The sequence below is a fragment of the Callionymus lyra genome, chromosome 12, assembly GCF_982586985.1.
Source record: "Callionymus lyra chromosome 12, fCalLyr1.hap1.1, whole genome shotgun sequence".
Taxonomy (NCBI): domain Eukaryota; kingdom Metazoa; phylum Chordata; class Actinopteri; order Syngnathiformes; family Callionymidae; genus Callionymus; species Callionymus lyra.
In genome coordinates this window covers 11643494-11931851 of record NC_141829.1, presented here as the reverse complement: position 1 = coordinate 11931851, position 288358 = coordinate 11643494, and the positions used below count along the sequence as shown (strand labels likewise).

Below are 288358 nucleotides of genomic sequence, written 5' to 3'. Positions count from 1 at the left end.
TTAAAACTACTGAATACTTCTCATTACGTGTGAGCATAGCTTTTACGAGCCAACATATTTTTGTCATCATAATGTACATCATAAGACATTATAATGGGCCAAACTGTTAATAAGCCTTAACCAGTCCAGGCAGCAGCATGTGGAGCACCTACTTCACCTACTTGTCAAAAAGACAGAGTGGATCCTCTTCATTTATTCATGTATTACCATAAAGCCGTGTTGATCTTCAGCTTCCGAGTCCTGTGTGACGGTCCGTCGGTATATAGACGATTTTTTAAGTGGCTGTATCTTAATGCACTTGCAAATAGATTTGCAGGTCTGGGGCTTGTATCGTGTGTGCAGGACCCGGGCCCGGCGCTTGTTGTTTGGCTGCCAGTCCTGTCGCCTCGGTTCGCGTCTGATCAGTACCTCCAGACCCGGCTCGCGCTGAGCCGTGAGTGCAAAAGCATGTCAAGGAACACACAGCTGTTTACACATACAGGCCGCAAACACTCCTCAGCAACACGCCTCCATCCTGATGAATAATACACACCCCACCAGACGGCCATCAGCGCATCAGCGTGTTTGTTCATAATTGAGTTTTTTGATGATCTGCAAGAGTCTTGTGCCATTTTTTTTAATAAGCCGGCTGGCACATAAATCCTCAACGTGACTTAGAAAGTCGCCTTTATTTTAGAAAAGTACATCTGGATTTAAAGTGATTACAAAGACGATGAGTTGGTTCCTCTAGTGGAGCTTCTGCTTTTTCGCCTTCAGAAGCTGTAAGAGGAAGAAACTGTAATCAATTGGACGCCATATTGGTAACATTTTTACGTGAAAGTACTGACCGATTAATGTGCCTCACACCGTCATATATGATACAGATAACATGACTATAATAGAGGAAAATGTGGTAATTTAATTTAGTTTAATCCCTATTTTCACAGATAACATGATTTCGTTGTCATTAGAACTTTGAAGGTTTATATTGAAATGAATGAAAATGTTATAATTTTATATGTGTCTAATTTGACCAGCAGGCCACAAAAATATTTAAAAAAAATATATACTAAAAAGATCAAGATAATTCAGAGAAAAACACAGGTGTCCCAGAAAATCAGGGGGGCTGGATCTGAGCTTTCAATCTCTTTTATAAAGTAATAAACCTAAGGCTCTACGATATTGGAAATATGTGCAATGTTCGGTTTTGGTGTCTAGAAGTACGATATCGAGAAGTGTCGCCATAGCAACCGAGCCTAGCAAGCAGCGCCGCACAGCTCAAAGACAGACAAGACGTAAACGACAACGAGACATAGAAGTACAAATTGAAAACTTTACAGAACATGACACTGATTGGTCAAATTGCGCATTTAAGAAATGCTCGATTTAAACAATAAAAATGATAAATGATAGCACAGGTTTTCGATATGAATATCGCCCGAGCCAATATCACGATATCGATATTTTTTCAATACATCGTGCAACCTTAAATGAACCCATTTCTAGCCACCTTCATTGCATACTGTGATCGTGACGCATGATGCAAGCTATTTTTAAGACAGAATTCAGGTTAGAAAATGTAAAGAATTGACATTGAAAATATTGAGAGCAGCGACTCTTTGGAGAAAAAATGTAAGTTTGTGCTTCGAGAAGATTAATGAAGTGTCTTGTGGTGAAAAGGTACATTTTTTTGTATACTTATTTGCTTGGTTTAACCCTTTTTTTTTTCAAATATGTCAGTGGTTGCTGGCCCATAGAGGGCGACCTCCTGTTGACCTGGCTTTGTTTTTTCTTGAAATAAACTATTTAATTTTATTCTTTTTTTAGCTTGAAAATGATCAATGCTGATTATTTTGTATGTGTGTCAATCCCTGCATTCAGCTTTTAAATGTGACAAGTTTTATTTGCCTTATCTTTGTGTTTATTTGTGATGAGTGGGTAGACCGTGTCCCTGAGGTCCTGATGCAGAGGACCGTTGGTTGATAGTTTTATCTTTAGTTTTTAATAATTTGGTTTATCCTGTATTATTTATGTCATAGTGTAATTCAAGTTTGTTTGCACTTTCTTTCCAACCATAGAAATCAATCATCATTATTCATCAAGATGGGTCCAGTCGAGGGCAAAACGAAATCCTCATTACGATCAAAATTCTGAACACTTTTCTCTGTAAATGGTTACGAAGACATGCGAAAGAAAAGATCCTGTTTTTGTCCTACCTTTTGTCGGTTTTAATATTGATAAAGCTCAATCAGACCTCAAAGAATGACTTTTTAATATAGATTTAAGGCGCTATATAAATAGAGATTATTATTATTATTATTATTATTATTTATTATATGTGTTTATGTGTCTCTGGAATAACTGGATAAAAGGCACAAAGAAGTCAAAAGTTTAGCCTTGAGGAGTGACAGAATGGTTACAGTGTTGCTTGAGTTAAACAAGGGTTAGGGCAGGACGGGGGGAAGGGGTTTGTTGGGGGGCGGGGGGTGTGCAGATCCCCTTTATTGTTGGGTTTAATTAAATTTTCAGCTCTAATTACAATTAAGCCACTTAGTATGTATAATAATGTTTGCATCACAGAGCAGCACAGATGCAGTCCATCAAAGCAATTAAATATTAAAACGGCGGTGGTTGTATTAATAGCAATGTGGTGTGCTAGTCGATTTGTGCACGCATGTGTGTACATACACAAGCCATGCCATCGAAGGACAGGACTCCCCTGGCACAGGTCCTGTCGCCTGGAGACCCCCATGGCACCGTCCTTAGTGCCACCAGCAAGCCACCGGCTTAAATGACCTATATTCACCGCAGCACTCTCCGGGCCAGAAAAGAAACACTAAATGGGGGAAATAAAACACACAACAGTGCACATAAAAATCCCCACGAGCGTATGAATATTCCTGCACTGCAAAATCACTGTGCTGTTAGGCTAATGCAAAATTAGTGTTTTGGTGCAAAATAATTCATGACTGCACATAATGAATGCATTTTTAAGTCAAAATGATGATTTGCCTGATGCACCTCTTTGCTCATTCCTACATTTCAGCAGAGGTTTCTCTCAATTTGTCTTATCCGTGCTTAACACACACACAAATAAATGTTCAGACGAGCGGCATTAACACAAAGTTTTTCTCCAGACCCACTTACAGATGTTGTTTTTGCATAGAAACTTGAGCCGAAATGACGACTTTCTTGCCAAATTTAGTTTTTCCTCTATTTGTTTTCTTTTAGAAAAATAATTAATAAAAAGTTCTGAACATATTTAACAATGCTAGATGGTGTCAGTATATAGTTTTGACCATACTGCAAGACTCGTGCTGATTTTGGAAAAATGGTATGCCAGTTTTTAGCTGAAGTAAAGAAGCACAAAAAATGTATATTTGTTCTACACTTCACCATGATTGTGTCGCGTTACATTTTACGCAAATAAACTTCCTGGTGTTAAGTTTTTGAGCCTCTAGTCTGTGGTAACTCTCCCATTAGGTGTCAGAAACAACATGGGTTTAATCTAAATTAAAATAGAAAAGTGGGGAAGAGGGGAAAAAAGCTGACATGAGGAAAAAATTCCCTCCTTCTATTTTAAATATGTGGTTTCTGGTTTTTGGGTATGAATAATATAAAAGCAGATTATTCATCAAGATCTCTTTCAACAAGAACAAACTTTTCTTAAAAGTGAAAATCCTAAATTTGGATAAAATGAATGTTTTATGCATCATGGCAAGATAATCTTCCTCTTTCATAGATGTTGAAAAGTTCTTAGTAAAGATGCATCCACCCATTATGATGTTGAATAAATATATAAATGAAATAATATGAGAACGGTTTGAGTTTGAACTATAACCAGCATCTGCACTTTAAACCATCACAGCCCCGTTAAGTTGCGTCAATCTTCTTTTTAACGCCAATTCCTCTGATCAGTTTTGTGTTTTTGAACTTGTGTATGTTAGTGGTTGTAGGTTAAACTTCATCTATTACAATTATACTAACTATGCTATTTGTTATTGTAGTGGCTAATTTAAAAAATGGTCACATAAACTCAATTGAAGTAAAGGAAGAAGTGAAGCTTCAACTGCTCCAGCAAAACAATACCTGCTCCTTCACCTTTAAAACAAGATTTTAAGTCACATGCATAATTCCCCCAGAAAGACAACAGTTACTTAATCTGGGCACTTGAACAGCAACATTGTGTTAATAAACAAAGTTTATTTGGGGTCACCGTTTCTTAAAGTGGCGTTCAGAGGGATCGCACCTCACATGCAAGTTTGAGCAAGAAGTTCTTACAAATGACTTTGTCTACTTGCTTGGAATGAAGGTGGTAAAAATTAAATCCTTCATGATTTTACTCTGTACTACCACCAGATAAAAAAAATGTATGTTGCGTTTACAACACTGGAAATGAATGTTTCTGATTCTGATCATGATTTCAAGAGCTCCCCCTTTGACAACGTCGGTCATGTCCAGTTAATAAGGAACATATGATCATTACAAGTTACAATATTGCAAAACATGTGTCTTTGTTAAACCAGCAGTTTAGTGTCTTCCATTGACGATTAGTTTTCATGTCGACTGAAAGAATCCAGTTGAGAGTTTAACAACACCTTAAATTATAAAGCGGAGTCAACCACAGCATTGTAAAAAAAAATCAACATTTTAAAATAAAAATACTGAGTTTAATCAAAGAAAAACTTCAAGTTAAGTTAACATGTGTACTAAGGCGACAGCGGGAATTTTATCTGCAAGTTTAAATGACTTAAAATGCTTTAGAGTGTAGCCAAAGATGATCTTAACTTGATGAAAACAGACTGTTCTCTGCTCAATGATGTCATCCTTTGTTGAGCTTCTATCTTTGAACTCAAACTAAAACTGATTCAAACTCCAACAGAAGCTGGTTTAAGATACTTTATTTATAGTTTATGCATTTATTTCTTGAACCGATATATTTGTCAAAAGATGATTCAGACCAATAAACCTCAAGAGATGTACACGCGACGGGGACGGACGTCGGAATGTGTAGGAAAAGCCGACGGGAATCGGTGGCACGTCTGGCCCTCGCGAAGGCATGCGTCGATAAATATAGCCGCCGCTCGGGCCGTCTAAATACAAGGCTCTTCTCTGCTGTAATGGATGGGTGTCGCTGACCTATGTTGCAATCACGCTAGAATCCACAGAAATATTCCCTGCACAGTGGCAAACAAACAAAGCGGGAAAACAAAAGGCATGGAACAGGCGACGCTAATCATGAGGCACGACTAGGCGTCTGTGGCCACGGCGGTGAAGAGGGTGTGTGTTTGTGTGCATCAATGATTCTGACAACCACCGCAAACCCTTAAAGACCACAGGACTGCGACACAGTGCCAACGTCGGTCTACGTGTGAGCTGCAAGTGCATGTGTACGTGCGGAGGACACATTTATGACCAGAGATTGTGCTTAAGGACACAGAGCGGTCCAAAGGTTGAAGCCGCTGTCTCTTTTTCACCGTGTTTTCCGGGCGCATCATTAACCAGCATTTAGCCGCTGGGCTTAGGAAAGCAATTTAACGACCTGGTGCTAGTGTACAAGTCACACAACACGCCCATCCAATAATGTCAAACTCCCTCCCAATATCCGGGACTGTTGCATGTCTATTTATCAACCAGTAAAAATGGCAATCGCACTGTGCTGAACGCGCACTTGTTCACCTCGAAAACCATTAAAGTCACAAGAATTTATACGCCTCTGTAAAAAACTCCACAATTGTGGAAATGCTTATGGGTGCTTTCCACATACTCCCAGAAATAGTGGTGGTTATTGGGAGGGCAGCTGTTCTCGCCGAGCGAACAGTTTACACACACGATTACGATTAATAAGCAGGACACATGTGTCTTTTGCTACTTATCAAACCCACGGTGGGACATTGTTCGCTGAGGCGCGACTGATGAGGCTGCTGACACTCGGTTCTGAGTCGATGTGTGCACACACACACGTATGTGCATGATGGAAATTTCGGCGCTACAATGAAGGGTGCATCGTAGCGTGAGGGACACACCTGTTAGGGAAGCACACAACCAAGTGGCGGAGACACGAACATCCGGCGTCGAAACAGGGCAAGGTTACCCGACATTATAAGTTTTTCAGCGAACCCTTCTTATGGTGTCAGTGAGCCTCCAGCTGGTTGCATCGTAGATTTTGGAACTTACAGAAGAGCATGTTATTCATCATCGTCTGGGGTGGTTTCACATAGGGATAGGTGTTAAAACCATGTCTCAAGAATAAAAGAAAAATTGTCAGGTTTCATTTTGGGGCTCAGTTTCGTCAATTCTAACAGACCCACAGTCTTTCAGTACTAATTTGGGGCAAACTTGTTTTAAATGTAAATAACTGAGTTACATCCTGTTATCATGTTGTGGCTAAATTGGGAACAACATGCATTTGGGTCTTATGGGTTAAGCTTAGGGTGTGAGTAAAATAATGACTTTATTTTGAAATGCATGTTGAAAAACTGTAGAAAACAAAATTTGAGAAAATGAAATGAGGCTGTGTTATTTGGTCTGGTTACTACTGTTATTGTCAGTGTCATTTTGCTACCGAATATTGGTAAAATGCCTATTTTCTCATACTGTAAATGCTGCAAAATAAGTGTCCTATGATGGAGAAGTTGAATACAAAGGTATTCCTTACAAACCTGAGGAATGCCTGACTGATACTTTGGTTTTATTGATTTATTTAGAGCTCAAACAGAGCTTCTTCTTTAGTTATTTATTTTTAAGTCTTTTTCAAACTTCAGTAAAACAAATTGATTATCAAAAATTATTTCAAAAGTCCATTACATCTAGAAAAGCTATCATTTACGGTTTTCATTCACCGACATCATAAAAGCATTTTGAGATACGATCTGTTAAATTTTAAACTTGAATCCGTGGATTGTTTCTCTTATGATAATAGAAACGGTTACGCTTGTACTTTGTGTTTGTCAGTGAAACATTATAGCGTCTTAACAGCCAGTAAAAAATAATCTACTAGATGTTTCATTTTCTGTTTTTAATCACTAAACCTTTCTTTTTTTTTATTGCTAATGAATGATTCTCTGTATCTTGTTACAGAAAAAACAACACAGACGAAAGGTAGTCTCTTCATTCATTAATGGTGGATGTTTTGGAAGTAATGAAAGTGACCTTTTAGTTCATTTTATTAGAATATTAAAGCAGATTCCTGTTTATCTTGCTATGCCAGTTTAAATTCAGAGTCTGTGTTGATGTCATCGGAACAGAAAGTAGAACCTATTGGTCTTGCACCTGGAGAACATCATCCTTTTTGTTTTCAATAAAAATATGTTTGAGGTGCATAAAGGTCTTTTAACAAGTCGACACCAAATGTTCTGCAATGATGGCTGTTGACTAATAATTGCAAACAATGCTCAGTTTACTTTTAAGTCATTTAAGTTAATAATGAAAAAGTTAAAAAAATATTTCTTCTTCTGTTTGAGTCGCTCCCACTCACTGTGTCTGCCATTAATTCTTCTGTCACTTCCTTATCTGCTGTGCACTCTGTCAGCGTTTATGTACTTCTGCAAATTAACCTCACCCTTTCCTCTCGTAATGCCATTTCCTCTGACTTTTGTCCCCCCTGCTCCCCCTCCACGTCTGTCTCTCTCTTATTTCTTTCTATTCCCCTGTTCCCTGGATGCAGGAGCAGACCAGATGCCAGTTCAAGGGACCCACAAATCCCTCATTTGGTACACACACGTACACAAACGCACACACACACACACAGTAACATATTGGTTCATAATTAATGAAATTAGCATCTCTATCTGCGATGAAGAGCCAGCGTCTGTCTTTTTGCTGGGAGCTTTGGAAGGTAGTAGAGGTTTCTGTGGTACAATCCTTCTAAGAATTATGGTATGTTATTGAAAGACAAAGGATGGATGGATAGATAGATGGATAGATAAAACTTTATTTGATCCCTCTGGAAACAACTGCGACATAAGGCATGTTATAAAATATTGATTAAGTGATATATCACAATATTTTTTTTCTTCAAAATAAAAAAATGGGAAAACATTGTTATTTTTTATTTTTATGGTTTATAAAGTGTGTTTAAAATAATTAGGACATTACAATTAAAATCAAATATTCACAGCATTTATTTATTTATTTATGTGTTGCAATTAAACTTAAGGACGCTAGATGGCGGCAATCTAAATTAAATTAAATTAAATTCAATGTGTTGCCAAAGTTATATGGTTTATATTTCAATAAACAGTCTTTAGAATTATTATTATTTTCATTTTAACTGTTTTTTTTACAATAAACATGCAAATATTCAATAATGAAGCCCCGGGAAGGAAAAAAGTAGTACAAACGTTAATTTCTGTGTTGCAATTAAACTTCTGCCCGCTAGATGGCAGCGTCTATACATCCTCGGCAGCTCAAAGAACATTGAAATCCTGGGGATGACTGAGGATGAGAGGATACAGTCGACTTCGACGGCTTTTATAGCTGATGGTGGTACATTTTTGATTTCAAATCAAATGAAAGTCAAGTCGTAACTACTAGAGTCGTGGTCTGTAAATTCTGCAACACCAGAATCTAGTACTCGACAATACTACAAACATGTCCTTGTTCCTACAGTATCACAGTATATCGTATTGTTGGCCTTGTATCATTATACATATCGTATCATCAGATTCCTGCCAATAAACACCCCTAATAACCTTTTACCATTTCAATACAACATTGTGTTTTTTATTTTAAATGCGTTTATAAAACTTTTATCATTAAATAGTGATAGAGTTGTCAGGAAATGTTAGTTGAATAGCCCTGTGGTAGTCGCTGGCAAGTTTGCTGGTTTATTTCCTTATCTCTCCATCCTTCAGTTGTGAGCTGAAATATGTGCTTCAGTTGTGTAGTTGTTGTGTGAACAGGCTGTTAATTACACGTATTGAACGCTCTGATCGATCATTGGGGAGGAAGCGGCAGCAAGTGTATGTGGTCATAGTGACTGTTAGATCTGGGCTGTCAGGTATTGGATTAACCCCCATTAGTGCGGACACTGTTTTCTCCCCCAGAGGAGCCTTTATGTCAACAGAGTCTGGTGGCGGATCATCTGTATTCCCACTTATCTAAGCGGAAATCTGCCTTTCAGATATTTGGGATTTTCTGTATAAATCTTCTCAATCACAGAGAGATATTTACAATGAACTACATAGCTACCAGTCCCCGGGGTCTCTTCAGTTAGTCTGTGTGGTTCCTGTCCCACCCAACCTTTCTGGTAACACATACAAGAACACACACAGATATCAAGTGGCGTTTATAAGAAGTGAGTGACTTGTTTTTAATTCCTCAGATATTTATCAACCTCCAGTGACGCCCATCGGGCCGGTAGCTTCTGTAATGGATCTGATTAATGGACGCTTATTAACGTCGAGGCCCAGAGGGTTCTGGGTAATTCAAGCAGGCCAGAGCTGATATAATAGCGTGCCTTCAGAAGGCCCGTGATTAAACGCCATCAAGGAGCTCGAAACCCTGCTCAGGACGACTTCAATGGCCGCAAACATAAACTCGCCCCGTGTCCCCAGAGACCCTCCATCCTTCTCCGTCCGTCCGATGAGGACTCGCGTTCTGTGTCTGACTCTGTTATTGAAACGAGGCACTGTATTTATATTGAGGCTTGGAAAAGGTTTTTTTTTTCGCAATTTTTTTTTTTTTTTTCAGGATTTTGTTCCAAAACACTGAATGCATGTCGAGTCAGCGGGCGATGGAGAAACTGTAGATCCGTGAGGAGGAGGCGGGACTGTAGTGTGAGGTCTAAAACTAATATCAATGAATCTGTTTGTGAGTTCGATCGTGGCTTTGATGGCGACAAACAGTGTGTCTTACAGCTTAAAATCAATCGTCACATTCTTAGATACATTTCATTTAAACTCTTGAATTCTCCATCCAGATTACTACATTTGACAAATACTGTTTTATGATAATCCTTCAGCTTTCAATTTATTGACAGACATTTTTTTTACCGTTATTTAAATTTCGATTTTCTAATTAAATAATCCTTTTATAGTCGAATTAAGGTGAAAAATGGTGTAGACAAAAACGCATTTTTAACCCCTAGAACGACATGATTATGATCACAATTCTTTCTATTCAATTATTAATCACAACAAGGCAATATGTAAACAACTGAGAGTGTTAATGCAACGTTATATTAAATAATACAAATATAATAATATGATGCTAAGATGAACCCCAACAATTGGAAAAAATGGGGTCTCAGCTTTCTTGTTTGTTTTTTAACTTCGTCCTTCTGAAATAGTTCTCTCTTTTCAGTATGTTCTCCAGACCTGAGTGGCTTGAGGTTTCCACTCTAGTGTAGCTAAAGAGACTCTGCTTCTTGGTCATAATTCAGGCAGTTTCATTGAGTTTTGAACCTTGTGGTCGCCCCCTAATGGTCGGCTGACTGCTGGTTGAACCGGTGCTTAAGTAGATTGCAGTGAGGCCGTATTTAAAAATGTAATAATTGTGATCATGTACTTTACGTAAAATGTCTTTTAGATAAATTTGATTTGACACTTAAAATAAAATTTAATTAAAATGTAATGTTCGTGGAAGATAAAGATCGTAACTATCGCAATTAAATTCAGATTATTAGCAGCAGTAGCCTCTGATTTTTGTGAAATGGTATAATATGACATTTTGTTGTAATTTTTTACAAAATATTCAAGCTGAATACACAGTTCCTGGAACAAACCAAAACCTGGTTGTTGTTCTTTATTACTATTTATCACCACATTCTTCAGATGTTTGCAGCTCGGTTCATTTGTCTTTTTCAACAGGAAGACTTTTATCCTTCCGGATGTTTTCATCCCTAAACCTCGCTCCGTGTCCCCCCCCCCTCCTCCCCTCCTCCATATCCCAGCATTCATCTCTTCTATGTTGAGCCTGAGCTTCTCCTGGGAGGCCGGTAATAATTATTATGTAAATAAATACGCCTGCTGTAATCACATTCGTGCCACTGATCCAATTAGAGGGCCGATAGCAGGCGGCTGATTACGCGGACTGGCGGCTGATGGTCAGGGCCTGTGTGTCTGTTCCACTGGCCTGTCGCCGTGGCTGCGGGAACCTGCATTAGTGGGATGGCAGTCTGGTGTAATGAAAGCCGATCAGTTCTGAGCCTCGTGCAGTGGCGTCCTCTAAATCCTGCTCTTTGACCGGCCTCGTGGTCGGCCGCCGGTGTTGTCTGTCATTCAAGAGTCTTGTTTCTTTTTTTCGCCCTTGGATCGCTTTTCACCGCGCGTCAGCTTATCACTGCGTTCTTGTGATTTCATCAGCCTAATGACGCTCCGCCGAGACCACGACTTGTTTTGCGAGGTGCACGGCTTCAGCAGAACTCCGGTATATATTTTCAATGTATCGTGAATTCATCGCCGTCGTCGTAGTCGTCGCAGTCCAGCAAACTAGCGTCAACTTCTGACTCTTCTTCCAAGGCTTTTGGGATTATTTGGTTCATGAGTTTGATCTAAATTTTAGCTGATACGATAAGTCGGGAAATGTGAGTTGTCCAAGAAGTAAGTTCACAAAAAAAGATAACTGTAGATACAGTTCACTAAAAGAATCACACTCAAAAATAATGACAAAATCGATAATAAATATAAGAAAATACAGATTTTTACTAGTGCAACACAATGGGGGGCGTTATAAAAAACGCAAACGTATGATTTAAATAGTGTTTATATGTCATTCAAAACCTCGTAAATTCATTGCCAGATATGCATTGTTGAGATTTTTCATTGACAAAATTCAATTGATCAAAGAGAAAATCTCTCCCTCATTGTTTGGAACCCCTACTGTCTCTGAGCCCCTGTCCTCCTCTTGGTCTTCCTTCACTGCTGTATCTTTAGGGGATATTTCGGCACTAGTGAACAAGATGAAACCCTCCTCTTGCTCAGATAACATCCTTCCTTGTAGGCTTTTTATCAAAGTATTTGATGTAATTGGCCCCTGGGTTACCAATATGGTGAACCTCTCCCTTTCCACAGGGGTTTTTCCCAATGCATTAAAACATGCCATTGTGGAGCCTCTGTCAGTTTTATCTTGATCTTTAAAGTATATACTTTATTGAATATTGTTTTGATTGTTTAAGCGCTTTGTGACCCTGGTCTGGAAAAGTGCTATACAAATAAAAATTACTTATTTACTAACTTACATTAAAGGAAATCATTAAAAAAAAGTTGTCATCTTTTGATGTAATACTCGTAATTGGTGAATATTTGCTGTTGTAGATGTTTTAGTCACACTCAAATATGAGTTATGGAGTGAACACTTTACAGTGGTTTTCCACAAAAACATGTTCTTATTTGGATTCAGTTTATAATGTCACACTACTTGTCATGGTTACACTATTCGTTTAAATACAATTTATTTTCAAATTATTTTTTACAGAAACTGAAAGCACAGTTTCATTACAGTCAATGAAAATGATATAAATCTATAAAAAAAAGTTATTCCTTCTCCAGTGTATTCTCTTGCAGATGATAAAAACCAAAACCATAAATAATGTTGATCCTAAAAAGCGAATCATGACACAGCGACAGACTGTGAAATCAACTTTACAATTGGTCTGGCAGGATGAAGATTTTCATCGGCAGCTTGAAAATGAACGGATGTCAAAGTGAGGTTTGGAACTCAGAGTCAGATGTCAGGGAAACGATCAAAATCACTTTTATTCTTGGACTTTGTGTGAGCAGAGGGAGGGCATCAGTGGTCTACAGCCTCAGAGCGAGATTCAATTCTAGTTTTCATGTTGTGCTTCAGTTTCACGCCACAAACTGTCAACGTTTAACTAAATAGTTGTTCGTCCATATCTGTGACCTTTTATAAGCCAATGCCTGTTCAGGGTGTCGCCTGCCTCTCGCCCGAAGTAGCTGGGACAGCCTCCTACCCTATAGTGGAATAGATGAATTAACAATGAAAGAAAAGTACTTTGAGCAAAAGTTTCTGAATTTAAAAACAACTTGTACTTACATTTCAACTTGTACAGTATATATATTTATCTTAAAGTATATAGTAATAATCGATCAACATCTAACAGTTCTGACCTGGTTCTGTTTGGGATTTCCTTAAATGTACTTTTAAGGACTGCTTCCTTTTTGTTTATGATAAAAGTAATGAGTTGGTCATAAGATCCTGTGTTTGTGCTACGTTTTCAAACTCGATTATAAATAAGCAGCGTTCACTTTCCACTCTTGTGTTTGGTTTGTTCTGCAGAATCCGCAGCGCTCAAACTGATTTGACAGGTCTTTGTGTTTCTAATTTTGGATTTGCATCAAGGGTGGAATCTTTTTTTTCCCCTCTGTCCTGTTACACCAGGGATTCATTGGGATTCATTATTTTTTTGAGGGAAAAGTTAAGTTTAGGCAGCGAAAAAAAAAGAATGGCGACGCGGTCTGAATATGATAACTCTTTACATTACTGGTGACCACAATCCAGGAGTGTCTCCGTGAAATATGTCAGTTTTGCGGCCGTATCATCGCCCTGCCAACCAAAGCCCATACTTTCCAAGGGTGTGGGCACTGGCCAGCGGTTTAAGCAGGAGGGGGGCATTAGTTCTAACCTCACCATTCGCCCACGGGCCATACTCCCACCGCCATGTGTCGGCTGAGTAGACTACTGTTAATGTTGGGAAGTAATGTATGGGTCCCTCTGCTAACTCCCTGCCTTTTACATCTCAATCAGGTCACTCTAGTTTATTTATATATTGTCAAGGGGCAGGGGGGAGTGACTAAGAGATGAATGTAGCAGTTTTTTTCTCTCTCTCTCTCTCTCTGTCTTTCTATTTAGTTAGCAAAAAGCTTTTATAATGAATTTGAAAGGCGGCACAGATCCAAGCTTTTGAAATTCCCAGAGCACTGCTAAGTGAAACAGATGGGGGCGGGGGGCTGGAGAGGCCCCCAAAAATAAAATGCATTAACTCGGAAAATGTGGACCGGATTAAAAGAAAACTAAATTAATACATCTTCATTTTTTCCGTACTCCCTTTTTTTTTTCCTTCCCGGGGCTTCATTAGTGTTTTCCTCCCGCCGCGTCTTTCTGTCGTCCCGTTCCAACGCCGCCGCCACATCGTGCTCTTACCCAGTCAGTCGCACGCTATTAAACAAACAGTCCTAATATTTTGAGCTGGCTGGCAGTTAGAATTTCATCTCACAACGCATCTTGTTTCTCTCAAGCTTTGACTGTTTTGACATGCGCCCCGATTAAATTATAAACAAGCAGGCCTCCTGATGGTGATGCTGGAGCCACTAATTTCCCTAATTGTTTGCAGTTGTCTGGGAGGCGAGGCTAGGAGGCCCGGGCCTGATCCGGGCGACTGGCACAGCCGAGCCGAAGGAGGGATACGAAAGGGAATGCAGAGTGAGGGGACCACAGAGAGAAAAAAAGAGAGAGAGAGAGCAGGTAAGTTGAGAATGTCGGCCAGGGAGAGTGTCAGTCAAAATCAAAATGTTGTCTGGGTGTTTGTTTGCTCAAACGTTCAGAGGAATTCTTGAATGAGTTATGACTAGATAATATGTGAAAGCGTCCATCCGTTCATTTGCTCCTGCCTATTATAAGTAGCCAGGAGTTAGGGGAACCTAGATGGGGCCCCAATTTTCATACATCAGGCACATTTTGTTTTACTTCAAGACTGATAGCCTTGAGTTTGAAATTCGATTCCCGAGCGTTTCTATTAACAGGTTCCATTTTGGAGTCCTTATCTACACACTATAATATTATTGTGTACTAGAATATATCTGTAAGAGGTCAGTAAGTACAACCATAATTAATACATAAGGCGCACTGGATTATAATACACTGTTGATTTCTGAAGGTCAAGTAATGTCAAACCTAACTCTCCTGATTGTTTCAAATGTTGAAATCTTCCTCTCCAAGATGCAGTAATTCCCTCATCATGACCATGTTTTGAACTAATAACTAATGACCGTCTGAAATCTCGGCAAACGAGAGGTTACAAGAGCGAAGTCCATTATGACGTAATAATGGCTTCACTCCTCCTCCAGCCAGCTGTAATCAAGCACTGCTTTGTTTATACAACAAGTCCCTTAGAGGTCACACCTTGATGATTGACCAATCCCAGCAGAGTGGGTGTGGTTATGGTGAAACCAAGTGTTTTCAGTGGGCGGAGCTTAAGATCATCATGTCAATATTTCAATAAAAAGAGACTTTTGTACAAACAGACACTGATGATACAATAGAGGTCAAACAATTATTTAAGACCCGTCTTTTAGTAAGAAAATAACAAATACTTGTAAGGTAACAGTCAACTACCAATAAATATACAAACAATTTTTGCAGAAGATCTTCAAGTTCTTTGCTATTTTATTATAAAACTGATAATAAACAAGATGCAAATATGAACATTCTTTCACTCAAAATGCAAATGTGGAATCGTCAGTGTTGACAGTCTTGGGAGAAATTCTTAAGCAACACTATTGTGGTGTTTGACTGCGGGTACAGTGAACACCCCAATAAGAACATTTCTGGAATGTCAGGAATTTGTCTTTCAGAGTAAAAAACAATGTGATACAATTACCCTCTTATGATGTGAGACAACAAGCCATTTTAAGAGCTGACAAGAAAAAAACGCCCATGCTATCTACGGTCTCTAGACCTCACGTTGACCTGAGGTGGGTTCACTTGACTCGCTGCTGTACCAAGTTGAAAATACCACCGATTTTATAGAAGATCTTGAGTAAGGTTGTTTTTTATTTTTTCACGTTTTGCTCATCAACCTTTTGACCTACTAGTTGATTCATATCTCCCTTTGTGCATGTCTGTTTTTGTTGCTTTATTTATCTTTTATCATTGCTTTTGTGTTATCTTGCTGTATTAAAGTTGAAATATTGTGTACTCTGCATGAGCGACGACAACATCGCACTAAAAGACGAACCAGGAAGATATCGTGGATGTATGTGCACGAGTCCAGATGGCAGTGAATGAAAAACAGTGTAAGCAATCCTTTGAATGTTATCCATCCTGGCATCAACAGACAGGCGTCGTTCATATCACCGCTGTCATCACCCAATCAGTGATGTCGTGTATGTGTGTGTATGTGTGTGTGTGTGTGTGTGTGTGTGTGTGGGTGTGGGTGTGGGTGTGTGTGTGCGTACGTGTCCTATGAAGGCTAATTCAGCGTGACGGCAGAGATGAGTGCCATTGTTGTTGAGCAGGTGAGCTAATATGTCGAGTTCGTTCTCGACACGTACACGTGTTTGGATTCAGTTCTTGTGTTGAAAAAATAATTTGAATTGATTTTTGATTCAATTTTATGGTGATATGTTTCTCACATGTGTGACTAAACTATTCCAATATGGCTTTTTGTGTGACTTGAACTTGTGTGTTTGGTTTCCTCAACTCTACGATAAGATCTTATTGATCGACTTTTTAAAATGGAATGTAAGCAAACCCGCATGTGCTTTCTGTTTTTCTTTTTCATTATTAACTGTTATGCTTCAGTGTGTGGTTCTGTGCGCGGTAAATATTTGAATGAGTCTTATTTTTCTTTTCAATGAATAGTTGAAAAAGCAGAGGTGCGGGGACCAATGGACGTGAATGGTCGTCTGGATGTATTAAGATAAACAGACGTGGGGAATAAGTGACAGCGGGTCATTCAAGCACAACATACTGCTCTGTGTGCTACTGATGCAGTTAATGGCTAATGAATCTCTCTTGCACCTTCGTCAATGGTCCAATGAAATGTTACTAGTTAACGGCGTGTCGTATGTCCTTGAGTTCTGGATATTAGCTTGTAGGAACGCTATTTATTATTATTGCTATTGAGATATAGACTTATTCCTCTGTTTGCAAACTCAAGTAGATGTTGCCTGTAATCTTAAATTAAATATTGTTTTTATTTACCAAATGGATGTCTAGAGCAGGGGTCCCCAACGACACATTTGCACTAGTTAACAGGTTTATCTTTTGAGTTAACTTGACTGTCAAGAGTTATAGTGCTAAACATACTATTTTACTTCAGACCGGGGGTCGGGGACCATTGGTCCAGAGTGCACTAGTCAAACTCTAGGCTTGGGGGACAAATCCGGTAAACCAAGTAATTTTATGTGGCCCCCCTTTTGGTGTGTGTGTGTGTGTGTGTGTGTATATATATAATGTGTCACAGTACAGATTGGAATCTAGTAGGATCTGGAATCCTACTAGTAATTCCAATCACCCATTCAGATATCAGATCCCAATACAGTAGAAGGATTTCAATTTCTTCTATTAGAGATTGGAATTCACTAGTAGAATCTGGAATCCTCCTAGGATAGATTGGAATTCCAATATTCAGATCCCAGTTCAGTAGTAGGATTCCAATCTGTATTAGTAGGATTTCAGATCCTACTGGATTCCAATCTGTACTCTTAAATATATATATATATATATATATATATATATATATATATATATACTGTATATATATATACTGTATATAAAGTAGATAAATGTTCATATTGATGACCCATTGAGATGCCGGTGTTAAGATAAGTAACAGATATGATCTATGTGAACAATTATACAGATTATTCAAATAAAAAGTAAAACTGAAAGGAATGGAAGGAAGGAGTGTTTGGTTAAGGGGAACAAACAAAAGATAAATTGAACCTCCAAGAAGAAAGTATCACAATCTGAACACTTCCTGTTAAAGACTTTGGGCCCTTTATAATAGTACTGAACTCAACTGTACACGCTTTCTATTGCATTTCCACCATTACGGTATGTTTTTGCACTGTAAGCTTAGAATGGAAATTTGCTGGAAATTAAACTTTGTATTAGGTGTCATATTATTTTCTTTTTGTTGTAATTCTTCTTAAAAAAATTGGTATTGAAAAAAATTATTGGTCAGGAACTGGTATCAAAGTGAAGGTTTATTTTCCGGGATGAACAGTTTATGATCGTGACCAGCCCTTTTATAAGGTTTTTACATGGTACTCACCCACGAACGGTGAGTAGACTATTGCCTCCAACTTTCATTGCGCAATGTTATGATGGCCATGTCCTCCACGAGTAGGTAGAAGGGCCGGTGGAAGCGTGACGCAACAGACTAGTGTCAAGCTTGAGTCGACCCCCAAGTCGTTACTAGGCCAGCTGCGAAACATGGTCTCCCCAGATAGGACAAACCCAGAATACCCCACTATCATCCAGGAGACATGGATTCAAAAATGGTTCCCTGGGAATCTGACTAGGATGTCTGTCTCAACCAGTAGCTCCAGTCCCTCTGTCAGGAAGCATTAGTACTTGTTTGTTGATGACTGACATCAAGGGACGTCCGGAGGCAAATTTGTGCTGCGTTCACCTGCCTCTGCTCAGCCAGCATCACAGCCCGGGGCTGATAGCCTGGGGGGCAGTAGCTGTGGATGTGGACCTAAATATACTCTGTGCATTCCCTAATATTTGATCTCTTTGCCGGTCTTTTCGCCATCGATTCCACCCGAGGCACCTGTCATCTTCACTGACCATTGTCAAGGCAGGCCCGGCGGACCAGACAGAAGGATCTCTTCTCTTCCTTTATTGGATTAAGACTTTTGACGCTCAATTAGCTCATCAGCTCTCGCTCCATTAAGCCCCTGAAGCCGATTCTGAAGCTAATGGGATGATTTCTGATCACTCTATTGCAAAGTGACGTCTTTGAAAAGCACCGTAGTGGGTGAATGATCCTGGGTTTAAACAATGCAGGTGGATATTTAAAAACCTCTTTTCTTCTGTTTTTATTCAGCAACAATCTATTCAAAGCACGGTGTGTAAAAGTAAATCCTTTGATGGATGAAATCATTACATTTGCCCTCATGAATCTTTTAGGTCCCAGTCCAGATTAGTTATTCCAGGGTTTAGAGAAATGCTGAGTGTGATTTATTTTTAATTACAGCAGCTGTTTGCCTTCTCGTATTGAAGATCTCGCTTGACAAAGAGCCAGATTGGATGAGACAAATCTGACCCTTAGCAACCCGGGCCATTTTAGATTCCCACAGCGTTCAAGTTTGCTTTACGGATTATGGTTTTAATTCTTCCCAACCCCATCAAGCGGAATCCAAGTCACAGACTCTCCTGCTCCACAGAGCCACATCTGAACGCATCACGATCAACCGGGATTGTCACGGGGTGTATTCACAGAGGGTCTCCTGAAATGCTTGAGCCCGACATGCACTTGTTAATCTCGTCACTTGTAACATCCGCCTAATTGAACCGTTCGTTTCCTCGTCGCCCTCTGAAGTGACTTCTGTTTCTTCAGTGCATTAGCGTTGACGTCGGCGACACAAGCTTTAGCCAGATGTCCTCTTCCTCACGAGCTTCTTAAATGATCTCCATTTTTCATCCCTTTTTTCCGATCCAACAGTGTCGCCGCACGGATAAAGAGTGACTAGACGACTCATATGCGGGGACCAGCAGGGGGCCACAGGTGTGTTCGCACCAGTCGGCCCTCCCTCCGGTGCCACATTGTTGGTGATAATACTTATCTAGAACAGATGCGCTCCTCCTTTGCTCCTAATGTTCTCTAATCATTTGTGCATCAGGCCTAATGACCCACAGTGGTGCCCTCACATCTGCCGTAGGGACCCTGGGTATAGACACTTGTCAATCTCCCTTACCCACGAGCACACGTCGTGAACACAATATTCACACGGTGACGCTGATTTATTGACAAGTGCAGACTTCATGGTCTGTTTATAACCATCACCATCATCATCATCATCATCATCATCATCATCAATATTGATATCAGCACTTAACAGTTAGTGAGTTCATTCTTATCGAAGACCATGTTTACATGGCAGCCAAGAAAACCAAATTATTGCCTCAGTCCAGGGGTGGGCAATTAAATTTCCCAGAGGGCCACATTATGCACCGGGACTGTTGTGAGGGGTCGTCAATCAAACCACAGGACAGAAGTGATGAATTTGATTGATTTGAGTCTAATTATGAAATAAATATTATTAAAAAAACAAACGTTCCATGACATTTTAAAAGTGTTTATTGGAGTACTTTTAATATAATTATATACATGTTTTTTTGTCAGATTTTCTCAGTAGATATATTATAATTAAAGCTTTTGTAATTATTTTGGGATATTTGTGTAATTTATTATTATTATTTTATTTCATTATTAGAGTTAGGATTTTGATAAGTGACCCTAACCCCTAAAATTAACTATATTGTTATTATTAGAGATAATGACAAATTTAAAAAAGTAGGTATTACATTTGGAAATTTTATCAGCAGGGCTTTTGAAATATTTCCTCATTAGTTTTATATTTTCACGCTGACTTCACGAAGAGGGTCAGCATGTGGCCCTTGACCAGTTATTTTCCTAGGTTTGCCTTAATACAACTAAAATGAGATTTTAATTATGTTCACAAACTTTCAACAACAACTGCAAACAAAATGGGTGAAGAATTTTATCCACTTCTTTACTGATTCTTTTTTCTTCTGAAACTACAATAGAAATGATGAATCTTCCAGACATGGAAATAACTGCTACACAACTTCAAGCTATAAATGCTTTGCAGCTCTAGCAAAGAAAGTCTAATGGGCAACTTCATGGAGGCGCCAATGCTAAATAATTCTATTCACTATATGCACTTTTTCCTATGGGGGCCAAATAAGTTTTCCATTCTCTGATGGGGGGGCTGGGGTCCATTTGTAACAGAAAAAGGGTAACAATCACAGCGTAGGCAGTAACATGACAAAAACATACAGTCTTGACTTGCACTGCATATAAAAACTCTATATACCCTGGTATTGGTCAGGGGGGGGGGGGGGGGGCACGACAACTGTAGGCCGTCTCTTCGGTACCGCTGATGTATACTCTTGGCACTATAGTAGATAGATAGATACAGACAATACAAGAAGAAGAAAGTCCAATAAAAAGAAAGTGCAAGATGACACAATCTAAAGATAAAGATAAAGAACATAAATCAAAGAAAAAGGATATAAAGATTAACATGGAATAGAATCATCTTTTCACTCCACTCCTGCCCCCAAACTCATAATTAAACAGCCTAATAGTACGAGGAAAGAATGAGTCCCTGAGTCTATTAGTGTTGCATCATGGGAGGAGCATTAGTGCTCCATCTGCTTCTCTGTTCACTGATAACGGTGTTCAGAGGATGATGTCATCATGATGATCTGTAGTTTGTCGAGTGATAGTAGCTGCAAGATACGAGTTGGCTAACAAAATAAGAAAATATAAAAGTTTGAGTTTACAATTTCAAAATGTGCACAAAGCTAGAAGACACAGGAAGACCCAGCTTTTTGGTCTGGTTTACTTTCTGTACTTTGAGACTGTATAAGCTGAATGATGAATGATGAATGATATGCGAGTAAAGTCGACGTGTGTCTGTGTACGGATCTCAACAATGCTTATCACGACTGCCAAATGGACAATGCAATCCAATAAGCTTGATTTGGTTTTCCAAAAAAAAAGAACTCCTCTCTTGGGAAGGTCACATTAGCTGCCCTGTTTACCCCGGAGACTTCAGTCATCCACTGACGCAGATGCTCAGATCGCATCGCAACCGCAGACCCCCCTGGGTGGTCTTTGACGCGTTAATGTCTGTCGGCATGTCTGTCCTGGAACAGGCAGACAGGACTTCCTCGCAGATTATGGAGGACTTGGTGGAGAGTCCGGGCCTTCTTGTACCCCCTTGCTCGCACCGTCACAAGTTCTGCCTACTAATGACTACCAGCTCTATAAGTCCTGAGGCAGGAGGGGTTAAAGCCCACCAATTGAGCGAATAATGAGTTGAATTAGGAGACTTAGGGATGAGGTGGAAAGGAGACGGGTACGTGTGGTGCTCAATGAAAACCAGAGGCGCTTACCGCAGTGTGGCTGTGTATTTGAGTCTAATGGCCGGCGAGTGACAGAATGATTGGTTTAGGGAGGAGCTGTACGAGAGAAAAACCCTCCGTACTCACACTCACACGTTTATAGATGCACTTTTCATTTTAATCGCAATCGTCCCAGAGTCGCCTGGAGAAATTAAGATTCCCAAATTCCAAATAAAAAGCTGGAAACAAATAACTTTTTTTAATCAAAACGTTTCTAGATCTTCTGAATGGCATTTACATTCAGATTCATTTCTATTGTTTTTCTTTTGCATAATATTTGTTTGTTTGTGTTTTGGACTGATGGATTCCATCCATTAAGGGGAAGATGTTTATCACTTTTGAGGGAGGCCAGGCGAGGGATTGATGAAGTTTATTTTTTTAATTTCCTGATAGACCGTCCATGACTTCTTAAGTAATACAATTTAATGTCCGAGAGAAGTAGAAGGTATGAATAATATTTCCATTCAGATTGAGTTGTTGGCTACTTATTAGCTTTATCTTGCATAATATCCTCTTGACTTTATTGTCTGAATATTAGTTTCGGCCCCTTCAACAAAAACATCAGCTGATTTTTCCACAGGTTTTTGCATCAGAAGGGACTTTAACGAAACAACAACTATCTTCAAATAGTAAAGGCCTTTCAAAATTGCATGTTTTTTACTATGTAAACACAGGAAGCTACATTGTCCTGCGCAATTTCCAGTAAATTCCGACCAAATTGGCATCTTCAGTAATAATTTTTTCCACCCATGGTTTTCCTTGATTACATGCATGTTCAACTGATGCAATATTTGGCTCCTGCGGCCCCAGACTCCCACTCAAGTTTATACACAAAGCACAACAGTGTTCAAAAAGACAAGGAATTCTGAAACGGGAAGCCTTTGAACTTAATGAAACAGGGTTCACTTGAAAGGGCGAATGTAAACTCTGAGAAGAATGATTGACATGGAAATATAAAGACTCAGGTTTCTGTCATATTATTTTGCTAATAAAACGATGAAATGTACCCGTTGGTGGATGAAAGCTGGTGAATTTGTTAGTACTGATGTAGCTTTTTGGCTGACGAAGCAATGTTTGGAAAACATTTGAAGAGATTTTCTGAGAAACTGGTCGAGACCACATTGTGTGATGGGCAAAGAGATGTTTTGACAGTTATTGTCTGACTTGAAAACTTCTTTCTCTGATGGTTCGTACCTTAAAACCATCTTTCTTGTTCTTCGAATCCAAGGGGTTCGTAAAAACGGCTTCATACAACAATCAGTCGGGAGTAAAAAGTGATAAAATCTGGAAAATTGTATCAGAATCCAACATTTAATTGCCCAGCTAGGTGGCTCATTTACGTCCTCAGTGCTGTAGTAAGTACTTCCATTCAACCATCGATACACGTATCGTCTTCTAGATGAAGGTGTCTTACATGTAGCGAGGAGTGAGGATGGTCTTCAGGGGGGAGTTCCCTGCTGGGACATGGCTGTGTCACGAGTAATCGTCTCAAAGTGGAGGAAACCCAGCATGAGCTGATTGTCATCATCACGTGGTGCAAAAATGACTCTGATACAAGGCGCTGACGTCAACAGAAACACTTGAGGTCTATTGTTTATTGAGAGAGTCAAAATGATCCCAACTGACCCAAACCATTGGTCGCAGGTTAAATGCCTGTTTTTTCTTAGCTGCCCTAGTCTTCAGCACACAGTCAGGGTCCGTCCTTTCTAACCAGAGTATATGTTTTTTCCTGCATTAATTCTCAATTTATTGCATCCATACATTTAACTTTATCACTGAAGTGCAGCTTGAAACCTTCTTTTATATGTATATTATTGTAATTATTATAAATGGTATATATAATTGGCAAATTTAAAGAATATAGTTTAAGTTTGTCAAGGTTATGTTTTTGTTGTTGTTGTTATTAATCATTCATTTATTGACAACCGATTTGTCCTGTGGTCGGGGTCGCGGGGAGTCTGGAGCCTATCCCAGAATCATAGGGCGAGAGGCAGGGGACACCCTGGACAGGACGCCAGTCTGTCGCAGGGCAATTGTTGTTATTATGAACTAGTTAATTATACAGAGGGTTGTTCATGTCAAGGCAGGGTGATTTTTGAGCCATATTTAGAATTTTGTATTTGTATTTCGTATTTAGAGTGAACCCTTTTGAGGTAATCTTTGAAAGTTGAATCATATAATGTCCAAACAAAGTCTGGATTGGAGTTTGAAAGTGTTCAAGGTGGGGTAGGTGATCTTCAAAATGTTGCAAGTCTTTGTTCAGGACCTTCCCTGAATCTTCTCCTTCAAAGCTGCGCATCGACGATGAGCTCATCCTTTTTGTTATGGGTCAGGGGGGAGGGCGGGAAAAAGTAGTTTGATTGACATATTGTTATCCAATCATTTGGAACGGCCCCACTAAAGATAATCGGTTAGTTTTATTTATTGGCAACAATTTGAATGAATTGATTTTTTTGCAATATAGAAAAAATGTTCAACCCGATTTTATATTTATCTCTGGGTAAGTATAATACTTTTTTTTTAAAATATATATTATATATCTGTTTATTTGACAAGTAGTTTGACTGAGAATAGTGCATAACCCTCTTCAAAACTCTTAGTGACACCAAATGGAACAGCAAATAAACACCTGTATTATAGAACTGAAGCTCTGGTAAATTGCCTTTCCTTCTTTGTATTCTCGGTTCCATTGTTCTTTTGTATTCATTTTTCTGGTGCTTGAGCTCGATATTTGTTTCCCTGAGCTACTTCTTCTTTTAGTTCTGCGTTGAGTCAGTCTTTTTGGTTTCTCTATATTTAACCACCTCACCTTGTATTCTCATCTCCGGCTGGATTCTCTCCAAATCCAAGTATTGAAATGGAGTAAAAAACATTAGTGTTACTGTTGGAGGACAGCAACTCTGATCATTTATTGATGTGCTCAATATATTTTGAGTTTAATGTTGACCTACAATTTGTTTACATAACTCTGTACATTTTACAAAGTAAAGTGTGATGAAAATGGTAACTTAATAGTCAAACCTAAACTACAATTATTACATTTAAGTTCACGTTAGGCATCAGAGGAAGTTGAGTATGACTGGTGAGTATGAACACAAAAAATTGTGGCAAGGTTTGAATTCACAATTTTCTTTAATTCACTTCAACAACAACAGAGCTACGATTTTATCAGATCTGCATTTTTAAACCCTGATTCCTGTTAAACAGAGGAGCACAATAACGTCAAAGTGATCACCGTCAATGATTCAAAGGCAGCTCATCCAAGTGTAGAATAGGGAGGTCACTCACAGTAGACGATCCTCTCTCAGACGTCCCTTCTTGACATGGACACTCAGAGAGAAAAAAAAGAAGCCACACTGGAACAGTTTTCAATTCTGTCTCTTTTTTTTCCTTTTTTTAAATATCCTTATGTTTCGGATTTACAATGACACATTTATATAAAAAACACCGTAGACATAATTCTCTGGCAGTCAAAACTGGCTCAAACATCGAAGGTCACTGAGCAAAAATCTTTAAAATAAATGCACATCAATAACAATTTATCCCCTTTTTTTTGGGGGGGTATGTACAGACATTGAAAGTGAAGATAGAGTCGAACCTGCCACATCTTGGCTCAAAAAAGTCGATTGTCGTTAACTGCAGGGAAAAGCACAATATCACTTTTATACTTGTTCACATTTCACCAAATCTTGGTAACTACCTCATGGAAAGTGAACTGTAAAAATATTACAACATGACGGGACATTTTGAGACCAATAACACTCAGTAACTGCTTCTTTTTTTTATTTTCTTTCCTTTCTCTTTTTTCTCCCCCTCTCTCTTTTTTTTTCGGGCTTAGCCCTCAATGTGTCATGTCGTCCACGTGAATGCCCCTCGATGAAAACCAATGTTTAAAAGGTGATAAAAAACCCAAAATAGCACGTGTCGACATAAATCCTAGCCATAATAACGACAGTAATAACAATAATGATAATAATAATAATCATGGATAAAGATAGCAATAAATACGGTTGGTGAAATTTAAGTGCGGGTAGGTGTGGTGCGACACGAGACGGCGGGCACCAATTAAAGGGGGAGGGAAAAAGGGGGGAGAGTGAGACGGAGAGGAATCATAGAAGGGATGCACTACCACACATAAAGTGACTTATTGCTTGGTCGCTCTGTCCATCCTTTATTTCTCAACAGTTGTCTCGTCGTCTCACGTTCTGAAAGAAACTGTTCCTCAAAGCCCCGAGGACCTCACAGGTCGAGCCCCGGGGTCACAACTATACATCACATCCGCCAGAGTTGAACAATAAGTGCTTGACAGAAGCAGAAGGTGAAGAGTTTGGTCCCGCTTTTTTTTCTCCTTTTTTTTTAAACCCCAGGATGGCCGTGGCGTGTCGCTGTCAGGGCAGGCATCAGCAAATAGCAACATCAGTGTTTGTCCTGAGGGTTTGTGGACTAGAATACAAATCCAACGTTCTCTCTCTCTCTCTCTCTCTCTCTCTCTCTCTCTTTCTCTGTCTCTTTCTCTCTCTCTCTCGGGTGTCGACTAATTAAAGAGAACCGTCTTTGGCCTTCGCTGACAAAATCCCATCATCATGAATTACCCTTCTCTTCGAAAACGGGCTCACTCTGGGAAATGATTATTTTGATGTTCCAGATAAAGGCCAGACTGACGACACCATCTGAAGTCTTCCAAAATATTGAACCTCTAAATGAAATGGTTATTTAGGGATCGCTCTAATCGTCCACACAGACGGATGATTGTCTTAATTATGATTTTTGTTTCTGGCTGTGGAGGTTTTTTTCGAGCGACGCACTCTCTCCCTTCCTTTCGAACCCCTCCGCAACCGGTTTCTACCTCTGGTAGTCGACCTGTTCCCTAGGACTAGACGAGGAGCTCCCGGGCGTGATGGGTCCGCCGGGCCGACCGTGGCCCTTGTCCCTGCCCTCCTCCTGAGCCACGTTGTTCCCGGACGATAGCTGGCTGGAGTTGGAGGAAGGCGGAGGCTGGCTCAGTCCTCCCGTGCTTCCACTGCTTCCCTCCGACTGGTACATTTCGTCGGCGCCGTCCTCGCTGGACTCCGGGTCTTCCGATCCCGAGAGCAGCTCCTCTTCCCTGTAGTCGCTGACGTCCACCCCCCCGCTGGCCGCCGCCCCCTCGCTCAGCTCCTTGAGTCGGCCGTGGTGTTTGACATGGTAGCGCTGGTTCTGGAAGAACTTGATGATGGTGTGCTTGGGCAAGTCCAGCTGTGCTGACAAAGTGTGTATGGCTTCCTGGTCTGGGTAAAGGCCAACATCCTGAATAAAGCTCTGCAAGATGCCCAGGGCCTCCAGGGAAATCTATGAAATACAGATGTGGAATATGTGTCAAGGCCAAGTTGCATCATAGATCGCAATCTTTTTCACGAGCGTCACCTTAGTGCGTGAGCGTGGTTTCTTGTTGCTCACGGCGCCGCCGACAGAACCGGGAGGACATCCACCTGCCGACCCGGCCGCCAAGTTATGCGAGACTTCCTCGTTCATAGATGCAGAAAGATGCTCCTCCCGCACCGGGGACTGGTGGTGGTGCTCCTTTAGCTGGAGGGGTGGTGGTCTGTGAAGAGCCTGTCGTGAAAGACAATAGAGCTTTTTAATGGGGCGCGTTGACCCCTGATCAACACGAGCACTTGAAGATCCTACTCTATTCACAAGTCAGGTTAGCAGCTCGTACACAGTAGCCAGGTTGAACCATGAATGAGGATGTTTTATTAACTCCCTTAAACCAGTGTTTGGCAAACACTAATCTGGGGACGAACACTTGAACTTGTTCTCGGTACTCTTGCGAAGATCTATCTAAGTAAACACTGGAAGTACTCCATTTTTCACTTTCTTTATTTTCACTTTTCGTCTCGTAAATACATGTTTTTCAAAACCAAAAATATATCCCTGAATTTTAAGTAAATTATAACCTTTGCCTTATGATATCCTACATCTTTTACTCATGCTCGTGGTCACCAAAGCGATAAGCTATAATTTCTTGCCAACATTTTGGTGGTAAAAAGATGTATTTTCTTTCAAGGAATTGTCTGCTAAAAGTGTTGGGGTCAGCGTTAGGTCAAGTGCGTGACTTGCGGCTAAGAAGTTGCGAGTTCAATCCCAGGTCCAGATCATGCCGTCGCGGCAAGACACTTGACCTCGATTGCTTCTGATGGCGCCTGCGTCGCAGCCTACTCCCATCAGTGTCGGTGCAACAACCATGTTAGCATCATTCTAGCACAACTTCCAACTGCTGTTCTGTTAAGCTAAAGGATATATAAGTATTTTTAGGTGTAAATGAGTGAATTGGTGGTAGTCTGTCTCTCGGTACTTCTTTCATTTTGTTTATTATTTTATTTAACAGATATAAATATTTGAAAAATGTTTCGTCGCCTGGTATACTGGAGTTAAATCATGCTTTCAAAATTCAAGATTCTGACTCGATGTTCAGGGACCACTTCATTTTAATTCCTGCAGTGGGTTTTTACTACAAGCCTTATAGGTGTATTGAGGGCAATATTTATTGACAGTAAATGACTCGGTGTTAATGTAATTCGCCTTCTGGCCAGAATCAAACCCTCCGCACGTTTTAATTAAACAAAGTGACTCGACATTATCTTCATGGGAACAATTTCATGATAAACACGGGGCCGAGTTAAACCGCAGGACTATACAATCATCGCTTGAAATAAAAATCTATTCTCTTTCAAACATGAAATAATAAGCTGGTTCCGGCGGTCATTCTGGCAGCAGTTTTTTGAGGGAAAGTGGGGACATTTGTTGTTTGTGAGAAGGTAGTGACTGTTGTTAGTGCATTGTGGTCGTGTCCCGCCCGCTCGCTTTAAGAGCAGGGAGGGGCCTCCCCACTGGAATGCCCAGCTATAAATCTGTGGTGCATTAAAATTAAAGGACCCACATAAAGATAATAGCCGTTCGCCTTTCTCTCCCTGTCTTCAATAATAACAGGGTATTACTTAAATAATACTGAGGGCAGGCCATGAAACTGCTCCAGTTTCATTCACTGAGGCTTTATTTTCAGCAGGGGAGAGAACCATTTACAGGAATTTTAGTAGCTTTTCCCTTTTTTGTTATTTGTGTCTCTTCCGCCCTCGTCTTCTTTTTCACGCAGAGTGACATTTTTAGATATGGAGAAAAATTCCTGCTGGAATTCCGGGCAGCCGAACTCAGAATAGAGAAATATATCCGTCCCTCCAATAATGAGGGACCACACAGCCACAAACACCCCACCCCTTCGCCAAGTTAGTGGGACACTTAATAACTAAATTGAGGGTAAACCATGGAGGGGATTGTGAAACCCCACTTGCCTGCCCCCCCATTTGCAGACCTTCATCATCTGGGCGCTCATTCAGGTCGACAGCGAGGATCAATCGCCGCACACATTCGGCGATGGCGAGGCCTGCTCTGCCTCACGCACTAATGATGATGTTGGCGAGCAGAACCAAACACACAGCGCCGCTCGGTTCCTTCAAAAGTCAGCCTCGCAAGACCCTCTCTTTCTCCCTTCCCTACAACTGACGTCCCTGCCTCTTTATTCGTCTTATACAACTGCCCCCGGTTTGCTTTTGTCTTCCCCCCTTTTTCTCCCCGCAACAGTAATGCATTAGGACACTAATGGAGTCGTTCTCCGCCACAGCCCATCTCGAGAACCAAATCAGACCCAAACTCTGTGATGCCAAAAGTTTCTCAATGGTTTCCTGTGTCCTCCTCAACCCGTCTTCCTTCTTATTTATTTTTTTTGTTTGGCATGTTTCAATAGGTCACTCAGTGAGTTGAGTCACGCTATTGAAAGACTGATGTTTGTAGCACCTTCGCTGGAGCAACGATTTATCGCCGGCTCTCATTTTGTGGGAAAATAAAACTTGTGTATGAGGTGTAGTTTATATTGTGACGGCCAAAAGAAAGAAGGGAAAACGAGAAGAAAAATCCCTTTTTTCCTGGTTTTATTTTGGTTTTATTTTGTTTATGTACTTCCTGTGTCCGCTTTCCTAGTGACGCACACCTGGTCCATTATTCTATTGTTTTCATTTTAAAGGTGCTTGAGCTTTATTTGTTTCCCTGAACTACTTTTGCTTTTAGTTCTGCGCCTAGTCAGTCTTTTTGGTTTCTCTATTTGAGCCGTCCTCCCTTTCAACGCTAGTGTTTTACTACCAGTTCAGCAACTCCTCAATTCTACTTATGCTGCTAATTGAAATATAAAGCCGTTTTATTTTATTTTTAGTTTCATTGTAAGTAAGTAAGTAAGTAACTTTTATTTGTATAGCGCTTTTCCAGACCAGGGTCACAAAGCGCTTAAACAATCAAAACAATATTCAATAAAGTATATACTTTAAAGGGCAAGATAAAACAGGAGTTCACAAAAAAGGAAGAAGAAAGGAAGGATTGTACGTAGTCTCTGCAACTTTCCCAAAACCACCGGTGGGTTACTCTTAACTTAGTGATTTCCTTAAGATGGCGGGAGTACTTGAAATTCAAAAATGTTGTTTTATTGTATAGTATTATACATTTTACTTGAAGATAAACCCCCAGTACTGACTTTGCAGACTTCAGGCTTAACCAGCGCCGATTTTTGCCAAGAATAAAAACCGTAAATCCAAACTCACCAGTGATATAAAGCCTGCTGTAAGTGTTGAAGAATCGTTTGCTTTACGTCCCAACGAAGAAAAAAAAAACTCAACCAAGATGAATGGAACGTGATGACAGAGAAATGATTGTTAATGATCTACTTTCCATATCTTCCTGTTGCCTCCCGCGAGTTCTTAAGATCACGCTTCGGCGAGACTTCTGAGCGGCACCACCAGGCTCCCCCCCAAAAACCACAGGAACCCCACCGTCAAACAGCCTCATGATTTAATATTCTCCTCCAATCTTTTCTGTCTCTTTCTTGTTTCCTCACTCCTGGCATCGGTCTGAGTGCGCCGCAGTGAAGTGAAAAAAAAAAAGCGTTTCATTTGAACGTAAATCAAGGCAAATTACGGCGCAGAACTATGAAAGAATTATAGAAAGTAAATAATTGATTCACTCCTTAATGAGCTCTGGTTCTCAGGGGTCTCAAACTCTCCCTTTTTCTTTCTCCGACTCCGGGCGTGTTGAGGTGGATGTGCCGTGTGTGACCACCAGAGACACCATTAACACTGAGATAAATATATAATGAAGGGAAGACGGAAAAAAAAAAAAATCACTTTTCTGTTAGTTTTGTGCATGACTTAACCTTTGCTGTTAATCAGTGAGTGTGTGTGTGTGTGTTTCTCTCTCTTTACTCATTCTTGCATCCCCTCATCTCGATTCGAATGTGAGGTTATATTTCATGAGGACCGGAGCCAGGCCGAGGGAGCGGATGACTCACGACTCTTTTTCTGCAAAATAATGTTTCTTTGATGAAAAGTGTATACACGTCATGTTATTTAAGCAGGCTGTGGAGTGCAACTGCGAGTGTGTGTGTCTTTGATCAACTCGAATCTTTCTATATACATGCACAAACAACCTTTGTTGCTCTTTTTTTTTGCACTGCAGCTGTGTGTGGTATCTATCTGCAATTAAACAATTAACCTAATTGTGGTTCACCCAAGAGACTCCACCCCCGCGACAAAGGCCACCATGATGTCTGAAAAAAAAAAGTCCTGCGCAGTCTTCGGCGCTGGTTTCCCCCCCATATGGAAAATGAATAACAAGGAAGCACCACTTGAATCGGGAGTTTGAAATTCACGGATTTCGCATGTAAAGCGAGACACATGGATGTGCTTTGGATCACGTTTCAAAGGATTAAAAGGATTAATCGGATGAATATTTATCATTCTGTCAACAAGTCCGGGGCTTGAAAGTCGAGCAACAATGTGTCATCCCGGTAATTTGTGCGTTTTATGTTAATAATTGTCCACGACCTCTTGTTGCCGAGGAAGTATGTATTCGGTGGAATCCAATATGGAAGCAGCGGTTTTGTCGGTCAGACTTCTAAAGGTTGTCTTTCATAGTTTTAACTTTTAAATAAAAACGGTGATATTGAGTCGATTTACTGAAGATGAACGGATAAAGATAAATTATTCCAGTTCCTTTTAGTTCCTTTAGAAGTGATTTGAAAGTTCAAATTTGCAACTTAACTCACGTATTTATTGTCTGCATATCCACGTAAAAAATAACATAATACATTAAAGTTCCTTCTTGTCTTTTCATCACTTTTCTTAGTGTCTGAGCTGAAAATGAGAGGCTAAATTTTGAATAAAGCTGCTTCAGTAACTGTAATTCTTAATAATTGTTTTGTTATTATTTAACTGAGTGACTTGACTAAGTCAAAATGTTCCCTTTTAATCAACAGAAGTCTAACAATGTTAGTTGCCACTTAAAAAGAGTCACGTCCGGCTCTTAACTTTCACTCTGTCTTATATATTTTCAAACTTTAAATTGCTAAAAAAAGTATACAATTTGCTTTCTCAGGAGCTTATACTGCTATCTTGACTATTTGAGCTAATATTTTAATGTTTGCGTTAATTCTCACGTGTTTGAATTATAGAAATATAAAGTTTTCCTGCTACATAGTAAGTTAGCCTTTATGCTAACAAGCTAGACTTTAGTGTAGCAACTTTGCCTTTTGTTTTTAAGGTCTAAAACCATTTTAAACCACTTTCTAAATAGACGTATGTTAACATATAGAGGGAATAAATTAGCAAAGCAATACACTGTTGATGTCATGGATATTAGAGCGAATTCACTGCAGGTACATTATACAAGATAAACTTGCATTTTTTAGTCTGTTTAGGATTTGTTTGGATATCAAAAGGGTATTTTCTCCGAATGTTACCTACATCCGGATACACAAAAGTTAAGTTAGTCCTTTATTTCATTGTCTTCTACTACAGTAACTAAAACAAGTTGAAATGTTGGATCAATTATCAGATATTCAAAGTTTTGTGATGCACCTCGACGCAGACATAGACTGAAGTAACATAAGAAATTGGCTCCGGTTTGTTGCGTTGGTTCTAGTCCACCACCCCCGGGGTCTCAGCCTCTGCGAGTGGCCATACACCCTCACACACACACACACACACACACATAAACAGGCCGCAGACGTGCAGCAGAAATCAATTTAGCAAAAACAATAAAGAAATTATTTATAAGGGCAGACTCTGCCAAATTAGCTGTGGGACGCACTTAACTGCAGAAGCCATATGAGTAAGAGCCGTGGAGCGGACGGCGGCGTCAGTCATGAAGAAATGTGGATGCTGCGAGGGTTACCGACACACACACACACACACACACCTGCATCACAGGCGGAGATGCCCCCACGAGCCCCTCGACATGTAGCGAACCGTCACGCTACTGTAAATACAGTCCAGCCCAAACACACACATCACTGAGTATATTTGATGTAAAGCCTCAAAGGACATCCATTTTTCATATATTCATATATTCCAGAGTCGCTTGTCACCGCTTTAGAGCCTCTTTTTTTTTTTTTTAGATCCCAACACAAAGGAGGACTCATATTATAAACATCAGTGTGAAATTTTGTGTATTTGCATGTGTGGCAGATGGGACACATGTGTGGTCTGTGGTGGCTTGGCTGGAGCCTGAGGTTGCCGGGGGTGGCGGCGGGGGAGAGGAGGGGTCTGGAGACAGACAACACACACACACACCTCTTATTTGCTATTAATAAATCACCACGATTGGTCTGTGGGTGTGGCGAGAGGGGGGGGGGGGGGCCGCGACCGCGACGGTGGTCGGACTTTATTTTCGGGTCTTTGCTGAGAGTGTGAGAAGAGCAGGGGGAATGTGCTAATGGTGCCACCACAGCTTCCTTCCTGTCTTCCCTTTTGGCTTTTAATACTCCGTACGTGGGTGCCGGGGAGGTGCCGACGGAGGTGGGCGGGGCCGCGGAAAAACAACCGATTCATGTCGCGATGCTACAGTTTCAGAGTCCGCCTGGTTCTGATTAATGACATATGGAATATACTTTTTGTGGTAGAAAATGGATTTCAATGTTTCCTCTAGGATTTTCTTTTCTCATCATCCACGGAAGGAAAGGGTTTTTCGTTGTACTTGGGTGGTGGTGGTTTTTCTCGCCGATCTAGTTGCTGATCCCAGTCTTTCCCTGTCGTTTATTAGAGCAGCAACTTTTGTGAAAATACTTCATAAAACATGGAAAATACTTAAATGCGGTTACTTAAATGTTTGCTGTCAGTTGAATCTAAACTATACCTCGAATCTTTTTTAATCGTAGCCATTAGCTGGTCAGTCTGGCTCAACTTTTACAAATGCCTAAATTTATATTTTGTCAAGTCAGCATCATTTAATCACACTAAATTAACACTCAAGATCATAGATAGTAATTTATCTATAATAACTCAGTATAACTTTTGTCATAAACACTAAACAATATTACTCAAATAAATTTGTTAAATGCCATTTCTTCAGTTTTTTGGCTCAAATTCAAGGTAAATTAATACGGTGACTTATTAGGAATGTTTCAAGATAAGATAAGGAACAGATATAATGTATGTCAACAATTACACAAGTGAATCTCATGTCGAAGAAAATAATTTGATGGGATTGTTGAAAGAATATTGTAGACTGAGCGTTCTAGAATAAAATAAATACAAGAAAGAGACATCCCCGCGATGACTTAGGATGAGAGGATACAGTCGACTCCTCTAGGTTAATATGGTGACTTATTAGGAGTCAAGTGTTTAAGATAATGTAAGGAACAGATACAATGGATGTCAACAATTATACTGAAGTAAAACTCGTGTTGAAAGAATATAATTTGATGGGATTGTTGAACACATGTTGAAGATCCAGCCTTCTAGAATAAAAATACAATATGACTATCAGACTTCCTGTTTATTCCTTCTATATTGACCGTCATTCCCCTTCCTTTCCTGCTCATACCTCGACCTCCACCTTTGAGTCAAGGTCGCTTAAACTTTCCCTGATTGAAGGCTGAGCCGTGGTTCTGTTGATTTCCAGTTCAATCACTGTTTTCTATTAAACTCTGAGGGACTTTTAATGCTGTTTACTGCTTTTAATAGAACTGTCTCAGCAATGAACTGCTCAGAAATGACATCTTGCAGTGAAACAGGATCAAAAAGTGACGACTGCCTTTTATTGAATATGTTGTGAGCTTCTTTCTGTTTCTTATTATTACGGCATTTAATTGAAAACGACTTTATTATGTGTTGTTCGAATCTGCGTTTCTCGTTTTTAATCATTGGTCCATGGGAAGATAATTATTTTCATGGTTTTGTTGAGTTGCAATAAACTAGTAACTTCTTCGTATATAGGAAAAGTATTTCAAAGTTATTCAACCCTTGAACTTTGAATTCTTCTTCATCACTTGTGTTGATCTGATGTTGATACAAAATTCTTATCATACAAGATCTACAAAAAACATTAAGTCAATGTTTGCCATCAGTTTAATCTAATAATTTCCAAACTATACGTCCCGTGTTTTTATTGAATGTAGCCATCAGCTCAACAGTAAAATTTGGCTCATATTTGGTCAATTGATAAATCAGATGGAGCTTTAGACAACCATGAGCCACTTCTTTACTGTGGTCTGCACCAGCTTTTAGCATTTTTAGGTACAAAATGAGCAACACTTTGAGAAAAGTATCTCTTACACGATCATGGGAAGTTAGTGGTTACATCAACATTTGATTATAATTACAAATAGGTAAAGCAAAAGTCCAGTTTTATCCACACATCAAGTGCCAGCTACTGTATATAACTTCGACTTAAACCTATCATGTATATACATTAATGCTGTCACTAGTTCTGTTAATAATATGTTCTTCTTAACAACTCACCAGTAAAATTGAGGCTTCAAAGCATTTGTGTCACTTTTAATTAAGATACATTCTGACATTGAGACATTCTGATGTGCTATTAAAACCATGTGAAAACCTCATTAAATCCTAAATCCTTAGGTTTAAGTCATTAGTCTTTGTGTGTGAGAGGGAATGAAGCGAACGTTTAACTCATAATGTCATGTGTCTGGTTTTTTTTCCACAAACTTGTATAAATCTTTGGACGATAAATGTCGCCGAGGAACACATCAAACACTCATCAAATCCAGAAATGAAACGCATTTTCATTAGAATCCTCATCACTCGTGGCACTTCAAATCCCCGGCTGACAACTATTATCTGTTCAGCTTAATAGCAATAGCGGGAACAGAGGGAGAGACTGTCGAGGATCTGTCGGGAGGATCGAGGCGACTCAACCCGCAGTTAATGAAAGACATCGGCACGTCAAGAGAGTTTTTCCTGCATCGATCTCCCTCATTCTTCCCTTCAGCTTCGCTCTTCAAAAACTAATGGGGCATTTCCTCCAGTGCCACACCACCCAGCAACTCTGTTTACTCTCCGCTCCTCTGGGGCACGCACACAAACACATGTGAACACACAACTAGATCAAACACTTGTGTGCATGCTTAATAGAAGCAAATAATGAGTAAATAATTGCAAATAAAAATGTTAAAAGACAGGCGTAGTCTGTCTCGTAGGGCGGAGGGAGACTGTGTAGTACTTTTGAAGTATTTAAAAAAGAAAAAAATCTTTCTCAAGATTTAGATGCCTGTGGGGAAATCACTGTCGTTCGTGTGTCGCTGAAGGGTTTTATTAAAGCGGCAGATTCGATCACGCAAACCACCGCCGGTTATGAACCAGAGCATGTTCTTCATGGAGAATAACGTCTTAACCAAAAATCACTTGAGGGGCCAAAATCTTCAACGCTCTCGGTCAAACAAATGTTATTTCTAGCAAAACGTATCAAATTTGTTTTCTTCAAGCTTAGTTTTTACTGTCACTGGAAGTTATTATAATCTTCGACATCTATGATCTATTTTCCTTATCTTATATCAAACACGAGCATCTTTATAGGTCAGAATATCAACATGAACATCTATTTGGATTCTGAGCCGACCGTCCGGCCACGTAAAATCAAAGTATCTTTTGTGGACCACGGTTTCTACCTGTGGGTCCTGCGGCAGGTGGAGGACGGTGTGAAGCCTCTCGCTGTGATGGTGCCTCGACTCCTCCTCGTAGGCCAGGTCCCGGTCCGTCTGCGGCAGCGCCAGGAACCTCCGGATGGTGCACAGGTTCTCCCACAGAGTGCGGTTCTCCGGACTGGGGTTTTCCTTCCACCGGAGCAGCTCACAAAGCCAGCCCTGCAGGGGGAAAGTGAGCCGTTTATTCGAGTCCCGAACCTCGTCGCTGATTCTTTTCCCACCGACGTGCCAAATTATTATACGACCCCCTCTGAGGCAAAGGAAGACGACATGGACTGTCTTTGTATTTTATTGAAGCGTTACTTTGTGTTAGTTGTTTTTATTTATTATTAGCAGCTATAAAGGTTGATCCTGTGGATAATATCAGGTGTTTGATGCACACGATCATGTGGTCTGGTTCTGTTTGGCAGTGGTCAGGAGCGTTCAGCATTAGGTTGAGAAGGGAAAAGAATTGTGGAAGTAACGATAAGTTCAAGCATTATCAGTCCAAATAAGAGGCCAACTAGTGGACATAACCTGTCAGTGCACAATCTGATATCCACATTAAACGTCGCATCAAAGTAGAGAATCTGAAGGAATCACTTCTGAACAATGACTGGGCCTTAAAAATACAGTTAAGGATCAAAAAGGAGCGTTGTTTTATATTTTAAAAGTGAGTTTTAATTATTTATCTATTCGGTTCTTATCTTTGCTTGCTTATTCCAGTATATTACGTTTATAAGCTAAAAAGTTTTTTGTCTTGAAAGTTAATGCCGAGGACCGTTTAAATGTTGGCAATATTTTCGGATTAAAGCAGCATAAATAAATATTAGTTTGTATTTCACTCATTTTAAATAGTTTTCATTTCAAATTTTTCAGTAAACTTGACTCAAACAAGCGTCTTGACCTATCAGGAGTTGCAGCCTAATGTTATTTCTTACAAATAAAACGGATTTACTTCAGAGAAAATACAACAAATAACCTTTCAGAGAGTAAAAACAGAAATTATATTTTTATTTATTTTTGCGCAGGCTGTTAACCAATGCTTCACGAACTGTGCAAAGTTGAACTTATCTTGGATTAAGAAAAAAAAAGGCACTTACTTATGTCATTTCTAAAGCAATAATATTGAAATAAAATAACTATAACTTGTGCTTAAAGCGAGAGCACATGATACAATAGTTTCATATCAAGTGCTTTGAATGATGGGAAAAGTACTTAAACGAACATCGTGGCCTCGGGTTTGAAGTGAACGCGGAGGGTAAACGAGACGGCTGAGGTGGGGGGGGGGTATTGCGGGAGATTCAATTATGTCTGCTAGACTGCTTCGGTTTGTGACACCAGCTGTTGTGTTCAACCAGCCTCCTCGGGCAGCGTGCGACGCTAATAGCCTGATCATGGCTCGCTCCCTCCGTCCTTGCGGCCAGCTGCAGCAGATGGGTGCACTGAGCTGTGACCCGCAGCCACCCCCAGACCCTCCGACCTGGGGGACCGAGCTCGCCGCTCGCACATACACAACCATGCATACAGTGCGTACAAATGCACACATGCCCACGTATTACCCTTGTCACGCGTACACCTGCCGAACGAGGTGGACGTGACAGAAGATCACAACACACTGGTTGAACAACTGCTATGAAAGCTGTTTTCAGATTTTTGGACGAAGATAATCTAGATACTAGAGGAGGACGAGTGTTTTGTCTGTTTGCAAAATATATCAAAAACAATTGCATTTATCTGAACAAAATTTAATTTTGCAGGAAGGTTTTGGGAGATCACTTGTATGGCTTCTCACTGCTGCTGCTCACGTTCCTAATTAGATAAATAAACCTATGAATAAATTAATTTTACTCACACTTCAGGTTTGTTTCTGTCAAAGATTAACTGATAATTTAACATTTTAAATGGTGGCTTGAAAGCACGAACGCTGTAGTTTGGTTGAGGATATTAACGTCAAATTTAATCAGATTTCAATATAAAAATATGTAAACTCTGATTCAATTTGGTGGTTTTTGGATGGTTTTTGGATGTTTTTTACTATGATTATTTGGTATGTTCTCCCGTGCTTGTTTTCTGGGCACTTCTGGTATCAAAAAATATTAATGCACTGAATATCGAAATGTTCTTTTCACGATATCGTATCAATATTTAACAGCAATGTATCGAATTAAATTAACAGTTACAATGAAAATGTAGGTGATTCTGATTCTATTTCTTCTCTTTAGTACAAATAAAGTTCCCTGTATTTAAATTTTAGAGTATGTATTTTTGAAAGAAGTTGTCGACACCATAATAATTAAATAATAATTAATATTAAAGATACCGAGTTATTTTTTAGGACCAAATTTGGTCCGTTTTGTAAAGTTTGACTCCCTTCATTAAAATTGTCAATATATTTTAGTCCTATGATGTGTTTAGAGTTTGATTCAATGGTCACTGTTTTAACATCAATCACACCATCATCTATTATCATTTGTTTATAACCGTTGCCAGTCTGTTTTTGCTGGGTTTCCACACGATGAATGAAGGGCTGTGAAATGATTTGAGAAGAACATTTATAGCGCTGACTCACCTGGCTCTTGTTGGCCGCCACCTTGGCGAACAGAGCCTGGGACACCTTGGCTCGCTTCATCTCCTGCTGTATCTCATCGTAGATGCCCGACGTGATGTTGACCAGCGACTCCAGCTTGAGCGAGAGCTCGGGCACCGGGCAGGGCGGCTTCGGCTGCAGGTGGAGACACTGGATGAAACGCAAGGTAAGCGTCGTGACAAACCCCTAACAAAATCCACCAGCCGGCCCCCATCGAAAATATGACAAACTCACTGTTGCACATCTGCAGTACATCAGACTCATTAAGTCCCTTTTCTTTGTTGGTTCTGTTTGAATGAGCGTGCACTGGCACTCCGCTTGTGTACACAGCGTTTGAAGTCATCCACGAAACATGTACGGACCGGCCAGCTTACATTCCCGCAGTGTAAACGATGCTGAGATAATTTTACATAGACACAATATGAAGGAGAAAATATCGACCACAGCCACGAGCGGGCATCGCTCTGACATCAGAGGGATTCTTTTTTATCAGACTAAATGATTATGTTCAGATGCCAGAGTGTGTTCTGTCCTCCTTTGATGTCGTTCTACCATTTATAAAGAGGATCTGTTGACGTAAATTAGAGGTCAAGATGAGGGAGAACTCACCGAGTTGGAGATCTTTGTCTTGTTCTTCCATATGGAGGCCCAGGTATCCGGGGTGATCTGGTCGTCCAGGCTTCTCTCCCACACTTTCTACACACACACACACAAGTGTGTCAATGTTTTACACCTGATGTCATTTACACTTTTACCGCTTAGTAATGGCTGATGGGAGTAGGCTGCGACGCGGCAGATGTTATTTTACCAACCATCGGAAGCGAACAGGGTTAAGTGTCTTTCTAAGAGACACAACGCCACAATTTTTATTTGTATTTTTTGCTACATATTTTTTGCTCACCCCCAATTTTGGGTCCAGAAGGTTTTACTTTGATGAGTTTAGAGTCATGATCATATTTTATCATTTAGTTAAGTTTAGTTTGTTCCAAGTTTAAACTCCAATCAATCATAGCTTGAAACGCGTCAACTTTGATATTGTTGGACCAGAGTTTGTTTGACTAGAACTCGTGTTGTTTCCGTGTTTAGTGAAAAGGTTTATTTGCAACCAGGCAACTAGAACTAGTTGGATTTTTATTGTGGATGGTTGTTTGTTTTCGTTGTCATTTTATAGGTAAGTCATGCCATGAATGAGAAGTCACTCGGTCCCTGTTCTGGTTTGGTGCCGGTAACCTCATGACTTCCTCTTTCCCGCCACTATAAAAAAAATAGCATCATAATTTGTGACGTTAATTCAATTAATTCAACCACAAACTGTAATAATGTTAGCGCTATCTAATAATATACAATTGACTAATGCATTTCTGTGGAATGATTTAGAGTAATAGATTATAGTATTATAGTATTTTATTATGCAAAAAAGGGAATAAATCATTGATTTTAATCATAAAGAAGATTATTTTCAACCAGCGACTAAGACAAACTATCTTTGTCTTAATTGTCCAAGAGGATTCCTTCTTATTTCCAATGATATCAAGAGATTTAGAGTCATTTAAGTGTTGAAATATTGTCTATATAAACTATACTATAAAATAATTAGAGCTCAAAACTCCCAAGATCCTCCAGACGAACATATAAACTATACTATGATATAATTAGGCCTCAAAACTCCCATGATGCACCAGACGAACAGGTGATCCGTGCTCACGAACGCCGCCGCGCTAACCTGTGGTAGTCGTGGCGTGACGGGGCTGGACGAGTTGGACGCCGGCAGGCCGACCGACGGGTTCATGGTGCGCTCCCTCTCCTCCTGGTAGATGCGATCCCTCTCGTTCTCGGGCAGGTTGAGGAAGTTCTGCATGGCCTTCAGGTTGACCAGCAGGGACTGTGAGGCTGTGCGAGGGTCTTCCTCCTTCCTCAGGATCTCTGACAAAAGACCCTGGAAAACAAAACGAAAAAATCATGTATAATTATTAACATGATAATATATATTATTGAAACATCATACATTTATAAAAACGAAATCAAACAATAAATGAACCATCTGAATGTTCACATGGTTAGCATAAGACATATTATTATTTAACATGTTCCTGTTACTCTGAGTCTAGAGGGTTTTATTTAGACTACGACTTTCCAATTATGCCATTATTGTTTACATTTATGATTATTATTGTTTTTGAATCACTTTTTTTTTTTTTTAATCTCTAACTTGACTCATTCTGTTGGCATGTTGAATTGTGTAAAACTATTTTATGTGTGTGAAACTAGTGTCAGTTACACAGACAAAGTGGACATTGATTGGTGAATGGTATCATGTGTTCATTTACATCACTTTATTTAGATCTTATGTTTGATTGTTATTTTCTCATGGTTCTAATTTTCTTATTTTGCAATGACAACACAGCAATTTTCCGGCAACACTATCCATCTATTTTTCTTTCTGTCTATCTTTCACATCGATCCATTCAACAACTACATCCATCCATCCGTCCGTCTGTCTATCATCTAACTGTCTATCCATCCATCTGTCTATCTCTCTATCCATCCATCCATCTATCACATCCATCCATCCAACAACTACATCCATCCATCCGTCCGTCTGTCTATCATCTAACTGTCTATCCATCCATCTGTCTATCTCTCTATCCATCCATCCATCTATCACATCCATCCATCCATCCAACAACTACATCCATCCATCCGTCCGTCTGTCAATCATCTGTCTATCCATCCATCCGTCTTACTCTCTATCCATCCATCCATCTATCACATCCATCCATCCAACAACTACATCCATCCATCCGTCCGTCTGTCTATCATCTAACTGTACATCCATCCATCCATCTGTCTATCTCTCTATCCATCCATCTATCTTTCACATTCATCCATCCATCTATCTTTCACATCCATCCAACCAACAACTACATCCATCCATCCGTCTGTCCGTCCGTCTATCCATCCAGCTGTCCGTCCGTCCGTCCGTCCGTCCGTCCATCCATCCATCCATCCATCCATCCATCCATCCATCCATCCATCCATCCATCCATCCATCCATCCATCCATCCATCCATCCATCCATCCATCCATCCATCCATCCATCCATCCATCCATTTTTCTATCTGTCTATCCATCCATCTATCACATTGATCCATCCAACTACTACATCCATACGTATATCTGTTTTTCGGTCTAGCTATCACATCTATCCATCTGTCCGTCCATCCGTCTATTCATCCACCTGTCCATCCATCCATCTGTCTATCCATCCAACTACTACATCCATACGTCTGTTTGTCGGTCATCCATCCATCTGTCCGTAGAGCTATCCATCTAACTGTCTATCCATCCACCCAAATTAAATTTGAAAGAAGACTACACTTCATTAAATCAGCTTCAAAACAAAATTAAACATTACTTTTTCATTGTAGTATTTTCATTGGAAAGTTCTACTTTATGTTTTTGACATTGTTGGCCGTTTTTATCTATTGGTAACATTGTTGTGTTCGCAAAAAACAATAATCCAAGATATTTAGTTTATCTGATTCTTCCCGTGTGGCCTCAGCGAGACCAGAGACGACCATCAAATCACTGTGTCGTGTGGAGATCAGTTCAGCGTGTGCTGAACATATCAGGTGTTCGTCTTGTTGAGAACGCAGGGAACGATACCTAATGATCCGTCATGTTCCCCCCGCTGTGCGAGAGCTTCTCCTCCTCAATATAGCCACAAGTGGGTGACCACCAGAATTAGCTTGAACCCTCTGTGAAAAATTATACGTCTTATCAGCGACGTCACCCTCCGTAATTACCGCTCACCTGCTCTATTGATGTCACGAGTGTCTGCATGTTGACCTGGTGTCGCTTTTATATCAAGTCGATGTTTAAATATCTGAGGTGTTTTATTTGTCGACTCTGAGACTCTTGTTTTAGGTACCTGTGTGCGGTTGAACGCCACTCGTGCGAACACAGCCTGGGAGACGCTAGCTCTCTTTAGCTCGTCTCTGACCTGCTGGTAGATCTCAGAGGAGACTTCTGTGGCCGAGGGGTTGCTCCCGGGATGGTCGCCTCCTTTGGAGGAGCCCCGAGGGATGGGCGGGTGGTTGAGGAACTGCTGGTTGATGGCTTGAGGGTGCTGGTGGGCCAGCAGGCGGCTCACGGCTATCTGCTGGTTGATGAGATGGGCCATGGCGAGCTGCTGGCGGACCAGTTGCGGGGAGAGCTGGGGGGAGAGGAGCCCGCCGGGGCCCAGCAGGGGCTGGAGGGCCCCCGGCGGAGGAGGCGGGGGTGGCACTTGGCCTGTGCGGAGCGGCGGGCTGTGGTGGAGGGGTCCGTGGGGGGACGGCTGCTGCTGCGGTTGAGGAGGTTGCTGCGGTGGCTGGGAAGGGACTTGTGAATCTCCGGATCCGGACTTCATCATGGGGTTGGCGGATCCCAGGTGACCCATCTGAGGAAGGCCCGTCAAGTGCGGCGGGGGTCTCTGGCCTAGCATACAGAATTCCGCCATGTTGTCTCTCTCAACTGAAAAAGAAAGTGAAATACATGAAACTTTATCGATCTCTCGGGGGGGATTTATTTTAGAAAGGGGGTCCATTCACCACAGAACAAAGTGCAAACAAATACAATATGTAATTTCAAACTTACTTTTAATCTCGGCAGCGTCTCGTCCAGACCACATCTTCTCCAGATAATCTCCTGAAACGACAGAATTCATGGCGTGAAATCCATCTGGTGACACATTATAATCCAGCCAATATTTCTTCTCTCTTCTTAAAAACTGGAAAAAAAAAGTGCAGCTACTGACTCTGAAACCACAACCAAAACTAGAAGAGAATGAAAACGAAGTCGGATCCTTTTCGATTATAAGGATATTTACTGTTCTTTCTCTCTCAACTAGTCTGACAATTTGTTTTCTTGTGGGTTTTCGGAGCAAAAATATGTCTCTGGTTCAACCCTCAGTATCAAAAGAACAGTTCTTGGAATGTTAACCATGAAGTGCTGAGTGTTGAATATCATCATTAAACAGATATTTTCCAGTTTATTTGGTTGTCAGCTTGATAAAATCGTGCGGATCTCTTGTAAGAACACTAATGTCAAAGTGGGAAACGTTGTAAGGTGACTAAATGTCGCTCAGTTAAAGGATGTACCACTTGAATTACTGAAGGAGCTTTTGGATTTTGATTTATGACTCATGTTGGAGACCATCCAATGTTGCTTGGGTAGCTATAGATCATGAGTGTCAAACTCTGTCACAGTTTGGGGCAAAATTATGATTCTTGAAGGTTTGATCTAGTGTTCTTCACCAAAAACTCCCATTAAATCAATTTATTTCGAAGTCAGTTTTACAGTTAATGGAATAATCTGTGTAATCTGTTCTTAAGATCATCTTAAACACCGGCATCAACTAGAACTTTAATCTACCAAACTTCCAGCGGTTGCTTTGTGTAAAGTGTGGCTTTTATCTATTCATCTTATGTTATATAGTCACTTATTATATGAATTACATCAACATTTATGTTCAAACATTCATTATAATTATATGTTTCATACATTATATTTATCTTTTTGCATTTTCTCAATCAATTACAAGAGTTTTTGTGATAGTTATGACTTAAAAAAGACAAGTGTATACAAAAAAATATGTGTTTGGCGCACAAAAGATTCACCTTTAATTTTCTTGTACTTCTTGTACCAGCGGCCAAACTCCTGACACTTGGCCGTGGAGACGTTGGCGTAGTAGGAACTGTTCACGATGGAGGAGATCATGCTCTGAGAGGAGAAGCGAGAGTGGAAAGACGATTAATAGACCGACATAATTCCAGATATATTTTGAGTCCGGCCACAGCTGCGGGGCACGTAAACACACACATACGACAGAAACAGATAAACACTCATCACGATTTAGGAAAAAATCTCGCGTGGAAACTGGAGTTTGTGCAGAAAAAAGGGGGAATCTCCAGCGACACAAACATGTGTTTGCAATTGTTGCCGCGATCAACACCCACCAGGAGAACATCATTTAACACACTGTCCACACACACACACACACACACACACACACATGAATCTATCGTGGAAGATTTAGCTTCGTCAGAATGTTTTTACATTTTCTTTGAGTGATTAATAATTCAGGGATGAGTTAGATTCCTCTTAAAACTAAAATAAATCTAGATGTGATGTAATGATGTTAAATGAGGTTATTGATGTTTTTACGACTCAAAATCAACCTCTTTCACACTAAAGATAAAAAATAAACTGTTAATGTTGATATTGAAAAAACAAATGCACTTCCTAACAGTTGGCTTGTGCCATGTTTATCTTTTTGTACTTAATAAATTGTGGATCCTTTCAGCGTTTAAAGTTAAATATTATATTTAAATTCCTACAAGTTTGTTTTCACTATAGCGTCAAACATCTCCGGCATAACTTTTGGTGAAAGTTTAAACTTTGGTCCAAAATTATACTCTGGGATTGTTAGAACTTTTTCTTTTTAGGTTTATTTGTTCTTGTCGATAGTTTAGAATCCAAGCTGTGTGTTGTCACCTGTGACAGGGGGCATTCTTTGGCCAGAGTGCTCTGGTTCATTTCCTTCAGCAGCTCTTTCAGGGCGTTCCTGACGGTGGCGTGGTTCCATTGTTCACAGGGAAGATCCTCCAGCTTTGAGAAACTACAACGTCCAAAAAAAAACCAAACAATGACTTTGTTATTTAAGCCTCACAAAAGTAAACGTGTGTGTGAGTCCTGAGCACTCATTTTCAATATTACCACAGTCCCCAGTACTGGTCATTGAGGCATTTGTTACCGGTCCACACATACAAAATGATAATGTATACAATTTCTCTTCTATTGAATATTACTGTTTGAAAGTTTTGTTTTGGCATAAATTCTTATTTTCTCTGAGGAAACATAACCTGTGACTTTTGACATTTCAAGACACTTGTTTTAGTCGAGTTTCCTCAAATGAATAAGCCTGTAAACTAGTCAAAATTTGTGAAATATAAGCTTTTTTAACATGTAATTTTACAGTTTTAATCCAAGGATCAGTATGTCAAAATAATGCAGACGTAAGGTAAGGTAAAGGTAAAACTCAAAGTTTTACCTTAACCTTTACGTTAAAAATCTATAAGATTTTTGGTTGGTGAGCCTGGTCTAAAATGTAATATAATGATGTAACACCTGAAATTACTTTTGCACCAGCACAACAGTTTGAAAAGGAGTCTTTGTAACCATTAGAGTTCTCGGAATGACTGAGTTGGTTTGTTCTATTTTAATTTTGTTCAATATTTACTTGTGTCTGATGATGAATCTTGTCTAGATTTTGAAATGTCTTACTATGGCGTGTTAAGACCTGTTTTTGAAAAACAAGTGTCAAAAGAAAACGTTAAATACATTTCTTTTACTAAAAACATTTTTAATCATCATCTACATCTGAGCATCGGTTCCGCTCCAGAGCTTCAAAACCATCTCTAAGGTTGAATCCAATTTCAAGCACAAATAAATAGAGCCGAAGCTAGATCTGATTTTTTCGGAGCGAATAAGACGACAAACATGCAAACAAACCTGGTCGGTATGTGCCAACAGCATGACGATATTATGTCTCATCTGGAGTTTATCTGCTTTTTTATCTGTCCATCTACACCCGCCTCACTTATTCAGGAGGAGAATAGTCGCTGGCACACAGACTCTGCCTGACGCAGGCCAGTACGAGATAAATCCCTGGAGCTGCAGCTTTAATGTCTAACTTCTCCAGCGCTCACAATGACATCAGCTGCCCTGTGGTCCTGATCTGATTAGCGGCGTTTAGACGTAAACTCCGCTTCCACCAAAAAAAAACAAGGGAACTCTTGTTTTCGACGTGTTTCACTTCCATTGGTTTGACCTTTTTTAAAAAAAACTGACCTTTGGAGTTGGATGCGCAGAGTGACCATGTGGTAGACCTCCATCAGCATGTCGGCCACCGTGGCTTCGGGGGCGTCGGTCAGGAAGTGGATGGGCATCGGGTTCCACCGGCCGACCTTGATGATGCCTGCGAGCAAACGGCGACAGTTTGGTTTTCGAAACTCGCAACTTGGGATGGAGACGAGGGAGGGATTTGAATTGAAGTTAATGAGGATTCATGAAGTTGGATTGGCCATGGGAGCGATAATGGCTACAGTCACAAAAGTCTTTGATTTCCTTTAAAAAAAACCTTTTTTCGTTCACATAAAATATAATCTCCGTCACCATCAAAGGAGACGAGAATGCATTAATTTTGTCAAACAGTGACACACAAGTACAAAAATCCAAATCAAAACTTGTTTTTAGCAAGAGAGTCGTACAGAGTTAGGATATTCAGTATTTTTTATGGCGTCACTTTTCTCACTTCTTTCTTATTTTTGGCTAAAATTGCACATTTAACTTGTTCACAGATATTGGTCAATCTTACGAACCTGAGGAGGTAACGAGTACTTCACTATCGAAGCCCTCTGTGGCGGCTTTATAGTGAAAATGAAACTTGTCATCGTGTTTTTAGCTCGACGATAAACTACTTTTTGGTAGTAAAACGTAGCTAACTTAATTCTTAAATTCAATAACCATCAAATAAACCACTAAAATATATGTAACACGCACTGTAACACACCATCAATTCATAGTAGACACGCGAAAATGAATATTATTCTATATAAAATACTCCAAACTCATGTCAAAACTGTGGGGAAAATCCCGAGAGAGTATGTTTTGTGTATAACCCGGCACCTGTTTACACAAACACTGGCGCTGCCAGTGGGATGTCATGAGGTCGTCTCTAAAAACCGGCTATTAAGCGTTTTTTGTTTATTTATTCTGCGACGTTGACAATAAAATGCCTGTTAATTTAAGAGAAATTATCTGATTAAAGAGCTGAGTAATCTAAACAGAATCCCCCCCCAAAAGTCATCATTTGTTCCACATGCGGCGGCGGTCGTGCCAAGTTTCCTCTCGGAGTTCATCCTTATTACGAACGTCAGGACAGTATTTTCCTACGTGAAATATTCCTAAATCTTGGATTTGTTTAACGTTGGATGTATATTTTTTTAAATCATAGAAATGGCTAATTTTTTTTCTAATTAAATCCTCTCAGTCAGGGGTCACCGACCTTTTTTTCATCGTAGACCAGAGTCACATGTTATTATCAAAACAAAACACCTTTGAGATAGTAATAGCAAATAGTAGGGCTGCACGATATATCAAAAAAATATCGATATCGCAATATTGGCATCGAAAACATGTGCGATAACTTATTATTTTTCATTGATTATTCATTGATTTGCATTTCTTAAATCTGCACTTTGAACAATCAGTGTCACGTTTTGTAAAGTTGTCAATTTGTACTTCTATGTCTAGTTGTCGTTTACGTCTCCGTCCGTCTGTCGGTAGGCTCAGTTGCCACGGAACTAAGACTAACTTATGATCTACTTAAACACGAGTGATCCAGTCACTCATCTTTCAACCCTCTTTGCTAAAGCAACATATTGTAAGTTATTTTCATCTGGTCTCAGGAGTCGGGGGGGCCACTCCCCACACAAAAACTCTTTTTTAGGGAGCAATATTAGTTTATTTCTCAGTCAAGCGCCGCTGGATTAATCGTATGGAAACAGTTGAAACGATATGTCACTGTTGTTGCATACCGACTGTTAATTTGGGGTTTATTGCAGTTTTCTTTTGTGAAGGAAACTCTTCCAGCTGTTGCTCCCGTCAGCCTATGAAGTTTTGTGCGATTGTTTTTCGTGCTTCGGTCACAGCTGCGAGTGTAGTTTTCGACCTTTGACAATAACAGCAGAAGATTTGTTGAAGAACAGAACAGTAACTACACGACTATTTCTTCTCTGTTTGTTACATATTAATAAAAACATTACATTTAGTGTTTTAAATTATCTTTTTATACATTTATTTTGTTTTTCCTGAGTTTTATTCTTTGTCTTTTGGCAATTGTTGCGACCTTTTACTCCATCTTTACTTATCTTGATCATGGTTTTTGGCCCAAGCTATTCTGTTCATCTCCTCTCTCAACATATATCCATGAATCTCAATGTTTTCTTCTACTTCAGTTTCTTTGTCCAACATTAATAGTAATAAGTATTTTTCTTCTTATCGTCCAAACATTTTAAAGTAAAATCTTGAGTAGCCCACCATGTACCCTTGTGTCATCTTGGGGTCAAAGTGACCCATAAAACAAAATGTGTTTGTGGAATCTCTTGTGTTGTCTCTGGGTCATGGTGAACGGAAAGCCATAAAACAAATGTGTTTGTGTTATCCCTTGTGTTGTCTCTGGGTCAAGATGAACCAGAGGTTTTTAAAACAAATGTGTTGGTGGTAACCCTTGTGTTATCACAGTGTCAAGGTGACCCGGAGGCCGTAAAACAAATGTGTTTGTGGTGTCCCTTGTGTTGTCTCAGTCTCAAGGTGACTTGAAGGCTGCAAAACAAATGTGTTGTGTTATCCCTTGTGTTATCTCAGGGTCAAGGTGACCCAGAGGCCGTTAAAACAAATGTTTGTGGTATCCCTTGTGTTTTCTCAGTGTCAAGGTGACACAGAGGCCGTAAAACAAATGGGTTTGTGGTATCCCTTGTGTTTTCTCAGGGTCAAGGTGACCCGGAGGCCGTAAAAAAAAGGGGGTTTGTGGTCTCCCTTTCATTGTCTCTGGATCAAGGTGAACGATCTCCTTGGCTTCCATAAATAAACATTTGATTTGGCTCACCTTGACCCAGAGACAAGGGTTAAACATAGAGTACAATCAATTCCTTTTTATCCTCCTCTACTGTGACACTGAGACACGAGTTTGACGTTGAATAACTGCTTAAATGTGTAAAAATAATGATTTGAGAGACAGAGGTGAACCTCATAAGACGTTTGTGTTCTGCTGACAAAACATCCTTCTTTGATGATTTCCTATCGGGACGACTAAATACGTTCTTGACGGCCGTCCAATCCTAAAAGAAAAGCAGAATTAAATCAAGCTCCTCTGAGGTCACACACTTAAACCCTCCCCGTCTTCATGGGGACCGGGTCGGAGCTGTGAAAACTAAACAAAACTAATCACATTACTCTGCTCCAAATGAGATCCAGACGGGGCCTAAGAAAATCTCCTTGTTCCTCCCCGTACCCCTACCGCTTCTTCCTCCCTGCGTTTGGACTTCCTTTATTGGCTCTCTCGTCTGCTGTGACCCCTCTGATCTTCGTGTCCCCCGTCCCTCCTCTCGCTGTGTTTACAGCTCAGTTACATCTCTGATCCCGGACCAGACGGCCTCCACGTCTCCTCCAATTATTTAATCCACGTCGGAGAAACTTCACGGTGGTGAAGAGAAATCCCGAGGAAAGGTTTGAGCCCACATTAGTGTGTCTGTGCCGTGAAGGATCTATTATTTATCACCGGTATTATTATAGGTGCGGCGCTGTTGTGCTCCTCAAATATTCATGTGATCCAGTTGTTTTTCGCCAAAGTGCGAATATCCTAAAAAAAAAAAATGTCTTTGTTTTCCTCTTTTCCTTCTGTCTCCATTGAAACATTCCTGCTGACCTACTATTGTTCTCTCGGCGCTTCTGCATGATGAGAAATCCAACAGTTGTCATGACGATACATTATTGTCTTTAGTTTCAATATTTAGAGACAAAGAGTCAAATTGTGAATTATTTTTTTGTTAGTTTTATTTAATAAATTGCTGCATAACACAACTATCTATGACCATAATATATATTTTTAAACTATTAAATCGCATCCATAAAAATATGATAAAGTTCAAATTAAATATAAACTATATTATTCATAATTCATAATTACCAGAATATGTAGTTATACATATTTTTTTTCTTTTGACATTCTTTAACTAGACTTTACCTCAAATACATACAATATAATTTTTTACTTTTTACATTTTCGGAAAGTACCTTAAATTTGAACCCAAATGAACTTGTAAAGTTAAAAATAATAAAAAAAGTATATAATTCAGTTGAATTATATACTGAATTGTTTTTTTTTTTTTAAATACTATTAAACTAGACTTAACCTGAAATACATACAATATAAATGTATATTTTTTAAATTTTCAAATGTGAACTCCAATTACTGATAAAGTTATAAATAATAATACACTATATCATTTACAATTACTTAACTATTTAAATATTACAGCTTTAAAAAAAAAAAGACTTAAACTAGACTTTGCTTCGAATATGTACAATATAAATGTTTATTTTATAAATTTACATTTGACCTCAAATGTGAACTCCAATTACTGATATAGTTATAAATAATAATACACTATATAATTCAAAATTACTTAAAATATGTCAATATTACATCTTCTTTTTAAATACTTTTAAACTAGACTTTCCCTCGAATATAGACAATATAAATGTTTTTGTTTTTGTTTTACATTAAAGTACCTTTAATCATTCTTAAAAATGTAAGTAAATACCAAAATAAAATAAAAAACAGAAAAACTAAGTTTATGGCATAATGCATAGTTGTCTGCTTTATTTACACTATATAAAAAAACTAAAATACACATTTGTTCAGTTTTCCTTCCATCTTTAAGTGTTCTCCCTGCAGCTCACGTCGGACAGTAAAAAGTGGAAGCAAACACTAAAGCCATGCTGCGTGGTAACAGTCGCATGAATAAACAGACAAACACAAACTCACAGAGGACACATGACACACGCACAAGTGGACACGTACATGTACTCGCTCGCAGCGTGTGGGGCGGCAGATACGTTAATAATTGATCGACTATTTTCTCCGCCTTGTTCAGTTGAATGGGCTCCGCTGTCTGTCCACGAGTGGAGATCATCGTCACGACGAGAGGAATTCCACATCCAGACGCCCTTTAATGTGGGCAGATGCTGGAACGTCTCGTGTCTGAGAACCGCTGCGTCTGATGCGCTCACAAAATACAACTTGGAGGAATTTACAAGAAGAAAGAAACTAAATACGTTCTTCGACACCTTTTATGGCTATTGTAGGACATTTATACTGTTTTAGTCATTTAAAATAAATCTCTCAACACATCATATTCGATCCTTAGACACCGTAAAATGGAAATAAATAGGATAAATATTATATATCTTTAGTGTTTTTCAGTTTCAGTTTATTTATTCTTGTCCATTTGATATTGAGTTCTCTTTTAGCTTCTTTATCCATTTCTTATATTTCAGATATGTTTTTCTGATCCTATATAATGTTGAGTTAAGTACTTTCATTTACATTTAATTCTCAATATATCAAGTTTCTTTACTGTTCAATCTTTTAAATCAAAATCTGTGAAATTTAAAATGTAAATCTACTTTAAAATACTGTTATTTAATACAGTATTGTCTCTTTAATGTCAACTATCTATTGTTTGGGCAGATATTAATTTTTCGTCTTTTTGCTTGGTTTCTTATGATTAAATCCGAGAAAAAAGGGTTTTATTAATAATTTCACAATGTCTAAGTATCATGTTAAAATAAGCTGTTACAGAATATTTACAGTTTTCTCAATATTACCAAGAAAAGAAGATGATATTTTAATTTAAAAGTTTGAGTTTTGAAGTAACATTGAGCAAGAATGTGGTTGAAACATGTAAACATTGCAACATTTCTTTCTGCTGTTTGTATTATTGTGTATTTTATTGATGATGCAGCATCAATGTGTTAAACTACAACAATCTTATCGTCAACTACAAACAAATAACGATGACAAATGAAGGAGGAATGACGAGGAATTCCTTCAAAGTCAGACAAAATCTTGGTTTAATTCCCAAAGAAGTCAGTATCAGAGTTAAGGCTGTCAACCAATCAGATTGTACGATTTGATTGAATGTTACGTCATCATTATTATCTTGTACAGAAGATAATAATCATCTCACAAGAGGAAATATTTAAAGCATCAACCACAGAAATTTGAATAAAAAAAAAGTGGAAAAAAAACAATTAATTACAAGATAAATATTCCTCTAGAAACAGGTGCTTCTTAAATCTACTTTTTATTCTAACAAACGTATTCAAAATGTATATTATTATTATTATTAGAGGACTTTCTCGGGGCTTAAACCTTCAGGGACAACCTCTGCCGACTGAACACTCGAGTAATAATTCCTCAGTCGTGTGAACATTCTTCCCAGAAGTCCGGGGAATGTCCAGTGACCCGCTCCGGCCCGCCAGACGTGGCACCGGCGTCCCTCGCTGACCAACTGTTAACTGTTCACCAGCAGAGAAGCCGGAAAGTACACGTCTGCGCCCGCGTCTATAAAAGCCTTCAGACCCTTATAATTGAAATAAACAATATCTCCCAGTTAATTACTGGCCTCGGCTAATTAAAGAAAGGCCGTGGTCCTCGGCCGGGACTTTAAATACACCACTTGGACACAAGAATGCAGGACACAATTCAAACAGGCAGAAAATAGCAGGAGCTCTGTGTAATTTTGGTCGAGGACCGCAGGGGCAGAAAAAAAATGTATAATTTAAGCCAGAAATTATTCATTTAACATAAACGCTTGTTTTAAAAAAAAAAAAAAAAAAATTCATTTGAAGAGGAGGTGGAGGAAGGGAGCGAGTTTGTGTGTTTGGTCTGAGTAAATAACTTTAGTCTGGTCCAAAGACATCCGTGCACGGGTTAAGTGAAGTTTACGAGTGTGTGTTGTCTCACACACACACACACACACACACACACACACACACACACACACACACACACACACACACACACACACGTAGGAAACACTCAGTTTTGTTTGTGTTGAGCTGTGACTTCTTGAAGAGCTTTATTGAGGACTTGATTGTTGCTGATGGTGCCGACAGTGGACAAGAGGATACTTCATCATTCATTCATTGTCTTTCCCAGCTACTCAGGGATGTAGGCAGGGGACACCCTTGACAGATTGCCAGTCTATCATAGGACACATGAAGGCTTAAAGCTGATCGCGTCTCTCTATAGTTGTTGATATTTATAATCACTGTTTCTTATCTTATCTTGAACTCTGGTGAACTTTATCGAAGTCAAGGCCCGGGGGCTTAATCAGTCCCGAAGGCTATTTGGATGAAAGTCAAAGTAGATAAATGTTCATTGTGATACGGGCGACTTATAAAGATGTCGGTGATTAAGATTAGATAGAAGGGCACTGGTGATGGATGTCAACAATACGAGTGTTTGGTGAAGAAGAACAAATATATTAATTTCAAAGACGACAATATAGAATCCAAACGCTGCGTTTCAACTTGTTAGATTTTCTTTTAAAAGTCTCCTCGTCTCTCTTTTCATCAGCCTCACAGTATCCATCAAGATGGAGTTCATGATCATTGCTATAAAAAATGTTGTGTAACTGTGTGTCTGTGGAGCTTACATTTGTCTTCCACACGTGTGTGTGTTATTATTATTGAAGATAATGTATATACTCGCGCTGTCAGTAATACTTGGATTCATTTGGATTAATAACTACTCAACAAAAGTTATTTGAATCTATTTGAATCAATTTTCCATGAACACACTGATGTATACATTGCAATTGTGTGTTTATTAAACACATTTATTAGTACAAATAAACATGTTGGACCAGCTGCTCGGACAAACTAACTTGTTGACTTCGTCCGAGACAATCATGATTCTTTCTTATTCACGATAAGTTATCAATGTGACTAAGAATTCCAACATATTTGCATTATTTACCATGTATTTACCATGTAATGTTCAATATAATCCAAAGAAAATGTCCATCCCGTCGACGATTGTCCTCCTTTACGGCCTTTTTTTTTTTTTTAATCTGATTCTTACACGTGCAAACGGTAATTACACTTTCAAAAACCTCCAAACATGCGTGTGTTGGTGAGACCTGGGCTCAGCCGACGATAAAAGAAAACAAAAGAGGTGAAGAGTTCAAGTGTGGACGACTCTCCTGATAAGACGGTTCCACCTTGAAGCAGTAAAGTCGTGTTTAGCGGATGACGGTGTTAAAAAGAGAACTTGATTGAGATCTGGATGGAGGACGGGGGTTCTCCTCGTCTGACTCCTGAACCCCGGGGTGTAAATGACATCGCCGTAGCTTCTTCCTGTGCATCATAAACGCTCTTGCAATAGCAAGTTTGTCTCTTCAGTCATTGTTTTCCTCTCAGACATTCCTGTCGTTGTCGTGCCTTTTAACGACCTTCGAGAGTCTGTCTGTGTGTCGCACGTCTACCTTTTTTGTGTGTCGCTGTTAAAAAAATCCACACAATAAGATCCAGTCGCCAATAATCTGGTGGATTGATGTGGTTTCAAGTCCTCGCGCTCGCTAACTCCCTCCACATGTGTCTCAGATTAAAAGAAATCACTGACGCTTTTTTATTGCCGCCTGTGTTTTCTAGCAGGTGTGTGTGTGTGTGTGTCGGTTCACTCGCTCGTCATTATCTTCACGACAAGTTCATCTTAGTGCGTTCCCCCGCGCAGCCGTGACGTCATCTGGTCAGACGCGCTCTCGACCAATGGCGTCGCACGGCTGGCGGCGCTGTATCTGTGTAGTTGACCTGGTCGTGATATCGTAATAAAAAAGTACTTTTTTTTTTTTTTTTTTTATAATCATCCGTCGCTGCTTCTGCTTAGTCATCGACGGCTTATAAATGCGACTTTTATGTGGAAAAGCGACGGCGTTTATCATCCGCTTAAACTTTTATGTTCCGAGCTTATTGATGACACAGTAGTACGTTTGATTGACAGCTAGATAACGGGTTATTTAGTGGACAAATGTCATGTCACACGAATGCCATTAAGAGGAGTAACGTCTACTTAAACAGTTATTTTAATACACTTTTAACAGTTGAAAGTTCAGTTGTCGACTGTAAATTAAATTAAATTTGGCACAAACTTTTCGTTAATTTGCCAACATGGCATCTAAGAACACGATCGAATAACTCAATAATAATTCACTGTTTAAATGTGTCCCAACTTTTTAAATTTCGAATCATTCAGTTCTATATATTTCTGTACTTTTCATCAGTTCCGCAGCCAGAATACATTAAATACAGAGCATTTGATTGAGATGTTGCAACGGCACTGTGTGCCTTGCTTAAGTGGTGGAATTAATCCAACAAACATGCGGCAGAATTATTGTTGTCTTCATGCGACGTGAGCCGAGTCTCATGGCGGTCGTTCCTCCATGTGTCCATGTGTAATGTAGTGAAATGAAGGTGAACTAACCCGAGTCAGTTCCTCCGTGTATTCAAACCTATCCCCGTAAATACTTCCCAGCGATGATCAGTTTGAGACTCACCGTGAGCTTGAGCAGCAGAGCTGTGAGAGTATCCGAGCGCCAGCAGCGCCGTCTCCACCAGCTGAGAGAAGAGAATGTCCTTCCTGACCAGAACGAACTCCGCATGCTCGTCTCTTCCGTCGCCGGCGTCCGTCGGCATCCCCCCGTCACACTGCTCCACCACGCAGAAGACCGGGATCATCAGACCTGCCGAGGAGGTTTCGAGTTAGTCTCCGATCAGTTCAGAGCGTTAGCAAGTGTTGCTACACTGTCGGCAGGTGAGGCGTGTGATCCTCACAGGACTCTCTGTTGGAGTGAAGTTATGTTTGGCTTCACCGTGAACTCAACGTTGTTTATTTCATTAAAAGTTTCCTAATAATTCAACCATTTATTTGGACTGGATCCCGTTTGAGGGAGTGTCTGAGTAGAGACATGTTTTTTGGATCTTTTCGCCTATTCCAGCATGGAAGTCATTATTATCTGTCTTTTAATTCTGCCATGTGAAATGGGCTCCTTGGCTGTGGTATGAGCCATGTCAGTGCTTCTGTAGTTTACACATCATGAAGAGAAACAAGTATTAAAACATATCAATATTTGTCATTATCGAGTGTTTCAAACTTTCATCAATAATTAAGGAGTCGTTATAATAATATACTTTTTTTTCTCTATATTTTGTCTTTATTTGTAATGTTTATTCAACTTTTAATTTAGAGGCAACATTATATTAAGACATGAGTTATATATTTTGTAACTTTTATTATTCACCGTTTAAACAACTTTCATTGATAATTAAAAGGGAACATTATATTTTGAAGTTATTAAAACAGTGAATAATAAAATGACCAGATATGGAGAAAATTCTTTCATCGATAATGAAGAGGCAATGATTTTATTTTCACTTTTTTAATCCATATTTTGTCATTTTATTATTCACTGTTTAAACAACTTTAATTGATAATTAAGATGCAAAATTACATTGAAAGTTTTTTCTCATTTTTTTCATTATTAATATTTACTGTTTTAACAACTTAAATCGATAATTTAAACACTGTTTTCTCCATATTTGTTCATTTTATTATTCACTATTTACACAACTTTAATCAACGTTGTACTTTTACGTGGTTGTCTTATAGTTAATGTCCGGTTGATACAAGCAGTTCTATCAGTTTACGGTAAAATATACAATATTGTGATTGTGTCGTGGTTTCGGACAATTATTAATGTTTAACCTTTATTCTTTTTTTCCTAAAAGTCTTTTGTTTTAAAGCGACATGTCAGCAAATTATTTAGAGCCATGTGGAAGAAAGAAAGATGGACCGAGCGTCCCAGCCTTAATATTGACCATCAGCATGAAACCACACACACACACACACATGCACACACACACATGCACACACACACATGCACACACACACATGCACTTGACCCCTGAGAAGACCCGTGAGGTGAACCCAGCATCACCACCTCCCCTCCAGATCCACACTAGCTCTGGTTTAATCAGTCGATTCCTACATTTCTATTTCCTCCTCATTAATCACTCTCAGTCCTCTGGGCTCCGCCGGAGTGAATTACACACTCCAGTGTCGCGCCAATCCAAGTAAGTGAATTTTCCCCAACAGGGAAATATAACTGTCAACGCAGAGAAGCCTCTTCTGACCGTCTGTCTCAGCGTCTCTTTTGTTCGTCTGTCTCTGAGACACTGGACGTCATCGTCATTTCAATAATTCATATAATTAATATCATAAATAACTGGAGACCATAGTGAATGTTTTCACTTTTTTGTTGGCCCTAAGCATTTTTTGTGTCGTCTTTAGAAGTCAGGTTAGCTTGATGGCATTCTGTGCTAATGGCTACATTTCAAATTGTACTTTTTTTTAACCTTAAGGGCAAGATTATCTTTGCATAAATATGTAGGTGCAACAACCTCTATGAATACTTACTGCCCCCACAGGTTGAAGTTGGTTACTGCACAATAGCAGCTGTTGAAACAGTCACTCTTAAGTGTGACCTAAACATGATTGTGTGTGTGTGTGTGTGTGCACTTCCATGTGTGTTGCGCTCGCTCTCTTTTTTATGTGGCGACCGAGTGGTTTCGGGCAAGACACGTTTAGTTTCCCGTCCTGGAACACAACCTGTCATTATTACCCGCCTCCTTCCGCCCGTCCTGTCTCCTTCCTCACTCCCTCCTCCACACAGAAATGTGTTTTTGTCCGTGTTTGATCAGCTTCATGTGACCTCTGTTCGCCCCGTGACCTCTTGAACTCACGACGGGTCAAATATCGGAGCTTTAAACTCTTGAAACTTTTATAGGTTTTTTAATTATTCCAATTCCAAGTATTTGTCAGTGCCTAGTCAATTATAAATATCAGTTTTATCTGTATAAATAATGATGGATATTTAACATTTTGCCAAAAATATACGTATAAAGTAGGTTAAAGAAATCAGAAATAAACAAAGTACATTTTTACTTTCCTGTAAAGCTTCCCTGCTCTTTATAATAATACAACAGAACATTTTAAAGAGACAAAAAAAAGAAAATAAGCCTGATTTTCCAGGGTAAAAGTTACGATAATATGATCTGAATTTGTAGAATTTGAATTTGAACAAAAAAATAAAACGGCAAACTTGATTTTTTGGTTGTGTTTCTCTAAATTTTGTGTTTTAAAAAGAACAAGAGGATTATTTAAAATAAACCAAGAGTTACATAACAAATAGAGTCGTTTTTAAACGTCCAGATTTAATTCTAGATTAAATGATGCTGGGCTGTCTTGGCTCTCTCTTTTTTATTTATTTATTTTTAATATTTGAGTGACACATTGCTCTCTTTGAAAAAAAAAACCCACCTTATTATCTCAACTAACAGTTTAAACATTGTTCTTTATAGTAATAATCATACATTGTGAATCTAAACAATGTAACAACAGTGTCGTTACACACCTGTTTCTTCATCTACAAAGCTTTATTAATTTCAGCAGCTATAACACTTGCATTCTGGGTCGGGTTGTGTCCAATTAGAAAACATTTGGCCGCCATCATTACCTCACTTCCATTAATACGCTCTTGACTTTCAGCGTTGACCCGTGGACCAGGAGTGTTTGGCGGGTACAACACGCTCGTAAATAAAAAAAAAAAGTCTCAATGAATGCCGGGGATCAATGATCCGCTGGGACTTGTATAAATCTTGTTTATTTCAACGGAGCAATCTCTTTATTCATAGGGAGCTTCTGTTATACAGTTCCCCTCTGACTTGTAGATTAAGAGCGTTTGAACCAGCAGCTCCACGTCAACCCTGAGCCAAAAATACACTTGAGCCCAGAATGTGGATGAGCCCGGAGCCAAACGCAGAGTCTGGGTTCGGTACAAAATACCCCGGTGTGGCGGAGGGAAGTCATTACATGGGTGCTCACGCTGACAGGGTTTGGGGTTTTCACCTCCTTTTAAAGTAGCTTTAGCAACAAGAAAATGGGTAATAAAAGTGATATGATGGGACTTTAATTGAATTTTTCCTTCTTGAAACATTGTAATAGGTGTTTTTTAATCAGTTTAAAATCTAAAATCAGGCGACTTCATTTACTTTTATAGTGTCAAGATGGAATTACAAAAAAGTTTTTGGTGTAAGTGGAGGGTTTCTTACCACCCAGTGGTCTGAGCGGAGCCCCGTTGTGGCGTATGCGGGGTCCCGTCGGGCTCCCGTTCAGCTCCAGGCGACCCTTCTTCCCCGGAGGCGGGAGGCCGCTCAGGTCAGGACTGCCACCCCTCTGCTCGGGGCTGTCCTGGGTGATGGGACTCTCCCCTCCTCGCTCCATCCTCTTCCAGACCCCCAGCGGAGCCCCAGCCAGAGAGAATGAGTCTAGAAAAACAATCACAAATATGAGTTACGGAAAATCGCATTAGGTTTGAAGTGTTTATCGTATTAGCTTCTTAGCGCTAATGTAATACTTAGTCGAAATCAGATTAAAATATTAAAGATTTAAAAGAAAATACAATTAAATCCTGGATTACTAAAGGCTTATGTAAACCAAAATAAAATGGAAAAAGTGCTGAAATTTGAAATGAATGTTAAGTAAAGAAAGTGTGTCAACAAGAGGATCAATATACAAGTTCACAGAAATGTTCTGACTCGAGCTGAACTCAAACCAGGAAAAGTCTTCAACCTCTAATCCACCGTGTAGAAGTTAAAACTTATTTTAAAAAATAAATATTTGTAACTGTTGTCAGCTTTGGCAAAAAATCATGACCAAAGTAGCCTCTTTTTACAGCTAAATAATTGTTAATAATCTTAGAGATAATCTGATTGAGTTATGATGAACTTGAGCTTGCTTTGCATTGTGGGATGTCTGTTTCGATCGGGACGAAACGTTGACGAGTCTGGTTTGTAGCAAGTTGACAGCAGTGCGAGCCTGTGATCCATGTCGTGGTTAAACTGGTGAACATGGCGGTCGCCGCTTGTCTGAAGCGCCAGCTCGCTGCCAAGCCTGAGGAGACCGTCTGCTCATATAGGTGACACTGGTTCATGTTATTATGACGGAGAAACCTTTGTTATTATAGATCTTTTTAAGAGAATTTACATTATTAATACAGAAAATAGGTTAGATAACTGAGATTGGTGAAAATCTCTCAGCTAGTATCAATATTTATAATAAAAATGTCCTTTTATTTTAAACCTCTAACAACCATTCCTGTGCTTATAATGCTTTCCCATCCATTATTATGTCGCAGAGTTTAACCACATAATATGACACTAATCTTTATAACATATTTCTCAGGAACTTTCTTTATCTTTATAACATCTTTCTCTGGAATTGGTTTCAATTTGAGAAAATAACTTTCTGACGCTAACATGATGATCCGAACATATTATCTTTATTATCGTTTGATGCTAGAACTGTTGCTATCAGACAAGAAAATAAATGGAATTGTCGACTTGATCAATTCTCAACTTGTGTTTGTTTTTCAAACCAAATCTAAAGCATTACATATCTACGGGCTTCAGAATCTCACTATGTGATGAAAGTCTACAATATTATTTCACTAGAATTAAAATACTTCCAAACCAATTATATTATTATTTTTTCACATTTTCTGCCATTGTTATTTAATGAGTTCACTACCTTAATTTATCTTAGATCATTTTTAAAATGATCAAGAAGATGAAACCAGAGACTTGCATAAAAGCCTCTTTTTCCTATTTTGTACACAAGTTTATATGTAGTTTGTAGCAACAGAAAAACCACAACGTTGCAGTCACACTGTTCTGACACTGGGGGAGCCAGAAACAATTATTACAATCTAACCTATTTTGGCTTTAAAGCTAGCCGTAGAAGTGTAGCACTGATTTGTAATCGCATTGTAATAGCTTAAATATTTGGGACTTGTACTATTATTTAAAATAAAACAAATTATTTACACTACAGCGAACTCCAAATGACTTATAGCAACCACAAAAAAGCATCTATTCTGAATATTAAAATTAGTTTCATTAGTTGCAGGAGATAAACATTTATTTTCAATTATGAACATGTATTTTGGATTAATTTAAGAAAGTATTTTCTTTAAAGTAAAATACGAGCGCAAACACCAGTCAAAGGAACACAAAAAGACCACAGTTAATATTAGAACCCAAATTATAAAATTATAGAACATTATTATACAATGTTTAAGACTAATTTATGGACTCATGACTGTATTCAACCACTTTTAAAGTCATATTACGACTTTAGATACACAAATACAAACAAAAATGTAAGATCTTTTTCATAAAAATTGGTCAATGAAGGTAAGTTTTCAGACTAGCTCCTGGCAAATTCTGCAGCATGTTTCCATTAATATTGGGCTGGAAACTGGAGACCCCGGAGAAAAAAACTACTACTCAGGCATTCCTGTTATGGTTAACATTAATGCTGCTCAGATATGACTGACAGGAGTCACTTTTATTAGCGTTCGCACACAAGGTCAGAGCTAGCCAAAAGTCTAATAAAGGCTAATGGTACATCCGAAACCTCTGCCAGGCAAATGGGACGGCCCAAAGCCAAAGTATCAAAGAGCACCAGCCGTGGTTTTTTCGGGGCCAAATGGACTGTTTTATTTACACATGAGGCGCAGGACGACGTGAGTGAGCGACGGCGGAGATAAGAGTCCATCAGAAGAAGAAAAAAAAAAAATCAGAGATGCTAATCGAGTTAGCGATCAGATTCCTGAGTGGAAAAACACAGACGGGCTTTGTGGAGCAGCGCTCCAGATCCGAGGACCGATGTTTAAATGTTTAATATTTCTGGAGCTCTGGACTGCATGTTTAACACAAAACACCACCGCAGAAACAGTATTTTCCAGCTCCAAAAAAATGCATCATAAATTACAAACATTAGAGCTGATTAAAACAGGGCGGAGAGCGACAGAGTTCAGAAGGGAACGAGTGGAAGGTTTATGCAACGACGTGGAGAGTGAAGCGGCAAATAAAAGTGACCGCTACAAATGTGGGACAAACCAGCGAGCGACCGACAAATGTTAACGTTAAATCTTCGGGGTTTTTTAAAAAAGAAATCACAGCATCTCCGAGAGAATGTTTCTCATCACTGACGGGTCTTAACCTGCTGTGGCGTCCCTGATCCCTATCAATACCTAGCCTCGCCGACATCTCGCCATCTACACAAACACATGAGCGCACATCTTCTAATCTCACTTCCTGTTTTAATGACATTTCCTGGTGTTTGACTAAACTTTTCTTCTTGGAGGAAACACCACTGTTTCAGGAAGTGCTCATTCATAGAGAACTTTTTTCGGTAGATTTTTTTTTTAGTTAATTGTGTTGCCAAGAGTCTGAAGAATTCTCTCTGAATACAAATTGACGTGGTTTGAGTGGAAAACTTTCATTTGGAAAAACTCAACTCGTTGAATCTGAACTGGACTCGACAGAGATGTACAGACAGTTCGCTTTTTATTGTAAGAAGTAGCAAAAGTTATTCCAATTCCAGCTCTGAAGGCTGAATTCTTGAGGTCGGGAAAGCAGTAATGCGACGTGAAAGTGACACTTGTGGATGATTCAACAATTACAAAATATTTTAGCTCGGTATTGATGTGTCGACACAAACAAAAAACATTTGTTCCGCCCTCTTCGTGTCACTGTAATCGGCTGTTCTTATCATCCAGGACGACTAAAAACCAAACGTCTATATGACAAATAAAACGTCTGTAATAATATAACTTTTTAAGCCAGATATTTGTTTTACCTGTAAATGACTAATGAGGAAAAGCTAGCTAGTAAATCGGAAAAAAAAAAGGGATTTCGAATCAAACGTTATTTTCAACATCACCTACCCCTCCTTTAACCGTGTATAACACGTCGTTTCCGTTGTGTTGTTGTAACGTGTGTCGTTTATTCAAAACAAAAATGTGAGTTCACGTCAGTATCGTCATGTCATCGGTTCTTGTCAGAAAATGTCATCACCTGATAAGGTCGTATCTATTTTATGCAATAATAGCGGGCGTGTTGAGAAATACTTCTTCACAGACAAATGTGTCCGATAGTTACCCGATTATTACCTCCTCGTTATGTCTTGATGCTTATCTCGTATCTGCCAAATGTCTCGTGGCTCAATAGTAGGTGGAAGACGGTTAATATTCAATAGATAAGAGATTTCGTTGATAAGGACGTGGTCACAAAAACACCTTCTTTTTTTTTTCGTCACGTTTATCGTCGACTTGATGAAGTTTTTTCTGCGTCTCGTCCCCCGATGGTTCCTTGATTAAACCGCTATCAAATTCCACATTATTACATGATCCCAGACATAACAAATACACGCTCGGTGAGGGCCGGAGACGAGATTGCAGAGCGACGCCCGGAGAAAATACAAGAGAGAGAGAGAGAGAGAGGCGCAGCAAACACACCTACAAACAATGGGCGCAGTTCAAAGACGTAAACACACACAAACACAGTCCGGCGTGTAATTTAAAAAGTCAGTCTAAACTCCACAAATCAGACGACTGACAAACACCGGCCCAGTCCAAACACATAATGACCGTCAGTGTGCGACTGAGAGGACCCGATGTTGACTCTCTTGTCATGTGTGTGTCATTATCATCGTCGCACTGGATTTAAAACCACGAAAACACATCAACTAATCATCTTCTGACGCTGCTGACGCACTTATGAGAGTTACACCCCTTTTTTTTAAAGATGTATTTCAGGGATCTACTCAACCCTATGAATTCCCAGATTGTCCCAACGAGCCAGAGCTATATTTTTCCCTATTTTCAAGAGCAGTTTTGGAAAGATTTATAAACTATAAATGCTGTAAAGTATAAGAAGAAGATGAGCCAAGTTGTATAATGTGACTGTCGTAAAGAGAAACATCATAAAAATCAAGCTTGAACTCTATTTTACTACCTATTGTTTCATGTTGTATATTATCTATTTAAATATAAATCATTCAAAAATGTTTTAATGATTTCAATAAAAAGGTTGAAGGTCGAGAAAAGCCCAACAAAAAGACCAAAAAAAAGTCTTAAGACAATCAACCAGTAGTGAATGATAAAAATATGTCTGATTTATAGTTGTTAGAACATGTTTCATGTTCACTTTTATAGTTTTTTCAAGTCCTCAACGTCCAAATTTGGTCCAGGTTTGCTATAGAATTTGAAAATATATGCCAAATGTCTGCAAAACACAAAGACTGAACCAAAAATATCAATCTTAGCCAATGCTCACACTTCCTACGACGACACAAGGAGGAAAAAACCACATGAAGGTAACGGACTATTTCGAGTCGTCTCTGGATAGTGTCAACACAACAGGACGGTCAGTCGTTACCCTTTTATTTCACAAGTGTGTCAGTGGGAGACTCTCTTCTCTCGATGATGGGAACAGAAGTGGTGAAAAGGTAGAAGCTGAGCTCACTCACTGCCAAGAATCACAACCTTCAGGAACAAAATGCTTTTGAAATAAATCCATATGTTGCAGAAGAAAACTTTCCAATATCCACACATGCAGAGAAGATGATACATTTTTACTTGATTTACCTTCTAAGCTACTAAAATTGTTGTTGAAATCATGGTTGGTAAACTGATATTTTTGCAGTACTTTTTTTTTATTGATCCAATAGTCAAATAATTACTATAATGTTTATATAATTTTGTTTATTTTTACTTTAAATATTAAAGATCGATCAAGAATTGTTTAATAAATGTATTTATTTATTTTTAACCCTACTTTACTTTCTTCTATTTCCAGTATACAGCCCTTATTTTATATTTAAGTTGAGACCAGAGGGAACAGGAGTTGAACCCAACATCAAAAACATATATTTGCTTTGTTTTATTTAACTTTAAAATGTAAACAATCACATGCCAGTGCTCGTAGAAACATAATGAAAGAGCATCACATGAAAAAAGTTGATTTTTAAATGTATTTTTATCCAGATTTCTTCCTACGTTTGTGTCCAAAAGCATGGAACTATGGTTGTAAATCATAAAGTCAACCGTTCACACACACACACACATGTCGTGGAAAAAAAAAACCTCTCACCGACACTTTTTTGGAAGCCGTTTGTCTCTTAATTGGCGACTAACCTTCGTCTGTGGACGACAGAAGAGAAAGCGACTCTCCATACGAGTCTGTTCCGCTTCATGATCCCGAGGTCGTGACCTAATGCGCATTATTAAGACTGATAACAGGAAGAGGCTTGAACCGCTGATACACACCCCCATGGCCGCTGCACTTTTATAGCAGGATTATCAAGCTATTGGTTAATGCTTGGCTCAGAGGCAGATAAAGCCAGGCGGCAGGAGGAAGGACGGGGAGGTGGTTATTAAAAAGTTGTGTGTGCTCAGTGTACAGCAGGGTTTTCTCATTTATGATGTGATCTTGTGTTGTTTTGAGAGGATCTGAAGGACGACACACTAGTTGGAGATGAATGTCAGGTTATAGGGGAGCAGAGAGAGACGCCTGCTGGCAAACACTTGGATCATTGGAGATAAATAGTTAACAGTTATGACCTCCCTTCAGATCCAGCACCTAGGTGCGCACGCGTGTTTAAACATCCGTGTGCGCCGCACAAACCACAGCCAGCATGCTGCACAGACTTTTTACACTTGAGCAGGACCACACACTGACTCACACACACACACACATGCCTGACTGTGTGCGGATCGACACGCACTTGTGGTGTCGAGGAGGAACTTTGACTGTCTCGCTCCGGATCATCTTCAGCTGCAGGAGATTCCTCGCTATCTAATCTGCAGATTAATAACTGCTGACACGCCCTTTATTATGTGTGAACAAGTATTTGAGTTCACACACACTGAAGCAAGGAGACACGAGGGAGAGACGTCTGGACGACAGGATTTGATTTATTTCATTCATTTGTGTCGATTAATGAAAATAAATATGTATTTTCTATAACAAAATGGAACAGAGATGGATGTAAATTAAATAATGATAAGGACATGTGTTGACCTTTGAAAGCTTTGGGAGGCAAAGGATGAATATATTTTTATTAAATGTCAAAGTGCTGCATTAAAACCCAACTTAACTGTCATATTACATAACTTTACAGCTTATTATATTGCTATATTATTATATTGCTTTCCTGGATCAAACTTTGTGCTGCAAACTTCACAAAATGGTGTACATTCTTTCATGCTTTACACCAACTTTATTGATCTTTACTCAGTCACATGAGAGCTAAAGAGGTACCCTGGTCCTCTTGAATTACTTCTCTGAGATGATCTGAAATATTATTTAAAAATAACGTGTCATTAGAATTTCAATGTTGCAAAAAGAAGAATATGATTTTTTATTTTTTTATCAATAAATCAAAAAATAATTTCATCTTAATTATATAATTATTTCATCAATATTAATTTTATAAATGTATATATATATAGGTGAAAAATAAGTCATTCAACTAAAGTTTGCGGATCTTCTTATTGCGCGTTTACATTTTGACACGCAGACTAAGTGACATTAAGGCCGAATTCATCGTAATTTATTAGTCAAGTTTACGAAGAAATGTCTTTATTTCATTGTTATTTGTTTCTATAAAAGAAAGTTGTGACTGTGACTCGCGATCTTTTGACGAAACGACGGCGTCAGCATTTTTTCTACATTTTTGTAGAATGAGAAATATATAAACCTTTTTTATATATATTGTTTCTTAGTTACAAAATATATTGAGGCAAGCGTGAGTTCGTTTTACGTGAAAAAAGTTTTTTAAATTACGCGAATATTTAACCCAGAAGTATATATATTTTTAAATAATAATAATTAATGTTATTATTATTATAATTATTCATAATATTATTTGGCGTAAATGTAATAAAAATAAAAATAACGATTATAATAATTATGATAATGATAATAATATAATAATAATAATAGTAATAATAATGTGTTTTATATCCAGGGAAGGAAAAAGTCTCGTTTAATCCCGTTTTTTGCCGCCGGTATTTTCTGTCATATTCGATGCAGGAAATGTGATTTTAACTGTTTTTTGTTTAGACGAGACGCAAATATTGCTTTTGACATGACGGTCAATCGAGCTGCTTTTCATTTTCATTCACATTTGGATTCGTTTTCGTGTGTGTGTTAGTGTGTGCGTGTGTTTGTGTGTAAGAGAGAGGGGGAGAATATGTGTGTGTGTGTGTGTGTGTGTGTGTGTGTGTGTGTGTGTGTGTGTGTGTGTGTGTGTGTGTGTGTGTGTGTGTGTGTGTGTGTGTGTATGTGTGTATGCATGTGTGTGTATGTGAAATAGAATGTGTGTATTCGTGTGTGTGTGTGTGTGTGTGTGTGTATCCACTCGAGGCCTTTGACGCCCAAACTTCTGTCGGTCGCAGCAGAAGTTTTTCTTCTGCATCATCTGATTCTTTCTGTCTTTCATTCGTGCATGTGTGTTGTGTCTGCTCGTCACCATCCTGGGCCTCGAACCACTGATCCTCGCCTCGAGTCTAAACCCTGGATTATTAAATCCTCCTGAAATCTGTTGTTTCAAATATAAAACCCCGCGTTAATCTGTAAACTCTTGGACGAGCAGACACTTGATGATTCATTGAAAAGTGAAAAGTTAAAAATTGTCTCAGTGGAAAGAAACAATTGCTAGTTTCTGTTATAACTATTTTCTCACGATCCTGGTTCTCATAACCACCTTGTATTTATCGTTATGATAATCTGGTCTAATAAATACCAAACAAATGTAATACATCACGTATAGAACAATATAACAAATGTTAAATAAAATAAGTAAAAATGTTCTCTCAAATCTATATAAAAGTTATTGTGGGGTCTGATTATTAATTTAATTGTGTATTAGTATTATTAGTATTATTTTTAAAGTTAATGTTCAAAATAAATCTAGAGTTTTTTGTACAAAGATGTCGCTTATATACTGCGAATAAGTACAACAACAATAATATTAATCCAATCACTTGAATTTAATTCTTCAGAAACAGAATCAAATATTCCAATATAAAGCTTATTTATATTTTAATATTCTACTGTCACATTTTAAAATAGATGCCGGAATTAAATTAATATTTAATTAAATGTTTGTATTGGGGTTTGTTTTTTTCTCTCCAATATCACTTATTCATTTGAATAACAGTACTCAAAATAAGTAATCAAAGTACTTGTATTTATAAACACGTCAATGAATTACAATTTAAATATGAGTTAATAGTCACTGTTCAAGTTATAAATCATTTTTTCAGACTTTCTGATGCACGATCCACAACATCATCGTTTATTCCTGATCATGCACTTGTGAGTCTCCATGTTGTTGTGTTACAAACTATATTAAAGTAAGTTTATTTTTTATTATTATTACTAAGAAATACGTCATTGTTGTGCGTCCTGTTTATACTACAATTGATCTTGAACATTTGATACAAGAGTAATGTGAGTTCAAGGATTCATAAAAACGTGTCTGTTATTCAATGTTTAGTTACAGGTAAACTAACAGTATAAGTACACCTAGTACTGCTGCTGCCATTAAAAGTACAAATACTAGAAATACTGTGTGTTTTCATCCACTCACTGTTCACGGGGTGTCTGTAGCGCTGCTGGCCGCTGAGGAGGCTCTGTCCATTGATCAGGAGTATTGAATCCAGGGCTGTGGTTCGGGTTCGACTGGGTCTTCTGAATCTAGAGTTCGGTCGCGTCGTGGGGTTTTTCGGAGACGCGCGCGTGGGGAGGCGATGCGTGGGATGGACGAGTGGGAGGAGAAGAAGAAGAAGAAGTCACGTCAAAAGTGGAGCGTTTGTCGACCTGGAATCCAAAAGTTGAGTCCGCTCAGTGTGGTTCTGGTCCGCGCGCATGCGAGCTCGGCATCGTCGCTTCGAGAAGAAAAGAAAAGACACGCGTGAAAAGAGTCACGGAGGTGCAGAGATGTTGAGGAACACGAGTGCGCGAGCTCCGAGTTCTGATCCCACTGTGTCACTTTCAATCTTTCCGGTGCCAACCAGCGCACTGGCTGAGGAGGGAGGAGAGAAGGAGGAGAGACGGAGAGAGAGGGAGGAGAGAAGGAGGGCGGATCGACGCTTCCGTGGAAGGGTCCGTGGGTCAAACCCGTAATGGTTTTAGACGAATATGGTGCTCAAATGTAGCCTTAAGACAGGAAAAAAGTCCAAATGATAATTTTTTTATTCATTTACACGAGAATTTTGGGATTTTTTTGTACAATATTATCTAAAAAACACAAACATTTTCACGTGTTTCACTGTATAATAATAATAATAATAATAATTCAACGTATTATTATTATTATTATTAATCATATTATTAATATTGTCATTAAGACTTTCTTTTTTTTGACGAATATCTTTTTTTATTTTTTTATTTAACCAATAATCAATATCTCCTAAACACGACTTAAGGTAAGGTAAGGTAGAACTTTGTTGATACCTCAAGAGGTCTCCTTCGGGTTAAGTTAAGTTTATGAACATAAAGAAGGAACTGGATGAGCCAGCTGTTTCAAGAGTGGACCTAAGAGAGCTAAGTGCTCAAATCAAAAATCATCATAGTTAAAATGTCTGTTATAGCAGTGATTTTCGACCTTTTTTGAGCCAAGATGCATCTTTTTAATTAAAAAACAAAATCACAAGGCACACCACTAGTCAAAAATGTAAAAAAAAAAAATGATACTGTGTGTGTGTAGCCTATATTAACATTTAAGTCATCAAAGTGTCTTGAATGTGAATCAAATAAATGCATAGAAAAAATGTACTTAATCATCTTTTATATCAATGTAATTTATGTTTTTTGACCAACTGGGTGGAATTGGATATTTTCCCACGGCACACCAGACGATCCCTCACAGCACACTAGTGGCACAGTGGTTGAAAAACACTGTTATAGCATGACTTTGTATAGAAACATTTAAAAAGCTCATCTTAGCCACAACGTTCTAGGTTTAGTCGAAGTGTGTCACACATGACTCGCACACACACTGGGATCGTTGAATTCCTGCAACTCTCAGGAATGAGATTCATGGCATGCATGTGGGGTGAGTGGTGGGAAAAAAAAGGCTGAGGGGGGTTATGGGTAATTTAAAGCTATTCAAAGTCAGAGTTTGCAAATATGCATGAATAAATGGAGGAGTTGAAGTTTTAATACATTGAATCACTGCCATATGAGTCTTAAACTTGGTTGGTTTGTCGCTCGAGTCGTAAAAGTCGTACCTTTTTTTACTTTTTAGAATATATTTGGGTTGTTCTAAGTTTGATCTGTCAATCACAGCCTGATCCCGCCAACCATGAGGCTTGTTGGTGGATCTTAAATTAGATCCATCTCTTCATGAAGGTTTTTGGTTGGTCTCTGCCCCTTGAGGATTTTAGTTGCTGTTTTTGATTAACCGAAAACTTTTCTCCTGACAAGTTTTTGTCCTGGAGACATTTGAATGTGCTGAAACCATATTTGGATTATTTTCATGGCGTGTAAACGTATGTATTTGATTCATAGTTTTTTTGTTGTTCAAGTTCAAGCTCAACATCAACACAACACTGTAAACACTTATGGACTCGTTTTTATAATCAATCTTTTCTTCTAACAGCTTCCACAAGTTTCCCTCCTTTACAGCCTTCGCTCCACACCCTGCAGGAATCTTATCCTCGCCTCTCTTATAGTGTCGCTCAGACACTTCTGTATCACCGGAGCAGATAATCCGTCCAAGTTGAAGTCCACTTGTTAATCAATAGCCTCATAAAATAGTCAGTGGGAAGAGAGATATTAGACCAGGCTGTGTGTTAATGATCAGCCCGACGTCTTGATAGACAGATGTCACCGCCGTCACTGATGGATAAGGAGGTCACATGATAAATACATGGATAAATGACAACAAAAAATGTATCTGTGGGTCACATATGAAGATCTTCTCTTTGTTTATATAAATTAAAATATGAACTAATTATGCAACTTATTTACTGCTTAAGAAGTATAATACAAAATAGTGAAAATTTGAAGTAAAATTAAATAACACTGATTTAATTTTCAGATCATTTCAAAATGATATGAATATGCATCTAAAAAACAAACTAAATGTTAAATAAACCACATTTAATTATGACTCTCACAGGAACGGTTCCTTATGTCTTCATTTAATACAAATATTATCTTCATTTTCTTCTTAATATAATTGTCCTGCATCCACATATAGACGAGAAATTAATTAAAAGAAAATAGGCAACTCATTTATTATATTATAATTTATTGAAATTATTAAAACCCCTTCCAGTATCGCACGTGATCCTAATATTATCATGATCTAAATCTCACGTCTGTAGTTTAATTTAAATCATTTGTTGAGACTCAACGTACGCAACAATTAATGTTTAGAAGCGCATGCGCAACTGGAGTGATGCAAAAAAAACCCTGTGCTGCTTAAAAAAAAAAACGAGTTCCAGCTTTAAACATTTCCACGGAGGCTTCAGATGGTTTGTGTGGAACCGCAGCAGAGGAGCGTGACACCGGTGTCAGCACCGAGCCCGCGGGGGTGAAGGTGACCCGGACTGGTTCGATGCCAGGTGTGCAGAAGAAACATACACTTCACGTATTTTCTTTTTTTAATTCACACATATATATTCTTTCCGTTTCAAAACTCTACACAAAACATACATGTCGTTTTCTGCAATAATTTAAAGAAGAATTTGTAAACAACGAACTCGTTTCCAAGTATATATTTATTTCCACAAGGGCTGAAGTTTAGCCAATATTTTACGTGTGTGTGTGTGACTGCGTGAGTGTGTGTTATTGCGTGTGTTTCCAATACTAATAAATACGTATGGCGATCGATAACTATACGTGGAAAGGAGTTAGTTTGTAATTACGAATACAAAAACACATGAATTAAATTATTATTGATAATAATCATTACAATAATAATTATATATATATATATATATATATATATATATATATAATAAATGTAATGACCAAAATAATTGTTTATAATTCGGAACCTTTACAAAATGAGGGTGTATTTATTGTATTAGAGTCGCAAGGTTAACTTAAAGCCTCTAAACGAGTGAACACGATTTTTCTGGAGTTATTCCACATTGAAGTGGTTTAATCCACTGACTCAGAGTTAACAACAATATTTGGAATTATTCCAGTGTGAAGCGGCGGCTGTCTTTTTTATATTTATTTATTTTTACCGTATTAACTCCAAGAAACGCGCTTTGACATTTGACGGAGAGGGAGAGAGCGAGTGTGAATTATTGAAACACGGCGGGGATTTTTTTTTTCTTCCTCTCCTCCTCGTCCCGACGCTTTCTCCCACGTCCTTTCTGTCGCTTTTCCACTTCTTGGTGGCGTCTAGGAACGAGTCCAAACACGCGTGGAGGAGCAGAGAGCCCAACGGAACCGCGAACCCTCATGAAATATTGATCCAAAAAAATATCCACGGTGGAGAAGTGGCGTGAATTATTGAGGCGTTCCTGCGTGTAGAACATGATAGTTTAGTGTGTGAGTGTGTGTGTGAGAGATTGATGTGTGTGTGTTTGTGTGTGTGTGTGTGTGTGTGTGCGTGTTGATAAATGGCTGCAGTGATTGTGAGCGGGTCAGACCCCCGCAACTCAAGTCAGCAGAATCATTTAGAGGAAGAATGTGTCTGGCCTGCCTCGAGTCGAATTCATCATTTTTAATCGGCGCCCTGTATAATCTTGCGACATCTAGTGGTAAACCTGCGCATTGCAATAATATAACGTCGGTTCCGCTGACATGTTGAAGTCGTTTTTCGCCAAATGAATGAACTGACACTCGAGGGATTCGAAAATAAAGTAATAAATGTAAATAAAAAAACGAATAATAAATGCATTAACTACTAGGAAATATTTAGAATTTTTTTACAGATCTGATTCTTCTCAAAAGTTTAATTAAATTTAATTAAATTGACAAATTGTATTTTTTATCGCATCTGCAGAATTGACATCGTAGTATACCTACTTTTTTCATTATTAAATTGGATCAAAGTTTAGATTCTAACTTAAAACTGCGTAACTATATGTGTTTGTTAGAATATATATTGTGCGTCCGAACCTTTAATCTATTCATCTATTAAAGCAGACATATGTATTAGAGAATTTAAAAAAAAATGTAGTCCATTGAGATCCAAGTTTAAAGTAGTTTGTATTTGAGAGCCTGGACTCAAACAGCTCCTGCACTTGATTGATCCGCAGAAAAATCGATTGGTTCTGCTCAAGGATCAAGTTAACTCCCGCCTTGTTATTGATGTGTCAAGCTCAGAAGCTACTGGAGATCTATGAAATCTTTGGATTAGTTTCAGCATTTTATTAGTAGTTTCAGCATGTTTACATCATATCAACATTTAAGAAAAAAAAACGGATGATACGACCATATAAGGAGCTGCTTCCTCGAGGCTGTATAACTACGGTTAATAAATATTTAAACTCTGATGTTCTTCTTAAATGAGGGAGAAATAACTTGTCTTGTTTATACAGGCGCAGAGGTTTGTCACGTTTATTTCCATTTTTTATGATGCGAACATTTTTCTCGTATTTAATATACGTTTAAATCGTGATTCGTTATCTTATAAAAGTGATTAATCTCTTAACTTGTGTTAACTAACTCAAAACAACCTTCAAAATGTATCGCAGACTAGAAGCGAACGCGTTTTAAAAAAATAACTGTTAGAAGATGATTTAGTGTTCAAAGTAATACACAACTTGACACGTATAGATGCTCACACATGAAGGCACTACAACACAAACCTGCACCCAAACACACACACACACAGTCATACACACTTTAAATATTCTAATATTAATTAATATTGATTTGTTGTGTTTGAAAATACGTTTATATTTAATTATTATATTAATTCAAATTTTGAATATAAATGAATATAAATTAATAATTTTGGGCATACATCGTATAAGGGCCACACGTGATGACGTCATAAGGCAGCATCCATCATCGTGACAACACTTGAACTAATAAGTAATAATTTAAATGCTTTTTCCGTTTGTTTTTCTCACAATTTACGTTTTTGATGTCAGCGATTTTTAATCCGAGGCCCATTTTTTCACTTTGATAACGGAGATAAAGTGTCTTGATTATTATTGTTCAAACACTCGAACGGAATCTTCGTTACTAAACTTTGACGTCACCAGGAGACATTAAAAGTGCGTTAACGCCGCGCTGGGCTGGCGTGCGTCGGCGTCTGGCCCTGAAGTCAATCGTTTTTTAATTCCCGCACTTCCTGCGTCTTTTCTCCCGCTGAATTTCGGGGGATTCTGCGTCGAATCAGTTTTAATTGGAAACGAAAGTAACGAAGTTTAACGAAATGCAGACACGAATCGGACAATTAAACCAAAACCGAAGCATAAATAAACACATTTTACTCAAAAACTACATTTCTGTTAGGATTACAGCGATATATAAAATATATATATAAATGCATTCCGTCATTCAGCCTCTCAGATGACGTCATTTGTAACGCAGCTATTATTTCATTATTATTAATATAATAACTGAATAATAATTGTCTAGACATGTTTTTTTTAATGCTTGTTGATTCTTATATTTTTTGCATTGATAATTATTATTAATTTAATAAAACATTGCCGCTAATAATTACTAAAGAGTCGAATATTTACTTAACCAGGTTTTAAAATAGTCAGTTATGTAACAATTTCCGTCTTCAGTCCTCGTCGGTATTTTTTTTTATGACTTATTCATGTAAAAAATGTTTGAATGTAACATGACGAAAATATTAACGTGTTAACATACGTTTTTACATCTAAATTCAGTTCAACAATTGTGTAAAAAAAAAACAACCGTTATATATATAACAAGAACAAGTTGCATTTTTACCAATTTTGAATGCAAATAATTTCGTTGAAATTTTGTTCAATTATGACTTTTAAATTTGTTTTTGTGTCTTCAAAATGCAAAACATCTACAATAATTCTGTTTTTCTGTAATTTCTGTTTCTATTAAAGCATAAATTATTCATATTACATTTCTTTAATTTAATTTAATTAATTCAAAAGTGATTATTTAAATATATATTTTTACTATTCAGTCATTAACTTTGGAAATATGGTGTCGTTTGTGTAGATGTTTTTGCGCCGATGTACAATACTCTGGTTTCCTCCCAGTCCCTCTAGTAATTTATTTGAATTTATCTTCTGGTGTATTTTTGATCAAACACACACTTAATACATACATTAATATTATGTATATCATACATAATATATCATATTTGAGTCTAAAGTGTATTTAAGGTCATTATTGTGTTGTTGTGTCCATGATGCTGACGTGTGAGCTGGAGGTGAACTGTTGATCTCTGTGTGTATTAAAGTCTCGTCCTGCTTCTTCAAAAACGTTCTTTACCTGAAATCAAATCCGTCCTAACGAGTGTGTGGGCGGAGGAGGGGGAGGTTGTCGGGGGGGTCGGCGTCAGCTCTCTGCACTATGTCATCCACGTTGACTATTTGACAGTTGGAATTATCTGTAAATACTTCATTTAAGTGTGCAGCGGCTCCTCAGCGCTCACATTCACAAATGATCGCATAAACACTTTAGAAAAAAAGGAAAACAAAGAGGAATAGAAATTCAATTCTCATTTGAGCAGCGATGGAAGGAGGGGACGGGCGGGCGGGGGGGTGGGAGGGTTTTTGATTGGGGGCCCACATGCAACTAAACAGCGGAGGTCTGGGTAATGAGGTTTGGAGAGTGTGTTCAGTGTTTGGGGGGCCAGCGTTTACTTGACCTGCCAGAGGGATCGTCTTCCAAACAGACGCCAAGCACAGAGGTTGAGTCAAGACGTCCAAGTGTATACGTTGTATTAACTCTGTTAGGAAACCTGCCCAATAATATCCCAGACGAGCTGGCTCACCGGGAAACTTGCACCGGGCAATGTGTTCTGAATCATGTACACGTCAACTTTACACTGGAGTCTGAAGCAACACACTTGAAAAAAATGAGAAAAAAATGACGGGTTTTCATGACATTTCTCTGTTAATATAAGACCTTCATGGGAATGAAGGTGTCTATACTGTGATCTTAAATCACAAGATGTTTGAAATATTCAAACAAAAGTGTGAAATAATTGGAAATTAGAAAGGAATACATAGTATAAAAAGAGATCAAACTAAGATGCATAAATCAAAACACAATATTATTGTAGAAATGTGTTCTTATAATTAGTAATTATATGAAAATAATTAATAATTTCAAACTTAATCATTATTAAATGATTAAATGTCATTATTAAAAGAAAACATCTGCAATAATAAGGCAGATTGTTCAGCAAATTACTACTTATATATATATATTTTTGACTATTACATGTAACTTTTAAGGATTATACAACTAAACGCTTGTCTGTTCCGCTCATAAAAGTTTGTCTTTAAATAAATAAAAACGATGGCTCGTATTGTACAGCAACAGTGAAATAGCAACTTATGAGAAGTTGTGTGTTTGTAGTAAATTTAAGAAATTAACAATATTTCTGAATTCATTAAACTGACAAAGAATATTCCTATAATAAAGACTGTAATTAAACATCAATGTTCATCAAATCAAATGTATTATTATAATTATTTCATGTGAATCCTGGTGCTCACATTTCAGAATATAAACTCTGAAATAAGTGCTTTAATATATTATTTATAATGACTCCAATTAGTAATAACTCCCTAATTAAATATACGATTAATGTTTATTAACATCCAAGAGATTTGAAAAATCCTCTTGATTTTGGTGTAAATGTCAAAAAAGGAAAATTAATTGATTAATAGAAATTCTCCTGGAACCCATAACAAATTTAAACATCTAACTTTACTGATAAATAACATCCATCAAAAGCTATTTCTTTAATAAACATGTCAAACATATATAACTCTCTAATCCGCTGTAACTTTAAAGTATATAGATTGGTATTTAATTAGGTGTAAATCTTCTTATTTTTAGTGTTAATGAATAATAAAACTATTTTAATCAATGTGAGAAAGAAACTTGCAGACACAACATTCTGTAAATAATTTAAATTTTAACGCCACTATATATCCTTAAGAAGTTAGTGTCGATATCTTAAAGCTGGAGAAGGCAGGACGACCAAAGTAACTGAGCAGGTTCGGCCTTCACGTCTCCTCCTGACACGCTTCAGATCCAACTTCCCTCGTCGTTGCCATACGTCACCTCGCTCCCCGGCTGACACCGCGGGCCCGCCAAGCACTTGCCCTCCTCCTGTCAACCTGTCCGGACTAATAACGCGGCGGCCTCGCGGCACGCCGGGCCCGGCGCTGATGTTTGGAGCGAATGGAAATTGATACGGGTTTTAAGAGACGCCAAAAAAAAAAAGAAAAAAAGGAGGTCAAGAGGTGAGACGGTGTGTCGCATCAAAGAGAGGAAAAAAATGGGGGAAATGTGCATGAAATGTTGAATATAAAGGTTTTGTTGAGTAAGTGACATGATGAAGGACACACATTTGTCACACACACACACACACACACACACTTATATCCTACCCTGAGCTGATCCCCCCTCAAAAAAAGTCGGCGTCCCAATTCCCCCGTGATTTCTGTCACCCTCCGGGCACGGACGTGCAAAGGCTTGTGGGTAAACACATGATGGTTCCATCCATCGTTTCTCTCGGGACGAGGGGGCGGAGCTTAGAGAGTGAAATACATGTCAATCATTTACTGTCAGACACCAATGAGGAAGCTTTTGCCTCCCTAAGTAAATCCCTTTGATTTCCTTAAACACAGTCAATGATTGAAAACATTCACGGAGGCAGACGAGGATTGGCCCGTCCAGCTCTGTGTGTCTGTGTGTGTGTCTGTGTGTGTGTGTGTGTGTGTGTGTGTGTGTGTGTGTGTGTGTGTGTGTGTGTGTGGGTGTGTGTGTCTGTCAAAGTGATAATGATCTGGGGGCTGCACGGAGGGTGCAGGGTCAGAGGTCTTTTCACTGCTGTGATCTTGTGTTTGTTATTGCTTTGCTGCCCTTGGACGGGTTAACATAGCACACACAGCATCAGCTGGTCGACTTCCTCCGTCTCTCTCTCTCTCTCACACACACACACACACACACACACACACACACACACACACACACACACACACACACACACACACACACACACACACACACACCGACACACACACACACACACACACACACACACACACACACCGACACACACTGATCAGTCATCAGGACTGCGAGTGGGTCACTTCCACATGTGTTGACGGGCCCTGAGTGAACTTATCTAAACTGGTGAAATGTTATCCCACTAAAGGGAGGACGGGAGCCTAAGTGGCCCCACAGTGGGGCTCTTTATCCACTGGTTTCTTCAAGGGAGACCAAACCCTGGGAAGACGTGGACATGCCCGTCAAGATCATGTGGCCCCCTTTGGCAGACTTTGGGATCCTTTGTAGACCGACAAACAAGTTGAGCAGCTAAAAATCAACTTATCTAAATGAAATGAAGAATACATAAATACAACTATATATATATAAATAGATACAAAAAACAAATAAAAAAAACTATGTGGCATTAATACATTGATTTAACATTATGTGGTGATATCTATAAAGAAATTGTATTTAAAGTGTTGAATCATCTCAAGACAATTTACAGTGTGACAGTGGTGATGAAAAAACCCTATTTTAGAGGGCAGAAACCTTGAGCAGAACCAGCCTCTGGTTGACGGCCTCCTGCCGAGACGGGATGGGTGTTGACGTAGAATATTATATTCAGGAAATGTTAATGATTAGAAGAGGAAAATATGATTAAAAAAAAAGGTGTTGTTGTCCTGGACTACTATCTGGTTTCAGGAAATTTTTGAAGTATTTGTTGCGAGAGAGAGCTAAAGTGCAGTGCTGCGTTCAAGACCAGTTTTTGGAATTTGCTGTTGTCTATTTACTTCCTGAAATTAAAGCTGATTTACGAAAGTAAAGTAGATTAAACCTGTAAGAAAAAGTGAAAAAGTTCTGCTTGCTAGCAGCTCCGTCAGAGGTCATAGGTCATCAGCTGAGATGATGTGGACGCGTCACCGTCACTCAAACACACATCACAAGTTCAAATCCGTCTGTGTCTCACAGCAGATGATTCCAGAACCAGGGAAAAAGATCAAATTGAGCTGCCGGATTTCAGCCTCGAGCCACCAGTGCGGTGTCGCCCCCTTTTCGCAGCCACATTAGAGCTCCGAGGAGGTCGCGGTGTGGATGCAAGTCGAAGGTATGTTAATGGAGTCAGAGGATAGTGGCGTGTGCGTCACTGCCCCCCTCTGAGTGTGGTGGTCTGCTGCCCACCCACCTCCTCAACCCTCGCGCACACAGACGCACTAACATAGACCGAGGATGGATCGGACCAGCATCCTCCAGCTCTGCGGGTGTTAACCTGCACATAGTCTGTGTCCATTTTTCAGTCTAATGAACGATTATGATCAAATATATATTTTTTAATCATTTGCATATTTTAGAGACGAAAAATGTGTTTCAGAGCAAAAATAAATCAGAAAAATATGCATTTTCTCGCCTCAATTGCTCTCCAGGGGGTGCGGTGAGCTGCCAAGAGACGGGGAACAAATAAATATAGCTATAATTTTTGTGGTTCTTTGTTGCCGTGGGTAACTTGAATACTTTTTTGTCAAGATGTGAAAAAATATATATATTTTTTTCTTTTGAATTAGTAAAATAATAAAAGATGAAGTTAATTTATTAACTGAAAAAAACCCCTCAGAAATACAACTTTTAATTGAACATTCATTCACATTATAGTATAGTTTGTAACATGATAACCCATAAAATTAGATAGAAATGAGCCAAATTTCTCTGCTGACCCTTGACCTTGAGACCAGTACTATCGTCAGTCCGGTGCTTATCTGGTTAAAACCTGACTATGATAAAAATCTGTTGTCAAAAACATTTTTAAAGGACACTAGAAATGTATTTCGTTGATGCATTGTTCCTTCCTACAATCATCGCAGCCATGTGTGCACAATTACATCACACTAGACACAATTTCTTCTTACAAAAAATGTTTTCAGGCTGTAAAAAACATTTTGAGAATACAATTTAAAACTTTCTTCTCCCCACCGAAAACTCTACTTATGAGTCCCTAAACAATGTTGCACCCTTAAAAGAAAAATTTAGTAAAGTTTGAAAAAATGTGTGTTTTTTTTAACTGTGTTTAAATCCACACAAAAGATTGAGATAAAATGTAGTTACTTTTCAAACAGTGCGGAAAATTCGAGTTCAAAAACTTTTTAAATATATATATCTTCCTTTGGACAACATATATTTGTGCTTTAAATTGTCTCTGTTACGATGTGTTTTAGAAGTATTTTTTTCGAGGATACATGTTGTGTGTTTAATAACATTACTTGAAAATAAACATTTTATAATTTAGGGTTATTCTAAAGTTCAAACTCTTCCTCGCGATGATGAATCATCTCAGTAAATAAACAAATTGACACATCACATCGTAAAAGTTATCTGAAGACAAAAACAAAATCAAGGGCAGCTCCGAGCGAAGAGGCACTTTAGTGTGTATAAGAGGCTTTGACTGTGTAATTGTGTGTTTGTGCAGGGTGTGGTATTAGAGGAATGACAAGGCGAATGAGGAGAATTGAAGGAGTCAGACATTACCACAACCTTCCATGTGTCACTGATTAACTGCGTCGAGTTTCACCAGTGGACGGAGCATCACATTAGGCTGTTAAACTGTGTGTGTTTGTGTGTGTTTGTGTGTGTTTGTGTGTTGCCATTAATGATCCAAGGAAATGCCAGGATTTCGTTGACGCAGACTGATGATATGACTTTTTATGACTCAAATATTATTGAGAGAAGCAGCTCAGCTTTCCTGGAAAAACGGCTTCGGATGATGACTTTTCCTCGAACTCGCTGACGATCGCGGAGAAGATGCTTTTGTTCGCGATACATTTACGACGGGGAGAATAATTATCGTGGTAAATAAATCAAAGGAAAATCTTATGGAAAACTGTGACAATGATTTTAGATTTTTTTTTTGCTTAATAATATGGTGGGTCCTGGTTAACGCTACAGCTGCAAGATGGCCGACAGTCAAGGGAAGTGTGTATTCAAAACTATTTCAGAGGTGATGAGGAACTAGTTGCCATATCTTATCTTGTGTCACCATTTAATCATTTTAACAGGGATGGTATAAAAAAGCAGTTATTTACATCACGGAGAGAGCTTCTAATGCGTCACGAAGATTCATTATTGTTTTTGTTTTTTCAGAAAAAAGTGAAATTTTCTTGCAAGTGGTGGACATCACTCTTTTTCAGTGTGTTTTCTTGCAAATGTGAATATGATGTTATATATGTCACATGACTGCTAACACTTGTTAGCGACACGGATGATGTCATGGCGATGGATCGTTTGTATTATGTCATGAAGAACACGACTAAAAACGAGTCTCTGTATTCGACACAGATCTAAAAGAGCAAACTGCATTATTTGGCAGTGAAACACATGTTTAGGTATCATCTGGATTATTTAGTCCTATTTAGAGATTATAGTTTCTTGACCATAGTCTGGATAAAAAAAAGGAAAACCTATGACAATTAATGAAATTTGTTGAATGAAAGTCTTTAATTTACATTAAGGTAGTTGAATTGTGTTGTTTTCCTATTTATTTTTTAGAAAATTGTTTCCATCTTAATATTTAAAGCAATACCAATATTAACATTTGGTGATATGTAATTCCTAACTAAAAGTCCAATTGTCTATTGAGCAAAACTGTATTTGTTCCTTTAACATTAGTTTTACTCTCACCAGACGTCTCATAAAAATCGTTGACATCGATAATCTCTGTTCATCTCATTTTATCTAGAAAATGTATGGATCAAAATATAATAATAATAATGCATTTTGTTATTATTATAGTTAATAATAATAATATTTGAGTCAACCATTCAGCGGGCTACATAAAATATCTTGGCGGACCCAAGAATTTAATCTCCCGTGGCCCACAACGTCCTGGCGTGAGAAGCTCGTACTGAAAAACTTGAACAGTCCTTTTCTGGAGCCTGAAAGGTTCCTCGTCATATTATGGATTTAAAGAACCCGTCTGCAGTCAGTTTCACGGTCATTAACAACATAACCCGTGTACACATTTAAAAAAAAACAAAAAAAAACTTCTGAATCAGGACGACAGGGAGAAAAAAACAGCGTTTGCTCGGGAACTACTTCCTGAAGTCTTTCATCCTGGGATCCGCTGACGGTGCGAAGTGCACCTTACAGTGGGATGTGTTAATGTGTGTCGAGGGGAAGGGGCCGACCAGACAAGAGTGGATAAGTGAGGACGGGAAAAGCCGACACTTTCCTCAAACCAAAGCCAGACCTGTTTTATCTCAGCTTGAGTGGGGGGGGGGCGGCAGGGGGTCTTTGCGGGGACAAGGTCAGGATTGGTGTTGTTGTGGGAGACCATGGGAGGAGGGGGGGGGTGGTTAGGTGAGGCTGTGGGAGACCCAGGGGTCCGTCTGTCTGTCTGGGAGCTGCAAAGCTAACTGATGAGGCTCTAATTGTCGCGGTTTCCTCAGCGAGCGGCGCAGCGCTGCCACCCGTGGGAGGCTGGAGTCGGTGCAATAGGAGCCCGAGTGTATCAACACATGCTCGTGAAATGATGGATAAGCAGACATGGGGATTGAGAACAGGAAGTGATGATTTAAACAGAACACCAGAGACGCCAGTGAGACCCCCCCCCCTCCTCTTAGATGAAGCTACCTGAGGAAACTCTGAATTATGTTCCACAGTAACTTCAGTTTCACTTGCTATGGATCAACAATGGGTTTGATTTCTCACTCCGCGGAGAATGTTTAGGATCCCCTCGATGCTTCTTAGTGACTTTCAACTCATTTGTTTCCCCCAAAGCCCACAGTTCCCCCTTTTTTTTCCTCATTTTCATCTGGTTGTTTTCAAAGGCAGACCCTGTAGGTCTGGAAAACTGACATTGATTGAGCGTTTGAGTAAAATGGCAAAGCATTGAAAAGTAAAAATCATCTTCTTACGAACAAACCTAACATCGGACTAAACTTAACTATGTATGTGACCATAAACTATCATTTCTAATTATCATTTTGAATTTAGAAATTAAATGTTTGAATTATTGGAATTTGAATATTGTTTGATTTCAAAATACCTTTTCAAAATACATATTATTAAATATAATTAGTCAAATAAGTTGTAAAATGCTTGAAAAACTACTTCAAATTACCCATTCAATGTACTGATGATATACTTCCATACATCTCTGATAGCGGTGCTAAACTGTACTTTTAGCATTTTTCTGCAATATTTTCAAGGTTTTGACAAAGTATATTTTCATTTCAAATGAGTTTCCAGCATAAACAATGTTGTTTCTGTCGTGTTGTGTTCGGTCAGCTTTACTTTGGGGGCAAATTGTGTATTTTTGATAGAGGGTCTTTGCTAGTGACCCCCCAAGTGAAGAGAGAGTTTACAGGAGTTCCCTTAACAGATGCTGACGAATGAATCCATCATTTGGATTGATTGATTGATTGACTATATTAATCCCTCAGTAAATCTCCTTCAGGAAATTATTTTTTCTAGTTTGTTACAGCAAGTTTCATAAAAACAAGAACAGAGCGCAAACAAAAGAACAATATACAAGTGATAACAATTGCAAACAGAAGAAGTGCCAGTCTAAATAACAAGGATCAAAGAAAATAATGCAAAGAAAACGATACAAAGATTAATATAGAACAGAATAACATCATACTTTCACTCTGCTTCTGCCCCAAAACTCAGAATAAAACAATATAATAGCACGAGGAATGAATGAGTCCCTGAGTCTATTAGTGTTGCATCATGGGAGGGGCATTCAAGCACTTCATCTGCTTCTCTGTTCACTGATGACATTTCTACATGAATTTCTGTATTTCCCAAATGATACCGACATTCTATGTGGTATTTCGTCCAGTTTACGTTAGAACCCATGACTTCATGGTACCAAGTATCAGTTCACATCCCAATGATGGCGATATTTTTTCTGATCATGTCATTACCCCAACTTGTCGATGGTTTCTGGTGACGGAGCGACTTCTTGACGTCTATTAAGGCTCTGAAAAACAAGTCAATCTTCCTCGGGCGGGTCTTAGGTCAGTGGAGAGTCAAAATGGTGGAAAGGGATGAAATGGCAGTTCTTTATCTAAAGTGGAAATTTAGGGAAGCAAAATAAAAAACTACACTTGGACTGAAGTCTCTGGTCCATCAGAAGGTCCATTAAAGGGGGACCTGGACAACCTGGAATCTTCATCTTGAGATACATCCCTTAACCCAGAGTTCTGCTCGTTTTTTGCTCTTAGTAAGTCGATTTTCTTTTGACAAGGAAAAGTTGAAGGACTTCAGAGGATTCAGAACAAGTATGTGCCCTCACCCTTTTTTAGCACTTAAAAAAATGTCTAATCTCTGCGGGATTTTGACAAACTAACCTTCAAAATGTCTAAAGAAAACGATAAAAAATAAAATGGCTTGACAGAAAGAAAAAGTTAAGGGCCACGACAAATACATCTCACCCTATGACTGAGTGAACAGAAGTTTAAATCTAAATCAGTGTTTTTCGCCAGTTTACAGACTTATTCAATAAGTAAACGTCTTGTCAGGAGAAACAGGCCAATTTGACTTTGGAGAAAATCTGGTTTTCTTCCTAAATTAAACAGAAAGTTGTCATTGGAACAACGGAAATTAAATAAATGTATTTTTTTCTGTCTGTGCTAACAAATGCCTCGTCTATGTTTGGAGCCCCTGAGCTCAAGTGACTCATCGATTTGCTCATTGAACAGATATTTAGCTTAAAGTTCACTTTAGTTTGTAACTTTTTTTTAATCAAATGTTTTTTTTTCCTGCTTTCATTTGGGGTCAGCTTGTCCTATTGATCACGGCCCGCTTTCAAGCAAAGACGCCGACGATCTATCCAGTAATTACGGGCAATAAAGCTCTCCGTTGTTTGGCCGTCGTCACGGCAACCCGCGGCGCTCCGCCGTCAACAATCTCCCATTAGATCAGACGCTATTAGGCTGGAGAGGCATCGCTGAGCAAACACCTTTAAAACCAGGTTATCTAATCTGGTCAATAGGGATGAGCTGGACTTTGGAGTTGACAGTCAGACAGACCCGCGAGTACACAAGCGTCTTCCTCAAGATCAGACGTCCAGACCTTCATCGTTGGACACCATCAGATAAAAAAAAAAAGAACCGAGCATTGTTTTGGATCAAACGCCGCCGCAGACGCTGATCTAAGTTGGACGGACGTGTTTATAATGTGGCGCAGTATTTCTTTAAAACACTCGGGTCGTTCCAGCCTGTGATTGCTCGTGAGCGGAGCCACGACCTTTGCTAAGATACACAAAACACTCATTAGGTTAATATGAGGCCTGGCGGGCTGAGATAGTGTTTACGTTTGGACTCTTTGACATTAAGTGAATCTGAACGCTCGGCTAAATTCACTTAAGCCTAAGAAACTGATGTTTCAAATCAGACACGAGCGGGAATCTGACGTTCTTGTGGAGACTCCAGGTCAATAGATCGAGTATCTAGAGACAGATTCTCATGTCATGACATCTTCCTTCTCATCCATTGGTCCAAAAACTTAAGCTTCTTCCATGGATCCTGCTTTAGTTCGTTCTCACTTCTGTTCAAAACATGTAGAAATTAATAATGTATTTAATATTTTATCTCACAATACTAACACGTGTTTGTTATTGTTGTTGCCAATGCTATACTAAATGATACAATGCTTTACTATACCTTATGATACTATACACTACTATAGATGCTATGCCATACAATAATGTATAATAAAAACAACAATGCTATGCTATATTATACTATACGATACTATACTTTGCTATAATATACTATATGATACTATATGGTACTAAACAATACTATGCTATGCTATGATATGCTATATGATACTAATTATGCTATACTATACAATTCTATGTTAGGCTATACTATACTATATTATACCATAACGTATGATACAATACTATATGATACTGTACTATACGATACTATACTTTGCTATAATATACTATATTATTGTATGCTATGTTATACAATACTATGCTATGCTATGATATGCTATATGATACTAATTATGCTACACCTACAATTCTATATTAGGCTATAGTATACTTTATTATACCATACCGTATGATACTATACTATATGATGCTATATGGTACTAAACAATACTATGCTACGCTATGCTATACGGTAGCATAGGATATGATACTTAATGATGCTATTCTATATGATACAATTCTATACAATATTATACCGAACTGTACTATACAATACTATGCCATACTATACTATATAATAACTATACAATATGAGACTATACTATGCAATGCTATATCCTGCTATATAATAAAGTACGGTACTCTGCTATATCCTACTATATGATACAATGGTTTACTATATGATACAATCCTATCCCTTACTATTTGTATACTATACTATACAATACAAGACTTTGTAATAGAAATGCTATACTATACTCTATGAAACACTAAGATACCATGCTATGCTATGCTATGCTATGCTATGCTATGCTAGGCAAAGCTATGCTATGCTCAACTCAACTTTATTTATAGAGCACTTTAAAACAACATCAGTTGATAAAAAGTTCTGTACAAGAACATATACATATCACTAAAATAAGAACAGTTAAAAACACTAAGATAATACAATACCAAATAAAACAAGTAAAATGCACAACTGAGTCTCATGCTGTGTTAAAAGCCATGGAATAAAGTGTGTTTTAAGGCGAGATTTAAAAATGGAAAGTGATGCTATACTGTACTATGCCTATGTAATACTATACAATATGAGACTATACTATGCAATGCTTTATTATGCTATGCATTACTATACCATACTATATGAAACGGTACAATGCTATGCTATGCTAGCGCACTATTGAAGTGGACTAGACTGGACGACACAAGTGTGCAGGAACGTTGCATCACTGCTTCTCAGTTTCCCTCCGCAGTGAAGTTTTAAAGAGAGTTTAAAAGTGACAACACAAGAACTCATGCAGAGAAAATTGGTTTCCCTCACTTGTTAAAAGTTCACTCTCAGTTATGTTTCATTCAAACCCCTTTATCCCTGCAGCACCAGAGCCCCCTCTCCCTCTCCGTCCCTCCACGTCTCAGGTCCGGCGCTGGTGTGTACGTGGGTCCAGTCTGCCCAGCGTCACACTAAGTGCCTGTGACAGGCCCCGGCACAGTTATTAACTGTGATCCACCACCACAGAGGGGAGGGTCCAGCCGAGCAGCACAAAGACCGCTTTCACCTCCTTCTCCGAGTCTCCTCCGAAAGTCTTGATTCCACCACTTCCACTAATAGATATTTACATCTCCTCGGGCTCCACACTTTTGTCTAGTCGTGGTCATGTGACTCTGGTTAGCTGGTGAGGGATGACTGCAGGACACTCGCGTAAACACTCTGTGGTATAAAAAGCATAAAAAAGCTTCGCTCGCAGACTCCACCGCTCGGGATTGCGGTTCATAGTCCCGTGGCTTTCATCCGTATAGGTGGTCCGCCGGGGCCTGCTCGTCCCGGGCCCCCTCCAGGATGTGGGCCGAGCATCAAACATTAGATGATAAAAAAAAATTGACGGGAATAAATAGAGGGACTCGTGATGACGGTGGACTGTGTGTAAACAGCGGCTATCGGACTCGGGGAGTCGAAGACGCCCCGGATCGAAAAAATCCCCCGAAAAAAAAAAAGCCTTTCTTCCGCTGCCCACGCCGGCCATAATGACCGCCCCGGCCCGTCGAATATTTGAGGCGACTGGCTTTAATATAGCGAACGCCGTGGACGTCCCCGGCAGTGTTCAAAGCTGCGGCGGGACAAGGACACGGCTGACATGCATTATTCCTCACAAAAGCCGCCCTTTGTTTGCTTTATGCTCACATCCCACAAATTGCAGGCTTTTGTCCGTCCACGTTTCTTATTTTCGGTCCCGCTTTTTATTTCTCATCACACCCCTGTTTTCGTTTCTCCCACGACTCTAGTCTGTCATGCCATCGATAACAACGCCATGTCAAAACCGTCCTCGGAGAGTAGGGCGTTCAGGCCGACGGCTTTATCACCTCGGAGGTTGGCAGGTAGATTCCCCGAGAGGAGGCTCGATCAACTGTGTCTGTAGCAAGCTTTGTCATCTCCCAGAGACTCGGAGTAGAACTGCTTTAGTTTTCTCTTTCTAATATAAACTTATTTGTTGTGAACTTTTTGCTACGAGGGCCACATTTGAGAAGTTGAGAACGAGCGAGAGAGCGAATGTAAACAGGGATCGTTTCACCAATTCAACATTTCAAAATAAAAGCTTCTTAATTGTCCTCCAGTTGTTACACAAAATTAGTAAGTAAGTAAGTAAGTAATTTTTATTTGTATAGCGTTTTTCCAGACCAGGGTCACAAAGCGCTTAAACAATCAAAACAATATTCAATAAAGTATATACTTTAAAGGTCAAGATAAAACTGATAACACAACAGGAGTTTCAGAAAATCAAGGAAAAGCCTGAACAAATTAAAAGGTCTTAAGATGTTTCTTGAAGGAGTCAGTAGATCATCAGACACAGAGGGAGAGGAAGATTGTTCCAAAGCTTAGGACATAATTCACTGACAGTATTTAGGAAGAAGCATCATCACTTTACAAGATTTCCTCCATGATTTTGTGACACAAAACATGTTTATTTTGACACTTGTGACCCTTGTGTCTGGAAAAGCGCTATATAAATACAAATGACTTACTTACTTACAACTTAAAAATGTTACATTCTCTCGTTGATTTATACAGTTCATCGTGGAGGCTGCGAAGTAAATCGGTCGCACTCTGAATATGAATGAACACCAAGTTCTTACAGCATAAAAATCTGACTTTGAATTTAAAAAACATTAAAAAATATAGATATATTTTTCCACTTAAATGCATAAATGAATTCAATGTGTTAAAGAATGTAACATAAAAAGTGTAAATGTAAAGAAATTCAGTTTTAACCACAGACACTGGTTGTCCGGTTGACCAAGGAAAAGCAATCGATCCATGTCATCATCGATTAACACTCAATTATTTAACACTGAATTTATCTATATTTACATATTTTGATGTTTAATTTAAGGTTTTTTTTAACACTGAACATTTTTTTCAAATTGATTTTTTTTTACATATGGAATTTGACATTGGCATTGGAGGGGAAAAAAAACAGGCAAAACCAAATTTGACGTTTTTTCAAATTTCAAAATCAGATTTCTCATCAGATGTTGTAAAAGAATTGCATTATTAATTCATATACACAGTCAGATGGCGCTACATTTACTTTCATGTGGTTGGCAAATGGCCCCCGTGCCAGACTTTTCCCATATAACTCTTCACATCCAGGGCCTGAGCTGGTGATAAATGGTGTACTCTGGCTAGAGAATGTCTGGAGGTTCTTCAGTCAGAGTGTAGCCACAGGAAAATAGATATTGTAACAAAAACACAGCAGAACTCTACTCAGAACTTGTATAACTGACCGCAGTTTTGAATTGAAATTATACTTTTTGAGATCTTCAGAAATACTTTTATAGTGTGTTTTTACTTAAACATCAACGTTTAAACTCACTTCCTGTATGTTATCGGGTCTTATTTTCATGAATTAATGTGATCTCAACACTTCTTTAATATGTTCACACACACACTCACACACACACACACCCACACACACACACACACACACACACCTACACACACACACACACACACACACACACACACACACACACACACACACACACACACACACACACACACACACACACACACACACACACACACACACACACATACTCACACTAGATTGGCCAATAAGCTTCTCTTAGCTCGTGCTTCTCTGAACCCTGCAGCTACGCTTAGCAGTCATTACACTGAGGGTCAAGTGTGATCAAGTACTTATCTGCATCAACAACTCACACACGCACGCTGTCCACACAAGCAGCAATGCTGCCCCCGTGTGTTCAGCAGCGGAAATGCGTCACCTCGCACAAAATGCCCCATAATAGTAAGTAAGTAAGTAAGTAATATTTATTTATATAGCGCTTTTCGAGACCAGGGTCACAAAGCGCTTTAACAATCAGAACAATACTCAAAACAGTACATACTTCAAAGATCAAGACAACTCATTTCCCTCGTGTGCCTTACTTCTCCAACATACGTCTTACTTTCTTTGAATTATAAATACATTTTCCTCTTGACTTCTACATTTTTTTATTTTCCTTTTTGTCATTTAATCTGTTTTCCGAACGTTTTTATTTTTCATCAGTTCTGAAGATGTTGTTTAATTAAAATTATTTTAAAAAATAGTTTTTTTAAAAGATCATTTTTATTTTTTGTTTTTCATTAGTATTCATGATGTTTTTTTTATTCAAGATGTTTTTATCTTAACTTGTTTTTTTCTATCAGTTCTCAAGATGTTATTTATTTCAAGATTCAAAGCGTTTATTGTCATAGGTACTACGTACCATGAAATTCTTCTTTTATACCCCCAACAAAAGTGCACAGTATAAACATATTTTTATATATATCTACATTCATTTGAAAATAACTAACATCTAAAAGCACAGCAACTAAAGTACAAGTAGTGCATGATGTAGATGTGGATTAACTGTTGAGGAGTCTGATGGCAGTTGGAAAGAAAGAGTTGAATAATTATTTTGAAATTATTATTTCTCAGGATGTTTTTGTATTTAAGACGTTTGTATCGTGACTTTTTTTTTAATCCGTTCTCAAGATATTTTCTTTTTTTTTTCATCAGTCGTCAAGATGTTGTTTAATTTAAATTGATTTAAAATTAGTTCTCGAGATGATTTTTGTGTTTGTTTTTCTTTAGTTCTCATGATGTTTTCTTTATTGAATATGTTTATATCTTAACTTATTTTTTTGATCAGTTCTCAAGATATTTTCTTTTTTTTTCATCAGTCCTCAAGATGTTGTTTAATTTAAATTGATTTAAAATTAGTTCTCGAGATGATTTTTGTGTTTGTTTTTCTTTAGTTCTCATGATGTTTTCTTTATTGAATATGTTTATATCTTAACTTATTTTTTTGATCAGTTCTCAAGATATTTTCTTTACATTTTTAATCCATTCTCAAGATGTTGTCCGTCGATATATTCCACCACATTTTGACATATTTTATTTTTTGGGAGGTGAAACTCAACTTTTTTAATATTGTTCAACTATTTATCATATTATTGTTAAATATATATCATAATTTCTCATGTTTCTGTGAACTTTTTCTCTAAAACGTGTCTCTGATGAAAAAACTCATTCAAGTGTAGCAGTCGAGACGTTATTGAACATGTTTAGGATCATAACTGCTTCACAATACTCGAAACGACTCACGACGACTTGAACGTTTCGTTCATGTACAGCTAGGATGTGACTTGTGAGCAGAAAACGATCTAAATATTAATATTTGTTTGCTCATCTTTGGTGGGCTGAGAAGGAAACTCCCATCACCACAGGTCTGCTATCTTTGTGGGAGTTAAATACACACATACACAGACACACAGACACACACACACTGACCACACAAGCACAAACACATGGATCAACACATGAATAGACACAATTACAAGCAGATATTGTGTTGCAGTCTGTGGGGGGATCATGGGTGGGCAGATGTTGACCACACTATAAATTAACTGTTGTAAATACAATCATGGCGACGTCCAGGACCCCCAACCCACCCATGGAGACAGACTTGTGTGTGCGTGTGTGTCTTTGTTTACTTGTGTGTGCGTTTACTTCAGCAGCAAACATTAGGTGTCGATTCAAGGGATTTATTTTGATAATAAAAACTTCCCGTGAACTTGTATAAGAGACTGGTCTGAACCATCATGAACAAAACTGATGTTCAACAAGTTTAACATAAGAATCTGATTAACTCACTACTTTTCCCAGCTAGCCAGGGTTACTCATGAACAATGTTATCTCCTGCCTGTTTATTTATGTATTAAAAATGTACTTTATTTATCTATTCACAGGTAGATTTGATTAATTTACATATTCTTCCAGGTAATTTCCATTAATATATACAATTAACATGTTTTATCAATACAACGAAGAGAAATATGTAATTTTTTAATTTCTTATTCAGTAGTTTTACTTCTTCCCAAGAATTTCTCAAACGTTTTAATATCTATTGTCTTTAACTTCTTTACTCTGTTGACATCCTTTTTCTCTTTCTTGCAGTGTTTTTTCACTACATCATTTTAATTTCTCGATAGATTCTCATTTTAAATTAAAAAATATATGCTTTCTTAAAATTAACCTGAAACATAACATTTGGCAAGAATCTTATCAGATTATTGATAATCCAGTTCTGCAACATGCATTTTATTTTTTACTAAGAATTGTTATTCTAGTAGTGATGTGTAGTTTTGAGTAAATACCGTTTTTTAATACTAAACTAAACGGACCCAACATGACCCGCCTCTCTGACGCCATCTGCTGGTGGGACGAAGGAACGACATTTTCCTCACAAATCGTAGAAATCTTTATTTGAACACTCAGTAAAAACGGCCAATTCGTTCACATTCCCTTGAATCAGGGTTAGAGGTTTTCGGTCTCCGACAACTCGACACACTTTTAAAAAGCAAACCATCGAGACGAGAAGGTCCAGACCTTCATCTTAGGCTTCGGTCCAAGTGTTGTTCAGAGGCAGCGACACGAAGTGAGTGTTTGGATCTTAGCAGAATCACGGGTTGAACCAGGTGTGTTTGGAAACATAAATTAGAAAAGTTTCGTTCGTCTACTCACAGACCAGATCGATCCAACGACGAGATCAAAAAGTAAAAGAAAAAGGGGAAGAAAACGACTCGCTCTCGCTCTCCGTTTAGACGAGTAAAGGACAAATAAAAAAATCGATTTCATCCTGAGTGAACGTAAAAATAAATACACCTGGCCACAGTTACTGAGCCTCCTGCTCATAAAGATGTCCCTGTGTGTGTGTCTGTGTGTGTGTGTCTGTGTGTACATGTGTGTACATGTGTGTTCAAGTCCAGCTCAGTATCCCTGCAGTCCATTGTAAACCTTCTGTAGCGACGCCTGCTTCAGGATCCCTCGAATACCTGCAGGAACAGAACAACTTTCAACCACCAGGAGAAGATGTCGGTTCAACATCCGACGGAGGAATGTCTCATAATCCTACAAGGAGTCTGTGAGTATTTAAGAGTTCACTGGGCATTAATCTTGATATTCATACGACACAACCTAAATGCTACGGCCATTACAAAGACACCGTTTATTTTAGCAACATTACTTAATACTAGACATTCAGAGTATGATTGATCTTATTTTTACAGCCATCTTAACAAACCCTCTCAACAGCTCCCGTATTGCTTTGCCGCCCAGGCAGCCAATTACAGCTGTCGATCACTTTTGACTAGCAACATGGAATTTAAATACAGTATTGTAGTGACCATCAACTGCCACTAAATTGAGCAGTGTGTAGAAGGACATTGTGGGAATTTCTTATTTGTTGACACGATGTGCGTGTCTTCAAATCGTGCACTTCTGCACTTACACTTAGTATTTTGAGTGTACTGGTGCATCCTAATGATCAGTGTGTGAAAACGTAGTGCACAATGAGCACTCGATTGGCCAGAAAATTGAGTTTTGATCGATGGAAACTTTCCACCCTTAACTGCCGCCATATTAGTGACGTAGATGACGCTAAACTGAAGCTACGATACTGATGACACGTCTAAAGAGCAGATACTGACGTACATGTCTTGAGAAAACACTAATTGTACCACAAAACAACATAACAACAGTAGTAACACAATGAAACACAACTTAATAATTGTTTCAATTGGTGAAAAGTGCTGTCAAGTGTCAGTGATATTGTTTCAACGGCTGGTTACAATCAGTGTTAAAAAGTAGTAGAAGAAGAAGCTGTCGAGTCATTTCCTGTAAGTTTGTAGCATCAGTGTTTGAGTTGAGACACTAGCCTGCAGAAAATGTCTGCACCGGCCAAGTACATGCACTATCTTAATGTGTACTGTAAACCAGTGCAATGTGGGACACATACAGTGCCTTGCAAAAGTATTCGGCCCCCTTGAACCTTTCAACATTTCGCCACATTTCAGGCTTCAAACATAAAGATATAAAATTTTAATTTTTTGTCATGAATCAACAACAAGTGACACAATCGTGAAGTGGAACGAAATTTATTGGATAATTTAAACTTTTTTAACAAATAAAAAACTGAAAAGTGGGGCGTGCAATATTATTCGGCCCCTTTACTTTCAGTGCAGCAAACTCACTCCAGAAGTTCAGTGAGGATCTTTGAATGATCCAATGTTGTCCTAAATGACTGATGATGATAAATAGAAGGCACCTGTGTGTAATCAAGTCTCCGTATAAATGCACCTGCTCTTTGATAGTCTCAGGCTTCTGTTTAAAGCGCAGAGAGAACCATGAAGACAAAGGAACACACCAGGCAGGTCCGAGATACTGTTGTGGAGAAGTTTAAAGCCGGATTTGGATACAAAAAGATTTCCCAAGCTTTAAACATCTCAAGGAGCACTGTGCAAGCAATTCTATTGAAATGGAAGGAGTATCAGACCACTGCAAATCTACCAAGACCCGGCCGTCCCTCCAAACTTTCATCTCAAACAAGGAGAAGACTGATCAGAGATGCAGCCAAGAGGCCCATGATCACTCTGGATGAACTGCAGATAACTACAGCTGAGGTGGGAGAGTCTGTCCATAGGACAACAATCAGTCGTGCACTGCACAAATCTGGCCTTTATGGAAGAGTGGCAAGAAGAAAGCCATTTCTCAAAGATATCCATAAAAAGTCTCGTTTAAAGTTTGCCACAAGCCACCTGGGAGACACACCAAACATGTGGAAGAAGGTGCTCTGGTCAGATGAAACCAAAATCGAACTTTTTGGCCACAATGCAAAACGATATGTTTGGCGTAAAAGCAACACAGCTCATCACCCTGAACACACCATCCCCACTGTCAAACATGGTGGTGGCAGCATCATGGTTTGGGCCTGCTTTTCTTCAGCAGGGACAGGGAAGATGGCTAAAATTGATGGGAAGATGGATGGAGCCAAATACAGGACCATTCTGGAAGAAAACCTGTTGTAGTCTGCAAAAGACCTGAGACTGTAACGGAGATTTATCTTCCAACAGGACAATGATCCAAAACATAAAGCCAAATCTACAATGGAATGGTTCACAAATAGACGTATCCAGGTGTTAGAATGGCCAAGTCAAAGTCCAGACCTGAATCCAATCGAGAATCTGTGGAAAGCGCTGAAGACTGCTGTTCACAAACGCTCTCCATCCAACCTCACTGAGCTCGAGCTGTTTTGCAAGGAAGAATGGGCAAGAATTCCAGTCTCTCGATGTGCAAAACTGATAGAGACATACCCCAAGCGACTTGCAGCTGTAATTGCAGCAAAAGGTGGCGCTAAAAAGTATTAGCGCAAGGGGGCCGAATAATATTGCACGCCCCACTTTTCAGTTTTTTATTTGTTAAAAAAGTTAAAATTATCCAATAAATTTCGTTCCACTTCACGATTGTGTCCCACTTGTTGTTGATTCATGACAAAAAATTAAAATTTTATATCTTTATGTTTGAAGCCTGGAATGTGGCGAAATGTTGAAAGGTTCAAGGGGGCCGAATACTTTCGCAAGGCACTGTAAGTAAGGTGGCTGCTGTGATTAGTCCCACTACGTTTTTCTGCTCTTCAAATAAAGCAACTGTAACCGTGTGAATAATAACAATCTTTCCTGAGCAAAGCTTGTTAATATATTTAAATACACAAAAAAAAAACTTCAACCAATTCAACCAACAAAACCTTCATTTCTCATATCAATATCAGGACATTTTCATGACAGGAAAAACGTTTATGTAATTAATAACGTTTATAATAATTGATGCCTGAAGGGAAAATATATATTTTTTTGTGGGACATGAAATCAAATGAATGGAGGTCATTATAACAATAATAATAAATAATAATAATTAACGTGAAGCGTCTCACCGTCTTTCTGTTGCTCGTCCAGCTGAGTCTGAGGAAACTCCACGTCGAAGGTGATGATGAGGGAGCCGCGGATGTTGATGTTGTCGAAGTTGGGCAGACCTTCACCTTTCTTCCACATGCGAGCTCCAGGCTTGGTGACCTTGTCCCTCACGATGTGCACCTGAACACAAACGTCGTTCATGAGACGAACATGGAGACGCGAGACGTGAACGACGGGGACAACCTTGTGTCCGTCCAGGTGAGGGACGTCCATCTCGAAGCCCACCAGCGCCTCCACCAGGGAGATGGTGACGTTGGTGTAGAGGTCGTCTCCTCTGCGCTCGAACACCGGATGCCTGGAGACGAAACAAACATGTGACACGTGTGACATCCACGCGTCTGCGTTCACGTCTCACTTCAGCACTTTGATGCGGAAGCGAAGATCTCCGGGCTCTCCGTCGATGTGCGGCTCCCCTGAGGAATCAAGTTCTCGTCAAAGGAACCCGTGGAGATCAAAGCGCGCCGACGTACCTTCGCCGATGAAAGGATATTCCATCTCGTCCCTCACGCCCTGTTCGATCTCCACCTCCAGCGTCCGCTCCTCGTTCACCAGCCTGCGGTCACATGACCCGTCACATGACCCGTCACTCACAGCTCTGACGGTCTGAGGCGCGTCACTCACTTGACGTTGGGACATTCGTCGCACACCATCTCCTGCGTCATCTGGAAGCGTCCGGGGCCCAGCTGCGTCGTCCTCATCTCCTGCCGGCAGTTGCACTTCCTCTTCCCGGAAGCTTCTTTGGCCACCGGCTTGTTACGGATCACCTTGAGTCGAGGAGAAAGATGTTGAGAGTTCGTGGAAGAGTTTAAAGACACATCAGCTGTTGACGAGTCAAACGTATGGAAGTCGATCAGTGCCGTCACAATATTGAACCTTTAAATCTCTTTTTAAGCATTTAAATATTTTTCAAACAATTTAATACGTTCTGTAATTATAGGTTGTTTTTTTTAAAAAAACCTCAATAAAACTTACTTACTTTTAGACAATCATGATGAATCGACGCACCAATTATTTTACTTTGTCATGTGATCCTCCGTGCATCACATGATTTTATTAATTATAAATTATTATTAATTAAATAATTAAAGATAAATAAATAAAAAACAATTTCAATAAAGACATTATATGATTCTATAATATTATTAAAACACGTTATTTAATGCTTAAATAATTAGAGATAAAACAGGTTTCAACATTTGAATTATTACGATGGCACCGATTTACTTCCATTAAAAACATGCAGAAAAATCCGATTTAAAGTCAACAGCTGTAGTTTGTCTGTGGCGTGTTTTATCGTTTGTTTATGAAAATGCGACACTGATCCTGCAGGAGAAGAGAGTTTTGTGTTTGACAAGTCGAGACTTTATCTGCATCTTATAGGATAACTTTGATTTTGTCACTTCAGGTGCAGGTTCCTCAAATACTGCTTTCAAAGAGTCTCAAAATAGCTCATGTGAAGCATCAACTGTGGAAGAGTTTAGTTATCTGACGATACGATGTGTATCACGATACAACATATTGTCATACTGTAGTAACAAGTATATATTTGTAGTATTGTCGAGTACTTGACTCTGGTGTTGCAGAATTTACAGACCACTTGACTCTTGACGAAGTCGTAACTGCTTTCATTTGTCTTGAAACCAAAATATGTCCAAACAACAGCTTTAAAAGCTGCTGGAGTCGACTGTATCCTCTTGTCCTCAGTCATCGGATTTCATCGTTCCTTTCGCTGCAATATTTCAGTGTTTGGATATTTACTTACACCCCCCAGACATCAGCAATTGCTGGATCAACGGCTTGTTTACTACGTTTTGCCAAACCTTTTCACGTTTGTCATGTGCGACGCAGGAAGTCGTACCTCCACAAAGTTCCCGGAGTAGACCTCTTCGAGCGTGACCTCCAGGTCCAGCACAATGTCGTTACCTCTCGGGATGTTCCGGTCCTGCTGTTGTCGGTTTCCACCGAACATGAAGCCAAAGTCCCCGAAGAAGCTTCAGAGAACATACCAGGTCATTATCAGACGGAACTGTTCACTCTACAACGTTATGAGAGGTTTCTCACCTGGAGAAGATGTCGTTGTGTGAGCTGTGATGACCTTCTTTCAAACCATCTTCTCCGTATGCATCGTACTGTTTCCTCTTTTCCTCGTCAGAGAGAACCTGCAACAGATATTCAGTCGTTTAATTATTTATCCCTTACTGTAGCAGATTAATAACAGAGCCTCTCGAGAGCATTACGATAGTTTTTTTTAATTATTACTGTACGTTTCATTTTTAAAACTCATTTCCGTTTTTATAGAGAATTTTATGGAGGAACTTTCACTGCAGGTGTTGTTGCAAAATATAGAAATTAAATAATACAAATTAAATAATGAATTAATAGATTAATAAGATTAATAAAATAATCAGAAGCAAAGAACACACATGAAAATGAAATAAATATATCTATTAAAATATTAAAATAGCGATGACTAACCGATCACAACACAGTTCCCTCTGACGTGTCATTAAGGACGTCAACAATACAATCTTGGCAGCCAATCGGAAGCAAGCACGCTCTCTTGGCGCCCAATCAGATGCGGCCACACGCTCTAACCCACCAATCGGAGCAGACCTCGCGTTTCCAACAGCAACCAGGGCCGCTGGTGCTAAAAAATCACTACTTCCGGCCGCATCACCAAACAAAAGGTCAATTTTAAGCTAAAAAACAAGTTCAAGTTCCGGTTCCTTCCGGTTCACAAAAGCCTCGCCGCTCACCTCGTAAGCTGCTCCCAGGTCTGCGAACTTGTCCTGAGCCTGGGGGTCGTCCTGGTTCCGGTCGGGATGGAGCTGCATGGCCCGTTTCCTGTACGCCTTCTTGATGTCCCGGATGGACGCAGACTTGCTCACCCCCAGGATGCTGTAGAAGTCTCTCCTGTGAAGAGCGTGGAGGATAGTGACGCGCAGTGACGTGCAGATGGATCGCACGTGTCCACCGGTTACATAAACATGGTTACATGACACAAACAGTGACGCTGACGTGACTTTGACGCTGATATTAAGAGGAAAACAGTGAGTTCTGTCGGTGGTCCGGTCCAGGATCCGTCGACCAATCACAGAGGAACATGTGGACCAGCTGGTGCTAACGTTCCTGGATCTTCTTACCCCGCAGACACGGCGCTGATGACGTAGAGCAGCAGGCAGCAGACCCTGCACAGGCTCAACCCTTTAGCTGCCATGGATCCTCCGAGTGTCTCCGAGCAGTGAACCGAGAGCGACCGAGCCGGCGTGTGTGTTCGATCCCGGTGAGGAGCGCTTCTTCCTCGTTGTCACTCAAGCCCCGCCCCGAGGCGTAGCTCCGCCCACCCTTAAAAGAAACACACACAATGTTTCTTTTAAAATCTGTCGTTTTTCTAAATTTAATTTGATTTAGTCTTCATGGAAAATTGATTTAAACTGTTGTTTAGTAGAAGAATTTAAACTCTATTTTAAATATATTGGCTTATTTAGTTCCATTTTACTTTTTTATTAGTATACAAGTATTTGATTTTCGGGTTTACTCCGGGCACTCCGGTTTCCTCCCACAGTCCAAGAACATACAGAGGTTAATTGAGAACTTTGGGGAATTGTCCATAGGTATGAGTGTGTGTGTGAATGGTTGTCTGTCTTTGTGTGCCCTGCGACAGACTGGCATCCTGTCCAGGGTGTCCCCTGCCTCTCGCCCTATGATACTGGGATAGGCTTCAGTCTCATGAATGAATATGTAAGTAAGTAAGTAAGTAATATTTATTTATATAGCGCTTTTCCAGACCAGGGTCACAAAGCGCTTTAACAAACAAAACAATACTCAAAAAAGTACATACTTTAAAGATCAAGATAATACTGAGAACAACACAGGAGTTCCAGAAAATCAAGGAAAAGCCTGAACAAATAGAAACGTCTTAAGATGTTTCTTAAAGGAGTCAGTAGACTCCATCAAGCGCGAAGAGAGAGGAAGATTGTTCCAAAGCTTAGGAGCAACAGTCTGAAAAGATTTCTCTCCTCTGGTCCTGAGCCGTGTGCGTGGAACCATAAGTAGATTCTGATCCACAGACCTCAGAGCCCGAGCTGGGGTGTAAGGCTGGATCAGATCAGTGATGTAAGGAGGAGCCTGACCATGAATAGATCTGAAAGTAAGAACCAGAATTTTAAAGTTGATCCTGAAAGAAACTGGAAGCCAGTGAAGAGTTTTTAGGACCGGAGAAATGTGAGTTCTTCTACTTGAGCGGGTCAGAATTCTCGCTGCAGAGTTCTGAATCAACTGCAGGCGAGACAGATCCTTCTTGTTAAGACATGAAAACAAACTGTTACAATAGTCCAGACGAGAAGAAACAAACGCATGGATTACAAGCTCCAGATCATGTTCCGACAACATTTTCCTAAGTTTAGAGATTTTTCTCAGTTGAAGGAAACAGTTTCTGGTCAGTTTCCTGCAGTGTTGAACAAGAGACATGTCTTTATCAAATACAACACCCATGTTTCTCAGGCTCAGTTTGACAGACTGACCTAAGTCACCTAAGTACTGACTCAACCCTGGAACCGTATCATCAGGAGCAAACACCAGTGTTTCAGTTTTGTCCACATTTAGCTGTAGAGTGTTTTCACTGAACCATTGTTTGATTTCTAGCAAACAATTGACTAAACTGTTCAGCCTCTGGGGCTCAGTTGGATCAAAAGAGCAGTAGAGCTGGATTTATATTACTTTACTTTCTTATAAATAATAATAAAATAACACCTGAGCCGCTCAAATAGATCCGTAATTGTTTAACTTATGAGATTTGAAAGTGTGTTAGAAACAACACATTAATATATATAGTGAGGCATATAAATATATATATTAGAAGCAGACAAATAACATCAACTTGCCTGCTTTAGACCTTGGCTCATGCAAGGTTTTGAGAGGTAAAACAATGTCATTAAGACAGCCACATGTAAAACTGCTGCATGAAATTATAGTTTTATGAATACCAAACATAGATAAACTCTATTATCAATTATAAATATAATCAATACCTCTGGAGATCTCCTTCGTACCTATAGTATAACATAACGACATTTGTGGAAATTTGGTTTAAATGTTTTCTTTTAAGATATATGTATGTTGGGTTGTCTTTAAATTTTAATAAAATGTGTGACTTATTTAATTGTAGTAAATATGTACAAGTCCACCTTGATGTATTTTATTGTATTCATTAATTTCATTTAATTCATATTTATTTTGTTCTATTATTATATTCTATACTTTCAATCCCACAAAAAAATGACCGTGTTGTGTTTACAAAACTGGAAAATATAAATATTCAGATTCTAAGAGGAACTTTCCAGACACGGAGAAATAATGAAATAAACAAAAGTTTGATCAGTTTTGATCCTTTATAAAAAAAAAAAGAAAAAAAAGAACACACATGAAAAGCGGTTTTTATCACATTAAATTAACATTAATATTATTAATCATGAACAAAAGTAAAAAATAACTATTAAATAATTAAAATAATAATCAAAGGCTTCACAAACACAGGTTCCACGGGTCACGTGACCGGTCCTCGTCAGACGGAGTCCGCTAAGGAGGCGCCAAATAGGAAGCGAATGAAACCATGAAGACAAGAAGCTCCGTCATCTGTGCGCAGCGAACACGACCCACGCGTGACTGAGTCCGTCCGCGGGTCCATTTCCTGCGGGACCAGAGCGACGGTCGCGCGGTAAGAACCAACTCGACAACCTGTCAATCACCTGTTAGCATCGTTAGCTCGCTGATGCTAACGCTGCGACACCGACACTGGCGAGTGAAACTGGATTTTCTTTTCGTTTAAATACAAATACGTTTGCGTTAAGTTGTAAACATTATTGATGTTTTTGATGACAGCTGTCAGTCATCTCAAGTTATCACTTGTCGTGGGTTAAGATACAACTCCTCGCTAGTTTTTGGGAAACAATTTAAAATAAACAAATTCGCTTTATTCTCTGTGTTTAAAAATACCATCTTCTCTGGTCATACATGCGTTTAAAACATTAAACATTATGTTTAAGTAAATGTTATAAAGTGTAGCAGATTGTGTTCTTTTTGTTTTTATTATTATTATTGTTTTTTTTAAGACCGTGTATAGTCTCTACTGATGCATGTTTCTCCCTGGTTTATAAAAGTTTATTAATGAAATGAATACATTCATGAAAAAATACCATAAAACTGAACCTTATTTTATTTTTAAACTTAATGTTTACAATTTGAAGGAGAATAAGTATTTACTCCATCTAAACGCTCATAATGGTTTTATCATGTTTAAAAAAAAAAACATTTTGATGTGTAATTTAAGAGTCAGTTCTAATAAATACTAAATAATAAACAAGAGCTTCTTAAAACAAAGTCTCTTTGATGTTTTTATCAACAGCGATGATGTCATTAAACTCATTTTGGAACTTGTAGCTCCGCCCCTTCCTATCATGATTAAGACTCTTTAATTTGTCATTTCCTTCCAGACATGGAGTCTGATGGCCGGAGCATCTGGCCCCGTCTGGAGCCCTTCCTCCTCGGGGCGCTGCCGGTAAACATCTCAAAAGTCACGAAATGTTCCTCTTGACGCCTCGTGTCGCCTTCTTTAATGAGTCGATCAAACTTCAATCCCCAGGTGGCGCCGTCCTCCAAGCTCAGCATGCACTATCTCCGCAAGATGGTGGTCTACGTGCGGACGCGGGACGGGTTCCCGGTCCTGGCCTGGTCCAAGTGGCGGCACATGGCGTGCGGGAAGCTGCAGCTGCCGGAGGAGCTGGCCTGGCTCTACTTCGAGACCTTCGACCTGCTGGTGGGACACGCCGCCGAGGAGAAGCTGGAGCGAGCCGAGGGCTTCTCGCAGTGTTCCTGCAAGACGGAGCTGGACCAGCAGCGGAGGAAGGTGGGTCAGACGGGCTGAAGTGGGTCAGAGAGAAGCTTGTGTTGTTCGCCCCGAGGAACCACGTCTGACTCGTCCTGCAGCTTCAATATCATGTTGGTTTGTTTCACCTGCAGATGTCTGTGGACACGCTGCAGTTCCTGCTCTTCCTCTACATCCAGCAGCTGAACCGCATCTCTCTGAGGACCTCCCTGATCGGGGAAGAGTGGCCCACCCATCGCACCCGCTCCCCGTCCCCCTCCGAGAGAGACACCAAGACCAGCTCCCAGAACAAGGTCTCGCTTCCTTTTCTTCTCAGAAGTTTCTCCTCTTTTGTGCCAGCACTGGATCCATTAAAAACATATTTATTATAATTTATAGTTCAATAAGGTGTGTATAAAATAATTCATAATAATATGTCCTCTGCAGCCCGGCAGTGACTGAGGACAAGAGGATGCAGTGACTCCAGCAGCTTTTAAAGCTGATGTTTGGACATATTTTAGTTTCAAAACAAATGAAAGTAGTTACGACTTCGTCAAGAGTCATGTGGTCTGTAAATACTACAACACCAGAGTCAAGTACTCGATAATACTACACATGTATACTTGTTACTACAGTATCACAGCACCAGAGTCCAGTACTCGACAATACTACACATATATACTTGTTACTACACATATATACTTGTTACTACAGTATCACAACACTATAGTAAAGTACTTGACAATACTACAAATATGTACTTGTTACTACACGTATATACTTGTTACTACAGTATCACAACACCATAGTCAAGTACTCGACAATAATACACATATATTTGTTATTACAGTATCACACCATAGTCAAGTACTCGACAATACTACACATATATACTTGTTACTACACTATCGCAACACCAGAGTCAAGTACTCGACAACACTACACATATATACTTGTTACTACAGTGTCCCGATATATTGTATTGTTGCCTTTGTATCATGACATGTATTGTATCACCAGATTCTTGACAACACAGTCATAGTTGATGCTTCATGAGCTATTTTTAGATGCTTTGAGTAACAGCTTCAATCTCTTGGTTCCACAGAACTGGGACGACCAGGCTCACCTTTCATTTGTTCTGAGTCATCTGGCTGAGATTCTGGAACTGCTCGTTGAACCGGGTCAGATGTCTAAGTCGGGACAAGCTGTGCGCGACTGTCAGGTGTGAACATTTTCCTTTTCTTCTTTAAGTCCATCAGTTGGTATCTCACGGTGCGTTTATTTGGTCCCAGATCTCCCTCGAGGCCGTGCGAAGTCTGGACCTGCTCTTCGAGGGTCCGGGCTCTCAGGGCAAAGCGGTCCAGCCCGTCCACAGGATGTTGACCAGAGGTCCGCTCCAAACCGAAGCCGGTTTCTCCTCCGTCAGCCGCTGCTTCTCTCTGAGCAAACTGCTCGTCTGCCTGCAGAACCATCTCACCGTCAATCCTTTCGGGATGACGGCCTGCATGAGGGTCGGCAAGAAGCTGGCCTGGGCCCAACAAGGTACTGGAATACTAGTACTTGAGATGGAAGTAGTAACACGGGTGTGTATCGTCAAGAATATGACAATATCATGATACATTTGATATGGTCGTAGTTAGAGGTAGGTGTTGGCAAGAATCTGTCGATATGATACGCATAACGGTACAATATATATATATAGTGATACTGTAGTAACAAGGATGTATTCGTAGTATTGTCGAGTACTTGACTCTGGTGTTGCAGAATTTACAGACCACATGACTCTTGACGAAGTCGTAACTGATTTCATTTGTTTTGAAACCAAAATATGTCCAAACATCAACTTCAAAAGCTGCTGGAGTCGACTGTATCCTCTCGTCCTCAGTCATTAGATTTAATTGTTCATTAAGCTGCATTATTTCAGTGTTTGGATATTTACTTACACCCCCCAGACTTCAGCAATTGCTGGATAAATGGCTTGTTTACTACGTTTTGCCAGGATTTCGCTTGATGGTATCGTGACCTCAGCTGCACAGGATGTAATGACTTCTACCATCTAGTGGTCGGAAGTTTAATTGCAACACAAAAATTAACAAACAGAGTCAATATTTGCATGTTAATTGTAAAAAAAAAAAAAAAGTAAAATTCTTATTTTATACACACTTCATAAAATATAAACCATGAATATTAAATAAAGCCAAAAGAAAGTTAAATGTTAAATATCGTTGTGATAAATCTGAAGCAGAAACAGTTTGTATACGACGAGCTCTTCAACTCGTCTTCTTCTCGCCCGTCCTCAGTGGAAGGGGCACTAAAACGGGCCAAAATCGCCCGCAACACCCACATGGCTCCTCCGGGCAGCAAGATGGTCCTGATGTCTCAGGTCTTCAAGCAGACTTTGGCCAAAACCTCGGACAAGCTGATCGGAGCCAACATCAAGATCCACCGCTGCTCCGACTCCTTCATCTACCTGCTCTCCCCCCTCAGGTCTGTCCGTCACGGTCTCGGTTCGTTAGGTTTGTCTCGAGCTCTTCGTCTCCTCAGGTCCGCCAGCGTGGACAAGTGCAGGGACACCACCGTGGTTCTGGGTCCGGTGGAGACCAGTGTCCACATCCACAGCTGCCAGAACGTGCGCGTGGTGTGTGTGGCCGGACGCGTGGTCGTGGGGGCCTCGTCTCGCTGCACCGTCCACGTCCTCACCCCGACTAACCCGCTGCTGCTCCCCGGGAACACCGACGTCACCCTCGCCCCCTTCCACACCTTCTACCCGGCCCTGGAGGACCACATGGCCAGCGTGGGTCTGGCGGTCGTGCCCAACGTCTGGGATCAGCCTCTGCTTCTGGGCACCGAGGGTCTCGTCAGCCCCGAGTCCTCGTGCTTCCGCCTGCTGCCCCCAGCCGAGTTCTCCACTCAGGTGGTCCCTTTCCACATGGAGGGGGACACGATGGAGGTCCCGGGGGGTCTCCCGCCTCGGTACCAGGCAGCACTGGTGGACAAGCAGAAGAGCATCCAGAGGTGGCAGAAGATGGTGCTGGCGGCTGGACTGGACAAGTAAGTTCCTCAGATGTTCTTCAGAGCGTGAACTCTTGTGTCGCTGAGCAGCCTTGTGGTTTCTCTCGACTCTCCAGGGAGCAGAAGGGAAGGTTCCAGAAGCTGGTGGAGGGAAAGTTCCACGAGTGGCTGCTGGAGACCGGACACAGGCAGGAGCTGGACAGTCTGATCCCTCCGTCCGTGTCCCAGATGAGGACCGAGTCCGGCAAGATGGACGATCATTCGCCGGTGACCTGCTGAGACACTGTTGATGCTGCTTTTCACAAACTATAATCATCTGCCAGAACATTATGACCCCCCTCAGCCCCTCCCTACGAGTCATAATGTTTTGACGGACAGATCCTGCTGCACAAGTGAGACGTTTGGTGGGTTCACCTGGTGACGAGGAACAGATGAAGGACCAGAAGTATCTGAGCTCAGGTGCAGAACATTAGTCCGAGAGCACTTTTGAACAGTGCTGTCAATCACTGCTGTGATGTCATCAACGAGGGCCACGAGCGACGTCTATAATGATGTGAACATATATTAGATTTTATAAATCTGCCTCATGTTTCATGAGACGAGTTACTGTACGATCCAAACACGCCTCATTGCTGTTTCCTCCTGACCTTGAACCTGAATGTAACACATACACTGACACGAATAGATTTATATTAACGATAATAAAAGACTTTATTCTGACGCTCGACTCGTTGTTTCGTGAGAAATGTTTACCATGTTTACTGAGGATTATTTTTCTCTGAACAGAAAAGATAAAAAGTCAACTTCATTTATTAGATTCAATAAACACAATGTTTTGTGATGTTTTAAATACAGTTTAACATTTGAAAATAATGAATGAAATGGAAAGAGATGCAGAGAAAAACTAACCCACATTAAAGTGGGCTTTTAACCTCTGTATGTTTTTGGAAAACCAGAGTACCCCAAATAACCCGTGCAAGCACAGGGAGAATGTAGGTTTCTAAGGAAGTAGGTCATTTTTATTTATATAGCGCTTTTCCAGACCAGGGTCACAAAGCGCTTAAACAATCAAAACAATACTCAAAGTATATACTTTAAAGAAGGAAGTGAACCAGCAACCTTCTTGCCCTTTCAAACACAGGTTGTAAAATGCAAAAAATAAGTTCCAAAAATTGTGACTGTAGATAACAGTGTATTTAGCATCTCATCAGGTTTTCACACAGGATTCTGAGAATCTAACGAAGTCGGAGTTGAACGACTCAGCAGTGATGCTGGGAAATATTTCAAACTATTGTGAAAACCTGTTGAAGATAAGATTCATGATCTGTGTGGTGTCTCAAATCGCATACTTCTCTTAGTATACTAGAAGTTAGTATGCATCAGGACAGTGTACGTACTAACTAGTATGCAAATTCTAGACAGACAGTATGTCTCAAATCAAACTCTGTCGCTACACACCAACCGGAAATGATCCGACAGCTTCTTCTTCTACTACTATTTAACGGTGATTTCAACCAGCTGTAGGAACACTATCGACACCTGCTGGCAGCACGTTTTGCAAGTTTGGAGGAATAAATAAAGAAAAAATATGAGAAACAAAATATTCGCAAGATATTTAAGCTAGTATCAGCAGCGAAGACGTGTCATCCTTTTACTGCTGCTGAAAATGCACCTGTAAGTATATGAATATATATATATATATATATATATGACGTAACTTCCATTTACAACGTCAATAAGATGGAGCCGTTTAGGGTAGAAAGTGTCCATCGAACCATACTCAGTTTTGTGGGTGTTTTAGTGCGTTAATTTAGTGTGCATGGAGCACTAAATTTCGCATACTAAGAATTGAGACACACTTAGGCAGTATAAACACTAACTTTGAGTATGCAAGTATGCAATTTGAGACACAGCACAGGTCTTGGGTGCATCAGCCTCCAGACTCTTGATTGACAGTTTGATTGTTTTAGCCTGAACTCCTTCAGGAGCGTCACACAGAGACTCCAGGTCTCTTTGTACACAAACTCAAATCAAACTGTATCAGCGAGATGGACGTGCAGCTGCCAGATGAACGGCCGCGTGCAGACAAACACGACCCTCACTCGAGAAACTTCAGAGGGATTCCCTTTCGAGCAGTTGTTGTTTGTGCAAAAAACTGTTTCACTTGCACTTTTAATCACTTCCATCAATAACCGATCACTTTATTCCGGACAAAGCCGCGGTCTGGATTCGTCCGAATTAAAAAAAAGGCCCTGACTTGGCAGCTGCTCTCCAGGTGGGGGCGGCTGCCGGAGCTGGCACGTGCCGACCGAGTGGGGGGGTGCGGCGGGAGGTGGGCACCGCGGCCAGCCAGCGGCGGTGCCCGGCTCTTTATGCCGTAATCCTTCCTCGCTTTTCTGGAAGAACTGAATAGCGCTGGAATCACTGACTCAATTTTTGGATCTCATTTTCATGACAACGCGATTGTTGCCACCCGGCGAGGTCGCCGTATAAAAGGCAGCGGCCGGTGGACCAGAGCAACATCGAGACCTCAGGGGAAGCAGCAGCAGCTCCAGTTCACCACAACTGAAACACACTTCGTCCAAAATGGGCCGGGTGAGTCACGTGACCTCAGAGTCCAACAGTTGCAATCAATCGTCTCTGTCGGCAGCTTTAAAACCATCATGCAGGGAAAACGAGCTGAGCTAGAAGGCAAAACAAACGTCTTCTTCACGATCAGTTAGCAGGAGTCTCGCTCAGACGTCCATCAGAGACTCGGAGTAGCGCCGTTCAGACATAAGGTTGTTGAAGCAGTTTCTCCTTCGCTCCTCAGATCATCTTCTACGAGGACAAGAACTTCCAGGGTCGCCGCTACGAGTGCGACAGCGACTGCTCCGACTTCCACGCCTACCTGAGCCGCTGCAACTCCTGCCGGGTGGAGAGCGGGTCGTGGGTGGTCTACGAGAGGCCCAACTACATGGGCTACCAGTACGTTCTGACCCGCGGGGAGTACCCGGAGTACCAGCGCTGGATGGGCCTCAACGACAGACTCAGCTCCTGCAAGATGGTCCACTTTGTGAGTTCGAATTTTTTTAATTCACACATTTGAGGTGAGCTCACCTTGCAGTCAAAACTGAGGGTTCAAACCCCATATTCACTCTTCTCACAAGGATTAGTGGATCAACTTTCCTCCTAATCTTTTCATTTTGGGTAATATTTTGTTATTTCTGTTTCAAATTTAGTTTGTGTTTTAATGAAAAGCAAATTGTTAAAAAAAAACTAATACACCCATATTGATTCTACTTAATTTAAAAAAGGAAATTTAATCAAAAACAGTCATGTGACACGAAAATTGAAGCCAAAAAACGACATTTGAAAACAAAATTTAGGGACCGAATGAAAGACGAAGGAAAATAAAAGAGTATGATTATGAAAAGAAATAACAAAAAAGATAATTCTCTTGAATCGACCAAACGTTGAGGAACACGTTAGTAAAAAAAGACCTAAAAGTTTCCATTTGTTTCAAAATCTCCATCTTCCTCTGGTCATGTGACTCTTGATTGACCTTCAGTCGACCCACGGCCTGCAGGCAGATTCCATTTCCCTCTTTAGAGCGATCGGTGGCAAACAGCGAGCGATCTAATTACAGTTGTTGGGCGACCAGATGAACAAACCAGCTTTTGACCTTTGCCCTCCCCCCCTCCTGCAGACCAGCGGCGGCCCCTACAAGGTGCAGCTGTACGAGAAGGCGGACTTCGGCGGCCAGGCCTTCGAGGCCAGCGAGGACTGTCCCTCCATCCTGGAGAAGTTCCGCTGGAGGGGGGTCAACTCCTGCAAGGTCTACGACGGCTGGTGGGTCTTCTACGAGCACCCCAACTACCGCGGACGCCAGTACTTCCTGGAGAAGGGCGAGTACCGCAAACCCGGGGACTGGGGTGCCGTCGGCCCCGCGGTCCAGTCCTTCAGACGCTTCAGCGAATGATCCATCCGAGCAGAACCACACTTTGATTTGAGTTTTTCTGTGGTTTTGAACTGAGGTCAAATAAAATCTGTCCTGTGAGCAACTTCCTGGTCTCTCCTTGAGTTTGGATGGAAATCATGTGTTCAAAGTGTCGCGTGAAGAACTCGAAGATATTGAGCAGGTCTAGAATCCTCTCAACTTACTTGACCGGCTTTAAGGTCCGAGCACCGGCAGCAGGTCCACGCAGACCATCTGGGGGTTGAAGTGGGTCCCGAACGAGAAGCAGTTTCCTCCGCCGCCGATCACCAGGATCTCCGTCTGGTGGACCAGCTCCGAGCAGAAGGAGTGCAGCATCAGCGGGCGAGGAACCGACGTCTGAGGAGCAAACGTGAGACTCAAACGTCTTTGTTCACTAGAGCCGTGAACTCACCGTGTCCAGAGGAAACTCTGCGCTGGAGGAGGTCTCCAGGTCGATCAGGACTACCCCGGGTACGTGGTCTGAATGCAGCCACACGCCCCCCACCACGCAGAGGTGGTGACCAATCACGTGAGAGGAATGAGAATACCTGCAACACACCATGAGAAGTGAAGAAGATCAGCCAGTATGTGCAGGTGGACCAGAGAGTATCAGACCTGGGCACTGGTGGGGGGTCCACGGGCAGAGTCTCCCAGCAGAAGCCCCTTTCTGTGGGTCTAAGAAAAGCCAAGTCCCCGAGGGCTTCTCCGCTCAATCCCAGACCCCCAAATATCAACACACCTCCTTGGTACGAGGACGCTGAATGTGAATGTCGAGCTTCTGGAGCAGCGCCCTCTGCTGGTATCTGCGAGTAAAACGAAATATAATTTACTTATTTACAATTCTTCTAAATATATTTAGAATAATTTCATTAAAGTTTGAAACAATAGAAGTAGATCAGTGTCATCGAAATATTGAATAGTTTGAATTTAACATTTCAAATGTTGAGTTTTTTTAAATTTAAATGCATTGGTTGTTTTTGTAGTTTGTACAATAGTTTTATTGTAGTATTTTTTCATTCATAGGCTAATAAATTCGACATTATACTAAACAATTTATTAAATGAAAAAGGCTAAAACAAATACATTTCAAAATGTATTGGAATGAGAATATCATACTGCAAGTATAAAAGAAAATCATATCCTCACTATTAAACCAATGTTTTTGTATTACATTTTAAAGGATACTAATTGAGAAATATTGAATTTAGAAAATTCATTTTTCGAAAAAAATCAAAGTAAAATTTAAATATCAAAATCTTTAAAAAACACATTAATTTGGAAAATGTTTCTTTTAATTATTTTACAAACATTTCAACCTTTGAAACGTTAATTCAATCATTCAATATTGTGATGGAACTGATACAACTCCATAGAAAACATCTTATTGAAGTTTCAATAGTCATTATGATCAAGAATATGACGCACAACAACCTCAAACACAAATGAAACACAAACCTCAGACCAACACTTTAGCTCCAGACACAGGAAGTAGAAATCTGTGAGAACCGCCGAAGTTTCATTCTTACCACCAAACACAAAGATGAACTGTTGACCTGAGAACAGAGATTGAAAAATGGTTCATCGTTTCATGGCTAATCTTAAAAAGTCTGAAGGAAAAATGATCTTCACCTCCGTGACTGACCGCAGTGGCCGAGTGTCTCCAACGGGGGGCGGGTGCGGCACCTGAACACACCATCCTCTCTGTAACGACTTCCAAAACATCTTTTTGCACCTCGGAGTCTGAAGCTGAAGAATGATCTTGGGGGGCGACGGTCACTCTGACTGGGTCGCCTTTAACTGAATTTAACGGAGAAGAGCGGCCGCCAAAGATGAGAGCGCCCCCTCCTGGCAGAGGAGTCGATGTGTGGTACAATCGAACACCTAAAGGCGGGAAAACATGGTGAAGATTGAAGTTCTAAATGTATTTTCTGACACAGTGAACTCACCGATAAGCTCCGATGCTTCCACACGGACACACCTCCAGCCCTCAGGACTTCGACGAAGAACTCTGGTTTGCCTCTCGCGACCGACCCGGCTGCAGCCTCCCACCAGCAGAACCTGGTCCCCGTCCCACGTGGAAGAACTCATACCCAGACCCTCCACGTTCAATGGTATCGTTCTCACCTCCAGCCTGGTGGAGCTCCACGACAGCGAGGAGTCTAGAGACACTAGAGAAAACAAAATGAAACATTAGATGCCGAACAAAAATCAGGTTTTTAAACAAGAAATACCACAGGGTTGTGTGAGCAGAGCTGCTGCAGTCCGAGGACCTCGAGACGCAGTCAGGATGAAGTAGTGAGAACATTTCTGATGCCACTCCTGAGGCGGAAGAAGACGATGAAACAACATTAACACATTGAAACCAAACAAACACTTTCGTCTGCCACTGACCTCAAACTCGTCAAAAGGCTCCAGAGTCTCCACTCGACGTCTCTCTTCTTCAGGGATGGACTTCAGGTAGAAGTTGTTCATATCAAGACACACACACTCGTCCCAGCCCTGACGGAGATAATGATTCATAAGATTATGACCACAGCAGACTTGTTATCTAATGCTTGATTGGACTTAATAATGTCTACTTGCATGATCCAGAAACCTCTGTCTTTGAGCAGCGGTGTCAGGGTATCTCTGCAGCGCATGTATCTTAGAGTTCAGCTTCAGGAAATGATCCTGCATGATTTGACCGAAAGGATCGTCAGGATGAATCTGCTCGTACATGATGAAGAGCGACTGAGGAAGAAGTCTGGCCGTCCATCCGATCACAGTGTCCGACCTGGAATAGATTGACACATCGAATCAAGCATTTCAACATATTTTCAGTTAAAAGTTAAATGTTTGAGCACCATTTGGTTTCCATGTAGGTGAGCACGACTTCGGAGAGGATCACGGTCGGGACGCTCCAGTCCAGTCCAGCAAGTGTTAGAACTTCCTGTGCTGCAGATTCATCTCGAACATCCACTCCTAACAGGTGGTACTGATGACTGGACACACAAACCGCTCCTACACACAAACAAACACCTCACTTATATCACAACATACTTTTAAAGCTTAAAAACAATTGTGTCAAACTCCTGTCGCCTGTCGAGTCAGTTAATGAGATGGTTTGCTCAAAATGGTTTAATGTTAATTTAATTACTATTTAAGATAAGGAACAGCAATTATGGATGTCAACTACTAGAGATAGTTCCAATAATAGTAAAAGTGGAAGGAAAGAGATTTGTTTTAGAGAAAAATAACTAATAACAATAACTAATAACTCGAAGATCATTCACATAAATCAAACCTCCAAAAATTAAAAGACAACGTAATTATATATTATATTGTTAAAGAGAAACTTATGTGTTGATTGTGTCTTAGATAAATGTGTGACTCTATTGTATCATTAGTGACAGTTTGTACAAAACTCTATTTTCATTTAAACATTGAGATTACAAAATGATCTTAAGCCCTGCCCACTGAAAACACTTGTTTTTCTGGAGATAAATCTTGTTTACCATAACCACACCCACTCTGCTGTGATTGGAGGACTTTATAAAGTAATAAATTCAAAACATGGTCATGATGAGGGACGTATTGCATCTTGAAGAGAAAGACTTCAACACATGCGAGTCAGGAGAGTTGGGTTTTCACATTAGTTGAACTTACTTACTTACTAACTTAGAATATATTTTGGCCCCTTGAGTGAATATGTGACTAATTTTCTTCAAAAAGACAAAGTGCAGAGAATATTTAAACGACTCACCTGTGGGAAACTGGACATCTGGATCTAACATCTCCTTCAGTGCAGGACTGGACTGGATCAGAGCTGCTTTACGTCGAGTCACATCCGGAAAATCTACTTCGAACACTGAAACTCTGTCCAGAGCTCCCTCTGCATGAAGCCGGAAATACAGAGAGTCGAATCCTGCACCCAGAGACAAAACCTAAAAGAGAAGGTGAATTGAAGAACTGTTAATATGCTTTGAGAGGCTATAAAGTTTGACCGTGACCGACCTGTCGTCTACTGCAGTGTTCAGTGACCTTCAGAAACCTTTTCACACAGTGATCCACGGCTTTCCAGCGAACATAGTAGCCTCTGTACACGTGCATGTTAGAAGTATTTTAAAAAGGCATCATCATGATATTTCACTTATTAAAACTGTAGTAGAGAATGTTTTTTACAATCATGATTTCTTATATCCTGAAGATTCCTCTCACCTGTTGATGAGCGGGGCTCGTCTGGCCACTTTACTGACAAAATGTTTGAGGTAAACATCTTGGAAGTATCCCTGAGATGCAGCAGACACTTTACTCACGACACTGCTGTCATTCGTCCCCTGGACCTGCAGTACAATGACAACACCACACAAGAATTAAAATGATTTAAACTGTGGCTGTTTCTTAAAGGAATTCATTTACAAAAACTTATTTAAGGCTCCTTATCATTATTATTAGACTTTAATGATATTTTGATCCTAAGCGTTGGAACGATCTTCCTCTCTCTCTGTGTTCGATGATCTACTGGCTCCTTTAAGAAACATCTGAAGACACTTTTATTCATACAGGCTTTTCCTTAATTCTCTGAGACTCCTGTGTTTGTCTCAGTGTTGTCTTGACCTTTTAAGTATATATTTTACTGGGTATTGTTTTGATTATTTAAGTGCTTTGTGACCCTGGTCTGGAAAAGCTCTCCACAAATATTACTTACTTACTTACATCTACTATCTACGGCTTAAGGCAAGTTAAAGTCAAGACTTTTTAAATGCCATTTGAGATTGAATTTAAGACCAACGCGAAGATTAACGTTATTTTCAATAATAAAAACGCCACATCAAACACATATGGTTAAAAAGAAGTTTACCCAACTTATGTTGTTTATTTTAACACGACTTACTGCTCCAAGGAAAAGAGTTTAAGACGTGAAAACGATAGTCAATCTCTAAATTGTGGGGAGTTTATGTAGAATTTGACAGTAACGTAAACTCTTATTTATGACGTGTCTAAACTTATACAACTTCTTCATTTAATTACCAACAAACCCTACGATTCATAGACATACTTTCTTTAAGACTTTTTAAGAACCCTGTTATAATCGTAATATTTAACCTTTAAAAACAAGTTTTTCTTTTTTAATAAATAAATCTCTCGAGTAATTTAGAAGCACAACTCACCGCTGTGTCAGCCCCCTGCTTCTTTCTATTATTCGTAGGCATGACAAGACGGTAAAGTATTTATTAAGTTAGCAAGAATTTAAAACATAAGTTAAGTGCTAGCTACATTTTCAAAACACAGTGCCACGAGCTTCAGACTTCCGTCAATACACTCGTCTGCACTGTGGCGCCCCCTAAAGGAAGGGAGGACTTTTAATAATTGACTCTTGACGGATACATTTATTAAAATGATAACAAATAAAAAAAGGTGGATGTTTGCGTAAGGGTCGTTTTTAAAAAAAAAAGTATTTAATTTAATTTTTTTAAAGATTAAATCCAGTCAGATATTGTTTGTCATTCCAATGTTTTCCAATGCGGCTCCAGTTGACAATGCGGCAGTAAGTGCGCATGCGCAGGATTACAGGAAGTCCAACATTTTCTGTCACCAGCTGATGAAGCCGAATTGTCAACAGTCCGGGGAAGAACTGGCTCTGGTTCTGCGCTCCACCGGCCGCATACACGGTAAAAATGACTTGTTTTTCAACCCGTGAGAGTCTTTATCGAAGCACCCGAAGCACACGGAAGTCATCGGGCGTCGATATGTCAAGCTGTGGCCCGGTTCGGTGTCCGTTAGCTCGTCCACGCACGACAGGATCCGGTGATCCGAGACCGACATGACTCTTGGGTTTCATTGCGACTCTCGTGACGTGTTTGCGTTGATCCTGGACCGCGGTGATGTTTCGTCTCGTTGCCTGAAGGATCTGCCGAGTGTTGACATTGTTGTCGTTTGTCAAACTTACTCGAGACAAAAGCAAAGGTCGTGGTTTTTTTCTTGAAGATGTCGATGAGATCCAGTAGATCTATAAGGTGTTCTGGTGATAATATGTGATCGATCATGTTTTTTTCTGTTGTGTGGTCACATCCAGGTTTATAATGAGTCATAAATAGAGATAATGTATTATTATTGTGTTGTTGTTGTTGTAATATTCAGCCTAAATCTAATGTATAATCGATACATTCTTCTACTAATAATGTAGACTTTAAGATGGAACAGAGGAGGGAAAAGTGAGGCCCTTTGACTGTGTTTGTGTGGCCCTTAATGAAGAGAAACAAAATGTAAAAACGAACACTTTTATTTTTATTATTCATCACTAGTTCGACTCTAAACATGGCTGTAGCGGTTTTCATTGTTTTAAGCCCTTTGTCCTACGTTTTTGTCAATTTAGTGAGTATTTATTTAAAATGTATATATGTTTTTACAAGTTTTAGAAAATATTTAAGAAAAGGGAAAATGGTTTTATATCATATTTATTGTAGCTTGATTTTAGTAGATCTATTTTTTGGTATTTTTTTGTTTGTGGTGGCATTACAGAATAAAATAAAATGAAATAATATGAATAAAATAAAATGAGATTAATAAAGTAATATAAGGGACCATAAAATTGCATTTAAATAATTAATACTCAATTAAAATCAATAAAAAGAAAAATAATATTCCCATTATATTTAGACTTTTCGCTTCTTTATTATTATTATTATTATTATTATTATTATTATTATTATTATTTATTCATTATCATTTCTTGGCTTGATGGCCCCTTAGGTTCACAGAAAGAGAGATAACTGTAAAGTTGTTGATAATTTAATTAATACGAAGTATAATAAATTACACACTATATTAAAAACAATTTCTGAAGTTATTAAATCTTAATTAAATCTGTTATTTACTCTTTTTTTAATTTCATTGTTTGAACAGACGTCAGTGTGTGTTCTTGAACTCCACAGGTAACTCCAGCGAACAGACAGAAGTCACAGGATAATCCTTCGACAGCTCTCTGGAGTCTGTTTGGAATAAAAAAGTCCGGAGCGTGACACAGGACCAGCCCCCCCTGCCCTCAGTCGTCTCCCACACTGGTCGGTATGAGCTCCAGAGGGGGCGGTGGCCGCACCAACGGCGCTTTACCACAGACCAAGATCTGCCAGTTCAAGCTGGTGCTGCTGGGAGACATGGCGGTGGGCAAGTCCAGCCTGGTGCTGCGCTTCGTCAAGGGCCAGTTTGACGAGTTCCAGGAGACGACCATCGGAGGTGAGACACTCGTGGCGAACAAGTGCGTCAGAGAAGTCGATAGTTTGGAAGATGGTGTTGATTCTCGGTGAGCAAGACTCTGACCTCACGAGAGGAAACCTGCACCACAGTCATCTTGTGTGTCTGTGGTGTTTTCTAATGTCTTAAGTGACACGACTCCAGAATCACACAAAACAAAAGAGAATCAGTTCTTGTTTTTACATCGTCTTCTACACAACACATGGATGTCACTCCTCCATGGTTTCGATAAGCATCTTGAAAGATCATAAAGTTGTATCTATCTATCTGAACATGATTTGATAAGAAGAAAACACATGATGAAATCACATTGAACCTCGTGTGTGTGTTTAAGAAGTTTATTTTGTCAGCAGCAGAAGTTGGAACGACATGTTTTTTCCTCTCGTATCAACATGGTGTTAATGTCAGGATTGTTTTTTCCAGAAGGATTTAAACGGTGATGTGTTTTGTCTCCAGCGGCTTTCCTGGCTCAGTCGGTGTGTTTAGACGACACCACCGTCAAGTTTGAGATCTGGGACACGGCGGGACAGGAGCGCTACCACAGCCTGGCGCCCATGTACTACCGCGGCGCGCAGGCCGCCATCGTGGTCTTCGACATCACCAAGCCGGTGAGATGAGGGCGAGGGTTTACGCGCGAATGCATCTTAAATACACAAACGTAGACGGAAAATATATTATGGAAGTAAATCAGTGCCATCTAAATACTGAATTTAACATTTATTGAAACTTTGATTTTGTTTTATTGGAATGTTTTGGGGTCTTCTTAAGAATTTTACATGTGTTTCTTTTAAATAATTGAATTCAATTCAATAATTTTCTTATCAGGAGTTTAAATTGGGTTTTTTTTCCTAAACATTTTTTTTTACACATAGTTTGATATTTTAATTTTAATAATGCGAAAATATGTTTTCTAAATTCAATATGTTTTTATTCGTAGCCTTTTGGATTGAATATACAATTGTTGGTATGATAGTGACACCAGTCAATGCCAAAAAAGCACGAGGTACTTAAACAAACTTTCAGCCAATCATGGGACGCGCAGACGATCACATGACTAAATATGTCGACTTATTATGGCAGATTCCAAATGGAAAGTAAGATTTCAACCATTTTCAACTTGTTAGTTTTACAGCTTAAGTTAAAGCGAGCAGCTCAGTATCAATTGGATTAAGACAGAAACCTATTATAGCAACATTTTTATATTGAATTTAAATGGCTGCGGATGAAAAAATATTAAATTGCGAAATTTTATTTTTTAATTATTGGAATTAAAATATCAAACTCTGTGTGAAAAAAATATTTTTGTAAAATATTTGATTTTTTTTTTAAATTTAATAATCTAATGAAAACAAATTCAACCTTTCAAATACAGATTAAAAAAGAAAAAGTTTCTACATTTGAGAAGTTCATTCAATATTCTCATAGCCCTTCCATAGAATACACTTTACAAACTGTTTAAATACTTTTTTCAAAATGTTTTTTGAGTCAAACTACTTGTTTAAGTGATTAGGTCAGAAAATGAGTAGAAGTATTTTTATGAGACCTTTTAGTGAAAGTATACTGTGAAACAAAGGCGGGAGTAATGGATGTAGTAGAAATGACGAGGCAGCATAAATCAAACCATGTCGGTGTACGTCGTAAAAAAAACCCGCCAGCATCTTTCAACGGGTCACGGAGGAGACATGGATGTAAGTTCTTCTTATAGAGCATGTGCTGCTCTTACAGGAAACCTTCGAGCGAGCCAAGGCCTGGGTGAAGGAGCTGCAGAGGCAGGCCAGTCCCAACATCGTGATCGCTCTCGCCGGGAACAAGGCCGACCTGGCCGAGAAGAGACTAGTGGACAACGAGGTGCGATAAATCTAACCTTGATCCTGTTTAAAATGTGAACAATTCTGAATTTTTAGAATTTTAGCTCAATCAAACCTCTTTAAAAACATTTAAATATCAACGTTTTTTGTTAAATAATTGTATTCAAAACAGAAGGTTTAAGAGCGTCGCCATCTCTGCTAAACGCGTTTCAGCCTCCGATGTGTTACAAATCAGACAATTTGAGACACGAGGGAGATTCCTACAAACAGCCCATTATTGTCGGGTCAGACTATGTTTGCGGAGAATGCTGCATCCGACAAATCTGCTGACGGAGGCGTTTTCTCTCCGGCGACATCATCCCTCTTGTTTATTTACGCCGTGTGCTGCAGGAAGCCCAGGCGTACGCCGAAGACACCAGTTTGCTTTTCATGGAGACTTCTGCCAAGACGGCCATGAATGTCAACGAGCTGTTCTTGGCCATCGGTGAGTGTCTCGTCTCGTCGTTGTTAACCCCTTTTTCCACGCCCGACATCCGACTAGAGAGTATCACTCTTTAGGCGGGAAAATGAGTCTTCAGAGTTGATGACACACACACACAAAATCACAAAATATTCTTAGATTTCAAGTTATATTTTTCCTTACTTTCCTTTTTCAAACCAGCATGCAGTGGAGAAGTAAAAAGAAAGATATTCCTCATCTCCTCTGTCGGCCATCTTTTTTTTTCACTTTTAAAGTTTGTTAAGTACGACATAAGACATGATTGACATGAGGACTTTGCTGAGGATGAGAGGGTTAAATGAGGACACAGGCATTTACAGGAATAATTGGAACGAATGTAAATATAATACAGCATTGGTGTCAAACTCTGCAAAGCTCAAATAATAATTTTATTTATGTTTAATTTTTGTGATGGATTAAGTTAAGGTTTTTAAGATAAACTAAGGAACAAGGATAAGGTTAAGGTTAAAGTAGAATTGTATTGATCCCTCAGGAGGTCCAAATTATCCACAGCAAATACAGCAATTTTTCATGAAAGAAATAAATAAAAATCGATAAGATAATAAAATAATAATAATTAAATAGATAAAAGATGATTGATGAGACTTCAAATAAAAGTTTAGCTGATATTGATGGTAATAAATTCGTTTTTTAATGAAGAAAATCAGCAAACTCGTACTTCCTGTTCAAGCTTGGTAAATTTACATTGTGCGACTTGCATTGTCAAAATATTTTGTCCACTCCCGTACGCAACAATGCTATGCTACCAAACGAGAAGTCTAGTGCTATTTATTTAAATGACATGTATAAAGTTGTGTTTATGATTTACCACAAAGTGAACAACCGGGAAGTGGTTATTTTCAAGTTTGTTTAAAGCTAAACTTGTGAGCAAATATTAGTCGTGGATCATTAGAATACGAACGACCTGAACATTTGTTCTGAACGCAGCGAAAAAGATGCCAAAAACGGACACCCAGAACCCGACACATGCCGCGCGGCATCGCGGCGTCAACCTCCAGGACCCGGACGCTCACTCCAGCCGAGCCTGCTGTGGCGGGAACTAAGATCATCCACCACCACCTCCGACCACCTCCGTCTCCCTCGAGCCCACCTGCAGGAGGCGACGCTCACCTCCACCCTCCCATCCCTCCGCTTTTCGACAAGACGGTTACGTGGACGAGACCGTGAGCAAAAGAGGAACTTCTGCTGGTTCTCGAAGAGGAACGTGGAGGAGCAGCTGTGTAGTACTTTAGCACTAATCATGTCGTCATTCAGCCTCTGTCCTGTCAAAACTGTCTGGATTGCAAATAATATATTAAAAAAAAGAGCAGCACACATCCACAGCAAGAGAATAAATTCATTTAAAAAGAAAAAAGGGGAAAGATGTAAAAATAAATCTACGAATTGTTTCTTTTGTTTTCCTCTCCGGCTGTAAATATTGAAAGTTACTCTAATTTCCTCCCACTCTTGTGTGTCCCCGTCATCATCTGCACTCCGAGGTCAACACGACAATAAATGTACATATTTAGTGTTGGAACTGGAGTCTGTGAAGGTCTTTCGTTTCCTGCTGAAGATTCAACTGCACGATGCAACTCACGACTACTTATGCTCACATTTAATCTCCACACATGTGCAGGAAGTGACACGTTTGTAGCAGAAACCGGGTGGCGTTCAGATGGGTTTGAGATACAAGTTGATGCGTTCATGTGGCGTTTGCTCTTCAAAGCTTGGCTGGTGAAAATGATAAAGAAGAAAAAACAGAAGTGCCTATTTCCCCAGTTTTCTATTTTTTCGTGTGACTCAAGTGCGTCTCTCGTCGGGAAAAAGTCTGAGGAAGAAACGATAAGACGGCTTTGTATCATAATATCCCAGCAGCATCATGTGATTAGGCTTCGTTGTTTTGGCTCTTGTGTGGATGTAGAGTTTGTCTAATACACTGTATGTTATTACGTATCACAGTCGTGTCCTGATGTTAATAAAAGTGAAGGACTTACAACTCAACTTTCTTCTTTGTCCAGTTTTGACTCTGCCAGCCCCCTGATGCTTATTTTCATGTTTAACGATAACAATATACTGGATACTGTAGTAACAAGTATATATGTGTAGTATTGTCGAGTACTTGACTCTGGTGTTACAGAATTTACAGACCATATGACTCTTGATGAAGTCGGAACTCCTTTCATTTGATTTCCAACCAAAATATGTCCAAACATCAGCTTCAAAAGCTGCTGGAGCCGACTGTATCCTCTCGTCCTCAGTCATCACTGGGCTCTTGCAGGATTTCATTTTTCTATTAGCTGCAGAGGACGCAATGTATGCCGTCTCCGAAAAAAATAAGTTGCAACAAAAAAATGAATGTTGCCTATTAATTGTATATAAACAAAAAACACAATATATCGCCGTATTCATATGTTCAAACACTCCTTGTGTACAATAAATATGGCTTTAGTTACAATTAAATCAAATTATTCACGGCATTCGTTTATTTCTGTGTTGCTTTTAATTTTCCGGCAGCAAACAATAAGATCCTGCAATCTCTTGGGGATGACTGAGGACCAGAGGATACAGCTTTTAAAGCTGTATCCATTTTTTTTAAACAAATTTTGGTTTAAAAAAAAAAAAAAATTAAGTAGTAACGACTTTGTCAAGAGTCATGTGGTCTGTAAATTCTGCAACACCATAGTCAAGTACTCGACAATACTAAAAAATATATCCTTGTTACTACAGTATCACAATATATTGTATTGTTACTCCATTATCGTGATACTTATATCGCCTGAATCTTGTCAATACACACCCAGAGTGATCAAATAGATTTTTTTCCAAACACTTTCCCTTTTGTGCTACATTTTTTTTAATGTAATAGTGGGGAGAACATATAAATATATATATGCTAAACCCACAACATAAAAAATACAGTAAAGATTGAAGAGATTCATTATCAGAACTAATTTTTCTTATGGTTGGAGAAAACGGACTTGATTCTGTCATGAGCTGAACTGAAAGTTGGTAAAATGCACCAAAGAAAACAAAAATGATGAGTCAGCAAAACAAAAAGGTCTATATTTAGGAGCGACGGTCACTCTTTCTTGACGCTGACGTCTTTGCGGAGGTGACCTGCGAAAATATCGGAACTATGCAACACCGTGAATCTGACCAAGGTTCAATTCCCAGGAAAGGAGCTTCCAACGTGAATCCCCTGAACAAATTTTGAAAAGATTATTCAAGTATATTTTTGTTCGACTCGTGAACAAACAAGACCGACTGAAGAGTGACGCAGTAGTCGAGTGAGTCACATGGACTGTCGAGAAGTTTCATTAGTGATTCATAATAAGGTGACACAAGCAACTCCGCAGCTTCTATGAGAACCTTAGATAAACTGACTCAACTTGTTCTCTAAAATAACTGCAGAAACAGGAAGTGAACCACGTTATCATTATGACGACTTTATTATGGCCCCATAATGACCATTAATAAAACTTGATTTGACCGGAGGAAGAATCTAAATCCAATCCAGAGCCATTAAATATCGGACGACATTTGACCGGAGAGGACAATAACAATTAATCTATACATTTAAAATGTTTTGTTTTTTTACCCAGCATAACGTCACATTCTTCTCCTGGCGAAGTAACTCTGCTAAATATGTTTTTTTACTGTGTGAAAAAAAAACTTCAGGAATTTCAGGAAATGTTTCTCATGGGTTAAGAGAAATAGATTATTAAAAGTAGGTTGTGATCCAAAATACCACCCGAGTGAATCTTAAAAGGATGCAGTCGTTGTACATCGGGCTTTCTTTAAACGTTGTTAAACAAGATTGTTCATGTTCTCAGCTCACATGAGCCCCAAGAACATATTGACAATGAGTTTTAAATGTACAACAAATATTGTACATTCAGGCTGGAAATTGGCTGCTTGAAAAATTTCAAAAAATATAATTTTTTGTAGATGCTTAAATACTTCTTTTTAATTTGTCACGTCTGCACAATCTAATAATGTAGCTTCATCGAATTGAGTTTTCAGTATTTGTCAGTATAAGCCCACATTTTGGTAAGAAGTACTTGAAATGATTGTTTGAAAATAAAGACAAACTCACAAATAAAGTTAAACTAACGCTATATTTTCAACACTTGATTCTCTTGTTTATGATGCTGGTGGTTTTTATACATCTAGAAAAATTAACACATGACATCAACTTGTTTAAACATAATTTCATCTTTTTAAAAAAAGGACATGTATTCAAATCATTTGCCTTTAAATGGCATCTGCAAAAAATTAAACAGATTTTCTTTTCCCCCCTTAAAAAACTTGGATAAAACTGATAAAATATTCATTTAAGGCTCCGCAGCCTTTTCTGTATAAACCAAATGTACATGTTTCAGTAAAGTAAACTCACTTCTACACATGATTGTGTTATAAAACAGGCAGATATAACTCCTGCCAGATCTCTGGACGTTTTAAAAAATTAAGAAAAATAAAGGTGATCACTCAGCCTGACACTCCTCGTCCTCTACAGTTTGGTAGATGACCTGATTTCTGCGTTTGATCATGGGCGTTGTGTTTCTACTGTCGGGGTTGTTCCTCTCGTCGCTGTTGCGTTTGAGGATTCGTGCAGCCGAGAAGTCTTCTTTGGGCTCACCGGGTCCGCCTTCTGCCTCGGCCATCAAGGCGGACTGAGGGGTGGAGTGAACAGGCAGGGGCAGCTTTAGCATGTCCAGCATACGAGTGGGCGACTCCTCGGATTTGGGATCCGGAAGGATCAGTTTGCTCGGCGTGTGCATCTCAACTGGTGCTTCACTGCTCTTCACACACTCCTCCTCTTCCTCCCATTCATCCTCTATCGTGATCTCGTCAGGATTGAAAGAGTTCGACATCCCAGAAGTGTCTGTTGGATATTCGCTGGGTTCATCTGTGCTCTCGACGCTGTCCTCGTCCGCCTCGCCCATGGATCGGTTCTGCAGCCCTTGTCCCACCTGAGCGTAGATGTCTGTGAGGCCCAGAGTCGCACACATCTCGGTGGTCTGTGGGTTGGTTTTGTAGCCCGGCGCCATGTGTGGTACAGGATTTTTGGGGTCATACACGGGAACCGTCTGACAGAAGTTCTCTGGGACAGAGAGCTCTCCGTTGAGTTCTTCGACCACCTGCATCATTGCTTGTTCAGAAACTTTGAAGTCCCACCTGAAGATAACAACCTTTTAGTCCATAAAGCTAATATTTTAAAAACATTTTCTTTTTCTCATCAATTTATAATATTTTTTACACCGTCTAGTGATTACCATCCACAGAACTATTGAGACTCAATTATGCTGTTATTACAGCCCTCTTCCTAATAACCTATGACAAGACCTTGGACTCTGACTGATCACACACCGTTCATGAAGCCCGTTATTTTCTGGAGGATTCCATGTGTATCGGGTCGTCTGCTGCAGGCTGTTGGTGGACTTTAGGATAGCCAGCCATTCTGGATCATATTCCAACCCGTCGCCACAATCAGGTCTGTCTGGTATATCCACGATCTACACCACAAATAAACAAGAGATTAAGAAGGTTCAACAACTACTACCAAAATCGTGTCTGGATATGTATCATGGCGCCCCCTTGAGGCATTTATTTGAAACATGCAAGAAAAATAATTACCTGCAAGAACTCTCGATAGGGAAGACATTTATCCAGAGAGAGGAACTTGGTCACCCGAGGAGCGGCACCACTTTTGGGCTACAAATACAAGTCAAACAACCGTTAGAATTCATTTGATGTCCCTTTTCAAGTCGCCAGTCTCACCTGATGCTCCTTGAGTGCAGCAAATTTCACATGCAAATGTGCCGAGAACCAGTAGCTGGGCTGGAGGTGGTCTAGGATTTCTGCAGCAGCCGGACTACCCAACGTGTTCGTCTCCACTTCATGACGCAAAAACTTCTTCTTTTTCAGCAACTTTTCTGTGTTCCCGTGATAATAGATGCCTTTTGGCCAATCATGGGTCATGAAGATGTCCATGGGCATAGAGATCTGAGGGATTATTTAGAATTAATCAGTTATTCAGTAATTAATAAAGTACTCTTTCCAAATTTTATTTAAAAATGGTTAACCTGTTTAAGCCTGAAGACCTCCATATTTCTGACATGATAAGCGCTCCTCATGGTATCTGGGTTGTATGGGGGGAATTCATGATGACCTGGAGAAGCAAAAGACTTTTAGTATAAAGATTTATCCGCTCCTCTTCTAAAAAACTGCATAAGAAAACTCACCCTTTCGATAGTCGCCTGATTTGAAGATCCCAGATAAGCCACCGATCCTTACACCTTTGTACCGAACAACACCAGCATAACCTAAGAACACAAGTCCAGGTTAGACTTGGAACAAATGGACGTCATCAGAAATAAATATATCGTGCTTCATACCTAAATAATAAATATTAGGAGCCACCCAGCCGCCGTACGGAAGCTCCTGCATGTGGTTGGACGCCTCATGATTCCCTCCAATGAAAATGGTGAGCACTGGTGCTTTCTTCTCTCCTGAATAGTACCTGAAACAAAAACACGTTTTACTTTTCATTCGTTGGAAAAGATGAAATTAAGAAAGCGCCAAAAAAGAAAACCTACTTGTAAAATGTCTGCATTGTTCGGTACTTGTTGGGAACCGCCATGCACTTCAAGTCTCCTTCGTTTCGCACTGCTTGGAAGTCTCCGCAGCACAGCAGGAGGTCGACCTTGAGCCCCTCTTTCTGCTCCAGGTAGCCGATGGTCTCGTAGATTTTGTCCAGTTCCCCATGGCAGCAGCCCTCTACCGCGATCTTCATGGTGCACAGATAAGTGGCCTGGAAAGTCAAAAAAATAAAACATATTAGAAAGATTTTTGTAATAGTTACCGAAATAAAACATGACTCTTAACTCTGTAACCAAACCCCAATGGGAGAAGATGACAGGAAAATAAATAAAACCTAACGCTGGTTTCCAGGAGCTCAAATATAAGGACGTTCTTAGATGCTTTTCTACCTGAACATGAACGTAGTCTTGACCGTGTAACTACCTAAGAACACTCCCATTGTGCATGTGTTGCGATGCTAACGTTGCTAATGTTGTTTCCTCCATGTGTTTTACGTGTTTGTATTTCTGCTCTACGAACAACAACCACGCATTCAAGGGCTTCTGTTGCCTTTATAACTATAGGTTGCAAAACCATAGAGTTGTGAATAAATAAAGTAGGTCATACCAACTAAAGTTAGAAACTATCTTCGATCAAAATGTAACACAAACAACAAGTCTTAAGCAGATGAACGACGCCACACGTATATCGTTCAAAATCAGAGCGAGTTCAACGCTTACCTTCGTATTTTGTTGTCCGGGAGTTCTTTCTTCTGCGCGTGGCTTCGTAACTTGTGAAAATGCCTTAAAATGCCATTATTTTTGTTGCAGGAATTGCTGGACACGATTCAGACGAAAGTACCACCCCGCGTCTGACCAACGCGCATGCGCGGAATCTTTACTGGGGAAGAACACTTTGATCGCTATCGGTAGTTTCGACAATTAAATTCGGTGAAACGTAAAAATAAATGGGTATCGATATTTGATTAAATCACGCACAAAGAGGCTTAATTAACACACCTTTGCGACACATTATTTACGTTTTTTTTAAACTATATTTGCAAATAAAATAAAGCTAGTGGTCCAAAAAAATAATAAATAAAATGATTAAAATGAAGCACGAGCGATCCTTTAAACGTCGACAAAAACTTCAATTCAATCGAAACTGTTTAAACAATAAACTGGATTTAAAAGCAAGAAAAAAAACAAATGGACGTATTTGTCACTTTGTATCCTTTGTGTCGAATCTAACAAAGATTAAACCCTCTTACGTCATAAATATAAACAGCATTTACTTCAATGACAAAATCCACTGTGTGCACAAGTTAGCTCTTGTTTTTCTCCCTGTTGCTCATGTGTTTGTCAACAACAACAGAGGCACAGAAACCTCTTTATTCATAGTTTTGATTTAACTCAAGTCCAGTCGCTCGCAGCGGCTCTGGGGGGCGGAGTGACTGTGCAGAGCTGCGCCGGCTGGGGCGCTCGATCGGGGGAAGAGAGATGGCGTGTTTGTTGGAGGCCCCTCTCCGCATTAGTGTGCTATCTGTGAGTGCAACGTGCTTTTTTATCCGCTCGTACAACATTTGCACAAGATTCTAATCGATCCCGGGATGAAAATGATACCAATCGATCAGTGATACCGAGTCACCGGTCGAGAAGTAGCGACGTTTGTTGCAACATGTAGCTCGTCTATACGCTCTACGTAGAAGCGGGCGCGACTGTTCTCCTCACCGGGGTGTGCGGAGACGGGCGGGTGTAGCTGTTTCGCATGCGTTCTGGGGTTCGAACTCGCCCCTCCGGTGCGCGCCGGGAAGCAAACCGAGTGAACTTTGAAGCTGTCAGTGTCACTCGGAGTGAGTTAGCAGCTAAGTGCTAATAGTTGGAGTGATCTCTCGTATGTTTAAACACCGATGGATGAAATGATTATAGAATAATAAAAAAACTATTGTATTTTATACTACACATGTGTTTTATTTGCACTTTAAATTCTATAGTTATTTTCTTGAACGTTAGCTCAATGTAAGTATCAGCTTAGTTGAATAATACAACCGTGCTATAATATTAATAATAATAATAATATAGTAATTACTTTAAAGAGCGCCATGTTTTTATTTGGACTCGTCTTTATATAATAAACATGTATTATTTCCTCACATTTTATATAAACCTGAAACCAACACATTTGTATCACAGCTACAATGAAGCCACAAAATTGTTATATTTACAAGCTTTTGTAATGAAGTAAAATAAAAAATAAATAAATTGACCTTATTTTTAAACCTCATTTAATCAAACTCTGAGGACTGTTCACTCATTGGTTAGATGTTTTCCCTCCTTTTTTGGATTCCATTCTGCATTTTAGACTAAACTAAATGTGCTCTAGTAGAAGAACTCGCATTTCCCTGATCCTTAAATCTCTTCACTGGCTGCCAGTTTCTTTCAGGATCAACTTGAAAAATTCTGGTTCTTACTTTCAGATCTATTCATGGTCAGACCTTCCATCAGTGATCTGATCCAGACTTACACCCCAGCTCGGGCTCTGAGGTCTGTGGATCAGAATCTACTGATGGTTCCTGAACAAGGTTCAGGACCAGAGGAGAGAAATCCTTCCAGGCTGTTGCTCCTAAGCTTTGGAACGATCTTCTTCTCTCTTTGTGTTTGATGATCTACTGACTCCTTTAAGAAACATCTTAAGACACTTTTATTTGTTCAGGCTTTTGGTTGATATTCTGAGACTCCTGTGTTTGTCTCGGTGTTATCTTGACCTTTTAAGTATATATTTTTAGGAGTATTGTTTTGATTATCATATAAGCGTTTTTTGACCCTGGTCTAGCAAAGTGCTCAACAAATATACTTACTTACCTAATATTCTTCTTAGAAACCCTGAAATAAAATGTTTGTTTACAGCTGTGCATGTTTGCATTTATAAGGCAGATACATTTGATTATTTATAGATGATTACATAATTTATCATCTAGACGAGCACAAGGATGAAATAAATAAATTTTGATTCCATAGTTGGATCGTCCAAACGGAGTGATTAAAATGTATCTTTTTTTTGTCTTCTTCTTTTAGGAGGTCACAGCCACCAGTCGTCATTATGTGGACAGACTGTTCGACCCCGACCCACAGAAAGTGCTGCAGGGAGTCATGTGAGTGAGAATCGGTGTCAAGAATCCACCAGGACACCATAGTTTCAACTTGATTTATGTTGTTGTCGTCAGTGTGACTTCCCTTGTGTACGTTTTATTATTTTTATGCATGGTTTCACAAGTATATTTGCACCGAAAATTCTAGCTGTTGACTCAAATATCAACGGTTAAAATCCTTACATGTCAATCTACAGCATTCCTGTGGATCTTTAGAACGTTTTTAAAGGGAATTACATTTATTCATCTATAAAAAAGGCCTAAATTTGCAATTAAATTGTTTTGAATATAAAATGTTAAAACTCTTAAAAGTGAAAATATAATAATTAATATTTTATTTAAGTTTCAAATCTCTAAATATCTGGTTAGATTTATTAATCATAAAAACATAATAATAAATTACAGATTTACATGCAATCACACTAGAACGACTAACAAAACAAGCGTTTTCAGCCTCGACTCTCACAGCAGATGCACGTCGAGGCTCTATTTCATTGTGGTTCATGCAGCGACTTCGGAAAGAGACGTTCGCTCCGGACAACAACATGTAAATTTAATGAGAATCGACATTCTGACCAGCGCTGAAAATGACCCGGGCAACGTTTACGAGGCACGACGTACTTTCGGCAGGAAACCTCATTTTATTTTACGTTTAAAAACATGAAAATTTGGATAAAATTGTCCCTAAAAATATGAAATTAAATTGCATTTTTTTTTTATTATGGTTGATTGTTCAGTTGATCTAAAATGTAATTTAAAATGGTATTAAAAAATCTTTAAGTCTTGGTTTTAACTTAAGCCACAGGAGCATTTGTCAGTGTAAAAATACATAGATCGTATATGTTGTTTACCATCTTGCTCTCGCGTCAGTTATCGCTGTGGTTAGTTTGCTCTTTATTTTTAACCTTGGAAGTGTTTAGCTCTTGTTACCCGATCAGCCCGACGTCTCATGATATCACCCGCACTTGTTCACCGTGCTACGTGAATATATATTTAATATTTTAAATAAAAATGATTCTATTTAGGTTTTAGCGAAAGGTCCTCTATGGGTCCTGTTCAGCAGAAGAAGAGAGAGTCCGTTCTCTTCTTTGATCCAGCTTTGTCTTCACAGCGACATGAAGAACGCGGTCATTGGAAACAACAAGCAGAAAGCCAATCTGATCGTCCTGGGAGCAGTGCCGAGGTCGGTGCTCTTCACCTCCTCCTGTCGCGAGTTGCATCTTTAAAAAAAAAATGCTCTTCTGTCCTCCAGGCTACTGTACCTGCTGCAGCAGAGCTCCTCCAGTCTGGAGCTGAGGACGGAGTGTGCGGTGGTGCTGGGCAGCCTGGCCATGGGCACCGAGAACAACATCAAGTCCCTGGTGGACTGTCACATCATCCCCGCCCTCTTTCAGGGTCAGCACACCAGGGTTTTTTTTGCCATGTGTAGAAGACACCGTTCTGACGCTCTCTGTGTCGACCCTGAAGGTGTTTTGTGTCCGGATCTCATCTTCATAGAAGCCTGTCTGCGATGTCTAAGAACGGTCTTCATCAGTCCGGTCACACCAGTGCAGCTGCTCTACACAGTGAGTGTTTCGCCTCTGATGACGAGGGTCGACACTAGATGGTTCAGATGAGAAGAAAGTTGTCAAAATCTGGCCCTCAAGGGGTAAAATCTGAGTGATGATCTTTTTTAATCTGCTCAAAAGATTGGAAATTGCTGATGTCAGCAATTATAAAACGTGGAACAGAGACAAAAAACATGGTTTGTTATGCTAGTATTAGCATCCAAGAACCAAACCTAGCATCGCAATAATACTTTTATTTCCTCTTTACTGCTGCAGGATTATGATCCCTCACATGATGAGCAGGTTTATAAGATCAAAGACCTCAGCTCAGGTGTTTGGAAGTTAAACTTCAACAAGGTGTTATGGGGATGAAAAGTTTACAATTTTTTTGATACAATACTGTTCTTATCAGGTGACTATTATTGTCTTAAATGTTCCGTTGTTTTCCTCAGTGACAGTTGCAAATCTCAGATTATTTATCATGTTATTTATGTTGTATATGAATTTCAAAATTAAACATAACGGATAAATCAATTCGATTTTCAATGAGAAATTATTTAATAGTCTGACGAAAGCCTCCACGTTTAAAATGTGTTGGTCAAGAACAAATATATTAGATAATTTATCTTCAACTCTACAGCTAAAATCTCAAGACCTTAAAACTGTGCAATTCCAAAATACTCGCAGAACAGACCATGAAATATCTTCAGAAGAATGATTTTGATCTGGTTTCAAATGAATCTCTGATGTTCAAATGTCATCATAATGTCCATTTGTTTGTCGAAACGTGGCTAATTTTCTTTAGCGAAATAGAGAAACAACAGTCTAATAGCATGTTTGGTCCAATCACAGGCCACAGATACAGGGGGCGGGGTCAGACAATGACTGACAGGTCTCACCAACGTCTTAATGTGTGAAAGTGGTGCAGAAATGACTCGTGTTGTCTCCAGATTTGCTCTCAAGATTCAAACATCGGTTTAAGTCGGGGTCACTTCGGCAAAGAGAGACTGTTTTCATTGACTTTATTTATGTGGATTTCTGTGTGTTTTCTGAAAAAGTAAAGGTCTGTGTTGCTCTCAGGTTCCCACTGTGATCCCTCATCTAATGTCTCTACTGAGCCGCTCACACCGGACTCAGGAGTACATCACCCAGATCTTCTCTCACTGTTGTAAGGTATTTGTTGGTGTTTTCTCAGGAGCGTCGGAGGAACACGTCGTGTTGTCTCACGTTTCTTCTTCTTCTTCTTCCTCCTCAGACACCGGAGCACCAAACCGTTCTCTTCAACCACGGCGTCATCCAGAACATCTCCCCGCTCCTCATCTCTCCCTCTTATAAGGCAAGCGTTTGACAGCGACGCTGCCGGAACCTCCATCTTTGAACCCCTTTGTTTCCTCGCCTCAGGTTCGAATGCAGGCGTTAAAATGTTTCTCAGTGCTGGCGTACGAGAACACTCAGGTGTCCATGACGCTGGTGAACGGTGAGTCTTTTTAAAGATTGAACCACATGTGGTCCATGATATGGATGGTTGTCTGAAAAAATCAAAGAAGATTAACGTTGATATAGGGACGTATAAAGATGTTTAAGATGAGACGAGTGAAGTTGAAGGAACTTGACAGGAGTTTTTTTGATGAAAAAAAGGTAGATAATTAAGATATATTGAGCCTGCAAGAATAAAAATAAAACATCACAGTCACTCATACTTGCTGTTAGGTTTGGTAAATAAACCACTATTACTAACTTTCTGACATGATGAACAAGGATCAACTCAAAAAACTTATGTCAAGATATTTCATCAAATGGCTCAACAACGGTGGGAGATTTTCTATTAAAGAGGTGCATATGTCAGCAAATGAATAAATGTTTCAGGACCATCAACTAAAATGTACCTTGAGGGAGAAAATCTAATTTAATTTGCTTAAAAAATGGATAATTGCTACCTAAATATTCTATTTAGTTCAATGTTTCAATATATATTAATGGATGTGGACATGTATGTCAGGGAAACATATTTATTTGATTGATTAATTAGAGTTTTTGCTCTGGACAATTTAAAAAGATAAAAAAAAAAAAAAACCTGTTTGCCATTTGCCCTGTGGAGCCTTCATATATTTGCAAGCCATTCCCTTCACGTTAATAAAAACAAAGTTTATATCGAGTCATTTTTTCTTTGTTGTTTAGGTATAATTATATTTAAAAACATTGTTCTAATATTTAAAAAATAATAATTCGGCTATTCAAAAGTAAATAAATAAACCGTGTATTAAAATGTTTAATCTTGAATGAATCAAACCTTTTTAAAAGTTAAAATTTGTTGAAAATGTTTGATTAAAATATTACAAATTACAACAAAAGGAAGTATAATGCAAATCAAAACATTTATATTTTGTAACGCAACTATTCGATACAAGAAGTATATACATTTAAAAATTACAATTTGTGAATTCAACAGTTCAATGAGAGAAAAATAACCTTGAAAAATACAAAATATTTAACTATTTTATTGTTAAAAACAAATAAATAACAAATAATGAATCCAAAAAAAAGGATGTATTTGCTTTAGAAAATATTGAACCTCTAAAACTGAATATTTGGTCAAATTATTTTGAATAAAAAATATTATATATTCATGTGTATCGCCCAGACAACGCTTGACTGAAGCCTGAAGTAGCTCTGGCTCGAGTTGACGTGTGTGTTTACATGTGTGTGTTGACTTGTTTGTGTTCATGTGTGTGTGTTCACACGTGTGTGTGTTGACGTGTGCAGTGCTGGTGGAAGGCGAGCCTCTCTCTCAGGTGTTCGTCAGGATGATGCAAAGAGATCAACCCATCGAGATGCAGCTCACAGCAGCCAAATGGTGAACGACTCTTCCTTCTCTCCTCCGTCCTCACGCCAACTCTGTCTGATCGTTTTTTCTTCCTCCTCCTTCCTGTCCCAGTTTAACCTACATGTGTCGCGCCGGCGCCATCCGGACCGACGACGGCTGCGTGGTTCTGAAGGTGAGACGTCTGCAGTTTAAACCTCTAACTGTCAAGAGTGCAGGATTTTTAAAGGTCGTCACTTCCTGGTGTCGTTCCAGACGCTGCCGTGTCTGGTGAGGATGTGCAGCAAAGAGCATCTGCTGGAGGAGCGGGTCGAGGGCGCCGAGACGCTCGCCTACCTGATGGAGCCGGACGTGGAGCTGCAGCGCATCGCCAGCACCACCGACCACCTGGTGGCCATGTTGGCCGACTACTTCAAGTACCCCAGCTCGGTGTCGGCCATCGCCGACATCAAGAGGGTGCGTCAGTGGGCGAGGGTGGGGCCCGTTTGTACTTCTCTGCTCCCTCCACGCCTTATCAGAACCCTTATCATACTTATGGTTCATATCAAATAAATATAATAATATAAATCATTTGATTCATCTTCCTACGAAATCTTGGCGATGACTGAGGACAAGAGGATACAGTGGACTCCAGCAGCTTTTAAAGCTGATGTTTGGACATATTTATAAGGAACAATTACATTTGGGCGATGACTGAGGATGAGAGGATACAGTGACTCCAGCAGTTTTTTTAATGCTGATGTTTGGACATATGTATAAGGAACAATTAAATTCTGGCGATGGCTGAGTACAAGAGGATACAGTGACTCCAGCAGTTTTTAAAGCTGATGTTTTTTTTTTTTTGTTTTTTTTAGAATCCCTTATTAGTCCCGCGAGGGGAAATTCAATAATTCAATGTTTGGACATATTTATAAGGAACAATTAAATTCTGGCGATGACTGAGGACAAGAGGATGCATAAGATTCCAGCGGCTTCTAAAGCGGATGTTTGGACATATTTATAAGGGAACAATTAAATTCTGTCGATGACTGAGGATGAGAGGATACAGTGACTCCAGCAGTTTTTAATGCTGACGCTTGGACATATTCATAAGGAACAATTAAATGCTGGCAATGACTGAGTATGAGAGGATACAGTGACTCCAGCAGCTTTTAAAGCTGATGTTTGGACATATTTATAAGGAACAATTACATTCTGGCGATGACTGAGGATGAGAGGATACAGTCAACTCCAGCAGCCTTTAAAGCTCATGTTTGGACATATTTATAATGAACAATTAAATTCTGGCGATGACTGAGGACAGGAGGATACATAAGACTCCAGCGGCTTCTAAAGCGGATGTTTGGACATATTTATAAGGAACAATTAAAGTCTGGCGATGACTGAGGACAGGAGGATACAGTGACTCCAGCAACTTTTAAAGCTGATGTTTGGACATATTTATAATGAACAATTAAATTCTGGCAATGACTGAGGACAGGAGGATACATAAGACTCCAGCGGCTTCTAAAGTGGATGTTTGGACATATTTATAAGGAACAATTCATTTCTGGCGATGACTGAGGATGAGAGGATACAGTGACTCCAGCAGTTTTTTTTTTAATTCTGATGTTTGGACATATTTATAAGGAACAATTAAATTCTGGCGATGACTGAGGACGAGAGGATACATTTGTCTCCAGCGGCTTCTAAAGCTGATGTTTGGACATATTTATAAGGAACAATTTAATTCTGGCGATGACTGAGGACGAGAGGATACAGTCGACTCCAGCAGCTTTTAAAGCGGATGTTTTGGTTTGAAAACAAATGAAAGCAGATAAGACTTCTGATAATTCTGCAACACCAGAGTGAAGTACTCGACAACTATATTTTTGTTACTACAGTGTCGCTATATATCGTATCGACAGATTCTCGCCAACACGCACCTCTGACTTCGACCACATTAAATGTTGAGCTTCATCAAACTGCGCCGTGATATTTCAAAAATAGTCGCGGGCGTAAACCCTGACATTTAATCTGCCCAAGTCCCAGCATTTACCTTTTCACGTGTCGAGTTCTGCTGCTGAAACTCTGTCCGTCTCCAGCTGGACCACGACCTGAAGCACGCACACGAGCTCAGACAAGCTGCCTTCAAACTCTACGCCTCGCTGGGCTCCAACGACGAGGACATTCGTAAGAAGGTGTGTAGATCCTCACGTTGTGCTTTTGTTTGTGTGTTTGAACCTCCGTCCGCTCGGCTTCAGATCACGGAGACGGAGAACATGATGGACAGGATAGTCAGCGGCCTGTCGGAGTCCAGCATCAAAGTCCGTCTGGCCGCCGTCAGGTGAGTTGAGATGTGATGAGTGGATGTTTTTTAAAAAATAACTGCTGACTCATGGTTTCCTGCAGGTGTCTCCATAGTCTCTCTCGGTCGGTGCAGCAGCTGAGGACCAGTTTCCACGACCACGCCGTCTGGAAACCTCTGATGAAGGTTCATGAAACGACTTATGATAGTATTTTTAGTGGATGAGGATGTTAGTAATGGTGTAAGAAAAATATCTAACCCTTAAATACTGCAATATTCTTTCACAGTGATTCAAGAAAACATAGTTTATCCTATTTTTAGTTAATTCTATAGTTAATTTGTGGTTTAAGTTTTGTGTTTAAAATAAGATAATGAGATTTTATTTACAATTTTCATAAAAATTCTTTAAAAAGTTTGTTCATTGTTGTGTTGCAATTAAACCTCCAGCCGCTAGATGGCAGCAGTCATTACGTCCTCCCCAACTAAATGAACGGCTAGATCCTGTGAAATCCCGGACCCATGACTGAGGACGAGAGGATACAGTGACTCCAGCAGCTTTTTCAAAGTTAATTTTCAGACATATTTTGGTTTCAAAACAAATGAAATCAGTTACGACTTTGTCAAAAGTCATGTGGTCTGTAAATTCTGCAACACCAGAGTCAAGTACTCTGCAATACTACAAATATATCCTTGTTACTACAGTATCACTATATATTGTGATATATCATATCAAGAGATTATTGCCAATACTCACCTATACGTTACATATATAACTATATTTTGACCTATTATCCAGAGTGAAGCATCATTATGGGAGATTGAAAACTTTTTTCTGGTTCCCCCTACTGTCAGACTAGTGTAACTGCAATGTTTAGCAAAAAAAAGTAGAAACTTGTAATGTTTAAACTCTTGTTCATGATCGTAGCTGCTGCAGAACGCTCCCGATGAAGTCCTGGTCATGGCCTCGTCCACACTATGCAACCTGCTGCTGGAGTTCTCGCCCAGCAAAGAGGTGAGAACCTTCACCACGTCGACCTCAACACATGGTGCTCCAGCGTCAAGAACTTGTCTCTGTCCTGCAGCCCATCCTGGAGTCCGGAGTCATCGAGTTACTATGCAGTTTAACGCAGAGCGAGAGTCCGGCGCTGAGGGTCAACGGGATCTGGGCTCTGATGGCGAGTCGTCTTTCCGATCTAAAGGGTGACATGCGTGGAAGCGTCTTCGCCTCAACACCTTGTTCTCCGCCCAACAGAACATGGCGTTCCAGGCCGAGCAGAAGGTGAAGGTGGAGATTGTCCAGTGCCTCGGGACGGAGCAGTTGTTTCGCCTGCTGTCGGACTCGGACACCAACGTTCTGATGAAGACTCTGGGTCTGCTGCGGAACCTGCTGTCCACGCGCCCGGTGAGTCACGTGACCAGAGACCGAACGTACTAGACGATAATACGCCTGAAGATCCATCCTCTGGTCACTGAAGCGTCTTGTTTCTGCTCGGCAGCACATCGACCAGATCATGAGTTCTCACGGGAAGCAGATCATGCAGGCGGTGACCCTCATCCTGGAGGCCGAGCACAGCGTGGAGGTGAAGGAGCAGGTGAGGCCGCCGCTCGCACTCGTGACGTCTCGCTCCAGAAGTCACGTGTTCATGCGTCTTCCTCCCGCAGACTCTGTGCATCCTCGCCAACATCGCAGACGGAAACACGGCCAAAGATCTCATCATGACCAACGACGACATGCTGCAGAAGATCAAGTACTACCTGGTAAATCTCTTCTCACAGTTTCTCTTCTGCTGAAAAAGAATTCACAGTCCACATTTAGAATTATATGAACAATTTGCAATACACATTTTCTGAACTAATTATTGTGCAGTAATAAAATATAAAAAATAATGTGCAGTAGCATTGACAATCTTTAGGCAAACTAGGTATATATATTTAAAATGAATGATTACAAAATTTGCATTTTTATTTTACAAACAAATTGTTAAACAACTTATTACGCAAAAATGTTTTACTATTTTTTCAAACGACTTATTACGCAAATGACATTTACAATTTTTTTTAACAAATTATTACGCAATACACATTTAATCTTTTTATTATTATTATTTTGATTTTCTGGAACTCCTGTTGTGTTATCAGTTTTATCTTGATCTTTAAAGTATATACTTTATTGAATATTGTTTTGATTGTTTAAGCGCTTTGTGACCCTGGTCTGGAAATATTACTTACTTACTTAATTAAACAACTTATTACGCAATACAATTTTTATTTAAAAAAACTAACTTTTTACAACAACATTTTCAGTATTGTGAATTACATATTTACAATTTATGGAAGAAATGTAAGAGTGTAATTTAAATGTATGTTAAATTTCATATACAAATTAGACACATCTACAACAAATTATCTTGCGATTCATATTTACAACTTTCAACAAATTATTTCGCAATAACCATTTACCTTAATCTGAACAAATGATTATAAAATTGTATTTAATTTTTTTTGTGCAATACGCATTTATAGTGTCTTGATCAAATGAGCTAAAATACACTTAAAATTATCTCAACAAGTGAACCATTAACAACCAATTGCGTTTCGCTTGAGCTGAAAACACGAAGGAAACTGTTAAATATAGCGAATCTGCAAACGTGTTCAGCAGTTGGAGTCAAATCTTATTCTGAAAATTGGTCACTTTCTTGATATAAATGTTAAATATCTGGAAACAATGGCTGTTAGTTTTACTGGAGCAGAGCCCGTGACTCACGTGAGTCTCAGTTGTGTCTTTCTTTGTGGTAAAACTAATTTGTAAATGTGTCGTTTGCACAGCGAGTTGTAACATCTCTGCTCTCCCCCTGCAGGGTCACTCGAATGTGAAACTCCTGCTCGCAGCCACTCTCTGCATCTCCAACCTGATCTGGAACGAAGAAGACGGTGAGTTTCTGATCCGTCTTCCAAACGGACTGACAGGTGTTTGATTGACACCTGATCTCTTATTAATTTGTTGACCTCCTGACCTCGTGTGTTCCAGGCTCTCAGGACCGTCAGGACAAACTTCGGGAGATGGGATTCGTGGATATTTTGCACAAACTCTCTCAGTCTCCGGACCCCAACCTCAGTGAGAGGTGCGCCCCAGTAACCCCCCCCCCCCCCCGAACCCCTTCCTCCTAATACTCCCTCTAGATAACAACTTGTCTCTGGTTCCTTCTCAGAGCGAAGACGGCGATGCAGCAGTACCTCGCATGACCACAGAGGGGCAGCTTTCCCCAACTGCCAGCCTGACTAACCACCCTCGCGAGGACACCGGCGGTTCGACGGAGACTCCTTCACCTGGACCCGGGCCCCGCATCCGAAACAGGACCTCCCTGGGGGGGGCGTCGAGGGTCGCTGCGCTTATTGATGAAGTGATTTTGTTTTAGAAGAGCAGAACCACACCGGCCGCTGGTGCTACTGGACTCCACGTTTGAGCAGAACCTCCGGAGCAGGACCGTCTGACGTGAATCGTTTCCTGCTTCTGACCCTTTTCTAATGAATTTTGACGGACACGTTTAGAACCAACCGCCCACTTTGGAGTGTTTTTTTTTCTCCCTTTCTTGTGGATACATACCTCGTAAATATATAAATATATATAAAGATGAACTTATAAATATATATTTTTGGAATCTTGCTCCTTCTTCACACACTTTGTTTTAGTCCCACATGATTCCCTCTGTATGGAAACAGTCGACTCACTGATCACCTTAAGAATCACACTTTCATTCGTGCTCCCGCTTTTCATGTGTTTCTGAAGAAAACATGGAATTCTCACTGTAGGCGATTCAGGAAGTGAAAGTAATAAAAAACAGTTTCTCTCCTGCGAGTCGACGTGTGTCTCACGCTCCCGAGAATTCCTGAACCTTTCCTGAAAGAATGTCATCCGTGGAAATACAACCATGAAGAGCTGAAGGTTTTTTTGTGTCGTGTCTTGTTTTGTGACGAAACGTAAAAGGCGCTTTAAAGAAATACAGTAAAGTATACACTAAATTAAACATGATAAAATTCGCATTTACCATTTTATTATTTCTGAACAATGTTCTGAACAAACGTGCTATACACATTTAAACTATTTACTATTATCTAAACTGATTATTGGACTAAACGCATTTACAATTTTCAGAACTGATTATTGTTCTAAACACATTTACAATTTTCTGAACTTATTGTCATAATCGCATTAACAATTTTCTGAACTGATTATTGGTCTAAAGACGTTTACAATTTTCTGAACTGATTATTGTTCTAAATGCATTTACAATTTTCTGAACTTATTGTCATAATCGCATTTACAATTTTCTGAACTGATTAATGTTTTAAATGCATTTACAATTATCTAAACTGATTATTGGTCTAAAGACCTTTTCAATTTTCTGAACTGGTTATTGTTCTTATCGCATTTACAATTTTCTGAACTGATTAATGTTTCAAAGGCATTTACACTTTTCTGAACTGATCATTGTTCTAATCACATTTACAATTTTCTGAACTTATTATGGTTCTAATTGCATTTACAATTATCTAAACTGATTATTGGACTAAACGCATTTACAATTTTCAGAACTGATTATTGTTCTAAACACATTTACAATTTTCTGAACTTATTGTCATAATCGCATTAACAATTTTCTGAACTGATTCTTGGTCTAAACACATTTACAATTTTTTGAACTGATTATTGGTCTAAACACATTTACAATTTTTTGAACTGATTATTGTTCTAAATGCATTTACAATTTTCTGAACTTATTGTCATAATCGCATTTACAATTTTCTGAACTGATTAATGTTTTAAATGCATTTACACTTTTCTGAACTGATTATTTTTCTAAGCGCATTTACAATTATCTAAACTGATTATTGGTCTAAAGACATTTACAATTTTTTGAACTGGTTATTGTTCTAATCGCATTTACAATTTTCTGAACTGATTAATGTTTCAAAGGCATTTACACTTTTCTGAACTGATTATTGTTCTAAACACATTTACAATTTTCTAAACTGATTCTTTTTCTGAACACATTTACAATTTTCGGAACTAATTATTGTTATAAACACATTTAAGCTTTTCTGAGCTGATTATTGGTCTAGTCTAAACGCATTTACAATTTTTTTAAACAAGTTATTGTGCAATACACATTTGCAATTTATGACAGAATTCATGGGCAATATGTAATCACAATTTCCAATTTTTGAGTAATCCGCAATACGCATGTACTGTTTTCGGAATGCATTATTTGCAATTCGCATTTACGATTACCGCAAATTAACAGTATGCCTTAAATACTAGTAAACAATCAACGCTGCACATTTACAATTAACTAGCCACGTTGCCTGTTACACGACAGAAGCCGTTGAATAAACAGATGGTTTTCGTCCTGCAAATGTGTTCATGCTGCAGAAGTTTGTCTTTACCAGTTTGTTACTAAACATTATTTCAAGAACTCGAGCAGCTCATCACAGACCAGAGTGACACGTGGTTAAAAAACAACACTTCTTTTATTGTTGAAAGTTGAACTTCTTGGTAAAGTTGATGTAACAGCAGTCGTTAATAAAATACATCTGACGCCCCGGACGCCCTCCAGGCCGGGGCGGGCGGTTCCTCCTGCGACCTCAGCTCAAAGCAGGCACATTCATCATGCAAAAAAGCTGTGACATGCATTTGATATTCAACCCTTCAACCCCCGAAACAAGGTCAAAGCTGCACGTCTCTCGTCAGCAGGTGACCCGGTTTCTCTCGATACAGAAAATAGGAACCAGAAATCTGACTTTTTTATATTACAAGTGACATGGTTCTGGTCTCCGGAGACCTATCTGGACCTACAGGGGCGGGGGGGGAGTCGTGGGGGGTCCAGAAGTGAATGCTACATAACAAACAAGCAGGTAAATCCCGGAACCACGTCCTCTTGTCCGGGATTCTTTCTCATCTTCTCACATGCCAAGGTGCACAAACACAGAGTCCCTCAGTTCCTCCACAATATATAAATAAATTCATAAATAAATAAATAGTCGATAAAGGTGCACATGAGTCGAATGGCTTTTTTCGTCTTCGTCAATGTGGTTTCAGGTGTGTAGACTTGGGAGGGAAGCCTGGGTCGGACGTGGAGAAGGCACGAATGGCTGGATGGCTAAAGCTCAGGAGTGACGCTAATGTTGCACGAATGGAACGATAACGACTCAAAAGTTATCTTCAACAATGTGTCTCGATTTACAAATGTGTAGCTCAAACCTCAGGATCATAACTTTTAACCTTTAAACACAGATTTGAGAATAAAAACATACTTTTGAGGGAGAATATGAACATGAAACCTATTTATTTAAGGATGAGTTACACATTTGTGGACCAAAACACACACTAAATTATACACTGTATATTTTTTATGAAAGTACATTTGTGCCATCGGAAAATTCAATGGTTGAATTGATTATTTTTATGGTACTTAATAATGTCAAATAAAATTCAACTTTAATTTTTCAAAAATAAATCCTTAAAAGTTCAAATTCGTTGAATAACAAATAAAAAGTGTAAAAAAAAAGTACAGTTTTTTATTTTAACTTTTTTTTAAAAGAGAAAAAAAAACTAAATTTAAAATGTTTCAAATTTTCCAAGTCAACAATTAATTGAAAAATAAAAAACCTAACATAAAAAATTCGATTCGAATTTTAATTGATATATAAATTAACAATTTAAATGAGAATTGTCTGATAATTTTTTATATACCTTAAAAAATGTTTAGTGTAATCCAACTATTCAATGGTACAAATGTACTTCCATAAACATAATGCATGGCGATAAAGATTCTTAATTTAAGTTAATGGTCAAGAGAAGTCATCGTACATTTAAGAAGTGTTTCAAGGTGAGATGAGTCAGTTTTCTTAAGGGAAGAGTTGAAACGAGTGGATGATTTGATGAGACTCTGTGACTCTGGACTAGAGTTTCTGAGGAAACAAACATTTCCAGGATCTCGGAGGACATTTTACGCGTTAGTCACTAATGGAGTTTTTGCTTTCCTAGCCCCGGGGGTTGTGTACGGTGACCCTGGTGGTCGGTGTTGATCTTAACGTTGTTCACGAGAAAAAACGACGCTCAGGTGATGCTGGTTACATTCTGTGGATGCTGCCAGACGTAGACGGACTTTCTGGTGATTACAGCGCATTAAAAAGTTATAAATGTCAGCGTGTGGACAGGAAAGCGATGAATCATGCTGTTGACATTCACTGTAGTTTTCACCTCCACGTCTAAATGTCATGTTTCGACCTCGGCCTCGGTGTCTTTGATGGTGTTTGACAGGCGGGTTCTACCTTCTCTGCGCTCGCGTCCATCACAGCCTCGGCTTCTCGAGTCCACATGTTCAGGACGCTCACACGGGTGTGACTGACAGCTGCCAACGTTCAATCAGGACGACACGCGTGAAATGACATGTAGGTAATAGAACTGCCATTGGATGGAGAGACTTGGGAATAGATAGAAATAAACTCATTCAGAGGATTAAGGGGAAATAAATACAAATGTGTATAGAAATAAGTTTCGCCAATTAATGTTTGCCATTTCCAAAAAGCGCATTTCCTCATCGTCTACTTCCTCCTTATATATTTCCTCCTCGTCTATTCCCTTCCGATGTATTTCCTACTTGTCTATTTCCTCCTGATGTATTTCCTTTTTCTCCATTTCCTCCTTATGTACTTCCTCATTGTCTACTCCCTCCTGATGTATTTCCTCATTTTCTATTTCCTCCTGATCCATTTCCTCCATATCTATTCCCTCCTGATGTATTTCCTACTCTTGTATTTCCTCCTTTTCCATTTCCTCCTAATGCATTTCATCCTTGTCTATTCACTCTCGATTGAGTTCCTCTTCTTCCATTTCCTCCTCTTTTGTTTCCTCCTCTTGTATTTCCTCCTTGTCTATTCCCTCCTGAAGTATTTCCTTTTTCTCCATTTCCTCCTCTTGTATTCCCTTCTTGTCTATTTCCTCCTTATGTATTTCCTCCTTATGTACTTCCTCATTGTCAATTCCCTCCTGATATATTTCCTACTCGTGTATTTCCTCTATTTCCATTTCCTCCTAATGCATTTCATCCTTGTCTATTCACTCTCGATTGAGTTCCTCTTCTTCCATTTCCTCCTCTTTTGTTTCCTCCTCTTGTATTTCCTCCTTGTCTATTCCCTCCTGAAGTATTTCCTTTTTCTCCATTTCCTCCTCTTGTATTCCCTTCTTGTCTATTTCCTCCTTATGTATTTCCTCCTTATGTACTTCCTCATTGTCAATTCCCTCCTGATATATTTCCTACTCGTGTATTTCCTCTATTTCCATTTCCTCCTAATGCATTTCATCCTTGTCTATTCACTCTCGATTGAGTTCCTCTTCTTCCATTTCCTCCTCTTTTATTTCCTCCTCTTGTATTTCCTCCTTGTCTATTTCCTCCTTATGTATTTCCTCCTTACGTACTTCCTCATTGTCTATTCCCTCCCGATGTATTTTCTTTTTTTCTATTTCCTCTTCTTCCATTTCCTCCTCTTTTATTTCCGGCTCTTGTATTTCCTCCTTGTCTATTTCCTCCTAATCTATTTCCTCTTTGTCTATTTCCTCCTGAAGAATTTCCTCCCCGTCCAGTCCTTCCTAATGTATTTCCCTTTTATCTTTTTTCTCTTCATTGTCTTCCTCCAGATGTAGTTCCTCCTCCTCTTCCACTTCCTCCTGGTCTTTTCCCTCATCTATTCGCTCCTCATTGTTTTCCCTCCGGATAAACTCCGCCCCCATGCTACAGAGCTAACCAATCATATGGACGGAGGGCGGGAGCTTCTCAGGAGTGATTGGTCACTACCTTCTATTTCAGATTCGCGTGCAGAAATGCATCATGGGCATTAAGTTGGTACCATAAGTAAGGTTGAGTGTAGCATTCCATCATCGCGACATCTAAACTGGCCAGAAAACAGTCCTGATCTCCATGACAGATTATGGGATGTGATGATACATTGAGGGGGGCGTACAGGGGACGAGACAGCACCCACAAACGGTCCGACTCAACCCGATCCAGACTATGAAAGTGACGCCGTCTATGGTGCGAAGCTTCTTCTTCACCTCCGCCTACATGTCGACTGTCCACAGACACTTTGTGTTGTTGTTGTTGTTGTTGTTGTTGTTGCTACACTTTGAGATCTTGTGCCGGCGACAACACACCCGCCTGCTGTCAGTTACTCTGCTACTGTGCCGGGGGGTTGGCTTCATACCCCGGGCTCGTCCTCGTCGATGAAGCTGATGTGCTCGGTGGACGAGACCCCCCCGCCCTCCGTCTCCGCCCCCCACTGCTGCATCTCCATCTCCTGGGGCTGGGACGAGGCCCGGGGCGGCCTCTGGGAGGAAGTCCGACAGGTGGGCAGGGAGTGGATGGAGAGGGGCTGGAAGGAGGTCGGGGACAGGGAGGACAGCCTCAGACGGGGGTCTCCTGGCGAGGAGTTGAGCGAGGGAGGGGCGGAGCAGTGGGTGAAGCAGGGCGGCGGGGTGTCCTGGGACGGCGGCGGGGGGAGCAGACCCCTGCTGGAGCAGCTGTCCAGGCGAGAGGGGTGAGGACAGGAGGACAGGGACTGGCTGGAGGACAGGGACATGGAGAAGGACAGGGACGGAGAGGGGGTGTTGGACACCAGGGGGGGCTGGTCCCGCAGTGAGGGCATGAATATGCTGCTACTCGTGGAAGTGTGGAGGGGGTCCTTGACGTCACCACCACCACCGGGGGCGCTGGAGAGCGGTGACTTGGAGAGGGGAGAACGAGGCCTTTTTGGTGTGTGAAGAGTCGGCTGAAGGCATCCTGGCAGATCCACCCCGTCCAGGTCTCCGCCGTCCAACAACGAGTGGGTGTCCGGTCTCTGGAAGGGGGCGCAGGAGTGGGTGTCGGGTCTCTGGAGGGGGGCGCAGGAGTGGGTGTCGGGTCTCTGGAGGGGGGCGCAGGAGTGGGTGTCGGGTCTCTGGAGGGGGGCGCAGGAGTGGGCGGCGGGGGCTTGAGTCACGTTGCCGGACTGGACGCAGACAGTGCCCGGGGGGAGATTTGGCATCGTGGTGGGCTGAGAGGCTCGCTGCAGGAGGGGCTTCAGCATGTTGGTCATTTCCTGCAGCTCCAGACTCAGCTTGGAGACCTGACAGGTGAGACTGTTCATCTGCACGAGACACGAGACCAGGATCACAACAACATTCTCCTGGAGGGTCACACGTGTTCACTGTCACCACGTAGAGTTACGTTTGTGAAGGAAACAACCGTTTCAACCTTCCTGTCATTTGACCAAACACACACACGGTAACAGAAAAAACACCCCAACACACACAACACCCCAACAAACAAACATATCGCTCCAACACCAAACAGAAACACATATCTCACCCCAAACATAATCAGAAACATACACCACCCCAACACACACACAAACCCCACCCCAACCAGAAAAACACTCACCACCCCAGAACTAGAAAAATAATAACATACACCACTCCCAAGCAAAAATAGAAATACACCACCCCAACACAGAAACAAACAAATACAACCCCAACACAGAAATAAATAAATAAATACAACACCAGCACTGAAACAAAAGCACCCTTACCACCCCAACACAAAAACACACCACCCCAACACAGAATCAAACAAACAAAACCCCAACACCAGCACTGAAACAAAAGCACCCTTACCTCCCCAACACAAAAAGACACAACACAAAAACAGGAAACACACTAACCACCCCAGAACTAAAGGATCACCTACAACACCCCAAACACCAAATTGGAAACATACACACCAGCCAGACACACATAACCAACACAGAAACACCATATATATACGACTCCATCACTGACACACACTCACCACCCAAAAGCAGAAAAATAAGAACACACAGCCCCAACTCAAAACTAGAAACACACAACCTTAACACAAATACACACATCCCACTCCAACACAGATACAGAAACACACATTACTCCAGCTCAGACATAGTAACACACACACCTCAACAACACAGCAAGGCACACACACCAGCCAAATCCAGAAACCAAAGCACAAATAAAAACACATCACAAAATATGGACACAAAATCACACAAAGATCGTCCCGAACGCAAACAAACAACCGCTGCAATAATTTCTTGCTTGTATTTTCACTGCAGTTATTGGTCTCTGAGATATGAGCTAAAAAGACAGTTTTCCTGAAACTCACCTCCTCAGTGAGCTTCGTCACACTCTGCTTGATCTCGGTGGACTCCCGCAGACCTGCAGAGACACACAGGTGTGAACTTATGGTCCAGCTTGTGGGGAGGTTTGTGTGACTTACCTGGATATGGAGAAGGTGGAGCAGCAGGTGACATGCTGGGGCTGAAGTCAAACTTCTGAGAAGAGTTGCTTTCCCCTTCATTCCCGTCCACAAATCTTTAGAGAGAAGACGGAGGACAGTGTCCATGAACACACCAGTCAGCCGTAACATTATGACCACCGTGCTGACAGTCATAACATTTCATTTTACATTTACAATTTTAAAACTTTGACTTTTTTAAATGAAATGTTTTGGGTTTCTTTTTTTATCTTTCTTTTTAAATAATTTAATTAAATAATTTCTCATTTGAAAGGTTGAATTAGTTCCTATTAAATAATCGAATTAAACCATTTAAAAAGTTTTTATTTTCCATCAATTGAAAATATAACTTAAACGATTAATTTTATACCTAGAGTTTGATATTAGAATTAGTTGAAATACTTTTTAATATATATTTTTAATTTGCACTCTTGTAAATCAAATATAATAATCGGCACTTTTATACCAACATTTTGATATTTAATTTAATTATTTTTTAATGATTGGGATTATAATACAAACTCTTTGTGTAAAAATAAATAAATCATTATTGCACTATTATACCATTATTTCTATATTGAATTTAAAAGCTACAAATTAAAAAAACAACAACATTGAATTTAAAAATGTTTTTGGAATTACAATATCAAACTAACTAACTGTAAAAAAAAGTGTTTAATGCTAGCAATAATTTACCATTATTTTATATTAAATTTAAAAGACTGAATATAAAATATTGCCTTTTGAAAATTATTTTTATTGAATTATTAGAATAAGAATTTTAAACTCAATAATTCATTTTGAAATTATCTGAATTTTAATAATTATTATTTTTTATAAATATAATAAATTATTATTATTTAATAAACAATGTTTGAATTCCATTGTTTAATTTAAAAAGAAACAATTCAACTTAACAAATTAAAATCATTAGATTCAGTTATTACAAAAATAATTAAAGACTTTAAATACACACTTTCAAAGATGCTAATGTAACTGATACACAAGTACATGAAGTGTATCTTAGTGTATTCTCAGTCGGACGCTCTTCACTGCAATGAGGAAAACTTAAGAAACCTTCTAACGGCGCCTTAGCCGATGGTTGCCATGGCAGCGAGACACCTCTGCTGCATCGACAACTACAGCTGCAGGAATAACTTTATCCAATAATGTGTTGACAAAAGTGTGTGTGTGTGTGTGTGTGTGTTACCTGGGGCTGAGTTCAGGGGAGACGCTGCTGAAGCTGACCAGGGGGATCTGGAGGGTCGTGGGTCGAGGATGCTCTGGAGGGGCGCGGAACGTTCTGGGGGGAATCAGAGGTGACCTCAGCGGGGAGTTGAGGCCCTTGTTGAGTCTCAGGGGCGAGCGAGGGGCCCGGGACACAGAGTTCTGGTCTTCGTCGGCCTCTTCCACCTCACGGATGGAGGCCAGCTTCTTCACCAGGCCTCCGTTGCTCTCCCAGTCGCCCTGGAGGAGGAGAAGGATTCCATCATGATCAGAGAGTCTGAGGAGGTTCTGTTCTTCACAGACGCACTGAGGTCAGAAGCTGCTGGAGATGCTGCTGGTAAACAGAGTGTAGAGACGTTCATCGGCCGGTAGAGGGCGCACGGACACGTGAAGTCATTGCGGGAAATTAAATATTTAAAAGACGTAAAAAAACAAATTGTTCAGTTCATTCTCAGAGTTGCGAGAAATTCATCATAATATACGAGAATAATCAATCCGGGGAATGAGATGTTTATGTGGAAGGAGTCGACATTGTTTTAATGTTTAATATATAATTTAATAGAAGGATTAATAGCTACAATTCATTATTTAAACGTGTTGCAATGAGAGAAAAAACGGTCATTAGATTAAAAAGTATGTACAGAGGCGAAGAAACACAATAAAAGTACGTATTTTGATGATAAAGTGGACGAAATCATGGAATAAAAGATAAAGATTAGGATTTTTTAAATTTGAATTATAGTAGTTATACCAGGAACTCTATTTCAGATGTACCAGAGCAAGATGTGTGTGAACCAACATCTTTAGGATTTATTTTTAAACCGAATTAAAAATAATATAATAATAATGTTTATTTATAGAGCGGCTGCCAGACATCAAGGTGCTTTACATTAAAGCATAAATAACACAAACATGACTCATTTCAAAATGATGGCACATTCAGAACCACATCATTAAAACACAACGTGATAAAAGACGTGATTAAAAGAGAGTAAAAACCCGTGAATGATTCCAGGAAAAGAAGACATAAGATAGTTAGGTTCTGATCATCAACCATCAACAATGTACACACAATAATTGTGTAAGAAAATCATGTTAACTTTGTGAATAAAAAGACCTGATTCTTCGAGTTCTGAGAGATATTTCCTTTGATCGAGAGGCTGAATGATGTCGTCATGGATCGGGTCAGTGCTGATGTGTGTGTTTACTCCACATGACGAGTTCATGCTTCACAACTCAAGGGGTTCTGATGAACCTTCTGCAGCAGCTGAGCTTCGTTCCTCAACAGCACGAGTACAACATGTACAGTAACTGATCCACGAGGAGAACAGCTTTTTAAAATGAAGGAGAAAATATATACAAATGTATGGAATATATAAGAAAGTTGTGACTTAAAAACATACTGTGTACGTTGATGAAACCTTGACTCACACCAACCACCCCATCACAGAAACAAACACACACCACCCCAGCACAAAACTAGTGAGAAACACACACCACCCCAGCACAATACTAGTGATAAACACACACCGCCCCAGCACAAAGCTAGTAGTAAACACACACCACCCAGCACAAAACAAGTGATAAACACAAACCACCCCAGCACACAAAAAGTGATAAACAAACACCACCCCAGCACAATACTAGTGATAAACACAAACCACCCCAGCACAAAAAAAGTGATATACAAACACCACCCCAGCGCAATACTAGTGATAAACACACACCACCCCAGCACAATACTAGTGATAAACACACACCGCCCCAGAAAAAGCTAGTAGTAAACACACACCACCCAGCACAAAACAAGTGATAAACACAAACCACCCCAGCACAATACTAGTGATAAACACACACCGCCCCAGCACAAAGCTAGTAGTAAACACACAAACCACCCCAGCACAAAACAAGTGATAAACAAACACCACCCCAGCACAATACTAGTGATAAACAAACACCACCCCAGCACAATACTAGTGATAAACACACACCACCCCAGCACAATACTAGTGATAAACACACACCGCCCCAGCAAAAAGCTAGTAGTAAACACACACCACCCAGCACAAAACAAGTGATGAACACAAACCACCCCAGCACAAAACTGGTAGTAAACACACACCACCCCATCACAATACAAGTAGTAAACACACACCACCCCAGCACAATACTAGTGATAAACACAAACCACCCCAGCACAAAACTGGTAGTAAACACACACCACCCCAGCACAATACTAGTGATAAACACACACCACCCCAGCACAAAACTGGTAGTAAACACACACCACCCCAGCACAAAACTAGTGAGAAACACACACCACCCCAGCACAAAACAAGTGAGAAACACACACCACCCCAGCACAGAACAAGTGATAAACACAAACCAGCCCAAAACTGGTAGTAAACACACACACCCCCAGTACAATACTAGTGGTAAACACACACACCACCCCAGCACAAAGCTGGTAGTAAACACACACCACCCCAGCACAAAACTGGTAGTAAACACACACCACCCCAGCACAAAACTAGTGAGAAACACACACCACCCCATCACAATACTAGTGAGAAACACACACCACCCCAGCACAATACTAGTGTCACAAACACCACCCAATCACAATACTAGTGATAAACCCACACCACCCCAGCACAAAACTAGTGAGAAACACACACCACCCAAGCAGAAACCTAGTAAAAAACACACACCACCCCAGCACAATACTAGTGAGAAACACACACCACCCCAGCACAAAACTAGTGAGAAACACACACCACCCAAGCAGAAACCTAGTAAAAAACACACACCACCCCAGCACAATACTAGTGAGAAACACACACCACCCAAGCACAAAACTGATAGTGATAAACACACACCACCCCAGCACAAAACTGGTATTAAACACACCCCACCCCAAAATAGATACAGAAACACACACTTTCCAAGACAGTATCAAAACACCACCCAACACACAAACATACTTATGCAGTGTAGCTTAAGTCCAGTTGTGTTTGATTGTCTCTGAGATCAACATCATCTTCACAAATGTGTGAGACTTTGTCTCCTGTGATCCCAGTGTGTATTGAAACCTGTTCTCGGCGCACAAACACACACACATGCCTGCAGCAGGTTCTCCCCATCAGCTCCATCCCGGCTTGAATAATTGACGTGTTGGTGAAACGTCCAGCAGACAACAAAAATATTCTGCTCATGAAGGGCCAGATTAAAAGACGTGAACGTTGAATCTTTCATCGACGTGTCTGAGACGAAGCCAAAGGCAACTTTACCATGAATAATACTTCGTTAGGGTCAGTCATGCAGGGTGGGTTTCCTCGAGGGGTTATTTAAATAACCACCAGTCCTCGAAAATATCATTTTAAAAAGAGGGTATTAGGAGAGTTTAAAGGGTGTAGAGTCACTCCAGACAAAAGAGTCGGATGATATTATAATCTGGATTAAGTGCATTATTTTTTCCCTCACAAGACATCAACATCTATCACTGGACGCCTCATGAATGCATTCATCCACTCGTCCTCTTCTGCGTCCTTTGCATCTCGTCCCGCTTCGCTGCCACTATCTCTTGCCTCCTCAGCATCCTCCTCCTCCCTCGACCTCACCCGCCCAACTCACTCACACATTCCTCCCCCACGTGTGGCACCGTCGGTGTATTTTTAGCTCCTTGCTTCTAATCTTAGCTCACAGCTCCGGAGAGAGAGAGACCCAGCTCTCTGCAACGATGCGGGGGTGTGATAAGTGTGCACTTGCCACATGTCTGCGTGTTCTCGTCTGAGCGCGTGGGCGGAACAGAAGTTTGTGCGTTTTATAGTCATGTTTGTGAAGTCTGGATGTTCACATGTGTGTACCTGTAAGGACGTAACCGTCGTTCACGTTTAAAGTCACGCTTTTATTAAAGTCACGTTAGACTCGGAGGAATGACAAACACTTTTTGTTTTGAAGCTTCAAGTCGGCGACGATCTTGCAAAAACACTGACCGTGTTTACAGTAGTGAGTCTGCTGCAGAGATGTTGAGGCACTATTAATAACTCAGGGCAGCGTTCCAATAGTAAGTGTGAATTAAGTGGGATCCTTTTCAGTCTGACTTTTGCTTTCTGTTCTCTCTATTTTAAATCTTTAGATCAAGTCTTGTGGCTTTTTGTGTCCAAATTGTCCCTCATGAATGATTTATATCATTTTAACTTTGTATAATTATGTTTATTATTGTAAATCTTTTTAATCACATTTGCATTAATAATATTTAAAATCATTAAATACAAATATATGTAATTAGAGAAAATAATATGTTTATTTATACAATATATTTCCCCCCTTATGGTTGTTATACTATATACTACAAAGATTCATAGAGTTATACTAGCGACCCTTGTAGAGTAATACCACAATGCCTCGAGAAGTAATACTAGAGAACCCTTGCAGAGTAAAAGTACCAGTGCTCGTGGAATAATATCGGAACCTTTGTGAAGTAATACTACTGACTCTTGTGGATTAATACCACAAAGCCTCTTCTCTTGGAGTAATACTACTGACCCTTGCAGAGTCATACCACAAACGTTCGTGGAGTTATACTACCGATCCTCTCGGAGTAATACCACAAACGTTCGTGGAGTTATACTACCAACCCTCTCGGAGTAATACCACAAAACTTCTCAGAGTTATACTACCAACCCTCTCGGAGTAATATTACAAAACCTCATAGAGTTTTATTACAGATCCTCCTGGAGTATTAGTACTGTAAGGGCCCTCGCGGGGTAATACTGCAAACCTTCACTGAGTTATACTACATACCCTCACAGAGTAATACCACAAAGCCTTGTGGCGTAATACTACTGATCTTTGCTGAGTAATACTACGAACTTTTACAGACTATTACAATGAAGACTCGTGGAGAAGTACTATGTAGCTGACAGTACTATGTAATTGACAGTTGTCGAATTGATAGAAAAGATACGCTGTTGATTTATAAGAAAATAAAAGGACGTTAAGTTTATATTTAGAAAAATACAGTAAATAATTACTCAGAGTTATTTATAGGACCTGCAACACTATTATGCAACGGGAAGATCAGGACGTTCTATGACGTTCTATTTTTAGAACATTTATTGATCAAATATTTATCATGTTTTCCCCCACGAGCCACTTTCATTCATCCACATGCGGGTCCACTCCCTGCTGCCGGGGCGAGGGGGGCGTGCATGCACAGGCATGTGCAGACCCGAGGTCCACAGCGCTTCCTTGCATGAGGCAGCTACAGATACACTGATACATGGACACATTTGCAGTTTGCTCACACTCTGCAGTAATTGCACGCTGCCCCGCAGAGACAAAGCACTGCAGTGGGAAAGGAGGGATTAAGAAAGAGAAGAAAATTAGATAGCAAAGTTCCCCCCTTTTTTTTCCATCTCCACACACACACACACACACGCCTTCCTTCCTCCCTCCGTCTTCCCCTCCGCCTCCCTCTCGTGCCTCTCCTCAGCTGGCTGGGTTATTTATATCGAGCAGGATCCAATCTTAGCAGCAGCTGCAGGGGACACATCCAGCGAGGGAGAGCCGTGCTTCCCCCCTGCTCTATTTTTAGTAACGCTACAGCTTCAAACAGCAGCACTGAGTCTATTCTGGTCCCCGCTCGGCTGCTGCACCAGCACACAGACACATGCTGTTTGTGTGTTTAATGGAATGCAAGAAGCCTCCTCAAGGCGAACCTTGTCAAATGGTCTTGTATGGGAATATGGGATGTGATGAGGGAGGAGGTCATTGTGCTTTGCTTTTAGATGTGAAGACTTACAAATCTGCACTCTTTAAATATGGATTCAAAGCTTCAAGGCTGCTTCTGGAGTGATGGCACCGGTCGGGTGATTCTGATGTGCATTTTTATTTTTTTTTAAAGCAGGCAGTGGACAAACAAATGGAAGTATATCACTGTCATGGGAGTACTTTGTGAATAAATGTATCATTTTAAATATTAAACCTTTGAATTTTAACATTGAAATGTTTTGATCTTTTACATTTAGTTATATTTTGTACCAATAAAATGAAAAGATTGTCTATTAAAAGGTAGAATGTATATATATATATAAAACCTTATCTAATATTCTAATATGCCACGGATGTAAAAAAAAATTGGATTCAAATAATTTAATTTATTTTTTACGTGTAAAAAAGGAAATCATTCATGTTGGCACTATTACAACTAATTTATAACTAACTTATAGAGCTACAAATTAGAAATAAAAAGGAAAAAATATAATTATTATCATTATTCGGATTACAATGTCAAACTCTATGAGTGAAAAAAGAGTTACTTTTAAAAACAATATATACACATTATTGTATTGTAAGTTTTAATATTTTAAATGTTAAATTCAGCAGTTCAACAATCTGATGGCACAAATATACTTCAATATATACTTCAATATACTTCAATAAAACTTTCATAAAAGGCTTTTTTATTTTTCAATTTATAAAACTGACTTTTGCTTCCTCACATCTCGGAGTCCCTCGGGGAGAGCTGAACAAAGTAGCTGGGGTGAGGAAAGTCTGGGCCTCCCTGTTGAAGCTGCTGCCCCCGCGACCCAAACTCAACTTTAAAAGCCACTATGAGAAACGTGTGTGTATGCGCGGGTGTGTGTGTGTGTGTGTCTGTGCTTACATCAGCTCCGTGGCCGTCCCTCAGGTTGTACGTCAGGTCGTGCTGGATCTCGCTGATGAACTTCTGGGCGTACTCGGGGTACAAGCGGAGGACCTCACGGAGGCCTTTCAGGCTGATGTATTGCAGGTCACAGTAGGTCAGAGCCTTGACGTTGGCGTTGGTCTTAATCACCTGTTCCTTCGTCAGAGAGTCAGAGCCGATCAGATCTCCTTTACCTACGGCAGAGAGAGACTAAATACGTTAACCCTTTCAACCGCTCGCTCGCCTGTGAGGAATGATAACAGGGTTCATACAGCTTAAGACTTTAAATACCATTTAAGGTTAAATTAATATGTGTACAATATTACTTGTGCTCACACCAAAACAAAAACGGATAATACATTTGCAATGTTTTTGTCATAGAATGATGTTTTTATTTGTCCTTTTTAAACAAAATGTACTCAAGACATCTGCAAGAAAAAGCTGCTTATTTCAAAATGTGTTTGCAGAATCTATGGAATGCCAGGAGTTTCATAATGAGGTATTAAATAACCAATTGGAAAGAGTGATATAGACAAGAAAACATCAAAATAAATCTAAAAATATGATAAAATTAATATCAATACAACCTCTTTCATGGCTAAGAGGAAATAAATACACACAAAAATGTGTATAATAAATAATAAAGGAATGAAATTGATGGATACTGTCAGTCCATGAATACAAGGATGAATAAAGGACTCTCACTAGTATGAACTATTCAGAAAATGTTTTTTAGTTAAAAACACTTTTATCCACTTGCTAAAAGGGGGAAATCCTGATTTCACAAAATCAACATGTCTTATTCATGACTTAAAGAATGAGAATTCAAAGGAATTCAGATAAAATCTCCAAACATCTTCTAATTCTATCCAAGTTCTCTGCCAGTATCATATCACTGCGACTACATTGGAGCGTGAAAGCCCGATTTGGTGTGCACCATTGCCCATCGTTCCCTCACAAAACCTCTCACTTAATTACATAATCTGCAGTCGACCGGCTGCCTTGGCAGCGTCTTCCAAGGCTAGCATGTTTCTGGATGTCACTAAAAGATCCCAGATTCTAGGAAGCCTCGGGTACATCGTGGAACAATTCAACATTTCAAAAGCTTGCAGGGAAATAAAGAAGTGACTCGGTCGGTAAGTCTAGATGAAACACTGGTCCCTGAACTGATATACAAAACTTAGCTCCACAGAGAGAAGAACATTTTCCTTGAAAAGTTTGACCTCGAGGAAGAAAGCCAGGTTATTTTACTGGAGTGCCCGGAGCTAGTTAGAGACAGACCTTTTGTCTGAATCATTCTTCCAGGACTTTACTTTTCATTTAGAAAATAATTGTTCCATTCAGGTGCAGGACCAAATCCATTGGTGATGCTGATAGAAACAATCTGGTATATAATCTGTACATTTGCAGGGTGTTGGATTAATGTTGTGTTCACTGACCGGTCAAAATAAGTAGTAAATACCTTTTTCTTGTCTCAGGACATGTGAGGAGTTCAAGGTATGTTGTGATTTATTGTTTATAGAATAGTCAAATCTCAAATAATAGACACAACTGAAGCACTCAGGTGTATTTAAAATCGAAATCAAAGGAATAAAACTTATTAAACTATGTGAGGTTTAATGCAACAGACACCAATACATAGTACGGCAGCATAAGAATGGCAAAACATACAACGATTTTACAAAAATCACAAAAAGAAAAAGATAACTGAATAAAATAAATAAATAAAGAAAATGCTTTTTAAGATTGTCAATTATTGTTATTTTACATATTTTAATTAAAACACTGACCATATTGTGGCCCCCTGGTGGTCGGCTGACTACCAGTTCTAACCATTGCTTGATAAAACGGCAGCAACATTTTAAATGTAATAATCCTCAACAATCTGAGATGTTTGATCATGGAAACCAATCAGGATTAATGTACATCCCTAATACATAGTGTGGATATTAACATGTTCCCCAGATTGAAGCTTCTCTTGCTTCTGTAAAACCAAAAAGTTACTCATCAAAAGACCTGCTCGGAAACTGACGGTTCAGAGCAGACTTGACTCACCACTGAGAGATTGTTTCGTCAGTGCGATGAAAACATAAAAGGTGAAGGACACACAATGTTTCACCGAATCTTGGCCCTTCTGCAACTTTTATGTGACTGAAAGTAACAAAAATTAAACTATAATTTGACCATCACTTCGTACTTCCACCATCAACATCTTCCATACTTGTTCCCTACCTGACCTTTGACCCAGAATCTCCCTCGCTAGTCTGACTGGAATCTTCTTAGAGTTTCTATAGCTTGAAGTGATATTTTCTACTCACCCTCATGTGGACAAAGGGTTGGGATTATTAAATTGTACGTCTATATGACCGTCCCGAATAGGGTTCCATTTTCTTCGTCCAGAAAGACGTGCTTAAAACATAGAAATACATCTAAATGCTCGTCTGTAATGTCCATCTTGTATTGGAGCCCCGACATGAGAAATCATTGGGAATAAATTAAGTCTTTATTTTAAGATTGTTTGTAGAATGAGCTATCATGACATGATATCACCATATCTGTCTATAACTCCAAAAACACACATATTACGGATCAAAATAATCACAACCCTTTGTCGACATGAGGGTGAGAAAATCATGGAAATTTGAATTACTTTAAGGCAATTTAAAATGATTTTTAAGACTTTCATAATAACGTAAGACTAACTTGACAATATTGTATATCCTTCTTTTCTCGCCGGGGCCGTTCTGGCTTGGCCGGTTCGGGTGTGGGGGTCCGGCGGGTGGGGCCTGTGGGTGCCTTGGGCCTGGTGGTGGTGACCGCTGGTGCCGCGATGGCCCCGTGTGCCGGCGGGGGGGTGGCCCGTTTCCGGGGGGGTTTTGATGGTGCGTGGGGGCAGGTGCTGGCGGGGGTGGCTGGGTTGGTGGATGGGGGGTTGCGCTGGGGGCGGTGCTGGGGCTGGGGGGTTGAGTTCTCTCCAGCACCCCCATGGACCCTCCTACACTCTCCACTTTTCTCTCACTATATCCTCCCTCACTCCTCTCCTTATCCATCTGTCTACCCCCCCATCCTTCCTCCCAGCCGGTCAAAGCGGCAGGCCGTCAACAATGAGTCTGGTTCCGCTCGAGGTTTCTGCCTTCTAAAAGGAAGTTTTTCCTCGCCATTGCTCACTGTATAGCTCACTGTACAGTGTTTTGTTTCTTGCTCTTTGTTGAATTGCTGGGATCTATTTTTCCTTAATCAACTGTAGTCTTATTTCAACTGTATAGTGTCTTGAGATAACTTTGTTATGATAAGACACTTTAAATAAAATTGAATTGAATTGAATTGAATTGAATTGAAAAAAATTAAATAGACATCAATAAGTATGATCTTTTGGGCAAAATACTGCAGGACATCGAACACCTGGTACTGGTTTCGGCCATGGAGAAAGACAAACATCTCAGTCAAAGGTTGCTTCATGAATCTGCTTTTTGTAAGTTCGGCTATTGGTATTTTGCGTCAATTTTTAAATGATTTCAAAATAATAAATAGATAAGTGTTTTAAGTCACTTTAATAGGCATTATAGCCTTATTTTATATATTTAAATGAATGCCATTTGGAATTTAAGATTCCCTTTAAGATGTGTTAAGGATCTGCTTGTATGGAAAACTACCTTCTTCTTTATGTACGTATCTTGGAATCATTTTTTTTCCCAACCGTTCGGGAAGCCTCTGCCTGTTTATTTCATCTTCAGCTCTTTTCACCTGGATCCTCAACCAAGTGTTCTTCACCATCTTCTCCACTGGACTCCCAACCTCCTTATCTTATCCTACATCTACTTCCTGTCCCCAATACAACATCAAACTCGTTACCACTGTAGGATCCAAACCTGCAATTACTTATGTAACATCCCAACACAACTGGAGGATAGACGGCGAGCGAGTGGGCTTTCATGAAGAAAAGAGGCGACAGGAAGCAGTGTAGAGGACCTTAATGAATGAGCCGGGGAGTAGTTATTGTCCGGAGACAGGAGGAAGAAAAAGTAGAAAGTGTAGGTGTCAGGCTGTCAGCGGCTGATTGAGATGAGATGAAAAGCTAGAGTGATACAAGGAGAAGAAGGTGGGTGACAACGTGAGCATCAGCGGCAATAAAACCCTCCATCCTGCCGTCCTTACGCCCGACGCCTCCCTCTTGACCCCACTCTGAACCCTGTGAGTGATTGAACAAGATGGCCTCCTCACACACTCATCCTGCCGGCTCGTCTTCTACAGACGGACGCTTTCTTACTCTTGCACTCCTCTGTGAATGAGTAGCACTGAACACATCGACCGAAGCTCATGCCTGTCTCACAGGGTATGGCTTTAAAAGTTATTTAACGAAACATTCTACCGTTTTATTGTTAGCCCAAGCTAAATTATATACAATGGTCGATATATCCCGGTTCTCCTGCGGTCTTATCGATTTACAGATGTATTTATTTGCACACGGTACTGAATGTTTCAATGTAACAAACTCGTTGTTTAAACCTTTACAAACAGGTGATATATTTGAACTGCAAATACACTTAAACGCAGCCACTAACTACAGTACTTTTGAAGCCAAAAATAAACCAAGAACTCCCATGATGCCTTTCTACACACTGCCCTATTTAGGGACGGCTGATTGGTCGCTATAATACTGCATTAAAATTGTACGTTGCTATGTCAAAAGGGAGGGTAGCTGTGATTGGTGGGCGGCAAAGCATTATGGGAGCTGTTCAGATCAACGTTGCTGAGTGTGCAGTCGCATCTAATTTGCAATGTTCATTTTGTTGTGTGCATTTGTCCCGCAACAAACGAGAGACCACTTTATTCCGAATTGTTAGAAGAATTGTGTCCATTAATTTATCGAAGTAGGCGACTGGACTGGACTGTGAAGATTTCTTGTAACCAAGAAGCAGTCGTAGGTACTTTCAACTGTATCCTCTCGTCCTCAGTCATCGCCGGGATCAAGCAAGCTTCTTCGGAAATTGAAATAACTGAAGAAGCTTCTTGGAAAGAGATGTGAAACATCTTCCTGGAACGCGACACGGTCCATTTGACTTGTATCGAATCACTTTGATAACCATGACCCGGATGAACGAGAACCTTCACGGACATCCAATAATCATATCATCTTTAGTGCTCGGATCACATATTATTAAACGCCGTTGACCTAACCTGGAGCGCAGGTGAAACGGGGGAAATAGCCCTGTTTAGTTTTCAAGGATTCAGAGCCGGTGGTGGATGATGGACGGCGCCATGAGGAGAGCCTTCCCTGTGTGTGTGCTCGTCCACACTTCAGCATGATAAATCAAGGTGTTTTAATAATGGAAGATCTATTCATTATTAACACTTGCACGGCACTGCCTACCATCAATAGATGGTGTGTGTGTTAATCAGGATCAAATTCATGCAGGCATCCCATGATGAATCCACTTCATTTGTGCAACACATCCGTGCCGTAAACGCAGGTGCGAGCCATTAATTCGACACGTCTTGACCTTTTGAGAAAACGCCTTCGTGGACGCGTGCATCTGTCCTCACGCACACACGCCCTTTATTCCGTCTAACACCTTCTTCCTACGCCGCATTTGCACGTACACCTTTCTGAAAAAAAAAGCTCCGGCTGGTCGGCCGGATTAGAAAGCTTTGAAGCACAACCAGAAGGAAATTAGATTTCGTCCGGGGCTCGTGAAATGTGTCTGAGCTCGTGTCCGAGGTGCGACGCCCGAGTCTGACCAAACAATTTTCTGCTTGTTTGTTTCCTCGACGCAGCTCTGGGGATCATTAAGGAACCGGAGTGACGCGCGGTCCAGTTTATCACAAACAAGCGGACCGAGGTGCCTTAACAGGCGGCTGGAAATGCCTGTAATTTGCCCTGCTGTGATGTTGTTTCTTGTTAAAGGAGAAAGAAGGACGACTGAGCACAGGTAGAGCTCTGATGACGCAATCAGTCATGATTGTAATTACTGATACCATTAAGGAACACAATCAGTCCATGAGGACCAGGACGGCTCACTTACCAGTGAACTCATTTCTTAAAAATGTCAAACATTCATTCGTTTATTCCCTGCTGCTTATTCGCTTATGGGGGTCGAGGCCTGTCCGAGATTTATTGGGGCGAGAGGCAGGGGTCACCATGAACAGATCCTTAGTCTGTTGCAGGACACACAAAAACCAGAGTGCCTAGAGTAAACCCACATAAAAAAGGGGAGAACATACAAATTCCACACAGAAATAAAACAAGACGCCCCCCAGGCTATAAGTGAACATGCAACATTGTTGCCCGAAAATAAACAGATTTCCTTTATTTTAAAAACACCTTATTATTTCTTCAACAAAGCTAATTTACTTCTGAATTATTATAATCCCCTTCTTGCTGATTCTCATTTCATGGTTTCAAAATGATTGTTTACTGTGATGTGACTTCATTTCAAGGTTGACACACTATTACAAAGACGGCTTTAGAGTAAATCGGTCGTAATGTATTACGAGATCTCGACGGTAGACATCTGATCTGAATTTCATCATTTCTGAATTCATGTACGGTAAACCTTTTTTAAAACCCGGAAAGACTTCATAGAGTAGATTCCATTTTGTCAGTGTTCTCCACACAAAAAATGGTTAAAAAAAAAAGCCTCCTTGAATAGTTAACTAAGAGCTTCCTGGTGGAGGAACATGTAGCCAAAGCACCAACTAATTGCCCTGAAAAGGTTTTTAATATTGACTCATGGTTTGATTCTTAAATAGGAGCCGTTCACAGATGATGAACGGATCCATTTTTAAATGGCGCTGACGATTTTTCTCTGCCTTCCGTCGATATCTTTAGAAATTTTGGTTAATTTCGGTTGATTGATAATGTACTGTTTAAAGGTAACAGATTCAGTGAGCAAACAGAGCCGAGGACATGATGACGCCACATTTTATGTTTGGGTACGACTCCAGATGCTTCTTAGAAAAAAACAAATTTACAATGACTCACTGCCAATCAACCAATCACAGCCTTCCCTGCAGGTAAAACCTTCTGAGAGTCAGATTATTTGTTACCTACATGCAGAACCTGCCCCTCATTTCCCCACGGACTATTTGTGTTTTCTTGTTTCTGCTCCACCGTCCGAGACCTCTGACTGGCGGCTTCTTTGTCGCTTCTGTCTTCGCTCCCCTGGCAACCGGGCCTTGTCTTGACAATCAATCTTCCAATCTCGTGCTGTATTGCCGATGAAGCATCATCATTTCATCAGTAAGTTAATCTGTGTGCTCGGTTTTGACACATATCAGATTACCTTTTTGTCTCTTATGGGTCTTATTTGCCCACTGGCCTTTTGCAGATTTTAATCAAATATAAAAGGAAAACTGCCTGAATGATTAAACATTTCAAAAGATAACTAGATGTAGGGGGATGTCAGATACCAGGTTTACTCACATAAGAACACTAACCATTCATTCTAGTCTATGTATTTCCATTTTATTACATCTTGTCTTGTCTGTATGATGATAAATAAATAACGACGGATGGAAAAAGACGCGACCGAAACAGTTTAGTAGAGAATTTGCAAATCTGACACATGTTCTTTGAGTTTCAGTTCTAAGTCAGTTTCCTAACCGGACAAAAACAAATGTATTTGACTGAAAAGACACATTACTAGAAGCCAAATGTTTCCACGTACAAAGAACTTGAAAGTAGGTAACGAAGCTTAACCAGTTAGAGTGAATCTTTTTTAATTCAAATTAGGGGATTTCTCAGTGTGTGTCAAACACAGTTAAACATTTAGAAGCAATGCTTCTTCCAAGTCCGGTCCGCTCTTTGTTGAACATTCATCTGTCTTTGTACTACTTTTCTCATTTTCGCTTCCACTCTTTCATCATTGAAATTTCCACTTAAATCCAGATCAGATTGCAGGTCTGACTGAATGAAACTCAGCTCAGCACTGTGAAATTACTCCGACTGAAACTGCCAAATTGAGAGATGATTGCTGACTTTTCCCCGCTCCGGAAGATCTTAAATCATGCTTCCATAGAACAGCATTAATCCAAACACACACTCTATCCACCCACATCACAGGACAGTCTTGATTCATTAGCATCGAGAACCCACTGATCATGACTGTCACATGTCTCGTCGTTAAAGCTATAGTTTGACACGTTATTATCTACCGAAGATGGAGGTTAAGCCTCTCTTGGTCTCGTTCAATAGACGCAACATGTTTGACACATTGTATAATCAAACAACGGCAGCTGCGACACGTCGTAAAAAAAACGTTTGATTCAAGAGCCAATGGTGCTAATTCAAGTGTGTGAAACTGTAACAGGAAGTATGAGTCTGATTATTGTCAACCTAATCTATAAAGGTTCCTATCAGTTCCTCCATATAAAACCTATTTTTAAATAGGTGTCATGCATGTACAGTATATGAGCTTAACTACTTCCTTTATATCTCTGGAGTCAGAATACATCACTTTTAATGACATAGTATTTGATCGTGTTGGATCAAGTATTTAACCAAATAACTAAACGAAATCCCACTCTTGTTTCCAGTTCAACTTCTGTCATCTAGGGGTGTCAGAAAAAATCGACACGGCGAAATATCACGGTAGTTATTTCACAATACTATATCGTTTGGATATATTTTGGTTTCAAAACGGTAATATTTCATCAAAAGTCTTTCGTCTCAGTCTTATTTGCTTGATCCTGGCAGTTACTGAGGACGAGAGGATACAGTTGAAATTACCTACGACTTTGTGAAGAGTCATGCTGTCTGTAAATCCTGCAACACCAGAGTCAAGTACTCGCACAATACTACTAATAGATCCTTGTTCCTACATTGTAATTTATCACAACGTACCGTATTGTCGCCCTTGTAACGTGCTACTCATTGTATCGCCAGATTCTTGCCAAATACACACTCTAGTGTCAACGACAATTCATCATTCAAACCTTTTACTAAACAGCCCCTCATAATCTCAAAAGTATTAACCAGTTATCCACTTAACTACGTGAAACAGGGCGATGTGAAATTCTGAATGGTAAGTGTGCCTGGTCGTACGCCTCTGTGATCCCTGTGAAGTCCTGTCCAGAGTTCGTTCCACCTCTTGTCAAGCGCCAGCTGGGATTAGTTCCAGTCTCCCTCGACTCTGCCAAGTTTTCTGATGAGCAGCAGACCATGAATAATTCAGGTGGTCCAAACAGCAAGTGGACAGATGATATCTCCATACTGAACAATAACAGTAATAAGAGCTGGACGTCCAGAGGGAGAGAGAAGATTCCGGCCCAGAGGGAAAACTGATAACCCCTCTGTGCTGAACAGATTAGCAAATAGAGGAACTTCACTTGAACGCACAAGTCTTCTTGGAAACTCTTGAAGCTAAACCTCTAGGCTTCCTAAATCCCTTCTTTTGGGAAGATTGTGTGAAAATCCTGGAGGTTGTTGACATTATTGAACCAAATTCATCTTGTTGTTTTTTTTAATTGTGTCAGTAAAAAAATCTTACTCAATACCAAGTGTTTTTACAATGCGAATCTTGGGTTACAATTCAAACTTTTTTTTCATATATTCGAAAAAAAAAATTTTTTAGGGCTGTGTATTGGCAAGAATCTGGCAAATATGATATGTATCACGATACAGGGTTAACTATACAATATATTGTGATACTTTAGTAACAAGGATATATTTGTAGTATTTTCCGAGTACTTGACTCTAATGTTGCAGAATTTACAGAACACATGACTCTTGACAAAGTCGTAGGTACTTTCAACGGTATCCTCTCGTCCTCAGTCTTCGCTGGGATCAAGCAAATATCACTGTTCCTTTTGCACTTAGTTGGAAGTTTGAACGCACTACAAAAATTCACTAATGCTTTGAATATTTGCATGTTAATTTAAAATAAGGAAAATCGTGTTGAATATCAACAACGAGTAACGTGATAAATGTTTTGATATTTAAGTGTATCACACCAATTATTTATTGACTTTTATATTTATTAAAATAAGGCTCCTCAGACCTCTTTAATGTGAATGAGAACATTTTGCACTTTTTCATTGTCTACATTAATCCTTTAAAATCAAGTTAAATATTCACCTGTTAACGGAAAAAGTCACTCACCGAGTATCGCCAACACAGTGTTGTCCTTCAAGACCTCCATGGATCCGGAGCACACAAAGTATATGGCCTGAAGGGCGTCTCCCTGCCGGATGAGGAACTCGCCCGGGGCGCAGAAGGAAGTCTTGATGATGAGCGAGAGCGAGCGCAGACAGCCCCTGCTGGCCGACTCAAACAGTGGGAGCTGCAGCAGCTCCTTGTTCAGATGCATGGCTATGTCGGCCCTCAGTTCATCTGGGAAATCTTTCAACAGCTGCAAAACCAGAGTTCATTGTTCAGAAGGAGGGTTTTATTTGTGAGTTGAGCAAAGAACGTGCTGACAGCTTTTTCTTTTCAGCCCCCAAACCTCAACAAACTGTGACCTTCAGTGTGATCTTTTGTTTCTTTGAAAGATAGACTGTCAGACAATAAACACACCAGGAACTGCATGCTTGGAATAAATAAATACAAATCACAATGTTTTATTCAAATACCTCTGCACCTGTAAGAGTCACTATTAATCAATTCTTAAAAAAAACTCATTATAAAACAATGAGTCCCTCATATTTAAAAAAAAATCATCATAGCAGGAAATGCAAAAAAGATAAAAAAGTATCACTTTTGTTTTTCTGGAGTCTCAGAAATCTGCTTTTACACTTCTTTTAAATGCCCAAAAAATCATACTCTCTAAAGATAGAAAAAAAGGCTCAAAGTTTAATTACTTTATTTTTTTAAACGTGCAGGCAAATTTTCTGAAGTCTTAATAAAAATAAAAAAAACTCAATAAAATTATTTTTTTCCATTCAAAAAAGTTGAAAAAATGCCCAAAAATCCATCTATTAAGTTGCATTTCATGTCCGGGGGAATCATGTGAACAGAAATAAATTAAAATTTGATAAAAACGTGATTTTCAAATACTTTTTTTCATTCAAAAAAGTTGAAAACATGTAAAACAAATCAAATATTAAGGGTTCAAAGAGAAAGTTCATGGAAGAAATACATTTAAGATTATACAGTGCAAAAAAATAAATAAAAAAGTACAATAATAATAACCCTTGTGTTATCTCAGGGTCAAGACCTGAAGTGCCAAAAACAAATGTAATTGTTTAATCCTTTGTTTTTCTTCTGGGTGAAGATGAAACACCTCCACCACTACATATGTTTTTCATCTTTTACAAATATTTTCATTACATTCTCATCTTTGACACAACATTTGTTTTCGGGCCTTTGGGTCACCTCGACCCTGAGATAACACAAGGGATAATAAAATAACATCATAATATTACACTTTCATATAATAATACACTGGTTAAGTTTGGCAATAGAAGAAGTAGTGCAACAATTAAATACATATACAACAGTAAGCATTGTGATCTGCATATGACGTGAAAACTGAAGCGTCTCCTACCTCGTTGACGTCAATCCCGTTATTGACTGACCAGGTGGTTTGGAAACACTCCAGCATGCGTTGCTCCAGAGCTTTAGGGAGACGGTGGACCCTGATGAAGTCCTTCAGATCCTTGGTGCGAGTGTGGTAGAGCGAGCGGCGCGAGTACATCCTCTGGATTATAGCCGTCACATTACCAAACACCACGGCGTGCATCAGGGCTGCGAGACAGAATGAGACGTTCCTTTATTACACGGCATGGACTGTCTTGTGTTGATGTATAGATTTTAATTAGAAGCTGTTCTTTCATATCCCCTTTATCCTCACAGCGAAAATCCTATTCTACACAGCGGGAAGCTCTAGTTGTATTTCCTTGAGTTGTAAAAGTGCAGCGCTTACAGGACTTAGTGGTGTAAAACTGCTGAACCTCCGTCTCCAGTGGATTACTGCCTCCACAAAAATGGTATTAAAGCTTTTGTCAAAGGAAAATACTTTATTTAAAGAACCCCCTCGTCTCAAGCAAACAAGGTGGAACACAGGGTTGAGAAAGCTAATTCAACATGAAATAAAAGCAAATCAAATCTTTATTTTCAAGGTTTTTTCTTTAGAAAACAGACCTTTCGTCAACCTATTATGTAACTTTGATTTACGTTGTAACATTTTAAAATCAAAATCTAATAGAAATCATTGTTATGTAGCATAGTAGTAAAGCTTGAGATTACTACCAATGAAAAAACTGTAAAAGGAAATAGTATTTGATCATTTTAGGCTTTAGAATGTAGAAGGTTATTCTGGAGACAGGGGCCTGACGAGAAAAAAAAAAGCCTCCCAAAGAAGTATAAGGCTGCCAACCCATTAAAAGATGTCATGGACTAAACCAAAAAAAGACAATGGATTGTTAAATTGGATCCCAAAACGGAAGTCAGTGCATGGAGGAGACCACAGTGGTGATTTGATCACATGGCATATCGCCAGACGTGCAGATGCATTTAGAACCAGCTGGAGGCGACGAATCAAGGCCGTAATACAGGGAGATGCAGTGGTCCAAGATAACGTGTTCATTACCTCAGTCAATGTTGTTAAGTGAAAGAAGGCGACCTGGACCACTGCACCCGCTTGTTTTTCCAATTTAAAAGAATAGTCTTGTAGCAACAAGTCCAACGAGGAGTCATTCATTGACTTGCTGTCCAGGAGGACAAGGAGAAAAAATCCATTGTCTGGTTAAATACATCTGCAGATCATCTGCCAACGAGTTTAAAGTCATGTTGTATTTATCTGTCAATGACCCCCAGAGGCAGCATATAAATGGAGAACAGGATCGGGCTCAGTGAAGCCTCAGGTCTAAGGTAGGATCTGATAAGTGGTAAATAGCTCCAGTATAACAAGCATCTGACAGTTATGACAGGAAACATTTAGATATGGTGACTTTCAAGCCAACACACATTCCACAGTGAGTCGAAGGCAACGTCAGATCTAAAAGCACAAAGTCGAGATGCCAGAGTCTGATGTAATTTACTTCTAATACTAATAGACTTCGGCCAAGACCCGTCAAATCCTTCAACATGAGTTCGACTCTTAAAAATATCTAAATAGTTGCTTACATCCATAATGTATTGAGTTTGACATCCTTGTATCTTACTATGACGGTCAGTTGATCGAGCGCTACAACTGCTTGGGGAGATTTGAAGGAACAGATGGTTTGAGGACAGAAGACAGTAAGTGACACCACTCGTGAAATACAGTCTTAATATCTCTCACATATGAAGAACTGATGGAAAACGTTATAGTAACGTATTAAGAATATTAATAAAGAGTATGGAGCCAGTTCCTCATTCATGACACAAAGTTGATTTCAAGAAAACTGCAGTTATCCAGCTCTTTTCAGCATTTTTGGAACCTCCTGAAGGATTTGAAGATGCAGTATTGTGTCGGCAGGAAGGCCATCAGCTGGATCTCAAAGGAGGTGGAACAGTTCGGCTTCAGAAACAACCTTTTAACAAGCCAACTAGGGATCTTAAGAAAATATCAATAAAGTGATTTATCACACTATTTGTTTTCATGATACTTTATCAATTATTATTATTATTATTTATTTTTTTGCTTTAATTCATATTTTAGTTTCTATCGGAGCTCTATAATGGTTTACATTTCAGTTAAGTCCGTTTAAAATAATAATATTCAATTTCTATATTTACAATTAACATGTAAATATTCAAAGGGTTTGTTCATTTTTGTGTCGCCATTAAACTTCTGACTGCTCGATGGCAGCAGCCAGTATGTCCTGACGCAGCTAAAGGAACAATAAACTCCTACAGAGACTTCAGAGAGGATTCAGTTAACCTCACTAACTTTTAGGTTAGGTTAGGTTAGGTAGAACTTTATTGAAATTTAAACCTGATGTTTGGACGTATTTTGGATTAATAATAAAAGGAGTTCTTAATAAAATATATAAACTTAATATAATACTCAATATATCGCAATATAGCGTATCTTTGTCCCTGTATCATGATACGTATCGTATCGCTAGATTCTTGCCAAAACACGCATGCATCCAACACTCCAGACTGAACGTCTAGAAGATCCAGAAAATGTGTCATGTGAAAAAAATTAAGTTTTTGTAATGTCATAATGGAAACATGTTTTTTGTGAGTCAAGGTTGCACACCTAATTCCTCTAACATTTGTTTTGCTGATATATTTCCTATTCTTCGCTCAATTTTAACTCGTTCTTACAGCCACGGTCAACAGTCGTTTTGGCTGACCTTGGAACATTTTAAAAACAAATTTGTCGATGGCACTTTGGATTATTGCTTTATTTTGATGTTTCATTTAAGTATTGATTGAAGTATATCTTCAGCATATCAACCACTTTGTCTACAACTGAATGAATAAAGTGAATAAACCCTAGAAAAGCAATTTGCTAATTTTTTAGGATGGTTTTCTTTAAAAAAAAAAAAGCAGATGTAATAGCTAGTATTTTTTCATTGATCTTTTGTCATCAATTTCCATATCAGTCGATCACGAGCATGAATATTTGGAAAACTTTCAGAAAAAAGAAGTTGATTTCTTTACCTCCGATGAGCATGGTGCAGATGGAGAATATTTTCTCCGAGTCCGTGTTGGCAGAAACATTCCCGAAGCCCACGCTGGTCAGGCTGCTCAGGGCGAAGTAGAGCGACGTCACGTAGCTGCTCCGCACCGAGGGTCCGCCGGTGAGCATCCCGGACCCGCCGCCGCCGCCGCCTCCCGCCGCTGGCAGGGCCTCCGCCCCGGACACGTTTCTGTAATACTGGCTGGAGTTCCAGGACACCTGAGTCCCAAAGTCTGATCCTGAGAGGTTCCAGGGGCTGCTGCTGTTGGCTGGAGGGACGCTATCTGTCGTGGGCACCAGTGACAGGATGGGAGAGAGGAAATAAGGGGTACCCAGACGCTTGGCAAGCTCATAAAGCCATCCTGCAGAGGAGAAGGAAAAAGAGCAAATGAAGCTCATCCATTTGTTTATTTGTCGAGAATTCTGCTAGACTAGGAGGACAGTGGACTGAGGTGAACCATACATCAACCAAGCATTGGGTGGCCTAGATAAGGTGGTTTTGGACAAGATGTTGAGAAAACGTGTACATTTGTCTGCTGGTATTCCTCTGAAATAGCATTTTTGGAACTGGTGACACTAATCATCGCGGAACTTAGGGAAAGGTTTTACAAAACTTGGTTTCACATGATACCGACGTCATGTCCAGGATGTCCTTTTCTATCTCTAAGTGGACCCAAACTTTTGTCAATAAAATACTAATCGTAAGGATGTTCATAAGGAGTTGTGAGTTACATTTTTACCTATAGTTAACCACAAATATTGAGTCATCATAAGATCCTGACGTGTGGTTTGAGGAATTTGAAATTGCCTGAACTCAACAGTACTTTCAGAAACAATACTATCAGGGCTGGTGAAGATGAACTTGGGTGCAAAACCAAGTAAGGCAGGTACTTTAACCCAGGCAGTGGGTCATACGTGAAAATCAGGCAAGTTCAGGGGAACAATAAATAAATCAAAGTAAAGTAAAAAAACATACAAACTGTCTTACATTAGAGAAACTAAAAGGGAACGCAAGAGATCTTAGCACACAGAAGATAAGTATAAACAACCTAAAAAAGTCTGGTCGTGGCGGGGTCATGCATGCAAGGCCCTCCGGCCACCCACTAGCTAAGCTCTGCTGGAGGGCCTTCGTAGAACCGAGGTTACATTAGGTAAACCGGGTTTATATTCATCAGGAAGTAAGGCAGGTGAAACAAATTACTTGTAAAATTATGGCAGAAAAATAACAAAGACAGATAAGTTAGTGGTAGGGAAGTGGAAAACAAGACTTTCAAAATAAATCAGGATGTGCCCAAGACAAGGAACAACAAGGAATCTGAAAAATAAAATCCTTTGAAGGAGCCAGCAAGTACAAAACACTTCAAATACTATATAAGTGAAGATGAAAAAAAGGACAATGGCCAGAAAACCTTTCCTTTTTACATGCAGAAACCTTGAGCAAAACCAAACACTGTCCAATAATTGACTTGCGATCAATATAGGTGTTTAGCTGAACCTTTGCGCTCTATAGGATCGGCTCGTTTGTTATAACTTGCTACCCTTAGCGACTGGGGAACTTTTCTGGGGACAAACAGACTGAAACTCTCCATAATCAGAGAACAATACAGGCCTGAGTCGAGCCTCTTGGTCTTGATTAAAATGAGTTTCTGAGGGGACTCGAGTCCCTCTGATTGACAGAGAAGGATGAAAAGTGCACACAAAAAGACAGAAATTGTATTCACCCATAATATCCACATTGTGTAGCTTCGACTGGGATTGTGTCACTGTGTGTGTTTGTGTTTTGTATCTACACTCCGTCAGCCAACATTAGAGGATTTAACCCCTGAGTAGTTCCTAATGACTTCTTCATTAGCTCGCACTCACCTCCCGTCAAGACAGGAACTCTATTGAAGAATAAATAGTAAAAAAAAATAGTTTTAATGTTTTTATCTTTTGTTTTAATTGAGATTTACAAGTGTGGCATTTTGACAAGTCGGTTTTTTAATGAATTATTCATTTGGTGATGACTAAAAAACTTTGGATCTGAGGTTTTTTAATGACACACTTTCAGCTCTCCATTTCCTGTTAGATATGTTGGAAATGTGTTCTCGCAGATAATTATTATTAGATTCGGAGATCATTTGAAACAATGGAGTGGATGTAATGTGATCACTCATACTGCTGAGAGCCCTGTCCTCCCTCTTGTGAGTGCGGCTTCTCCACTGAACTGTCCACAGTGCTGAACTCTCACTGCTCCTTCACCGCCACAGCTCCCTGTGGGAAATGAGGCGCGTTTAGAAATCACTCAGAGAGATTAGCGATCTCGAAGGGAAATAATGAGTGTTCTCGTAAACATTGTTCAGCACGAAATATCGGGGAATAATCTACAGGGAAATTGTCGCTCTCCCACATGGACACGCACATAAATAATACATCTGTCTATGATACTATTGAGGTAAAAACACCAGGCTAAGCAAAAAGCTCCGCAGACACTCGTCATGTGTAATTGCCACTATCACCTTTGCAATGTTTATACGCAGAGCTTGGGTATGAATGTGGTATTATTTCTATTTCAATTTTTTTTTTAAAGAATTAAGAGCTGCTGCTTTTACGTTTTAAAATGCTACTACTTATAATACTACTATAATACTTTTGTATTCTGCCTGAACAACGTATTTCACTCCAGGCTTAGTCAATGGAATGAAAATAAACGCATGAATGCGTCTAGTACTACTGAGCTGTACTACTTCCCCTGCTCCTAAAAATCTACCACCACCTCTATTGATGCTTCAGTATTTATCCTATTTCTATTGTTGATGGATACAATATTACTAAAGTCATTCAGTAGGATGTCTCAATGTATTTTTTTCTGTACATTTCAGAGCTATTTTTGAAAGATTATCCACTACCAACTGAGAATATAAACTTCTTATGCTTAAATGCAAATGTAGATTCATAGTACGGATATAGTATTAGTAGTAAAGAAATAAACTGAAGCACCGGCACAAGTGGTCCAAAAGACTTTAGCCGTCTATGTCCGAACAAAATGAATATTTACCGAACCGTTGGTCAAATAAAGTACTACTGGGGTTTTATTATTATCTTTCATTCTTGGAGGATAAATATATTTGTATTGTCTCGAGTTTGTCTTCCTCTATTAAACTATTAAACACTCACCGAGAAAATGTCATTTTGACTGTAATTGGAAGCCTCTGTTTAATTGTTGACATCGATGATCTCTGTTCCTCATCTTATATTAAACACTGACATCTGTATAGGTCAGTTTTAAATATGTTTTGTCAGTCCATCCATTTTGCACATTATTTTCACCTCTTGTAAATCAAAATTGTTGTTTAATAGCAAATTTAGACGGTACTGTTTTATAATTAGAGACTTTCTCTACCACTCTAGCTGCTTTTGTCGCCACTATGTCTATGTTCTACTGTTTCAAGTTATAATAGTTGTTCACCTTTTGACATCGACTAGACCTCGAAATAAAAACCAATTAAAGCCCAATGTCAAGATGGCCAGTGAAGTAAAGAAGCATCTTTTCTTGTGCAATGAGGCAGCAGTTGCACGTCTCACCTTTGACCTTAAAATCCATTAAAATGCATTTGGTTGCATCATGAAGGCCCTTTAGTGTGTGTTACTGTGAGCCAACTGGCCTTGAGTTGTATTCCTCTCTGCAATATAGCTTCTGAAAGGCATTCAAGTGGGTCAAAGGTTGTTGTAAAGAGGTCAACAACATTTGTCCTTGTCATCACCTGGATTCACCTCAAAGAAAAAATCCTGCTTGTGTTTCATTAAGCTATATTAGATTTTAAATAAAGGACGAAACAACACAAGTTATCTTGTTATCCTCACCAATTCAACAACAGACAGAAATGCAAGATAAACAATCCATAGAGACTATACCCTTCAAAGTCTGTAGCATCTATTTATCTGGTTGTTTGCAGGCTTTTTATGTCACCCCTATGATACCAAACATTCCCCACAGAGGGAGACGCTGGTGAAATATCAATAAAGCAGCGTCTTATTAAAGACATTGGTCTTTGTGCAAATTGAGGCACAAGAAAGTCTGTCTCTCGGCATCAGGATCTCGTGTAAAATATGCCTCAAAGAAAAACATTTCTTGTTCATTATCTAAAATAGATAGAAGAAGACTATCTCGTTTAATATGCATTTAGGAAACCTGCCACAATCTCCTCAGGACTGTAGTGGAAAGGGCCTCAACAATTTTCCTGATTTCTAATCCAAATCTATTAGTCACAGGATATTAACAGCACCAGAAATGAGAATTGGAATCATTAACTTGAAGGGAAATTGGGTTGGAAGTAGAATGATTTCCACTGAATCATCACACATCGACATCAGAAGAAGAGCTTACTGTTGATGACTTGTGAGTTTCATCACAACATTGTGTCGATTACGACGCACAAAAATACCCTATTGAGTAAATAACATCTTATTTATGTTTCTATAAATTGGGTGATTAGAATGGTTAAAGTGATTTGGTTTTTTTTAAGTATTGAATCCTTTTTTTTTTCAATTAATTGAATTTAACTTGAAAGGTTTCATTTGTATTTGTTGAATACTTTAATTCAATAATTTGTATATTGAAAGGTTGAATTTCATATTTAAAAAAAAAAGAATTGAATTAAACAATTATACATTTGATATTTAAAACATTTAATATTGTAATTCCATTAATTCAAAAATACATTTTCCAGACATCACCAAAAGAATACTGAGCAACTTGATTGTACTTTAAGCCAATCATGCAACGCCCAGGGGATCATGTGACCATGTAGAAGAACCAGCACGACAATTCATCATGGAGGATTCCAAAGCAATGGTGTTGTCAGGTATCACTATTATACCAACAATTTTATATAGAATTTAAAAGGCTATCACTTTCACAAAAAATATACGAGTAAAAATGAAATGTTATCCAAGATGCACCAGTTTTCAAGTGATCACGGAACAGTGAAATGTGTGATCACTGACCTATGTCCCATAATCCCGGACTCTCGATCTCTCGGCGGCCGATGAAGTACCACACGCAGGCCATCCAGTGGGCCAGCAGGGCGAACATGGACATCAGCAGCGTCAGGACCACGGCACTGTACTGCGAGTATCGCTCCAGCTTCTGCAGCAGCCGCAGCAGCCGGAGCAGCCGCACCGTCTTCAACAGGTGAACCCCGAAGTACTGTGAAAATATTTCCATCAGACTGTTGATATCTTTTATGTATTTTCCACAATATCATGATTGATTTTACAGATCGCTATCTCATGATTCACCTCACTGTTTTATAGATTTTCCTGTGCACATGGTATTCATATTGAATCAAGCTGCCGTCAGGAAAAGCAAAGGTCTTTGTTTGTCTGGTACAAACAGTTGATTTATTTGAACAGCAGAAAAAAAAAATCATCAAAACCATTGAGCTTGTAGGAGGCAATAATTACTGCACCCACCTTACTTGTGGAGCCATAAAAACAAGGACCTCTTATGATGCCTTTCTACTCACTGCTCTGTTCAGTAATGACTGATTGTGTAAATGTCAAATGCGGTCTATGGCTGTGTTTGGTCGGCTGGGCGGCAAAGCATCGTGAGAGCCGTTCAGGTCACCGTTACTGAGAGAGTCTATCGGAAATGTTCAAATTTTAGAACCAATACCGACTCCTTCACTTTGATAACAACACTTTTTCACATAAAGGAAAATTACATTACACATAATACAAATATTGAGTTTTATTTTTTATCTGAATAAATTTATACTCCAAGATGTTTCCAAATTATTTCCAGTGCAAAAGAGTACATGCTAACAAGTGACAAATTAATGTGATTTTCCCATCTTTGACACTTATTTGAGAAAAATCCACACATTATCATTAACATTGATCATGTGTTAGTACCGAAACTTGGCCCCGAAAGACTGAGCATGTTTTCGATACTCGGTAATTGTCCATCTACTTGTTGTATTATTAAGAAGTTAAAACTATGTAGGCTTCTAAGAGTGTATATACAGTATTTGTGAGAATGTATAGAATGTGGAGAAATACATTTTGTTAACGCTATATAAAACCCATACATGTTTTTGAAAAGTAAAAAATAAATGATTACTAATTTGCCGGTTTCTTTTTAAGAATTGTCAAAAAGAGATGAGCGCACTCCTCAGGAACTTGAACCTTATAAATGAAGTACAAATGTAGTATAAAATGAATGTATTTTCCAACCAAACTGTGTTTTGTTCCAGTCCACTCACCACGCTGACGTTGAAAGCGTACAGCAGGTCGAAGGGAAGGGCGGCGATCAGGTCGACGAAGAGCCAAGTGGTCACGTAATGTATGCAGATGGAGCGGGCGTCGTAGACCACCTGACCCGTCGTGCTCACGAAAGTGGTCCGAAAGTTGAGAAGAATATCTGCGGAGGAGAACAACAGCGGTGGCTAATAGCAGGGATCAGCAAATGTGACAGCGTGTTACTGTTACGTGATAATAATCACACTGCAGGGGAGACGGAGCCCCGTGATTAACACTCGCAGAGAAGATAGTCGCCGGAAAAAAAGGGATCTTTCTGCATTAATGTTAGTGTAATAGGATCCAGAAGGAATAATATTTAGACAAACTCTCATAATTCCCATTATTAATTATTAATACTAGTATTAGGATACTGCTGTAACCATTTCCTGTTTTAAATTGTTGGTGCCCGGAATATTAAAGATGTAATTTAAGATGGACAGAAAAAAATAATAATTTAAAATGGAATGATGGTTAATGTATATAAAGGTATTCATTGGCTAGCTCAAGTTATTTCAATGTTACCTAACCCTGACCCTGACCCTAACCCTAATCTTGACCCAGACCTTAACCCTAACCCTAACCCTAACCCTAACCCTAACCCTAAACCTAACCCTTACCCTTACCCTAACCCTACTCCTGACCCTGACCCTAACCCTAACCCTAACCCTAACCCTAACCCTAACCCTAACCCTAACCCTAACCCTAACCCTAATCCTAACCCTAAACCTAAACCTAACCCTAACCCTTACCCTAACCCTAACCCTAAACCTAACCCTTACCCTAACCCTACTCCTGACCCTGACCCTAACCCTAACCCTCACCCTAACCCTAACCCTAACCCTAACCCTAACCCTAACCCTAACCCTAACCCTAACCCTAACCCTAACCCTCACCCTAACCCTTACAATAATATACAGTACATCCATTAAATCTGCCTTTTGTTGACATGACTGTTAATGGTTCTTTAAATTAATTTTAAAATGTTCATTTTAAGCTTCTGCCATTTTTGGACATTCTAAGAAATCCTTTTTTCCCGCTAATCCATTTAATGCCGCATCATTTAATCTTCTTAAATTATACATGCCATAACCTTTTTTCTTTCCGCTCTGAAATAAGTCTTTTTATAATAAAGGCTGACTTCATTTTCATTCAAAAAAAACATTTCTTTATAAATGGTAATGCCATTATTGACTCCGATATACCTAAATGATGTCGTTTATATCCGTGAAATTATATTTTAATAATTCAACCTTGAAAAATTATGAATTCAGCCTTAGACATTATTTTTTTGACATAGATTGATATTTTCTTTCAATAAACCTGACATTTGGGAAAGAGCTGCTGAAGCTGGACAAGGTTTTGATAAACACTAAGGATGATTAGAGTCTACAAATGACATATTGACCGGAAATAAATTGTGTTTAGTTATTGTAATTTTGATGCTAATTAATCAACCAATTTTTTTGTATTATTGAAGGGTTTGTCAATTGAGGTTCTTGGAGGATATTACAAATTATAAATGACATTACTTGGCTCAGTTCTCTTATGACTTCATTTTTTAATTGAAATAAATGTTAATTTTTAAACATTAATGCCATCATCAGCTCCGGTGTAGTCAAATAATGCTGTTAATATCCATCAATAAATGATAATATCTCACCTAAAATAAACAAGATCTCCACGAGAATGTCACTGACGCTGGGTGGGCTTCGTGGGGCGCTACCGCTTCCTTCCTCTCGCGCCCCCCCCACGGTGAAACACACATTATAGGGAACCGTGACGGCCACGTAGAAGGTCGCCAGCAGGATCAACCAGTCCCAGCCGGCCTTGAACGCCCCGTAATGGAGCAGGATGAAGCGAGACTTCTGTATGGCGGCGACCTTGTACTCCGGGATTGGGGGCTTCTCTCCAAACATGTTCTAAATTAAACCGAAAAAAAAAAGACAAAGATAGTGAAAATACTTTGGCATTGAAGACGTTTGTGGTTCATTCTGTCAAGGACTCTGTTGCACAATGATGCGCTCTCATGCACACGGTTATAGAAATCTATTCAATCCATCTTTAAGGGGGAGGTGATGAAAGCTGACACAACAAATGAATTTCACTGTTGAAGTGTGTCATTTAAATCTTTCTAAAGCTCTTATTAGTGTGAGCAAGTACATGCAGGAGAGGCGATTGAATCTAAGAAACCCTTGAGCGATTGTCATGTCAATATTTTAATAAAATATGAAATATTTTTACTGCGAAAAGTGTCTCTTACAGAGAAAAAATGGAGACTGAATAATACAGTCAACAAGTGTTTTGCAGTAAAGATAAAAAAAAATATGGGCAATTTATTCTGATATTTCAGAATATTGTGGTGGTTTTCAAAGGTGTCGCTGAGCATAATAACACAATGTTTTGAGTTATGAATTATTTTTTCTAACTGAGATTTTCTTTGCTTTTGAGTGGAGCAGTGCAGTGAAGCATGTTGGTTAATTTACTGAGTATATCAGTTGAATAGTTGAATATTCTATGGCTTTTTAATATCCATAAATTGATTAATTAATTGACTAACAAAAAATGTTTGGTGCTACCTGTTTGTTTGAAATATTTAGAGCAATTATTACTCCTACATGGACATTTTCATGTTTTCTTTCCTGCACCACAAATGTCTTAATCAAAAAAAAAAACTTTTTCCACTAGAACCAAATTGTACACATTTTACCCATTTCTGGGTAAAATGTTGAAATCCACAGATGTCATCAAAGGAGTTCTACAGCAAATATGAAAATAAAAAGAATATTTACCAACATTTTAAGAGAAAAATCAAATTTGTTTTTTAGTTCAATTTGTTTTTCACATGGCATCAAAAGATGACACACAGTAAAAGTTGCATAGAAGATAACAATAGTAGATAATCATAGTGATAAACCAACTGACATATTTTTTTGAATGTAAAATCATATTGTTTCTAATGACTTTTTACAAAAGCAATAATACTTATTACGTCCTTCTAATCCCAAATGTAATGGATAAATAAAGACAATTACAAATTACTTAAGGCTTGGGTTTTAAAGAGATTAATGAGGTAGTTAGAGCCTTTCCCAGCTTGTCGGGGAAAGAGACAGTGTCCAACCGAAAGCTCGTCTACTTATAGACAGAAAACCAATTAACAATTTAGTCATTAATCAACCAATGATGAGTGTCCAGTTAAAGACACAACAAATACTGACACTCAGAACGAACGAAGGTTCAATCCAATAGTTGAACCAGTGACATTCTTGCTGTGATGCTGCGAACCATCACTGTGTAGTTCACATCTATGTTTTCCTTACATCCAAACTTCCACTCATGCCGTGATACCAAGATCATTAACTCAAAGAAGAGTATTAATGTCAAGAAACAAACAAACTCAGGTAAAATATCACATGAGTGAACCCTGATTAAGTGGACATTGCTTTTTCAGGATTCACACCATATGGTCTCCCGCTTGTTTTACTGCTGACATCAAAAAGTGTTTTTCTTTTTTTGTTAACCGCAATGTCAAAAAGAGGTGAGCGCACTCCTCAGGACCTTGAAACCATCTGTCAGTGATATGAGCTTCCAAATCTACTGCAACAAACTTTAATGTTTTTTAGACAGACTAACTTGCTTGTAAACATAACCTGGAAATTAAAATGATAGGGTTGGTGTCAAGAAAAACTTTGGAGTGATACAAACATAATCATCCTAATTCTTTTCATTTTTTCTGCCCGTGCATTTTTAAATGATCAAAATAAGTACATTGAATAAGATAAAAATAAGGGAATATTACATGTAGTTACTAAAGAATTGAGATGGTATATGTACTATGGTGTTTCCCTTTATTTTGGTTTGTCACTTCCTGTTTTCTACCCTTCTCTTCCAATAGACTTAAAGGATGGTAAACAGATTTCTATTGGATTCTGTCGTTCTGCCTCTGTGCCTGAGTATTTAAGTTATTGTTAGCAAGTGTTTTGACCTCTTTATTTTCTACTCTTACTTTTCAGATTTCTCGTTCTGGTTCTTTCTTTCCTGATTATTCCAAGAGCTGGTGGATGTTTTTGGACATTTCATGTGAGATCTTAGAATCTCATGTGTGACAATTTATCTGAGATATTGGACTCTTCTTTGTGTATTGAGATTTTGGACCCTTCTCTATTGCGCCTTTGAACCCTGTTTTGTTTATCAAATTGTAAATTTACTGTAGTGTTCTGCTTGAGTCTCTCACTTGCATTTGGGTTCCGTTTCATTAAGACCTTGACATGCTACATTTATAATAGAACCTAATATAGGTCAAAATGGGCAGTACTTTATAATCTGATTTATTTTTACACACTGGATGTAGCCACTGTCTAGCTCAAATAGAGGTTAAAAGTGTGACCGAATCTCAACAAAGAAAGAGTTCATTCAGGTGTAAGAAACTAAAAGTAATTCATGTTATTCTTCTAGTGTAAAAGGATGTCCTTGTAAATGGTAGGACAACAAACAGAGGCACTCACGTTGTTGATCTTAAGCTTGCTCTTGTCTTGTTTCTGCAGATGTCCCGACAGGTGATACAAGACGGCTCTGCTGCGACGGCGGTTGGTGTTGAATCCTTGAGGTCGGGTGACCTTGTGAACCTCCAGACCAGTCTCCTCGTCTGCGGAGGAGATGAAACATGAACATTGAACAACCCCTTCATTCTAAATTCCAGTTAGTCCCTCATCACGACGATACATATAGTTCTCTTCTGTCTGAAATCTGGGCGAACGAGAGGTTACGAGAGTCCATTATGACGTAATAATGGCTTCACTCCTCCAGCCAGCCGAAATCACACACCTCTTGGAGGTGGAGACTTCCAGGATTGATAACGTGCGGTGACAAACATTGATGCTTGACCGATCACAGCAGTGTAGATGTGGTTATGGTTAACAAGATTTAATCTCCAGAAAATGTACCTGGGGGGGGGCGCTTAATATCATTTTCTAATATGAGTTTTTAAATGAAAAGATAGTTTTGTACAGAAAGACACTGATGAGTACAATAGAAGTCCAACATCGATTTAAGAGACACTTAAATGAACACATTAGTTAGACATTGACATTTTCAGATGCCCTTTGGTGTGTTAGTATTTCAGTACGAAAACATGAACTGACGTGCCTTAAATCTCATTTATATGGGGTTTATGTGTGTTTTATATGGATGTTTCTTTAAACTGTCTTCAAAAAGTTTAGTTCTTGATTTTTCTTAGCATTAAAAATTGAAGAAGAGATAATATTGAGCGACTCAGACGACCCACATGATGTTAGGATGGACAGATGCTTGGATTGATTTCCAAGCACAAAAAAAAAAAAAAGAGGAAACGGATCATTGGGCCGGCGGAGGCAGAAGACTGAGTGGACCCCCAAGAGCAGAAGAGTATTTACACGAACGGACTTGATTAGTTAATCGATCATTCAGACGGAAAATCTTTTTTGTCTTCCTTCCATTTCCACTCCACATGTCCCGACTGTTGACTAAGTTCCTCCCCGAGTCGTCTTTAATATAATGTCACGCTCATAAAGACCTGCCCGCCTCTACATCCCATGAAATAATCCAGCAGGCAATTTAATTTGTTCCCGGTCTAGTGTGTTCGGGCGGTGATCTACTTTTGCTTTTCTGCTTCTGCAGCATTAGTCATCTCCACTATTGTGTGCCTCCATTGTGTGATGTGTAATACGAAATATGGACTCATATGGCAGAGGATTTAAGTAAACCAACTGGACCATTGATCCACTTTAAATGTTCACCTTCTATCCTTGTTTGAATTCTTGAATGCTGCGTGAATGAATGGGAATCCAATTACCTTTTTCTAAGTTTATACCTAACCTAACCTAACCTAACCTAACCTAACCTAACCTAACCTAACCTAACCTAACCTACCTACCTACCTACCTACCTACCTACCTACCTACCTACCTACCTACCTACCTACCTACCTACCTACCTACCTACCTACCTACCTACCTACCTACCTACCTACCTACCTACCTACCTACCTACCTACCTACCTACCTACCTACCTACCCCCCTCCCTCCCTACCTGCCTACCTCCCTACCTCCCTACCTCCCTAACTACCTACCTACCTACTTACCTACCTACCTACCTACCTACCTACCTACCTACCTACCTACCTACCTACCTACCTACCTACCTACCTACCTACCTACCCACCTACCTACCTACCCACCTACCTACCTACTTACCTAACCTACCTACCTACCTACCCACCTACCTACCTACCTACCTACCTACCTAACCTACCCCCCTCCCTCCCTACCTACCTACCTGCCTACCTCCCTACCCCCCTAACTACCTACCATACCTACCTACCATACCTACCTACCTACCTACCTACCTACCTACCTACCTACCTACCTACCTATTTTATACAACAGGAGGATACATTCTGGTGTATTTTTCTTTATTTTTGCTTCTCTTAATCAAAGTTCCTGGTGGAAAGAATTGATTTATGTTTTTATAACACCTTTTAATAATAATCAGAGGTCAAACAACCATCAATTTCCTGCACTAACCCTCCCTACCAGAAGGAGACACTAAACATTTCTGCAGCATCGGTGTCCCCGGAAGCGGGCATGGTCTCACTTCCTGGGCACCTCCTATAAAAAGGGCGGTCCAAATTGACACCTAACCAGTCCTAGGATCCAAACAATTCCCACATGTCTGTTGAAACCACATCAAAGTGAGTAATATAACCTTCCATGTGCGGACGTGACGATTAGTTGAATCATTTATTCTGATAGTAATATAGTTGACATGATATGTATTGTCTTTGATGCTTTGATATTAAGTTATGTATTTAGATCTGTTTTTGATACTGATATCATTTGATGATATTGTGTTCTTGTCTAGAACCATGGAACTAAACTTTGAAAAATAAACATTTGTTGTTTTCACTGACGTTCGGACAAAGTTCAGCTGAGAGTTGCTTCTGTTGCCCTCTCAGAACAACACTCTGTGCAGCTCCATGTCCATTATTATTATTTCAGAAAGAAATCATATTTATCACTATTCAATTGTGCCCCAGCAGGAGCTTCTTATTTGTGTTTTAAAAACCACCATCAACAGCAGGTACGGTTAGGTCAAGAAGTTTTTAAGAGCTTCAATGTTTAATAAGCCCTGCTGAAAAGGTGCAATCGTTACCCAACAAAACAATTACGGGGCTCATTTTTGTTTTACGCATCATTGTCCATCATGGTCCTTGGGGAGCAACATCCCATCATAGAATCTTCTCTGACACTGTCTACAATCTTGTGTATGGGATTTACTACTTATTTACTGTAACACCTGAGCAAACAGGATTTTTTCAGAGGCTCTCGACTGTTCTAAATTATTAAGATCTTGTTCAGTGTTTTAAGATCAATTCCAGTTAAAGTTAAGTCAATATTGACTTCAACAAGTTCTTTAAACTGTGTCTCACTTAAGTTTGCAAAAAAGCACAATCAAGTTGTGTTTTTGGTCACAGCCATATTCCAATAATGTGTATTTTGTCTGCACTACACACCGATTAAATTAAGAAAAAGGCATACTATGAACTTCTGGAAGAGAAACGGCTAATAAGTATAAAGAGTATTTCAGAAGTGCACAGGAATAAAGAACGTTACTGTTATGTCGTGGTAAAAATAATAATTTGGATTCTTCCCTCCACACTCTTCAATTAAGCTAAACCGGTGCATTAGTTAGAAAAAAACACTTATTTTCTTTCCTCTTGATTTCTACCTGTTGTATTCTTTGCTTCCCTCTTGCTGTGTCCCACACTTGAGGTTTGACAGGTTCCTTTTGTATTAAATGATTCATGCCGTGTACAAAATCCAGACGGACTGTACAAGTGTAGGTCTTCGGCTTCTCCAGCAATATGATGTCAATGACAGCTAAATTACATGCTGTCTGCACATTTCACTCCTTTAGTACCTTCTGTCGCACTTCTGTTGTCACTTTCATGTTCCAACATCTGCCAGTATTTCTAAATGTACACATTCATGCTTAACGCCATTTAAGTGCTTCTTAAATAGGTCTTGGACCTCTATTTTTCTCATATTTGCATTTTCATTGAAATATTTAAATGGCTTAAGAGCCCACTCACGAAATACATTTGCTTTTCTGAAGATGAAATCTTGTTTACCATATCCACACCCACTGCTGTGATTGGTCAAAAACAAGGTTCGTCACTGTCATCAATCGCGGAAGTCTCGTTGTACAAACAAAGCGGGGCGTGATAACAGCTGGCTGGAGGATGAGTGAAGTCATTAGTACGTCATAATGGACCCCACTCTCATAACCTCTCATTCGCAGAGATTTCAGAAGGGCGGGGGGGGGGGGACATTATAAAGTAATAATCTTTTCGAGGAAGACTTCAACTTTGACATTATTAAGTCAGTGGTCCTTTAAGAACGTGTATCTTCCAGGACTAAAGCATGAAATACATGGGACAATTGTTTCGCAATTTTCAAGGTAACAATAGTTTGTAACCGAGCACATGAAGATGTTTTTAGAAGAAAAATGCAAGTGTAAAAAGTCAAAATAGTGAGTTAAAGTCACCATACTATATCCTCTGGTCCTTAGTCAATGAGCATTTATACGATAAGTCATAATTGCCATTAGTTTCATTACAATTCCTAGTTTAATGTGAATGAAGGTAGTCGTGACTTAAATACAGTGCCTACTTTCAATGCGAAAATTAATCGAAACAAAGCTATATTAATTAATGTTTAATTGATTTATGAAATTATATTAACCTCCATGGCACTGCTAGAAGGCACAATGTTCTGCTTGCTGTTATGTTCTCTAGTGATTGATCGTAATTAAAGATTGTTGTTCAAGGCTAGCGATCAATGCTACTGTATTGGATCCGATCATTGAAGGTTATATATTCTTCTGATAAAGTAAAGGCAGTTGAATAAACTTGTTTAATAAACATGTTTGTTGCTGTAATACGTCAGTTGAACTTTGGGCAGTTCGTTGACAACTTTTACGATGCCTTTCTTGAATCAACCAGTCAGATCTCACGAGTGAACTCACCTGTTTCAGGTACATGATCCGGCTCCTGATCCTTCTTGTCACTGATGTCTTTGTGGGACACGAGGAACAAAACCACCTCCCCCTTCTCGTTTTTGATGGGTACAATGTCCAGAAGACACCAGAATTGTGTACCTGGTGAGAGGAAAGATGCAGAAATGATTTAAATTTTTTTCAACTCTTTTTATATAATTTTATAAATAAGATACTTTGATTCAGTAGCAAGTCCGATGGGCTAATTCCCATTAGAAAAAATAATAATAAAAGAACTAAGATTTGATTGGGGAAATGTAAGCAAATTGTCTTTGTTTTTATGTTATTGAATTTCAGGATTTTGACTCGTATCCTGAATGTATTTAATATTGAGAACAAGATTTGCATTGGTTGCAGCACTCTGAATTACATACTTACAAGTGTGTTAATTCTGAATATGTGGTTGCAAGTAAACCAAGTAAGACACCAGAGAAACCGTCAGAAACCCACACAAGTACATACTGTACTCCATGACATATGTCTGCAGGAAGTGTAAATAAAAGATGAACAATGCTATACGATGACTATAACATCCTCATGCATTAAATATAACATGTACGTCTTATATACAGTATAAAACATGACCATCGACTGGCCGTGTGAGCAGTTTGATTCAGGAACTTTCCTTCTAGGAACAAGGCTTTGGTGGTTGAGTATAGAAGACGAATTTAAAATGACATTATATTGTAATGAAAATACCATAAACCATTTGTGCCATCCAAATGATTTGACTAACATCAATCTCAATTAGATTGTGTGCATTTAATGAACATCTTATGAAGGTTGGTTTGTGTTTTTTCTCGCTAACTTCCTTTGGAATGTTGGAAATCTAGTTCAGAATGTTCTACATCATGAACAGTCAAACTACTGAGTAAAAGTTAAGTTTATCTACGTTATATTTTATGCACTATTCAGTTATGTACACAACATAAAACGTTATTTGTAATATAAACGGTACAAGATACAATACAGGAGTAGCAAAAAATGCAGTTAAACACTGTAAAATATATAATAAAATCGTAATATTCCCAAGTGACCAATTAAGTAAACGGCATATTTACTTATTAAAGTATAATAAAGACGCCTCTTTTTTTAACAAACAAAAGATTAATGACAATGTTCTACTAGAGTATGTGCGTGCTAAGGCTAACAACATTAGCCAAATGCTAGCTCGAGGATAGTCGTCCCTGTTGTAAAACATTTTTTAAAGTAAGTTTAATAAAACCCGATGGTTATATTGTTCATGGCAAGATCAGATACCTGTGTTGACCTGGTTAAATGGTGTCTTTTGTTTTCATTGAGACCAGAGAGAGAGAGAAAAGCTACTCACCAGTCTGCACACATGCTAACAAGTGCAATGCTAACAATAGAACTGAGGGCCTACAAACATTTAGGTTTTAAAAACCACTGGTAAAGTGGGAAATTCATGTATTTAAAAAAAGTTTAAGAAAATAATAATAACCACAGAATATTAGTAAACATTACTTCAAAAAAGTTACACTTTTGGTAATATTATTATAGTTGTTGTTGTAATTGTTATTATTATAATTATATATTATAATTTGTCAACAAAATCCAAATGTAAACCCCTTCATCACTTCTAACACACTGACAATTTGTAAATTTTCAACATAAACAAAACAACTTCAGGTTTATTAACTTTTACAAGATTGATGAAATCAGTCTTATTAAAAAATAATTAACGTGCAAAGCTTCACTAGATCGTTTGGTCTGTTTTCCCATTCGTCTCAAAGATATGAATCAAACAAGACAGATGTGTCTGATAACCCGCACATTTATTCATGAGTCTGCATTAATGAACAGTTTTGGTTTTGTGTTACTCGCCTAAATTCCCCCGTGACTTCTCCTGTTGCTTTGATTATATTGTATTCTCTCTTCTGCAGGTCGACGGCTGATCCTCTGCTGGTCTAAATAATGCATTAAAGTGGCGAGATCAGTGGAATATTAGAATCCGTATTGCACCAAAGTAGCCCTTGTTCCACTGGAACATAACACTGGTTTAAATAACATGTGATGTCTTCTGTTCCGGGATAATCACAACTAAGCTTCGGTCAAACAGCAGATGGTTCTCATCAATATACAAAATCCACCCGAGCATTAGTTACACTGCATTGATAAATAGTGATTAGGATCTGTCGGGGAAATGGAAAACTATCTTTGAATTCATCTCCAAAGACTGTCACGGAGGTTTGTTTCAACCCAACAGATCAGGTGGAATGTGAGACACAAGTTAACGTTATATTCTCCAGTCATTTTATTCTATTGAGAAATTCAAAATCAAATAATGCTTTAGTCTCAAATGGGAGGAAAATCAAGAGGGATAGTTGAAAAGCTAGGACTTGATAAAACACAGAACACGATCAAATCGCTAAAATAAGAACATTTTCGATTGCGACTATGGTGACAAAACCAATCTCTCAGTGAAGACCAAACATTTTGAGTGTCTGCAGTGAAGCCTGAAGTCTGTGTGAAATGAACTCCATGGAAGAGGTTTGTGCTTTTTTTTTTTTATTATCAAATGGATTTCAAACGACATGTGGATTCAATTATACTTTCGATGTATTATTACAAATTGTTTCTGGGATGAATTTTTAGACCTCCTAGTACTTGGCGACAACTAAATAAAGATGTATTTTACAAGAAAAAAAAAAGGAGATGCTTGTTCTCACAATTCTCCCAACCTTTAATAACATTTAAAATTTTGTACCTGGCCGCCTCTCTGAAGCTGCTTTGAGCCTTTTTTTTTATTGTATTATTCTTGTGCTTTCGTGTTTAAGGTTACAGTTTATGTCCTTGTGCAGCACTTTGTGTCAACTGCTGTTGTTTTAAAGTGCTGTGAACACGAAGTTGTGATGCATCCATAAAAACCTGGACATTTTCACACTAAAACAACTTGGGATGCACTTAATTTGAAGGGCAAGTCTTCTATCGCTTGACAAGTTTTGGACGCCGGCCAACTCGCATCGCTTTTTCTCGACATGACCTTCAGCTATATATCCATCCCATAGTCGCACGCGACCAAAAGCTGACGCGTGTCGATATATTTCAAGCTTCACTGCTGGTCCCGTGAACATCTGTACGATATGTGATTAAAGAGGTTTCTCCGCGATGAATGCCTAATGACCTGAATATATTAAAGGTTCAGGATTAGAACTATGAAATTGTGCCTCTGGGTCCGTTGGACAGAACGACAGTAATTTGAGTCAGTGAGTTGGATCTCAATGTGTTTATTCTCTCTCTCTTTAGCCTGGAGTGCCACGAGAATGCTAATATGTACTGAGTCGATGAAGGAACATTGCTTTTGTGGTTTAAGTGTTCTTCAGAAACTAGCTTTAAAAAAAAAAAACTCAGGTGGTCTGAAGAGTCTTAAGAACTCTGTGGGATTAGTTGTGTTTGTGACGGTTTTAACCCCAGAATTCAGTTTAATGACCTGGACAACCGATGGTTTTGTTTGCACTTCCTGCGTTTGACTTAAGTGGACTCTTGGCTCTCGCCTGCTGCCGCTAATAACTAGCAATTGTAGCAAACTGCAGTAGAGTCACTGTGTTTTTGTGAAGATGACACCAGTGTTCCTCTATATAATTGGACACAAGTTTCTTTCTAAAATATGGTTTTTCATTTACCCAGAAACCAAATGGTTGACTCAATAAAACACTTTGAAATATAAGATTGAATACTGAGCTTAACTGTTCCAATCCTGAATCTTAACCCAACCTTTTTATGTGTTTGTTTTTCTTTTCAAACTCACAGACCTTTGCTTTTTTGTCTTCACTATAAAGTCCCTAGTTATTAGATTTATAAAGACACATCTCTAATCTCAATACAGTGTTTCCTACGTATATCGAAGTTTGTATATTTCGGCTTCACCACTTAAATAATAGATTTTTTTCTGTATTCCTTCAAAAACCATGGTTTTTGCTGTATTGTCTAGAATCTGGAGATACAATACATATCACGATACAGGGTCAACAAAAATATATACTGTAATACTGTTCATCAAGAATATATTTTAGTATTACTCGAGTACTCGACTCTTGTGTTGCAGAATTTTCAGACCACGTGACTCTTGAATAAGTTGTAACTTCTTTCATTTGTTTTGAAACCAAAATATGTCTAAACATCCGCTTTAAAAGCTGCTGGAGTCACTGTATCCTCTCATCCTCAGTCATTGCCAGGATCTTTGAGGATTTAATTGTTTCTTTAGATGTGGAGGGCGTAATGACTGCTGCCATCTAATGGTTATTAAACAATTTAATTTGTAACACAATCACAAACGCACTTTATTGAAATGTAAACCCCCCGAAAAAATTATAATAATCCTTAAAATAAATAATATTGAAATCCCCCGAAAATACAATCAATACAGTGCTGTTGAATATTGATTTGGTATTGTGAAAATAATTTAATAGTATAGCTCTCATCTGTAAAACACAGCATGCTATTGGCCAATCTGAGCTTTTACGTGAGAATCCTGGGTTCTGATTGGCTTATTAAGCGTTGAATAACACTCAAGCTCTTACTTCATCAATTATATTCATACATAAGTATTGGTACTCACAGGATTTAAAATGACAAAAATAACCAAGCGCTACTTCACTTATTTTGGGTGGTCCTGGAACATAACACCCACGATAAACTTGAACAGTGTTCACTGTAGTTGTCGGCAACAAAACCTACAATACCTTCTTTCTTGTAGAACACCAGCTCGGTCTTGAACTCCCGCCTCTCGTCCAGGGCTCCTTGGATCTGAGCCGTGAACGCGTCACTCGTTTCCGGGCCATACAGGAAGTGACACGCGCAGCTCTTCTGCATGAGCTCCGCCCGGGCGAAACCGGTGAGCTCGCAGAAGCCGTCCGAGCAGTAGACGATGGGGTAGAGAGACTGGACCTGGGCATTTCCCAGGACAAAGTTGCTGTCTGGAGAGATAAGGGAAGAAAAAACAGATTCATTACTGGGACTTGGAATCATTAGGTGATAAAAACTAATTTGCTGTTTTTGAGCCTCAGGAAACCCTGAGGTAAAGAAATGGCTCATTGGACATGCAAAGAAGAAATATTCCGCTGGAATTGCCAGAGGCTCTTTATGTGTGTAGTTCCTGTAAAATAAATAATTGCCTATACATGTATCAATTACGATTGGAATGCAAAAATCAAAAATTTATTTAGAATCTTTATATGCCCAGTATATCGCTTAGCTTGAACAAGTGTGAATGCTCCTAGTGCTACCATCTTCTTATGACTGCTCTTAAGAACGCTGTAAAAGGAAGTAATTTATATTTGTAGAGCGCTTTTCTGTATTTTCTTGGCTAAGAAGATCTTTCACTAAGAAGGAATATGTAAGAGGCAGCTGACTTCAACATACAAAAATCCTGCCTCTGTCATCCTTGGCTTTGATTGGCCGACAAACTCAAACAACTCACGGTGACTTGACAGAAAAACTGGATACTAATTTGACCAAATTATCAAAGCCAGACATAAAAACAACCCTGTGGTAAAGGTGTTGTCAAAGTCGCACTTTCTCTGTGTATGACTTACGCACTGAACATTTATTTATTCAGGTCAGCACCACTGCAGTGGACAGCTCCCTACTAAGAGCTTCTTACGAAGCGGTCTTGGCTTGATCCTTAGGACCTAATAAGAATGCAGTTAAAGTGATGGTTCACCTCAAGTTGACCCTAATGTCGACTAAGAGCTAGGATTATTTTCAGAAGTTATAGACAAAAATGTTTGTTAATTTTAATGTAGCGACTGGAGCTCAGTTGTCTTGATCATCATCTTCGTCCAAAAAGACACTTAAAAACCTCCAAATACCTCCATACTCTACGTCTCTAACGTCCATCTTGTATTGAAGCCTCGACTTCTAATGTCCACTCTACTTATTACTGGGATCATTTGCAATATTTACCCTGAGTACTTTCTATCTTTGTAGCATGTTATTGGTTAAACTTCTGCTACAAACAAACTTAAACTGGTTTAGGTTTTTCCGTCACAATTCCTCTTGTCGAGGCTTCGATAAAAGATGGACGTTACCAGTACCAGACGAGAAGTACGGAGGTATTTGGATCTTTTTAAGCGTATCTTTTGGACGAGGGGAGGAAACTGAGCTCCAGTAGCTACATTAAAATGAACAAACATTTTTATCTATAACTCTAAAAGGGAACAGATTACTCTGAAAATAATCCCAACCCTGAGTAGACATGAGGGTGAGTAGAAAATATTTTTTTTGGTTAAACCAGAGTATCTAGAAAATTCTTCTTAAGAGCCTTCTTACATCCTTAAGAATGATTCAAAATTGGGAAAGAGATTCACACACCAAACGACAACGATTTAACGATTACCATAACCCTTCTACGCCCCAGTCGCACCAACACTTTGACGGTCCGTCAGTTTATCAGAGATTAAGATCCAACATCGTGTAGTGAATGTATAGATAAAAATAGGCCGAACTGAGTTGTTGACATTTTACTTTGACCAGCATTGGTTCTCATTACGTTACTGTAAAGGGAACGATTCCGATCTCATATTCATGCCAGAATGTCACGAACCTCGCTGCTGAGCGGGCTAATTGGGTTAAACCAGACTGCATACTTAATGTACTTCGATTATTTCCCAGAGGACGGAGCAGGAAGACGTGAGGCTAGCGATTGATGGGTTGTCGGGCGAAGGCGGGTTGATCTGCTGTCGAACACTCCGTGAGGACTAATCACTAAACGTCATGAGATCAATGGCCATTATTGTTGCTGTCGTTTCTGAAAGTTAAATACAAAATACGTCTCCTGCTTATCACCGGTCAACTTGCTAAGCTACATGCCTTCCGGCAGAATAGGTGTGCGAGCACCGATATTATTAATCGATCGGTCCCCCACGCACCGACCGATCCATCAATTTCTCCCGGCGTTCCTGAATGAAGTCTGTTAATATTTGATGCTATCCGTGGAATGTGTGGCGAGGGCTCATGTTTCACTGCGTTTCATCACCTTCAATACACAACATTTGATCAGAAGTATTGACGACTGCACGTCAGTCAAAAGACAAACACAGAATCTTCGTGTTGTTCGGTTCAATCTCGTCAGACTAATGACAGTCGACCTCAGCCCCTGAGCAAGGCTTCATCTCTAAAGTATCTGACACCTTCAACTCCTCAGGGGATCACTGAGGCATCTGCTGACAAATACACAAGGGTCACGATGCGGCCAAAACCGTAAACTCGTTACATTCACTGACAACAAATCAGACCTTTTACTCTCTTGTTGCTCACGAAAAAACCTCACATAAAGTCCTTCTGACGTTTAATTCTCCATTAATATTTGATCTAAAGACAAGTAGGATGAGTAGTCGTAAGGTTGCAACTGAACAAAGTGATGAAATATGTTGCTTCGAAAATGTTCTTACTCCCAAAATTCTTTTGAAGTTGACTTTGTCCTTTTTTAAATCTTTAAATAAAAGCAAAGTGCAGGTGCAAGAGAGACTGAAACTAATATGAATCTAACTTCAATTCAAGGTTGAGCAAATCAATTTCCTTTAGGAGCATTATAGAATAAATATACAAATGTAAAAGCAAAAAGACAAAAGTCCTCAAACAAAAACCTAGTCACATTAAGAGACAATTAATGATAATAAGAATAAAAATACAAAATAAAATAGGGCCACATGATTACAGTCAAAGGGCCACTTTTGGCCCCCTTCTGTTCTGCCCGTCTGTTTTCGGGGAAAATTAAAATCATGGAAATTTGCTTTTTCTGTCTGGTTGTCATTGTTTTTTTCGGAACTGGTTCCATTATGGCACGAGTCCAGGGACCAGTCCGTGAGGGACGCACAAAAAGAAAAAAATATTTTATAAACTCTGTTTATTAGGTCCTTTTTAGGTGTTTTATTTTGGAAAAAAATGATCGAACTTGTTTAATTTTTTTTTTAATTATTAGCATGTAATATTAGCGAAGTTTATTAAAAAATTAAACTCGTAAACTATTGAAAATAAGCGATAATAAACTTTATATGAAACCATCTTGTTACAGTCCAGGGTTTTGACCTCAGCATTTTTTTTTTATGTTTTAATACTTTTATTTCTACAGTTTTAATCTGACTGTCGGTCTCTGAATATAATACTTATAGTGCCAGAAATATTGGCTTCTGCATCAAAGAGTATCGACAACCATGCGTCCACTTCAACAAGTGTAAGAACTGCACGACCAGACAGAAACAATCTGTAGAAACCAGAAGACTTTAAATCCTGCAGCACAGTCATTTTCAAGCTCCTGCTGAAGAGCCATTTAACTTACACCCTGAAAGTAAAATGTGTGATTTCAGAAATGATGTTTCACTTCTCCAGCCAAGCAAACGTTATTGTCCCACTGGAGAGTCTCAGAGCACCAGGGTTTGCAGCTGTTCTCATCTATTATGTCTTATTTCTCATTAAGTGTCTGCAGTAAAGGGCTTTCATCAACTGTATGCAGATGATATCCTTCCGTCCTCCTCTGCCAAGTCAAATCCCAACTGTTGTAAAAAAAGAAAAGCACTTTAAATGTGAGGTCTTTTCCCAAACAATCACAAAAATGGTTTTGTTGCCCTGAATCATCTGACGGCAGAGAATAAACAATATTCTGAATTCTCACACATGTGCTGCCTTTAGAGGTCGAATTATTTCTGCCTGATAGAAAACATTTGATTAATTACTTATTGTAACCCTTTAAATAACATGAACATTGAATAGTTAATGAAAGATTTCACTCTTTAATCTTTCTGGTATCCATCGGATATGAAAAATATGTTATATCTGTGAAAATATGTTTATGCTTTTAATAATCTCTTTACTTTTGATGTTTAATTCTTCCCCACGTCTAACGTTACAGGAATTGTTTTTAACACAGGTTCACTTAAGCACTTTCTTTGTAGCGGATGAAAATACATTTTACTATTAAAATTAGGGTAACAATAATTATACAGTTAAAAAAAGCATTTTCGCATTTGACTTCTACGAAGTTTACGTTTCTAAAAGTTCTTAAGCCCCACCCACTGAGAAAACGTTGTTTTTCTGGAGATTAATGCTGTTGCAAACTTCTCTAAGTGCACTGCTGTACAGTACAGTGACAAGACACTTGTGCAGTGCAAAAATGTCGACATGTAGTATGTTCGAAATCAAACACTGCTGCTACACACTTCCCGGAGATGTCTCAACAGCTTCTTCTTCGACTACTTTTTAACGCTGATCGCAACCAGCCGTTGAAACACTATCACTGACACTTGACAACACTTTTCACCAATTGAAACAAGTTAATGAGTTGTGTTTCATTTTGTTATTACTATTGTGTTGTATTGTGGTAAAATGAGTGTTTTCTGGAGACATGTACGTCGGTATCTGCTCTGAAGATGCATCGTCAGTGACGTAGCTTCAGTTTAGCGTCATCTACGTCCCTAAGATGGCGGCCGTTAAGGGAGGAAAGTGTCCATCGATCCACACTAAACTTTTCTGGCCAATTGAGTGCTCATAATACTAAAATATTAAGTGTAAGTGCAGAAGTGTGCGATTTGGGACACAACCTTGTTCACCATATCCACACCCACTCTGCTGTCCTAAGCTGAACTTTACAATGATCTTCAGTCCCGTCATGATCTACGACACCAGCTTTGGTTTGTGTCCAGATCCGGCCAAGCCCTGACCTTTTTCGCTCTGGACCGGAAAGTTTGAACGTCTTTGTCGCTCACTCCCGGGTCAGAGACGTAACAGTGTGACATGAATGTTAATCGGGTACTAATGGTTCTGACCTTGTGTTAGGTACAGTCCAGACAAGTGACCTTGCATATAGCGTACCTGAGGACGTGCGCTGAATATTCATGGGGCCTATAGGTCCATATGTAACTAAATGTTTCAGTCAAGGGGGATGAAAATGCAACAGTAACATCAATACAGTGCAAGAATACAGTAACGATTACAGGCTGGTGGAACATTTTAGTTGATTTACACACATTTTTTTAAATATTTTGTTTATATCTAATCCTCTTATTCACTCTTTAATGCTTTAAATCAAATTCAAAATCAATTCAGCGATACCTTCTTCCCTCTTTTATAATGAAGCTGCTTCAAGACCGCTTGTTTCTACATCGACGGCCCTGGTTTAATGAGTACTTTCGGAGCAAAGGAAGTGACTGACGAAAAGACAGAGTTCTGAAGTGCCTCATTGCGACTGACTTGCAAGGATGAAATCAGAAGTGTTTTTTTTTTTTCAGAGGGACCGATCATGTGGAGAAGTTTGGAGAGAATATTGAGGAGATTTTGATCAAAACTGTTAGAGATGGAGTAAAAGGTGAATAGCTAGATAACCAATAAGGGTCATGGTTGCCTAAAGGATAAGCTTGACCTGCTCTACTGACCCCTGATGTGACATTTGAAGATTAAAAGAAATGTAGCCAGTTTTTATCACTTATTTGGTCAAAATTCTGGGACAAATCATGGTTTTGTCATTAAAAAACTCACACATCAGTAACTTCCACTGTGTGACTCGAACTCGTTCTAGTAGAATATTGAAATAATCATAATTTACTACACATTATAAAATGTATCGTAGTACTTAATTCAAATTTATACGGGCATCTTCTGACTCTCCCCCGCAGACCATTTTCGCCCCCTCACAATTAACAAAAGGAGCTTAAATTTTGGAAATCTCTATTACTTTGTATGTGATGCATATCGTTTAAATATCATTGAAAATGAACATGTTTTCATTTTCATGGGGGTCTTCTGCCCCCCTACCTTTGCGCCCCCTTTCAGTTATCAAAAATAAGATTAAATTCAGGAAATCTCTATTACTTTGTTTGTAATACATATGCTTTAAATTTAATTGAAAATAGACATGTTTTCATTTTCATGGGGTTCTTCTTCTACTGCCCCCCGTGGCCCCCCTTTCCTTTGACCATATCAAGTTGCCTCCCCACTGACATCTTCCCTAAGATGTCAGTATGCTCATTTTCAAGCAATAGTCTAAGACATTAAGATCACACACACACACAGACAATAGCATTTAATAACCTTATATATATTCCTAGTCAGCCACAACATTATGACCAGCGCTCATGAATATTGACAGACACTGACTTGTGAATAAATCAAACGGTTCACTTGTTGAATATTTTGGTAGAAGTTTTTTAATGTGAGAGGCAAAGTTTGAATGCGAGCCAGGGCTGGGTTTGCTCAAAGGTTCTTCTTCTTCCCTCAAACCTACCGAGGGACGGAGCAGGTGCAGCCTCGATAAATAATCCATCAAGCTAGTCGGACTACAACCTGGGGTGAGTAAACTAGTGGTGTGCTCTCCAGAAGGTTGCTGTGCTGATACTGATGAGGTCCAGAGACTGTTTTTGTTTTATTAGTTAACGTTATCAGACAAACACACAGACACAAACCTGTTTTTTAAAAAGCCAGACCAGACTCACCAGCTTACTCTCTGTTTCCATCTGCTTATGCAAATGGTCTGATTTTAATTGGACTAACAAGGTACTTTATCTGAGTGCTCCCTAATTAAAAATGATTTAGTGCCGAGATCTTAACCGAGTCGATTTTGTCCGCGAGAGCAAGAGTGAGCCTGTACTCTGTGTGAACATATGTGTGTATATATAAACTACTATATGTGTATATATATACAGTATATATGTATATTTATTATCTTACCTCTGAAGGTTGTAGGGGGCAGAGGCAACTCGATTAGGTCAAGAGAAAGGGGGCGCAAGGGGGGTAGAAGACCCCCCCAAACAAAGTATGTCAAGTATTGATCGTACATATACTCAAAAAGGTACATTTTTTGATGAAGACTACAGTAAATACTATATAGGGGAGGGCAACTCAATCAGATCAAAAGAAAAGGGGGCACAAAAGGGGGCAGAAGACCCCCATTAAAATCTCTACCATTAACCATATTTATTTATGACAATATTTACATGTAATAAAAGTCGGCCATTTTTCTTAATTTTAAAGATTTTATTTTATTGCCGTCTTGTTCTTACAATATTTTATTTTAAAATTAAGTAAAACTTGTGGAGGATTTGATAATTCTTAGGATAAAACGATACAAAAATAATGCATACATAATAATGGTAATAAAAAGCAACAATTAACATATATTAATAATATGTAATTAAATTGAAAATAAAGAAAAATGAACCTAATTTTTTTATTTTTAAATCATCAAAACACCCATGAAAAATTAAACATTTTATCTTGATACTATAACTATTATTTTCCATCTATCATACAATTACTTGTTGTTTTTACTGACCTACCAGACAAGTTTGATATGGGATAGCAACTTGATCAGGTCAATAGAAAGGGGGGACAGAAGGGCAGAAGACCCTCATGCCTCAAACCATTAAACATATTTATATATGATACATTTATAATTAGCCATTTCTGATCTTAAAGATTGATTTAAATTACTTGCTGTGTTTGCATTACAATGTTCTATTTAAAAATGAACTAAAAAAGAAATAATAATATTCATAAATATAAATATAGCCCATGAAAAATACAATATTTTAACTTAATAATGGATTTTTCTTCTATTATACACATGTTTATATCTGCTTGTTGGTTTTATCAATGTTACTGCAATTATTTGTACTCATATTTTTATGTTTATTTAGCATTAAGGGTCCAAACGGTCACCATTTATTCCGTGGTACACCTGCTGTCAATCACTTCTGAAACACATTATTTTGGGGCGAGTCGGTGTTGTGGTCGCCCTCCTCGGGACATGAAAAACGACCTTGAGAATCAATAATGTATCATGGACGGATTACAACACGGAATATACGATGAAGAGTCGTCCCGGCTGCTGACCTGAGTTCAGTTGAAATGGACGTGAGCCGCTGGTTTCGTCCGCTGCTGTGTTTTAATCAGCAGCTCTAATGGAAAACCTTGTGAACGCTGGTGCGAGGAAGCTTGGACTCGGCAGTAGACACACGAGGCAGATTCAAACCTGCTTTTGTAGCACGTGAACGTTCATTTTTCCTGAGGACAAACATCCTTTGTAATCTCCAATCAGTTTTAATTACATTGCAAGTCTGTGTTTAATTGTTTAATAATCTCTGTTTCTTAAACACTTAAACATCTTCATGGGTCCCCAACATGAACAATAATCTACTTTTATTTTGAAAAACCATTCTTCGAGCCACAAGTGGATAACATGATAGTTGCATGACTGTAAAGTTATGATCTGTTCTTGTTGAATTATTGAACCTGGTACATTGTTATTCACTGATTTATTTATTTACTGCCTCCAATTATATAACTTTGTGTAACTGTAAATTCACATTTGCATCCAAATATAAAAATATTCTTAAGTTTGTTGATATTATTACCTTTAGTTATTGACTAATATAATTAAGTCAAACAATCAAACTTATTTTTCTTGTATTTTTTTTATGAAAAGATGTCGAAAAATAAAGACAAATGCGATTACGATTAAAATACTTGTAAAACTTTTAATTAATTGGCAGTAAAAGTAAAAACGAAATTTAACATAAGCAACACTTAATCAAAACCATAATTAAAATGTTTTTTTTATTTATCTTCCAATACAAGCATCAATTGCCACATAGTTATGTAATATAATTGTAAAAAAAAAAAGAAGTAATTGTCGTAGAAAAATGTCCAAAGGAAAAAAAAAAGAGACGTGAAATAGCTTTTTATTTTATAAAACTATTTTGACAGTTAGATCATTTTTATAATGAGAAAATAAAAGTTTCGGAGGCCAGACTCGGACTGACGAAGTTTAGAGAAGATTTCTTTGAAAAAAACATAAGTAAACAAACATGCAATATTCAAGTGAAATCTTGGATGCCTGGAAAAATGAGCATTAATTATTAAACCTTCAGTCCTTCAGGTTCAGTCAAACATCAGCTCGAACTGTAGCTAAAAATCTTGATCTATATATTTATTCAGCTGAAAATCCACATTATAGTGAGACACCTGAGCCACATATTCTAGAGTTCTATTCTAGTCATTTTCTGGATGGTTGAGAAGGCGGATGTGAGGAGACTTTTTCGTCGTTCCCCTGTAAGTGCATGTTCACGTGCTCCACATTTACATGTATTATTTCCCTGGAGTTTTCTCCTGGGGTGGAGGGGGTCTCGCTGGCGTCTCCTGCAGTCCCTGCTGACACCTTTAAATCTCTTCCTGATGCGTTTCATTGCACCGATGGATGAGTGGGACTGATATGCATCCCTTCCATCACACAGCTGGCTGGGTCTGCAGCAGACCACATGATGGACTGATGCTGGAGTTTCATCTCCTTCCACGGTGACTCTTCACCAGGAGCCTCCACAGCGGGACCACGTGAGACACAATTGAGGGTTTTAAGAATCAAATAAGCTCGGATTATAATATGACTTTCAGCCTAGACGCTCCGTAGAAGTTAAACCAGGGTAAAACTAAAACAATAACTTCTTAATATAAAGATGTTAGAAGACAAACAGAACTAGAATAATTGCTTTTCCAGAAGAAACTGCAGTTTGAATCTGAATCTGTGAACTGAAATGAGTGAAAGTATTGAATTAGTATTCAAAGTAAAAATGTGTGTAAACAGTTGAAATTATGGCATAGAGAAGAAAGAATGATGTGAAAACATGAGAATAAAGTGAAAAAGGTTGAGGAGAAGAAAAAAGAAGAAGAAGAGGAGTAGAAGTAGAAGTAGTAGAAGTAGAAGTGGGAGTGGAAGAAGTAGAATAACTAGCAGTGAGGGTATAAGAAGTATTAGAATTAGTATTGGAAGTAGAATTAGTAAAAGTAGTAATGGGAGTAGAATACATAGTAGAAGTAATAGTGGGAGTAGAATACTTCATAGTAGTAGTGGTAGTAGAGGTAGTAATGGGAGTAGAAGTAGTAGTGGGAGTAGAATAAGTGGGATTAGAATACATAGTAGAAGTAATAGTGGAAGTAGAATACTTAATAGTAGTAGTGGGAGTAGAGGTAGTAATGGGAGTAGAAGTAGTAGTGGGAGTAGAATAAGTGGGAGTAGAGGTAGTAATTGGAGTAGAAGTGGTAATGGCAGTAAAAGAAGTAGTAGAACTAATAGTAGTAGTAGAAGTAGTAGTAGTAGTAGTGAGAGTAGAATACATAGTAGTAGTAGAAGTATAATTAGTATAAGAATTAGTAGCAGAAGTATATAAGTGAAAGCTATAGTAGGATTGTAGTAGAATTAGTAGTAAAAGTAGAAGTAGTAAAAGTAGTAGTAGAAGTAGTATTAGTAGTAGTAAGTAGACAAACGTGTTTTTAAAGTTGAATGAAGTTTCTGGTTGTGAGATTAAAGAGATAAAAGAAAGAATGAACATAGCCTGCTTTTCAGGAACGAGCTGAATTGATAAAAATGAATGGTTCAAATCAGATAAAATTTGTAGGAGAAGAACAAAATTTAGGTCAGAAGAGCAAAAGTAAATTAGATAATGCAAATTCTTGAAAGTTAGATTTTTTTAAACTAATACTTTGTCTCATTTTCTCTTTGCATGATCGGCAGAAACTCTTTTGATTTTGATTGGTGAAATTGGGGACATTTTGTATTTTATTTTTTAATTATTGGAATTATAATACCTACTCTATGGATTAAAAAAAAGGAATTTGTTAACATTTTTGTAGTCGATGATGATTAACAAAAAAAACTTTTGCATACAAATTATTGTATTAAACAATTTTGTTTAAAATTTTCTATTTTCAAGAAAAATTACAATAAAAAAAACGTCAACAATTGAAATTGAAGTATTCGATATTCTCAGGGCACTGATGTACTTCCATAGATTAAATTATCATTTTAAAACTCACCAGTTGGATCCATTTAATTTCACGCAAGAGTCGATATAAACGCCTTAAAGTACTTTCTTAAATAACAAAAGACTTTTTGCTCATTTTCTTAATGATGTGAAATTGAACTAACTTCAAAGTGGACTGAGAAAACAGCTGGGCATTTGGCATGTGTGTGTCTGTGAGTGTGTGTGCGCGTGTTCAATTGTGTGTATATGTGTGTGTGCACATGTGTGTGTGTGTGTGTGTGTGTCTCCTCAGCCAGCAGCAGCTCTGAGAGTCTCAGAGGAACCAGGCAATGTTGCCATGCGACAGGTACCAATTGCTTTTGGTTTCCGTGGAGACAGTAGTGAGGGTGGTGCTTTGATGAGAAGAACACAGTGTTTCCGACCCCCTCACATGTTGACACACACACACATGCACTTCACACACACACACATGCACACTGACTGCGGTGAACATTAATCCGCTGACATCGGAACCACCCGATACACAACCGGACAAACGCCGTAACCCTTTTTTTTTTTCGTCCAACATTTATTATCACAAGTTAATCATTATTTTATTTACTTTGTTCTCACAAAGCTTTTTGTTCTTTTCAGATAGTTAATAAAATCAAAAAGTTTGTCACTATTAAAAAGACTGTTAGCATAAGCTAAAGCAAAACTACCATAAAAGTATCCAGTTCCTGAGCTAATGATGCTAGTATTATTAATTGTTAATGTAACTTAAGTAATCATTCAGCTAACTAGAAAAACCATGAGATTTAAGTTAATTGAAGCATTACATTGAAAATACCGCTTAAATATTTACATAATAGAGAGAAATACATCATGGACGTGGTTAATGAGCAATCGATGCTAAAAAGCTAACGTTGCTAAAGAAAAGTGCTACGATATTTTCATGGCTAATGAAGCTATAAATATTCCACGGTTCCAAGAAAAGACGTTTCGTACAAAAACACTATCAGAGACGAGCAGAGCGCTAATGTAGCGCGAGAAATTAAAAGGGCAGAAAGTGAAACCTAAGCATGATGGACATATACTAGCTGTAAAAGCGATAAAGCTAATGCGGCTGAACACATTAAGATAGCATAAAGTGCTAACGCGGGCATCTTTCTCACAAAGCAATTTGGCGTCTATGGCAATATATCTGTAATTAGCTGGTGAAGCTAAAAGCTAGCGGAGAATATGACTAGAATTCAATCACCGACGTGGCTCCAGGTAGGTTTTCTCTCGCTCGGGACCGACTCGTGTCACTGGCGGCTTCTCTTAAAAAGGTCGTTCAGATCTTCGGCGTGTGTCGCTGATCTTTTTTGATGTGGTGGAAATTCGATTTGGGTTCACGTCACCAGCGAGAATCCCCCGAAACCATCAACGTCATCCTCGGAAATTGATGAAAGTGTCTTCCTGCCGCCGCGCTAGACGGAACCGGCCAATCGCGTTAGTTCTGCTCCGGAGCCGTCATCTTTTAAAACTCACTTCACGTCCGTCGAGGCAAATCTTTTGACTTCACGAATAACTTGAATTTCTCTTTTAATGGTACGTTTGGCCTTGTTGTGTTGAAAATCAACTGTTGATCTTGTTAAAGTCAACTGTTCCTGGTTAAGTATATTTATTTACTACTGTCCAGATTTAGCATTTTAAATTAGCTTTTTTTTCTTACAGTTTAATGAACCAGTTTATAAACTTTCTAATTGACCAAGTTAGTTCTGATTAATTTGCTGCGTATGGGACCATCTTGTTGTGTATAAACCAATTAGTTTCTTGCTGATTCAGCGTTATGAGATTCATTTGTATGCATGTTGCCGCTTTATTTTTGTTGTATTTATCTGTAGGAAACATAATATCAACATTAGACCGGGTCACAGTGCATCAAAAGTTAAGGACCACTGCCCAATTTAGAGTCCACTTCCAAGTATCTTCAAGATAAAAGACTGTAGGATTCAATTACCATTGGGAAAACACAAACACCAAGTCACACTATAAATAAAATGTTATTTTAAAAAGGTGCAATTTGAAGCATTTTCAGATGTTTCAGACGCGATTAACACACGTTTTATCCATGACCGGATATGATGAATGACTATTCCACATGCCAAAAAATGTCAGGATACAGTACGTTTCAAAGCAACATCCAGTAATAATGGACAATTAAGACATGAAGCTCCTTCTCAAAACGAAACTAAACCATGTATATTTTTAAAACTCTATAGGATCGAGCTAGAGTCACAAGTACGTTTTTACCAATTTTAAATATAAAATCATAGTTTCGTGATGTTTGATTGTCAATTTCTTTCTTATACAAACATGTTGTGTGTTTTTTTCCTGTGTGGGTCTGTGCGACCTCCTAGGGAGGTTGTGAGTCATCCCTGACACATCAACATATACATAATAACATGGATACTAGTGTCTCCCAGGAGAGCAAACTGACAAAACCCAACTATGAAATATTACCTAATATTTTTTGGCCACATACGTAACTAATACTTATGGAGTGAAATTGGCTTTTTGGTTTTGTGGTTGTTGTTTTCTTTATGTTATACATCTTAAAATTCATAATTAATCAAAATGAATCTATCATATAAACTAAAACTAAAACATGAATTTCAAAAATGTACTGAAATGGAGAGAAATATCAATCAATCAATCAATAATCATTATTAAAATATTGTAAGTAAGTAAGTAAGTAATTTTTATTTGTATAGCGCTTTTCCAGACCAGGGTCACAAAGCGCTTAAACAATCAAAACAATATTCAATAAAGTATATACTTTAAAAGTCAAGATAAAACTGATAACATAACAGGAGTTCCAGAAAATCAAGGAAAAGCCTGAACAAATAGAAACGTCTTAAGATAAGGAGTTAGTAGACTCAAACATAAGATCAACAAGAACAAATCACCCTCACACATACAGATCAATAAGTTAAAAAAAGGCAGTCAAAATCAATGACAATAGCATTTATTGGGGGCAATTTATTTTACCGTCACAGATTGTACGGCGTTAGCTGAGATGCTAGCTTAGCAATACAATCATCCAGCGAATAAACACATTCTCTCCTTCATTCTCCCGCTGGCCGTGGTCCGCTCACGCCATCAATGGCTCATTAGGAAGTATTCGAGCGGCAAATGAAGTTGATCATTAACCCGTCACTGCATCTCCACCCAAACAGCAACGTATCCGCCGTCGCCATAGAAACTTGGCGGTGTGCGCTAACGGAGAGAGCAAAGATCAAGTTGCTGGCCAAGAGAGATTATCCTGCATATGATGACTAATAAACTGTCTGACACAGACGGTTGAGTCCAACCTGTTCCCGGGTCACACTAATATCAAAGACAGTTGACCTATTGTTAAGGAAGAACATGCACCTGCTGGCATGTCATTCTCATCTAGCAACCACTCATGGTTCACCTTAGAGACCTACACTAGCCTCACCTTTTAGTCACCAGACATTAGCATCAAACACAAGCACCACACGCTTTCAGGAGTCTTGAGTTATAGAGCTACGGACTGGGCCTAAGTTTCCAACCGAGCTACATATGACATACATTGTCATTTTAAGTCAATATCGTCAGGGTAAGTAAAGCTTTTACTAGAAGTGCTCTCTAGCAGAATACCTTAGTACGCCATCTTAGCTTGTCGTACACTTTAGGAACGGGTTTTCAAAACAAGTGTCCAATGCTAGCAGTAGGCCTTAGTACCTCACGTTAGCTTGCCATACATGCTATGAATTGTTTTCCAAAACCTATGCTAGCAATAGGCCTTAGCACTTCCACTAGCTTTTCATATATGCAACTAGGTAGCATTCAACACCAGTGTCCAATGCTAGCAGTAGGCCTTAGCATCCAGTATTGGCTTTCCATACCTACTACCAGCTATTATCATAAACCAGTGCTCTACGCTAACATTAGAACATTAGCTTTTCATACTCCTAACAATCTGGCATCAAATAACAATTGTCCAGTGCTAGCAATAGGCCTTAGCACTTCCACTAGCTTTTCATATATGCAACTAGGTAGCATTCAACACCAGTGTCCAATCCTAGCAGTAGGCCTTACCATCCAGTATTGGCTTTCCATACCTACTACCAGCTATTGTCATAAACCAGTGCTCTACGCTAACATTAGAACATTAGCTTTTCATACTCCTAACAATCTGGCATCAAATAACAATTGTCCAATGCTAGCAATAGGCCTTAGTACTTCCACTAGCTTTTCATATACGCAACTAGGTACTGTCCAACACCAGTTCCCCGTACTAGCAATAGACCTTTGCATTTGCACTGGCTTCTCATATATGCTTCAAGGTAACCGTAAATGGTATGACCTGGTGTCAGAAAACCAGTGTCCAATGCTAGCAGTAGGTGTTAGCATCCGGTACTAGATTTCCATAAATACTATGAGCTAGTGTCAAACACCATTGCGCAGTCTTGCAGAGGGCTTTTGCATCACACATTATCTTATCAAGCCGCTAACTGCTAGCTTCGCACACCTGCGCAAAAACGAAGTAGCCAATACTTTGCCTTTTCTTTCAGGATCAGAATTCAAACCATCTGAGGCAGTTGCCAACCCACCTGGTCAGATATGAATAAAAGATCGAGTGTATTCTTATTTATTCCTCTCTGCTTGTGTTGTTTATCCCACAGAGTCGTTCCTTTGGACACAATATGCTGAGCCGCTCGCCCGCAGAGACGATTTATGATCCGCTGGACGGTCCATCCCTCACAGTGTGTGAGGGAAAAGCTGTTTGAGGCCCAGCAGCACCGACACAAATCCACCTCCAAGATCGACGGAGAAATAAAACCAGAGGCAGAGAGCAATGTAGCAACACCAGAAATGTCCACACATCACTTCAAAGTAGTTTCTGCGAAAGTCTCCGTAGCTTCATCTCCAATGAAATATTGATGTCTCGTGCGGCGCCGCGCACTGATAGGGCCATCAAAAGAAGTGATTACATAAAGAGCTTCAATAGCATCCCTGAAGCTAACGCTACAGCTGGAGACGGATCAGCTGGAACCCAATTCCTGAGCGATTCTCGGTCATTTCCTGACGTAATTCATTTGTTTAAAATAAAAAAAAAACATAATTTTTCCGACAGCGCTAATGTGGGCTCAGGGTCCCGGGAGATGCAGTAAACAGGCGACATTAAAGAACTCTAAGATCCAGATGATTTAGGATGAAGAGAATCACACGTATCAGTTGTGAACATGAGCCAGCGCCGTCCTCACCTCACGCTGCCAAACAACTTCCCTGGGCTGACTTCAAAAGTAACATCAGGTTTCTTTGGCACCTGGCAGCGCCGCGGTTTAATTTGGAAGACGAACATTTGTTTGAACCGCAGCAGTATTTGGTGCTTCACTACAGTCGCCGCCAACTTTTACCCACTGACGGCTGGTAAACCTGTTACGAAGCTGTTTGAAGGGTCTTTCTGAAGGCGTTATGAAAGGCTTTACAAATTCCTCGGGGAAATTAAAGCTGGTGGAGAAGAAAGTCTGGGCTTCCCTACTGAAGCTGCTGCCCCCGCGATCCAACCTCGGATAATCGTAATATTACAACTTAAACTAACATTAACATTAGTTAAAGTCCTTTGATTTCCCAATAACTTCTAACAAAACTGTGTTTCTTTTTTAATTAGAAAGTAAATCTAGACTTTATTTTTTTTAATTAAAAAATAGGTGCAAAGAAGGTGGTCAAGTTTGTGAATGTGATGTGAAATAATGTCGGAAAGTTCGTAAAAAAGGGGGGAAAAATCAACTTTTTTAAAACGAATAAATTATTAGACTACAAGTTCAACACACAAAGCATAAACACAAACATAAAAAACATTTTTATGGAAGAAATTATTAGAATACAAATTAAACTTAGAAAAGAAAATCAGTAAAATACATGTAGGTTAAAAAGAAATGAAGCTTTTTAAATCTGATGTGAAAAATGCACCGTTACGAGAAAAAAACAGACATTATTTAATGAAGAAATCATATGAACACAAATCAAATATAGAAAAAAATATAAATATATATATAGAAAAAATCTCCCCAAAAATGTAGGTTTAAAGAATAAAATTGAAATTGTTGTGTCAAAAAGGACATAAAAAAGTGTGAAAAATGCCCCTCACTAAAAAACATAAAAAGGGGGAAATGCCACATAAAATATAGAAAAAAAACTATTTTAACGAAGAAATGAGAATACAGATTAAATATAGAAAAAAAGTTCACAGGAAAATAGTAGCTAAAAAAAAACTTTCGTAAGAGCTTTTAACTACAAAAAATATTCTTAGTTTTTTTCTTATTCTTCGCAAATGTCTCTCCTGAGAATGAAGTCTCACAGTGAGTTCTCTGAAAGTTCTTTAAATCTTCTCACAGCTGTGTCTTTTCCTGATCTTAACTGAGAGAAAAATGAGACCTACTGTGCCACCTTCGAATATTTCTCAATTTGATCTTAGTTATATCTTGGAAAGAAATACTGTCTCTCACTGCTCACTATTCTCAGATTCTCTTACTGTTTCTCTTTTCTAGTGGATCAGAAAAAGAAAAATTAATCTCAATATGAGCTCAATAAAGCCTTTGTCAACAAAAGTAGGGCCAGGACAGGCCTGTTTATTATTTAAAAAATAAAAGTTAGTTCAACGCCATGGTTTAAATGGTTTACATTTGTTTACTAGACATTTGCACTTTACTTGATATTTGCACTATTATGACACTAGTGACCGATTCACTGGTTTCTCATTTGTATGGTTTGGAATTCAAGTTCAAATAAAATGAAAGAATAAACAAATGTGAAGTACAGTGTGGTTATTAATTGATTAATTGAAATTAATTGAATCTACTGCAAAAATACTACACCGTTTTAACTTTTCAATATTGTTTTTACAGTCATTTATAATTACTAAAGACAATAAATTTTTTAAATTGCAATATTAATTTGTTCTCTTATTTCTCACATAGAGTGTTGGCTCATGGCCTTAAAGGTTGTGGGTTCGAATCCAGCTTCGGATGAGATTTTGTAAGATCTCTTTTAATGCTCGTACTTCTAGGATTAGTCTCATAAAAGTCTCAGATTCATCTTTTTTTATTCTCTTTAATTCTCATTCAAAGGTTATCAGACATAATTGAGATTAATGGGATACAATTATGAGATCTTCTCTGTTTGTCCTTCTTCTCAAGTATCGCACAAATGGTTTTCTCAATTCAACCTGCTTTGTCTTACTGGTGTCTTGTCTCTTTTTTTATCTTAAATCTTGCTCCTAAGGGTCCCTCAGGAGAAGTAATTTCAGAAGCAAATGATCACAGAATGATCTGAACATGAGAATCTCAAATTGATCTCAAGAGATGAGATAGAACATCAGATGACCAACGCATTTTTGCTATGGGGGTTTATGTCCATCACAAGCTGCTGGTGTGTGATCCAGCATGTGTGCTGTGTCGGTCGACCTTCAAAGAAAGGTCATTGGTAGGTAGAAAAGAAAGTGACCTTTGCATCAGTTTCCCCGGACGACTGGGACGAGAGAACAGAAGCTCGGACGGAATGTAAAAAGTCAAACAATGATGCTCTCGGCAGGAGTTCTTCTACAGTTGTTCATCTGAGAGACATCTTCACCTGATGACACTTAACAGCCCATTGATGAAAAAAACAAGAAAACAACTCCAATGAGTCGGAACCAGCAACTGCAGCGACCCATGAGCAAGTTAAACACTGACAAGTCCATACAGGCTTTGGAAAGATATTTTTGTGAGAATCTCTTGTCGCTGGAATGTTTCATCGTTGACAAAGAATATTGACTTTTTTATTTAAAATCCTCATCAAAGTAAACTTTAAACCTGAATATGGGTTTTGGATATATTTGGATATATATTTTCTTTTTTTTATATATATTTTTTATCAAATCTTTTTTTTTACACAAGTAAACAAAATCTAATCTTCTTTTTTTTGTCATTTTTAATCAATTGATTCTTTGGTTTTATCTAATTCAAACTTAACTTAGTGTATCTGTTATTTGACACAACACACATGAAATTTCCATTTTGTTATTATTTTTCTCTTTTAACAAAAATATATATTATATTTATATATATATATATATATATATATATATATTATTTTTAGTTACAGTTATATTTTGATTGTGTTACCATTTTTTTTTACATATATTGAGCATATTATTTTGAACATAATATTTGACTGTCTTTGACATATTTAAAATCATTGTTTTATATTTAATTATTAGAATCTTAAGCTTAATTTCCAGTAATGTTAAATACAATACAGGTATTTATTTATGTATTAATGAATATATTAGATTAGATTATATCTATGATATATCAATTTGTGACATCAAAACAGCAAATATTAAATGAAAAAAGCAGTTTTCTGGTTCTGGTTTAACTTTGCTATTTCAACCTTTACGTGTGTTTCTTTAATTTACCGTCATGAGTTCAGATGTAGTTTAAATGCGTTTGAATAAAAAAACGAGTCATTGGTCTCAGCAGTGAATCGATCCAGCGTCAAGTGAGAGTCTGAGATGAGACTTAAAGATAAAGGACGCTCTTGTCTGCTGACATTTCTCACAGAAAAACAATCTCTACGATATAAAAATCTGGACTCCCAGACAAGTACACATGACCCCCCACCAGGGCAACGCTATTTTAAAGATCCAGTTCAATTTTTCACCGCCTTTGACATCATGAATCACGTTTAAGAGAGTTCAAGAGTGTTTTGACCTCCATTTTAAGTTTCCTAGTTCTTGTTTTTATTTGGTGTTTATTCCCTGAGTTGGTGGTTGTTTTGATTTGTGGACATTCTGTGGGAATTTTACTCCTATTCCTATGTGAGATTTTGGACTCTTATTCCTCTGTGAGATCTTAGACCCTTATTCCTGTGTGCGCTTTTGGACTCCTATTCATCTGTGAAATTTTGGACTCTTATTCCTCTGTGTGATTTTGGACCTTTATTCCTGTGTGAGATTTTGGACTCCTATTCCTACATGAGATGGTGGACTCCTATTCCTATGTGAGATTTTGGACTCATATTCCTACATGAGATTGTGGACTGCTATTCCTGTGAGAGATTTTGGACCCTTATTCCTGTGTGAGATTTTGGACTACTATTCCTACATGAGATTGTGGACTCCTATTCCTGTGTGAAATTTTGGACCCTTATTCCTGTGTGAGATTTTGGACTCCTATTCCTACATGAGATTGTGGACTCCTATTCCTGTGTGAAATTTTGGACCCTTATTCCTGTGTGAGATTTTGGACTCCTATTCCTACATGAGATGGTGGACTCCTATTCCTATGTGAGATTTTGGACTCATATTCCTACATCAGATTGTGGACTCCTATTCCTGTGTGAAATTTTGGACTCCTATTCCTATGTGAGATTTTGGACTACTATTCCTACATGAGATTGTGGACTCCTATTCCTGTGTGAAATTTTGGACCCTTATTCCTGTGTGAGATTTTGGACTCCTATTCCTACATGAGATTGTGGACTCCTATTCCTGTGTGAAATTTTGGACCCTTATTCCTGTGTGAGATTTTGGACTCCTATTCCTACATGAGATGGTGGACTCCTATTCCTATGTGAGATTTTGGACTCATATTCCTACATCAGATTGTGGACTCCTATTCCTGTGTGAAATTTTGGACTCCTATTCCTATGTGAGATTTTGGACTCATATTCCTACATGAGATTGTGGACTCCTATTCCTGTGTGAAATTTTGGACTCATATTCCTACATGAGATTGTGGACTGCTATTCCTATGTGAGATTTTGGACTGCTATCCCTACATGAGACTGTGGACTCCTATTCCTGTGTTTAAAATGTTTGACTTTTATTCCTGTGTGAGATTTTGGAGATATTGTACTATATTTTTTTTGTACTTTGTTTCATAAAATCGTACATTTGTATCACTACAACTGTGTTCTGCTTGAGATCCTTCCGTTCAGATCGTGACAATTGTGTGTCTTATCCAAATCAATGAAAAGCTAAAATGAAAGTTCCTCTAACATCGTTTTAACTTGAAAATCCCCCTCAGAGCTGTCAGTGTGTAACGCGGCCCTCTGGGAAGTTGAACTGCAGACCCGACTTTGCATCTGGAATGAGCTTTTGAAAAAAGGGAAAAACCTGAATGAGAGGAGACTGTCCTTCATCCCTCATTCATAATGCGTGGACTCTGTCAGTCACAGCCTCATTCCAGATGCTCACAGATGTTCACGTTCATCACTGACTGGCTTTAACTCAAACAGCAAAAGCAACCGTCCGACCGTGAAGCGGTTTCTTCAAATAAAATCAGCTCGTAAACCTGTAAATCCACCCGAGTGACGAGCCGATGATGAAGCGTACAGCAGGACATTATGGACCCCCGCCCCCCCATACACCCCCCCACACCCCCTAATTCATGATTCCAGGACGATTCATCACGTCGTCGTCCGATGAAGGCCGTGAATCACTGACGCGACCAAAGTTATAGTCGTCTCTGGACCTCATCCGTCCGCTGCACTGACAACTATTTATTAGTTCATTTTCCTGCACAAGAGAACGACAACAACAACATGGTCCAAGTGTGTTTGTGTGTTTGTATGTGTGTGTCTAGACGCATGATGTCTTATAGACTCACAAGTCGCTCCTCAAAATTGCTTGAAAATTAGCATGTAGACTACTGACCTTTCAATGAAGGTTAAAGGGGGGGAGGGCAACCTATTCAAGGGGGCCGCACTGGGGGGGGGCAGAAGACCCCCATGAAAATTCAAATACCTTCGATTTTTAAGAAGTCTAATGTTTTGGCTTTTATTCTAACATACTAATTAATGGAGATTTCTTCAATTGCACCTTATTTTATTAATAGAAAGGGGGTTTCATGGGTGCAGAAGACCCTCATGAAAATTCAAATACCTTCGATTTTGCTGAAATTTAAATCATATATCTTACATAATGAGTATAAAGATTTCCACAATTTAAGCTCAGTGTGTTAATTGTGTCAGGGGGGCAGAAGACCCTCATGAAAATTCAAATTTCTTTCGGTTTTTTAAGAAGTGTAACACGCTAAGCAATGGAGATTATTACAATTTCACCTTCTTTTATTAATAGAAAGGGGGTTTCATGGGGGCAGAAGACCCCGGTGAAATTTCAAATCTCTTCAATTTCTAAGAAGTGTAATGTCACTTGTTTTGTTTTATTGATTTTTTAAAATATATTTCTATTTGATTTGATTTTTGTTCTGTCATCAACACAAAAAATACATTTGTTGTGTTGATAATACTGTCTATAAACATGCTCTGGTTTTTATTCTAACACAATAAATAATGGAGATTTCTACAAGTTCACCTTATTTTCTTGATAGTAAGGGGGGTTTCATTGGGGGCAGAAACCCTTGATAATTGTGTCAGGAAATGAAAATTTAAATATCTTTGATTTTTAAGAAGTGTAAAATCACTTATTGCTTTTTTATTTCATTTTATTCATCTCATTGTTTTTTATTTCCTGTAAATGTATTTCATTGATTTTTATTCTATACCGTCACCACCCAAAAAAACTTTTATTGTGTTTATTATTCTTATTTTTACTCTAAATTACCAGTTAAGGAGATTTTCAGCCCCTTTTGTTACTTGTTAGGTGATGTCCTGGGGGGCAGAAGACCCCCATGAAATTTTAAATAAATACAATTTTAATATATCTTACATATTGAGTAGGATCGATTTGAACAACATCAGCCCTCATTGAAATTTTAAATAAATACAATTTTAATATATCTTACATATTGAGTAGGATCGATTTGAACAACATCAGCCCTCATTGAAATTTTAAATAAATACAATTTTAATATATCTTACATATTGAGTAGGATCGATTTGAACAACATCAGCCCTCATTGTTAATTGTACAGTATCAGGGACCCCCATGAAAAACCAAATACCTTTGATTCTTAAGAAGAGTAATGTCGCTTGTTTTATTAAATGTTATTAATGTAATTGTATTTAGTTGTTTTTTTAATTCTATACAGTCATCACCACACAAAAAGGATTTTTTTCAAATTATAAAAGGACACAAAGGGAGGCATAAGATAAATCCTGAAATTCAAATATGTATTTTTTTCAGTGAACTTTAAAACAATTGATTATGTTTAATAATAAATAAAAACGATATTACAGCTAGGCTATATATAAAAATAACCCTGATCTTTATACACCCAATGTCATTATTTAAAATGATCTTTTTCCGTTTTCTTGACGACGACACTGCCAGATACACAGTTACGTGATCATGGTTCTTGTAAATGGTTACGCACGATTCTCATAACGCGCCCTCCTCAGGGTTTCCTAGATTAAAGATCTTCCATCACGGTGTGAAGTGGCACCAATTTCCTCAACGTCAGAAGAGGTGAGGAAGCATAATTCGTCATCACGCAGCTTTGGACACCCCTGCTGCCTCTCAGCCCACCTGTCGCTTCACCTGTCAGAGGCCTCAGCGTCTGTGTTCAGGGCCCGAGCACGGGGGGGAAAAACACACTTAGTTTTTGGGGGCAATTGATTTAAAAAGAAAAACTTTTTTTTTTTCTTTTTTTTTACTGTTTCGCTCTTTGTTCCTGTAGGTCCTTCACTCACGATTAGCATTCAGTTCATCCTGCATCGCTCAAGCCTCCTCGACTCGTCTTCCTCTCCTTCATTTGTGCCCCAGAGAGTTGAGACACATTCTGATTACCTTCCATTCATCCTCGGTCTTCAGCTTCTCGCTGAAGGACGTGTCGAGGAACATCGAATCAATCTTGAGTGGTGCGTGTTGTAGCGTCTTCCTTGGCTTTTAAAACCATTTTTAGCACATTTCATGTTCATCCCATGATTCGTCGCTAGCTTTTATCTAAATGTCACTCTTTGTATTAGCTTTTTTTGTACATGCATGAAATAAAGTGAAATAAAAGATAAATTGTTATGTTCTTTGTTCTTCTCTTTATTTCTCTTTGTTCTTGTTCTTATTTTATTTTGATTTATTTTTTATGAAAATTGCTGTATTTTCTGTGGCTATTGGAAAAAAAATAATTCCTGAAGGATCAATAAAGTTTTCCCTTACCTTACCTTACCTTAAATATTTTTGGAAAAGAAGGGAATTTACATCATATTGAGGTATTTTTTTCTATAGTTTATATCGAGGATATTTTAAGAAATGTATTAATTCATTCATTTTCTACCGCTTTATCCCTTGTGGGGGTCGTGGGGAGACTGGAGCCTGTCCCAGTATCATAGGGTGAGAGGCAGGGGACACCCTGGTGGCTGGGCACACAAAGACAGACAACCATTCACACACACACTCTCATACCTATGGACAATTTCCCCAAGTTCTCAATCAACCTTTGTATGTTTTGGGACTGTGGGAGGAAACCGGAGTTCCCGGAGTAAACCCACGCAACACAGGGAGAACATACAAACATACAAACTCCACACAGAAAGGTCACAAGTTGGCTTGGCCTGGAAGCGAACCAGCAACCTTCTTGCTAATATAAGGAGGTCATCTGGAGGATATATGTATATTTATATATATATATCGATATATATTTATACTAAAACATATTTTGGCAATTGCCTGTATTACTACCTATCTATTTTTATTTTCTTTTTCATGCCAGATCGTTTCCTAAGTTATATTCGGAAAAATCACATGTCGTTTTGGTATCAGTCGTAGAAAACTTTATCGACACCTTCCTGTGACAAGATGGTGCCGATAGTAAAGATTTAATATAAGTGAGTTTTTGCGGCTCGTAGCCACAATCCTGTGGATCACAATCACGTCGTATATTCTGATAACTTGTGACCCTGCATTTCTCCATCCGTCGATACATCACTCCATCCTTCTCTCGTTCGTCACATGATTCATGTCAAATAAATCCAGCAGTTTTAAACCATATTAAACTTCTACATGAGTGTAAAAAAAAAGGTGTAAACATCAGCAACAACAGTCTCTTTGAATGTGTAGGAAATAAATAGATTTCCAGCCTCGTCCCATCAAATATTTAACAGCGTCAGCAAACTTTTTCCCCCAAAAAATGCTTGGATCAAAAAAAGTCAACTAAAATTCTCAATGACATTCGTTCGTCTGCCTTCCTTCAAAAATCACCCTCAGGTCCATTTCAAGGGAGAAAATTGGCTCATGAATATTTCCCCGTTCTTCCAAAACTGCCAATTTTGGAGATATGACTATTTGATGAAGGAGTATTTGCTTGAGAATTATAGAGAGCCAGTGGCCCGATGTCTTGTTTGGGAATATCGTAGATGTCTCAGTGTGGATGTGATGAGGGAAGAAGAAGAAGGACAGAGATATTGACGGACGGAAGAGTTGAAATCACCTTCTTTTGACTGGAACAATGTTGGGTCACACTATGAAACCAGCGCCTTTTGTGTCTGAAAATGTGTTTAAATTAATTACTACATTTTTGCCAGATAATTTAGTTTTTTTCCAGAGTCAAAGAGAAGAATGTTCCTCTTTTTTAAAACAATCCATCTTTTCATTATTAATTAAAATAGAAGTCAAATGTATATTTATTTTCTATACCATTATATATAATACCGGTATAATTATTATATATACACTGTATCAACAAATCTAAATTCATTTTATATATATTTTTTATTTATTTATATCTTTACATGTTTTATATTTTTGAAAATCTTATATTTTTATGTTTTTATATTTTTACATTTTTATATTTTTATATTTTTATATTTTTATATTTTTATATTTTTATATTTTTATGTTTTTATATTTTTATATTTTACATTTTTTAAATGTTATTTATATTTTCATATCCGCCCCACAGTTGAACTGAAACCATAACATTTGTATATTCTGGCTATTACAAAGACATTGTTTCTTTTAAGAGATGGCATCACTCAAACCCTTCTAGGAGCCAAATCTCTAAAACACAAATCTCTTTTTGTTATCCATTTGCTTAAACTTAACAACCTGTCGCACTTCAAACATAAACTGATGATTAAATCAATTATTTTAAACTATCATTTGAATTGAAGGATTTTTTTTAATGAATTATATACTTGCTAGTTTAGCTAGTTGATAAAAGTACAGTTGTTCGGAGGTCGAGCTAAGCCCCCCCGTAACACTTAATCTAAATATCGTTTTTAAGATTCTTTAAATATCCAGTGAAATAAAAAGCTAATAATCTGAAAAACACAATGAAAAAGATCATATCTAAAGTGGTTTAAGATTAAATAATGATAGAAAATTGCAGATCCTGTGAAATAAAGCAAGCTAATGGAACCATGCATCACGTCCGACTGTTTCCTAGACCCAGTGAAGTAATTTGGGGGAAGCGGGGAAACAGAGGATGCGACAGTATGCGATACGTGTGACCCCGGGGCACGTTCCTTCTAACAATTGATCGACCCCCGACCATTCAAAACCAATTTTCCACTTCAAACTTAAAACCAAAAAAATCCGGAGCCGACAACTCCCGGGATTGTTTCTACACCTTCGAAAAAAGGGAAGAGCGGATCGATAGTAATCTCTTTTCCAACCGGTCACAGTTTGACCACCAGTTCCTAGAATGCCCTTCAGCAAATTAGGCAGGTTGTTGTTCAAAGACCCTCTCGGGGTCATCGGATCCTCATGGTTCTACCGGTGAGAAGAGAGCGGCGGAGACAAAAAAAAAAATGATGGAAGATGAAAACACCGCGGAACATCCGGTCCCTCGTAAAAGGCTCTTAATGGAATGTTGTGGATGCGGTCACACGTGGCCGACGGTAATTGGACTACATTGATGTGATTAAATCAAGAGTCGCTAGTACAGCATAATTCTGCGGAACGTGCCGCTGCTGAACCAAGTCACGCTTCCACCTCCGCAACATGACCCAGAGTAGGAAGTCTGCCATCAACTTAAAAACACCGGCGGCGGCTCAAACGACGTCCGACCGTTCACTCAAACGTGAAGAGGTAAGACCCGTAATGGAAAGTGAGTGCATTTCCAAATAATAAAGCAGATGCAACCACTTTGTTTGTCCGCTTTGAAAATAAAAAGTGCCCGTAAAACACACTTACTGCTGGTTGAAAAACAACGACATCATCCGCCTTCGGGGGTTAATATGTTTGAGTTCCATCGTACTTTTCGGAAGAACATCGTGGCAAGAATGTGGTTCCATATCCAACGTCATTTAATGAATATATAACGTCCAACAATAGTCTGTGACAGTTTGTCAAAAGATGACGCGTGACCATAACAGACCGGAGTCTTCCTCGGGCGCCGCGCTGTCGATCAAAACAGAAGATTTGTGGGATCACGAAAAAAAAAAAAACCCATCTGTGGTTTCGGGCAGGAGACCAGCTGGACCTGCTTTGTGAGCAACACTAAAAGCTACTCAAACGACGTCTGTCATGACGTGAGTTGTTTCTATTTGAAATTGGATCCACAAATGTATCAGAAATATACATCAATTAACTAATAAGTGAAGTATAAAGTTGCAAACTTAAATTACAAAAAAACTGATCCACAATGAAGGATTTAAGAATCAAGAAACAATTTCCCGAAAGAGACCTCCTGAGGGATCAATAAAGTTCTACCTAAGAAATATAATATGTGCTATTTGATTAACAAAAGTACATCTTATTCCACAAATGTCTTACTTTACCAAAATAAAAATGCAAATATCACACATGTGTCCCTTGAAACATCACTGACTAACAAACTGTTAAGTGACACAAATACAGCTGTAGCCTCTTTCAAAACTAGCTAAGATTGTATTTTTTAAGATAAGATAAGATACCTTTATTATGCCTTTTTCCTACACACATTGGGGTCATTTAAATTTGAATCTTTTAACCCCAAAAAGACGTCGACTACTTGTGGTCTTGATCCCAAAGTCATCGAAGACAACAGGCGCGAATGCTCCTCCCATGATGCAACACTAATAGACTCAGGGACTCGTGCTAAAAAGTAAAGTAAGTAAGTAAGTAAGTCATATATATTTAAATAGCGCTTTTCTAGACCAGGGTCACAAAGTGCTTAAATAATCAAAAAAATACTTAAAAAAATATATACTTAAAGGATCAAGATAAAACCAATTTATTAGTTTATTAGACTTTATAACTCTGAGTTTGGGGGCAGGAGTGGAGTGAAAGTATTCTGTTATTCTGTTCTATGTTCATCTTTATACCCTTTTTTTTTATCCTTGTCCTTTATACTTGCACTTTGTCATCGATCACCTTGTTCTTTTGTTTGCACTTTGTTCTTTGCAGTTTTAACTTGCTGTAACAAACTAGAAAACACAATTTCACAAAGAATATCTCCAGAGGGATCAATAAAGTCAATCAATTAATCAACCAAAATATGCAACATAGTCCACAAATACATTATTTTCCATGTATAACCCATAACAATCATTGTAATACACAAATGTATAAGTTTGGTGAAAACCTTGGATCTATTTAAACTTAATGTTTGTACTATAAATGTGCATCTCAAACATAATGTAACGACTATAAGATGTAAAATGTTCTCCTACAACTGCGTGGCCACAAATGTGTAGCCATGAGTGCAAAGGTGGCACTTAAATGTGTTGTACTTAACGTAACTTTGATCGACGACAGATTTCAAAACCACATGTGGTGAAGATCCGGGAACAGTTCGCCGTCACTCAAACGATGGATTTGTAAAGTCACACCTTTTCATGATGAGGATCAATGTTTCACGTGGTTATTTATTGACGGATCACATGATCAAGATCCTGGATAAACCCTGAAGACTCTTGGAGTCAATTTAAAAAAAAATATAACCTGCTGAATGGACGTTAAGTGTCAACAAAACTCCTCTTAATGAATCCCTGAAGGACTCATGAAATCGATGTCAGCGATAGAGTTGATTTCAGTTACTCCCCCGGGGGGAGTCATGGGGGGAGAGTTAGCTGCAGGTTAATGTCACTCCTGTCATTTCTAATGATTAAGTCTGAGGAGCTCTAAACACCAGGCAGCACTTAAAGAAATCATTGACCTGTTTATCTAAGTTAGTAATTATCATTGTTATTATCGTTTGGTCGTTAGCGTCGAGGTCAGATCGCAGGTTTGAGTTCTAGTTCGAGGCGGTTTGTAACCGCTTTATGTGAAGCTTCTCTCTTCGCTCGCATTGATTTGCTGTTGGCGCTCAAGTTTCCTCCCAGACTCCAAACACACACACATCGATGACGACTCTTGAATCGTGTGTATTCAGAGGTCGTTTGTCCAGATGTGAGAAACTGCCCGACCTGCATCAAGCCCTAGGTAGCTGGGATCCAACATGGACGGATATCAGTACCATCGGAATATTTAATGGTTGAATTTAACATTTGAAACATTGTAACGTGGATTTGTTTTTTTGAATAGTTGAATTCAATTGTTCAAATATTGATGTTGTCAACTGATCGTTGAATGATTGGTTGAAAGTACGATCCAGTAGTTCGGTACTCGTTTGGTTTTGTCTGGTCGCACACATTTAAGTTTGAATTTAAAAGGCTTCGATTTTTTTTTTAATTCAATTTGAAAGGTTTCAAATTTGTTTATATTGAATTTAAAGAGCTATGATTATTATTATGACATTGAATCTATAAAATATAGTTTTGAATCATTTTAATTAAAATATCAAAAACTCACATGTGTGGAAAAAATTATGTAATTTATTTGGAAAAAAATCGAATAATTGAACTTAATTATTCAAAAAACAAATTCAACGTAACAATATTCAAAATTTTAAATTCAACCATTTGTTATTCTGACGGCACTGATATACTTACAACATCCATTCAACTAATGGAATGAGCAAAAGAAAAAAGGAAATTAAGATTTTCTGAACAGAAGAATAAATTACTTATTTATTTTACCTACAGTTGTTAATTATTACAATATAAATTAAAGAATTTACGTCCAAAAAACACGTGAAATTGTATATCCATTCATTTTTTTTCGTTTTTTGGGCCTGAATGCTCTTGTGTGTTTAATGGATTCTTTTATATCATATGATATAAGTGTTTATACTGTGCATCCTCTAATACAGTAAAGATACCAAGAAATGTTGTGTACAAAATGTTGGATTGCATGTTTTGCCTGCAAATACCTCGAAAATGAAAAAAAAAGTACTTTGTAATGTGGAAAATGGATACATTTTTCTTGTGCTAATTCATAGTCATGGATATGATATGAGAAGAAAAGCGAGTACTGTTATTTTGTTTATGTTGTGCGTTTGTGTGAGTCACAGGTTAGATACATACATGTAAATACAGATGGTTGTTATAACAGCAGGAGAACTTTCTTCATAATCACAGTGTTCCTGCTGTGAGCTATTCTGCGTGTTGGAAAAGAAAGATAGAAGATCACGGAGGTAAAGAAAAGACGCTCGATCACGGGGGATGAAAAAGAAAATCCTTTTTGTTGCAGGATGAAAACAATCAATGAAAGGAACGGTCGTTCTTCTACCTCCCGCCGAAGATCGATGCAAAGATGCAAAGATATTGGACGATAAATCTAAAGCGATGCTCCGGAACGCCGGGATGGAATCTTGAGGGTCCGGCCATGAAACGGGCTCGACTTCAGCCCCAGACTTCATCCAAACGCTTCAAAGCAATCTGGCGCCTTCCTCATCCTCTTCTGTCAAATCACAATCCCCAAAGGAGCGCGGCAGATGAAAGCACATTGGCTGTGGCTATTTTGAATTTCCAGAACTTCACTGTGAATTACAGAGCGCACCGACACAATGATGGGGAATTTCCTCGCTGCACAGATGAAGGTGATAACAACGTTATTCCGGCTCTTGCCGCGGTTTAAACGTACAGTTTCACGCATTTATACTCTAAAGATTGAATCTTTTTATTATATAATATTTAACAATAGTCCTTTGAGAAAGTCGGACCAATCAGGAAGCGGAAAATCAATTATTTGAATACATTTTCAGGGATATTGATTTTGTTTGGGTTCTTTTTTTAACAGATTTTACGGCTCATACTAAATAAACTGGAGAATTCTAATCCAATAATGGAATTATCTGCAAAATGTAATAATAATATTTAGTTAGGAATCCCGTTATTAATTAACAATTTGTTAATTTAATTATACAATAAACATAGTTTTGTATTGATTTTTTTTTCTGCTTTAAATATTGTGTGTACAGTGGGTGGCAAGTACACAACAAATCTAAAAGTTTTAAAGTTTGTAGATTTGTTTTTAAGAGTTAATACATTAGTTTAGAAAGTTTTTACATTTGTTTTAACATTATATAAATATCTTTATTACTCGAGTTTTCTACATTTTCTTCATAGTTTATCAATTTTTTTCAGGGTTGTTTTTTTAAGAATTTGTTTCAGATATTTTTTAAATGTATTTCAAGAGTTTATACATTTGTATATTTGTTTGAAGAGTTTTTTAATTTGTTTAAGGGTTTATATCTTATTTTGTAGTTTCTAAGTTTCTATTTTTTATGTTTGAAAAGATAGTTTTAGGGGAAATGTATTATGTCATTTTTTTTCAAGACATTTTAAATTTCAAGTTTTTTTTAGTCTGTTTTTTTTTTTTAACAGGATTTTGAAAGAAAAAAAAATCAGGGTTTATACATTTGTTTCATAGTTCATTGAGTTGTTTCAAGGTTTTTAAAGCATTTTTTTCAGGGAGTTTGTATTTTTAACAAGAGTTGGAACGATGTCTTCAAGGCTTTATAAATATGTTTCAGTGTTTGTTCAGTTTGTACATTTGTTTTAGAATTCATAAATATGTTTCACGAGTAAATACATTTTTCAAAAGAGTTTGTAAATTGTTTCAGGGTTCATACATAATATTTCCAGGGGTTATAAATGTGTTTCAAGTGCTTGTAAATACTTTCATCGCCAATTTTCTTTGCATTCTCCAGCCACCGTTTGTGCGTATTGAATAATAATATCAGCGCATATTCACGTAAGATTCATGATGGAGCTTTTGTGCAGGAAAGGAAGGAAAATGAGAATTAAATAATCTAAATAGAAGGAATGAAAAGAGTATGTTTTTGTCAAAGGTAATAATGATTTCTGGTAACACATAAGCAGCAGTTAAGATCATTGTACATTTAATGGCCACATCAACATAATAACAACAACCACCAGTGTCTTCACAACATCTTCCACCAGAGCTTCTCCTTCACATTTTTCCGAGCCTCTCGACTCCCACCACTGATTATCGGCCTATTATTGACCGCCTGACGTCACTCCCCCGCCCCCCCCTCCATGCCATTTCAAAGATGTGCTCCTGAGAATTACTTCCACACAAACATGCACAGAAGAAAATATATCACTGTTGGGTTATGATTTGCTTTCGCGCCATGCGACACCATCCACCCACCGCAATCTGTAACTCACAACAGATCTGCTGTTAGCAGAACCAGATCCAGCTCATCAAACATGGATGTTTCTCCAGAACCGGAGCCGTGCCCTTACAAGAAAACAACTTTTTTTGAGTTGGTTTCTGTTGTGGAGTGCCTGGAGTGTTCAACCGTTTTCAGCGAGAGTCGGTTTATTGAACACAGTGAGGAGGAAGAGAGGATGTGAAGAAGAGTCGACGGCTTCAATTTAGCTCCAGAGTTTTGCTCTTGCTGTATTTTAGGACAAATTAAAGTGATAGTTCACCGAATATATCACACATTTTCTACTGTCCCTCATGTTGACTGAGGGTTGGGATTATTTTCAGAGTAATATGTTCATTTTTAGAGGTATTGGCAAAAATGTTTGTTCATTTTAATGTAGCGACTGGAGCTCAGTTGTCTTCGTCTTCATCTTCGTCCAAAAAGACACCATCCAACATCTGTAACTTCCATCTTGTATTGAAGAGAAATTGTTCAGAAAAAGCTTAAATAAATCTATATTTAAAAGTTTTTTGTTGCAGAAAATCCCAGTTTCTCAGCTCCAGCTACACGTCTATCCTCATTGAAACACATGGCAATTGCCAGTGTGCAAGATTTAAGCTAATAGCATAGTAGCTTCTTCTGAAAACAACTAAAATTTAGAATTATTACAGTTTTTTCTGAACTATTTCTCATGTCCAGGCTTCAATACAAGAGGGACGTTACAGACGAGCAGTAATGGAGGTATTTGGATGATTTTAAGTGTCTTTTTGGACGAAGATGGGGACGACAACAACTTAGCTCAAGTTGCTACATTAGCGTGAACATACATTTAACTCTAAAAAAGAACAGATTACTCTGAAAGCCACAACTTTCCAATTAGATCAAAGGAGAGACCGTAATACCAAAGTCAAATACTTTAAAAGAATAATATACCAGATGAAATAAAATGTTAGATATTGACCTTCAAAGGTTGAACATGAAAAAGGTATACTTAAAAAAAAAAGGTCATTTTAGATCCGTATGATGATAATCAAAGAATCCTTTCATCCTGATTTTTATATAAATATTTGTATCATTTGGCCTCCGGCCAAAAATACTGGTTGTTTTGAGTGTCTGATCTTAAATCAATAGAGCTCGAGTTACGCGGACTAAAGTCTTTCAAATTCAGATCTGATGAGGATCACTGGCAGCCACGTTAAATACTGCATGATGTTCTCTCCAGCGACATCACCACGATGATCTGATAACAGGAGGCACGTTCATGAAAACAACTCACATTTGTTCCTCTTGTTTCTCTGCATTAAACGACGCAGGCTTGTGGATAAAAAGTGAGGACACGCCGAGGGCCGAGGGCCACTCGTATCACTTCCTCATCACGGCACATGAAATATGCATGATGTTGTTCAATGAATGACAACAGCTTTAGTTCTTTTGGTGAAATTTACACAAGATTTTCTTGGAAAAGATATTCATAACCCTTTATTATCACAACCTTTATTAACAAAACACAGGGTTTTTTGGGGGTGGATATTTCAGAATAATATAATTAAATAATTTAAACTACATATCATAACAATATTGTGCTTTTTGTTGTTTATGAATAGGAAAAAAATGCTAAATTAATTGTAAAAATACTTTTTTATGGGGGAAAAGTATTGATTGTAAGTTTGCAGTGATTAGAAACAATATTTAAAAGTAAGAGTCTGTGATTAAATTAATGTATTGTCATAGTTATTACTATTATTGTCGATGATAGACACAGAAAAAGCAACAAAAACAAAAATAAATGAATAAAAAAGGTGTTTTACTTTTACTAAAAGATTTCCGATTTTCTTTGGGACTCTTGAATGTATCATGCTACTGCCGCTGCCTTGCTAACCTAGCATGGGTAAGTTCGCTTCAAAACCTTGTTTTTTATTTAATGTAATGTTTATATTCACATGTGAAGCGTTCATTTTAAAGTTAGTTGTGAATCTTTTGCTTTGTTTTAGGTTGTAAGAAGAGTAATAGTTGAGGGAAAGGGTTATTTAGCAAAAATGTTGCTATATTAGCTTAGCTGTTTTGCTTCCATTAATGCCAGTGATGTTGTTTTGCTATTGTATCACAGTTTGGTTGATGTCTTCATAATAACATATTGTTTTTTTTTATTTAAACAATTAGTGACCAAAACAAGAGAAAAATAAAGGAAATAGGAATATTTTTGGCAAACAATAACAACTTAAATCCTGTAGTGGATGTAGTTTACTTCCCTTCACTTCAGATTTAACATTTCAACATGGATGACCAACAAAATAAGCATGAATTATTGATTATCTATGAGATTAGAAACAATAAAATATATAACTATATGTGTTTATACATAACAAAATGTAATTGTTTTATAAGTCTTCGTCACTCGTGTATAAGCAACGTCAAACAAATTAAGAATAATGTTAAAATATTGATGTAACAAAAAAATTAAATTAATTCTGGAGAAGTGAACATTTGCTTCAGCTATTTCTGCGAATGATAATATATATATATAAAAAACAATTACCACTTGTTGAGTGAATTGTTATTATTAACTGAACATCACATAGAGTACTTCCAAATAGTTGTTTTTTTATCGTATCGTAACACAATAATCATTATACTTTGTTAAGCTTAAACAAACACATGAGAGAAAAACAATTAATTTCAATAAGTTTTATAATGTTACTCATTTAACACTTAACATTAATTGTTGTCTTTTGGTGAGTATTCCCTATCCCTTAAAATAATAATAATATTTGATCTTATAGTATACTATTTTTTTTCTATTGTCTTGGTACAATAACTTTTATTATTTCATCACTGAAAAATATATTTTTTCTTTTATTCCTTTATTCGTCAAGTCTTTTTAATGGCTTGACGGCCCCTCGCAACAGTCATGGTATATAATGCGGCCCCTTGAGAAATGTAATCGCTCACTCTTGACCAGGTTTTCAAAAATACTACTTCCCCTGACAGTATTGTTACTATAGACCCGTACATTTAATTAAGATACTTAACCAAGAGATGAAAGTGACAGGTCTCGGGTTAGTGTTGGTAGAAACTAGCGACTTCAAGAGGATGTGGGTTGATACTGTCGGCCATTAGAAGCAGCAGAGGTGTGTTATCACTGTGAGATACTTGCATCTGCTCTGATGTGTATCGATCCCAAACAAGCCCGAACATAATAGAAACAATACCGATGACTTGAGCCAATAAGGAGGGAGTGAAGAGCCTGAAAAGGGTGAGGGAAACAAAAGATTGTTCGTCTGTTTTGGTCCTGATAGTGTTTTTAAAACCATTAGAGAGGTGAGAGTCAGACCTGGATAGATATCAACAAATTTAAGTTTCTGTTCAGTTGAATACATTCCCACAATGCTTACATTTTCTCAACAGACAATGTAAACCTCCTAAAAGATTTATACATTGATTTTCTTTTTATTATTTATGAAGAAAAAAACATCCCACGATAGATAAAACAATGTCCAATCCTTAGATACAGTATAAAAACCTCTTCTTCCGCAATACTATCAACAATAACAATATATATTGGTTGATAATATAAAATTGAATAATTGAACAGCTGAGAGATTAGTCACAGTTATTTTGTATTTTGTGTCTTTATCTGGGTTCTTAGTTTGTGTTTTTTGAGCCAGAATGCTCTTGTGTGTTTCAAGGATATTTTAGTTCACTGTAAGCAATACTGTAAAACTTTCCCTTTTTCATCATATGATATAAGTATTTATATTGTGCCTTCTCTAATACACAGTTAAGATACCAAGAAATGTCGTGTACAAATGGTGGATTGCATGTTTTGCTTGCAAATACCTTGAAAACTGGAACAAAAAAAGTACTTGCAGTTTTTGAAATGTGAAAAATGGCAATTTTTTTTTTAAACCTGGTGTTCTTTTATTGTATGTACCTTGTTAAGTGAAAAGAAGTTTTAGTCTTTGACAGAATAGTTTCACCTTGAGTCAGATTTCTGGTGTTTTGGAAAATGTAGTGTGTGAAAAGAAAGATGTTTTCTATTTTTAAATAAATAGTTAGTATAGTTTTAACAGAACATGTTTTGGAGAAGAAACAAATCCATTTGTCTAATTCTGTTCTGTAGGTGTAAGTCTGCGTTAAGTATAGAAAAAGTATCTGAAGTATGTGTAAGCACTTTTCAAGCGATTTAAAAAACAGGAGTTGCGATATCTGGCTGAAAGAACTACCATTTGAGGCAGAACATTTTATAGAATCAGTGGAAGAATTTGCGTCAATTCATAAAAATAAATAGTAACAAAATTGTGTCTCTGTGTTTAATAAAATATCTATTTAACCGACAAAGCCTGGATAATAACTAGAAGTACTATACGTGTGGGGTAACGTGGGTAATGTCTGCCTTTTAAGCCGAATGAAGAACGAGACGGTCTAAGCCGATATTTTTCGCAGACAGACAGTTCACATTCAGACGCCGAGTTACCAGCACAAAGAAGGTGATTCATGGCTGCACTCACTCCATTTGTCACCTGATTGCTTGGAGTCCGAGACAGCAGTACGATTACATCACACCTTTTTCCAAACCACCAACAAAGGAGGGCTAATAATGGAACGCCGGCCCAGGTGGAGGTGGTTAAGGAAAGGGAAGAGAAAGGTGGGAGATACAGTGGAGGAGCGAGGCGAACAATTACCATCCAAACACGTGTGGGAGGACAAGCGGGTGTTGGGTTTTTTTTTTTGTCGTACAACACACCACCACACCACACACAATTCAAATCCAATATTTCACTTTGGATCATCTTCAAAGCTCCACCACCCCCTACTGCCTTGGCATGTTCACCGTGCATGAGGATCGTGCACTTCTGGTTTGCTCCCAGCTACACTTAACACACCATTCTAGAGCTTCGTCTCACCCTTAAACTCTAAAAAATACATTCAAATTGATCTTTCGATGTGTACTGTAAGTAATGAAACTCATTATTATTATTATTATTAGTTCAACATCCTTTTATGAAACTTAACTTAAGATTTGTGAATTGTGGGTTACTATAGATGAAATGATGCTGATACACTGGCTTTAAATTGAATTTTGTATAAATTAATCTATTCCTTATTAATTAATATATTTGTAAAACTATTTATACATACATATTTTTTTTTTTTTCTAATATTAGAACCATTTTTTTCCCCTTATGTTTTATGTATTCTTCTATGTTTTTTTCTTTTGTTTTTTTTCTTTTACATTATTATTATATGTATCTTTCATCAGTTGTTTTACTTTTAGTCACATTAGTTTAGTATTCATTTTGTAATATTTTTGACAATCGTAAACATCAATTTAACAAAAGAAAGAAAACAGATTTCCCCTACACATCTATTTTTGAGTAACAAAAAAAACCCAAATGTGGGGTCAACATTTTGCACTCAAAGAGCCGTTGGACCCGTTTCATACAGTGTAGGAAACATTGGGAGCGGCAAAAATGTTTTTACTTCACAAATAAAATATGATGCCATATAAGGATTACTTACTTTGTTTAGCTTTGTGCTATTAATATATCAACAAAAACAAACAAAAGGTAAAGGTTCAAACGTCACTCATCACCCTCATGTCTACTCACCCCTCATGTCGACTTCTCTGAAAATAATCCCAACCCTGAGTTGACATGAGGGCAAGTAGAAAATGAGTGAAGTTTGTACTTTGAATATCATTTCAAGCATTAATAATGTTTTGTACTGTATTTTTACTACAGTGTGTCCTATAGAGCTGACTCATGTTTGTTTATAATTATGTTCTTATGCAAAGCCTTCTGTGACTCTGAGAGGATTTATTATCTTAACCAGTCTTTCTTAATAACTTTGTTGTACACAGATTCTTATTTTGAGAGAAAGCGGTGAAACAACTCATGTAGTTAACGCTAACTAGTCAATGGATGATGTAAAATCAATAGATCTTCAGTGAGAGCAGATCACTTCAATAAGATGATGAAAATAGTGATAATGGGAAGATTAAATATTTTGCCTCTAAAAGCAAATGTAGTTTTTGTACCAAACCTATTTAACCCATACATGTATAATATGTTAAATTTGCGGCAAAAAATCTGTAAAGTTGATTTTATCCAGTTTAACATAACAATACAGTTAGACTGCAACATGCATTGCAGTGAATTTTACACATTTAATTTAATAATAATAATGAATAATAATTTTTTGGTCAAATTAAAACGGTATTTTTGAACAAACTAAAGTAAAATACTGTAAGATGTGTTGTGTGTGTTACTGTTCCTTTAAGACTGAGACAGGTGAGCGCAAGCCTCGGCGACAGTGCTGTAACACTTTTGTTGTCAAATAAAAGGTAGAGTTAATGAGAGGGCTGCTAATTTTCATGCATCACTGGTAAAAACATTTATATTAAATATCCACATTATACCAATACTAGCCGCATCAGAGGGCTGAAAGAGCCGCAGGTTGCCGACCCCTGTCAATCACTCACATGGTTCCCTATAAATTGCTCTTTTGAATCCAAAATAAATAATTTATTTAGCTTTAAAACACGATTTTTTTCTCACTAATTATACATGTAAAAAAAGAGCTAAAAGCTTTATGTCAATGAACCATGACTCCTTAAGAGCCTCATCTTGAATATTCTGAATGAGTAATGTGGCCTGGTTTAATTTCCATCATGAATCCTAGCAAAAAAAAAAGAAAAATGTTATACTTATAAAAGCCAGAGATTTTAAAGTCAATACTTTGACAGTCCTTTGTGCTCTTATCTCGACATCGCTCAACTGACGCCGTGTTCTTTTGTGACTCCGAGGAACCTGGGACTGTGACATTTGTGACCCTGAATGGACGTGATCGAGGGACGGCTTTTATCACGTCCGGATGAGTGAATCAGGTTCTTCTCAGAGACAGTCGCAGAGGTCGCTCGCTCACGGCTCTCACACTGGAGTCTGCTTGGAAAGTCTGCGTCTTATATTCTTTTTCAAGCATGAGTGGACACATTTTGGATTATATGACCCATGCAAAACTTGCTAGTGGTTCTGCTGAGTGCTTCTATCAATGAAGTTCAGAGCTCAGTCATCTAGTGAGTAAATGAGACCGTGTGTAACCTTTCCTTAGTACCCTTAGTAATCCTAGAAACTGCTTTCAATCTCAAGTCCTCTTCAATTCAATGGCTTTTCTTACATACACTGACTTATATGAAGTAGACGTAGCAACGTTCAACCTCTAGCGGGTATCTTAGGAAACAAATCATCTAAAAAATGTAAACCAAATGATCACTGGAAAAGTCTTTGCCAACCATGTTTTCATACAATACAATATTTATTTAATCAATTTAATTTGATTGCTTTTTTAGCGTTTGAAAAATCACTCATCACCCAAAACCATCATTAAACAGCAGGTGCCGATAGTAAAAATGGTCAAGCTATTTGATTTTATTATGCTCTGTCCACCTCCAAAACTGTCCCATTAGCAACATTGCCAAATACAATTCAAACACGCTCTGTTCGTCTGAGTTGCTGAACATACAAATGGATAAAAGCTGATGGTTGCATAAGACACTTGCTGGAAAATATTGATTTTAAACCAAAATCAATGTATTAAATATAGACATAATTGTTTGTCGCTTGTCTGTTACTGAAACATGGTTTACCATCTTTGAATTGCAGTCCAGTCCAGGGGCAGAGTTCAGACGAGCTCAAATATGATTGAAAAATGTAACCATGCTAATGCCCGCTCACTTGTCAGTCAAGTCAACCTGCCCATTTTTATACAAATACACAAAGATGAATGAAAGGTAAATGTTAAAAAATATAACGTACAGCACCATACTGTATCAAATATAAAAACAGCACAGTGTTCCCTTTTTTTATTTACACTCAACATGAAAATATTCACTGAATTTTTACATTGCGTGAACTTGCCGGGATGACTGAGGACGAGAGGATACATCGACTTCGACTTCAGCAGCTTTTAGAGCTGATATTTGGACATATTTTGTTTTCAAAACAAATTAAATTAGTTACGACTTCGTCAAGAGTCATGTGGTCTGTAAATTCTGCAACACCAGAGTCAAGTACTCGACAACACTACAAGTTTTTGTGTTTTGTAGTTACTACAGTGTCACAATAAATCGAAACATATCACATTGTTTCCTCTGTATCCTGATGTATCATATCTCCAGATTTTTGCCAATTCCTGACTAATATTGTATAAAATTCATTTTTATAGCTTAATTTTTCAGTCCAGTAACCAGCCTCTAGTGGACACTCAATGAACTGTGGCTTTGTGTACTACCGCATTTTGCTTTACTTTGTTTAAACTGGATGTTGCACCTAAAAGCAGTTAATAAAGTGTAGTTAGTCAGTAAGTTTAAAGATTTAGGAAGAGTCTTCACAAAAAGTGGGAAATAAAATCGTATTCTTTACGTGTTGGTTAATTTATGAGTATAGTTGGGTGTCAATGTGCACCAGGCAATACACATAAACAGTTCTTGTACATTGACATAGAAGTATCTTCATTACATTTCCCACTCTACTGATCTTCCTTTTCTTTAATAGAAGTAGAAGCCAATTTTTTTTTTTCAGGCCTAAAACTGAAATTGTCGCAAATTATAGATGTGATTTCCTATTAGGTGCATTTTCAACATCACAGGTTTTGGGTCTGCATCACACCAGGTAATGACTTCTCACCGTGGGCTGAAACCAACTCGCCCAGATCCGTTCACATCTCAGCATCACTGGAGCATATTAAATATTTGATGGCACCTTAAATTGCTGCGAGATGTTTCCCTTTGTAGTAACTTTGATGGGTTGTTCATCAAAGAGAACTGCAACATCGTGGGTTGATTTACTGATACATATGTTTTTATATACTTAACAATGAAGGGTTCGTGCTTCTTTCATTGATCTCTAGAGGGAGAAGCCGATATCTGAATTCTGAATGTATTAAATAAAGATAAAGGTGGAATAACTGGGGAATACACAATAAGATAAATAAGCTGAATTCTTGTTAATAATGGAAACATCAGTTTGTGTTTTATAACTGTTTAGCTTGACCGGGAGTAGACAATTGTCACGAATAAACAAAATAAATTACACTTTCAGTGAAATATATTTCAGTTTTTCATGTCACATCCAATCTTGTGATCAATAGTGTTTGAGCAGAACAGGAAAGCAAAAATGTACGCCGTGGATATTTGCATGTTAATTGAAAAAATATATATATACTTTTGTTTTAAACACAAAGTATTAAGTTGATTTCAAGAAACACCAAAGATTTTGTTCAAATTTGCTAATATGTTAATATGTTACTCAAGGTCTATAGGAAATATTTATTTGGTAAAATGATTGTAGCATGTTGAATATATATAGTAAATATACCTTAACTGTTTTATTCCCTTCAAAGGAAGTACTTTAACTGGTGTTGCAGAATTTACAGACCACATGACTCTTGACGAAGTTGGAACTGCTTTCATTTGTGTTGAAACCAAAATATTTCCAAACATCAGCTTTAGAAGCTGCTGGAGTCACTGTATCCTCTCATTCTCAGTCATCGACTAAATCTCGCAGGATTTAATTGTTCCTATAGAGAAGGTTTTGACAATCTAGTGGGCCGCAAGTTTAATTGCATCACAAAAATGTACGCCGTGGATATTTTCATGTTAATAAAAAAATATATATACTGTATATACTTTTGTTTTAAACACACAGTATTAAATTGATTTCAAGAAACACCAAATAATTTACTAATTCAATATGTTACTCAAGGTCTATAGTAAATATTTATTTATCTATTTGGTAAAATTATTGTAGCATTTTGAATATATATAGTAAATATACCTTAACTGTTTTATTCCCTTTCAAAGGAAGGTTATTCAGAGAAAAAAGTATCTGAACATGATACTGTTTCACACTCTTAGCTCTAGTCAGACGACTGTGTTTTGGGGTATTTTCTTTTCTCTCCACAGTCTTTTGTGCGGTCCTTCTTGGGCTCCTCTCGGGGCCTCTAAAGAGCATTTTTTGTCCTGCACAATGATGACTGCACGTCTCCCTCTGTGACGCCTCTTCTGTGGTGAGGTGGCAGAAGAAACAGGGCTTTTTATTCTTCCCCGGCCTGTTTTCTGGTGTTAATGTGACACAGCCGGCTGATAAAGAAACTTGTGCTCGTGCGAAGCCTTTGTGTGCGCTAATAGAATCAGGTGCAGGTGTTATCATTTTTCATAAGGTCCAATCTCAGGCTGGATTTAATAGATTTCCAAAAAAGTAATTGAGAGGAAAATATGAGGGTGGGAAAGCATTGTGTACTATCTTTCGTCTCTTTTCTTGCTCTGTATCATTTGTTTCAGTGAATAGAATGTATCGAGCTTCGTTTGAATGTCATCATCGGTGATGGCGCGATGGTCTAAATGGAATACTTACTGAGTAATTAACACACAAGATGTGAATGAAATGGTTAATTCTATAATGAAGAAGACCGTGGTGCCATGCCATAGTCTTGTGTATGTTTTCAACATAACTTATGGAGAAGACAAGACTAGAGTTTGCTTACAAAGTCAATGTAGATATCTATATTACTTAAACATTAACACATTAGTAACGTAGGAATGGCTATGGTTTGTTCAACCGTTCGGGATTGAAATAAGTGTGAGTTCTTGTATATACCAAAAGAAAATCTAAATGTAGTGATATTACTTTTCAATACCACCTGATCCAGGTTCACTTTCAAGCTGTACTGCTGTTCCTATTTCCAAAATGTTCACTTGAATGGTGATTTTATTCATATTTATTACATTACTGCAATTAAACAAACTAAATCAGGACATATGAGTATTAGTAAAAGAATTCTGTCATCTAATCAATAACAGTGTGTATTGGCAAGAATCTGGTGATTTATTACGTATCACGATACAGGGGCAACAATATGATATATTGAGATATATAGTAATACTGTAGTAACAAGGATATATTTGTAGTATTATCGAATACTTTACTCTGGTGTGGCAGAATTTACAGACCACATGACTCTTGACGAAGTCGTAACTGCTTTCATTTGTTTTCAAACCAGAATATGTCCAAACATCAGCTTTAAAAGCTGCTGGAGTCGGCTGTATCCTCTCGTCCTCAGTCATCGTCTGAATGAAGCAGCATTTAATTGTTCCTAAAGCTGCGGAGAACATTTTGACTGTCTAGCAACCCGCAAGTTTAATTGCATCACAAAAATGTACACATTGGATATTTGCATGTTAATTGTAAAAATATATTTATATTTTTGTTTTAAACACACTGTATTCAAATTCAAACGATAAGAACGTACGATAAAAATAAAAAGTGATCTTAAAGCCAAAAGGAAAATAAATTAAATTACAGTGCTGTCAAATATCCATAGATCACGGAATCAATAATTATTGATTTAATAACTCAAAACCAATAGACTAGTAATTCTAGTAACTTTGCATTATTGGAGAAAGAAACTCCAGCAGAAGAAATGATCATACTATTCCTCAGGAGTCTCAGTGATGTGAAAAAATAATGTATTTCTTCCCAATAAAACATATTTCAGTGGTGATGTGATGGATGAACGTGTCAAATGTTCTGTTGAGGAATTCAGTGTGAGTTTCAAATATATGTCAATAGTGTTCAGCCACTTGACTAGACCCTAGTCCATCGATCCGACTGATCATCGGGGGTACACATGGGGTTTGTTTATGTTTTTCATTATCGGTGTCATTGATCTAGAAAATTCCAACAACTTTGCTGCCAGCTATGAGAGAAAGGTCGAAGGTTTACATGCAGGAAACAGCTTTTTAATGGCGCTGCTCTGCTGACTGCACTTATTTATGAAGTGGTGCATGTGTGTGTGACACCCTGTAGTTCTGGTTCAATCGTCGGCTCGCCAGAGGGGGCGCCGTGTAATTGCCGGGTCAAGAGTGCAAACGTCTCACGGCCATTTCATTACCTGTTAAACACGGGTATTGTGTCCAGAGTGGACTCTGGCTTGAAAGTCATTTGGATTCATGGACTCAGAAAGAAACCTTTTGTCCTCATCCCCATAGAAACACAAACTCTCACCTTGGCACAAAGTCTCTAAAAGCTATGAGACACACACGTACAGAACAACATCGTCAGCATACAATCAAATGTAAATAGATGCAAATACAGAAATATCTTAATGTAACCAGAGTTCTTGCTGATTCAGCGTTATGTTTAGATGTTTTTTATGCACTTAATTGGAGTTTTTTGCAGGTCATGCTATTGTATTTTTTCCTTTTTTCTATCTGAACATCGGTCCATGAATATAACCCTGACATTTTACCGAAGCGCGGTACAATAAAGGTTGGGGGGTGTACCTCTGATTTAAGATATAATAAATATGAAATACCTTTAATTGTTTCAAAGAAGGGAAAAGTTTGAAAGATTATCTCTCATCGCTCAAAGTCAAAGTAAATGAATGTTCAACATTATCTATAATGAAGGCAGTGATTAAGATAATATAAAACATATATTATGGATGTCAACAATAATCAAGAGTCTTCCAATAGGAGTAGGACTTAAGATAAAGGAATGGAATTTGATGGCAGTGTTTGTTGAAGGGCAATAAACATGGCGATATTAAAGATGGATGAAGCCTCTAAGGGTACTTCAAATGTCACTCGATACCTTTAGTCCTAAACATTTTAGGCCCCTTTTGGTGATGGAGTCTGGTTTGAATGCAACATGCTCTATGTAATCTCCTGCCTTATAAAGTCATAATAAATGATTTACAAAAACAGCTAATGCAGTTTTTATATTGCTGCAATTAATAACATGCATTTATCTATTTTTTAAGAATGTTAGTCTTGATGCAGATGCAGGTCATGTTTTTTTCCTCTTATGAAGTCTTCTTTAATCATCTGAAAACATAAATCAGCCATTTTTATACAAAGTTAAATGTTTATATACATTGTCATCATAATTATTTATAAAATAACTAGCTTGTATTAGCCCTTATTAGCCCTTACATGGCTACAGATAAGATACAAATTCAGAAAAGTAATCCAAGTATCCGCTTACACACATCGTGGATGGACAATACAGTGGCAGTGATGTACTTCTACTTTAAATCCAGGGGTCATGTATGTCCAGGATCACTCGGCACCGTAACAGCTCGAGCGTTCGCGTGACGGACAGATTTAATTAAAGAGAGACAGACTGATGGATAAACAGAGACGCCGTTTGGATGGACAACCTGGCAGACGGGTTCGGCAAACAGAAGGAGAGATATCTGACTGGACAAGTGTGTCCAAGATCGTTTAAGGAATAATAAATATTTGGTTTCAGCTTCCAGCGACAGTTATCGTACTTCTGTTTTAACCATCTCTTGAAGAAAACAGCCAAAATGGACAATATTTACTTTTAGTCTCTACTATATTAATTATATTTGTTAAGGAATACGTGGTTTTGACCCCTTTATTGTAACCACTGGCTCAATGAGACTTAAGAGGCTCAGCCTGTTGACCAAGTTTAAATTCCTCAGCAGTACCTTTGGCAATATTAGTAGTATAAAGTATTATAATGGCTTCTCCGGTCGACAGGGCTGGTGGCAGCGTTCAATATTAATGAATGCAAATAAGAGTCGGAATGAATGCTACCTACTGTCTCCTCCTCCATTTACCCCGGCTAAATATTTCATGTTCCCATCTAGACTGATCTGTCAATTGTGCTTTTGTTGATTTTCTTCCGTGGCCATCTGTCTGCTCTGAAAAGACACCCAGTGTCTGCCCCGTCTATCATTGTTCCTGGCTAGATGGAAACGGAATGGCAGATAAGAGGCTCTTTACGTGTTATCATGGCGGAATCATTTCAATCGTTTGTTGCGTTCTGAGAGCAGAAAAGTGCAGTGTTTTGTATCTCCAGAGTATCACTTGATCCACATAAAAAGAATAAATTTAGGTTTTATTGATATTATGGATAAAATCCCCCCAATTTTTTTTTTTTTCATTTTTCTGCATGGTGATACATATCGTATCATTGTCTGTGTATCTTGATACATATCTTACCATTGCCCAGGTATTGTGATACATATCGTATCATTGCCCAAGTATCGTGATACATATCGTATCATTGCCCGAGTATCGTGATACATATCTAATCATTGCCTGTGTATTCGTGATACATATCTAATCATTGCCCGTGTATCGTGATACATATCTGATCATTGCCCAAGTATCGTGAAACATATCATATCATTGCCCGTGTATCGTGATACATATCGTATTATTGCCCAAGTATTGTGATACATATAGTATCATTGCCCAAGTATCGTGATACATATAGTATCATTGCCCTGGGTATCGTGATACATATCGTATCATTGCCCGTGTATTGTGATACATATCGTATCATTGCCCACATATCGTGATACATATCGTATCATTGCCCGCATATCGTGATACATATCGAATAATTTCCCACGTATCGTGATACATATCGTGTCATTGACCATGTATCGTGATACATATCGTATCATTGCCCAAGTATCGTGATACATATCATATCATTGCCCGTGTATCGTGATACAGATCGTATCATTGCTCAAGTATTGTGATACATATAGTATCATTGCCCAGAGTATTGTGATACATAGAGTATCATTGCCCAAGTATTGTGATACATATCGCATCATTGACCGTGTAACGGATACATATCGTATCATTGCCCGTGTATCGTGATACAGATCGTATCATTGACCGTGTAATGTGATACATATCGTATCGCCATATTCTTGCCAATAAACAACCCTAAAAACTACTGCATATTATATGGACAGCACTTGTTTCACATGAATTCTATTGTTTTTAGTCAAATTCTTCACCATTGTGTTATCTCAGGGTCAAGCTGACCCAAAGGCCGGAAAACAAATGTGTTTGTGTTATCCCTTGTGTTGTCTATAAGTCAAGATGAACGACCTCCGCCACTACAAATGTTTTTATGGAAGCTAGGGAGGTCGTTCATCTTGACTCAGAGACAATCTGTGGAATATTCTCAATTACAGTAATTGCTTTGTAAGGTTCTATATTAATGGTTATTAGTTTGTGTTGAAACTCCAACCATACCTGACAAATATCCTCCTTGTAACCACAAAACATGAATAATTGTTGCATTTAGGTATTTCCTTGTTGGTCCAATTAGTTTATGATAGTTACATTATTACTCATACTTTAGCTTGTCCATGTGCTAACAAAGATTTGCCATCGTTCGCACTAATGGCTACACTGACGAGACTCCACAAAGTTGGTTCTTAAAACCTTTACACCTCTAAGATTATCATATCGCTCCTTCCTGCCCACTGCAACCAGTTCTTTCATTTTAATGAGTTTTTTTTTTTTACTTTTTCTGTACTTCTGTACTGTGTGTATTTACAAAAATAGTTATGGAACCAGTAGTTGTTGTTTTATTATAGATATTTATTGTTGTTAAGATATTACGAATGGTTAATAATCTGTTTTATTATTATTATTATTATTATTATTAAATGTTCAATATTATTGTTTTGGTAATTATTGTAATAAATATGTGTACTGTATGTCCTAATATGTTTATGTGCTGATGTAACAACAAAAATATCCCCAATTTTGGAGAATGAACGAATATCAATCAATCCATTTTTACAACAGTACATTAATCTTTGGACTGTTTTGGACCAAACAGAGTCAAAACACCCAGAGTTTAAGATAACAGAATCAACACAGCTGTTGTAGAAGAGCGTGTGTTGTGTAAGAATATCCGCATGATGTGCAACAGTGTGTTCTGGAGTTTGGCTGCTACAGAGAACACAAATATTCCACCCGTGTACTGTTTTTCTTCAAATCCATCGAGAAATTCCTTAAGGATTGTCGTTGTTTTGTTTCCACAGAGAGAAAATATAGTTTACCATAATGTTTTGTCATCGGTACCTAATTATTGTTTGACTTGAGAAGCGAGAGAGTGGCTTCATGAATGCCAAATCTCAGAATTGCCATCGTTGAAATCCCTCCATCCAGCTGGTGAATAGACTCGCTTATTACGCTCAATCACGGTGGCGCTGCACCCTGACAGTGTGCCACCTACACAAAAGCATGACTAGCAACTCGCGCTCTATTATAACTTTCAGTCCGTCTGCAGCTGCTGAAGCACACAGAGAGATTCTCTCTTTTTATAATATCCAGGAGTAAGAAGAAAAAACTTTACAGCAGGGAAATCGATATTGTTATTGATATTCGTTTGTCTTCCATCTGTGATGGAGAAGAAGCTGTGTTTGTTTACATCTATTGAATTCGGTGGTCAGTTAGACGTCAATTTATCCTCCAGTTCAAAGCTGGAGCTTTCATCAATCAAACCGTCACCGTGAAACTCTGCCCATTAATATAGATGCACGGAGATAGTCAGTGACATTTCTCGACTTGAAACTAATTAAAAAATACAACTGGGGAGCAACAATAACAACTAATTCAGTTAAATGCAAGAACGATAGTTATACACTATGTACTCCACTGTACTATCCTCAATGTTTCTATTTGTTAAATATTTTTGCTCTAAAATTGCTCGTATCATTCAATATTAGATGGTTGGATGTGTAATTGAGTTTGGGAAAGGTCAGTCTGAAATCAAAAAGGTAAACAAATAAACAAAAGTGAGTTAGCTGTGGGTCCGGTTTAGCCTTGGATACCAGCCCCCTCTGGAAAATATATCTTTGTTTTTGTCTTTGTTTAGACCCTTTTATTAAACGTTGAATCTAGTGCTGCAGTGTGAGAGTGGGATAAGGTAAGGTAAAACTTTATTGATCCCTCAGGAGGTCTCCTTCGGGAAATTGTTTTAAGTATTAAAACAATTATGGGATAAGTATTTTACAGTGACATCGGGAAAACCTTGGTCGGAATTAAAGGAACATATTTTTAATAAACATCTATGAAGGATACTTGAGACAGAAAGTTATAGTTAAAAGTTCTCCAATGTTTTTGTCCTTCTTTTAGCCCTTTGCTACTTCAGTGTCTTTTTTCGGAATATGTCGCGACGACCGAAAAAGGACGCTAGCACCCTTGTAAGTCCATATTAAAACGACGATAAAATATTCAGAACTAAATTCCAAGGCTTTAGCATTTTTTAGTCTAAAATGTTTTATACTGTTTCTTATGTTATGAATATCCCTTGAATACTCCAGATACTTCAGCTAGTTGTGAAAATGTAAAAAAAATAGTAATACAATAAATATAAACTAAGAGTGTTATTGGGACATAAAATCTTTTTGTCATAACTACGTAAAAAAAAAAAAAGGACAAAGAAGGGAAAAGGGAAACCCAGTCCTAAATTAAGAATTTAAAATACATTTTTAATTTAAAAATGAAAAAAATGAAATTGTAATCTTGTAGAATAAAAACCTTGTAAAATTTTCTAATTCCTCTAAGGGTTTACTTAAACACTGTCGAAGGGCCATGTGGCCCCCAGTCTGCATCTTGCCCAGGTCTTTCTTGCTGTGTAGTGTTGAATTCTAAGTTAACTTCGACTGCTGAGAGGAAACTGATCCACCGATATGCTCACATCGTTTTGAAGATTCCAAAGGTTGTGCTAGTTCACAAGCCTTTTCCTCAATGTTCCTTTTGAAGAGTTTCACCTACAGAATATCAACAAGTCAGAGCATGGGACTCCACTTTCGTTCAACATCAGATGGATAAAGAATGAAGATCACCTTAAATTACATAATTTATATAGCTTTGATTATATAGTTCAAATGGAACCGAATTGTAAAATAAAATAACATGTAAAATCAGACAAAAGTCGAGGAGGATCATCTTGATGAAAATCCATAATAGCAACAAACTTGTATCTTATTTTAATTTAAATATTTATATTGAATTCCAATCTTGAGTAACTTCACAGAGATCTCAAAGCAGCTCTGGTTGGTTAAGAAACCTTAATATTTTTGTGCTAAAGATTTTTCATACAACTCATCAACTTAAAACAACCACCAGCTTTAATGTTACCTCCTTGGCAACGGTAATAATAAACACTACAACAACAACCAATCACGCGGAAACTTCAACAAGTCGTGAAATTAAGAAAATAAATCCTGTCACGCAGAGACATATTTCAATTATCCTGACAGCGGTGGTCGGAAAAAAATCAGTGGCAAACAGCTGGAAGCATCAACCACCCCCATCCCGGCCCCCCCACCCAACAACCCTCGGCACCGTGGTTATGTATACAATCACAAACTGAGCCCCTTTGAGGTTCGGAATTCAATTATAAATGCTACTAAATCTGGAAGTGAATTATAGAAGTTGAACAGAACAAACACAGGTTTCACAGTAACAAAAATCAAACGACTACAAGTAAAAATAATCCAGCATGAACTTAGTCAGGTGTGCCGCCTACTCCACTGTCAATATTTACCTATGTTACACAATTGAGAGAGAGAGAGAGTGATGGAAGCAACAGGCTGTCGACGAAGCTAACGATTCAATCTGACGCCCGTCCGAGCAAACAAGTGAGGAGAGAGGCCCCTGGATCACACAGAGACGTGGATCTGAACCGGTTGTCAATCCAAGTGCCGTTGCCGGGTCTTCAGGAGAGAAGGGAGTGAGAGTGACACTTGCTGCCAACTCTGGTTTAAGTCACTCTGACCTGGTGGCGCTTCAGTGCGACTGTCTGGTTGACTGAAGCGACTCCAGCAGTCTTGCAGCAGATTCAACTCTCCTCCTGCCATATGGCGGTTCAGTGTCGCCGGGGTCAGATTTCAGGAGGAACGTTTCAATAATTCAGTGTTAGAAAAGGTTAAGAAGATATTTAGGATTGATTTCCGTCTCAATTGGCGTCAATAGGAGGATTGGTGGCAGGGACTTTTTGAACAAACTTTTCTAGATGGTTTATTCTGAAGTATATTCTGGTAGGTTTTTGGATTTACATGATTTCAAATGAATACTTTTAAGAGGTCAAATCAAGCCATTTAGCACAAATCTGTATCACAAAAGATTTTTTGATATTAATTTATTTAATTAACATGTTATAATCAAACCTGCTAAACCACAAAATTGTTTGCCAGTGACAGCTCAAGAAGCGTTTACGGAATATGGAAGTATTAAACACATTTTGTTCTACTGCTTGACTGAGAGACTTAACTGAATTGTATGCTTAGTAATACTCCACTAAGCACCTTATTATTAAGCCACGCGGCTCTTGGTTATTCCTCCACAAGGCTCTATAGTAATACTCCGCGGGCTCTGTAGTATTACACTGCAAGGCTCTGTAGTATTACTCCATAAGGCTCTTAAGTGTTACTCCACGAGGCACCGCTATATTTTTACAATACCCTCTATGGTAGTTGTCCGCGAGGCTCCATAGTATTACTCTATGAGGCTCTATAGCATTACTCAACGAGGCTCTGTAGTATAGTCCGCGTGGCTCCAGAGTATTAGTCCATTAGGCAATATAGTATTAATCCGTGAGTCTCTGTAGTTTTACTCCGTGGGGTTTCATAGTATTACCCGACAAAGATCTTTAGTATTACTCCACAAGGCTCCGTAGTATAGTCAACTAGGCTCCATAGTATTTCTCCACGAGCCTCCGTAGTATTACTCCGCAAGTCTCTGTAGTATTACTCCACGAGGCTCCACAGTATAGTCCGCGAGGCTCCATAGTATTACTCCACGAGGGTCTGTAGTATTACTTTGCAAGTCTCTGTAGTATTACTCCATAAGGCTACATAGTATCGCTCCACAAGGTCTGTAGTATTACTCCGCGAGGCTCTACTACACAAGTAATGACTAAGAAGCCTCGCCAAGTAATACTACAGAAATTAACCAAAGTCGTACTGAAACATTTTGACAGATAGTGTTATTTAATTGGTCCATGGTCAGGAAGTATATCTAATATTAATGCATAAAGCGCAATATCCATTGCTCCTTATAGTCTTAAAAATATGGTATGTTGATTGGTGTATAGATCTTGAATGACTAACATCAAGACTAAGAAGAAAATGAAACTAACTCAAACTTGCACAAGACTGCTTATTTATGCCCAGGTTTGCCATCGGGTGTGATTCAATGTTAAAGCCGACGCCCGATGTTGCTCGTTTGCGTCACGCTCTGAAGGAGTAAATCTTCTCTATATTCTCTGAAACGTCACTATCAGAAAAGTCAATATTTACCTAGTAAAGTGATTCAGTTCTCATCACGCCAGTGTAAACAACAATTTAGGTCATAAAAGTGACTCTCATGAATTAGAGTCGTAGCTTGTTTTGAGGGCTTTGCTGGCTTCTTTTGTGGTTGTTCAATAGAGCTGCCGGTCGGATTCATCCACTCTCCATCCGTCCACATCCTCACAAATACATGGTCTAATGCGTCCTCGTCCCCTTCTTGCCATCGCTTTCATTTACTTCATTGACCGCAGGCTCAGTCTCTCTCTGCGTCTCACACACACACACACTCCTGCTTAGTGATGTGCCTTAGACTCATTGACCACCTGGGTTGAGGTCGATTTTTGACTGCTTCCATCCCGATATTCACTCATTCAGACCTGAGCTGGAGAAGGTTTTCTAATGGAGAGTGATGAAAACTTGTATTGAACCAATTACATTTTTACCTTTTCCTGCATGATTAAGTCTTTTCACTAGAGTGGGATTAAGTAACTCATGGACTTTTCAGCCAAATGTACGTGTCTTTTCTTTTTGGCACTGACTAAAAGAAAAAATCACACTTATTTTGGTTTCATTTTCAGTACGGGTCAATATCAAGCAGCCTTTTTTTCCATTAACTATTTACACCAAACTTTCACTTTTAACTTGTTTAGTGCTGGTTTTAGTCATCATGCTAAAGACTAGCAAGCAAAGATCTTCAGTTTCCTTCATTCATTTGAGCACAGAAAAAGGCTGTTATCAGTCCATTGAATAGCTACATTTCACTCATTCATACGATTGCATAAGCGCCTTGTGCTGCAAGCCCCGCCCAGCCAACTCCACAGGACCATTGAAATTCTTCTCTGCTAACCTACTTTAAGAGAAGTACCAAGGAAGGATGTGGGTTCAAGATCAGGGGTTATGAAACACAAGGGGACAGAATCTTAAACTAAAAGTCAAACTAAATTTAATTTTTACCGAGCCCTCTATAAATTGTGATCTTTACTGAAGTCTCATTGCGACTTGAGCACAATTTTCCACTTGTTTTCTTTCAAATTCAAAGTCTTCTCACCTCAATTTTTGGTTCAGGGAGTTTCCATAGTGAGTCATTTCTAAAGTCGCTTGTTTTTTTTTTCCGTATATTAAACACCCGCATCTTCACAGGTCACTATTTCCGCCTCCTCTTAGCCCTACTGTACTCGACTTGGTTTGTGTTTACTTTCCACCGTCGAAGATACTATTTTCAGTACCTGTGTGCTCCGGTCCGAAGCGAGGCGACTAAACAGTCTCAAAACTGCCGCCAACTTGTTGTGTTACGTGTCATCAGTGTGACTCCAAACACAAGAAATAAAACGGCCATTTAAAAAAAAAAAAACTGCAAGAAGGTGTACGTTATGTCGATCTGAAAAGGTTTTCCATGGTCGATGAACAAGAGAAAGCCTGGTTTCTGTCGGTAAGTGAATTGCCTTCAAGTTTCGTTGCGCTTATTACGACGGCCCTACTTACCACGAGTAGGTAACAGGGCCAACGGAAAGACCAGTCGAGTCCAGTAGGAAAAGTGCCATATATTAACATGACCATTATCTTGCAGGCCACAGTTAATGGCTTGGCACTTCGTCCCAAGGGCCTTGAGTTGGACACGTAGTTTTTAAAATTCAATGTTACGGTTACTGGAGAGAGAATAACAATTCCTGTACCCACTGAAAATTGTGTGCTACAGGCCCATATAAATGGACAATAACTACTTTGAAGATGACCATTTCATAAAGAGAATTGCCACATTTAATTACATTGTAAAATTTGATTCGTGTTGAAGCGCCTCGTGTTTCCTTTACGTCTCCGTCACGCTTTTATGCGCAGCAGCAGGTGGGTGGTGAGAACATCCATATTGATTATCTGTGGCTGCTGGTGATATCCTACAGCCAGGATGACTGGTTTCCGTGTGCGCCTTATCTCTCGTCGAACGAGACGTGTTTACACATCTTAAAAGCAAGACGCCATATTAACGGTGTTTTACAATGTCTGATGCCAGATGAAGGTTTCAGGTGATGAACCAAGATCCTGATGAACTAAACTGGCTGGCGTCCTCAGATCAGTGAATACGAGTTTAATGGAGTCATGTGGCTCCCGAGCCAACAAACGTTCCCTGCAGACACTTTGATTTCAGCTCCCCGAGTCAAACCGCTCGCGAAGAAACATCCATCTGTTCAGTAGCCAATTCAGTCCAGCAGTAGAGTTCCCTCTTCAGTGATCATCAGATTTATTGTGGGACTCTGGGGGAGGCGACATAAGCGCACACAGTTCCACATCGGTTCATTGGCAAAGCCATGAGTTAGAAGAAGGCCTGACAGAGTCTTCTGGGAATTTAAAGTCATGCTTTGTGAACACATATTTATAAAACAAGATGAAACCTTCAAGTGCACTGAACAGCCGATTCATCATCATTATATTAAAATGCCATTAGGGAGGTTTTCACTGCCAAACGGGTCCATAACAAACAACCTGACCCACACCATTTCTTGGCCAACTCAGTTACATTGGTCCCTCGTACTATCAGGGGTTACCTTTTAAACAAAATCTACAAAATAGTGACCATATTATTTGTTTATTCATTTTCTGCCAGTAGCTATCCCAGCTTCTTTCGGGATAAAGGCGGGGGACACTCTGGACAGGACGCCAGTCTGTCGCAGTACACACAAAGACAAACTACCATTCAAACATAGTCATACCTACGAACAAATTCCCCAAGTTCCCAATCCACCTCTGTATGTTTTGGACTGTGGAAGGAAACTGGAGTACCAGGAGTAAACCCATGCAACACCGGGAGAACATATAAATACCATACAGAAAGGTTGCCTCCTTCTGTACCTGGAACCTTCTTGCTGTGAGAAACTAACTAACTAACCACTGCGCCTCCATTTACTTTCCCACTTGTTTTATTTAACAATTTATTTTCAAACTTCAAACTCAACGATGCATACAAGGGGCCATCCCTTTTCAACATCTTTCTCGGGTAGCGTTGACCTGTACAGCTCCCATAATGCTTTGCCGCCCAGCCAACTAATCACATCTGTCTATCACTTTAGACATAAGGACATGGATATATAGTTTAAAAACAGTATTGTAGCAACCAATCAGCTGTCACTAAATAGTGCGGTGTGTAGAAAGGCATCATGGGAGTTCACTGTTTTGACGGCGGGTGAGGTCATTAACGCTTAAGTTTTCTGGATGTGTTTTAGGACAATCTGTTTCAATAAATCACCTCTCTGAATAAAGACTAGTAGTACTGTATACAAAATAAATTGGTGATACAGGGAGACAACGGAACCACGATATAGCAAGAGACCACTGGACATGTGACGCTGCCATGTGAGTCAATGATTGAACAGATAAAAAAATTCTGAGTTGCAAGTGCAGTCATTGTTGTTTGTGGCTGTCGCAACAGTAGCAATACTGGAAACAACAAATAATGCAGGGGTCAAGGTTCTATAGTGTAAAATCTGCCACGCTATGATTTTAAGATTCCCTTCCACACTCAAACATTTATACTCAGTAAACAACCCAGAAAAGACTCACCTTTCCACTTTATTGTGGATATTGTTCTTTTTTGAGCCACTTTTGTCTGAGTTTTTTTTTTCCTCTAATTTGACTAAGAACTGTCAGACATAATTGGATCTCTTGCCTCTAGTACTGACGCCCAGGGGGGTCCTTACGACCCCCTCCTGGGACCAAAAACCACCCTCCCCCCATTTCAAAGTTCCAAAACAAACAAACCAGAAATGCTCAACCAAAACAGACTCTTATTCGAGTCAATTTACCGTAAAAATTTCCCAAATTACCCTGTGAGGGTTATTAATTTTTCACGCACAAATAATTAACAAAAAATAATACTTTGTAATAGCGAAGCAGAGAGAAACATCTCCATCATGGGAATTAAGGTCGTTAAATGAACTAACATAACCGGTGTAATTATTTGTCTTGATCAATTATCCGTCAAATTGACTAAAAGCGACGCAAAATCCATTGTGCTAAACACATGTCCAAACTAGAAAGCAACATTTTAAAAAGTCGGGCTCATATTTTCACCGTAAACCACCGCCATTACAGACGTGTACGTCCCATGCTAAAGCTGCACTTGTGCGCGGTTAGGTAACCGTCAGTGACAGAAGCAGGCCTCGTCATTGTTAGCTCTATCATTATATCAGTTCTGGCCCTAATGAGAGGCAGAAGGGGGTTCGAGCACAAAGAGCCACGGGGGAAGCGCACACCTTCGACGCAGCCATGCATCAGCTCTAATCTGCGCTGTCAAACGTGCACTTCCGCACACAGACGCACAAACACAGCGAGGTGGAAACATCACTTCACGCCGCCGCCCGCAGCAACACATGCCCGTTTTCTCACTTACACGTATGCAAATGGTCACGTGTGTGTTTGCACATATAAAAACAGAGAGGAAGTGGGGCTAAAAAAAACAACAATTTTGATTTCTAAATTTACTTTTATCACAGGGGGGCGTCAAACTCAATTTAACAAGACGCCAAGATCTGTCAGCAGTCACGGTCGTGGGCTGAACCAAATTTATATTTAACAGGAAGTCTGATTGTAATATTGTATTTTAATTCTGGAAGGTTTGATCTGAGTGTGTTCCTGTTCATTCATTAATGCCATCTAATTCCTTCCCTTCGACATCTCAACTTGTAAATAAACCCAACCCTTGGTCAACATTAGTGTCTTTATATGTCACCATATCAACATGAACATTAACCTGGGTCAAATTTGCCCCCCCGGGCCTTTGAGTTTGAAAAATGTGTTGAAAACTAGTGTATTCCTTTTCCCTGACTATCTAGGGCTAGGGCTAAGGCTAGGGCTAGGGCTAGGGCTAGAGTAATGGTTAGGGCTAGGGTTATGGTTGGGCTAGGGTAAGTTTTTAGGGTTAGGTTGAGAGTTAAGGTTAAGGTTAAGGTTAAGGTTAAGGTTAAGGTTAAGGTTAAGGTTAAGGTTATGGTAAGGGCTAGGGCTAGGGCTAGAGTAATGGTTAGGGCTAGGGTTAGGGTTAGGGTTAGGGTTAGGGTAAGTGTAAGGGTAAGGGTAAGGGTAAGGGTAAGGGTAAGGGTAAGGGTAAGGGTAAGGGTAAGGGTAAGGGTAAGGGTAAGGGTTAGGGCTAGGGTTGGGCTAGGGTAAGGTTTTAGGGTTAGGTTTAGAGTTAAGGTTAAGGTTAAGGTTATGGTAAGGGCTAGGGCTAGGGCTAGGGCTAGGGCTAGGGCTAGGGCTAGGGCTAGGGCTAGGGCTAGGGCTAGGGCTAGGGCTAGGGCTAGGGCTAGGGCTAGGGCTAGGGCTAGAGTAAGGATTCGGTCTAAGTTAAACACTGGCATCAATCATTTCCATGAATATTTATCCACTTTATCTTCAAACCTTCCATTTTGTGGGTCGAATTTGGCCCCCGGGCCTTGACACATTATGTAATCAGGCATAATTAACGACGACAGTGATAAACACACACCAACCCACACATTGAACATAAAGAAGTGGATATTTATCCAGCTCTGTCATAGATGAAGGCTGAGGTTATGAACCGTTACAAGAAGCAGCACCACAGGCTGAACTCCAGCGGGCGCTAACCTGATTAGCTCAGAACCACGACCCACACTATTAATTCAAACCATCGACACACATGCAGATCCTTCCACGGCAGCGCCGTCGGTGCAGGCAGGAGGCTCAGGGTTTATGGGTTTGTTGCGTCACTCACACTGTGTGACTGGGAGTTACGTTTCTAAGATAAAGTTACAATAAAGATGCAGCGTAATGGATGATCAGAACGTCATGTATGACTCACATGCTGCTATTTCTGTACCACTTATTTCTATAATCTGAGATGCTTTATGGAAAATGGTTCATCATAATGTGCATTTATATTTAAGTTAATAGCTTCTATAAAGGCCAAAGCTGCTACTTGTTGCTATAGACATTTCCACAACATCTATTCAAGTGAACTACACAATTACACAAACTATTAAAAGTACAACGACAAAAATACCATTGATTCAATGATTACAAAACTTAAATTACAATATCTGAATTAAACATAAATACTATGACAATATAGTCAGATATTTAAATAATCAACAACCAAAATATTGTAGTACCGATACTCAACAAACTACAACCACAGTCAACCCCAGATGCAACACTAATAGACTAAGGGACTCATTCATTCCTCGTGTTATTGGACTTTATAATTCTTAGTTTGGGGGTAGAAGTGGAGTGAAAAGATGATGTTAATCTATGTATCCTTTTTCTTCCATCCATCTATCTATCTATCTATCTATCTATCTATCTATCTATCTATCTATCTATCTATCTATCTATCTATCTATCTATCTATCTATCTATCTATCTATCTATCTATCTATCTATCTATCTATCTATCTATCTATCTATCTATCTATCTATCTATCTATCTGTCTGTCTGTCTGTCTGTCTGTCTGTCTGTCTGTCTGTCTGTCTGTCTGTCTGTCTGTCTGTCTGTCTGTCTGTCTGTCTGTCTGTCTGTCTGTCTGTCTGTCTGTCTGTCTGTCTGTCTGTCTGTCTGTCTGTCTGTCTGTCTGTCTGTCTGTCTGTCTGTCTGTCTGTCTGTCTGTCTGTCTGTCTGTCTGTCTGTCTGTCTGTCCGTCCGTCCGTCCGTCCATCTATCTATCTATCCATCATCCATCATCTATCATCTATCATCCAACATCCATCCATCCATTTCAAAAGTCTCCTTAAATACTTTTTTTTTTCAAAACAATATTTTGGTAAGTTATACATAACCTAAAATCCATTTAAACCGCCAGGGGGGGCTGCAGGCCAGAAGACCAAACACAGCTGAAGAATTTAATCACTATTTAAGATTTAATATATAATATTAAAAAGATAATCTTCAAGTGTAAAATGCAATTCAGCGATCACTTAAGTACTATCTGAATATGTACTGTGTTGCAATGCATGCTGGGAATGCCTTTACATCATTGGTCCAAACATATTATCATTTAAGTATTCATGAATTAATATTAATAATTATTTAGTTAAACAATTTAGTTAAATCAACAAAATTGATGTTTTTAATGAGTGACTGACAATGAAAAAAAATATAATAATAAGTAAAATATAAATCTCATCCTGGAAAATATTTTCTCGTGACTTCTTGTTTTAACTTTCACGCTCCGGAGATGAGATGAATTTACAATCTGCCTTCTGTGGATGAGAACCTGTCGTCTGGCACCGTCTGTTTCAGGTTTTACTTTTTGTTTTTGCCGAAGATTATTCACTGTCACCTCGTATCTCTGTCCGATAATCAATTCTCTCAGTGGAAATTAAACTGTTCCGACTGGATCGTGGTGTCGTTCCAAGATTCGATCCCTGGAAGGAAAAAAATCATTCCTTGAAGCTAATACAGTCAGACGGTAGAAGCTTGTCGACTTTATATTTAAATACAAATATATGCCGAAGAGCTGGTTCGTTGGTGCGACAGTCGATGTGTGACATCAGTCCTTCACCTCACTCCCATGGGAAGTGAACCCATGCGCATCACTTAGTGTTCATGCGACACCATTGCTACCTTTTCATCAAAGACTTCCTACATTCTTCCTCTCCTGCTTCTTTCACTCTGGGCTACATCACCTCTGGGCATCACCTCAAACACGCTGAGTAAAAGTGAAAATATATATTCAAAATCCCTCTTCTGGTTTCTAGGCACAAGTTTTTTCTAGTAAGTACCTTGTTTGTTCATGATATAATTAACCAATCTCTTGATTTTCAATTATCAAACATTTCACCTTTATCTGTAATAATAACAAAAACATTTTATACATCTTTCTTTATTTTAATAATTGTTTAAACTACTTTCCTTGTTAATAAAAAAAGTTGTCAAAATGTCCTTATTATTTTTGTGCTGTTATGACTCAATTATTTATTTGTGTAATAATTACATCTTAATTGGTTTTAATTGTATTTTTGCCTGGGTTTACTGTCCAAACACATACAGGGGTTGATTGAGAAGCCACAGGGGCCCCTGAGTAGCTGGGATTGACTCAGGCCTGTGCAATCTAGCTTAGAAAATTAATGGTTTAAAATGAATTAATTCATATTTCTAAACATTTTTAACTCACGCAGGAACAGCCCGAACTCCACTTTGAGTGAAATATTTTTTTATTTTAACGGCTCTTTTCCTGTAAACCAGCAACCATCAGTAAAGAATATCATATAAAATATATATTATACAGTAAATATCCTGATCCTGTCATATGATGAGGACATGAAGGTACGAAGAGATAAACATCTCTTAAGCTCTTCTACACTGATATATTCTTTGAAGGAATTTAAATTGAACATAAGGTTTTGACTCTTCTCCGCTCGCTCTGTGCCACCGAAGCTCATTTCACATCATTCAATATAATCAAGATGCTGGTGAAAAAAAAGCTCAATGAGAACTTTCTTGTTTCCTGTAATGGCTTTAATGAGGCGGAGCTGTGGCCGCCGGCTCATTAGCCGCGGAGCTTAATCAGCAGTCGTGTGTCTGGTCAACAGTGATAATGTTCCTGAGCAGTAACAATCACACAACTTTCTTTTGTTGCCACAAACTCCACTGAAATCACAGAAAACAAAACAGTTTAGTACGAGTCCTCGGGGACGTGCCCAGACTCTCGATCTCTGGGGAACAATTAGCTGCTCTTGTTTTAACATTTTTGGCCAAAATGTTGTCGCTTTCTTAGTCACAGTCATTTTGTTATAGTCAGAGATTGTCTTTGACGGTGGCAATCAAATTGATATATAATGCATTTATAGTGTTTACAGATTCTTCAAATATACCAAAAAATTGTAAAAGTACTAATTTTTCATTAAAAATATTTCATAAGAAAATAATTCCATTTTAAATCTATATTTTTTGCCTACCTGTTTGTTTATATATATATATTTCTATTTATACAAATGAATATTTATACATCACATGAGAATATCAATATTTTTTTTCTTTTACAAATATAAAAAATAAACAACAAACTAAAAATAAAACACATAATCAAAAAAATGTATATTAGAATTGGTGATAGGTCATTAGCACTCCAGTAAGTATTTTAGAGATTTTATGCATTTTTAAATATAGTTTTTCCAAATATAATAATATCTTAATGTCTATTAGATTATCTAGCACACTTATTCTCAGAGGTGTGTATTGACAATAATCTGTTGATCCCATACATGTTGCGTTTCAGGGGCAACAATACGATATTTTGCAATATATTATATATAGATACTGTAGTAACAAGTACTACAGTATCTATGTGTAGTATTGTCGAGTACTTGACTCTGGTGTTGCAGAATTTACAGACCACATGAATCCTGACGAAGTCGTAACTGCTTTCATTTGTTTTGAAACCAAAATATGTCCAAACATCAGCTTCAAAAGCTGCTGGAGTCGTCTGTATCCTCTCATCCTCAGTCTCCGTGGGAATCACTCCATCACTATTAATTTACCATATTCACCAATATTATTATTTTATCAGCATTTTTTTTGGTGAGTAATATTGGTTATTTGTACCCTTGCTCCTAACTTTTCGTTGTCCTCATGTCAATTTGATGTTTGTGTAGTACCAATACTCAACTACAACCACAGTCAACCCCAGATGCAACACTAATAGACTCAGAGACTCATCCATTCATCGTGTTATTAGACTTTATAATTCTTAGTTTGGGGGCAGGAAAAGATGTTATTTCATGTTAATCTTTGTATCCTTTTTCTTTGATCTATCCATCCATCCATCCATCCATCCATCCATCCATCCATCCATCCATCCATCCATCCATCCATCCATCCATCCATCCATCCATGCATCTATCCATCCATCCATCCATCCATCCATCCATCCATCTATATATCGTCAGTGAGACTAACAACAACAATCGTGGAAAAAAAATATTTATCTTATTCAAAAACTGTTTCAACCAACACCATCTTTAAAATAATCGACAAAATAAATTAACACATCATTTTTTTATAATAATAATAAAAATGTACCCTATTTTTCCACACAATGTTGGCATTAACAACCAACTTTTCGTTGTCCTCATGTTCAACCGTTTCAACTTTTTATAACATTGTGTTATCCACGCCTCAGTGTTTGTCCATCATCACAGCAGCAGGTGCTCCCGCTGACTCCTCCACGCCTCCGCCTGTTCGTAGCACACAGTGACATGGACTAAACAAAACTCCTGAGCCCCCTCATCATCATCTCCCACTACCGTCCTCCACTCCCCCGCCTCTCCTGACAGGCAGAAAGGCCACGCTGAGATCTTGACATTCACGGTGTTAATTATAATGAGAGACGCATGTGCGGCGCCGGACGCCTCATTATAGGCACCTCTGCGAATAGAAGCAGGTGTTGGAGCTGCTGCTGCAGGAGAAGAACCCGAGGACTCGCGATGAGTTCTGATGCGCTACCAAGAAGTTGGCGTGGATAGAGATCGTATGCAAAAGCAGGAGAAGACAAATTTAGAATTAAGCCAACCTGACACAAACAAGAATTGAGTTAAGTGTTAAACACCAAAAGACAGCATTGAGAGTTATTAAAGTTCGAGTCCATCCATCCTCATTACAACACTTGTCACTGGGACTTTTACCCATAAAACCATCTGCACAACAGAGAAAAACGTATTTATTATACACATTGGAGATGTTCCGCACCTCAATATGTAAATATTAGAGCTGTCAAGTTATCAATAAAGACAGATAAATTCATTCAATGTGTAATTAACTTCCCAAAAAACACTTCCATTTAACATTTTATTCGTTATTGTGGTAGATCAAAAAATTTATGAATAAGGGGAAAAAGTGAATAAGGGGTGAATTATGTTGTGTTGTTTTGTCTTCATAATTCAAAATAAAATCCAAAGAAAAATATGGTCTGTATAAAGTGTAGTTAGTTAACACATTGTGTTTTTAGTTGTGACTTGAAAGAAAATCTTATGTTTATCTTTCGCTGAAGCAACTTACTTAATCTTTTTTTTTTAAAGGAAGGAAAAGTATAGCTACGCCAGATTTCTAAATATTTATTTATAAACGTATAATAAAGTAGATTAGCCTAAACGTAAAATATATTTAATTCAACATTTTAATTTCAACATTTTTTGACATATAAGATTGTACTAAGTATGATGATTGTGTAAGTATGAATGTATTAATTAAAAAAAGAGTCAATTAAAAGTACGATATAGGAATTGAGCAAATTATTGTCAAAAATATTAATTAATTATTAATAATTATTAATAATTCACACCACTATCAAACACACGTTGGGACTAACGTGTGTGTAAAGGGTTTTAAGACTTTTGTACAATTCTTCACGCATTTGATTCAAAAGATAAGGTATTTAAAAACATTATCAGAATTATCAAAATGTGTATATTTTTAAACGAAGGTTTGAAATCGTGCAACATATTTTCAGGGTACTCTTGGCAACAGGGGTCAACAAGCAAGAAAACAAAAAAAACAAACTCAATCGACTCTAAACTTGCAGAACAGCGTGATGCGTTCAGGTACTCACGGGTTCCATCGAAGCGAGTGGCGATAGTGTCCAGGAAGGTGTTCTGCGGGGCCAGCAGCCCTCGCATCACCGGCATCCTGCTCCGGGTGGACTGGGTCCTCCTGCCTCGGCGCCCCGGGCCAGCGCTAGACTCTTGCTGGGACCCGAAACTGGGCAGAAAGCGCGAGGTTCCGGGTGCGCATCCCAGCCCCTGGAGGAGCGCACCGATCCGAGACACGCGCGGCGGATCCACCTTGGCACCGCGGGGGCTTTGACCATAATCGTCTCAACGGGGGTCAGATGTTAACCCAAGGATGCACCTGTGCACCCCCCAGGAGAGGAGAGGAGTCCGGCTGGAAGCGGCGGAACCAAAAAAGAAGAAAAGTGCGCACCAAAGAAAGGATGGATGGAGTGCTGGTGCTGATGGTGTGAGGACTGGATCTAAGAGCATCAGGCTCCTCCTCACCCTCACTTTCTCTCTTTACACACACACACACACACACACTAGCGTGAGAGTCACGTGACGCCCCCCTCACAGTCTTCCACGTGGTCCGCTCTCCAAGTGAAAGTGGAGACAACAAAGAGACAAAGAGGTGCTGATGTGAAGAAGAAAACTATAAATTAAGCAGTGAGATGAACGAAAACATTACATTGACGAGAAGATACGTGAGGGAGGAGAAGACATCTGTCAATGGATGCAGAGAAAACATCACCTCAGCGTTACTGTAACGCTATAAGTGGCTTGTTTATTAAAATATATACGAGTAAAATTGCTGAATCATCTATTGTTTGATCCTTATTTCTATTATTGTCGCGAGGAATAAGCTTCAAAACCATAGAAATGTTCAAATAGGCCAATAAAGGTGAAGAGAACAGTCAGCATAAAATACAGATAAATGATAATACTGAGAATAAAAATGTTGATGTAACAATTGTAAATTGATTGTGACATATTTATCGTCATTTACAATGTGATTTTTTGTTGTTGTTCCAATCCTGACGTTGACTCCAATGAAGGAAACACAAGTAATTGTTCTGAATTGCTTTGTCACAATTCTCTGAAAAAAAGCCTCGCTCACAGAACGACTTGTTCTTTCTCCTCAGCACCACAGTAACCCAGACGTCTGCGTGAGAATGGAAGGAGGTAAAGGAGGAGAAATGCTCTTCTCTAGCGGCTGGAAGTAGTAAGTGCGTCTTCTTGTGCTGTGAGATGAAGACTCAGGTCAGTTAAAACTGCAACACTATTACAATCAATCAATGAAAAATCAAATTGTATTACGAAAAAACCGTATCTTTGTACTTTTTTAAATTACAGATATATGTTCATCTCCTTTCTGTATCACATTATCAAAAATACTTTTAATATATTTAAGTTTATAATGAGTTGCTCTGATTATTTTTATTCTCATTTTTAATCCTAGTCTTAATTATTAAATTGAGGCCTCGCGAAATTAGACTGAAATAATACACTGAACATAAATGATAATAATGATGATAAATGAAAACAAACAAAATGGGATGATATATAACCGAGAATAAAAAAATATATATATAATAAGTCTATTTCCCAACCTTGCTGGTTTGAATGAGGTAAAATTGATGTTCACTATTCTCATATTTTCTGTCTGTTTCCTAAAAAAACAACTACATTCTGGGAAGGAAGTACATTAAAAAATTGTTAAAAGACTGGGTACAGCTTTCAAAAACATATATATTTCTGTAACTTCTCTTCACATACCATGTTGAACTGGTGTAAGAAGGAAACGCCAACATTAAAATAATGGGCGAATATAATATACTCTGCATCTTACTGAATGAAATTTCTCACGTAAAAAAATATAAAATTAAGAAGAAAATAGCTTTAAATGTAAAAATAGATGCTGTAGATGTAAAAATAAGAAAATGACGATGATTCAAATTTATACAACAAAAGAAGACTACATGACTATTTAAAATAAGTCTGACTCTAGTAAATAAATGAATTTTTTTTTTTACCATTCGTTTTTATTTATTTATTTTTAAACATTTCATTGTTGTTTTGCATTCACTTTTGTGTGTTGTTGTATATACAGAAAACAAATTAAATTTAAGTTTTGAAAAAATGAACTTAAAAGTACATATAAATTACTTTTATTGTGTTATTTTAGCTCAGTTGACAATCCTGTTTTCTTCCATAAATCAACAACCATCAATTCAACTCCAAGGCACCAACTGCTATTGACGTAAAACAAATACTCACATGTAATTCTCAATAATGGTCACTTAAAATTCAGTTGTCTGCTTGTTTTGTTAATTGAATTTAACCGAAAAAACTAATGAATAATTTACATTTATTTGAATGTAAAATATAGAGAAATCCTTCCAGGCTGTTTCTCCTAAGCTTTGGAACGATCTCTGTGTTTGATGATCTACTGACTCCTTCAAGAAACATCTTAAGACTTTCTTATTCATGCAGACTTGTCCTTGATTTTCTGAGACTCCTGTGTTGTTCTTAATGTTGTCTTGACCTTTTAAGTATATATTTTATTGAGTATTGTTTCGATTGTTTAAGCGCTTTGTGACCCTGGTCTGGAAAAGCGCTATATAAATATAAATTACTAACTTACTTACTTACTTTATTTAAATGACAACATTATGTTGACAGATAAAGTAGAACCAAGGGTTTATGTCTTTTTTTTTCTTTTTTTTAAAGAGGTAAGTAAGTAAGAAAGTAATTTTTATTTGTATAGCGCTTTTACAGACCACAGACGGGTCACAAAGCGCTTAAACAATCAAAACAATATTCAATAAAGTATATATTTTAAAGGTCAAGATAAAACTGATAACACAACAGTAGTTCCAGAAAATCAAGGAAAAGCCTGAACAAATAGAAACATCTTAAGATCTTTCTTAAAGGAAAAATAACTAAAAGATGTAAGAATGTGTGCCAAACAAGTTAAACAGCATTAAGTTTGTCCAGGTAAAGATATTTTTCCTAATTCATATGTTCCATTCAAATAACTTCAGACAGGAATGTGGCCTTTTTCGTCGAGTTTTTCAACAACACAATAATTCCCAAGTTTTTATTGCATTAAATGTTGTATCTGGAAAATTATTAATTCCCAACTATTCCATGAAGGGACCACGCGAGATAAAATGAATGAATGAAAATGAATGAATAATAAAACGAGCAGATTTCTCTGAATTACTCCTGCGTTCGACCAGTAGGTGGCGGAGTAGGTCGTACAGGCTCATTCATAACAAGCTCGTCCCATTCATCCTATGAGCCAATCAGATCTGTTTATTTCTGCAACACCCGCCCACCTTTACCCTATTTCCCAGCTCTGACTGTGTGGGCGTATCCGATTGGCTGTTGGCGATAACCCCCTTGTTTCTGATTGGTCCAACGCTTGTCATTGTGCAAAAGAGTAGGAAGCTGGTGAGGTGTCTCTGCTACAGCTGCTCGGTCGAGCTCCTGAAGTCCAGGATCCAGTTTCTCCTCCTCATCCTCCTTTTCTCTGTGTCGTGGACCCCCGGAACGTTATTGGTAAAATTATTTAACGACTATTACGATACAACTGCTGTCGTGTTAGCGACTGTTTATCTTCCATTACACGTCACTACGACATTAGTAGTGAACGACAAGCAAATATAAATAAGGATTTTAATCCCTTTGAGAATCTGCTTTAAATGCAACAAATAGGTTTCTTGTATATTCACATGTTTGTAAATCTTTGGTGGTTTAATCTTTGCTCATTTAATTGTTTTTAAATGACACTTACATCTGAAATAACTGGTGTATATCAATGATTCCAAGTCTCCTCCCCACAGACCCTTGAATACTTATGTAACTCTCACAGAACTTTATGTTCCATCAAGCTGGTTACACATTGTTTGTTTTTAAAGATCTTTAAAGATTTATTTTGTATCCACATCAATGTTTAAGCACTCGTGAAAGGATCGTGTAGTTAAAGAATATTGTGCTGAGTCACTGTTCTGATCATGAATGGCTTCATTCATTGAGAAGATGTTTGTTGTTGACTTTTTTTTTTTTAATCTTATCAACAGATCTCAAGATGTCTAAAATCAAGGCCGGCTCGGTGGTGGAGATGCAGGGAGACGAGATGACCCGAGTCATCTGGGAACTCATAAAGGAGAAACTTATCTTCCCTTATCTGGAGCTCGACCTGCACAGGTGACTATGTTGATGTGGAGGATGTATGGACGGGTGTTTGAGATACTTAGTCAGTGTCTCCTTTCTTCTGGTCCGACCTGTTTTTTCTGGAGACCGTTCATCTCCCTAACATTCCAGACTAAGAGGTCGTTGTTGCACAATATTGTCTGTGGGTTCTGGGAGAAATTTTTGTGGCCTTAGCTTCAAAAATCATCAACAATAAGACATTTAACAATTTAAGAAAAACCTGTGAGTTGTTCATAAGAATAAAGGGAAGTGTTTGTGATACAAATAAGATGTAAAATAGGACCAAAAAAAGATGCATGTCATGGGAAGAATATTTTAGGATTATTATAAAAGTAATTTAATTATTTTTAGGTGGATTTAAGGGGAAGTTTAACTAACACTTACTAAGAATCAGAAACTGCTTATTGACAGAAATTTGAAGAACAAAACAGGAATAGGAAGTGACGAAAGCAGGACAATCACCAATGAAAATTCTTCCATCAAGGGAGATTTTAAATCTAAAATATTATAGAATTAAAACTTTTTTATGAAAAAAAAAAGGCGCAGAAACGATTATGTATAAAAAGTGCTTAACTAATCTCCTAACATTGTAGTTTCATTCTTCTTGTTATTATTATTTTTATTACAAAACTTGTATTACAACTTAACAAGGTACTTTAGATTGGATGCTAGCATTTTAGCTAATCTAAAAAAACATTTTGGATCACCTATAATTTTTCAGGATATGAGACAGTTTGCAGAGACACGCGTGTCATCACATTAATTTGTAGCTTCCCTGAACATTATTCTGGGTCCAGAACTCAACTGGACTTTTGGACCCTGAATATTGTATGTTTGCTGGGACTAAAAAATAAAGTTCATATTTGTGTCAACGTGTTGGTTTTAGCTTCTGTTGGTTTAGTGTAAATAATGATTTAAGATCATGTTTACTATCTTTTTTTTAATATTAATTTATTCTAGCCTGCTCCACAATTCCTGCTTGTAAAACTCCTCATACATATCGATTTACATTGTAACAACTGTACCAAACTTCATTTGTGTTATCTTTTCCATGGACTTTGTGCAACCATTCATATAGTTAACCTACGGCACGTGTTTGTTTTGCAGAAAAATGTGCTGAACTTTGACTTTTCTGAAACATTTATGGATATTTCTTGTTGCACTTTCATCATTTCTCAGGCAGAATTGTAAAAGTGAATCATTGATTTTTGCACTGAAGGGCTCGTGGTTATTGCTCATATGTCTATTTACCTTCTGTGTACAAGACGCATCGGTAATTACATCAGTGTTTATTCAATGTTTATAGCTAACCTGGAGGGAGGGTGGTGTAAAATACTGTCCAAATAAAGCAAACAGCTTCATCTGGTTTCAATCAAAATTCATAAAATAAATAAATTCATATCTGTAATTTAGTTTGTGTAAGAATTTTTGGGTTTAAGAATTGTAATAAATTATTTGACATTAAAATCTCAAGTCTAAACATGTGTTGAAATAGTTTTCTCACATTAAATTAATCTTTAAGCTAAACTTGGTATCGTTTATCAAGATATCATTAGTTATATTTTTAAACTTTATCTCTAGACGTGTTATGTCCATGGCTGCTGTAGTCGTTGGTATCACTTGGAGATTAAAAATTGCTTAAAAATGAGTTTTCTTAAGCATGAAAAATAAATGTAAAAGTTAGTTAACGCAACGTAAATAATATTTTTGTAAATTATTAAAGGTTTCGTGTCAACTTTTTGAAAGAGTTTCATCTTGTTCGTACTTTTTCAGTCTCAGAAAATCCTTTTTTAGTTAACAAAGTTCGAACTGTATGTTATTGAAAAGTTTTTCCTTCTGCCATCAATTCATGTCGTTGCATCTTTAGCGTTGATACTTTGGGGGGATGGGAGTAGGAAGTGGGTGAAAGTTCACAGTTCTTGCCTGCGCAGGAAGTCCATGTTAGCAACAATGGGACTTGATCTAGTTTCAGTGGCTCACTGGAGTCTTTCCAGGGAATCAGGTGCAACAGGTGGAGCTAGTTTCTGGGGGCGTCGGATAGCGAAGTTAGATGTAAATTTGTGCATATCTGTTTCAATAGCAGCATTGTTTGTGTTAAGTTTCATGCTTTGACTCGTGGAGTCGACCATCATTATCCACAGCTTAAAGTGACCCTGAGGGCTGTGGTTTATGGGGGTCTCATGCTCCAACTGTGGAAATCAGGTTTGACCTCTTGAACCTGATAATGCAGCGATTTATGGCCCACATGTTAAATGTTAAATACTGAGGTAAAACTTAAAAATCTGATCAAAAATGATGCTCTAATATATATATTTTTGTGGACCAAATTTTCACACGTTGTCCTTCTTTGCGCCTCAGCTTCGACCTGGGGATGGAGAACCGCGACGCCACCGACGACCAGGTGACGGTGCAGGCGGCCGAGGCGGTGCGCCGCTACAACGTGGGCATCAAGTGCGCCACCATCACCCCGGACGAGCTGCGGGTGGAGGAGTTCAAGCTCAAGCAGATGTGGCGCTCGCCCAACGGCACCATCCGGAACATCCTGGGCGGCACCGTCTTCCGAGAGGCCATCATCTGCAAGAACATCCCGCGACTGGTGCCCGGCTGGGTGAAGCCCATCATCATCGGCAGACACGCTCACGGAGATCAGGTAGAGTCGAGGGGTTAGAGGATAACAATACAGCAATATATGGCACTGTAACAGTCAGGGCTGTGTATTGGTAAGAATCTGGCAATACGTAGTCATCGCGATACGTGAAAGTTCTTGTAGGAAAGTGCTCCCCAAAACATTAACAAAAAATGTTAAATATATTAACAATAAAGTGCATTTTTTTCAACTTTAAACTTTGTTTTAAAACAAAATTTATTCCAAACATCTGCTGGAGATGGTGTATCCTTTCTTTTTCATTCATTTCTGCCATTTTGCCGGTTTTGTTCTTACTTTGGCACAGAAAAAATTATGAATGAGAGGTTAAATTGCACCACAAAAATGAATAAACGGTGTCACTATTTGAGTGTTAATTGTCTTTCATACAAACAATATTGAAATATAAACCATCAAATAACTTTGAATCCAAGCAAGAAGTTATTTCAAAGGTAAAATTGTATTTTTTTTATTTTTTATTTCAATACAGTTCTATTGAATATTGGGAATAAAAATATTGCGATATATCGTTATTTTATTTAGACCCCTAGTATCTGTGTTATTTTTGTCAGATCACATTTTATTTGTAGAAAGTTATTTTATAGTTTAAATTTCGATAAACAAAATAATTTGTGTTTTTAAAATGTATTTTTATTTCACTATTAACATCCAAATGTTCACAACATTTGTTTATGTTTGTGTTGCAATTAAACCTCAGGCCGCTAAGGGAACATAATACAATTCCATGAGATCCCGGCGATGACTGTGGATGAGAGGATACAGTGACTCCAGCAGCTTTTAAAACTGATGTTTGGACATATTTTAGTTTCAAAACAAATGAAAGCAGTTACGACTTCATTCAAGAGTCATGTGGTCTGTAAATACTGTAACACCAGAGTCAAGTACTCGGCAATACTACAAATATATCCTTGTTCCTACAGTATCACGATATATTGTATCGTTTCCCCTGTATTGTGATGTGCATGACACATTCTTGCCGATACACACCCCTAGTCTGCACCAACATGTTGGAGCACAACGTTCCACATTTGGCTCTTTTTTTCTGGCTCACTGCCAAATCTTTCAAGAGAGAAAAATGTAGGTTAAGAGTCACGAAGAACGGATCATGTAATCCTTCAGTGCCTGCTTTGTATGTTCTCTGGGCTCCAGGACCTAAACTAGTTCTGCATCTGAGTTCAGATGAAATAAAACATTCTAATGTCTCCTTGTTTCTTCTCCACCGTCTGCAGTACAAAGCCACAGACTTCGTGGTTCCAGGACCAGGGACTGTAACCATGACCTACACGCCAGAGAACGGAGAACCTGTCAACTTCGTCGTCAACCGTTTTGAAGGTATTTATTCCTCTAGTCAACAGCTCAGCTACAGCACTCGAGCAAACACAAGCTCACATTTAAAGCGTTCACAAACCGACTTGACATTAATATTCGTGAGCTGCAAACATCCGAACCGTCGTCTTATTTGACTTGATATTTTCTATTCTAGTGAACATGTTGACCAACATCTGATGTAAACAAACTTCATCTTGTGAACCCGATCACAGACTTGAATGTCTTTTTACAATTGTTGACAACCATCATTTTTTCAAGGTCACCATATTAACGTTCATCTTTTATAAGGCGACAACCATCACATTTCAAAGCAAAAATGGTGACGGTTTCTGATATTTACAAGTGATAAAATGATGTAAATTTTGGGTAAAAACACTGTATATTGCAGCAAAAAATTGCATCTTCAACCGATCTTTTGGTCGTCTTGTTAGTTTCATGCATTATTTAGGTTGCTTCACTTCACAGGACACTGACAGCTGAGAGGCCACTTCCAAGTAAATGGAGCTGGAAAGCTTCAACAGGAAGTGAAAGTTTGCCTTTTAAGTAACGTCTTTTCCAAAGTACAATTGTTTCAAAAGAAGTATCTTTTCGCTCACAAGTCATTATGAAACATTAATGATGATTTGTGTGTTCTTGAAGCTGCTGTCTTGCCTGCAGTTGATACAAAACTCTGCAGCGAGAATTCTGACCTGCTCTAGTAGAAGAACTTACATTTCCCCGATCCTGAACTTCACTGGCTGCCAGTTTCTTCCAGAATCAATTTTTAAATTCTGGCCCTGGTCTAGAAAGGCGCCTTACAATGAGCTATTACTTACTTACTTACTTACTTACTTACTTACTTACTTATTTCTAGCCTTAGTGTGTAGTAGTGTTAGTACCGTGTTTTATGGACCATTTTATTTTAAGGCGCATTTTATTCTACTTTGTGACTTCACACACCATAATTGTGTGTATAAACACACTATCCGTTACCTATTTTGCAGTGTCGGACTAAAACATTGTGAATTTGAGTTCCATGTACCGAATAAAATCAGATTAATGTCAGCAAGTGAAACCAGAATAGATTACATTTGTCGCGGCGTTTATTTTTGTGAAAATGAAAACATTTTGATTTCTTCTTATCGTCTTAAAAGTACGCTTGTAGTTGACTGAACGTCCACATGTCCGTGCAGGAACGGGCGGGGTGGCGCTGGGAATGTACAACACGGACAAGTCCATCAAAGACTTCGCCCACAGTTCCTTCCAGATGGCGCTGACCAAAGCCTGGCCGCTCTACCTCAGCACCAAGAACACTATTCTGAAGAAATACGACGGTCGCTTCAAGGACATTTTCCAGGAGATTTACGAGAAGTGAGATAATAAAAATAAAAAACATTTCTACTTCATGATGGTGATTAACACTCATGTGTATGTTTCAGGGAATACCGGGCTCAGTTCGAGGCCAAAAAGATCTGGTACGAGCACCGTCTGATCGACGACATGGTGGCACAGACCATGAAGTCGGACGGAGGCTTCATCTGGGCCTGCAAGAACTACGACGGGGACGTTCAGTCCGACTCTGTCGCCCAAGGTTGGAGACTTGAACCTTTTAGTTATTTATAGTAGCTTTTACTAGTTATTTACTGTTAAATGTTTCTGTTTAGTTCAATTTAAATAGTTGTGATAACTGTTAGAAGCTAGTATTTTTCAAGAACAAGGTTAGTTGTTGTTGTTTTTTTTGTGAAATTTAACAAGTTGTGCTAACTGTTAGCATTTAGCCTCATGACACACACTTTGCTGTTGTTGTTTTGTTTTGTTACAAGTTGTGCTAACTGTTAGCATTTAGTCTCGCGACATAAACTTTACTGTTGTTGTTTTGTTTTGTTACAAGTTGTGCTAACTGTTAGCATTTAGCCTCGTGACACAAACTTTACTGTTGTTGTTTTGTTTTGTTACAAGTTGTGCTAACTGTTAGCATTGCGCCTCGTGACACAAACTTTACTGTTGTTGTTTTGTTTTGTTACAAGTTGTGCTAACTGTTAGCATTTAGCCTTGTAACAAACACTTTCCTGTTGTTGTTTTGTTTTGTTACAAGTTGCGCTAACTGTTAGCATTTAACCTCACAACACAAACTTTGCTGTTGTTGTTTAGTTTTTTTAAATTTAACAATTTGTGCCACATGTAAGCATTTAGCCTCGCGACACAAACTTTTCTGTTGTTTTGTTTTGTTAAATTTAACAAGTTTTGCCAACAGTTAGAATTTAACCTCACGACACAAACTTTTCTGTTGTTTAGTTTTGTTAAATTTAACAAGTTGCGATTACTGTTAGCATTTAACCTCACGACACAAACTTTGCTGTTGTTGTTTGGTTTTTTTTTATTTAACAATTTGTGCCAACTGTAAGCATTTAGCCTCGCGACACAAACTTTTCTGTTGTTTTGTTTTGTTACATTTAACAAGTTGTGCTAACTGTTAGCAGCTAGCTTCTCAATAACAAAGTTAGTGAGAAACAACAAGCAATGATAAAACGTAGTTTAGAAAAAAGAAGCTAATCTTTTAAACATTCATTCTCCAATAAATACTCAAGTGAAAGCTTAGTTAGCCGCTAACAGTATAAATAAGTGAAAAATATAGTGATTTAATATTCCATTTTGTGTGTGTGTTAGGTTATGGTTCCCTGGGAATGATGACCAGTGTGTTGATATGTCCTGACGGGCGGACCGTGGAGTCAGAGGCGGCTCACGGCACAGTGACCCGTCACTACAGGCAACACCAGCAGGGCAAAGAAACCTCAACCAACCCCATCGGTAAATGATTCCTACATCTGTGTGTGTCATGCAGAGAATAACAACATACATGTGTCTGTGTATCGTAGCATCCATCTTCGCGTGGACCCGTGGTCTCCTCCACCGGGCTAAGCTGGACAAGAACACCGAGCTGCGAGTGTTTGCTGAGGCTCTGGAGGCCGTCTGCATCGAGACCATCGAGGCCGGATCCATGACCAAGGATCTGGCCATCTGTATCAAAGGCCTGGCAAAGTTAGTTCATATCAACATACGTGTGAAGAACATTGTGTGTCACTTTGGATCGTTAATGTTTGAATGGAGAAAAAAAACGAACTTGCTTTAAAGCGACAACTGAGCTCCAGTCGCTACATTAAAATGAACAAACATTTTTGACTATACCTCCAAAAAGGACCAGATTACTCTGAAAATAATCCCAACTCTTACTCTAAATGAGAGTGAGTAGAAAATGAGATATGAAATTTGTATTTTGGGTGAACTTACCCTGATACTTTTGAAATTATAACGTTTTCTCACGCTATTCACTTGAAGAAACACTGACCTCTGACGGTAGATTTTGGTACTGTAGAACAGATGCGTTTACAATTTTAGCCTTTGATATAAAGTGAGATTATGTTCGATATAAATTGTATAAATGAAATGCATGTTCTGCCACTGATTACCTTACAGTGGCCAAACACATGTATCCTGATATTCATTCATTTGAACCACAGGATTGTGCTTTGAATTGTCAAGTTTGTTCCATGAATGCGTCTTAAACACGTGTGTTTAATTCACAATGTTTAAGATCAAAGAGACGATCTTAAAAAGGTATTTTCATCTAATTCCTCGTGTGTTTTCTCCTCAGTGTGGCGCGCGCCGACTACCTGAACACCTTCGACTTCCTGGACAAGCTGGCCGAAAACCTCAAGATAAAACTGGCGAACCCGCCCAAGCTGTGATCTCCTCTCACACCTCGACACACACTTTCGTGCACACACTGACGCGACCTCCGTCACCATCGGCCGACAAGCATCACCGATTTTTAAACACTTCTAGACAATATTTTTGACTGAAATTATTAATCTGAGAGCGTTTATTCTTGAGCCTGCACAAGGATTTGGAAAAAAAACACTTAATATCAAGTAATATCTTTACTAAACCTTTACGACGTCGAGACAGTTTTGATACAAATAACCATGCGTTGTTTTGGCAGAAATAATTCAGTGTTATCCTGTAATGTTTGTGTAAATACACACTTGTCTTTTGGTCTAATTCGAGGAGGATCGTGACATGTTGACTACAAAACTATTTGTGGTTGTTTTCTCCATGAGATTATCAACAGACTTGCTTTTATTTGTTGTGTGTCAAGTTATCAACGTGAAATACTGACTCTCTCTAAAAACTATAACATTTACATTCCAATACGATGTATTAAGATTCTGTTGTCTCTAACAAAAAAAAATGTAATTGCACATCCTGCCAAATGTGTGGTTGTGTAATGAAGCGAGTGACTGTGTGTGTGTGTGTGTGCTAGCTGATAATAAATGAGTTCTTCGTTGATGTTGTGTTACTTTGCTTTCTTCAAGTATCAATATCAAGATATCAAGTCTGACACTGTGGTGTGCAGTACAGGAGCACCTCAGGGGACAGTACTGGCCCCTCTCCTCTTCACCATCTACACTTCAGACGTCTGCTACAACTCAGAGCTGAGTCTCGTCCAGAAGTATGCTGACGACACTGCCATTGTTGGATGCATCAGGGACAACAGCGAAGACGAGTATAGGAGTCTGATAAGTGACTTTGTGGACTGGAGTGAGAGGAACCACTTGCAGCTGAACACCTCAAAGACCAAGGAGCTGATCTTGGACTTCGGGAGGTCCAGGACAAAAGCAAGTCCAGTGTCCATCAGAGGCGACGAGGTGGAGATAGTTGATAACTATAAGTACCTCGGTGTGTGGATGGACAGTAAACTGGTCCTGCAATACAGACCATGTATATAAGAAGGTTCAGAGTAGACTGTACTTTCTGAGGAGGCTTCAATCATTTTACATCTGCAAGAAGCTCCTCTGCATGTTCTACCAGTCTGTGGTGGCCAGTGTCCTGTTCTATGCTGTGGTGTGTTGGGGTGGAAATGTGTCCAAGAGGAGTGTCAACAGGTTGGACAGGTTGATCAGGAGGGCTGGTTCTGTGGTTGGAATGAAGCTGGACTCACTGGTGACAGTTGCTGAGAGGAGATCATTGAACAAACTACTGTCCATCATGGATGATGACAGTCATCCTCTGAACACTGTCATCAGTGAGCAGAGAAGCAGAATTGAGTGCATGAATGCTCCTACCCAGGTGCAAAACAAATAGACTCAGGGACACATTCATTCCTCGGGCTATTACATTGTACAATTCTGAGTTCGGGGGCAGGAGTACAGTGAGAGTATCTGGATGTTATGTTCTATGTTAGTCTTTGTATCCTTTGTCTTTGTTGTTTTTCTTTGACCTATGTTCTTTGTCTTTATCTTTAGACTTAGATTGTGTCATCTTGTTCTTTCTCTTTATGTTCTTCTTATTATTTTATTTTTTATGTATTATTTTTTATTGTTTATGAAAAATTGCTGGCTATTGGAAAAAAACAATTTCAATAATAATCAATAAAGTTTTATCTTACCTTACCCTTAAGTACAGTCTTTGTTTAAGAGTAGAGCTGATCAACAAAGTACATGTTTGACAGCTAGCTGTTTTTATTTTGTATTCATGTTTCTAGACCTCCATTGATGAATGAAGGATGATACCGATGAGGTAATGAATCAGATGTTGGATAATGAAATATGATATGTGTTATGACGGTTGTAAATAACATAACTTTAACTTGTTTTTTGTACCGTAACTCACCCCCACCTCCACCCATCACAACCAGCACGGTATGTAGCATGTTCACACCATCCCCAAGAACTTTTAAAGTGAAAATAAAAATCACACAAAACACTTCAAGTCATGGTATACAAGTCATTTAACTAGTTTTAAGTTTATGTGTCAACACAAGTTATTTTAATACAAAAATATTACGGTACTTTAAACTACCCAGAGCTGCTTTAATTATTGCATTAAGTCTATATGTACTTCCTTCTTTTCTTTGTTCAAGACTTTCTTTTCTTTTTTTCTTTGCCTTTTTGGTGAATATTTATTTACCCTCGAAATGATTTGAGTGAATATTGAGATGATAATAAGAAAACAAATAGTTTTACTTCAGTATTTTCCTGTTTTTTAATTAAATTTTTATGAATACTTGATTTTGATTCATAGGTTTATTATATGTTGTTTTTTTCATGCTTTCAAATACTTTTTTCAATCATATTTTGACTCTTGGCTCCTGTCGGCTCCTCACAACGATTTCATAACGTTGCCCCTGAGAAAATATAATTTGCTCTAGAATCTATTATTTTCTCACTTTGAAGCTCCAAATTGGAATGGAGGTAAGATTATAGCAACTATAAATGATTTAACATTTCTTTGTAATTCTGTTGTGACTTTAAAAACATTTTTTTATTTTTTTTATCGCTCGTCCTTTATTACTTCCTCCAGCAGAGGGCGCTAACACCGGCAAGTGAATCGCTTTACAGATCAGAAGCCTGTTCGGATCGTTTGTGTTCGCATCACTTCATAAGCTTCTTTCTTCTGCCTCGACATGGATCCTTATGACACCGAGGGAGGTCAAGGAAATGTTCGGCCTCAAAACCCAAACCTTTCCGCCGGACCTGAGAACAATCCACAGAATTCTGGAAACTCAAACATGCCGGTGACGGACAGACAAGCGACATAGTAAGTGTTTAAAATGTATTTTATATATTAAAATATTAAAATATAATAACCTCCAGCCAAGCTGAGTTAATGTCAATCCTTAAACATGTGTTTATATTTATATTCTATAACAATAAATGAAAAATGGAAATCAAAAGTTTCGCTTTCGTTTTCGACAAACTGGAAAACGAAATGTTGCCTTTACTGTCAGTCGGAAATGACGTCATTATGGAGTACAGTCATGTTTTTATACCCAAAGGTCGTTTATTTGTTTGAAGTGTGAATACGTGGTGAAATAAAACGTCTACGCATTGTTATATTTTTGTGTGTAGTTTGTTGTGTTGAGTTCAACAATTTAGTTTGACAGTCTTTCTGAGATGGTAGTTTGAGTCTTTATTATTATTTGTTAAAGATTTGTTTCAGTCTTTTTCGACCTGTGAGTGTGTATTGTTGTATTAAATATATATAAAAGTGTGTGTTTTGATCTATGATTTTGAGTTCCTTGTGTGTGTGACGGTGCTTGCTGTTGTGTATTGTTACAACATGAAAGTATCTGTGTGCTTTGTGTGCTTGTTGGTGGGATTGTGTACATTGTTGATATCATATGTTAGTTTAAAATGTGTGTTATTGACTTTGTGTTTTCTAATGCGTGTTAATAATGGATGAATATACCTTTGTTACCTCCTCAGTGGAGCTGGATTCACCATGATTCCTCCGAACGTCTCGCGCCGGAACCAGATCACCAGCAGTGAGTCGAGGAGTCACTGTTGACATGTCGCTCCACAGTCTGATTCTTCTTCACCTGCAGTGGCTCAGAGAGAAGAGCAGGACCTTCAGCGCTACAGAGACGAACACAGAGTGACATCAGTGCAGCTTCCTCCGGAGAAACTGGGTAAACAAACCGGCCGATGAGGGAACAAATCGGAGACTTTCAGCAGTTTTGATGTTTGTCTCTCTTACCTGCACCAAGGTGGTCACGTGACCTTAGGTGAAGCTCGACAGAAGCAATCTGAAGAGTCCAGAAGTGCCAGACTGCAGAAGAAGGTGAATACAAACATGTCGATTTAGTGAAAGTAGGTGTTGTAGTTTTGATGTTATCGACGGGTAACATCATAACGTGGTGGCGAACACTGACCTGATGCAACATTGTGTTTGAAGCTGAAGAAGGAGGAGATGGACAGACGGAAGAGAGAAGAGGAGAACAAGAAGTTTGACGCCATGAAAGCGGAGCAGAGAGCAAAGGTCATTCAATCATCAACATAACATAACTATCATAACAATCTTCAAAATCAATATAACATCATTACTATTTAACAATCTTCAATCATCAACATTACATCATAACTATTTTATAATCTTAATCATCCCTATAACATCATAACTATTTAACAATCTTAATCATCATTATAACATCATAACTATTTAACAATCTTAATAATCAATATAACATCATAACTATTTAACAATCTTCATCATCAATATAACATCATAACTATTATAACATTCTTAATTAATCAATATAACATCATAATTATCATAACAATCTCAATCATTAATATAACATCATATCTATTATAATATTCTTAATTATCCATATAACATCATAACTATCATAACAATCTCAATCATTAACATAACATCATATCTATTATAACATTCTTAATTATCCATATAACATCATAACTATCATAACAATCTCAATCATTAATAGAACATCAAAACGATCATAACAATATTCATCATCAACATAACATTATAACTATCGTAACAATCTTAATCATCAATATAACAATCATCATAACTATCATAACAGTCTTAATCATCAATATAACTGTCACCTTAACTGTTATAATAATCTTCATCATCAATATTACAATCATTATTATAACAATTATCAACATTAAAACAATTAAAAACAATAACTATCACTATAAAGATCATCATATTCACTATTATAACAGTCATCGTCAAATCAATCAATCAATCACCATCAGAACTATTATCATCATCATCGTCATTACAATGATTATCTTTATCATCATCATAACTGTAACTGTAACATCTTCATAACAATCATCATCACTAATATAACCATCATCATAACTGTCATTACGATAATAATCACAAATATAACAATCATCATAACTATTATTACGATAATAATCACTAATATAACAATCATCATAACAATCATCATCACTTAAATAACAATCATCATAACTATCATCACTAATATAACAATCACCATAACTATCATGACTATCATTATCACTAATATAACCATCATCATAACTATCATAACTATCATTATCACTAATATAACAATCATCATAACTATCATAACTATCATTATCACTAATATAACAATCATCATAACTATTATTACGATAATAATCACTAATATAACAATCATCATAACTATCATTATCACTAATATAACAATCATCATAACTATCATAACTATCATTATCACTAATAAAACAATCATCATAACTATCATAACTATCATTATCACTAATATAACAATCATCATAACTATCACCATCATCATCAACAATATAACAATCATTATTATAACAATGATCATCTTCATCATCATTATAACTAATATCATCATCATCTTCATCATTATAACAATCATCATAGTCATAAAGATCATAATCATTAAACCAATAATAATCATCATCATAACAATCACTATCTTCATAAAAATCATCAGCTTCATCATCGTCATCATATCTATCATCATCATCATCATCATAAAGATCATCATAATTAAATTTGTTTTGTTTTTTTATTCAAATAGTTAAATATTTCCATGTTTAAAAATAGAAAACACTCGAAATGCTATTATTTTAGTCTCCGGGAAATGAATATATTTAATTAACTCATGCAAAGTAGTTTTTCCCACAGTTATTTATAATAATTTTGATTTTTATTTAACAACAAATATTGTTAAATATTTAGAATTGTGTTTAATTCCTCATTATTCTGTCTCATGCACTACTGTCCTCAACCTCTAGATGTCAGAAGAGAAACATGATCCACGTACAGAACCTGTGACGTCGAGACGATTTTTTCTTTCATTGAATAGTTATTTTTAAAGAAGATATTCTACCAGACTATGAATGCAGTTAAAAAATATACATTTAATAATAAATAATTATTTATTATTTCCATATATATATATATATATATATATATATATATATATATATATATATATATATATTTTAACTTCTAATAATAGTGAACCTGCAGGACGTAAATTATTTAAATTGTCGTGAAATAATGGGAAAAAAAGTAACGTCGTGCAGCTTCATGCTGTGTTTTCTCTTCCTCGCACACGTTTGTGTCACAGAGCTGGAAACACTCGGTCAGCTCAGGACGCGCGGCTACAGTAGTTTGTTTATTTACTCTTATAAACACCAGATATGTTTTCCTCAACGTGCACCCGATGACATCTGAGTCACGTGACCCGGACCCTCACCTGACCCTCAGCACCGCAGCGGCTCACGCCCTTTAACCCCAACACACACCAGAAGGATAAACTCTGGGGAAATTTAAAGAAGGGCTATTAAGATTTTTATTTTTAGATGATGGTCAATGTGTTTTTTGGTTGTAAAGCAACACAAATACAAACACATACAACTTACACGCAAATAAGAAGGGATGAAAAGAGGTGACTAGTTCTTTAAAGAGAAAGTCGTGAAGATAAAACAATACACTTAAAAACATAACTTATTAAATTATATTTTTATTATTATAAGTTGAATTTATTTCTGCTCTAAATATAAAGTTACTGGATGTAGGTATTTCTTTTAACCGCTTTTATCCTTTTCATTTTTCCTTTTTTTAAACCAATTATTGGCTCTTAAAATTGATATAAAAAATATATTCTGTCCACAGTTCTAAATCCTTATTGTTTAAATAAAATAAATATACGATGAGTAAAAATACAAACAAATAACTATTCAACCATCCCACCATAATTGCAATTTCTATCCTGATGTGCAACATTTCATTTTTGTCTCGCCTGCAGTTAATACAAAACTCTGCAGCGAGAATTCTGACCCGCTCCAGTAGAAGAACTCACATTTCCCCGATCCTTAAAACGCTTCACTGGCTGCTGTTTGTTTTTAGTGTCTTGATCTTTTAAAGTATATATTTTAACTGTGTATTGTTTTTGATTGTTCAAGCACTTTGTGACCCTGGTCTAGAAAGTTGCTTTACAAATAACTATTACTTACTTACTTACTTACTATTTCATTTGTCCCTAATATGTAGATTTATTAAAAGTAGTTTTTTTGTTATTGGCCGGTAACTTCATCATGTGTTGGAAAACTTGACTTGAATGCAACATTTTGTTTAAGCTAAAGAAGGAAGAGATGGACAGATGGAAGAGAGAAGAGAAAAGAGAAACGTTTTTTTTTTACACATATATAATGAATAAAAAGAAAAGAAAACAAAATACATTCAGTTTAATTAAATAATTTCCATGATCCATAATAACTTTTTTTTTAAGTTTTCAACTCATATTAATGTTGTTTTTTTGTCCTTTTATTTCGGCGTGACCACCATCTCCCTCAGAACCTTTAATCTCAAGCATTATATTTGATACTTCTGGTCACATGATTATTCCTTCTATGACATGAACCACAGAAGACCTTGACCCTATTTTAATGAACACACTGATTCGATTTTAAATAAAGATAATAAAAACATTATGAATCTGAAAAAAAACTGCATTATTTGCAAAATATGCTAAATATATGTTAAAAATGGAAAAAAAAAACAACAATAGAGATTTAAAACCCACCATCAAGTCTCAACAGGACTGAGCATCAATGAAAGATAATCCAGGATCATTTAAAAATAAACATTATTTCCATATTAAATGTATAAAAAACAAACAAGGTAATAGTATTACGGTGACAGACGACTCATCGGAAAGAACAAGTAACATGAATTCTCCTATAAGGTCATAATGGCTGATGGCCACGGTGGCTGCTTGTGTAAACGTTGGACTGATTACATCAACAAATATGAGTATATGTAGCTGAATATCTGGAATGATGTGTATGTTATGGTACATTGCAGGCCGAGAGACTAAACAAGAGGATCGGAGACGAGGAGCAGAGGAGGAGGCGGGAGCTGAGCCAGGATCATCTCAGGTCAGTGTCGGATCACTCCTGGCAGGTCTCGGTGTTCCCTCGGTCGACACAACACGTCCTCAAACAACGCCTTGGTGTTGCTGCGGGGTTGACAAGGTCTTAAGTGTTGAAGTGCAGCTAGAAACTAATCTAAATAACTACTTATTTACACATGTTTTCCTGACTTCCTTACATTTACCTGCGTGTAATTCCATAGTTTTGAAAGTGGCAGGAGTGGTTCGGAATTAGCTCGCACAGCAGTGGGGGGTGAAGAAGACAAAGTGGCTAATCCTTCAAAAAAAGCTGGATCCTGATGGTATTCTAGAAGTCAAAACCAGTGGAAGCCAGTGCATGATGTCTAGAGATGTAGCGTTGCTGGTTATAACTTCCTATGTTAGTATTAGGGATATAATGACTTCATGGCCTTTGAGAATGAGTAGAAAGTAGAAAATAGAGTATAAAGATGCACCAAAAATTCAGGAATTAGTTGCACATCTTGTCGTACATTTAAAGCAACAATAAGTAACATTTTTTACATTAATAGTTTCTCATACTTTCTGTTACGATTGGTTTAATATATTTTAACGATACTCTTCACTAAATTACTTTGATTAGTCTGTGATTATCACGTGATCAGCTTCTTTACATTAATGGGTTGAAGACAGTGTTTTCTTTTTGACTTCTTAAAGTTTTCTGAAGGATAAAACTGACACAAGATCCTTTATTTCTTCTGTTATATCAAATACACATGTACTTAAAAGGAAAAAACTAAGAATTTGCGACATTGCACTTACACTTTCCAGCCGCTAGTGGGAGCCAGAAACATTGTTTTAGAACAAAGTATGGGGTCTTTAACGCTTCAGTTCGCTAGTAAAACTATACATTTATCAGCATGATCCAATCAACGTTGTATTTTCTATATTTGACAGTCATTTTTTATAAGATATCCTAAGGTTGTCGAAAAAAACATGAACAGATAATGAAGTGACTTATGTGAATCACCTAAAGTTCATGGTTTGGTCACAATGTGACTTACGGGGAACTCCTGGAATCCTGCCTCATATTTCTGGATACCTGAGCCTCGAGTCCTGATATGGACGCGGCCTCTAATCAAGTGAGGTTCTAAAAAGCAACAAATTGCCGTCTCTGTCCACAGTACACCTGTGGACCTGAAAATACTGCGAACGTCTGACCCCAGGTCGAGACAACTTTAAATCAAATCGCAATAACTCAATTTGATGAATGGGTCCAGGTCAAAAAATCAAGGGTCTCTGATCTTGACAATGACTTTTAAAGGGGAAAGATTTAACTGCACTTCTGATGTTTGGAATGTTGAGTGAAAACTACATTTCTGGTGCTTTATTTAAATAAAAAAAAATACAGACATGTTCGACATGTTCCTCCAGTACATTTAAGAGGTTCATTCACTCACCCTCACCATTTGTCAAACACACAATAAACACAACATAGACTCAAGGGAAACAAGGGGAACAAAAACTTAGTTGATGAGGTTTCATGAAACAGCTGATGAGGTATCATGATACAGTGTCTTCATTAAAGGTACTCACAGTTTAAAAATAATGCGAAGTTTCATTGATTTAGTTCGATCAGAGCCAATGGTTATAAAGCAGAGAGTGACATCTAGTGGCCTTTCAAAATGAAGACACTGTATCATGATGCATGTTTCATGAAGCCTCATCACTAGCACTTAGGAAGTTTGGAACAACAAGTAACAGATTAAATAATTAAATTAAATGACTGCCCAAATAGTCATGGATCCATGAGGTTTCATGATACAGTGTCGATAATTTGAAAAGCCACTAAAAGGAAATCTCAGCTTCATCACCTTTGGTCTATTAAGGAATTAAAACCTGACGCTGTATCATGATACCTCATTAGATGTTTCATGAAGCCTCATCAAATTTAAAAACTCTAAAAGGTCAAGACACATAAGACAAACACAGGAAACCCAGAAAATCAAGGAAAAACCTGCAAAAATAAAAAATCTCTTAAGATGTTTCTTGAAGGAGTCAGTAGATCATCAAACACAGAGGAAGATGGTTCCAAAGCTTAGGAGCAACAGTCTGGAAGGATTTCTCTCCTCTGGTCCTGAACCGTGTTCAGGAACCATCAGTAGATTCTGATCCACAGACCTCAGAGCCCGAGCTGGGGTGTAAGGCTGGATCAGATCACTGATGGAAGGTCTGACCATGAATAGTTCTGAAAGTAAGAACCAGAATTTTAAAATTGATCCTGAAAGAAACTGGAAGCCAGTGAAGAGTTTTAAGGAATTGTGGAAATGTGAGTTCTTCTACTGGAGCGGCTCAGAATTCTCGCTGCAGAGTTTTTGTATTAACTGCAGGCGAAGCATCTCCTTCTTGTTTAGAAAACATAACAAGATCAAAGCATTACATGCCATTAATGCATGAACAAGATTTCATGATACAGTGTCATTATTTTAAGATGTCAGTAGGTGGCGCTTTAGGTTTCATCAAAATAACTGTTTCATTGAATTAGTGTTTAGGAGGCAGAGATTATGGAGCAGTGTTCTATGAAAATGAAGATGCTATTACCCCCCGATTGTATCATCTATTTTATTATTAAATCTGTTCAATTCAATTGTACATGAATGTACCACGTCAGGGATATTTCCCAAAAATGGATGGGCCGATCCTGCATAACCCAATATTTCTTAAATAATAGTCGCTGCCTCTTCCCAAAACAACTGATTAGAGGCACCAGGGTTTCTCCACACGCCCTCTAGCAGCACATTCTCTCCTGGTGCCAGCTGCGTCCCAACGGGTTTTCCCACGAAAGCCTCTCCAGGTCCATGAGTCGGTGGTTGACGGTGGTATTTCCCAAATATGCCTCACATATCTTCTCATTTGAGTCCGGAGCGTCTGTCGTCTCACATATTTATAGTGTCCATTTTCAGAGCGTAATGCCGCAGTATTTACGGCGTTCTTGTAGTCGTGCGACACAAGTGCATCCAGTTTAATGCTCGGAGGGATTAGTGGTTTACACGGAGCGGAACATACAAATGCACTAATTGCAAATATGAAAAGAGGTCTTGTCTAGAGAGAAAGACAGTATTCCATGTTCTCAGTCGTCGTCACCGAATGATCTCTTCAAGATGGATCTTGTTTTGTGCGTTTGTATGTTTGCAGTTGTTGGACGCACACAGGACACACAAGTCTTTCTTTTTTGCTTGTAACCCGTAAGCATTACGATGCTCACAACTGTTTGATCCGGTATTTTTTTCAAATTACTCTGAAAGGAAAAAAATTCAAAAAAATAAATAGCTAAATAAAAATATCATGTTAATAAAGCACTGTGTGTTTCAGGTGAACATAGAGCTGGTGAAAATTTATAAAATAGATTTTTAAATGTTTAAAATATCGTTTTTGTTCTATTTTTAAATACAGGTTGTTGTTTTTTTTGTTACTGCGTTTTTATTATATTATTATTGCACATACATATACACTCAAAGCAACACACTAATCCATGTCGTTTCTGTTTAATACAAAATCTATTTTCTTTATTTACATTTGAATTTCTCTTCTCAAGTCATTATTTTATGAGTCAGAAATTCCATTTCAAACTTTTGTTTAATGTCATGTTTTAACATGTTTTTAAACAAAAAAAAATCCATCATAAAATTAATAATTTTTTTTACACTTAAGATCCTTTCAATATCGACTATTAAATATAAACAAAAATAAACTTTAACTCCTTTATTTAAAGGTCAACTTAAGTGAAACTGACTCACATGTTTCAAATGTTAAAGTCTACAAGATTCAGTGAGTCCCTCATCTTGACCATGTTATCACTTTATAAAGTTCTCCTCCCGTCTGAAATCTGGGCGAACGAGAGGTTGCGAGAGTGGAGTCCATTATGACGTAATAATGGCTTCACTCTTACTCCGGGCAGCTGTAATCACGCCCCGCTTTGTTTATACAATGAATCCCTTGGAGGTGGAGACTTCTGGTATTGATGACACGTGGTGACACACTTCGATGCTTGACCAATCACAGCAGAGTGGTTGTTCCCACACCTGTTCTTTTATTACCTTCAGGATGTTGAACTCTGACCTTCCACCGACCTTGAACCCCCTTCTTGTAGAGGCCACTTTATTGTTCTCCTCGGTTCCATCTTATTATTCTGGCTGCCAAAGCAAAGATCGTATTTGTGCACAAACATTAAAGTGCAGCGGCGGCTTCACTCCAAACCAAAAGTCAGAGTCGAGCCAGAGAGCAAGACAAGCCCCGCCCCCTCGAACCCCAGCGTTACGGCGCCCCGCGTGAGATCATGTCTCTTATATAAATGTAGAGTTTTGACGAAAACAACTTCCTAATCTTCACGGACGTGGACGACACCGAAGGCTTCACGGTCGCAGCAGTCGGTCTGAAGGAGCTCATTGTTCCTCAGGTTCACTTGTTGGTTCTTCATATCCTGTTTGTTTGCTTTGTCACGAGACCAGCGTCGTTTCCTCTCGTCTGCAGGCGGATCATTGTCTTCCTGACACTTGATATCTTGATATCTACACTTTCTTCAGTAGCACGACCAGCAAGTTACGATGACAAGTGATGACAACAATTCGCTTTTTACCTGAGTCGATCGTCATACCAGCAACAAAAGGGTGACGTTGAAAAAAAACATCGGATTGATGGAGAAACATGGATGAAATAGAGGAAATAAACAAGTGTTATCACTAGAGGTGTAAGAAAATATCGATACACTTAAATATTGCAATATCGACATCAAAGAGCACTGTTTAATTTTTTTAATTCTTTTTAATAAACAATTAATTTTTATTAGTATTTCTTCTCTTGCGAAATACAAATACAGATTGAATTCAGTAATTGTGTGTTTCAGTTTTCCTGCAATTCAGTTGTTTGAATGAAACCAATATACTGTTGTTCCTAGAATATCTCAATATATTCCAATATATCCATATATATCGTAGTATATTGTACGGTTGCCCTTGTATCGTGTAATGTAACACATTACACGATACACATCTTGCCCCACATCTTGCCCTCCCTTCTAATCTTACTGTGACATTTAATTATTATTATTATACATACATTTTAATATAGATATATATATCTATATATACTTAAAATACTTAAAAGAAAAGTCAACCATTTTAATAGTGGAAAGGAAATCAATTAAGGATATAAGTTATGAAAGCTTTATTGTATTTGCTTGGAAATGAAATAAACATATGACCACTGCTGCGCTAATGGCTACATTCAATAAGGAAATATTGGTGAGACTTGAAGTTCAACTGTGTTGATTTAAGTGACTCTTAAATAGATGTTGGACTCTATTGTATCATCAGTGTCTGTTTTTATTGAAATATTTACAGTAGAAAATTATCTTAAGCTCCCCCCACTGAAAACACTTTCTGGAGATACAATCTTGTTTACCATAACAGAACCCACTCTGCTGTTCTGCTGTGATTGGTCAAACATCAAGATTTGTCACCGCTCATCATCAATCCCGGATGTCTCCACCTCCAAGGGACTCGTTGTATAAACAAAGCAGGGCAAGATTACAGCTGGAGGAGAAGTGAAGCCATTATTATGTAATAACGGACTCTTGTAACCTCTCATTCGCCTAGAATTTTTAATAAAGTAATAAAAAACATGGTCATGATGAGGGACTTACTGCCTACTGACCTTTAAAGACCAACAAATCGTGACATTAAAGGAAAGAGAATCAGATTTGAGCTGACCTCACGAAAATTCATCCTTGTTTTACCAGGAAAACCGAAAGTTTTCTAGAACATCTGGAGAGTTCCAGTGCAAGTTCTCAGGCCTGCAGTCGTGCCAGCAAGGCTCCATCTGAGGTAAGAGATGTTGAAGAACCTCTCAGTGATGGTGCCAACCTTTAAAAAACATTTTCATTTCTTAACTTTATGTGACCGTGTTGATTATTTTTGGTGTTGATCTTAATGCGTATGGATCTGATTGTGTGTGTAGTCAATCTGGGTTTTGTCAATTTAAATTTGTGTGGCACGCCTTGTCCTCCAAAGTGAGTTCTTTTCGTTGTTATACATTTGTGCGAGGAACTCTGTGTGCGATTACTACATGTGTATTTTTAATTCTTCTGCCCGGGTTGTGTGTCCATCTGTTCCTAGTGTGTGTTTCATTTTTGTGTGTTCATCACTTTCACCTTCCGAAGAGTCAGGTTCGAGTTTTCCTCGTCAGGAAACTCTGAGTCACGCTTCGTCCGACAAGACTCCGGGTCTCGGAGTTCGTCCGACTCTGCGGTCGCCGCGGTCGTTCACACCAATAATCCCGATGTTTCCTCAGTAAACATGTGCCGTGTTTGCCTTATCCGAGGCTAATGGGGTTCAGGGCTGTAACCCCTGCTAGCAGGGAGAGGCCGAGACCCCGACCCCGAACGTCATGATCCGCCGGTCAGAGCCGGGCCACGCAGCGGTGCGGCTCATGAACGAGGAGGTGTAAATACAGCCGTCGCTGTCCAAGTGTCTCGCCACTCCCTGCTTTTTATTGCACCCCCTCCCGCCCCCCTGTCCCCCCACACATCCCTCAAACCCCCTCACCCTCGCTGCTGCATCCTCTCTCGGTTTTCCCTGAGAAGGATCGAGTGCAGCAGCACTGCAGAGTTCACGGTACTTCCCAGAGTTCACGCTGACCATGGAGAGACACAACAGGACTGCGAGGAATCTGCAGCAGACGGAGATAATGGAACACCCTCGTGAAAGCACCTGGACGCGAGCCAGACGCTCGCAAATCACAAAAATTTAGGTGACATTCGATCCGGCGTCGTGTAAATAAAGTTGCGCTGAGGTCGGTGCTCTGCCTCGTAAGAAGAAACGTTTCAGCCACTTTCCTTACAACTTACAACCGCGTCCCAATTAAATCACAAGGCTTACAGGGAAACCATTGAAAAAATATTAAAATTATATTTATATCAAATCTAAAATGTTTTAAAATGTATTTAAAAACAATATTTGAATCGTAAACAAATAAAAATATATATTTTTTAATTAAACAGCAGAATTGTAAAGAAACCAAAAAAAAGGTAGTTTAATAATTTCTCAACAATAGAAGAATGGGAGAAAAATCGAATAAACACAATAAAAGTAATATGTTTAAATAACTAATCACCAAACTCCAAATGAACTCATATAAATTGTATTAAATAAATCATTAAATAAATATCAACAGATATAAATTGTATTAAATAAATCATTAAATAAATATCAACAGATATAAATTGTATTAAATAAATCATTAAATAAATATCAACAGATATAAATTGTATTAAACAGTAGAATGTGTAGAAATACGATTAAAACTGATGAAACTAAAATATCAATGTTTAACCTTAAAAAGAAATCAACAAATAAATAATTACATAATAATTATAATATAGTTTTTAAATTGATCAAATATGTTTATGTTAATTAAATTGAGATTCATATATAAATATTTGTGTTGTGTCAAAGATCTTTTGTTTGACATATATCAATTTATTTTACATTATTCTATATATATAATAATACACAAATATTTATTAAATAGAATAATATTAATTACATTTTGAAGTTTGATATCTTCTAATGATGAGATAAATAAATCTGGACCGGTCACTTCCTTCCAAACGCGTTGCTCACTGGCTCCTCTGACACATGGTTCCAGGAAGGAAACACATTTTCTTCGCGCGATGACAGACGACAACCTAAAAACTGCTCACTCAGCGCCCTCAGTCCAGGCGGGACATGTTTTCCTTCGTCTGGTTTTACACGAACACGCTTTTCTTCATCTTTTTTTTCCTCACGGGATAAATCTGTCAGCTGTGTGTTTTTGGGAGGTAGAACAAGGAAAATCTCTTAGTTGGTCTTTAATTCTACTAAACTTTTTTATATTATTCATACCTCCCAGAATGATATAATAATCTTTACGCTAACTTTCTCAACTGTCCAAATTACTAGAGATGCAAGGATGAGCTCCCGTCCTGTAGGGGGAGCTGGAGAGATGAACACCTCACACTCTCATGAATCAACTGTTACTGTCTTTCATTCACGCCGTGTCACAGATCAGTGGACTGACTCTCTCCTCGTCTGGTTTCACATCGCGTCGTCCCGCCTCGTTTCTTCTTCTTCTCTAGTCCCAGATGAGAGGATGAAAGCTCGTGCGGCCGAAGAGAAACAGCTTCATGTGGTTTTCGACAGGATGTTGTTCCTCTGATTCCAATGCTCGGTTTATTGTGTGTCAGTTGATTTTCTAATGAAGAAGTCAATGTTTCTGCAGCAAGAAAGAAAATGCATCAAAGTTATTAACATTTACTGATTGATTTTAGAAAGTTTCACACTAAAATGAATAAAGCACCCTATATATTTCACAAAGAAAAGAAGTGATACACTTATACTCAAGTACATTTCATTTATATTTTTCTTTTATTTTCCATGCTGATTATTTCCAAATTGCAAATTCTTTCTGGTTTTAGTACTATTTATTTTTGGTTTTCCATGCTAGTTATTTCCAGTTTTACATGTTAATTCATTCTGGTTTTAATTCTATTTATTTTTGGTTTTCCATCCTAATTGTTTTCAGTGTTTTGCAATAATTCTTCTTGGTTTTAATACATTTTTTTTGGTTTTCCATGCTAGTTATTTCCAGTTTTAAATGTTAATTCATTCTGGTTTTAATTCTATTTATTTTTGGTTTTTCCATGCTAATTATTTCCCTTTTTTCATGTTAATTCTTTCTGGTTTTAATACTAATTATTTTTGTTTTCCATGCTAATTATTTTTCAGAATTTCGTAAAATGTATTTTAATAATTTTGTGTAATGCATCTTTTTTGGTGCAAATTATCTTTACGCTTGAGGTGAACATTTCTTTATGTACAGCATGAATTATTGACATGACTCAATATCTTGCAAGGACGACGATAAATAATAGAATAGAATTCATTCCATTTCACAAATTATATTCATGTAATATATATATTATGAAAGAAACTGAAGGCAAAAACAAATATTAAAATGGATGATAGCAAATCATCATAAAATAATTACACTTTATTGAATTGAATATAAAAAAAATGACCTTCAAAAGCTTTTAAGTTCAGAGGAAAGAGATAGCTTTTTTTGTTAGCTGATGCTAGCTTGTCTTTTAACCTTCCTTTTTCTGGATGGTTTATTGAACCAAAGTGTTTTTTCAAGTTTTTTCTTCAACTTAAATCAAATATTAGCAAATAAATTAGTTTTAAACGGAAATAAAAACGTCTTCAGCAAACAAGCAGTAGCTAGCACTGCTTAGCATTAGCTAATAAAGATAGCGTTAGCTCTGAATGGATTTTAGCCTTTACATATCTGGACTTAACTCCAATCATGAAGCTTAAAATAATTTTCTCTTTTGATCAGTTGGAATCTGAGTATGTTCTTCATTTGAATCTGCTCACAAATATTGAACATATCATGCTACAAAAAAAATCCTTTATGTCTCTTGACACGATATTTTGAAGCTTTGCAGTTTTGTCTCGTGTTTTTCAGAATTTAATCAGACGTTCACATGTTTGTGTTTCAGATCAATACGTTGACCAAGAGCCTGAAAGACGTTCAGTTTGATCACAGAAGGTTTGTATCAAAAAACTACACGAATATTTAACATAAAATGATCAAGAAGGATTTTTATTTTAAACTCATGTGTACTTCACGAAGCTAGACTCAAACGACACATTTATTGAATCACGAGAGATTTGCATATTCCAGAGGTTGTGACACAAACACTTTTTTCCCCTCTCGCCTGGAATGTGAGGCTCATAAATCAAGTTTCTTCTTGTCGTCCTCGAGGTCTGCTGGAGTGCGTGAGGGCGTGTGAGTGGCAGGCGTCGTCCGTGAATAACAGTTATTTATCAGCTTGTCCGAGGATCAAACGCAGCGATGACGGCCGAACCCTGCAGCGAACAGTGACAGTGCTGATGTGACTGATGTTTGTAACAAGAGCAATCGTTGTGTTTTTTGTCGTTTCTCAGAGTCAACTCGGAGTTTCTGGACAGGCTCGAGGGCTCAGGTGTGGAACCCCAGATTGAGGATGAAGGTGAGGAGGAATTATCTTTAGGAAAAAATGTGTGTGAGTAATTGATGCCTTTAAATCACGTTTTTTTTAAACTAAAACAATTCCGTCATAAGAATATAGATGGATGGATGGATGGATGGATGGATGGATGGATGAAAGGACTGATGAATGCCTGGATGTAAGATTGATGGAAGGACGGACGGATGGATGGATGGATGGATGGATGGATGGATGGATGGATGGATGGATGGATGGATGGATGGATGGATGGATGGATGGATGGATGGATGGATGGATGGATGGATGGATGGATGGATGGATGGATGGATGGATGGATGGATGGATGGATGGATGGATGGATGGATGGATGGATGGATGGATGGATGGATGAAAGGACGGATGAATGCCTGGATGTAAGATTGATGGAAGGACGGACGGATGGACGGACGGACGGACGGACGGACGGACGGACGGACGGACGGACGGACGGACGGACGGATGGATGGATGGATGGATGGATGGATGGATGGATGGATGGATGGATGGATGGATTTGAATGAACTCTCTTTGAATGAAAATTTTGCTAACTGGACGAGCCTCGGATGCTTATATTCTGAAAATGTTCTGTCACTACCACAAGCAACTCTTCTTCGCCTACTGTTTGTTTTGCCTACATTTGGTAGCGCCGCCACCTGTTTGTTGCCTGTATGCGGTCATTTCTACAAATTATATTTTGAATATTAAAGAAGTATTAAAGTATATGGAACATATTTTTGCATCGCTATATATTTTCGGGTAATATTTTAATCATTGTCACGTAAAATCATTTTCAGTTGATACCCTACAATCTTGCATCTGTTATAGTTTTTTTTTTTAAAACAATGTAAGCAATGTAAAAAGAAAGACTTATATTATTTATTTTGAAGAACATATTAATATATTTCAAATAATAAAAATGGAGAAAAGTTTATTTTAAACAATATCTTTTTTCTTTTAATTTACTTGTTTTTTTAAGTACATATTACTATATTTTAACCACAAAAATATTTTTTAAATATCTATTACAAACAATGTTATTTATTTTTATGTATTTTTTGTTTGGATTGTAGTTTGAACTACATGTGTTTAAAGTACATATTATTATATTAATATAGTTATTTATACAGTTTAAAAAAAAACTCATCTACGACCCTCAACATTTAGCTTTCTAGCATTGATGTGGACTTGCTAAGCTAGCTAAGTAAGGCAGCTAATGCTAGCATTGGTATGGACTTGCTAAGCTAGCTAAGTAAGGCAGCTAATTCTAGCATTGATATGGACTTGCTAAGCTAGCTAAGTAAGGCAGCTAATGCTAGCATTGGTATGGACTTGCTAAGCTAGCTAAGTAAGGCAGCTAATTCTAGCATTGATATGGACTTGCTAAGCTAGCTAAGTAAGGCAGCTAATGCTAGCATCGGTATGGACTTGCTAAACTAGTTAAGGAAGGCAGCTAATTCTAGCATTTAAATGGACTTGCTAAGCTAGCTAAGTAAGGGAGCTGAAGCTAGAATTTATATGGACTTGCTAAGCTAGCTAAGGAAGGCAGCTAATTCTAGCATTGATACGGACTTGCTAAGTTAGCTAAGGAAGGCAGCTAATTCTAGCATTGATATGGGCTTGCTAAGCTAGCTAAGTAAGGCAGCTAAAGCTAGCATTTATATGGATTTGCTAAGCTAGCTAAGTAAGGCAGCTGGTGCTAGCATGTATATTGACTTGCTAAGCTAGCTAAGTGAGGCAGCTAATGCTAGCATTTATATGGCTCTTTGATTTTGGCAAAATATAAAAATAAAAAACATCAGCATGAAAAAGTTGGCCTTTAAAGATGCGTTCAGGTACTTCCTATTTAACACCACCAGCTTAAATACAACCTCATGAAGTTAGCGTTCCCGACAAAAACCCTGTGAGCCTTGAGATATATTTTGTAGATCCAAGAAAACAAAACAATTATAATCAACGATGGGTCCCTGAGAAAATAAAACCCCCTCAAAGCATCAAGTCATGTCTCCATTTTTTTTCCAATAAAAAAATATTTGGGAATAAATAAAAACGGACCCAGAAGCTCCAGAGTGAACGCCTCGCCATCTTCTGTGGAACATCACACGAGGAAAGATTCAACTGGACAGGTTTCCTTGGACGACGCTCAGAAGGAAAACAACACACGCGATGGTTGGAGCTCAGATGTCAGGGAAATCAAAGAACCATGTTTTGAGAAACAAAGGCTCGTGGGAACAATCACGCATGACTTTGGCTCTGGCTTTTGTTTCCCTCCGTGTTTTCCAGACGAAGAAGTCGAGCGCGATCCGTCCCTGGTGAAGCTGATGAGGAGCTTCCCCGAGTGCAGCCCAGGCTTCCTGGAGGACATCCTGGACCAGTGCGATGGTGATCTTCAGCGGGCGTTTCGACTTCTCGATCGCTCCGCCTGATCGTTCCGGTCGAGCTCGAGGGCTTTGAGACGGACGCGAACACGAGTCCGTAAATATCTACAAATCCCATCTTTGTTTACGAGAAAGAAGATGGTGGTGGTGGGTCTGTCGGCCCGAGTGACTCAGGTTTTCTCTCCTGAATCCAGAGTTTTGCTGTTGTGACTCATGATCAGGGTTGTGCATTAAAGGTGTGCGACGATGTTTGTGTCTTCACTGATCCGTCGCATCTCAAGATTATCACGTTTGACAAACATTTAATAGCATAGTTCAGACACAAACAAAATGTCCGCCAAAAAACAGAGAGCTTTATAAGTTAGCTTAGCTTCTGTTAGCATGCCGTGATTTGAGCATCAGAGGCTTTATTGTTATGTTTTTACTTTTCTTTGATCTGTGGATTGTGATGTTGTTTTTTGGTGGTTGTGCTTACACTTCTACTGTGTGTGTTTTTGTTGTTGTGGTCTTATATTTGAGTTTTTTAATTTATGATTTCGCTGTGAATCAATTGTATCGACTGATCCGCTCACATTTTCAATCTCTGTTCCATTTTGTTTTTTGACTAGTTTTTTTTCTTCTCAATTTACAACTCCATGGCTTCTATTCCTATTGAAAAAAAAATCCACTATTAAACTAACTATTAAATTCAAGTGTGAATCACATAATGCATTTTCGATGTCGATGTAAATTTAACTTATATAACTTTTAAGTCATTTTAACACTGACAGTTTTAATAAATGTTCCCTTACCCGTAACACGATCAAGAAAATGTTTGTTTGTTTGTAACTCAACGAAGGAAATTATAAACAGACTGCCTTACTTAGCTATCTTAGCCAGTACACATCAATGCTAGCATTAGTTACCTTACTTAGCTAGCTTAGCAAGTCCATATCAATGCTAGCATTAGCTGCCTTACTTAGCTAGCTTAGCAAGTTCATATCAATGCTAGCATTAGTTGCCTTACTTCACTAGCTTAGCAAGTCCAT

At 38.5% G+C, this 288358-nt stretch overlaps 12 protein-coding genes across 17 annotated transcripts in view; 7 read left to right on the top strand and 5 right to left on the bottom strand.

Annotated features, from left to right (window-relative positions):
• The window catches only part of plcl1 (phospholipase C like 1), a 134932-nt gene extending 104138 nt beyond the window's left edge, over window positions 1–30794 (top strand). Inside the window, exon 10 of the mRNA XM_087804337.1 lies at window positions 30777–30794. Within this exon, the coding sequence (XP_087660463.1) occupies window positions 30777–30779 (3 nt within the window). The 3' untranslated portion in view covers window positions 30780–30794. The remainder of the gene's footprint in view (window positions 1–30776) is intronic.
• satb2 (SATB homeobox 2) lies at window positions 24951–70083 on the bottom strand. Of its 4 annotated transcripts, none has more exons than XM_087804338.1 (14): window positions 69652–70083; window positions 60261–60476; window positions 56648–56833; window positions 47313–47439; window positions 45957–46080; window positions 45080–45182; window positions 44058–44108; window positions 43351–43934; window positions 41143–41355; window positions 40029–40115; window positions 39402–39569; window positions 36815–37009; window positions 27235–27444; window positions 24951–27159 (listed from the first exon to the last, which is right to left on the bottom strand). In XM_087804338.1, exons 2-14 carry the CDS (start codon window positions 60430–60432, stop codon window positions 26674–26676), a joined length of 2706 nt encoding a protein of 901 aa, XP_087660464.1. In that variant the 5' UTR covers window positions 60433–60476; window positions 69652–70083; the 3' UTR covers window positions 24951–26673. The 4 variants fall into 4 exon arrangements, with proteins under 4 accessions (XP_087660464.1, XP_087660466.1, XP_087660465.1 ...); XM_087804340.1 differs by having other exon boundaries at window positions 27235–27423; XM_087804339.1 differs by having other exon boundaries at window positions 39402–39554.
• Window positions 70084–93645: 23562 nt separating this feature from the next.
• Window positions 93646–100519, bottom strand: dnajb11 (DnaJ heat shock protein family (Hsp40) member B11). The gene is made up of 10 exons (XM_087804348.1): window positions 100360–100519; window positions 99973–100129; window positions 99278–99375; window positions 99075–99207; window positions 97838–97980; window positions 97687–97769; window positions 97572–97629; window positions 97400–97511; window positions 97177–97336; window positions 93646–94243 (listed from the first exon to the last, which is right to left on the bottom strand). Exons 1-10 carry the CDS (start codon window positions 100431–100433, stop codon window positions 94179–94181), a joined length of 1083 nt encoding a protein of 360 aa, XP_087660474.1. The 5' UTR covers window positions 100434–100519; the 3' UTR covers window positions 93646–94178.
• On the top strand, window positions 100437–107810 carry tbccd1 (TBCC domain containing 1). The gene is made up of 10 exons (XM_087804346.1): window positions 100437–100499; window positions 102752–102932; window positions 103708–103772; window positions 103857–104120; window positions 104234–104392; window positions 105184–105300; window positions 105371–105620; window positions 106379–106565; window positions 106623–107129; window positions 107207–107810. Exons 3-10 carry the CDS (start codon window positions 103710–103712, stop codon window positions 107367–107369), a joined length of 1710 nt encoding a protein of 569 aa, XP_087660472.1. The 5' UTR covers window positions 100437–100499; window positions 102752–102932; window positions 103708–103709; the 3' UTR covers window positions 107370–107810.
• lcmt2 (leucine carboxyl methyltransferase 2) lies at window positions 100489–116328 on the bottom strand. Of its 2 annotated transcripts, XM_087804344.1 has the most exons (15): window positions 116199–116328; window positions 115246–115370; window positions 115042–115123; window positions 114791–114971; window positions 113892–114048; window positions 113632–113821; window positions 113440–113547; window positions 113280–113367; window positions 112995–113216; window positions 112678–112929; window positions 112504–112601; window positions 111664–111851; window positions 111461–111596; window positions 111234–111405; window positions 100489–100561 (listed from the first exon to the last, which is right to left on the bottom strand). In XM_087804344.1, exons 1-14 carry the CDS (start codon window positions 116238–116240, stop codon window positions 111244–111246), a joined length of 2031 nt encoding a protein of 676 aa, XP_087660470.1. In that variant the 5' UTR covers window positions 116241–116328; the 3' UTR covers window positions 100489–100561; window positions 111234–111243. The 2 variants fall into 2 exon arrangements, with proteins under 2 accessions (XP_087660470.1, XP_087660469.1); XM_087804343.1 differs by lacking the exon at window positions 100489–100561 and having other exon boundaries at window positions 111084–111405.
• On the top strand, window positions 109139–111135 carry crygs2 (crystallin, gamma S2). Its single transcript, XM_087804587.1, has 4 exons — window positions 109139–109231; window positions 109307–109422; window positions 109881–110145; window positions 110779–111135. The coding sequence occupies exons 1-4, from the start codon at window positions 109139–109141 to the stop codon at window positions 111049–111051; spliced, it is 747 nt and encodes a 248-aa protein (XP_087660713.1). The 3' UTR covers window positions 111052–111135.
• A 247-nt stretch (window positions 116329–116575) lies between the features above and the next one.
• Window positions 116576–122584, top strand: rab5b (RAB5B, member RAS oncogene family). Its single transcript, XM_087804238.1, has 6 exons — window positions 116576–116699; window positions 117963–118263; window positions 118738–118889; window positions 120007–120129; window positions 120480–120573; window positions 121537–122584. The coding sequence occupies exons 2-6, from the start codon at window positions 118098–118100 to the stop codon at window positions 121650–121652; spliced, it is 651 nt and encodes a 216-aa protein (XP_087660364.1). The 5' UTR covers window positions 116576–116699; window positions 117963–118097; the 3' UTR covers window positions 121653–122584.
• Window positions 122585–125043: 2459 nt separating this feature from the next.
• On the bottom strand, window positions 125044–128047 carry dbr1 (debranching RNA lariats 1). Its single transcript, XM_087803909.1, has 9 exons — window positions 127911–128047; window positions 127188–127402; window positions 126987–127111; window positions 126834–126914; window positions 126675–126760; window positions 126370–126594; window positions 126226–126303; window positions 125959–126104; window positions 125044–125766 (listed from the first exon to the last, which is right to left on the bottom strand). The coding sequence occupies exons 2-9, from the start codon at window positions 127382–127384 to the stop codon at window positions 125073–125075; spliced, it is 1632 nt and encodes a 543-aa protein (XP_087660035.1). The 5' UTR covers window positions 127385–127402; window positions 127911–128047; the 3' UTR covers window positions 125044–125072.
• Window positions 128048–128479: 432 nt separating this feature from the next.
• armc8 (armadillo repeat containing 8) lies at window positions 128480–140920 on the top strand. 2 transcript variants are annotated; one of them, XM_087804368.1, is made up of 22 exons: window positions 128480–128714; window positions 130245–130321; window positions 131430–131501; window positions 131571–131713; window positions 131786–131883; window positions 132946–133038; window positions 133121–133201; window positions 133267–133342; window positions 134629–134719; window positions 134801–134861; window positions 134942–135142; window positions 136771–136866; window positions 136930–137012; window positions 137078–137159; window positions 137899–137985; window positions 138056–138148; window positions 138226–138375; window positions 138470–138565; window positions 138636–138731; window positions 139832–139904; window positions 140002–140095; window positions 140183–140920. In XM_087804368.1, the coding sequence occupies exons 1-22, from the start codon at window positions 128670–128672 to the stop codon at window positions 140214–140216; spliced, it is 2022 nt and encodes a 673-aa protein (XP_087660494.1). In that variant the 5' UTR covers window positions 128480–128669; the 3' UTR covers window positions 140217–140920. The 2 variants fall into 2 exon arrangements, with proteins under 2 accessions (XP_087660494.1, XP_087660493.1); XM_087804367.1 differs by having other exon boundaries at window positions 134942–135160.
• Window positions 140921–146228: 5308 nt separating this feature from the next.
• Window positions 146229–255322, bottom strand: kcnh3 (potassium voltage-gated channel, subfamily H (eag-related), member 3). The gene is made up of 15 exons (XM_087804335.1): window positions 254997–255322; window positions 190883–191116; window positions 186150–186281; window positions 181591–181730; window positions 178749–179007; window positions 177052–177209; window positions 175793–175994; window positions 170788–171168; window positions 167738–167937; window positions 166354–166603; window positions 156234–156448; window positions 149547–149803; window positions 148319–148413; window positions 148205–148257; window positions 146229–147155 (listed from the first exon to the last, which is right to left on the bottom strand). Exons 1-15 carry the CDS (start codon window positions 255070–255072, stop codon window positions 146229–146231), a joined length of 3579 nt encoding a protein of 1192 aa, XP_087660461.1. The 5' UTR covers window positions 255073–255322.
• A 3071-nt stretch (window positions 255323–258393) lies between these two features.
• Window positions 258394–267475, top strand: idh1 (isocitrate dehydrogenase (NADP(+)) 1). Its single transcript, XM_087804328.1, has 9 exons — window positions 258394–258501; window positions 259023–259149; window positions 261514–261805; window positions 263050–263152; window positions 264322–264499; window positions 264568–264719; window positions 265796–265936; window positions 266005–266167; window positions 266781–267475. Exons 2-9 carry the CDS (start codon window positions 259031–259033, stop codon window positions 266872–266874), a joined length of 1242 nt encoding a protein of 413 aa, XP_087660454.1. The 5' UTR covers window positions 258394–258501; window positions 259023–259030; the 3' UTR covers window positions 266875–267475.
• Window positions 267476–269514: 2039 nt separating this feature from the next.
• Window positions 269515–288141, top strand: epsti1 (epithelial stromal interaction 1). The gene is made up of 10 exons (XM_087804570.1): window positions 269515–269725; window positions 270394–270452; window positions 270513–270596; window positions 270675–270748; window positions 270863–270946; window positions 274805–274878; window positions 280627–280711; window positions 284425–284474; window positions 284873–284937; window positions 287236–288141. Exons 1-10 carry the CDS (start codon window positions 269592–269594, stop codon window positions 287376–287378), a joined length of 852 nt encoding a protein of 283 aa, XP_087660696.1. The 5' UTR covers window positions 269515–269591; the 3' UTR covers window positions 287379–288141.
• The last annotated feature ends 217 nt before the right edge of the window (window positions 288142–288358 follow it).

What these genes read in the sequence shown, in the direction of transcription:
- satb2 (XM_087804338.1), bottom strand. Translation starts at nt 60,432, where the DNA reads ATGGAGCGAGGAGGGGAGAGTCCCATCACCCAGGACAGCCCCGAGCAG. An exon ending in TCCGCTCAGACCACTGGGTG is followed by an intron (nt 56,834 to 60,260) that starts GTAAGAAACCCT and finishes CCTCCTCGGCAG; the next exon opens with GTCTGATGATCCCGGTCTTC. An exon ending in GAAGTACAAGAAAATTAAAG is followed by an intron (nt 44,109 to 45,079) that starts GTGAATCTTTTG and finishes CTGTCGTTTCAG; the next exon opens with GAGATTATCTGGAGAAGATG.
- dnajb11 (XM_087804348.1), bottom strand. Translation starts at nt 100,433, where the DNA reads ATGGCAGCTAAAGGGTTGAGCCTGTGCAGGGTCTGCTGCCTGCTGCTC. An exon ending in ACTCCGGGAACTTTGTGGAG is followed by an intron (nt 97,981 to 99,074) that starts GTACGACTTCCT and finishes CCTCGACTCAAG; the next exon opens with GTGATCCGTAACAAGCCGGT. An exon ending in ATATCCTTTCATCGGCGAAG is followed by an intron (nt 97,630 to 97,686) that starts GTACGTCGGCGC and finishes TTGATTCCTCAG; the next exon opens with GGGAGCCGCACATCGACGGA.
- tbccd1 (XM_087804346.1), top strand. Translation starts at nt 103,710, where the DNA reads ATGGAGTCTGATGGCCGGAGCATCTGGCCCCGTCTGGAGCCCTTCCTC. An exon ending in TACCTGCTCTCCCCCCTCAG is followed by an intron (nt 106,566 to 106,622) that starts GTCTGTCCGTCA and finishes TCGTCTCCTCAG; the next exon opens with GTCCGCCAGCGTGGACAAGT. An exon ending in CTGGCGGCTGGACTGGACAA is followed by an intron (nt 107,130 to 107,206) that starts GTAAGTTCCTCA and finishes TCGACTCTCCAG; the next exon opens with GGAGCAGAAGGGAAGGTTCC.
- crygs2 (XM_087804587.1), top strand. Translation starts at nt 109,139, where the DNA reads ATGGACGTGCAGCTGCCAGATGAACGGCCGCGTGCAGACAAACACGAC. An exon ending in GTGGGGGGGTGCGGCGGGAG is followed by an intron (nt 109,423 to 109,880) that starts GTGGGCACCGCG and finishes AGGTTGTTGAAG; the next exon opens with CAGTTTCTCCTTCGCTCCTC. An exon ending in CCTGCAAGATGGTCCACTTT is followed by an intron (nt 110,146 to 110,778) that starts GTGAGTTCGAAT and finishes CCCCTCCTGCAG; the next exon opens with ACCAGCGGCGGCCCCTACAA.
- lcmt2 (XM_087804344.1), bottom strand. Translation starts at nt 116,240, where the DNA reads ATGCCTACGAATAATAGAAAGAAGCAGGGGGCTGACACAGCG. An exon ending in GACAGAGGTTTCTGGATCAT is followed by an intron (nt 113,548 to 113,631) that starts GCAAGTAGACAT and finishes TATCTCCGTCAG; the next exon opens with GGCTGGGACGAGTGTGTGTG. An exon ending in AGCCTTTTGACGAGTTTGAG is followed by an intron (nt 113,368 to 113,439) that starts GTCAGTGGCAGA and finishes CTTCCGCCTCAG; the next exon opens with GAGTGGCATCAGAAATGTTC.
- rab5b (XM_087804238.1), top strand. Translation starts at nt 118,098, where the DNA reads ATGAGCTCCAGAGGGGGCGGTGGCCGCACCAACGGCGCTTTACCACAG. An exon ending in CCAGGAGACGACCATCGGAG is followed by an intron (nt 118,264 to 118,737) that starts GTGAGACACTCG and finishes TTTTGTCTCCAG; the next exon opens with CGGCTTTCCTGGCTCAGTCG. An exon ending in TCTTCGACATCACCAAGCCG is followed by an intron (nt 118,890 to 120,006) that starts GTGAGATGAGGG and finishes CTGCTCTTACAG; the next exon opens with GAAACCTTCGAGCGAGCCAA.
- dbr1 (XM_087803909.1), bottom strand. Translation starts at nt 127,384, where the DNA reads ATGAAGATCGCGGTAGAGGGCTGCTGCCATGGGGAACTGGACAAAATC. An exon ending in AGGTCTTCAGGCTTAAACAG is followed by an intron (nt 126,595 to 126,674) that starts GTTAACCATTTT and finishes ATAATCCCTCAG; the next exon opens with ATCTCTATGCCCATGGACAT. An exon ending in AATAACGGGCTTCATGAACG is followed by an intron (nt 125,767 to 125,958) that starts GTGTGTGATCAG and finishes TGTTATCTTCAG; the next exon opens with GTGGGACTTCAAAGTTTCTG.
- armc8 (XM_087804367.1), top strand. Translation starts at nt 128,670, where the DNA reads ATGGCGTGTTTGTTGGAGGCCCCTCTCCGCATTAGTGTGCTATCT. An exon ending in TCTTCTCTCACTGTTGTAAG is followed by an intron (nt 133,039 to 133,120) that starts GTATTTGTTGGT and finishes CTTCCTCCTCAG; the next exon opens with ACACCGGAGCACCAAACCGT. An exon ending in GCGTGGAGGTGAAGGAGCAG is followed by an intron (nt 138,566 to 138,635) that starts GTGAGGCCGCCG and finishes TTCCTCCCGCAG; the next exon opens with ACTCTGTGCATCCTCGCCAA.
- kcnh3 (XM_087804335.1), bottom strand. Translation starts at nt 255,072, where the DNA reads ATGCCGGTGATGCGAGGGCTGCTGGCCCCGCAGAACACCTTCCTGGAC. An exon ending in CTGCACCATGCTCATCGGAG is followed by an intron (nt 167,938 to 170,787) that starts GTAAAGAAATCA and finishes TCTGTCTCGCAG; the next exon opens with CCCTGATGCACGCCGTGGTG. An exon ending in CACTGTGTTGGCGATACTCG is followed by an intron (nt 156,449 to 166,353) that starts GTGAGTGACTTT and finishes TCTCTGCCGTAG; the next exon opens with GTAAAGGAGATCTGATCGGC.
- idh1 (XM_087804328.1), top strand. Translation starts at nt 259,031, where the DNA reads ATGTCTAAAATCAAGGCCGGCTCGGTGGTGGAGATGCAGGGAGACGAG. An exon ending in CGTCGTCAACCGTTTTGAAG is followed by an intron (nt 263,153 to 264,321) that starts GTATTTATTCCT and finishes ATGTCCGTGCAG; the next exon opens with GAACGGGCGGGGTGGCGCTG. An exon ending in TTCCAGGAGATTTACGAGAA is followed by an intron (nt 264,500 to 264,567) that starts GTGAGATAATAA and finishes TGTATGTTTCAG; the next exon opens with GGAATACCGGGCTCAGTTCG.
- epsti1 (XM_087804570.1), top strand. Translation starts at nt 269,592, where the DNA reads ATGGATCCTTATGACACCGAGGGAGGTCAAGGAAATGTTCGGCCTCAA. An exon ending in GTGCCAGACTGCAGAAGAAG is followed by an intron (nt 270,749 to 270,862) that starts GTGAATACAAAC and finishes TTGTGTTTGAAG; the next exon opens with CTGAAGAAGGAGGAGATGGA. An exon ending in CTGAGCCAGGATCATCTCAG is followed by an intron (nt 274,879 to 280,626) that starts GTCAGTGTCGGA and finishes TTGTTTTACCAG; the next exon opens with GAAAACCGAAAGTTTTCTAG.